Consider the following 288,358-nt stretch of genomic DNA (forward strand, 5'->3'; position numbering starts at 1 on the left):
ACCTATTTGAAGAAATAATGACAGGAAACTTCCCCTACCTGGTGAAAGAAATAGACTTACAAGTCCAGGAAGTGCAGAGAACCCCAAACAAGAGGAATCCAAAGAGGACCACACCAAGACACATCATAATTAAAATGCCAAGAGCAAAAGACAAAGAGAGAATCTTTAAAGCAGGAAGAGAAAAAAAGTCAGTTACCTACAAGGGAGTACCCATACGACTGTCAGCTGATTTCTCAACAGAAACCATGCAGGCCAGAAGAGAGTGGCAAGAAATATTCAAAGTGATGAATAGCAAGAACCTACAACCAAGATTACTTTATCCAGCAAAGCTATCAATCAGAATTGAAGGTCAGATAAAGAGCTTCACAGATAAGAAAAAGCTGAAGGAGTTCATCACCACCAAACCAGCATTATATGAAATGCTGAAAGGTATTCTTTAAGAAGAGGAAGAAGAAAAAGGAACTCTTACCATTTGCCACAGCATGGATGGAACTGGAGAGCATTATGCTAAGTGAAATAAGCCAGTCAGAGAAGGATAAATACCACATGATCTCACTCATTTGTGGAATATAATGAACAACATAAACTGATGAACAAGGACTGATCCAGAGATGGAGAGGCATTGATTGGACTGTCGGGCCTTGGAGGGAAGGTAGGGGAGGGTGGGGGTAAGGGGGAAAGATCAACCAAAGGACTTATATGCAAGCATATAGGCCTAACCAATGGACACGGACAACGGGGGGGGGGGGGGGGGGGCGGGGGGGGTGGTGAAGGCATGAGCAGGGGGGGGGTAAGGGGTAATGGGATAAGGACACATATGTAATATCTTAATCAATAAAAAATATATTAAAAAAAAGAAACAAACTAACAAAAGAACCACTACCTACTGTCATTATCTTTCCAAAAAAGAAGGGGAATTTCAATGTCAGAAAAAGTCAGAAGAGTCGACCAAGATGGCGGCGTAGGTAAACACCGGAGACCGCTGCCGCAAACAACCATTTCAAAAATACAACTAAAAGACTGAACGGACATCACCCAGAACCACAGGAAGGCTGGCTGAAGAGAGACTCTACAACTAGAAGGAAAGAGAACAGCAAATCGAGGCTCAGAGGCGGCGCAGTGTGGAAAATACAAAGGTACCGAGGTGCGCGCGAAAGCGGGCTGGTGGCTGAGGGCGCGGTTGTCGTTTTCTGTCGGGAGTGAGTCTCAGACTCTGGGCTCCAGATCCGGGCGAGTCTCTAGGGACCCAGACTCAAACGGGAGAAGCGGGATTATCCGGCATCAGTTGGAACCTGAGGGCAGCTTTCTCTCCGAGGTTTGCAGCGGCTGCCGGGGTTCTGAGAAGCAGAGCCTCTGGGAACGGGACTGAGCGTGGCCATAACTGCTCCCTCCGCCCGCCCTGTTGAGCCCGCCCCGCCCAAAGCCTGCGCACAGCCATTTGCCGATCGCCTCAGGCAAAGGCTGGATTAGCGCCTCCCCAGAAGACAGACGTTTTCCGCACAGCTGATTCCTATAGCCAGTCGGCCTGAGGGTCAAATCCCCCTAGTGTTAACTACAACAATTAAGGCTTGGCTAGAAGAAGACTGCGCACAGAGACCACAAGGGGGTGCACCAAGAAAGCATAAAAGATGCGGAGACAAAAAAACATGACAGAAATGGAGGATATGGAGCTAAGAATCGCAATTTTGAGGGCTTGCCATAAATTTGTGCAGAACCTCACGAAAACTAATGAGACCCTCGATGCTACGATAAAGAAATTAGAAAGTAAGCATACACGGACTGAAATAAAGAATATTATACCCAATAGCAGACCAGAGGAGTACAATAATCAAACCAAAGATTCGACAAAAAACACCCAATTGGAAAAGCAAAATGAAAAAAGAATCCGAAAGTGTGAAGATAGTGTAAGGAGCCTCTGGGACAGCTTTAAGCGGTCTAATATCAGAGTCATTGGAGTGCCAGAAGATGAGAGACAGCAAGATATTGAAAACCTATTTCAAGAAATAATGGCAGAAAACTTCCCCCACCTGGTGAAAGAAATGGACTTACAGGTCCAAGAAGCGCAGAGAACCCCAAACAAAAGGAATCCAAAGAGGACCACACCAAGACACATCATCATTAAAATGCCAAGAGCAAAAGACAAAGAGAAAATCTTAAAAGCAGCAAGAGAAAGAGGCTCAATTACCTACAAGGGAATACCCATACGACTGTCAGCTGATTTCTCAACAGAAACTTTGCAGGCCAGAAGGGAATGGCAAGAAATTTTCAAAGTGCTGAATACCAAGAACCTACAACCAAGATTACTTTATCCAGCAAAGCTATCATTCAGAATTGAAGGTCAGATAAAGAGCTTCACAGATAAGGAAAAGCTAAAGGAGTTCATCACCGCCAAACCAGTATTATATGAAATGCTGAAAGGTATCCTTTAAGAAGAGGAAGAAGAAGAAAAAGGTAAAGATACAAATTATGAACAACAAACATGCATCTATCAACAAATGAATCTAAGAATCAAGTGAATAAATAACCTGATGTACTGAATGAACTGGTGATTATAATAGAATCAGGGACATAGAAAGGGAATAGACTGACTATTCTTGGGGGAAAAAGGGGTGTGGGAGATGCGGGAAGTGACTGGACAAAAATCATGCACCTATGGATGAACACAGTGGGTGGGGAGTGAGGGTGGAGGGTGGGGTGGGAGCTGGAAGGAGGGGAGTTATGGGGGGAAAAAAGAGGAACAAATGTAATAATCTGAACAATAAAGATTTAATTTAAAAAAAAAAAAAAAAAAAAAAAAAAAAAAAGAAAAAGTCAGAAGGTCACAGTCTTGGCATAAAGGACAACCCTCAGAACTGAGCACATGAGGCACTGAGAAACACTGGGTGCGTTTCACAGCTTTCCTGACTGTGTTGTGACTTTGGGGAGTGCCAGAAGCCGGTCCATCCTTGCTGCTTGACACAGTCGCTGCAGGAAAGAAACATCTGCACAGCATATGTTTCAAGGGACCTGGCATATATAGCATATTGTTCTTAATATGTTTGCTCTCCTTAGTGCCATGTGTTTTAACCAAGGTCACCTCTCTGAGAAAGGTTGTTTCCCCAGGTGGGGATTTTCCCCTGAGGTTAGGGAGGGGATACAACCCCTTAATTAAGTGCCAGGCGGGTAGTTAAGCTACATAATCTTTACTCCCTGGAATGGAGATAAGAAACGCCCTAACCTTTGTAATAGAAATTGACAGGATTAAAATCGGCTGGTATAAATATGCATGTAACAAGACAATAAACATCAGATCCTCATCAGATCCTCATCAGTTCCTAACCAGAACTTTGGCTGGAGATCCTGGCTAGAGGTCCTGACTAGGCTGCTGGTCAACTGAAGGCTGTCTTCGTGTCATTCCTTCTTCGCCGACTCCGTCCACACCTTTGGGGACCCCTGGACCCGCTGGGATTGAACCCCAGCAGGGGAGCATGGTTGTGGACCAACCAAATGGGCCTGGAGTTCTGCACTCTAAAGCTGTGGTTCTCAAAGTGTGGGTGCCGGGCCAGCCCCAGCAGCAGCGCGAGAACTGGTTGGAGATGCAAACTCTCAGGCCCCACCCCCGCCCTCCAAGCAAGCATTCTGGATGTGATCCCAGCAACCTGTATTTTAACAAGTCCTCTCGTGATTCTGACACACCCAGGGCTGAGAGCCACTGCTGTAAATTGTCCCTTCTAGACAGATTGCACCCACCTTCTCTGGAAAACCTCCAGTGGCAGGATCCCGCCACCTTGCAAAGAAGGCTGTTCCCAGGTGAGTCACCACAGTGGTTGAGTTTGCAGGGTGTTAGAAACTCCTAGACTAGCCTCTTTGGTCCTGTTCTCTCCTTTTGAGAACATAGAATGAGTCCTCTCTGTCTAATCCCACATGACAACACTGTATGCTTCTGAAGGTGACTATTAAGTCCTGCCACTGCTCTGACTGGCTCTCTCATGGCTTGTTCTCTAGTCCTCTTGTCAGCCTGATCACCCTCATCTGGATGCCTATTATTATTATTATTATTATTGTTATTACTAGAGGTCCGGTGCATGAAATTTGTGCACTGGGGGGGTTGTCCCTCAGCCCAGCCTGCACCCTCTCCAATCTGGGACCTCTCAGGGGATGTCCAACTGCTGGTTTAAGGTCGATCCCACAGGGACAGCTGGTTCCCTGTCTGCCTGCCTGCCTGATTGCCCCTAACCGCTTCTGCCTGCCAGCTTGATCGCCCCCTAACCACTCCCCTGCCAGCCTGATTGATGCCTAACTGCTCCCCTGCTGGCCTAGTCGCTCCCAACTGCCCTCCCCTGCCAGCCTGGCTGCCCCCAACCGCCCTCCCCTCTGGCCATCTTGTGGCTGTGGGCACCGCCATCTCTGAGGGCATGGCAGTAATTAACATATTCCCTCCTTATTGGCTGTGGGTGCCACCATCTTTGCGACAGCATGAGGGTCAATTAGCATATTCCCTCTTTATTAGATAGGATTATTATTATTATTATTATTATTAATCAACTACCATTTATTGACTACTTGTGACTATCTGCTACACACTGCTTGGGATATTCCTTTTCCCCCACTTTTAATCTTCTCAACAACTCTGGGAAGTTGGTCTGCTACCTACATTTTACAGAAAGAAAATAAGTTCAGGGAGGTCAAGTAACATCCAATATCACTCAGTTTGTAAGTAGCTGAGCCAGGATTCCACACTCAGTTCTGTGTCACTCCAGGTCTCATGCTATTTCCACTATACCAGGCTGCCCTTAAATTTCCATCAAAGTCTTATTAAGTTAGGAGAGGCTGAGCCAGAAAGAGATGGTCATGAAGGGTGAGTATGCAACATGTGGGAAGAGCATGGAATCTAGAGTTAAGAAATCTGGGTTGAGTTCCATAGTCTGCAGTTACTAAGTATATGACCTTGGATGTGTTTCCTATTCTCTCTGAGCCTCAATTTCCTCATCTGTACAATGGGGATAATAACAGCCTCCACCTCATAGGGCTGTTAATGAACAGTAATGAATTAGTGCTGATAAAGCACTTAGCAAAGTGCCCGGTACATAGTGCTTGGTAAGTATCTCTGTTATTATTACCAAATAGTTGTACTTAGCAGTTATATAATTACTAGAGGCCCAGTGCACAAAAATTTGTGCACTGGGCGGGGGGGGGGGGGGGGTCCCTCAGCCTGGCCTGTGCCCTCTCGCAGTCTGGGACCCCTCAAGAGATAACGACCTGCTGGCTTAGGCCTGCTCCTGGGTGGCAGAGGGCAGGCCCAATCCCTAGGTGCAGCCCCTGGTTGGGCTCAGAGCAGGGCTGATTGGGGAGTTGGGGCACCGCCCCCTGTCATGCACAGAGCAGGGCGGATTGGGAGGTTGCGATGCCACCCTCAGTCACGCTCAGGATGGGGCCGATTGGGGAGTTGGGGCACCACCCTGTGTCACACTCACGGCAGGGTCGATGGGGAGGTTGCAGCGCCACCCCCTGTCACGCACAGAGCAGGGCCAATCAGGGGGTTGGGGCGCTGCCCCCTGTCACACACAAAGCAGGGACCACCAGGGGTGTTGGGGCTCCGTACTCTGTCACGCACAGAGCAGGGCCAATCAGGGGGTTGAGGAGCTCCCCCCTGTCACGCACAGAGGAGGGCCCATCAGGGGGTTGGGGAGCTCCGCCCTGTCACGCACAGAGTAGGGCCGATAGGGGAGTTAGGGCACCGCCCCCTGTCACACACAGAGCAGGGCAGATCAGGGGGTTGGGGCGCTGCCCTCTATCACCCACAGAGCAGGGCCGATAAGGGGGTTGGGGCGCCCGTGGGGGGGGGGGGGTTGGGGCACCGCACCCTGTCACACACAGAGCAGGGCCAATCAGGGAGTTGGGGCGCCACCACTGTCACACTCAGGGCAGGGCCGACGGGGAGGTTATGGCTCTACCCCATCACACACAGAGCAGGGCCCGTGGGGAGGGGGGTTGGGGCGCAGCCACTGTCACACTCAGGGCAAGGCCAATGGGGAGGTTATGGCTCTACCCTGTCACACACAGAGCAGGGCCTGGGGGGGGAGGGGTTGGGGCGCCTTCCCCTGTCACACACAGAGCCACAGGGCGATCAGACGATTGGGGAGCTCCCCCCTATCAGGCACAGAGCAGGGCTGATCAGGGGGTTGGGGCGCCTTCCCCTGTCACGAACAGAGCAGGGCGGATAGGGAGGTTGTGGCCCCGCCCCCTGTCACACACAGAGCCGCAGGGCGATCAGGGGGTTTGGGCGCTGCCCCCTGTCACGCTGATCCGGTGCCAGGAGGCCTCTCGGCTCCACTGATCCCGGTGCTGGGAGGCATATTACCCTTTTACTATATAGGATAGAGGCCTGGGGGCCGGCTGGTTTGCCCTGAAGGGTGTCCTGGATCAGGGTGGGGGTCCCCACTGGGGTGCCTGGCCAGTCTGGGTGAGGGGCTGAGGGCTGCTTTCAGGCTGGTGGTTGTTGACTAAAGCTCCCAACCACTCCTTTTTTTTCTTTTTTCTTTTATTTTATTCTGGGCCAGCTTTAGCTCTGGCTCTAGCTCTGAGATCAGGGGGTTGGGGCGCTGTCACACTCAGGGCAAGGCCAATGGGGAGGTTATGGCTCTACCCTGTCACACACAGAGCAGGGCCTGGGGGGGGAGGGGTTGGGGCGCCTTCCCCTGTCACACACAGAGCCATAGAACGCTGCTGAGAGTTCTATAATCGAAACAGTGTATAACTCCAGCTCTGAGATCCCGGCCTATATTTGTTAGAATGTTTCAAACTGTCAGCTCAGAGGCAGGCAAGTCAGGCGGAGCCTGCAGTCACTGGAGCAAGCAAGCCTCATGTTCGCTTCCAGCTGCCTGGCTGGCGGCCGCCATCTTGGCCGACAGTTAATTTGCATAAGGATATGCTGATTAGCCAATGGGAAGGGTAGCGGTCGTACGCCAATTACCATGTTTCTCTTTTATTAGTGTAGATAATATAGAGGAGCTATATACAGACACAGGTGCATTACAGCAACATAAATCAGTGTCTCCTTGCCAGCTCCACTCCGCCCTGAGCTATTTCTGAACCTGGACTATCTCAGGTACTTCTTAACCAATTCTCTGTCTCCAGCTTCTGACATATGCAAGCCAGCCTACACGTGCTAAAAAATTAATCCTGCTAAAGTTCAACTCTAATTATGGTGTCTTCTCCCTGCTAAAGCACCATCTTCAAATGAGGTTCAAGTTTCTCTTCCTTCATGGACTCTGGTTCCAGCTGAAGCCAGTTATGCCTTTCTTCACACATGGAGTTCCTCCTGCATTGTCTCTGTCCACAATGGCCACCGTCTCCACCTTATCCTCCATGGCTCTCTGTCAAGCTTTTTCAATGACCCAGTGCTATTTCTCTCATGAAACATTTCCTACAATTTCCAAGGAGACTGGGCAACTTCTGGCCTTTATTTCCTGAATAATTATTTTTGAAGTCAGTTGGCCTTTATTTAATTTAATTTATTTTATATATATATATATTATATATTTTATTGATTTTTTTTACAGAGAGGAAGGGAGAAGGGATAGAGAGTTAGAAACATCGATGAGAGAGAAACATCGATCAGCTGCCTCATGCACACTCCCTACTGGGGATGTGCCCACAACCAAGGTACATGCCCTTGACCAGACTCGAACCTGGGACCCTTGAGTCTGCAGGCTGACACTCTATCAACTGAGCCAAAGCGGTTAGGGCTATATATTTTTTATATATTGATTTTTATTTATTTTTTATATATTTTTATTGATTTCAGAGGGGAGGGGAGAGGGAGAAAGAGATAGAAACATCAATAATGAGAGAGAATCATGGATTTCTGCCTACTGCACATTTCCTATGGGGATCAAGCCCATAATCTGGGCATGTGCCCTGACCTGAGAATGGAACCGGCGACCTTTTTGTTCATAGGCTGATGCTCAACCACTGTACCACACCAGTCAGGCTGGCCTTTATTTTTTATTTTTTTCCTTAATATTACTTTGTGCAAGTGTTCTGCTCTACATGCATTCTTTTTTAAAAAAAATTAAATCTTTATTGTTCATATTATTACAGTTGCTCCTCTTCCCCCCCCCCCCGCATAGTTCCCCTCCACCCAGTTCCCACCCCACCCTCTGCCCTTACCCCCCCTCCCCCCACCACCACTGTCCTCATCCACAGGTGTACTATTTTTTTTTTTTAAATACATTCTATTGATCCTCCACAGAGAGGAAGGGAGAGAGACAGAGAGTCAGAAACATCGATGAGAGAGAAACATCGACCAGCTGCCCCCTGCACACTCCCCACTGGGAATGTGGCCGCAACTCAGGTACATGCCCTTGACCAGAATCGAACCCGGGACCCTTCAGTCCGCAGGCCGACGCTCCATCCACTGAGCCAAACCGGTTTCGGCACAGGTGTACTATTTTTGTCCAGTCTCTTCCCTCACCCCCCCACACCCCTTTCCCCCCTGAGAATAGTCAGTCCACTCCCTTTCTATGCCCCTGATTCTATTATATTCACCAGTTTATTCTGTTCATCAGATTATGTATTCACTTGATTTTTAGATTCACTTGTTGATAGATGTGTATTTGTTGTTCATATTTTGTATCTTTACCTTCTTCTTCTTCTTCTTTTTAAAGGATACCTTTCAGCATTTCATATAATACTGGTTTGGTGGTGATGAATTCCTTTAGCTTTTTCTTATCTGTGAAGCTCTTTATCTGACCTTCAATTCTGAATGATAGCTTTGCTGGGTAAAGTAATCTTGGTTGTAGGTTCTTGCTATTCATCACTTTGAATAGTTCTTGCCACTCTCTTCTGGCCTGCATAGTTTCTGTTGAGAAATCAGCTGACAATCGTATGGGTACGCCCTTGTAGGTAACTAACTGTTTTTCTCTTGCTGCTTTTAAGACTCTCTTTGTCTTTTGCTCTTGGCATTTTAATTATGATGTGTCTTGGTGTGGTCCTCTTTGGATTCCTCTTGTTTGGGGTTCTCTGCATTTCCTGAACTTGTAAGTCTATTTCTTTCACCAGGTAGGGGAAGTTTCCTGTCATTATTTCTTCAAATAGGTTTTCAATATCTTGCTCTCTCTCTTCTTCTGGCACCCCTATAATTCGGATGTTGGTACGCTTGAAGCTGTCCCAGAGGCTCCTTACACTATCTTTGTATTTTTGGATTCTTTTTTCTTTTTGTTTTTCCGGTTGGGTGTTTTTTGCGTCTTCGTATTTCAAATCTTTGACTTGATTCTTGCAATCCTCTAGTCTGCTGTTGGAACTCTGTATAATATTCTTTATTTCAGTCAGTGTATGCTTAATTTCTAGTTGGTCCTTTATCACAACATCGAGGGTCTCACTAGGTTTCTTGAAGGTCTCACTAAATTTATCGGCGGTTTCCAGAAAATTCTCGAAAAACCTTATAAGTGTGGTTTTGAACTCTATATCCAGTCATTTGCTTTCCTCCATTTCTGTCATTTCTGATCTGCTTCTTTGTCCCCCGCATTTTTTATGCTTCCCTGTGTTGGTAGAGTGGCTTTGTGTGCTAGGTGTCCTATAGGGCCCAGTGGCTCAGCCTCCCAGTTACCTGAGGAGGACACTCTTGGTGCACCCCCTTTGTGGGCTTTGTGCACAGTCTTGTTGTAGTTAAGCCTTGACTGTTGTACGTATCACTAGGAGAAATTGACCTCTAGGCCAATTGGCTGTGAGAATCAGCTGTGTCTGCAGTGGGAGAACTTCTGTGCTGAAGACACCCTTCTGGGGCAAGACTTGCTTCAGTGGGGCTTTGGTGCTCACTGAGTCTGCCCCCTGAGTGTGTCCCTTATGGATCTGAGGAGTTGTAATCTGGATAGTCCCACTCTGACCACTGGGTACACTGGCTCTTGGATCTCTAAGGAGGTGCTAATTTAGCCTCTGCCTGAGGCTACCCAGCAGGAGCTACGAAGAGATCTGCAGATTCCCCTTTCTTTTGGGGGGTTTGGAGGTGCCCAGATGAGGCCCAGCTGTGAAGCAATGCAAGCTGCTGTGGGGCCTTGGGGCTTCTTTTGGAAGTTCTGGGTCTGTCTGGCCCAGCTGCAGTTTGTTAGGTAATTTTCAGGTTGCAAAGGGCCAGGCCTTTCATATGCAAAAGCTTCTGCCGCAGCCTGGGTGGGGCAGGGCCTCGGAATCAACAGGGTGGAGCAAGCAGCTATGGCTGATTCTCAGCCCTGCCCTAAGCCCCCCCCCCTTCCCCCCCCCCCCCCCCCCCCCCCCCCCCCCCCCGTCTCAGTATCTCAGTAATTGCTGCAAGCACCTCTGAGGGAAAGCCGCCCTCAAGTTCCGAGTTCTGCCTGCTGCCAGACAGTCCAGTTTCTCCCCGTATGAGTCCTGGGTCCCCAGAGACCTCCGGGAACCAGAGTTCAGAGCAGTCGGGAGCTTGTGACTCCCTCCCAATTGAAAAAGACAACTGTATCCTCAGGTGCCAGCCCCTTTCCTGCGCGCGCTCGAGCCTCCGTACCTCTGCACTTTACTTCCGCAGCTCCTGAGTCTCAGTGTGCTTTTCTCTTTCCTTCTAGTTGTAGAATTTCCACTCAGCCAGCCTTCCTATAGTTCTGGATGATGTCCGTTTTGTCTTTTAGTTGTATTTTTGAAGTTGTTGTGGGAGGCAGCAATTTCCAGTGTTTACCTATGCCACCATCTTGGTTTTCTCTGGCCTTTAGTTTTTGAATTATAATAGTATTAGGAAAAGAACTTAGATTTTGCCACCAGATAGACCTGGGTTCAAATTCTGAGTCTTCCTCTTATTAGTGTATCATATCCCTGAGGTTCCCTTATATGGGAATTGGGGATAAAATCCCCCTCACGTGTGTCTATGAAGAACTGAAAGAGACTAGGAAACACAAGTCCCCCAATTCCAGCGTCTTTTCCCTTCTCCCCGGCATGGGTACCGTGATTTATATCCCCTATTTGTTAAGAGCGGGAACTTCATCTTCATCATGTTGGTACCACCGGCAGTGCTTAGGACAATTCTTTATATACAGATGCTCAATACATACATGTTGAAATGAACTTTCTGCCTCTTACTAGCTAAGTGGCCTCAGTTTGCTTAACTTCTCTAAGTCAGTTTTCTTGTCCTTAAAATTAGTGACATTAAAATTAATCTTAATGTTTGTTCCAGGTAAGTCATTCTTTCATTTATTCAACAAATATCAATTGAGCACCTATCATGTGTTAGCTGGTCTGCTAAGCGGTGCAGATGAAATGTAGATAGGTCAGATGTTCTGTAATTAGAACTTTGGTCCCAGAGCAGGAGTGTGGAATGGTACTGTTCCTTTTTTTAAAACAATTTTAACTTTTAATTGATTGATGAGAGAGAGAGAGAGAAATATTGATTTGTTGTTCCACTTATTTATGCATTCATTAGCTGATTCTTACATGTGCTCTGACTGGGAATGGAACCTGCAACTTTGGTGTGGGCAATGCTCTAACCAACCGAGTTGCCCGGCCAGGGCAGAATGGCACTGGTCTAATGTTGACATTGGAGAGGAATGCGTGTAGGCAGCCTGGGAGTGTTGGAGCTCCCAGGCATAGAGTACCCTGTCATCATCAATAGGAGCATTATTGTTTCCCTTGCTTGGTGCTTCATAGGAGGCTGCGTATTAGTTGGGTACCAGGTTTGGTTTTGTTTTTTAAATTGATTTCAGAGAGGAAGGAAGAGAGAGAGAGAGATAGAAACATCAATGATGAGAGAGAATCATTGGTTGGCTGCCTCCTGCATGCTCCCCACTGGGGATCAAGCCTGCAACCTGGGCATGTGCCAGGACTGGGAATTGAACTACAATTTCCTGGTTCATGGGTCGATCGATGTTCAACAGCTGGGCAGGTTTGTGTTTTTTTAAAAACAGCTTTATTGAGATAAAATTTACATATCATAAAATGTGCCTGTTTAACGTGTACAATTCAATGTTCTTCAGTCTATTTACAGAATTGTGCAACCATAACCCTATCCATTGTAGAACATTTTGATCCCCCAAAGAAACTGGCTTGTTTATCTTTCTGACACAGGCCTTTGCCCAAGTTAAGCCCTACCTTTCTTCACCAGCCCACTAATGTGCTCGGCTCACTGTGGAGATGGCAGGGTTGAGAAACTAGAGTGTGGAAATATAGCTTAATGAGATCATGGATAATCCCTTGATAAATCGGCTTAAAACACACCACCACCCCCCAGAGATCCCCAGCTCACCTGCGTGAGCGTGCTCAGCTGAAGGAACCTTCTGCACACACAGCTGTCCTATCAGCCCTGCTCAGCCAGCGCCAGCGCTCCCTGCTCTGTGTCAGCACATTCCTCAAAGCAGCAGTCACCTAAGAGGGAGCCATCCCACCCTTCCTGTTTATCTCCATCTCCTCCCCCTTTTCTCCTCCTTTGCCCCACCTCCCTCATTCAGACCATTGCCCTTCTCTGTCCTGTCTTCCAAAATGCCCCGGCAACAACAAAGCCTTCCCCTGACCCTGCCTCCCTCACCACCCCCTCTCGCTGCTCTGTTTAGACACACTCCTTGGGCAGGTTGCTCAGACGTCTGTCCCTTCCCTCCCTCCTGTTACCTTGGCAAGCTCACTGGCTCCTGTGCCCCTCTCCAGACCACCGATGTCTTTAGAAGGGCCAGACCCAGAGGCCCCTTTCAGTCTTCCTTCCTGCCCTCTGGGTCGCCTCCCTTCTCCAAGCCCTGTCCACTCGGGCCTGTGACCCAGAACCCTCCTCCCACCCACGGAAGGGCCTTATTATAAAATGTATGCTGCTTCCACTGAGAATCAGTTTTGGGCGTCCCAGAGGTAGTGCTGAATGAAAAGCAGTCCAGGTTGTGGAATCAGCAGTTCCCGGGTTTCTAATCCTAGTCCTTCCCCTTCCTAGGCAAATTGCTCCCACTTCCTCTCCAGCTCCTCCTCTGGAAGACAGAGGTAATGATCTCCACCTCTGGGCAGTTGTGAGACAGAGGAGTAATGATCAATGGATTGTAGACACCACTGCGCCCATGGAGCAGCCAAATGAGGAGTCATGTGGGTAAAGAGCGCACTTGGAGAGCCTCCAGGGCACTGTGTGTGCATGGGGATAAGTCGAGGGTCTAATCAGGTTCCAGGGGAGAAGAATGAGGAGCACCCGGTGAATGGGACGGTTCATTGTCCATGGAAATGAGATCAATGGGGGGCAATTTTCTGATGAAGCAAACATAGGGAGGGAGCCAGTCCCAAAGGCTTCTCGGAGGTTTGGAGTTTATGAGGAGCCTGGTGACTACAGAGGGGCCATTAGCTTACCAATGCCAGGACCCTCCACGTGCCAGGCCCAGGGCTGGGCACCGGGTGCAGACGAGTGGCACAGGCTTGTTGTTTGGAAGCGCACAGTACACAGAATCTATCCATTTAAACTCTGAGGGACTTCTGGGTGCTGGGCCTGGGCTGGTGCTGAGGTTACAAAGTGAATTCAAGTCAGCCCTGCCCTCAAGAAATCAGAATTTAATAAGGAGCAAGTGAGACCAAAAGAATAGCAGGCACGCAAAGCGTAGAGGACACCCTGCTATTTAAATGGCTTTGCTGCCCTGGCCAGTGTGGCTCATTGGTTGGAGTGTCATCCTGTGCACCAAACGGTGGTGGGTTCGATTTGGGGCCAGGGCACATGCCCTGGATTCAGGTCGGTGAGGAGCTAGGAGAATTCCTTGGCAAATAGAATGGGGAAACTGAGACAAGTAGCTGAACAAACTGGTGGAGCAATTTACAGCCAGATACAGAAGGTCACCATCCTAGAGATCACGTCTAGGTCTCAGTTGTATTTCAGCTCCAGGCCCAGAAAAGCAGCAAAACCAGGTGGGCAACATCAGGACCAGCTGCAACGACTAATGACCCTCTGCCCTGGTGCCGACCAGTCAGTAAAACGACGACCCAAAAGGCACACCTGGAAAATGGATGGATATTCTGCTGAAACTCTCCCCTGAGACCTTCTCTAAAATTCCCGCCTATGAGAGAGAGATCAAAGCCCTCAACACAAAGGACCCAGTGTGCCCTCCCTCTCTGGGGAGCATGCCCCTGCCTGTCCCTTTCTCCTCTTCTTCCCCCACAGGCATGCATCTCCTAAACTGTAAGGGACCCCACAAGATTTGCCACCAGGGGAGCAATGGGCAGCGGCAGCTCGTCCCAGGCTAACCCCCTGAACCTGTCTCCAAGTGACTGCCTGGTGAGCTAAAGCAGCCCCACCTCGGCCCCTTCTTTTCCTAGAACGTTTTTAGAGAACCAAAGCAGCCCAGCCCGGCTCTCCTGTGGCTTCTTCTATGCTAAGTCCTTTCTTGTCTCACTGTCCCCAGCGTTAATAAACGTACTCTCAATCACCTGGGCTTGTCTTGTGACATCTTTCCTGCACAAAGTCAGGAACCCACATACTACCACTGGCCCTAGGCAGACCTGCTCAGGGTCAGGTTCCCTGTCCATAACACATACAACTGACCCCTCTGAGCCTGGGGACATCACCAGGCAGGGTCTTTCCACATCTGAGGGTGATAGGGATCGCCCTAGTGGTGGCATTGTTGGGGCAGGCCCCTGCCACATGGCCAAGTGCTGGCAGTGAGGGAAACAGAAGTGATTAAGGCAGGGCATGCACCCACAGGGACCTCACCCTCTGCTGCAGGCATCTCAACCGTCCACCACAGGTGAAGCCTGAGGAGTGGGATATATGCAGATCTTGCCCTGGCCCGGTGGCTCAGTTGGTTGGAGCATCATCTCATGCACAGGAAGGTCACAGGTTTGATTCCTGGTCAGGGCACATGCCTAAGTTGTGGGTTCGATCCCAGTCCAGGCAAATGATTGATGTATCTCTAAAAATACATCCTATCTAATAAAATAGTAATATGCAAATTGACCATCACTCCAACACACAAGGTGGCCGCCCCCATGTAGTCGAAGATGGCCACCACCAGATGGCCGGCAGGGGAGGGCAGTTGGGAGGAACCAGGCCTGAAAGGGAGGGCAGTTGGAGGTGATCAGGCCTGCAGGGGAGGGCAGTTAGGTATCAATCAGGCTGGCAGGGGAGTGGTTAGGGCCAATCAGGCAGGAGAGTGGTTGGGAGCCAACAGTCCTGGATTGTGAGAGGCGTCCCAGATTGGCGAGGGTGCAGGCTGTGCTGAGGGACACCCCCCCCCCCCCGTGCACAAATTTTGTGCACCGGGCCTCTAGTTAAAAAATAAAATGAATAATGCAGATCCTGACTCAGGGGCCTGGGAGGGGCTGAAATTCTCATTTCTGACAAGCTCCCAGGGATATGATGCTGCTGGTCCTGGACATACTTTAAAGAGCAAAGCAAAGGGCGAGTGGATTTGTATTAAAGATCTTCGAGAGACCATGCACTGGGCACTTTAAGAAATAACTTCTTTACATATTACTTTTCACATCCCTTTATAAACCCATTTTGTACATTTTCCCTCTTTTGTCACCCCTCTTCCTTAGTCATTATAGAGCTGGGAATTGGCCCTGGAGGGTTTCTGCAGAGAAATGTCCATTGCTCAGATTTCCCTCTTAGGAGGCTGACTCCGTTCATAGTGCAGAGAACCAGTGCAGGGGCCAGGAGTAGGGGTGGGGGGCCAGTGAGTGGCCTTTGAAGTTGTCCAGGGCAGAGCTGGTGGTACGACTAGGGCAGAGACAGAAGGGAGAGAAGTTGAGGGGCGCCCACAATATTTTGTTGTGGTAATTAGGGGTAACACCGGGAAGGAGGGGAGACTCCAGGGGGATTCCCAGGATGGAAGTGGGTGCCATTGATGGGCATGTGAGACTGGGAGAGGGGGGGTGGGGCAGAGATGGGAGAAGTGGCTCTGTCAGGAGCACAGGACAGGGCACCCCCAGGGATTAGGCTTTAGGGTCCACCAGGCAGCCAGCGCCCACACAGAGCCTGCACGGCACCTCAATACGTGTGTGTGGAATGACTGAACACTGAACTGGGCCCCAAGAGGTGGTATAGCAGGAACCACCAGCTGGACAATTGACCCCATTGTGCCTGAGTGTGTCTGGACTGTGCCGGGGCCTCTGCCCTGGGTCAGTAAAGACCATTTGTGCCTGGCTGGTGTTGCTCAGTGGTTGAGCATAGACCCAGGAACCAAGAGGCCACCAGTTCAATTCCAGGTCGGGGCACATGCCGGGTTGCGGGCTCGATCCCCTGTAGGTGGTGTGCAGGAGGCAGTGGATCGATGCTGTTTCTAACTCTCTAAAAATCAATACAAACATATATTTTTAAAAACTATCATTTGTGGCCTGTCTATGCCTGGCTGACTGGGCTCCTGGCTCCAGGGAGCATCCATGTGTCCTGGGAACCACAGTGTGATGTGTCCTCAGTTGTCCAAGCCCCACAATTAGAGGTATGATGGCAGAGCTCACCACAAGGTGGCGCTCATAGGCTTTTTTTATTTTTCATTTTCATCCCCCATAACAGGATGCTTTTTGTGTTGCTCAACTTAGTCTTCACAAGTTAGGGGGCTGACTCCACGTGCTGTCACGCCTGGGAAATACAGGCTAGCACCCCCAAACCAAAATAAAGGTCCTGATTCAACAACTCAGTTTAAATGGCAGCCCTCAGAGGCTCAATAATGCAACTCGCACTGGCTGTGTGACTTCGGACAAGTCATCTACTTCTCGGAACCCCGGGTTTCCTAAAATAAAATAATGGGGATAACAATCATTCCTCTCTCATCCAGTTGTTGGGGAAAGTAAGAGAAATGGAAGCAGTGCTGTATTATGTTTTTCATCAGAGCCCCGGCAACCCAGCCCTGCACAGCCACTCCAGGTGATTCTTCCAACCACTGTTTAGGGTCCCCATTGGCACCTGGCCCTGTGCTGGTGGCGGCTGGCCAGGGAGGCAAAGATGAGTGTGGGGCAGGGGTGGCCTTGGGGGGATGGATGACTCATGAAGATTGTGAGTGATGCCCTTGAGGTCTCACAGCCAGTGTGTGGACCCTGAGTGTCTGACCACCAGCCTGAGGTGACAGGAATTCAGAACAGTGACTTCGGCTCTCCCAGGCAGAACGAGATTCCCTCTGATATCTGCCCAGTGCCTGTTAACACATTGGCCTTAGGCTGGATGATCCTGGTGAGTGAGGCTCCAGCTCAAACTCCAGCACAGGAATGTACAAGAAAGCAGCGTCAGATTGCTTCCAGACATGGTTTCCTGTAGGTCTGAGCCTTTGCAGAAACCATAATAGAAAAAAAAGAAAGACAAATAACCATAATAGGACCCATTGTCCACCGGTGACTCAAGGTCTCCCGGACGGCGGATCACGTGATGCACTTTTCCTTAAATAAAATGCCCAGGAAGCGTTCCCCTCTGTGTAGACAGTGGGGTCTGCTTTCCCTTATTGGGAAAGAGGCACCAAGTGAGCCTGGCTTTTCCTTGATGTCTGCTCCGTCAGGGAATGACAGGAAGTCAGATGTGGCTGTCACTACCAGCTCTTTGCAGGTACCTGATACCAGTGGCTCTTTCAGTCTCTTTTCAAGAAGGTCTACTCACCCAGAAGGATAGCGTTTTGGTGAGGAGCACAGACCCTGGAGTGAGACTGTGTGGGTTCAGGTGACTTACTAGTAACTTTACGGTAGCTCAGTTTGCCCATCTGTGAAGTGAGCTGCCATGAGAATTAAATGAGTTCATTGTGTAAAGTGCTCAGAACAGTGCCTGTCACATGATAAGTGCTATGTAAGTGTGAACTATTCTGTCACTTCTTTCCCTGCCTTGCCTTGCCTTGTGTTGATGGGATGCAATAGTGAGCAAGGGACATGAACATTTATATATATACTAGAGGCCTGGTGCACAAAATTCATGTGGTGGGGGGGGAGGTCCCTCAACCTGGCCTGCACCCTCTCCAATCTGGGACCCCTCGGGGGATGTCCGACTGCCTCTCGCAATCCGGGACCACTGGCTCCTAACCACTTGCTTGCCTGCCTGATTGCCCCTAACTGCTCCCCTACCAGCCTGATCACCCCTAACTGCTCTCCTGCTGGCCTGATCGCCTCTAACCACCTCTGCCTTGCCCCACACCTGGGACACAGGTTTCCCTCCCTCTGGCCGGCCACAGGCACCCAGGACCCAGGCAGGCTCTGCCCAGTCTGGCCACAGCCACAGGGGACAATGGGTGGGCAGCTTCACCCGGGCCACAGCCACAGGTGCCTGGGACCAAGGGGTGGGCGGCTTGTCCCGCACCACAGCCCCAGCTGCTGGTGCCCAGGACTACGGGCATGTGGCTTGTCCCTCTCCCAGGCCGCAGGTACAGGCACTGGCACCCAGGACCATGGGGTGGGCAGCTTTCCCAGGCTGCAGCCTGGCTGGTCCCCATTCCTCTCTCACGAGCTCATTTATGCCTGGCTGGTCCCTATTACTCTCTCCCTAGTGTTGAGTGTCAGAGCTGTTACACATGACGGCATGAGGGCATGATGACCATTTGCATCTTAGCTCTTTATTACATAGGACTAGAGGCCTGATGCATGAAATTCATGCAAGCGTAGGCCTTCCTTCTCCTGGCTGCTGGCACTGGCTTCCCTCTGGCACCCGGGACCCGGGCTTCTCTCACAGCCCCGGCTTCGTCCGGAAGGTTGTCTGGTCTAATTAGCATATTATGCTTTTATTATTATAGATATTTTAAATATATTTTTATTGATTTTAGAGAAAGGAGAGGGAGAAAGAGATAGAAACATCAGTGATAAGAGAATCATTGATCGGCTGCCTCCTACACACTCCCTACTGGAGATCAAGCCCACAACCTAGGCATGTGCCCTGACCAGGAATTGAACCCTGACCTCCTGGATCACAGGTCTATGCTCAACCTCTGAGCCACACTGGTCTGGCGGGACATGAACATTTATAAAGCAGCTTTATAGCTAAAGCTTGGTAAGTGTATAATCAGTGACACTCTTCATAGCCATATAAAGCAGTAACTCTCATTCTTATTTGACCCAAGAGGAAACAGAGGTTCATTGTGAGGAAGTGGCTAGTGCCCGGTCACCTCTGCTGCAGAGCAGCGACCACGTCCTCAGCCCCCAGGCTGGGCCCTCTCTGCTGTCCTCCCTAGCTTTTGCCCCAGTCTCCTAGGCCCTCAGCTGCCCCTCGGTGCCCCCTCACTCTAATCTGTGACTGGGAGTCAGGAACTGGGGGTGTTAGAGTAAATAACACTGGCTGCTCTAACCAATGACCCTCAAATCTCAACACTTACCACACTGGAGATTTCTCCCTCCCGCACAGGGGAATGCGGGTCAGATGTGGTGAGGCGTCTGCTCCACACAGTCACTCGAGGACCCAGAGTCCTTTCATCTCGTGACCTTGCCACCCTCAGGTGCTCATCTGTGAAGCAAGATCTCCTGCCTCCAGTGTCAGTGCTTTTCCCACGTCCAAAATTCTTCCAGTGCAACCATCTCAACTGGAGAAACTGAGGCCCCAGAGAGGAATGACATGGCCAGGGTTACTCTGCAGACTGAGGGCAATTTGGGAGTAAAATCAGAGCATTCGGGCCTGTCAGCAACTTTCGATATGGTCATGTGCCCTGTCCCCCCACATTAAATGTTGGGAAACCAGGCCCAGAAAGGGGAATGAGTGGCGACATTTCTTCCAGAGTCTGGCTGGTGTCCCCACCAGGGTGGGCGGAGTTGCCATTCACTGAGCAGTGACCACGGGAGTCAGGGCAGCTCGGGGAGGTGAGAGGGGGATGGGGAGTGGTGATTTGGTCTGAACAGGCTGAGTGTGAGGTTTTTATGGGTTATCAGCCACTGGGTGAGTGGGCTGGAGTTGGGAGTGGATTGGCACAGGAGGCAGGAGTCGAGGCAGGAAACGGAGCTCTCCCAAAATCCTGGCAGAGCAGTGGATGACTCCAGAAGAGCCTGCGACCTGTGAAGAAAGCACTGACTCTGAACAGAGTCCAGGATTCCTATTGGACTTGGATGGGAACTTGCCCATTAGCGAGTCCAATTCGGAAGAGGAGGAAGAAAGAGAACTACGCCCCAGAATAGCATCCCACAGCTTGAAAGGACCCCCACACTTTACCGATGGGGAAACTGAGGCTGAGAGACTTGGCCAAGGCCACGAGGCCCAGACCAGGCCTCCTGTGTGCCTGGCCAGCTTCTCCTACCACATTTCAGCATATTGAGAACAGCTCTGCACACGGACAGCCAGCTTGCAGTAGCTTTCCCAGGATCTCTGCAAACAGTTGGCTCTTGCCCAGAATCTGAGCCCTTTCATGTGTCTGCCTGAGCTCCCCGCGGTCACCCCTGGAGTCAAGGCTGTCGCCAGCCCTCCATCCACACACCCGCCCGGCTCTCAGCCCTTTGTCTCCGATGGCAGAGATTTCCTCCTCGCACTGGCCTACAGCTCCCCTGCTCCACGACTGCTGGCCCAGGCCCAGCCCTCCCAGAACAGAGGCCTCAGAATAACCTTGGACCATCTCCTCTGGGCAGAAATGGCCTCCCAAGAAAGTGGAGGCCTTGAGGTTCTAAAGACTTTCTTCCCCACAGAGGCAGTTCCCTTGTTTACACAGTGAATGCAGAGGGCACAGCAGCTCCTTGCCTCTCCATGAACAGACTGTCTCCCAGGCACCGAATTCCAGGAGCCTGCAGGCCACTGGAGAGGGGGGCACTGGAGAGGAGGGCCAAGGCCTTTCAAGGTTAGCTCAGGGGAACAGCAAGTCCCTGGCAGATGGTGGAGCCTGAAAGTTCATCCTGGCACCCGGGTTAGTGCAACTCTGGGCCAGTGGGAATCTCAGGGGATGCTCCATAACCTCACTCACCCACCTTCGAATCATGCTCACACATCTCTGTGAAGATACCAAAATCAAGTATTTATTGAGCACCTACTGTGTGTCAAGCCTCTTCTAGGCACTAGAATTTTTTTTGATAAAGCAGAGAAAACAAAGGTCTGTGCTCTGAAGAAATGAATACTTTAGGAGAGGAGTGGTTAAAAGAGATCTCTGTACTATTATGTTTACCCAGAGGCAGGAGGTATAGGTGTTGGGTAGACCTCAGTCTAAACCTGCTCTGTTCTCTGATCTTGGGTGGCCGTTTTAACTTCTCTGAGCCTCATGTGGAGATAAAAATGTCTACCTTATCCTCAGTTGGTTAAATATAGAGTTACTGTATCATCCAGCAAATCTGCTCTGAGGTTGTATTCCCAAGGGACATGAAAACATTATATCCATGCAAAAACCTGTACATGAATGTTCACAGCATCAGTATTCATAATGCCAAAAAGTAGAAACAACTCAGATGTCCATCACCTGATAAATGGATAAATAAAATGTGGTGTGTCCTACGCTGGTCGGATGGCTCAGTTGGTTGGAGCATCATCCCATACACCAAAAAGCTGTGGGACCAATTCCTGGTCAGTGCCCATATCTAGTTTGCAGATTCAATCCCCAGTTGGGATACATCCGGGAGGCAACTGATTGATGTTTCTTTCTCACATCGATGTTTGTTTTATTCTCTCTCTCTTGTTTCCTCTCTCTCTAAAAACCAATAAAAACATATCCTCGGGGTGCGGATTAAAAAATAATAATAAATACAAAATATGGTATGTCCATACAATGGAATATAATTCAGCAATAAAAAGTAATGAAGTACTACACATGCTACAACATGGATGAGCCTTGAAACAGTATGCTAAGTGAAAGAAGCCAGATACAAAAGATCACATGTTATATATTTCCATTTATATGAAATGTCCAGAATAGGCAAACCTATAGACACAGAAAGTAATCATTAGTAGTTGCCTAGGGCCAGGAGGAATGGAGGACCTAGATGGCTAAGGGGTGTGGGTTTCTTTTTGAGGGTAATGACAATGTTCTAAAATCTTTATGGTGATGCATACACATCTCTGTGAAGATACCACAAGTCATTAAAATGTACATATAAATGGGTGAGTTTTATGGAACATGAATTACATCTCAGTACAGCTGGAAAAAACCCTTCTACCATGTAGGGGTCTTTGAGAATTAAATGGCCTACCTAGCATAGTGTCTGACGTTCGGTAGATAGCCAATGGATGCTAACTGTTCTCCTGTTGATAATCCTTAATAGGCTGATTTATACAAAAGTTGTCAACATCAGAATGGCGCAGCCTTTGGCAATCTGTGCTGTGGCTCCAGCAGATGCTCCTTCCTCACCCCCAGCCCCAGTCTTTTCGTTCCTGTTGAAATCCTGTCTGTATCACAACCCAGCTCAGAGGCTGCCTTGGCGAAGCCTCCGTAGCAGTTTACCTCGAAGTCCCGGGGTATTCTCTGTAGTATCCCCAACAACAGGCTTTCAGAGGCCAGCTCTTGTAATGATCTGGCTTGTTCCAAATTCTTTGTGAGCATTCACCCCGTGTGTCCTGCCCTGTGGGTCCAGCACGTCCCCTGGCACAGAGGGCATGATCCTGTCACTAGTGTTTATACGCACATATTCTGTCTTCCCTGGCACAGCACCTGCGGAGGGTAGAATTCTCAGATGGCCCTCATGACCTTTGCCCTCTGGTTACATGGCAAGAGGAATTTTGTCCATGTAATTAAGATTACTAATCAGCTGACCTTAAGACAGAGAGATAGGTGGGCCTAACCTGATCACAGGAGCCCTTTAAAAGCAGAGTTTTCTTCTACTGGTAGCAGAAAAGGCCGTCAGAGAGATTCACCCCTCGAGACAGATTTGACTTGAGGGAGGTTCTTCTTTGCTGAGGTGGAGGGTCCATGGGGCAGCACCTGAGAGCAGCCCCTGGGAACTGGGAGCAGACCTTGGGGGACAACCAGAAAGGAAACTGCGCCTCAGTCCTGCAACCACGGGAATGGAATCCCGACAATAATCTGAATGAACTGGAAGCAGGATACTTCCCCAGAGCTTCTAGATCAGTGGTTCTCAACCTTGGCTGCACATTAGAATCACCTGGGAATCTTTCTAAAATCCTGATTTCTGGGTCTCATCCTCCGGAAATTCTGTTTCTTTGTGATGGGGTGAGGCCACAACATTAGTAACAAAGAAACAGAATTTCCGGAGGATGAGGCCCAGAAATCAGGATTTTAAAAAGATTCCCAGGTGATTCTAATGTGCAGCCAAGGTTGAGAACCACTGATCTAGATAAAAGCCGGCCCAGCCCACACCTTGACTTGATTTTGGTCTTGTGAAACCCTAAGCAGGGAACTCAGCTGACCCACCTGGATTTCTGACCTATGGAACTATGAGGTAATAAGCACAGCTGACCCTTGAACAGCACAATCTGAACTGCGTGGGTCCACTTACATGCAGGTTTTTTCTTTCTTTCTTTCTTTCTTTCTTTCTTTCTTTCTTTTTTTAAAAATTCTATACAAAAAAAAATCCTCTACAGGCTTGGACATTCTTTTTTTTTTTAATTAAATCTTTATTGTTCAGATTATTACAGTTGTTCCTCTTTTTTCCCCCCCATAGCTCCCCTCCAGCCGGTTCCCCTCCCACCCTCCGCCCTCACCCCCCTACCACTGTCCTCATTCATAGGTGTACAATTTTTATCCAGTCTCTTCCTGCATCCCCCACACCCCTTTTCCCCCCAAGAATAGTCAGTCCACTCCCTTTCTATGCCCCTGATTCTATTATAATCACCAGTTTATTCTGATCATCAGATTATTTATTCACTTGATTTTTAGATTCACTTGTTTTTTTTTTTTTTTTTTTTTTTTTATTTTTTATTTTTTTATTTTTTTTTGTTTTTTTTTAAATTAAATCTTTATTGTTCAGATTATTACATTTGTTCCTCTTTTTTCCCCCCATAACTCCCCTCCTTCCAGCTCCCACCCCACCCTCCACCCTCACTCCCCACCCACTGTGTTCATCCATAGGTGCATGATTTTTGTCCAGTCACTTCCCGCATCTCCCACACCCCTTTTTCCCCCAAGAATAGTCAGTCTATTCCCTTTCTATGTCCCTGATTCTATTATAATCACCAGTTCATTCTGTACATCAGGTTATTTATTCACTTGATTCTTAGATTCATTTGTTGATAGATGCATGTTTGTTGTTCATAATTTGTATCTTTACCTTTTTCTTCTTCTTCCTCTTCTTAAAGGATACCTTTCAGCATTTCATATAATACTGGTTTGGTGGTGATGAACTCCTTTAGCTTTTCCTTATCTGTGAAGCTCTTTATCTGACCTTCAATTCTGAATGATAGCTTTGCTGGATAAAGTAATCTTGGTTGTAGGTTCTTGGTATTCAGCACTTTGAAAATTTCTTGCCATTCCCTTCTGGCCTGCAAAGTTTCTGTTGAGAAATCAGCTGACAGTCGTATGGGTATTCCCTTGTAGGTAATTGAGCCTCTTTCTCTTGCTGCTTTTAAGATTTTCTCTTTGTCTTTTGCTCTTGGCATTTTAATGATGATGTGTCTTGGTGTGGTCCTCTTTGGATTCCTTTTGTTTGGGGTTCTCTGCGCTTCTTGGACCTGTAAGTCCATTTCTTTCACCAGGTGAGGGAAGTTTTCTGCCATTATTTCTTGAAATAGGTTTTCAATATCTTGCTGTCTCTCATCTTCTGGCACTCCAATGACTCTGATATTAGACCGCTTAAAGCTGTCCCAGAGGCTCCTTACACTATCTTCACACTTTCGGATTCTTTTTTCATTTTGCTTTTCCAATTGGGTGCTTTTTGTCGAATCTTTGGTTTGATTATTGTACTCCTCTGGTCTGCTATTGGGTATAATATTCTTTATTTCAGTCCGTGTATGCTTACTTTCTAATTTCTTTATCGTAGCATCGAGGGTCTCATTAGTTTTCGTGAGGTTCTGCACAAATTTATGGCAAGCCCTCAAAATTGCGATTCTTAGCTCCATATCCTCCATTTCTGTCATGTTTTTTTGTCTCCGCATCTTTTATGCTTTCTTGGTGCACCCCCTTGTGGTCTCTGTGCGCAGTCTTGTTCTAGCCAAGCCTTAATTGTTGTAGTTAACACTAGGGGGATTTGACCCTCAGGCCGACTGGCTATAGATTCACTTGTTGATGGATGTGTATTTGTTGTTCATAATTTGTATCTTTATCTTTTTCTTCTTCTTCCTCTTCTTAAAAGATACTTTTCAGCATTTCATATAATACTGGTTTAGTGGTGATGAACCCCTTTAGCTTTTCCTTATCTGTGAAGCTCTTTATCTGACCTTCAATTCTGATTGATAGCTTTGCTGGATAAAGTAATCTTGGTTGTAGGTTCTTGCTATTCATCACTTTGAATATTTCTTGCCACTCCCTTCTGGCCTGCAAAGTTTCTGTTGAGATATCAGCTGACAGTCGTATGGGTACTCCCTTGTAGGTAATTGACTGTCTTTCTCTCGCTGCTTTTAAGATTCTCTCTTTGTCTTTTGCTCTTGGCATTTTAATTATGATGTGTCTTGGTGTGGTCCTCTTTGGATTCCTTTTGTTTGGGGTTCTCTGAGCTTCCTGGACTTGTAAGTCTATTTCTTTCACCAGGTAGGGGAAGTTTTCTGTCATTATTTCTTCAAATAGGTTTTCAATATCTTGCCCTCTCTCTTCTTCTGGCACCCCTATAATTCGGATGTTGGTACGCTTGAAGCTGTCCCAGAGGCTCCTTACACTATCTTCATATTTTTGGATTCTTTTTTCATTTTGCTTTTCCGGTTGGGTGTTTTTTGCTTCTTCATATTTCAAATCTTTGATTTGATTCTTGTGCTCCTTTGGTCTGCTGTTGGGAGTCTGTATAACATTCTTTATTTCAGTCAGTGTATGCTTAATTTCTAGTTGGTCCTTTATCACAACATCGAGGGTCTCACTAGATTTCTTGAGGGTCTCATTAAGTTTATCGGCAGTTTTTAGAAAATTCTTGAAAAATCTTATAAGTGTGGTTTTGAACTCTATATCCAGTAGTTTGCTTTCCTCCATTTCTGTCATTTGTGTCCTGTTTCTTTGTCTCAGCATTTTTTATGCTTCGCTGTGTCAATAGAGTGGCTTTGTGTGCTAGGTGTCCTATAGGGCCCAGTGGCTCAGCCTCCCCAATTACCTGAGGTGGACACTCTTGGTGCACCCACTTGTGGGCTTTGTGCTCAGTCTTGTTGTAGTTAAGCCTTGATTGTTGTAGGTAACACTGGGAGGAATTGACCTCCAGGCCAATTGGCTGTGAGAATCAGCTGTGTTTACGGTGGGAGAACTTCTGTGCTGAAGACACCTTTCTGGGGCAAGACTTGCTTCAGTGGGGCTTTGGTGCTCACTGAGTCTGCCCCCTGAGTGTGTCCCTTGTGGATCTGCGAAGTTGTAATCTGGATGGTCCTACTCTGACCACTGGGTACACTGGCTCTTGGATCTAAGGAGGTGCTAATCTAGCCTCTGCCTGAGGCTACCCAGCAGAAGCCAGTTGTAAAGCAATGCAAGTTGCCCTGGGGCCTTGGGCCAGCTGCAGTTTGTTAAGTAATTTTCAGATTACAAAGGGCCGGGCCTTTCATATGCAAAAGCCTCCGTGCATGGCTTGGGAGGGGCGGGGTCCCAGGGGATCAACAGGGCGGGCGGAACAAGCAGTATGGCTGCTCTCAGTCCTGCCCTCAGAGGCGCCGGCAATTGCTGGGAGCGCCTCCGAGAGAAAGCTGCCCTCGAGTCCCGTTTCTCCCATATGAGTCTGGGTCCCCAGAGACTCGCCCAGAACTGGAGCTCAGAGCTTGAGACTCCCTCCCGATTGAAAAAGACAATCGTGTCCTCAGCTGCCAGCCCTCTCCACATGCACCTCCGCACCTTTGTATTTTACTTCCACACTGCACCTCCTCTGAGTCTCGGTATGCTTTTCTCTTTCCTTCTAGTTGTAGAATTTCCACTCAGCCAGCCTTCCTGTGGTTCTGGATGATGTCTGTTATGTCTTTTAGTTGTATTTTTGAAGTGGTTGTGCAAAGCAGCAATCTCCGGTATTTACCTATGCCGCCATCTTGGTTTCTCCTCCAGGTTTTTTCATCTTGTGAACAGACAACAAACGTATGGTGCCAATAAGTATAGTACACTACCCTAAATGTATTTTTTCTTCCTTATGATTTTCTAAATAACATTTTAGTTTCTCTAGCTTACTTTACTGTAAGATACAGTACATAATACATATAATACACAAAATATGTGTGAATCCTGTTTATGTTGTTGGTAAGTCTTCTGGTCAACAGTAGGCTAAGTTTTGGGGGGAGTTAAAAGTTATTCCTTTTTTTTCAGGTGTCAAAACTTTTTATTTGCATATTTAAAAACTGTGCATTCCAATAGTTAAAATCATTTTAACAACAAACAATAATGGCGCTCTGATTAAACTGCATTTTGCAGCCTGCAGGACACCTGGGCCAGCGTGGTTTTTACTCTGGATTTCACTGTCGTCCCACCCAGCTTGTTCCTTCACCAGCATGCACGGTTCCCTTCCCCGCCAGCCAGGCAGGCAGAGGGGAGAGGCAGGTGCGGCCTTCGTTGTCAGTAGTTCTGATGTGAGAAGGGGCAGCACAGTCACTTAAACTGGTCCAACCTCTTTGCAAAAGTTATTCCTGGATTTTCAACTATGCTGGGCGTAGGGTCAACAGCCTTCATCCTCGTGTTATTCAAATGTCAACGGTGGGTGTTATATTAAACTAATAAGTTTGTGATAATTTGTTGTGAAACAATAGAGAATTCATATGGCACCCGCCTGTAGAGAAAAGTTTTATCACCGTTTTACAAGTGATGATGCGGCCACTTGCCCAGGATTGCACAGCCTGTCAGTGGCAGAGCTGAGAGGCTAGGGTAGGGATCAGCAGACATGTTCTATAAAGGCACAGATAGCAAGGATTTTAGGCTTTATGGGCTATATGGTTTATGTCACAACTCCTTAATTCTTACATGGTAACACAAAAGTAGTATGTAAAAAAAAGCTGTGATCCAATAAGATGTTATTTGTGGACATTAAAATTTGAATTTTGTAAAATTGTCATGTATCATGAAGTATTCTTTGTGGCAGGCTGTCACGGCCATGGCATACTCAGCCCCACATTGGGTGCCTTATGTGCCACGTCTGCTCAGCCAGGTTCAGTGAACCTGAGTTGGGGCGCTGAATGATTGAGAAAAGGTAGACAAGAGAATGAAAGCTGGGTCTGGGTGGGACACTGCCCTCTCTGATGGAGACAGTGCCATGGACTGTAAGCTGTCTCTTTATTTTATAGCCAGATTTCACAAGGCAAAGTAAGGGCGTGGTCAAGATGTTTACAACATTCTCGTGGGTTTCCATCCTACTCAATTACATGCACCTGAACTCTATCAAGCCCACATCACTCAGGCACATGGGGCCATGTGTTCGGACCATAGGTTCAAGCTTACAACTATAGCTGTTGGCTATAATTGTGCTGGGAGGGCTCTGCCCTCCAAGCTGGGACTTGCAAGTGGCCATGAGAGGACTGTGCCCTCTCATTAGTCTGAGGCTTGAACCTGTCCAAACACTGTAGCCGCTCTCCACAATTCTTCTGATTTTCTTCAACCATTAAAAAAATGTAAAAAATCCTTCCTGGTGAGTAGTCCACATGAAAATAGGCAGTGAGCCAGATTTGATCTGTGGGACATAGTCTGCCAGCCTGTTATACTTCAGGCAATTCACTTTCCTTTCCTGGGCCTATAAAAACAGAAGTCAGCCCAGCCTGGCCCAGTGGTTGAATGTCAAACTATGAACCAGGAGGTTAAAGTTTGATTACCAGTCAGGGCACATACCTGGGTTGTGGCTCGATTCCCAGTGGGGGGTGTGCAGGAGGCAGCCAATCAATTATTCTCTCTCATCATTGATGTTTCTATCTCTTTCTCCCTCTCCCTTCCTCTCTGAAATCAATAAAAACATATTAAAAAACAAAACAAAACAGAAATCAAAGGACACCAATGGTTTCCAAACCTGTTCTCCCCCTAGTCTCCAGCCCCTGGATACCACCCCCCTAAAAAAACCTGACACAGAACTCTAGCACCAAAAATGGACCAAAGGGTACATGCTCTGACTGGCTGGGAGGGGGCCAGGATCTCTGCCTGCTCCTGCCCCTCCCACCCTCTGCTCCTCCTGTGTCAGAGACATGCTGGGAGGTCTGGTTTAGAAGTGACATGGTAGTTTCTGAGACTTTTCTATGGCATTCGGGAACACAGGGTTGACTTTCTAGAATCTCCGGGTTATTGTCTCTTATATTTCTTTATATCATATTACTGGCCCAGTGCACGGATTCATGTACATTGAAAGGAAATTAATTAGAAGAAATATTTTAATATCGCTATTTGCCCTTTCTTTATAATAGAAGTGTCAACCAAATTCACAATCGACAATGACAGATGGAAACATACATGTGCGATTGGCACCAGCAAGAGCTATATAGGTATCATGCATGTGTGAGTCAACTTAGCCTTTTATATATATATCAGAGGACTGATGCATGAAATTCATGTGCGGGTATGGTCCCTAGGCTTGGCCTGCAATCAGGGCCATCTTCCCCAGCTGCCCGCAGCTGGCCCCACCCCCCGCCACCACCACCCTCTACCCTCCGATTCCCCATTTGCCATCGGGTGATAGGTGCCTGATGGCCAGAGGAAGGGACCAAGAGGTGGTCAGTGAGCCTCATAGTGACTGGTCCAGCAGTCGTTCTGGTGATTCTGCCATTAGGGTCAATTTGCATATTACCCTTTTATTATATAGGCTAGAATAAACTTGCTTAATTAGACCTGCTTTCTGATGTAACTAAACTTTTTCCATCCCAGTGAAGCACCCCAACTTTTCTTTCAGGTAATTGTCAGTAACACAGCAGTACTAGTAAATATCAACACTAAGCAGATTACTATTGTAGATCACGCAGGGAGAACAAAGGGTAAAATATTTAACTGTTTGACTATATTCTGCGCAGTGAGAAAACCTGAAGTCATTTTCAAGGTCCACCATTTCTTACTTCTTTTCAGTCGGGTCAAGTTTCTAAGCTTTCTAAATCTCTGTTTTCCAGCTAATGAAAAGAAAATAGAATTTCACCAAGTCTCCTATCTACCTACTCTAGGACTTCTGTGAGGGTCAAATGTGATGAGGCACGGGAAAATGCTTCACAGACATTTGGTTAAAATGTGAAATGTTTGCACCTGGCTATAAAGCAAATTGTGTTCCTGGGCTGAAGAAACTGCAAGGAGGCTAGTTGTCACTAGAAAGAGGAAGCCAGACATTGCTACATGATGTCATTACCCAGTGCCCACGCCGTAGCTTGAGCTTGAGTGGGTTGCGTTGATCTTGATCGACGCTCCATTTGGTGACGAAGTCTTCCCGGATACCTAGGTCGCGACACCGTCTACCTTGAGAGCGGTGGGGGTCATCAGCACCACAGTGTAGAGACCCTTCCAACATGGCTCGAGGGTCTCCCAGCGGTGCCTCCTGACGTAGACCCAATCTCCTGGTCTGTGCTGATGAGGAGATGGGGTTGGGCCGGTCTCTTAGATGGCGGAGGCACGGCCAAATGTCCTCATGCGCCCTCTGGTGCCCTCTCAAGGAAAGAGTCAGCACAGGCAGGGGGGGCCCACAAAATCTCTGCCCTGAGGAACTGTGAGCCCCACCCCTAAATATCCCAATCAGACTAGAAAAGCCACAAATACCTTTTAGCAAATCAAAGTCCCTAGCAAACAAACAGCCTTAGATTAGCAATACATTCATATAACATTTCCCATTAAAAACTTTGAATCCCTGAACAGAGGCAGTCAAAAAATCACAAAGGTATTGACTACATTTCAAGGTTTGGAATGAGGAACCTAGTTTTCAAAAAAAGCAATTTACAGAAGCAGAGACAGCATGCAATCTAAATTACAGTTTTGGATAAACACATTATCTAGAGTCCTTGGGTAACCTAGGTTAAACTTAGGCATGTTATCTAAATTACAGTCCTGGGTCTCCAGAACACTGAGCTGACAAGTCAACTGGAGCCCTCCAACCCTGGGACAGCTGCGCTGTCCCTCCCAGGCAAAGGAAAAATGTGCCCTCTAAGATCAGTATGACTTTAGAAATTGGATTACTGCTATCAGTTCCTTTTAAAGACTTTGACATAACCTTTAATTGTCCTTAGTTTAAGGAAAGCAGGGTTTTCTAGATTTAAGAGATTGGCTTAAAAATAAATCCGCAGGCAAGCACACTTCCTGCCCCATCCACATTCCTGCAGCAAAACATCTCCTTAAAGAGGGAGGGGCCTTTGCTGTTTCAAGATGGCGGCCCCCAGGGGAGCGGCAAGCCATGTGGCTGACATGGCGGCTGCCAAGTCATGCAGCTGAAAATGGTGGCTGTATTGCAGACAAACAGAAATCTTATTAGCTGTTTATACCTGTTATAATCATTTTAAAGAATATTAATTAAATTTAAACTGGTCCTTGCATCAGAAATCTTCAGTTGAGGTCACAAAATCAATCCTCTCTTCTCAATCAGACCAATAAGCAAAAGCATTTAGTTATTACAATTACATATTTTTTCCCAATTCAATCCGAACCTTAAACTTTTAGCTGGCAAGTTAAATATTCAGCATTTCTCAATACTCAACCAACAGATTTAATTCTGTTCTCTAGATTTTTCATGAGGCAAATTAGAGTAAACTTTACTTTTTACTTTCAAGCGGCTCTGGAAAACCACATTTGAGCCTTGCAAAACAGGTTCTGGCCTACCTGATCTTTTCAGATGTAAATTGACCACATTCTTTCTTGGGAAGCCAACCTTAACACCCTTCGTTAACATTTAAAAACTGTTCTTTATTATGGACACACCAATCCTTCTGCTAGAATCCAGCTAGCATCTTTTTTCCTTTGGGTAAAATTTGCCATCTTTCCCAGGAAATAATCAGTCTTGGGGTTTTATTTTGTACATTTGTAAAGAGATTCCAGCTCAAAACTCTATCTAATCCAAAATCGGACAATGCGAGCATTAGTTTCAAGCCACTTTTCTCTTTACACGTGCACAGAAATCCCAGACGCATTTTTAAATTTTGTAAAACTTTTCAATTACAAGAAGGACTTTAAATTATTTTCTACTACCACCAAGATCTGCACTTGCAGCGGCTCCACCCAGGCCTGCATCCTAGGCTTCAAGGCTCACCGCAGCTGCCCTGGAAAACCACACCTAAGGCTGGCAAGCATGTTTGGCCCAGCCCTTGACTTTAAAATGACCATAATGCTTAAAGGAGTAGTTTGAGTCTGTCCCATAATGTCCGTCCAGTAAGTCCACAGAATAAAACAGAAAAAAACAACAACACAAACACAGACAACTAAAGGGCCCCAAAAAAGTACAGCCTTCCAACTCCATGGAAGCAAACTCGAAAGCTAGACGATGGCCTTGCACCAAACCAGCGGGAGCGACCTGCCTCGTCTCAAATCCGTGAGGGGAAACCACATCCCTCTTGAGGGGAATACGCATCCCTCCTGGGGAGTGGAACATCTTCCAACTCTCCCCTGCCCGTGGTCCTTCTGCAGTGCGTCCACCTAGACCGCTTCGGGCACTACAGAATTTCAGAAGTGAGCTCACACAGGACAGAACATATATCACACAGAACAGAATACACAACACACAGACACCTACCGCAGCCAGTCAGGCTCTCCGGATCGGGGGTCCCTCGAGGGTCTTGGGGATCCCGGATGAGCCCCCAAATGTTAAGCCCAGATTTCAGGATCCCCAAAAGACCACCAGGGAGCCACCGAGTCCGATGCAAAAGCAGAGAGTCTTTTGTTCAAACCTGGGTTTGAACCTACCCTCCTTACTGACGCAGCAGCAAGTGGCAGAGAGTCAGCCCTGTGGGGAGAGGGGTTTTATAGTAAGGGGAGGAGAGAGGACTGTGGGCCCTGCCAATTGGCCAGGCGCAAGTCGGTGTCTTATTACACAGGATGTGGTCATATCTATGGCACGCACTTCCCTTGATTATCATTGGTTAGTTTAAAGAAATCCTAGGTGTGGCTAGCAGAGGTTTGGGCTTCCGAGAAGAAGCTCCTTGCTGAGCACATGGCTGCTGCCCAAAATGGAGGATTCGGGGCAAGATGGAGGGCGTAGCCCTTGCCCCTTCATGCGCTGCGGGATGTTTAGATGCAGTGGCATTGCCCCACCAGTTATTACGGTTGTGACAATCAAAAATGTCTCTACACATTGTCAGATGTTCTCTGGGGGTTGGGGCAGGCAAAATTGCCTGGGGATGAGAACACTGGCCTAAACCCCCTCTTTCAGGAAGTCAAACCTCTGAACCCTGCTACTATTTGGCATTAATGAATGTGCTCAGAGACTTATCTTTAAAGATATTCCCACGCTAGATCTTGACCTGCCTTGGCTGCAGAGCTGGCAGACCTTGAGATGCCCCCACTCCCTGAGTCTTCTTCCCTCCCTATGGGAATGAGCTGTGCTCCTGGGCAGGGGACAGAACCACCCACCGCTATTGTATATCCCATGCTGTTCACCACTTATATTCATGGTGGTCCTACTACGTGCCAGCTTTGAGATGGCACGAGGGACGGGGAAGGACATGAGATGTCCATATGTGCCCTCAAGGTGCTGTCTACAGGGGAGCCAGACATGTAAGTGAATAACTAGAATGCAGTGAGATATGGAAAGATGTTCATGATGAATTCTGTGAAATGAAAATAAAAACTATTACAAAGGGCATGCCGTGTATGACTAGATTTTTGTAATATGTGTACCCTTAGAAAGAGTTATATCACCATGTTACAGTAGTTGGTTGTCTCAGGATGTGGTCCTGAAAAAGGATGCTGGACCCCTGTCCTGGAGGCAGGAGGGGGGAGGGAGGGAGGATGCTCTGCCAGGAAGATCATGGTTTCTCTCATTGCTTCTCTTCCACTTACAGATATAATAATAATAATAATAATAATAATAGCCAATATTACTAAGTACTTACTATAAGCCAATCACTGTTGCTAAGCACATCGTATAATAACTCAGTTAACCCTCATAACAGCCATAAGAGGCCTGACTCCAGTGCTTATCGCTTCTCCAAATGTGGCCGTGGGCCCGAGAGGGTAGGGAGGTGGGGCAGGAGGGTGGGCAGAGCTTGTGCAGATGAGGCTGCATTTAGGGAAATGTTTTTATCCCTTTACAGATTGTGAAGGGGGATATTCTGATAAGGGTCTGGAAGATTCAGAACGACATGGTTTTTGGCACCTCCTCTCCCCACCCGACTCCCTACTCCTCACGTATTGACTGTGCGACTGTGGGCAAGGCACTTGTCTCCCAGCCTCGATGATTTCACTGAGTGATAATTAACAAGAAAAACAAATACAATATTGTACATCAACTGTAATTGAAAAATAAAATTATTTTTTAAAAAATGAAAACCAGCTGGCTGGTGATGTTTGTAATACGTGGGTGCACCCCCTAGAAGCAAAAGCTGGTGACAATTTTCTCCTCTGAGTCTCCAACCTGGTGCCAGGGAATATCTGAGGGCGCTTGTTCAGAAAGGGTCTGCAAGTATATCCAAGCCCGTGGGGCTCCCCAGAGACCCCAAAAGGTGGGGAAGAGGAAGACAGAGCCAGGAGAATGGGCCAGATTCCTGGGTTCCAATCGGGACCTAGTCCCAGTGATCCTGGCCTTGCTGGGTCTTGAGCCAAGTCACACCTAGTCCTTGCTCTCAGAGAGGTCACCACAGACTAAGGAAACTCTCAAATAGAGCCATTGTAATTTGAGAGTGCACCCTGCCAGCTCTGTGGGGACTCCCTGGCATGGATGAGGGGACTCAGGCCCTGCCCTGTCCCTGCCTTATTAGAGCAGCAGGAAAAGACAAAACCAAAACCCAGACAGACCTAGGCTAGCCTGGGAATCAGCTCCCTCTGACCCACATGAACTTGTCAAGGTTTAAGCAGCCTGTGACTTTGTCCAGGCTTTGCACCCGCTACTCCTCCAGCCTGGATGCTCTACCCCATTCCCACCTTTCTAAGATAACTCCAGTGTCCTCCCATAGAAGAATGCACACACACACACACACACGCACACACACATGCACACACACGCGCGCGCACGCACACATGCACACACACGTACATGCACACACGCACGCACAGCTGGTCCTCCCTCCAGATACCCCAAAAACCAGCCCACAAAAACTGCTGTTACCCTGCACTTGCTAGATTCCCAGTGCTTAACCTCAAGTGCTTAACTCATTCAGTCCTCACAGTTTTTAAAATATGTATATTTTTATTCATTTCAGAGAGGAAGAGAGAGCTAGAAAGATCAACGATGAGAGAGAATCATTGATTGGCTGCCTCCTGAACACCCCACATTGGGGATCGAACCTGCAACGGGGCATGTGCCCTGGTGGAACGTAACCTCCTGGTTCATAGATCACCGCTCCACCGCAGAGCCCCGCCGGCGGGCCCACCCTCACAGACCTGAATCTCAGGCCTCCTTTACACGGAGGAAGGCTCAGAGGGGAGGTCTCCCATCAGGTGGGAGGCCTGCTCTCAAGCCCCATTCTCCTAGGAGCTTGGGCAGGAGCCAGGGAAGCACTTACTCGCGGGCCTTTATTCCTGAGACTGACTTCCTCCAGGTGAGGTCTTGCGGGTCTCCCTTAGCGCTGGCTCTCAGACTGACCTCAGGGAGAAGAAAAGCCAGTTCAGCCAGTTGCCTAAATGTAGTTTGCGGTAGAGCACTTAGGCCTGCGACTTTCCCTCGTTGGGTCTCGGTCTCCCTTGCTGTAAAGTGGGAGTGAGAAGAGGGGGAGGCGGGGAGCTCCGGAATCCTAGATCCCTCTCTGGCTGGGCATCGGTGGCTCTCAGAGCAGCCGTCTCCTTCCCAAGCCCCCTCCCCCCCCACCCCCGGGAGGGGGGTACGTAGTGGGGGCAGGACAGCCCCGAGGCCAGACGAGTCCCTGCTGTTCCAGGGTGGTTCCGGGCAACAGCGGCCTCGGCGCTCCCGGTGCTGGAAAACCGTGACCCTCGCCAGCCCCACTCGCGCTTTCGCTTTAAGGCCGGGCGGGGCGGCACCGGGAGCCGCCCCGGAGTCGCGGGAGCTGGTCCCGGAGTCTCCGCCAGCCCCGGCGGCCCGCAAGGACGCGGATCCCAGGAAAGGTGCGGCGGGTCCCTCTCAGAGCCCGAGCTCAGAGGGCAGGTCCGCAGTCGGCCGAGCCAGGGCCGGGGCCGGGCGGTCACCTCGCCGGTCCTGGGCGAGCCCCGCGGGGTAGCCGATGAGCTGCTGGTGCGCGCAGCCGGGAACCGCGCCTGCGGGTGAAGCCGGATCGGCACCTGCGCTCGGGTGCGGGGCGGCGGCGGCGGCGGCCCCGACGGACGCGGCTGCGGGTGGGAGACAGGCGAGATCCCGGGACGAGACCCGGACCCGACCTTAGCGCTTCTGCGCGGCGCCGAGAGGGGGCTCGGGACCGTCGCCAGGGCCACCCCCTCCCGGCCGGCGCCCCCTGCACACCCGAGGGACTGGTTTCCAGGTGCTCGCCGCTCTCCGTCCGACAGCCACCATGCCTCTGCCCCCTGGGTCCCCGTGCCTGGACCGCCCCTGACGCCCGCGCGCGATGGCTGCGCCCCAGGTGGGTACGAGCTTCCTGCTCTCGCTCCTTCGGGAGCATCCAGGCTCCGCTGACGCCCAACCCGTCGGGTCCCTTCCCCTCACCCTGACCGACCGCGGGGCCTTGCTGGGCAGTCTGCACCTCGGCTCTCCTCCGTGTGCTGCCTCGCTGAGCGGCCTGGGGCCCAGGCGCCCAGGGCCTCGGTTTAGGTGGAGATGGCTGGGCCACTTCTGGTTTAGACGACATGGTTCAGTTCTTTACAGCAAACTGGCACCTACAGTTCCCTTGTTGGTCGTAGGACAGCACGGTGTCATTGTGCCCATTTCACAGAGGAGAGAGGGGGGCATGGAGAAGCGAGGTAACCCGCCCAGGATCAGAGCAGGGCCATTCTCTGTCCAGCTCCCTTGGCCTCACCGTGCTTCACCTACAGCTTGCCATCTTGCCACCTCATCTTCACAACTTACTCCTCCTCCCCAGGAGGTAGGAATTTGAGCTCAGAGACGTTGAGCTGCCTGATCAAGGACACAGAGTGGACAGATAGAATGGCCACAGACAGCGGGGCCACCCATCAGATGCAAGGAAAGGCCCCCTCTGGCTGGTGGGAGGCGAGGGTGGCAGCAGCTGGGAGACTTCTGGGAAGATGAGGTGTTGGGCTGGGTCTTGAAGGGGAGGAGGGGCTGTGGAATGAGGGCCCTGGATGGGGACAGAGGGCTCCCCAGCCTGGGAGAGCAACAGGTGTAGAGGCCCCCAGGTGGCAAGAGTTGGGATGTGTTTGTGTGTGGGAGGGTGAGGGAGAGGGAGGTGAGGAGGGCGCCAGTCTGGCAGGCTGAGTGTGGGGATCAGGGCTTCTCTGGAGTTGGGGCTATTCCCTCCAGGGCAGGGAGTTCTTTCTTCCTCCCCCATCAGAGTACCGTGTACACACGTGTGAGAGGTTGTTACCGGGCCCTTAGCGGGTCTGCCTAGGGCTGGCCAGCGGTGTGTGTGTGTGTGTGTGTGTGTGTGTGTTTTAAAAATACATTTTTATTGATTTCAGTGAGGAAAGGAGAGGGAGAGAGAAAAAACCATTAATGATGAGAATCACTCATCATTGATCAGCTGCCTTCTGCATGCCCACTACTGGGGATAGAGCCTGCAACTTGGGTATGTGCCCTGACCCGGAATCAAACCATGACTCCCTGACTCATAGGTCGATACTCAACCACTGAGCTACACTAGCTGGGCAGTGTGTGGGTTCTTGACCTTGTGCAGGAAAGATTTCGCAACCGGAGTCCAGGTGATTGAGAGTCCTTTATTAGAGCTGGGTTCAGGGAAGGGCTTAGGATGGAAGAAGCCACAGGAGAGCCTGGGCGGGGTTGCTGTTGCTCACTGGAAAGTCCGAGAAATGGGGCCTGGAGACAGGTTGCAAATCTCATGGGGACCCTTAGAAGTTAGGAGATGCACTCCTACAGGGGAAGAAGAGGAAAGGGAAAGGCGAGAGCTTACTCCAGGGAGGGGAGCACCCGCTGGGTCCTTTGTTTTGAGGGTTTTTAAAGGCTGGGAATTTAGGGGCGGTCTTAGAGGAGATTTCAATAAGATATTCATCAGCTTTTCCACGACCTTTAGGGTTGTGGTCTCTACTGATTGGTCAGCACCAGGGCAGGGTCATTAGTCATTGCAGCTGGTCCGGGAGTTGCCCACCAAACATTGCTGCTTTTCTGGGCCTGGAGCTGAAATACTACTGATGCCTACACGCTATCTCTAGGGAGGTGACCTTTTGTATCTGGCTGTAAATTGCTCGGCCGGTTCATGCAGCTATCTGCATCAGTTTCCCTATTCTACTCCACAGCCTCTCCTTGCTGTCTGACTTTGTGGGGGAGGGTAGTCAGGTTCTTTTCTTCCCCCATGAAAATGTCTGAGCTGGAGGCAGGAGGCAGTTGCCCCAAAGACAGATCCACAGGCAGAGAACTGCAGGTAATTTGCAAATGGCCCAGGGGGATTGGGGTATATTATAGATTCTCTCTCCCACATGTGCATGCACACACATACACCCACACACTTTTAAAAAAATATTTTTTTATTGATTTCAGAGAGGAAGGGTCAGGGAGAGAGACATAGAAACATCAATGATGAGAAAGAATCATTGACCAGCTGTCTCCTGCACACCCACCTCCACTGGGGACTGAGCCCGAAACCCGGGCATGTGCCCTGACCAGGAATCAAACTGTGACCTCCTGGTTCATAGGTTGACACTCAGCCACTGGGCCACATCGGCTGGACCACACACATTTTCTTTTTGATAACATGGATGGATTTATTTCTTAACCCCACACATTTAATTTAATATCATTTATTAATTATTTTTTTAATTGATGAGAAAGAGAAAGAGAGGTATCAATGTGAGAGAGAAACATTGATTGGTTGCCTCCTGTATGTACCCTGACCAGGGAGTGAACCCTCAACCTAGGTATGTGCTCTGACTGGGAATCAAACCTGCAGCCTTGGGGTGTACGGGACGACACTCCAGCCAACTGAGCCACACGGCCAGGGCACCACACACACATTTTAAAACACATTTGGGAACATACTCTTTTTAAAAAAATTAATTTATTTTTGATTATAATTGACATATAGTATTACATTAGTTTCAGGTGTACAACATCGTTATTCAACATTTATCTACCTTACAGAGTGATCACCACAATAAAGCTAGTAACCATCTGCCACTGTACATAGTTTATTACGATGTTGGTGTTATTGACTCTGTTCCCTGTGCAGTAACAGGAAGTTTGCACTCCTCAAGCCCCTTCCCCTTCCCCCGCTCCCTCCACCCCCCTGGTGCAAACAGGCCCTTTTGAAAGCTGAAGCTTTATCCACTGTATCTTGAACATTGTGCACATCCCTCTGCTCCCCTAGGAGCATGCCTTGGGGTAGCTGCCCCCCAGGGCATCGTCTGATGTACCACTTTGGGCTGGGTAAACTCCCATTTGGAAGGCGTTTCTGGCCATTGAAGTCTCTCTGAGGTCTGTGAGTTCCCTGCTTCTCTGGCTCAGCTTTTGGGAGGGGAGATGGTACCACACTGAGCTCTCCTTGCAGCCTGCTGGAGCACCTGCTCCTTGTACAGATGAGGCAGCAGGCCCAGAGCAGTGGAAAGGCTCAGCCCAGGGCGCAGCCGGTGAGCGGCAGTGTGGGGACCAAGAGCCAGGCCTCTGCTTCATGGCTGGGTGCTGAAGCAGCTGGGATCCTCTGGGATCCTCCCTCACCCAGCCCTTCCAGCTGTGAGCAGGCTTTTCACACAACAAATATTTGGCCAGCAACACTTTCTCCCTCATTTAAGGGAATTTCTTCAACAAATCTTTATTTAGCAGCTATCATGTGCTAGGCATTGGGGGATGGAGCAGTGAACAGGGCCAATGTGGACGGCAAAGGAGAAGTTAATCACGGACAGGTAAGCACTGTGGTCCAATAAGGCCGAGGGGATTGGGTATTTAAAGTGTCACCGGCAAAGGTTTCTTGGGTGGGGCTGAGCTGAGCCTTGAGGGGAGATAATGGGCAGTTGCCAGGAAGAGAACAGCATGTACAATGCCTTTGGGGACCACACAGACACATGTTTTAGCCCCTTCCTGTCTGGGGCCAGGCTTCCTCCCAGTGTTTTTTGTTTTTTTCCCTGTGCATTTTTTCTTTACCTCGTTGAGATAACACTATTTGGGTAATTAGTTGAAAAAAGTAAGATATCAAAAACATTTGCCTCCTGTTGTTGAACATTTGTGCTGAGCTTGATTTTTTAAAATAAGTCATGGATGGTCCATCTAGAGGTTGTGTCATGGTTTACTCACCATTTCCCTAGAGTTGGACATTTTGGCTCTTTCCAAATTAGGATCATTATAAATAAGGCCACAGTGGGCATTTCTGTGCACAATTTTGCTTCAGATCATGAATTTTACCTCCAGACGTCTCAGCGCCCTCCTTCGCGCTCGCTCCTTTCCTGTCCTGTGTGTCTTCCTCTATCAGGAGGAGGCGACACTGTCGACCTCTGGGGATTGTGACTGGGTGAAGTGAGGCATGTGTAACCAGCCAGCCCGGTCCTGGCAGGCCTGATGGAGCCCAGGGGTGTTCCTCTTCTCTCTCCCAGCCTGTGGAGTCTTATACCCACTGGGCAGATAAGGCCTCTGAGGCCTGGAGGGGCCCGGAACAAACATTGCCACACTTACTGAACTCCTGCTCGATCCCAGGGGTGGTGCTAGCAACGTCAGACACATTAACTGTGACCTTCAGAACAGCCCCGCAAAATTAGGAGCATCATCTCCATTACACGGATGAGGACACTGAGGCACAGAGAACTCAAATGACCTCTCCAAGGCAGCCCAGTGACCTCAGGTGGAGGAGAACTAAAACCCAGGTTCCCAGCACTTGGCAGGCTGCTCTCATGCCCATGTCTTCTCCTCTTTCTTTCTGCATGTCCAGAACTGTGACAGGGGCCGAGTGGCCTCCACCCTCCGCTACTGCGTGTCGGTCAGCGGCACAGTGTTTCTGGTCGCCGGGACGCTCTGCTTCGCGTGGTGGAGTGAAGGGGATAAGGGTGTTCAACCCAGCCAGCCGGCCCCACCCACTGGGTACCCTGCGCCTGAGGCCCCCGGGTCCCTGCTCAGGCCCATCAGCTTCATCTGCTTTGGGGCAGGCGGCTTGCTGCTGCTCCTTGGCCTGCTGTGGTCCATCAAGGCCAGTGCCTGGGGGTCACCCAGAAGTGACCCATATCACCTCTCCAGAGACCTGTACTACCTCACTGTGGAGCCGTCGGAGAAGGAGAGCTGCAGGTTAGTGGGGAATGGTGGGGGTCAAAGGTTGGGGCCATAGGTGGGGCACCATTCCGTCACATGCACTTGCTCAGCAAACTCTCATGGGGTTCCTCCTCGGGACCAGGCTTTGTCTATGCCTTGGGGACTTGAAGGCTGATCAGCACAGTCGTGGAGGAGTTTAAAGCCCCATGACAGAGGTAGAGTGGCTCCCCACGGAGTAGTTAGAGCTGTGAGAGAGGCATAGATGCAGTCCTGTGGCGATATGGGGAAATCCAGGAAGGCTTCCTGGAAGAGTGGGAAGCTGAGCTCAGCATGGTATGGGGCAGAGTAGCACAGTGGTTAAGAGCCCAGGCGCAGGAGTCAGACTGACTGGGACCCTCTCCTGGTTCTACTAACTCAGTGGTTGGCAAACTGCGGCCCCTTGAGTGTGGCTCTTCCACAAAACACCACGTGCGGGCGCACACGTACAGTGCGACTGAAACTTCGTGGCCACACTCAAGGGGCCAAAGAGCCGCATGTGGCTCACGAGCCGCAGTTTGCCGACCACTATACTAACTAGCAGTAGACTTCAAGTAGATCATGCAACCCCACTGAGCCTCAGCCTCATCTGAAATAAAACAGGAATAATAACAGCAGCAATAATAGCCAACACCTGTATAGTATTGACATGGGCCAGACACTGTTCTATGTGCTTGTCATATATTTACTCTTTTAATCCTTATAGCAGTCCTCTGGAATAGGTACAGTTATTTACTCCCTTTATAGATGGGAAACGGAGGCACCACAATGTTACTAGTAAGTAACTTGCCCAAGGACACCCAGGTAGTGTCTGTCAGGGCCAGGACTTGGACCCAGAGTCTGTGCTGTCACCCATTCCCTAGCTCAGGGGACACAGGGAGAATTAAATGGGATGATGTATACGTAGAACTTAGCCCAGTGCCTGGCGTACAGTAGGTGCACAGTAAATGTCAACTTTTCCTCAAGAGGCTAAGGTGGCCAGAGGCAGGTTAGGCAGGCAGAAGAGCATGTACAAAGGCTCAGGGGAGCGTGGGGGGGGGGAGGGGGGGGACAGAGACAAAAATCTTGCAATAGACAACATTTCTCAAGCTTCATTTTCATTTTTACTCCCTCTTAGGAGGCTCTTGAGGCATTCTTTTCTCAGTCCTCCCCTATGAAGTTTAAATACCACAGTTACATTATATACTAGAGGCCCAGTGCACGAATTCGTGCATGGGTGGGGTCACTCAGCCTGGCTGGTGATTGAGGCCTATCAGGAGGGCCGTCTGGTAGCGGGGAGGGACCATGGGAGGTTGGCAGGCAGGGGAGGCGGGGAGAGAGAGAGGTTGGCTGTGGGAGCACACTGACCACCAGGGGGCAGCTCCTGCGTTGAGCGTCTGCTCCCTGGTGGTCAGTGCGTGTCATAGTGACTGGTCAACTGGTCATTCCAGTTGTTAAGTTGCTTAGGCTTTTATACATATAGATGTGTTTATGTTCTGTATGTATATCTGTGCTTTATATCACCAATACCAAGAGCCAATGTTTGCCTTGTTGAGTAAGTGAATTATGCCTGCACTTATTATGTATTTATTCATTCGACCAAGTATTGGGTGTACCTACATGTCAGGGGCCTGCATACATCTTCTCCAGCCCTCTTTCCCCTGCAAGGTAAGAACTGGTGCCCTGTCGGGCTGACATGGCTCAGTGGTTGAGCGTCGACCTATGAACCAGGAGGTCATGGTTTGATTCCCAGTCAGGGCATATCCCCGGGTTGTGGGCCCAATCCCCAGTGTGAGGCATGCAGGAAGCAGCCGGTCAATGATTCTCTCTCATCATTGATGTTTCCATCTCTCTCTCCCTCTCCCTTCCTCTCTGAAATCAATAAAAATATATTTAAAAGCGGGGGTGGAGAGGGGGGAATGCATGCGGAGTTAAGGAATGTAACAGATTATTCCCACTACTGGCTTGTGAATCCTTGAGGTCAGAGACAATGGAGTATTCAACAGAGGCCACTTAGTCCAACGGCTGGGCCTTGGTTTGACCCGACTGTTAGACGGGCAGGGCCTTGGGAGCTCTCCAGCCAAACTCTTCACTGTTTGGTTGGGAACCTGGTTGCAGAGAGACCAGTGACTGGTCACACCACAAGTTAGTGGTCAGCTGGAACCAGGCCAGGCCTCATGGCCCTCTGGCCCGGAGCCTGGCCCTCCCTACCCAGGGTGGCCTGAGTGTAGGGGTGGATGTTGTCTATACACACAGCCATGTTGGCCCAACAGGGCCCGGACCACAGCTGCAGGTGCGGCCACCCGGCCTTCACTCCCAGCCGGGCCAGGGAGGAGGCCCTCCCAGGAGGCCGCAGAGTGCTCCAGGTTGGAGACCCGTCTTAGATTCAGAACCGGGTGGCTGGAGGTCAGGGAGGCTGCTGTTGTTCATGCCCTGCCGTCTGGGAGACCAGCATCTGGCCCCCAGGGGGAGGTCACTCTACGGCTCCTGTCCCAGGCACCTCACTCTCTGAAGATAAACCCAGGTCAGAGAGGCCTTCTGGGCTGATGGCTTAGCCAGGTTTTTTCCTCTCTTGGACTTCATTCTCCATTTATTTTTCTACTTGTCATTTCACACATTTAACAATATTTACTGAGTACTGTGTGGTGGGTCCTATGTAGGGCACTGACAACGCCACACTGGACAAAACAGATAAAACCCCTGCCCTCTGGGGGCGCCCATCTTACGTGTTAGCCCCTAACTAGGGTGGCTAGACAGGATGCACCCCAGGGCCACCCCCCTCAGTGAGCACAGCAGAGAACCCTTGGTCCTATTCAGACAGGAGGGTTGCAGTCTCTGCCCTTTTCTTTGATAAGCTGTGTGTCCTTGGGCATGTTACTTAGACTCTCCGAGCTGTGTCTAATTCCTCATCTGTCAGCTGCGGGCAACAGACCTTTTCCCTAGGAGTGTTGTAGGTTCAGAGGAGATGACAAGTGGGGAAGTTTGTACACTTTCAAGTTCGTGCACACATTACCTTTTGCTGCCATTAGGATGCTTTATAGTTTGCAGTGGATGCTGTGCCCACTAACTGATTTGAGCCTTCACTGCTCATAAGTGGAGCAGCTTATGAGGTAAGTGTAAGGATTAGGCCCATTTTACAGATGAGAAAGCTGAGGTTTGGAGAGATTAGGCGCTGGGTGGGGAGAGGTGTGATAGATGGAGTTGGCTGAGTTTTTCAGCCAGACAGAGCTGGGGCTTTGCTGCCCAGTTGGTGTGTGATTTTCACTTATCTGTGCAATGGCTGAGAGCTGTTACCACCCAGGGTTGTCATGAATGTGAAACAGATTAGAGGGTGTAAGTGCCCGGCAGGTAGTATTTCATCCCTTTTCCTACCATGTTTGCCTGGCTCAGCTGAGGGCGGGGGACTGGCGCCAGGCCAGGTCTTTGGCTCCAACCAGGCTCCAGAGAGCGGTGAGCCCAGCCCCGTGGAGCTCCCTGTGCATGGGACCCTAGTGGCAGCCAGCCCCACGCCACTGCAGGGTGCCACATCCAGAGCACCATGGACAGAGCCTCCTCCGCAGTGTGCGCTATGGCCACCCCCCATGGACACTTGGCTCTGGGTGGGCCCAACTGGCCCAGTGGGTGGCACGAGGGCCACTCTAAGCAAACTTCCTGCTGCAGGTTCACCTCACCTATGCCCTGCCCTGCCCACGGTTAGCTGCTGGTGTGGCCCCACGCATACCCAATGCCTGTGTCATGTCTTCAGGCTTGGAGAAGAGGGGAGTGGCAGAGGTGTGGCTGAGAGGTGACCAAGGCAGGAGAGGTGGGGCGCTGGAAGCCTTCTTACCTCCATTTTTTTTCTGAGTGTTGTCAAAGCTTTTCCCATTTTTCTCTGCCTTGAATCTATTAAATGAAAACCATTCCCCCCATTTTACAGATAAGGAGAAAGAGGCTCAGAGAGGGTTGTGAACACAGCCTAGGTCACACAGCAATAGAACCTGACTTGCCTGCCTCCAGGAGCAATGATCTTCACCAGCCCTCACCTGCAAAGGATGCTGGGAGTGCAGAGAAGGATGAGGTCTCTTATTCGCTTCCTCTGCTGCGAGGCTCCTGGGCTGGCTCGGAGGAGGAGGGTCTGTGAGAAGTTTGGAAGAGCACTGGATGGGGAATCCCAGCTTTGGCTCCCGGCTGGGCCCTCCATCACACTGCCTGCTTCATGGCCTGCCTGTGGCTGGAGCAGCAAGCCTGCCTCCCCATGGACCGCTCTGAGGGCTGCGTTGGGCTTGGGCTGAGAAGACACGTTGCCCAGAGACACGCCATGTCCCCAGCGGGTGATGGGTGCTCACATGAGGCGCATCCGCAGGTCCCAGCTTGGCACCTCCTAACCCCTGGAGCGAAGTCCCCTCCACTTCCTCTTCTGTCCTCTGGGCCAGCCTCTGCCATCGACCGCTCCTTTGTCTAGATAGGCAGGTCCACTGTGTGGACTGAACGGCTCCCGCACCAGCTGCAAACTGGTGACCCTGGGCGAGTGACAGCCTTCCTGTGGGAGATCTGGGGTGAGCTTTGCTCCCCATACCCCTTCCTCAAGGAGACCTTTGAGACTTGGTGGCTGGCGGCCATTTACAGAGCACGTGCCAAGCAGTTCTGTGGGAGAGGGGCCATTATTGTCCCCATTTACGGAGGGGAAACTGAGGCCCAGATTAATGGAGTTGCTGACCCTGGTGGCCCACCAGGATGTGGCAGAACAGGAAGTTGAACCAGCCAGTGCCCAGACTCACAGCCAGGCCTCGAGTGACTGAGGTGGGAAGGGACGTTCAGGATCACCTAGTCAGCCCCTGTATCTGACAGTAGCGTCCCCAAAGCAGAAGCAGGCCTAGGATCAGTGACACTCCTCCTCCCCCTCCACTGTCCTCAGTGGGGAAGGGAAAGGGACTCCCCAGAGGTGACCCACTGGGGCCCTCTGACGGCTGGTTCATTCCCATCGGCACTTGTGTGGCTGGGGGTCTGTTCTTGGAATCCAGCTGCAGAGCCTGGTTGGAGGAGCCTCGGGACCTGGTCTCTGCCTCTCGTCCCTGCCCGGTGGGTCATTTCAGGGATTGGAGGCCGGTCTCAGGAAAGCCAGGCTGCTCGGACCGGCATGGCTGACTGTATCTCCGGGGTGGCCAAGCAGAGGTACTCCCTCGGCGCACGGACCACATCAGGGCCTCAGGCGTCCAGGCGGGCAGGAGAGCTGAGGTCTCCCATCCTGCTCTGAGCGTCCACAACTCTGGCTCTTGTGAGAGATATGATAGCCGATCGGGTGTGGCTCAGTGGTTGAACGGCGACCCAGAAACCAAGAGGTCACTGGTTTGATTCCCAGTCAGGACATATGCCCGGGTTATGGGCTTGATCCCCAGTAGGGGGCGTGCAGGAGGCAGCTGATCGATATTTCTCTCTCATCATTGATGTTTCTCTCTCTCTCTCCCTCTCCCTTCCTCTCTGAAATCAATAAAAGTATCTTTAAAAAAAGAGCTATGACAGTAAGCTGGGAGCCCTTCTGCCTGTGGACTATCACTCAGTCTTTCAACAAACACCCCCAGGCATCTGCCCTTAGCTCCATGACCCTCAAAGTCAGTCCCTGCCCTAGAGGACAACCAAGTGGGGTCTGTGTGGGGGCAGGAGAGCACTATGTGCACCCAGAGCACTATGGGAGCGTTGCTGGGGGAGCTAGCAGTCAGGAAAGCTTTCCAGAGGAGTCTCAGGGCCAGTGGGGACGAGCAGCAGGGAGGAGTGAGGCGGGTGAGGACTCTCCCTACTGAGAGCTGAGGAGGCCTGGTGAGCACGTGGGGGAGGCAGGGTGGGTGGGACGGACAGCTGGGGTTGGCAGAGCAGCTCATGCCAAGCTCCAAGTGTGTCCATGGGGTCCCGGGGGACCCGCAAGGAATTTGGCCCAAGGCAGGGCCCTCCGTCTCTCTCCCTGGCACACAGTGGCATTGCCCCTGCCCCCGCTAACAGCCTCTGTTCTCCTGTCCCTCCAGGACCCCAGAGCTGGTTGCCATCCCCACTTATGAGGAAGCCGTGCACTGCCCACTGGTTGAGGGCCCCCTGGCACCACCTGCGTACCCCACGGAGGAAGACCTGCCGTGCAGCGCCTCCGGGGCTGCCCTGCTTGGGGGCCAGCCCCCTTCGCCTCCGCCCAGCTACGAGAGCGTCATCCCTGCTGCTGCTGTCCTCCCTGGAGAGACAATACCAGCTGGATCAGACCACAGTGGGAGGAAGGGAAAGGCCCCTAGCAGGCCCTGAGTTCAGAGACAATGCATGAGCTGCTTCTAGTGTCTGGCACGGTGCCTGGCTCACAGCAGGCGCTCCACGGACACTTGCTTCTCAGTGCTGCTTTATTCATCTGTTGCTGTGTAACAAGAGGCTTAAAGTAAATCCATTTCATTATCTCTCCCGACTCTATGGGCTGCTTGGGCCCAGCTGGTGGTTCTTCTGCCCCATGTGATGTGTGTGGGGCTGCAGTCTCAGGGGCCTGGCTGGGCCAGAGCGCCCAGAGGGTGCACTCCTCCGGGCGGGCAGGTAGAGCTGGGAGAGTTTATTGTGCAGATGAGAAAAGTGGGGCCCTGAGGCAGAGCCAGGACTGGCCAAGGTCACACTGAGTTTATACCCAAAAGAACAGGGACTCTGCATTCAGACCACTGTGCTGGTTCCACCATGGACCAGCTGAGTGACCTTAGACAAGTGGCTTTTCCTCTTTCTGCCTCAGTGTGCTCATCCATAAAATGGGAATTGGGAAATATAGTGGCATCACCTTCTGCCTCAGAGAGCTCAGCTGAGAGGATTAAACCAGATGATAGCGGCTGACATGAAAGCTCACACTGACGCTGCAGCTCAGTGCTAATGCATCTAATAGATGCAGATGTCTCAGCCCAGTGGCAGGTGTCTATGGTGTATGTAGTGATTGTCAGAGTTGTTCACAGAGGTAAGCCCCACCCCCTCCATCAGAGGCAAATTCAGCTGCTGCTCCCATATCTCCTGTGACAGGGAGCCGGTTACCTCCCCTCTCTCTCTGTCCAGCTACAGCATTCAGCCCTACATCTCTGTACCACCCCATTCACAGACGAGAAGGCCAGCTTAGAGAGGTTAAGTAACCTTTCCAGAGTCACACAGCAAGCAGGGACTCTGAGTCCTGGGGCTCAGCTGCATATTCACTGAGGGCAGACTGTATGCTGGGCTGCCCTCTGCCCTGGTTTTACATCCTCAAGCCTGCTCTGCTGCAGGTGGTGTTCCCATTTAACAGGCCTAGAAACAGCCTCAGGGAGGTAAAATCACAGAGAATAAAGGCAGAGCCAGACCTTGAGCTGCTCTCTCTCTCTCTCTCTCTCTCTCTCTCTCTCTCTCTCTCTCCACACACACACCATATGCATCCCAAGGATATGGGTGGGGATTTATCTCTCTCTCTGAAATTCCTAAAGGGTTAATAGGATCCCAGCTGGGAAGCAGAGCCCAGCCTCCCTCCTACCCCAAAGTGAGGCCTCTCCTCCAGGCAGGTGAGTTAATGAGTTGCAGGTTGTCCAGGAGGCCCCTCCTTTGCCTGGTGGGAGCTGGAAGGCGTGGAGGGCAGGGTGGGCTGGAAGACTGGAAAGCCCTTTTCTGCTTTTCTCTCTGTACCAACTCCTCTGTGAGAGGCCCCAGCAGGGGCAATGACTTGCTCAAGGTCACCAGCACCTTGAAGGTTAAGTCAGAGCCATGGAGCCAGTCTCGTGTCAGGCAAGCCACCCAACCTTCTGAGCTGCAGCGGCCTCGCTGTGAACTGGGGACCCTTGTGCTCCCTGGCAGGGCGTGGGGGGAGAAGCCCTGTGAGGCCGCGTCTGCCATTCCACAGCCCCCAGTAGGCACCGGTTTGCTTCCTGGTTTCTCTCCTCCTGGGCCTGTCTTCACCACTCAGAGGTCACATCCGGTGCCTGCCACCAGGCCTGGGATGTCAGGGACCCTCAGAGCTTAGGTCTGTCCCCCCACCTTCCCTCAGCTTGCCCTTCCGGTTGGCGGGTGACCTTGATCCCTGCAGCTCTCCACCCCAAATCAGTCAGAAATTTCCCAGCTGTAAATTTCCACACCACCCCCTCCTCCCCAGCAACTAATTACTTGTAAAAATTGTTCTCTGTAGCCTTATCCCCGTAGGTTTCTGCCAGAGCCTGGCAGTTGCCCCTCACTGCCGCCATCTCTTCTTGCTTCTTCTGACCTGACCTCAAAACCAGAGGATCGTTGTAAAATCAAAGTCTGATCTGCCAGTCTGCTGCACACCCCATTTAGAGGCGCTCTGTTGACTCCTGAGAAAGACGTTGGAGACCTTAGCGTGACCCCAGGAGGTTCCAGCCTGTGCTTCCTCTCTAGCATCCTCTCCCCCGGAACTGACACCCATCCCTCCATTCCCAAATACGAATCCAGAGCCTACCCTGTCCCAGCCCCCGAGGATACTACAGTGAACAAAGTCCCCATCCGGGCACTCGAGTTCTAGGTGAGGGGAGACAGACAAGAGACAAATAAGTGATGTATATAGTATGAATGATGGCAGTGAGTTCTATAGAGAACAGGGCAGCTGGGAGGACAGGGAGCACCTGGGGAGCTGGTGCTATCACCCCAGGGAAGACCTCACTGGAAAGCTGGCATTTGGATAAAGACTTGAAGGAGGTGAGGGAGGGAGCCGTCACAGATCTGGAGGAAGAGCATTGCAGGCAGCAGGAACAGCAAGGCCGTTTACCTTCCTAGGGTGCCTGTGTGTTCCACGGAGAGCACGGAGCCAGAGTGGCTGGAGGGAGGGAGGGAGGGGAGGCGTGGCAGAAGATGGGCTGGGCGACATGGGTCAATTGTCTAAGTTCTTCCAGGCCGTTTGAGGTCTTTGGCTTTACTCTGGTAAGACAGAAAGTCATCCCAGGGTTCTGAGCAGGAGTGACAAGGTCTGACCTGGCATTCGGATAGGAACGAGACTTCAGGGGGCACGGGTAAGAGCAGAGAGCACCTAGGGGGACAGAGATGCGGGGCTCAGACCAGGCGATGAGCAGTAGTGGGGGGAGAGAAGTAATTGGATTCTTATAAGTTGGAGGTAGAGCCAACAGGATTGTAGGTGTGAGAGGGGAGGGGAGGCTGTAGCCAGGATATGTAGGCACTGGCCCGGAGAACAGGAGAAGGATGGAGTTGACCTGGGAGGAGTAGGTCTGGGGAGGGAGGAGAGGAGCCTGCAGTGTAGGGCAAGTGTGTGCATAGCATTTAGAGTTGTATCTCCAGCCCTGTCAGCGCTTCCTTGCCCTGGGCTTTTCCACATGCCGCTCTCTATCTGAACTGCTTTTATTGCTCTGACAGAACTGCAGCTGACTCCTCAAGGATCCCTTCTGTGACTCTCCCCCTTCATTCCTCACCCCAAACCCCAGTCCCTCTCTCTCTCTCTCTCTCTCCCTCCCTCTCTCTCTTTCCTTGGTGCACATGGTGGACCTCAAGCGTATCTCAGAGCCCTTACCATATTTTATCCCAGAAGGAAGGACGAGTGCCATCACTCGCGTGTGTCAGAGTGCCTCATACCTCTGAGTGTCCTGCACAGAGCAGGTGCTCAACAAGAGACTGAGGGGGCTGGTTTGAATCCTGGCTCTACTATTGACAGGTTCTGAGACCTTTACGCTCACCTTGCCTCCATGAACCTCAGTACCCGCATCTGTCAATGGGTGTGATCTTTCCCCTCCCTGCTTCTGAGGATATTGTGAGGATCTTAAATCCCGAGAGAAAGAAAACAGTGGTGAGCGCGCCCCCTGCTGGAAGAAGACAGACTCCTCATCCTCTCCTCCCCGACGTTGCAGGGGAGGGAGGTAAAGGTCAGAGGCCACAGGGAGGGGAATGGGAACCAGGGGTAGGTAACCCAGCGCTGTCACAGCACCATGCACACCTGTTTGTCCCCATGTACCTCTCACATCGGCTCTGTGGGAGAGGTTAGATTAGACCATTTAGCTGAGCGCCTACTTGGCCCAGAGCTTCTTACTCCTCACATTTAAATTTTTTTAAAAGAGGAGATCAGGAGAAAGGAGGCGGGGTCGTAGAGAGGAAAGGAAAGGTGGGGAGAGGAGGAGAGTGCTCTGAGGCCTCTCGGGAATGGCTAAGGACCAGATCCATCTATATTGGGGCTGGGGGTGAGGGTCCTAGTCTCTGCTCAGCCACAATCTCAGTTTGGGGAGATCTCGACCAGTCCCTTCTCCTCCCCGGCCTCAGTTTCCTAGCCTGTGAAACGGGCATAATAACTCCTCTCCTGCTTCCCTCTCCCGGGCGGGTGGAAGGACAGGGGCATGACCCAAAGGGTGTGAAAGCGCCTTGCCGAGCGCATGCTCCACCGCCACAAGGGGGCGCGAGAGGCTCCTGCTGGACTGGGACCACAGAGATCCGCTCCCATCGCCCCTGAAGCCAGGGCCAGAGAGCGCAGGCTGGGCCCCTCTGTACCTGGGGCGCTCGCTGCTCCCCTTCTCCGGTCCTCTCTGTGAGATCATGATAACAGTGTTTCCTAGGTGGGTCCTGCCCTACGGATAAGCACACATTTTCTCCTCCATTAGGTCCTGCACAATCAATACCACCCTCAGTCCTCACTCAGGTGACAAAACTAAAGCCAAGCCAGGCCAGTGTGGCTCAGTGGCTGAGCACTGGCCCATGAACCAGGAGGTCGCTGGTTCGATTCCGGTCAGGGCACATGCCTGGGTTGCAGACTCAATCCCCAGTATGGGGCATGCAGGAGACAGCCGATCAATGGTGTTTCTATCTCTCCATTCCTCTCCCTTCCTCTCTCTCTGAAAATCAATAAAAACAGGTATTTAAAAAACTAAAGCCAAGGGTGGAGCCACCATCTCGGGCAATCAGACCTGGACATGACCTGGTGGGTCTCAGCAACCTTTCCGGGGAGGCTCTCCTGAGCTCTGCGCCAGGGGCCTCCTCTGCGAACTGCAGGGCGCACACCCGCTGGGATCTCAGAGCGGCTGAAGGAGAAACCGCTGCTGGAAAAGGTGTGCGTGGGCAGAACAGCAGGCAGAGGGCCTGGTGTGAGTGTAGGTACGGCGTCTGGAAGCACAGCTCTTATTGGGGAGAAGGGGGACAGTGATGACAACAAGTAGAAAATCTCCAACCTACTAAGCCAGGGCGCCAAATAGAAGCAACGATCCCACATTAGCAATCACACTCTGTACAAACGACAAGGTAACGTTTCCTTTTAGAGACACTGACAGTCCTCATTTTCCTACAATCCTGTAAGGGAAGTTGGTTTTTCCCATCAGCCCCTCTCCAGAACTGGAATCCCACCATTACAATGTCCTTCTTAGAACTAAGGCATCTTCCTAGATTAGAAGGCAAGGGAATTGCTGTCAGTCATTCACACCCTACAAGGGCATCCAGGCACCTGAGCCTTTCTGGGAGCCGCTCACAGAGGAATCCAGGGAGGCCAGGCTAGCAGACAGCTCTGTCCTGGGAGATGCTGTAATTAGCCCCATTTTACAGAGGAGGAAAACTGAGGCACAGGGAAGTGACTTGATCAAAGTCACACTGCCCCAGGGTAGAGGACCCAGAACCCAAGCCCAGGCAATGTGCCTGCCCCCGGGGCCCGAACGTTTAACCCTCCTGCTACAGTTAGGGAGTATCCCAGGGTGGCTTGGGGCATGGCCTCTGGGTTCGAATCCTGGCTGCTGTGCCTTTTCTAGCCGTGTCACCCTGGCAAGTGACTAGTCTGTGCACCGGTGTCCTCATAAAGTCTGTGCCTCGCGGGGTTCCCCTTCAATGGTACTATATAACATGGTTAGGACCGTGCCACTCACGCAGCCACCATCTGTAAATATGGGCTTCTGTTCCTGACCTCAGAGGGGCACATGACCTTGAAGAGTCCAGAATGCCTCCGGATTCTAAAATGCCAGCTTGTGGGATCCTGGAACCTCCCAGCGGCATTCTGATGTGTTTGGGCTGCGCACTGGACCCGCCTTCCCAGGTCTGGACACCTGTCCACCCAGCTCAGTCCCAAGCAGGCAAATGAGGTGATGTCAAAGCCCTGGCCGGGGCCCAGCTCCTGGAACCACCCCTCTCCCTCCCAGCTTCTCCCTCACTTGGAGCCACACACACACTCCTGCTGGGCCCAGAGGGAAGGTGAAGGAGTGAAGGTGGTGGTGGTGCCGGGCCCATTGAAGCGTAGCTGTCGCCTGGAGAACTGTGACCCAGGAGCTGCGGCCGGACCTGAGGGACCTGCCCCCTCTGCAGCCCTAAGTCCGGGTTTGCAGTGATCCCGGAGCCTCATCCCTCCGGGTGTGAGGATCGTGGGTGTCCACGCAGGACCTCGGGCACCCCTCGGCGGGCAGTGAACAGACCGCAGCCTGGCAGGGCGGCCATGGCAGACGAGAAGACCTTCCGCATCGGCTTCATTGTGCTGGGCCTCTTCCTGCTGGCCCTGGGCACGTTCCTCATGAGCCACGACCGGCCCCAGGTCTACGGCACCTTCTACGCCATGGGCAGCGTCATGGTGATCGGGGGCGTCATCTGGAGCATGTGCCAGTGCTACCCCAAGGTAGGCAGTGGTGGGGGCAGGTCAGCTGGGGGCCAGGGGCCAGAGGGTGCAGCTGAGCCTCTATCCCAGGCATAATGCCCATCTTTCAATCTTCTTTTCATATGCCCGCTGTGCACTCCCTTTCTCTCCACTCAACCATCATCTGTGCATCCATCCATCCCTCTCTGATCATAAGGATTGATCAGAAGCCCCCCTGGATCTGGAGCCCTGACCTAGGCCTATGAGGATGCCCAGTGAAACCCAACGCACAGTCATCCATGTGCTTGGAACCAAAGTCAATGAGCGATTGCCTCCTGCCAGGCAGTCCTGCATTCACAGTGCAGCGCGGGCCTCCTGGGAGCCTTCTGTCCCTCTGTAGTTCCATTTTACCGCGCAGCCCAAGGCTCGGAAAGGCGAGGTCCCACCGCTCCTAAGTGTCACACTTTGGAGCTCAGATGTGTGTGACTTAAGGCTACTGCTGTGTCCCAGGGCTGCTGAGAGTGCTGGGGGTCCGCATAACCTGATGCCATGGGGAAGGTGAAGGAGTGAAGGTGGTGGTGGTGCTGGGCCCATTGAAGTATAGCTGTCGCCTGGAGAACTGTGACCCAGGAGCTGCGGCGGGACCTGAGGGACCTGCCCCCTCTGCAGCCCTAAGTCCAGGTTTGCAGTGATCCCGGAGCCTCATTCCTCCGGGTGTGAGGAGCGTGGGTGTCCACGCAGGATCACGGGCACCCCTCGGTGGGCAGTGAACAGACCGCGGCCTGGCAGGGTGGCCATGGCAGATGAGAAGACCTTTAGTCACAGTGCCCTCCCAGCCTTGTGAGTGACTTAGTGACAGGGAGGACATTGGTGTGGGAGTCCGGGTTCTAGTTCCAGCTCTCTCCGAAACTCTCTGTGTGACCTTTGTCATTTTCTTACATTTGCAGAATGGAGCCCCAAACTCCTATTCCTCCCAGTTCAGAGAGTTATTATGAACAGAGAAGATATGGGATGTAGGAATATTTTATAAACTGTAGGGCATTCTATTTAGGTGAATGGCTGCCACCCTTACTGTTATCGCTCCTCCCAACAACCCTGTAGGGTGAGCATGTCAGGAGTTGTAAGCCTTTAGTGCTCAGAGAGGTTGTGCGGCTTTTCCGAGGTCACACAGCTGGTCAGACAGACCCAAGGAGACAAGAAGAGGAGCATGGATTCTAACTTGCTCTGCCTCTAACTGCTCGGGAGACTTTGGTCAAGCCCCTTCCCTCTGTGAGCCTCAGCTTCCTCATTTGTACAATACATGAGTCAGGAATGGGGGTGGGGAAGGGGGTGCATCTAAGGGCTCCGCTGGTCCAGGCATCTAGGGCTCTAGGCCCCAGGCCGCCCCCACCACCTGCAGTCTCCTCCTCACCTTTCACTAGGGTGGCTGTGCTGGGGGGTGTCCAGGGGAGGCGGCAGGAGGGAGGAGGCTCCTGGGGGACTGGGCCTGGCTCTCCCCAGCCCTGCCCCCTCCATGGCCAGCCCCAGGCTGTCAGAATGTTTGGTGCTGGGGCGGTCCTGGCTGGTTTGCAGTCATTTTCTCAGCAGTTTACAGTCAACTCGCCTTTGTCTGTGCAATGCCCTGAGCACAGGTCACCGGGAGAAGAGGGACTTGGGGCCCGAGCCACCTTCATAACCAGCTCCATCCTCCTGCTCCCCCCATGATGAGCTGGACCCTGGGGACAGCTGGGGCGCAGAGGGTAGTGTCCTTGCTGCCCTCTCCCCCTTTACCAGAGGTGGCTCTGGGGTGGTGGGCAGTGACTGGTGGCAGCGGATGAGGGAGGGGGAGAGGGAATATTGCTGTGTATTAATGAGTAACTGTTGATAGGTCCACGTGTTCCTGTGCTGTGGAGGCAGCAGTGTAGGGTGGAAACACGGTTTAGTGTCCAACAGGCCCAGATTCAAATCCCTCCTCCCTCCCCCCCACTTCTGTGACCTTGTCAGAGGGAGTCTCCCTGCCTCCTGAGCCAAGTGGGAGGGACCAGTGGGTCCTGTATGTGGGGGACCCAGCATCACACCTGCCACAGAGCTGGTTCCATGCATTATTCTCAGGATTGGCGTGTGTGGCCTTGGGCGGTCTCTGTGTGTGTGCAGGCGTGGGTTTGTGTGGGTGTTGGATCCGGCACATGAAGGGAGGGAGGGAGGGAAGTGTGATGTAAACCAGGCAGGCACACTAGGGGGGAGGGGAGCTGTCTCCAACACTGGCTCCTAGGTGCCTGAGCTGTCAAAACCCTCAACCAATGCTGGTGCCCATCCTCCCCTCAGGATCCTCCCTTGCCTGATAAATGGGAATTTCTAGATTAAAAGAAATATAAATATAAGGGATTGTGCTACCCCAATTAAGATATGGGGGTTAGGGGTAGCCAATACCAGCACGAATTAAGCTGTCCCTCTCTGTGAGGGGCTGGGGGACTCACAGGGAAGACAGCTTTCTGCCTGATGGGGAGGGAGTGGGCTTCCCAGAGAAGATGAGCTGGGCTTTGTGGGCTGAGTAGAAGTTCACCAGGGCAAGGCGTGGGGGCGGGGGGGGGGGGGGCAGCATGGCTACAGGGGGTGGGGTGGGTGATGGAGGAAGGCAAGGAGAGAGAATGGGGCTCAGCTCTGCAGGGCCCGCGATGCCATGCTAAGGAATGTGGACCTTGCCCTTCAGTTGATGGGACAAAGGAGGGCCGGGATCAGCTTTGTAGTTGAGAAAGTTATCAGGCTGACATGGGGCAGAGGAAGGTCCGGGGCAGCCAGACCAATGGGGAGGCTTCTTCTCTGGTCCAGGTGAGAGATGATGATCTCCTGGACCCAGGCAGGGTTTGAACCCAAGACTAGGAACCAAGAAGACATTTCTACTTCACCAAATGCATATAGTACCTGCTGTGCTGGACGTGCGCTGGACTTCCATCGAGGTTGTCTCACTGAATTTCTCGGCCGGGCTTGAGAGAGGAGGAGAAATCAGGGAAAGTCTGGTAGTTGCGGCAGTGTTAGCTGAGATGGGGCAGGGAGCTGAGAAAAGGGGGGATTGGCAGGAAATGCAGTGCCTCTCCCTGTCCAGCTTCTGCCTGTGCCCATGGGTCCCCCCTCCCTACTCCTCCCTGTTCAGCTGGAGCCCAGGCCCAGGCCCCGATGGGTGGTTGATGGATCTGTCCTCTCCATGGGCCTCCCTCCTTCCCTCTGCTCCCTCCTTTCGGGGATGGCTCTGCCTAAACACAGATCTGTCTGCACCCTCCGGCTGAGAATGCCTCCAGGGCTCTCACTGGTTCTGGATAAAGACTGAACTCCTTCATCTACTGTTCTGGGCTTTTCATGGTCTGATCTCCCCTCCATACTCCCTAGCTTCAGCTCTTCGTGTCCCCCTCTCTTAAAAGGACTTGTGTTCTAAGATGCTCCAGTCTTTCCCTCTCCTTCAGGCTTTTCACAATGATGATGGTGATGATGATGGTGATGATGATGGTGATGGTGATTATGATGGTGATGGTGATAATGATGGTGATGGTGGTGATGATGATGGTAATGATGATGATGATGGTAATGATGATGGTGATGATATGATGATGATGATGATTATGATGATGGAAGTGATGATGGTAAGGGTGATGGAGATAATGATGGTGATGGTATGATGATGATGATATGATGATGATGATGTTGATGGAGGTGATGATGGTGGTAGTGGTGATGATGATGATGATGATGGTGATGGTGATGGTGATAATGATGGTGATGGTATGATGATGATGGTAATGATGATGATTATGATGATGATGTTAATGGAAGTCATGATGGTAATGGTGATGGTGATAATGATGATGGTGATGGTGATGATGGTGATGGTGATGATGGTGATGGTGATGATGGTGGTGATGATGATAAGGAGGAAGATGGTGACTGGGTCATGAGATATTGAGGCAGAGGAAGGGACAGCTTCTTCAGAGTACAGAGCCAGCTGCCAGATATGGACCAAGTGCCAGGCACATTCTGAGCACTGGATGAGGACCTGGTAAATGACAAGATGTGAGCAACTCTAGGGCAGGGACGTTTGTCCCATTCACTCCCTGCTGACCCCTCGGGCCTACAGGAGCGCTTGGCACACAGCAGGTGCTCAATACTTGTTTGTTGGGTGAATGTAGAGCCAGGTGGGAGCAGGAGCCCAGGGTTCCATCCGCCCACTTGTGCTGGCCCTGAGCAGACCCCTCTCCTGTGGAAAGGGGAAGCCCTCCCTGGTGAGTCTCCCTCCCCGGGCATGTGGGGAGGTTAGGCCGTGCTCTGGGGGGAGCAGCGGCCAAGGGCATGGGTGGGCAGCTGCAGAGAAGCCGTCTCCCCTTTGCCCTGCAGATCGCCTTTGTCCCTGCTGACTCTGAATTCCAAGGCGTCCTGTCCCCAAAGCCGCTGGGCTTGCTGGAGAACGGACTCGCTGCCGAGATGAAGAGGTAGGTGCTGGGCCCTCTGTGCTTGGGAGGGGGGAGGAGGGAGGAGCAGTGACGCCCTCAGTGAGGCAGTGAGCAAGTCTCCCCTTAGGGAGGAGAGTGAGGGAGTGGGGTGGAGGGTGGACAGTGTCTCCTCCCCTGGCTCCAGGCCTTCCCACTCTACCAAGAGCAGACTGTTAGAAATCACGGATTGTTCTGAACTCTCAATTCCGTGAGGCAAGCATTATCATTCCGATGAGGAAACGGAGGGTCAGGACTTTATCCTGTCTTTCAGTGAACTAGTGGCAGGCCAAAATCAAAGTCAGGTTTGATCCTAAGTCCCAAAGAGCTGTGACCACGACTACAGTAAACAAGGGGCATGAGGATGGCCGGCACAGCCCAGGGCTCTGCCACTGTCCGCCGTGTGACTTTGGGAAAGTGGCGTGCCTCTCTTTGCCCCTCTGTGAAATGGGGATATTAATGGTACCTTCTCCCTGGGGGTCCGTGAGATAATAATATAAGCAAAGTGCTAGGAACAGAACCTGGTGCATGGTAGGCCCTTGGTAAGTGTTTGTCACCATTAGTAAGAGCCTCCCTTGCATCACAGGTGAATCAGATACTTTGCCCCACTTCCTCCTTCAGTCCTCACAGGAACCCTGTGATGGGGAGCGGAGGGGCGTCCAGCCTTTCATACAGACGTGGAAACTGAGGCTCAAGAAGTGTAAGCACAAGCCTCAAACCCACAGGCAGTCGGTGACAGATCACACCAGCCCTGCTTTTGTCTCTGAAGGCGGCAAGCCGTGGCTCGCCAGGACCTGGCAGGGAGCACGTCAGCCTGGGAGAGACGGGGGACCGGCCGCCCCTTCCAGCCCCCGGAGGCTGTAACTCCGTGCTCAGGAGGCCTGGGGCAGGTCCAGGGTCCGGCTGGGCTCTTGAACGCTCCCTGCTTTGCTGGGGGAAGGAAATCCTGGTGGCATTTTATGTTCTGACACAGAGCGACCAAATGTTCTGGGGAAGGAGATGACAGACCCGGGGTGGGCCTGGGGCCAGCCTCAGGACCAGCCACGTCGGGAGAGCCGCTGTGAGAGAGCCCGGGCTCGTGCTGCCCTGAGTTCCGGGCTCCTTCCCGTCACTTCTCAGCCGTGGGACCCTGGCAAGGGACCTGGTCGCTGCACTTCACTTTCTGGAGGGACTGTAGGGAGCAGCAGGAAACGTGATGCCTGAGCCCCAGCACCAAGCCCGCTAGTCTCCGTGCCTCAGTTTCCCTCAGTACCTCCCAGAGTTAGGGAGAGGATCGGATGAGCTGCCTGACAGAGCCCGGCCGACAGAGAGCAGCTCAGTACTGCTGCTATGTCCTCATTGGAAAAACGGGAATGGTTATTCTGCTTAAAGGTGTTCAGGATAATCGTTCTCATTTTTCCAGCGAGGACACAGCATAGCCTGTGGAACCCAGTCACCTCAGTCCACGAGACTGGTCTTCCTTTTGCGGTTGCTCCTGGGGGTTAACTTTGGAGACTCGGAGTGAAAGGAACACCGGGCTGAGGGGCCGAGCTCTGCCACCTCCCTGCCGTGCTGGGCCTCGGACTCCCCATCCATGCATGAGGCACACGATGACCCCGAGGGCCTCTTGGAGATCAGGGAGGACCGGGTGGCCAGAGCAGGTGGGCCAGGGGACAGCTCTGATGTCTGCCGAATGAATCCTTGCCCACCTGCCTGTTCTCTCTCCTGCCGCCTGCCGTGCCCCCAACTAGCCCCCAGCCCCCCTACGTCAGGCTGTGGGACGAAGCCGCCTATGACCAGAGCCTGCCCGACTTCAGCCACATCCGGATGAAGGTCCTGGGCTACAGCGAGGATCCCCGCCCCCTGCTGGCCCCTGAGCTGGGGCGGCAGCAGCTGGAAGCTGGTGACAGAGGGGAAGGTGGCCCTCGCGATGCTCAGGCCTGGATGGAGGCTGCTGTGGTCGTCCACAGGGGCTCAGATGAGGACGAGGGAGAAAGAAACCCAGCTCAGAGCAGTCCCCGGTGAGTGTGCAGAGCGCAGGAGTGGGAATGCTGCCCACTTCTGGGGTGAGGAGGGGGATGTGGGCCATGAGGGGTGGTTGGGTACATATGGGAGTCGAGAGGGCAGTGGGGGTGGGGCACTCAGGGGGCGGCAGGTGTAGCAGATGCATGAACCTGGGCTTAGACCGGCCTGGGTTCAAATCCCAGCAGCACTGCTGTATAACCTTGGCAAGTTTCCCACCCTCCCGAGCCTCAGTTTCCCCACATGGGAATAATCCCTCCCACCTCTGAGGGGCGTTGTGGAGATGGAACAGTGCCCTTAAGGGTCAGCATACCATAAACCTCTGCACTGAATGCTTGTCCTGTGTGTGTGTGGGGGGGGGGGGGGCATGGAGCCGGAGGACCTGAGTTCAAATCCAGACCCTGCCCCTGATATACTCGTGACCTCAGGCAGGTCACTCCACACCCCACCCAGCCCCTGGGTGTTTATGAATTGGGTTCCTTATTCATCCATGTATTTACTCCTCCTACCACTGTTCCTGGGCACCTGCTCCCTGCCAGGCCTGATGGCCCCCACCCTGCAGGAGCTCTTGGTCCAATGGGGGAGGCAGGTGAGGGGGCAGTGACACCTAGTGAGCTGGGGCTGAGGGCCCAGAGGAGAACCCTCAGTGACTGGAGAAGTGGAGGAATGACCTGGTTTGGATAACATGATAATGGCTCATTTCTTGAGCACCTACTAGGTGCCAGGCATTGTGCAAAGTGCTTTGAACACACGATCTGCTGTAAACCTCAGAGACTCCAGAGGAGTGAATACCTTACAGGGGAGGAAACTGAGGCCCAACCAGGTGGGCTCACCTGCCCTGGCTTGCAGCCAGTGGCGGAGGTTTAGACCCAGGCAATCTGACTCAAGCTGCCCTTGCTCTCTCTGGCTTTGTCCCTGCAGCGCCCCAGTCTCTCCCCAGGGTCCTGCACCTTTGGCTTCCTTCCAAGATGAAATGGATGTGGGCTCCAGTGAGGGCGGCAGCCCCAACCCGTCTCCGCCTGACAGGGAGGAGCCTGGCCCCCCGCCAGGGGAGCCCTGGGCCTGCAGGTGCCAGCTGGACCGCTTCCATGACTTCGCTCTGATCGATGCCCCCACGTCGGAGGACACACCTCCAGCGGGACAGTGGCGGGACGCAGCCCTCCCCAGCTACTGGCAGCGGTCCCCGAGGACGAAGGAGGAGGACGAGGCTTCCGACTCAGGTGCAGAGGAGCCGGAGCAGGAGGAGGAGGACTTGTACTATGGGCTGCCGGACAGCCCTGGGGACCCCCTCCCGGACAAGGAACTGGGCTTTGAGCCCGATGCCCAGGGCTTAGATGGAACTGCCCCTGGGTGCTAGCCTGGCACAGCCACTAGCCCTGTGTGACTTCACACGGCCTCAATTTCCCTCTCTGCAAAAGGGGGTTGTCTGGAGGTTCAGATGAGACAGTGGGTCCTGCAGCACCTGGAGGACTGTAAAGGAACACGCAGGAAGGGGCGATGGTTTTCGATGGATCATGGCCACTCCGTTGTTATTTTGGCGGGTTAGAGCTTTGAGGGTGAATGTGATTCACTTAGAAGATCTGCAGCAGCTGGGGCCTCAGAGCCTTCTCTGCCTCCCCCCTCCCCCCACGAGCTGCCTCTGAACAGGCGCCCCCTTGGGGCTATGCTGGCTCTCCGATCCCCCGTGAAGGCCTCTCAGGGTGCCCGTTCCTGCTGAGTCTTTAGTCTGCCCGGTGTGCCGCGTGATCCGCCTTCACCCAGGGCTAACCGCGTGTCCCGCACGTCCCTCCTGTGGCTCCTGTTTTATGGGATCCAAAACCTTCCATGGCTGACCTTTGCTGACCTCCCAACTTACTCCCCCACCAGCCCATGCCACACCCTCTGCTCCTCAACCCCAACGCTGTGTCCTACCACACACACACACACGCACACACACATGCACACACATGTATACACATGTGTGCTGCTACCCATGCCCTTCTCTGCCACCTCTCTGCCAGGAAGCCCTTTGATCCCTCGTCTGCCTGGCAAACTTGTGCTCAGCCTTCAAACCCTCGCACAGATATCCCTCCTCTGAAAGCCTTTCCTGCTGTCACCGTCTCCAGGGACAACATAGTCCTGGCTCCTTCGCGCCGCCTTCGGGTCTTGTACGCTCATCACTGGACCATGGCTGCTTGAGGCCAGAGGGCACCCACGGTGCCCACCAGGCATGCTGCCTCATTTATCCTGGCCAGAGGTACCATGCTTGACTCACATGGTACCTCCTGTGCCGAGTCAGTGCTCACTGAGGGGTGGGAACTGACCAGAGCCCAGGAAGCTTTGCAGAGAACGTCCTCTCCCTGACTTCCCTAACTCTTAGACTCCCTGCCCCTTTACTCTCTGGCACTCAAATTTCCAATGGCCTGCACAGGAGTCACAGAGCCAGGCAAAAAGCCCCCTGAGTAACCCGCGCCCTGCAGAATACATATGTATCGGTTTAGGACTGTGGGTTGGAATGAAACTTTCTGGCTTAATTCAATTTGATTCAGGTGGCATTTACTGAGCATCTACTATGTGCCAGACACTAAGCCAGGATCTTTAGGGGGAAAGACACAAACTGTTAGCAGGACTCACAATCTAGTGAGCTTGGTTCTTATAAGTTAGGGACAGAGTACAGAGCAGGGGCCGAGGTGGGAGCAGAGAAATGAAAACATTGGCACAGCAGAGGCAGCAGAGTGACCTGTGGCCAGCGAGTGTGTGGCAAGTAGCTCAGCCTGCTTCAGCAGCCCCTGAAGATGCCACTGTTTTACAGCAGCAGCATGGCGGCAGGCAGAGCAATGCTATTAGCACGCGAGCTCGGCCACGCCCCCCAGTGTCCCCGCACAGAGACCCTGAGATGCTTCAGAGGAAGGGGCAGTGGCACTACCTCAAACCAGGCCCACGGACTTAGAGCTTGCACTCGGGCCTCCTGGGCCGGGGAGACCTCCTCCTGGGCTGGGCCTCTGCGTCAGGGCTGGGGGACCCACAGTGGGAAAGGGATGCCCTCTGTGCTGGGTCAGAAGGGCATAGCCCCTTCTACCCCCCCCCCCCCCTTCTTTCTGGATCATTCTACCTCCAGTATAAAAGCCTGGGCAGTGAAAGGCATATTGGGCACATCCCTGTGCCATAGCGGGTGCTCCCAGCCATGACCCGGGCCGACTGGGCGAGATGGAGTGTGTTTCTGTGCTCTGTTTACTACGGTGGGGAGGGTGACTGCACCAGCACGGATGGCTAAAATAAAACTGTTTGCAACATTTAAAAGGGTCACTTTCATTCGCCTGCACATTCTTTTATGTAAAACCACCCGTTCCCCTCTGGCCAGGATAAATGAGGCATCATGCCTGGCGGGCACCGTGGGCGCCCTCTGGAAAGTGCACACCAAACACAGCGGGGTGGCCATGTGGGACGCTGTGTGCTGTGGAACTCGCGTGGCCCGTGGCCCTGAGTCACCACGGGGGGGGGGGGGAGGGCATTTGCCAGGCCTTACCAGAGAGCCAAGAGCCCCTCCTGGGAGGCGACCAGCAGGCAGACGCCAACCCCATCCTGGGGAGTGGCGCCGAGGGCGTGTGGCAGCGGAGAGACATGGCAAGACTTGGGTGTGGGCTGCAGTCCCGGCTCCCCCACCACCTTGCTGTGCGATGGGGAGGTACCATGCCTGGTCTGCCCAGGACAGTCCTGTGATGCCCGCGTAGTTATTAGCGGGGCACCCTCACTCTTACCCCATCTGGACGATCCGCTCCATCTTTGCCCGACTCTGTGACCTCGGGCAAGTTGGCTGCCTTTGTGGGCCTCTGTTTCCCCGTGGGCACAGGGCGGGCGTGGGCCCTGTCTTTGACCTTGGCAGGGGTTCGGCGGTGGGGGTGTCTGAGGGAACCCATCTGCCAATGCCTGCAGGAGCCCACCACGAGCTCTCCTGTGGCTAATAGTTGGGTCGAGAGGCACTGCAGTGAGGACACCCCGTGCGCGGGGGCATCTCCGTGGGAGGGTGTGAGGAAGGACGTGTGGGATTTGGGCTGGTGCGAGGTGATCAGGGTGTGAGGAAGTGGGGCTTTGCCCGAGTCGAAGCTGTAAGTGACGTGGGAGCAGCGGCTCCTCCAGCCAGGACAGGGATGTGCGGTCACTGCTGTGGCTGTGACGACGCTCATGCTGCCTGTGCTGGGCCGCAGCTGCCGAGTGGCCTTGAGCATCACGGTCCCAGAGTGGCCTTGTCTGAAGCTGACGTTCTGTGAACTTGCTCACGGTCAGCAGAGCAGCAAGGCCTCTCCGAGGGCCGGCTCCTGGCAGCCAGGCTGCTCCTCCGGCTTCTCTGCTGGGCGTGTCCTCCTCAGGGCCTGCTGGTGACTGTGAGGAGGCAGGGAGTCAACTGTGCTGTGCATTTTAATTTGAAAAGAAGGGTCAGCAGCTTTTGAAAGTTTGAAGAGTAGGGGTGCAGGGGGCTCTGCTCCGCTCTCCTCTGACCATCTCAAGCTCTAGGCCCATGTATTCCGCCTGAGATCCCACCCCCGTGCCTTCTCCCTTGGCCTTGCTGCCTTCCAGTCCCTCTAGCTGGCAGATTAATAGGGGGTGAGGGAGGTGGGGGAAGGGGAGGTCTTCCTGCAGGTCCCCAGGTGGGCGGGGTGCAGCAGGGCTGGAGGGGCAGTCTCAGTGAACCCCGGATTCCAGCTTTCAGCCCCAGGCTCCAGGTTTGTGTACCATGGCAGGAATTCCTGCTCTTTTCACCCTCCTGTGAGGTGAGAGGGACTTTGGAAGTTTCCACTCTGGGAGGAAAAGGCCCTGGAGACATGGAGGGGTGGCTCCTGCCATTAACTGGGCAAGAGAGTGGTCCTGGGGCGGGAGCTTGGGTTCCTGTCGACTGCTTGCTGCGACCTTGGGCATGCCACAGCCCTTCTGGACCTGTCCCTGCCCCTGTCCCTGTCCCTGTCCCTGTCCCCTGCGATTGGGTGGAGGTGGACGAGATTCCACTTCTCCTGGCTGAAGCACGGTGCCAGGCAGCCCGAGCAACAGGTTTCTATAACACAGTTCTGAGGGAGGGAGGGAGGGAGGGAGGGAGGGAGGAGAGGGGGGGCGGGGCTCACACAGGAAAAGGATTGCAGCCACATAAAAGATCTGTGACTCCATAAAAGAAACAAAAGAGCCCTGGCCAGATGGCTTAGTTGGTTGGAGCCTTGTTCCAGACACCAAAAGGTTGCCGGTTTGATCCCCAGTCAGGGCATGCACAGGAGGCAACCGATGTTTCTCTCTCTCCTCTGATTTTTCTTTCTCTAAAATCAGTAAGAAAACATATCCTTGGGTAAGGATTAAAACAAACAAACAAACAATCAAACAAACAAACAAATGAAAACATGGTCAACCTCAGAAATAATCAAAGGAATGCAAATTAAAACCAGAAACCAGGTTTCACCCATGGCACTGTGGCCACACTTTATGAAGATGACAATAACAGGTGGCAGAATGGGGAGGAGCAGGGTTCTGTCTTACATTGCTTTTGGGAACAGAAATGATCCAAGTGTTGGGGGGTAATAGGGCAGCATTCGGTTAGTGCCCCCACATGTAGAAACTTCTCTAAGGAAACAATCAGCCAAGATGTACCTCCAGAAGGCGTTTACTGTGGCCTTGTTCACGATGGTTCAACCACAGGGATAATCCAAACAGCCGGCAACAGGAGATTGACTAACGAACACCCCTGCTGTGCCAGGGAACGGTGTACGGCCATTAAAACGATGACTCTCCTCATTTCTTGATGTGGGAAGATGTTGATGATATGTAATTAATGAAAAGAGAGATTATAAAGTAGGATGCAGCAAACACTATTAATTCCCTCATTCCTTGACGATGACGTGCCCACTCCCAGGTGGTAAATTAGGATTGGCCCGAAGCCAGTCACCCCAACCCTGCTCGCCGCGGCCAGTCTGGCCAGTGAGACCTGAAGAGAAATTTGTTGGGGTCACTTCTGAAGAAAAAAGCAGAAGTGATTAGTTTTGCTGACCTTGCATACAGACTCGGTGGCTGCAGCTGTCTTGGAACCTTGAGGGAAAGGCCAAGAGTTTCGCACAGATTTTGGGCCTGTGAACTCACGAACCAAAGTCAGCCAACACTGGTCTTCTAGCTCCGTGAGGAAGTTTAGACCCTGTTTGTTTAAGTGACTCCCAGCTGATAGAGAATATGATCCCATGCATAGATATAAATACAAAAACGTACAGAGATAGCTCTGGGTGATGGGATTCTTTATGAAATTCCTACATGTAAATAATAATCAGAAAATAACTTATTTACATTCAGAAAATAAAAATGATTCTGCTTCTATTTATTTATTTTTTTAATAAGCAAAATATTGGGTGCCAGGAAGTAGCTCCCTGAGTGCAAGCCCTTGGCCACCTGCGGGCAGGCGGGAGCACAGACTCAGACAGCGATGGAGACTGGGCTTGACCCACCAAGGTCCCCTCCAAACACTGTGTGATTCCAACTAAGGAAGGAGGCGGGCAGACGTCCTAGGGAAACTCGGAAACTCAAGGCTTTGCTAGAAGAGGTGGACCACGCGAAGTCCCAGGAGCCGCCGTGAGGGGCTGGGGCTCCCCCTCCACAGTCCTCTCCCTCCCATCCACTCCCACAGCCCGAAGGCTCTGCCTCTCCCTCTGGGCTTTGAGGCTGGACCCCTTGACCTTGGCATGCCCCTCAGCTCCCAGGACGCCCCCTGACCTTGGCATGCCCCTCTGCTCCCAGGATGTGTGGGGCCTCACACCCTGAGGCCAGACCTCCCGGCCTTTGCCTTCAGCCGCCCTGCCAAGCTGGTTCTCAGGGCGGATGACCAGATGACCAGAGGAAGGGCTGCGTGCGTGTGCCAGGATGATCTGGGGATGCGGGCCTGAGGCCCCAGGACAGCGGGCAGCTGCAGGGTCTGCAGGTGGCGTTGACGGTTGGGCAGCACCTGTATTGGCCGTAAACACAGGTTTATAACAAGCAGCTGCCATCTCTTCTCACAACAAACCCGGGCTTATCTCCGTGAAAGTGACCCTGGGGAAGCCGAGGAGAGGGAAGAAGGCGGCAGGGAACGGAGGAGCAATGACTCCAGGACGGTGCTGACTCTCACCAGGCAGCGGCCCCGCCCCCGCGCTGATGGGACACAGGCTGTCACAGCCAGAATCCTCCCGGGTGCCGGTGCCGTTCTTAGCCACTGGCACGTTAGCTAATCTGATGTTCGCCGGTGGCAGTGCCACCAGACAGGACCAGAGAAGCAAAGCCCCGGGAGGAGCGGGCAGAGGCGGCACCAGCGCTCACTCCGTGAGGAACCCGGGGATCAGCTATGTCACCCCTTCCTGTGCCTTCAGAGCAGGGAGACCCCTCTGGGCAGCTTGCTGTCCCCAGTGACTCCAGTTTCTTGTCTCTCTCCCTTTCCTGCCTCCTCCTCCCTTGGGCCTCCTTCCTCTCGAATGGTGATGCCCAAGCCATCTGCCTGAGCCTCGGTTTTCCCATCGAAATAACAGGGCGCCAGTCAATGCCGCCCACCCCCTCCCAGGGAGCACCTTTGCTCTTCCCTGCCTGGGGTAGGGGTCCAGATCCTGCCCTTATTTTTATTTTTATTTATTTATTTTTATTGATTTCAGAGAGGAAGGGAGAGAGAGAGAGAGATAGAAACATCAATGATGAGAGAATCATTGATCAGCTGCCTCCTGCACGCTCCCTACTAGGGATTGAGCCCGAAACCCAGGCATGTGCCCTTGACCAGAATCGAACCCAGGACCCTTCAGTCCGAAGGCCGACGCTCTATCCATTGAGCCAAACCACCTAGGGCAAGACCCTGCCCTTATTCTCTGTGGGCTCTACTCCCGCTTCAGTTTCCTTACCCTTACAACGGGACAGCAGCCCCGTCTGCCCACCTCACAGGGCTGGTGTGAGGCCTGGGAACGCGGTTAGGGAGGCTATGGCTGGGCTGGGTCCCAGGGCTTCTGGCCCTTCTCCCAAGCTCAGATGGCTGCCTTCCCTGCACCATTAACACCCTGACCAGGAAGTGGTGGAAATATTTCGGCCAGAGGTGAGGCCTAGCGACCCTGCAAGCTGCCAATGGCACATTCCTCCTGGTCGCCACCCACACCTGCCTGGGGCCCTGGGGCTGCTGCTGGATTCTTTCCTTGCACCCTAGACCTCGGGGCACTTTGTGCAAATTGGGTGCATGCCTTTGGGGTCTTTGGATCCAAGTTTCCAGTGTGGGGATACCGTTGGGGGGGTGTGTGGAGTGTGGCTGCCACCTGACCCCTTACGCTCCCGTCCTTCCTCTCCCTGCATTCGCGAGTCTCTGCTGTTGCTTGTGCTCTGAGAATGTAAAGCATTTTCAGAACTGTCCTCTCATTTGGTCCCACATCTCCTTGGAAAGGCCAGAATTACTGTCACCATTTTACTGATGAGTAAACTGAGGCGTAGAGAGGGGCAGGGACTTGCCCAGGGTCACATCATGGGTTCAGTGGCAGAGCTGGGATTAGAACTGTGTTCTGGATCCCAGCCCCAGGTCCTGTCTCATCTGCTGCCCAGGCCTGTCTGTCCTGGGAGTACTTCCTGGAGGAGGCGACTTGGTGGCGGGTTCCAAGGATGTGTAGGAGTTATCAGGTGAAGATGCTGGGAAGGGCACTCCAGAAGGGAATAGCATGTGAGGAGCTTGGGCCCGGTGGCCTGGTGGCTGCAGAGTGGAGCTGGGTGTTTGGACTGGTCCAAGCAGTGCCCCATTTGCAGGGGCTAAGTCTGTGGCTCCCCACTTTGGACTGCCCCAGCACCTCACGGAGCTTATGAGGTGCCGATGACTGGATTTCAGGCCAGTGGGAGGCCTCTGCGCTTCTCATAAGCCGGTTCCCCACCCCCACCCCACAGCTCTGCTGCAGGGGGTCCCCGGGCCACTCTGGGAGAAACACAGCAGGACTGAGGAGGTGGTCAGGGTGGTGGGGTTGGCGGAGGTGTGGCCTGAGCCCCAGCAGTAGACGTAGGAGCCGGACCTTCCCCCACACCCGATGCTTAGCACTCCACCCCCTTCCCTTCTCTTTTAAAATTTTTCTTTTTTAACCCTCACCTGAGGATATTTTTTCCATTGCTTTTCAGCGAGAGTGGAAGGAAGGGAGGGAGGGAGGGAGGGAGGGAGGGAGGGAGAGACACATCTACGGTTGCCTCTGGAAAGTGCCCTGACTGGGGGTGGGGAACGAACTGCAACCCAGGCACGTGCATGGGGAATCGAATCTGAGACCCTTCAGTGCCTGGGGCCGATGCCCTCACTACTGAACAACACTGGCCAGAGGGACCCCCCTTCCCTTTTCAGTTTTCTCCCCAACTGTTACCGGCTCACATGCTGCAAACCTGACTTGTTCATATGCTTTACTGTACAGTGTGAGGGCTGATGAAGGCCGGAGTTGGCTTATTTTGATGTTACCTAGTGTCTGGAAGTGGACCCAGCACATGGGAGACGGCAATGGGGACTTTTGTTCTGCTTTGTTTATCTTCATTTTTAGGGTGGAAGAGAGCAGAGTGTGCTCAGAGGCTGGCAGGAGAAGGGGGCAGTGGGCTTTGGTGGGTATAGACAGAATGTCTGCGAACAGTCCCTGGAGGAAGCTGGGGGAGAGGCCGGGCCCTCAGCCTGCTGGACGTCTCCTCCCTCTAAGCCGGCAGGGAGAGAGCAGGTGTCTGGTGGACAGGCAAAGCCTGAGATGGGTACCTTTGGCCTCCACTTTCTCCATGAAGTGGCAGGCAATGGGCCCTGGGAAGAGAGGCTGTGGGTGGGGCGGGTCTGGAGTAAGTCCTGAGTGGGGCCATGGGAGTGGGTCCTGAGGGGCCTGTGGGGCTGGTGAAAGCTGGCGCTCTGGTCATGACCCTCTCTTGTTCAGAACCTCCCAGGAGCCCTACCCATCAAGAGGGGGCTCAGGAGACCGAAACCAGCCTCCTGTCCTAACATCCCAGCTGCGCCATCACTACTTCCGGGACGTGTCACCCATTTCAGCTGTGCCATAAATCCGGAATTGCTTCCTGCCTGGATCCAGGGCCCATCAACTGGGCTCCCAACGCACGTTCCCTTCCTTCTTTCCTTGTATGATCACCTCTGCCCCCTTCACCATAAAGACTGGTGCCCTTACCTGCCTCCCTGTCTGCTCTCCAAGGACAGGGCAGGGTCTCATTTGTCCCAGGAGGAGAGCAGGCCACCAGTGACTGCTGGGCTCTGCCTGGTCTGGATGGTTAGATCCTGGGTTCTCAGGCCATGCACTGGGTGCCCTCTGCTGGCCCAGCTGGGCATGGCCCCGGCGCCCGAGCTGCTGGAAACTCCTGGGAGAGGCCTTGTTCCCTGGGCCCATCCCCTCCCTTCCTCCTTCCTTCCTTTCTTCCCGAAACCCTCACTGTGCCCTCAGAGTCCCAGTCTATCGTCGGAAATACCTTTGTCTTTAATCACCTCTCAGAATATTCCTTCCCCTTCTTGCTCTAAGTCTCCCGTCCCCCAAGCACACTTCTTCCTTACTGCCTGCCTCCCACAGCCCCGCACTGCGCCCGAGGTGTGGTGGGGCCTCCTCGCTCCTCACTGCCTCTTGCAGGTCCCTGTCCTTCTGTCTCCTATACGTTCTCGGCTCCTCACTGCCTCTTGTAAGTCCCTGTCCTTCTGTCTCCATACGTTCTCCCGCCCTCAGGTCACAGCCCCTGTGAACGGGAGGCCTAGCACTTCCTCCTGCTCCGCGCTCTGCACTCCCATTTCTTCCACCTCCAAAGACCTTGCCTCCACTTTTCTCAGCCCCCGCCCCCCGCCCCCCCACACATCATACTCTTGACCTGTTGCCACCTGTAGCTGTATCTCCTCCAGAACTGCTATTTCAACGCCCACTTCCCTTTTTCCAACCCATCCCTACACCCCAACTCCCACATTCCTCATCAGCACCTACCACACCTACACTGAGGGTGCTGCCTTCACTCCCCACACGTCTCACCTCTACCCGGCTGACTCCTGGGTGCAGCCTGATGCCCACCCCCCGCCCCTGCCCTCGAGGTCCCTGCCCACTGTTATCCTGCTCCACGGGGAGAAGCCCAGCTGCTCACACCCACCTGCCCGCCCGCTCTGCTCGGCACCAGGGAGTCACGCATGCTGTCCAGTCTCACTGAGGCTGTCCTACAAACCCACGCTTTCCCCGAGCCCCTCGCTCTTCTCGGCTTACTTCAGTCTTTATTATTTTACAGACGAGGAAATGGAAACACAGAGGAGACTGAGTGACCTGCCCCTGGAGCCCATGCCCCTGACCCCCAAAGATGACACTATAGTGTCTACTCCTTTGCCCTCAAACCTCTGAAACCTCCCCCAACCCTGCCTTCCAGCTGATGCCTTGCTTCATATTTCAATGTGAGTTAGAGAATTAAGAGCCTCCAGCCGCTCCCCCTCCACATCCACACGGGGAGATGATGAGACTTCGGTTCTTGAGGGAAAGATTTCAATCAAGAGACAAAGTGTAGGAAAGCAAGCAAGGACTTATTGGCCGCAGCAAAAACACACCTAGGACAGTGAAACCAGGGAGGGCTTCGGAGAAGCAACAGGAGAAGCAACTAGGCTGGGCGGCTCTGGCTCACTGGGAAGTCAGAGAAAAGGGGGCCTTGGAGACGGTTCAGGGGTGAGCCTGGGATGAGCTGCTGCGGCCCATTGCTCCCCTGGTTGCAAGTTTCGTGGGGTCCCTCTGAGGGAAGAAGGGGGATGGGAATGGCTCTGACATGCTCCCCTGGGGGAGAGCGTATGCTGGGTCCTTCATCCTGGGAGTATTTATCTTGCTCCGGCAGGAGGCAATCCGTAGGGGAGGGTCCAATAGAATATTCACCAGCTTTCCCAGCTGTGCTCCCTCAGGGTCCTGATCGCCACTGATTCGATTGGTGAGCACAGGGCAGCGGGTCATTAGTTATTGCAGCTGGTCCTGGCGTTGCTTCCTGCAGTTTTCCTCCCCGCACTGCGCCGTCCCGCCACCCCCAGGCTTGCTCTAGGTCCTATAGCAGTGATGGCGAACCTATGACACGTGTGTCAGAGGTGACACGCGAACTCATTTTTTGGTTGATTTTTCTTTGTTAAATGGCATTTAGATATATAAAGTAAATATCAAAAATATAAGTCTTTGTTTTACTATGGTTGCAAATATCAAAACATTTCTATATGTGACACGGCACCAGAGTTAAGTTAGGGTTTTTCAAAATGCTGACACGCCGAGCTCAAAAGGTTCGCCATCACTATTAGGGTCTAGGATCCCTCGTCTAGGATCCCTCATCTAGGGGACGCTCTCTTGGCCTCAGGCTCCCTCTGGACACAACCCATTATTTTTGCTCCCTTTATAGGAACATTTCTGTCTCCTTGCTGACCATCTTCAGTTCCTCTTCCTGCATTCTCTCTGGAACGCTCTCCAAACAGATCTTTCCGGTGATCTCTCCGTTGCTAAATCTGATCCCCGGGCCCTGTCCTTGGACCCGCTAGGTCAGTGTCCACACTCTCCTTACTTGGCCTGTGGCCACAGGTGGCCCAGTTGGTCACCTCCTCCTCCTGGTCACGCGCCCTTGGTGGTCTCCGGGTCATCAGCTTTGAATATCATCCATATGCTGACCATGCCCAGCCCAGCGTCCCCCTGAACTCGGGTCACCTGATGCGGCGTCAGTTCTGGTGAATGGCTCAAACAGGCGACCAGAGCCCCTCAGCTGCCCACTGAGCGTCTCCCAGCCGCACCTCCCCAGCCCAGTAAATGGCAACCCTGCCTTCCATCCACCTAGGACAAAACTTTGAACCTCCGCCCTCTCTTTCTCTCATGTCCCACATCAAAATTGTCAGGAAATGCAACAGGCTCTACTTTCAAAGTTCGTCCAAAATCCAACCCCTCTCACTGCCCGGACTCCTGGGCCATCCCTGACTCAGTTTCGGGCTGGTTTGTCTGCTCTGCCTTCTGTTTTCTAACTAGCAGGCAGAGCAGCGCTTTAAACATGTAAAACAGCATTTCACTCCTCTGAGCAAAAACCTGCCAAGAGAGAAGCCAGGGTCCCCAGCATGGTCTGCACGCTCCTATTGGATCTGAGTCCCAGCCCGCAGCCCAGGACGGCCCCCTGTCCCCTCCATGCCGCTCCCTCGTCTCTGGGCAGGTGCATCTGCTGTTCCCTGTCTGGGGTGCTCTGCCTCCCTCCTCCATGTCCACATTCCATCTCCTCCCCCTTTTGCTTTCTCCCCAGCGCCAGCCGCCATCTCAGGCACTGCATGTGAGAGTCATTGTGAGCTGGGGGCCTGCACGGGGCAGGGATTGTGTCTAATTCACCGCTGTCACCCAGCATCTAAAACAGTACTTGGCAATTAAGTAGATCAGCCATTAAGTACAGTGGGGCCTTGACTTTCGAGTGTCCGACTAACGAGTTTTTTGAGATACCAGCTGTCTCTCGCTGATTTTTTGCATTGAGTTGACAGAGTAATTTGAGTTAACGAGCTCCTTAACGAGCTCGGTCTTGGAATGAATTAAACTCTTAAGTCAAGGCCCCACTGTATACATGTCAGGCTCTGGCCTGGTGTTGGGCACCCCAGCAGGGTCCCTGACTGGGCCGAGTTCCCAGTCCAGGGGGGAGACAGACACATTGCCTGACAGTGAGATTTGCAGGTGGCCATTTATATGTGTCACCTCCGATGCAGTCCTTGCTGTATTTGGCAGGAAATGCACTCACTCAGAGAGCTGCAGCCCCGCTTCCCCCTTCTTTACCCCGGGACCCACTAGCTGGCCCAGGTCATGTGCATGGGAAGGGGTCAGGGCCCGATGCTGTGGGCCCAGGTCTTGGCTGAGCTTTGAAATGGTTCTCCCCCCCCCTCTCCCTCAGCCCTCCTCAGCCCGGGCCCAGGGGACAGAGGATACCTCTACTTCTCTGCAGCTGTGGCTCTGGCACTCGATGTGGGGCGTCCTGTGTGGAAGAACTAGATCTCAGCCTGGATCAACCTCTCCCCAAACCTGAGCTGAGTGGGAGGCTGAGCGCAGCAGGGCTGCAGAGGCTGGGCTCCCCTCCCCCATGGCCTCCCTGCGGGGATGCATCCCGCCATTAATTCGGAAGAGCTGGACAAGCTGTGCACAGCTCCCCGTCAGCTGCTCCCAAGATGCCATGCTTGTGGGCGGGGCTACCTTTTATTGAGCCCCAGGTTAGGCTTGCACAGAAGAGGGAGCGATGCTCCCGTGGGCAGGCAAGGAGGCACTTGAGGGCAGGAAGTATCTGTCAGTCAAGAGGAATGAACGTGAAAGGTGGAGACGGCCCCTCACCTCCTGCCCACTTTGGAGAAGCCCCTCTGCTCTCCCTGATTAACGAAGGATGTTTCCCACACCTCTGGGGGTGCAGGGAGGGTGGTAAGCACTGATGGGGTGATGCTTGCCCAGCATTTCAAAATGTCCAAAGTGTTTCTCTGCCCACGCTGTCACTGGTTTCAGGGCAGCCTTGACAAAGGCAGGGCTGATCTACCCATTGGATAGATGAGAATATTGAGGCCACAAAAACAAGCCCATGCCAGCTGCCAAGAGACCTCGGTTCAAGTCCTTCCTCTTTTTCTAGAGATCTACATCAGTGCGGTGTCTCCATGGGGCCCCGGTCCTGCCCTGAGGACTTGCCTCCTAGAAGACAGCTTTTGTTGATAACATTTCTAGCTCTCTGAACCACACCTTGTGCCCCCAGCAGAAGCATGTGAGATCCTCCAGGGGCTGGAGGTGTTTCCCAGGTGATCACAGGCCATATCTGTTTCTCCCAGCGGCCCTCACCTGCTCTGGTCCAGGCTTTGCTGTCCGCCAGCATCTGCCTCTAGGGAGACGTCACCCCAGGGCTGACTTTGTTTGAGTTTGCAGTGGAGGGTCATGTGGTCCCCACACCTTTTCACCCACTCCTCTCACCTACCCTGCACAGTATTTATTGCCACCCCCACTTTAGGTAGGAAGAAATTGGGAGGCACTCTCAATGGCCAGGACATGAAGTGGTGCCAGGATATAAACTCAGATTTGGCTGTACAGCCTGTTTACTGCACCAGGCTGGGCACCCAGCTTTATAGATGACACTGAGGCTCGGAACGGGGAACACAGACCTGAGGTAGCACTGAGCGAGGGCAGGGCACTGGGCGACCGGCACTGGCCAGATCCACGGGGACTCTGTGGAGAGCCCTCTGAGGCTGGACATGGGGGGCAGCTCTCCCTCCCTGAGCTCCCACACCCACCAAGCAACAAACCAGCGTGCATTTATTTTCTTGGTCTGTGTTGTAATCAGCTTTCTGTTGCCTTTTTACAGCAAGAAGCTTTTCTAGACCTCTGTTTGGCTTTGGTAGCTTGAAGATATTTATTCTGGGTTTTGTAGCATTTTTATTATATGGTGACTTTAAAAAATGAAAGCAACTTTGACATGATGCTTGCCTGAATTTGCCTGTTAAAGATGAGGCCTTGCTTGTGGAATGGTTGAGTGAATCAAGCATTTGATGAGTACTTGAGTTTTGAGTTTTATGCCTGTCCTACGGTAAAATCTGTGTCTTCCCACAACTTCCCCGAGTCCCCCAGCAGCTGCTCCCAAGATGTCAATGCTTGGTAACGTGGCCGACAGCGTTCTAGATGCCCTGTCGTCCGTATGCACCCCTGAGCCCTGGGTTCCCCGTGTCCTTCTCATTCTCTGCTCCCCAGCTCCTGGCAGTCAGTGTGCATGGGATGTTAGTTGTATGAGTGCCCAATGCTTGTGTAACGAGTTGTACTATGTCCATGATCACTTTTTATGATTAGAAATTAAGAACAGTCTCAGAACTTTCCAGTTGTCAAAGGAGAATCATCCCATTCAATGTGGAACCTTCCGTGCCTCCCCTCTCCACAGGTTGGTGAGTATAAGTGGACTTGAACAAGGCCTACCTCTAAAGAGCCCCTACCATCCTATATAATAAAGGTAATATGCAAATTAACCCTCACACCCTCACAAGATGGCTGCCTATGACCAGGCTGGCAGGGGGGTTAGTGAGGGACAACCAAACGATTGAACAGCAGGCTGCGTGGGGTGACCAGGCTGGTGGGGGGGCCGTGAAGGGTGACCAGGCCGGCGGGGGGGGGGGGGGGGCAGTTGGGGGCAACCAGGCCATCAGGGGGTGCAGTTGGGGTGACCAGGCTGGTTGGGGGGGGGCAATTAGGGATGACCAGGCTGGCAGGGGGGGCAGTAGGAGGTGACCAGGCAGGCAGGCAGGCAGGCGAGCGATTAGGAGTCAGCGGTCCAGGATTGTGAGAGGGATCCCGGATTGGAGAGGGTGCAGGCTGGGCTGAGGGGACCGTCGCCCCCCTCCCATGCACCGGGCCTCTTAGTAAATAAGGAAATCTGCCTGTAAAGGAAAAATCCTCCCAAACTAGTTTCTGACAATTCACATCATGGAAAATATTTGAGAGCTGTCAGATGCCAATGGCCTGGGTGCCAGGAAAGAACTTTATCTCCGGTGTTGGTAGCTCCTTCTGTTGTGTAGAGAGCCCCCAACCCCCTAGATGGCACAGAACCAAGTGCCAGTTGGCTGGGTAGTTACACCCTGACAGCCCGAGATCACAGAAGGAAACGGTTGGTTCTTGCAGATGTAGGCAGCGGGGAGCACTGGGCGTGGCCACAGAAGAAGAAGATCTGAAGCAGCCAACACCCAGGAGAGGGGAACATGTATGCAAACATGGGGCTTTAGGAGTGAGACAGACTGTGGGTCCAGGAGGAAACCCGCTTGACCAAGGACATTTCTGCTGGGACCACTTGAGACCTGAAAGCTATGGGGAGACGTGTCAGCCTCAGCCCAAGTTCAGCATGCTTCCCCAAGCTTTCAGAACCCTGAAGCGGCCAGAGAGGCCAAGGCTTAGAAAAGCTTGGGCTCCCTCATGATGCCAGAGTGGACCTACTCACACCGCTAGGAAGGACAGAAGGAATTGCGGCAGTTTACACCAGGCCCCTGCCCTCCCCGCGTTGTTCTCTGACATGCGCAGAAAGAGGCCAGTGAGACTCCAGCTCTCCATTTTTGAAAAATTTATTTTATACCCTTAGAAGCTAAGAACTCTGCCACTCATGAGCCACACTTAGAAGATTCTTCCCTGTTCATCTACTTCCTTTTGACATTTATAAACAAGATCCTGTACACGGGAGGTAGCAGAGGACAATTCCAGTCTGCTGGTTCCAGCTCAGAAGGTAACTGCACACACCTCAATGTTAGCAGGGGGTGAGGGGGGCAAGACAGGGCAATTGCCAGGACATGGCCTCCAGGTCCTACCACTCGTCCTTGCTGCCAGGGACCTTGAGGGAAGCCACGGGCATCCCCACTGAGATGCTCATCTGTTTCCTCCCAGAATGCCTCTGGTGCGATGCAGCATCGACAGTGGGCCTCGCCAGGGGAGCTTCTTGAGGACACACAGCATTGAGTCAGTTGTGCAATTCCTACTTTTTGAAAGATTTATAAAAACGTCTTCACCCAAAAAAGTTGGCAATAAAAACGACAACTCTTCCAAGGTAGCCTGTCACATTGTCGCTTTGTTGTATATTAAAAAAGTCATCAGCAGGTTTGCAGGCTGCAGCCGTTGGCAATCAAGTGGTTACTGGCTACGTGGAAGGGGCAGTCATTGCAGCAACAAGAGCAAAATTAACAGAGCGTGTGACATGATCTTGATGGGGTCCTGACGAAGCTTTACAGTGAGGACAGCAGGTGCTGGGGTGCGGAAGGCGTTGTTTCCATAGGAAATAAGGGACTAGAAGTGGCGATTTCACTCCTGAATTTGGGCTCCTGAGTGCAGCTGCCGGCGATGATGTCACCACACATCTCACCACCGGCATGTCAATGTCACGTCCCACAGTCTTTCTGTGAGGATGGCGGTGGAGAAGGGGGAGGACAGGGTAAGGAAGATAGTAGGGTATGGAATAGTCACATACTCAAAATCAGTTTTAAAACATCACATTCAAAATTGCAAGAACATCAGAAACATATAAAACTGCCTCTGACCATTTTTCTGAGGGCACAGTCCTTTTTTTTTTTTTAAAATATATTTCATTATTGATTTCAGAGAGGAAGGGAGGAGAGAGAGATAGAAACATCAATGATGAGAGAGAATCACCGATCAGCTGCCTCCTGCACGCCCCCTACTGGGGATTGAGCCCACAACCCAGGCATGTGCCCTTGGCTGGAATCGAACCTGGGACACTTCAGTCCGCAGGCTGACGCTCTATCCACTGAGCCAAGCCGGCCAGGGCGAGGGCACAGTTCTGCTCTTAAAAGCCGGCTCCTCCATCTACCGGCTGTCAGCAGCAGCTTTAGGCAGGCGCAGGGTCACACACTGGCCTGGCTGCACAGTACCTCCGTCGGCCACAGTGCCGTGACTGGGCTGACAGTGCAGAGTGAAGAGCTGACTGTCCGGCCACGTGTCACATGATGCAGAAGCCACCAAAGGCACTTGGGGCTGGACACACCTCTCTGACTTGGCAAATCTAACAGCGGCAACCTGGCGCTTCCTAAGGCTCCCCTAGTTCTGCGCATGGTGAGTTGAAAACAAGGTAGAACATGTAACTAAAGGCAAAACAGGGTTGGAAAATCTGTGTAGCAACTCAAAATACAAAATGTACAAAATACATAGAATGTTAAATATGCAACCCCACCCTGGGACAAAGGGGAGCTGGCACCCGAATGGTGTTACACTTGGGAATTCCAACTAAATGATGCCTGTTCAACTGCTTCCTAGTTATTTCTGGGAAAATAAAACCTGCTCCTATCTTTTCAGTGTTAATCACTCAAGTTGAAGAGAAACAAAGTCTCAAATTCCTTGTCTGCATTAAAATGATTAGAAACTCACAAAGATTCCTCAATTCAAATATTTAACTTCATATACAACCAGTACCCAGGGTTTCAGTAACTGTTTTAATCCAAAGCAAATAAATGATTGCAGATTACATGATTTAAGACTAGTTTATTCAATATGTCTCCAAGCATTAAAAAGATGATTTCATGAAGTTAAACTCAATAAAATTATACCTTAAAGTGCTTCTTATTTTGCTGTTTTTAAATTTTATTTTGGGAATAACTTACGATTTCTTTAGTGACTGATGTCAAGAATGCGCCCTGGGGAACAGCACTTCAATTATATCAGAAAAAAGACTTTGAATAGCTTAATAATCTCCCAATTTTCTATCCTGGTAATATTTCATCAAGATCCAAGTTTAAGCCCAGGGCTCTCATCCAAACCCATCTGCAATTCTGTACAAATAGGGAGACATATTAAATACAAAGGTCTGTGTAAACTGAATTCTTTACTATTTTACAATGAAAGGAATTTTATCACATATCTTTACATAACCTTAAATTGATATCCCTAATCAATGTTACTACAAGATTAAAAATTTGCCCCCACACAGCTAAAGGCAGATTTCTTTAAAAAAATAAAAATAAAAACCAAAAGAATTTCTTCTATAGCATCGTAGAGAAAGCCACAGCTTTACCCTCACTCACTGTTGTATGTTCATGTAACAAAAGTCTGTCACAGTTTATTTCGTAAAATCGCCACAGAAATGTTAACCCACTTGCGGATCTGCCTCGGGGCAGCTGATCCACAGGCCGGCGCTCTCCCCCTGCAAAAGAGCCCCACTCCTGGCCACAGCGCTTTCCTCACACACGCTCCTCAGGCCGTGGCAGGCTCTTCCCGCCCACTTCCAGGTTCTTCTAAAGGGTTCAAGGTGCGATTCTGGTTTCAAACAGGTGCTGAGCATCCAGTAACTGCGATGTGACTCCCCATCGTGTGCTGGACACGCTCCTCTAGGGATCCACGTCGTCAAGGTCACTTCTTAACTCGCCAATCATCATAGGCGATTCTGAACCCTTAGAGGAAGAAAAGGAAATTCACCCATTGAGAAGTTAGAGAAAAGGCTATTTTATGCTGACTGTGTTCTGTAGTTTAAACATGTCCTCATTTAACAACGTAATGTTTACCAAAGGGCAATGAAACCCGCAATGCTGCCACACAATAGTGCAGACAGCTCCTATTAGAACTCTGTGGAGCTGTGGGCTGAACCAGGGAGAGGCACTAGAGCCCTGACATCCAGGGCCAGAAACTGTGCCTAATGGTCAGGGATGGCTCTAGGTCACGTCTGGGCCTGAATTCTGCCCCTTACCAATCCTGTGGCCTTTGGTTTAAACAGGGCGGGGAAAAGTAGGTTTACAGTTGTGAATATGCAAAAGTTTACTCTTGTATTATTTATTATTATATTCCACAGGAACTGTAAACCTACTGTTGCCCACCCTGTACACTAAGGGTTTTGAATGGTAACCATGTATGCGTCTTGAGACCGATCTAGCTGGGGCTGGGGGTGGGAGAAGCAGGGAGTCTCCCTGCAAAGGGGCGTGTATGCTGAGGGGGAGTCAGACAGGGGTGAGTAGGGGTGGAAGGAAGAAGTACACTTGATGGACAGAAAGGCCACTGTATCTAGAACTCAGAAAATGAGAGGGCGAGGAAAGCAGGGGCCAAATCAAGGAGGACTGCTGAGGATCCGCCTCCACCCTAACAGCAGTGGAAGGCTGCTGAAAGGTTCAGTGAAGGCAGGAGAGATTCAAGAGTGGCCACAGGCAGATTTTTACAGAGACCCAGGAGTCTAAGGTGCTTACACGACAGAACAGATGGATGAGGTCTTTCAAAGGTCAATGACAGGGTGTGAAAAGCCTGCAGCATGAGGGCCCTGTACGCAGGGGCTGTGTGAGTAAGGAGGCTGAGCAGGACCAGCTGTGAGCGGGGCTGGATGTTTGTGTTTGGCACTCAGAAGAACCACGGCCAGGGCTGTGGGCAGGGGCAAGAGGACAGCACTGAGGGACATTTCCTGGTGGCCCGGAAGAGGCTGACATGGAGGAGGCTGAGAAAGAAACACCCGAAAAGCTGGCGGAGAACTCAGATCGCGGTGCCATGGAAGCCACAGGAGAGTGGTTTAGAAAGGAAGACCTGGTCAGTGGCATCAGATACTGCTCAGTGGTCAGCTCAGATGAGGACTGGAAATGGAGGCTGCTTGTCACCCCAGCTGCTGAGCAGGAAGAGGCTGAAGAATGAGTGAGAGATTAGAAATTAAAGGTAGTTAAGTTTTGACTATTTTTTTGAGAAGTGAGGCGACAGAGAAGAGGAAAAGGGCAGGGATAAAAGGGAAGAGGAGAGTTTTTTCAAAAGGATGGGAGACAAGTGTATCGGAACACCACTGGGAGGGATCTGTTGAGAGGAAGAGGTTTAAGATACCAAACACAGAGAAAAAAGACAGAATACAGGGTTTTTGGCAAAATGGCAGGGTGGGGAGCCCTCCCTGTGACAGAGGAGGACAGGGGCTCGCAGGGGCTGTGAGTCTAGGAGCGGCAGCTGCAGGAGCTCCTGTCTGACAGCTTTTCTTTTCTCTGCAATAAAGTAGGTGAGCCTCAGTTTCCCTTTTGTAAAATCAGGGTAACAGTGACCTCACAAGGTTGTCAATGAGGATCCAAGAGCTTAAAAAGAAAAAAGACTCTACAACATCCACAGGATTCATTTAATGAGGCCTCTGCCAAGCCCTGTTACGGAGCTACAAGGGGCCTGCCCTTCTGGAAGGTCAGAGTGGAGGGAAGACACAGACACGTCATCACATTCACACCTGCTCCATTATTCTGCACATAGATGTTTAATAAACATTTCATTCCTTTTTTACTATAGTAATTAGTATTAGAGATGTTGTTGGTTTTTAAAGTCAGCGTAAAATTGTTCTTTGACTCCTCAATAAGTAGGTAGATTTCAAGGGCATGAGGCCCCTCCTCTCAAGGGTCCATGCTTCCTGGAGCTGGTGAAAGCAAAAGCTGTTCTCAGCCGGCAGTGAGGTCGACAAGCTGGAAAGAATCCGCTGTGGCCTCCTTAGAACAGCCAGCCACACACTGAGGTCCAAGCCTGGCATGCCTCCCACATGGTAGCACTGTTCCTCCCTGTGGGCACTGGGAGTGGGTCCTGCGCAGAGAGCACTGAGGATGGAGCTGGGGCTCCTTTTCTCTTGTTTATGAAATTGGTTTTGGGAAACGCCAGAGCGGGTGCTGCCCTTCCACACGGGGACGCCATCATACCTGTTGTAGGTGCCTGTCTCCGTTCTCATTCGCGGGGCTGCTCTCCGACCCGTTGCTGCTCCCTGACTGTTCTTTCTCATTCAGCAAAGCGGTGGCATACGCTAGTGTGTCCTTCGGGGATTCAAACAGAAGGAAAAGTCAGGGAGTGGGTAGTGGCAGTGACATTGCCAAGGAAGACTACCCTTTCATTTGACCTTTAGAGGCACCAGGAGCCTTAAGGGTGGTGTCTTCATGGCAGCCCCTAGAGCACCCCTCAACTTCTGGGCCATGTGGGGGCTGGACCGACCCACCCATATGGCTTTTCTTCTATAATTTGTGAACTGCACACCAATGTGTTATCTTTTCATAGAAATTCAATCATTTCTTTTGCCCCTTCTCATTTTCAACCTTTACCTCCTCTCTTCTCTGAGGCTGTTGTTTCTGAGAAACATACTAAAAATCCTACCTAAGGGATTTCAAGCCACACAAAATCAGAAGACAACCCTCACCTGAGCTGAAATCGTCCGCTGAAAAGTCTTTCCAGTTGATGTTTCATTAGAGACATTGCTTTGTGGTGTCCAATAATGTTCTGACATCTGAGACAGGAGGTCAGAAATGCATCAGAGGTGACAGACAAGCCCACATGAACCCACGATTTCTACCATTAGATGGCAGATATAAAGCACCTACAGTAGTATATACGTCTACCCAGCCCTTCTATCACATCAGGAGAGTCTTTCCTGGAAAATTTCACTTCCACTCTCAAGAGCTCGTAAAATTCTACTTCTTACACAATCTTCCCCACTTTCTCACCTATAAAGCTAAGACGCATGTATTAAGATGCAAATTTAAAGCATAAAAACAGGTATCAACGGTACTAAAAAAGGTTTGAAGACTGAAAATACTTTGAGACCTGTTTCAAATTAAGTTTGAGAGTCTTCCCTGACAAGATGTGCTCCTACTATTCCTACATCAGAACCAGAAGGCTCACAATGCATTACCTTCTTCTGCAGCCACTGCACAGCCCAGCTCCAGTGGTGGGAGTTCTCCTTGAAGTACTCTTTAGCAGCGGGACACCTGGCCATCGGAGATTTCTATTAGCCAAATGCTTTCTTTGCAGAGGTACTTATTTAATCTGCAGCACCCTTTTTATTTTTGAAACACAAATGCTACTTTCACTAAAGTTCAGTTGTCTTTATACAAAAGGCAATGAAAGGTAAATATGTAGTGAAAAGTCTCATCTATCTCTAACTCATCTATTCAGTTCTATTAAAATTCACAATTGAAGAACAAAAAATAAAACCCCCACAGCAAATAGTGCATTTAATAAATGACCTCTTGCTAGAATCAAATTAATCTTAAATATTTGTGATCTGAATAAGGAAGAATATTATATTTAAACATGATCTTATAGCCACCCTCTCTTTTTCTATTTTTATCTGACTTTCTGGGAAGCTGTCCTTCGTATTTGAAGATAGTGCTGATGGTGATGTTGCCACTAGTGAGTGTATATAAAACAGATGTGTGAAGGATATGAAAGTATACACAGACACTGGAATCTGGACTAAGTGTCTGCTGGCAGCAGATATACTATGTGGCCCCAGCACTACAGTGGGGCCTTGACTTACGAGTGTCCTGACAAACGAGTTTTTCCGAGATACGAGCAGTCTCTCCGCCGATTTTTTGCTTTGAGTTGACAGAGTGAGTTAACAAGCTCCTTAACGAGCTCCGTCACGGAACGAATTTAACTCGTAAGCCAAGGCCCCACTGTACTTGGAAATGCCATTCCTAGGCAAGTACTTAACGATAACATGCTGCCAATATCAAGCCTAATTAATGAACGCACAATTGTGGCTGGATGATCGCCATCTCTGTCCACAATGCTATGTCATATGGAAACGTATGTTCATGCATTATTTCAGTGAGGTTCTCATTAATATCTGTTTAGGATGCTCAAACACAGCAGATTAAGCCAAACAGATTTCTCATTCTTATTTTGGTACAAGTTCAGGGATAGCAATACCCATGCCTAAGAATCAGCAAAAATCTGGAGCAAAATAAAGTAAGCTATGAAGAAGGCTCTATCAGGTGAGACTCAGAGATGGCAGTGGAGTCTGCTCAATACCCCTGGTCATCTTGCAGTTACTCTGATCTTTTGTTTGCTCTTGTACTGAGTAGGGAACTAACGTAGCAAACCACTAAGGTCGCTTGTAACATCGAGAACCTTTGCATTTCGAGTCTACTGACAGATGAATGGATAAGCACAATGTGGTCTATCCACACAATGAAATATTTAGCCTTAAGAAGGGGGAAAATTCTGACATGCTACAACACGGATAAATCCTGAGGACATCATACTAAGTGACAAAAGGACAAATACTGGATGATTCCACTTATATGAGGTACCCAGAGTAGTCAAATTCAGAGAGAGAGAAAGTAGAATGATGTTTTCCAGGCGCTAGAGGGTGGAAGAATGGGGAGTTACTGTTTAATGTTTAATGGATATCGAGTTTCAGTTTGGGAAGGAAGATTCAAAAGTTCTGAAGATGGGATAGTGTTGTTTGTTGCACAACAATGTGAATGTACTTAGTGCCACTGAACTTACACCTAAAAATGGTTAAAATGGTAACTTTTATGTTATGTACATTTCACCACAACTAAAGCAAAAAGAAAAGAGAACCTTTGCTTGAAGCAGACAGCCTAGCTCTGACAGCACCTGTGACGTGGGACATATAACAGTCCGTAACCTCACAGCTATTGCAAAGCCTAATGAGAATACAGGCAAAGTATTTAGCACTGTATCTGAATTAAGTGTAAGCAACTCTAATAGGATTCTGTCTCGAGAGACTGTTATGAAAGTGGGGACCTAGAGCCGAAAGAGCTGTAGCTACACTATGAAAGCCTCTCGAGTGGAGGCTCACCCACCTTGATTCCCACCCTTCCTGCACAAAGCCTCTGGGTTAGCTTTTTCTCTCGGGTTCTGTAAGGTCTGTTCCTCTTTTAACACTTCCCTTCACATCTCCCTGAGATCACCTGCATAGGTTTCTGTGCCATCCAAGCAATCACGCCCTGACTGAGGCACACTCTCCAGGTACTAACACAAGGCAGGTTTTTTCTGGTCATATTTGACTTGTAACCATTTCCTCTCTTCATCTTTGAATCAATACTTACTTTTGAGCAAGAGTTACCAGAAATTTGACACATTGGTAGCAGCGACTGCTGTCCACATGATTACTGTGGTGCATCAGAGCTGAAGGGAGAGAAGAGAATATTTGAACAATGAACCATTAAAATGAAAATGGGTTTCCTGTTCTAAAAACTTACAACAATCTACTCTGACAAACAGATAAAGACCTAAATTAAAAGCATGGTGCTGACTCAAGAGGATCCCCTAAATTCTAAAGGGTAGAAATACTAAGTAGTATTCAAGAAACATACGTGGTGGCGCGAGTTTGACTTTTAGGAGAAACAGATGGAGCTAAGATTTATATTGGCTGATTATTCACCTAGAGACCTCCAAGCTTTTCCGCCCACCACACTGCTCACAGAGAGTAGTTAGAACACTGTTAGTGTGATAAATGGAAACTTACGGTCTTAGTTCAGTTCACCAAAGAGTCCCTGCTCTGGGCTTTGGGGATTGAAAGATGAATAATACGTGGCCCCGCTCCTGGGGAGCGTACCCCTGGTCTGGGAGTTCAGAGCCTGGGTGGAAGCTCTGAGTAGAGCCCACCATCCAAGGGGTGGTCTAGAGCGTTGCAGCTATAGAACTTTTTAAACTTACGTTTCTTTTCTAAAATGCAGGAGGTCCTAAATCTTTTCTTAATATATAACCAGAATGTGAAATGACTCCGATTAACTGGAAATACAGGTGGATGGTGGGAGTTGGAGAAGACTATTTTTAACCAAACCTTTTCTAAGAAATTGCTCACTAAAGCCACTTCAGCCTTCTCAAAAGAACTCTGCCCAAAACCTTTTGTGAACAGACAATAGAAATTTGGGTGCATTTATACCACAGGCGAAAAACAATCACATTTCCTGAGTTTGACAACATCCTGAGCCTGAGGTTTTAGTTTTCCACACCAATGGTTATAGAGTGGAATGAAAGTTTCTTGCCTTGGAAAGTACCTTTAACTTGTTGAAAAGTCACAGCACCCTTGACTCTCTCCTAACCCAGTAAGGACCCCAAGTTGCACTTTACTGACTAAAGGTAGGAGAGTGTCCAGGACGATCAGGTCGCTGGTTTTAATTCTCACGACCAAAATGAGGGAACCCAATGCCTTAATCAGACTTCTGTTGGATTCCTCACTGATGTATGCCAGGGACGTGGGGTTGGTGTGGGAGATGGACTGGGGAGGCGGGAGGCAGACCCATTAGGGAGGAGACTGGCTACCTGCACATTCACTGCTGACACTTCCCGTTAAGGCCGGGCATACTTGCCTAGTAGTCCATTTTCTGTCTCAAACACAAATTTGACTCGCTCTACTTGTATGGGATCTTCAATGACCTGTGAGAGGAAGGAAACAAGTTGGTAAATGAAAGAAGAACTTAGGTTATAGCCACTGGTGCCTCTTTAAAAAAAAAAAAAATAATTCAATAGGTTCTAACTTAACAAAACCCAATACAAATATCATGTCACTGCCATATATCTCAACATCTTACATTTTAAACTACAGATGAAAAACTACTGAGTAATATCTGAAGATCCATTTATTTCTTATCAATGTGCTCTTACCAATACCTACCCGTTCTCTGTGGGTTACAAGGACGTATATTTCATGATCCTGAGGGTGAGAGGTTTACAGATTAACCTGTTTACCAAACTGTTTTGCTACAACACAGGCTCTGCAAGTCCACAGGCGGGAACTGTCTTACTGTCACTGTGTGTCTGGTGCAGTGGTTCTCAACCTTCTGGCCCTTTAAATACAGTTCCTCATGCTGTGAGCCAACCATAAAATTATTTTCGTTACTACTTCAGAACTGTAATGTTGCTACTGTTATGAATAGTAATGTAAATATCTGATATGCAGGATGGTCTTAGGCGACCCCTGTGAAAGGGTCGTTCAACTGCCAAAGGGGTCGCGACCCACAGGTTGAGAACCGCTGGTCTAGTGCCTCACACCTGATTGTGCACAGTGCAGCCAACTTGACAGGTTTGTTGCTGAGCAGATGAATAATATGCAGCCCTGCTTCTGAGGAGCAAACCTTCCAAAGTTTGTAAAAGCACCAGGAGAAAGGACCAGGCTTTCTATAAATGGCATTCATGGTGTAATTCCTTATTTGGAAGCACTGATTAAATGCCTACCCTGTGCCAAGGCCCATAGGTCTACACCAAGTCTTAGGGATCTAAAGGGAACCCTGTCTCTCCTCCCTCTCTTTAAGGAGCTTCTGGGCTAGTCTTTCTCACTAGCTCACAACCAGTCCCCAAATTCTATTGATTTTCTTTCCAAAGCATCTCTTGACATGTCCTTTGTCCCCTTCGACATTGGTCTTGCCTCAGCACAGGCCTTGTTATTTTACACTAAGATTACTGTCATACGCTTCTGTGTAAGTCTTCCAACACTGACCCTGCTTCCTCCTTCAGTCCATCCTTCAAAGCAACTGCCAAGGGCATCTTTCTAAAACATAAATAAGGCCATAGAACTTTCCTACTTAAAACCTGTCCATGGCACCCGTCACTGACAGCAGAGGTTGCAAACTTAAATGTCTAGAGGCTAGGATGACAAGAAATGAGCAAAATGGGCAAAGTAAGAGACAATAAGGAGCAACGAGGGCAGCAGGGAACTGGAGGTCCTGTGCCCCAGCAAAGAGGGCAGGCTGCTGCTGCTCTAGGTGATGGTGGCCTGCAGGACATGGGACCAATGAGGCCAGGTTAGCGGCTTTCTCAAGATAGGCTGTATCTAGAAATCAGAAAACAAAACCACATGGGCCATATAAAACAGGCAAATGGACAGGACGTGCTCCCAGGCTGCAGTGTGCAGCCACTGCCTATAGCAAGAGGTCCCCTCACTGGTCCCTGAGCCTTACATGCTCTGGTTTGGGCTTCTTTCCCACGCCCCACTCAGCTCCACTCCTAGTCATACACCTCCTCCCAGCTCACTGAGCAATCAATCCAGGGGTCTGGTGGGGGGAAGGGGCTAACTGCATGGCTCAGATCCTGGCTTTGTGATTTATTAGAACTTGGTCTTAGGCAAATCACTCCACTTCTCCAAGCTCTAATTTCTAATGTGATACGGTACTTTGTTGATTGTAACTGAATTTCCCCCATTTTTTGTATTTCCAAAATTGAGATGCATCCTACAGTCAATTACATTTCAGTTTCATGGCTTGTAAAAATATTTCTAGTAGTATAAAGACAATCAAGGGTACCTCAGATAGGAGTGAAATATAGAGCCAGCAATTTCCCTGAGGTTACTGTGAGGTTAAACAAGATAATACTTGTGCTTAGCACAGCCCCCTGGCCACAGCAGAGCCATCCACTGCTCCTCTGCTCTCTGTACGACAACTGCTTGTGTACTTGTCTAGCTCCCTCACGAAACCACGAGCCCCTATAAGGTAAGGTTTTATTATTGCTCACCTGTGAATCAGTATTGCACAAAAAAAGACTGATATGAGGAGGACTTAGTAAGTGCAGGATAAGAATGGAAAAACAATACAAGGACAGGCAACTTTTAATTTATAAACAATGCTGGCTAACACATGCCTAAATACAAGTGAATCAGAACATGTATGACTTACCAGTATCTCATGCAGTAGTTGGAAGGTATTCTTTAACTCGTGGGGTGGAGCTGTTTCTAGTTGGTTCTGAAATGTTTTTAAAAAGAAAATTCCAGTAAGCCTTCAGCAGAAAGCACACTGGTGTGTCAGTCAACAATGTCAGACTCAAGCCCTAGTTCCACCACTATCTGGCTAACCTTGGCCAAGTCAATTCTTCTCTTTGGGGGCCTCAGTTTCCCCAAATGCTAAATCTGGGGACTGAAACAAACCATCTCCTCTGTGGTCCTCCCAGCTGCAACGCTCCGTGGTTAGGAAGGAGAGAGGAGGAAGGGCAGAAAGAAGAGAATGTGAAGTCACTAAAGAGGTCCCCATTTTAATTTCATTGATACATATCCTATTTTGTTTTCCAGAATATGCTGCTGTTGCTATGAGAATGCAAATGAGTATGCTCTGAGATAAGTATGCTGAGTGGAGTATGGAAGAACATCTGGTTTACGAAACAGAAAAACCTGCCAAGACGCACCTGTGAAGAAAGCAAGATTGAGAGACTCATTCCTGTGTGCATTTTAACAGCCTCACACAGATACATGGATGGGGCCTAGGACCCTGCATCACCACACCACACTTCCCGGGTCAGGGCTGGCACTAAGCAAGCATCTCTCTCCACGCCTCACGGACTCCCACCACCTGTGAGGTCAAGTCACACTCCCTCCCACTGAGAGAGGAGGAAAACTGCCTGAAGTCACAATCAGTGAACATTAAAGGGAGGAACGCAGTCACCTCTGACATAGGTCTGCACAGAACAGGTTCAGGGCAGAACATTTTAATAAAAGTCTGAAGACATAACCCACTAACCACCTGCTACTTGTCAGCACTACCCGTATCACTATTATAAATCCTGGTGCAGGTAACAGGGTGTTGCAGAAATTTTGTGGGCAAAAACAAATACACATGGTATGAATTTACAGAAAGAAGCCTGGAAGGACCCATGCCAATGTGGCATATTGGTCCCTGGGGTGGGGAGGAGAGGGGCAAGATTGGTTGGTGTTGTCAGAGAATGCAGCCATGTATTATCCATGTTATTAAAGATTAGTAACTAATAAAAATGATCTGTTTAGGCTTACAGGTTTTTCTAGTAATCCCTAGAAAGGCAGTAAACAATATGGTTAAGAGCACAACCCTGGAGCCAGACTGCCCACGTTCAAATTCCCACTCTGCCACTTACTAGCTGAAACCCTGGGCAAGTTATTTACCCTGTGCCTCAGTTTCTCGAGCTATAAAATGCTGACAATAGTATCTGCCTGATAGGACTACTTGAGAATTAAGTGAGCTAAATATGTACTCTGCTTGGAACAGTGCTTTGGCATCCAGTAAGTGCCACAGCGGTAGCAGTAATTAGCATACTGACCAGAGCTTCATAAGGAACTGTATCACCTTTTTAGGTGAGAAAACCCTACTTCTGATTTTTAAAATGGGGAGGGCATTTAATATGAAATTGGAAAACATTTTACATAGTAATGGTCACACAGCATTATTAACTATAAAGTATTATTCTTAACAGTTAAAAACTGAACTGAACGCAAATGTGTTGCTGGTAAGAGAATGGTCAGGTCAATCATGGCAATGAGAGGATGAAAGATTATACCCACAGATACATTTTAGTAATATGGAAAATATTTATAATGTTAAGCAAAAAACCCCCACAAAATCATAAAGACAAAATAAAATCCCAGTTATGTTAAAATACATGTGTAGAAAATAAAAGGGAAATATAAGGGAATGTTCATGGTGACTGTCAGTGAATGGTGGGCTATTGAGTTCTTTTCCTTTTTTTAAGTCCTCACTGGAGGTTTTTTCCCCACTGATTTTTAGAAAGCGTAGAAGGGAGGAGAGACAGAGAGAAACATCGATGTGAGAGACAGATTGATTGGCTGCCTCCTGCACTCACCCTGACTGGGGCCGGGGATTGAGCCTGCAACCGAGATACAAACCTATGACCCTGAAGGTCTTTGGGCCGATGCTCTAATCACTGAACAAACTGGCCAGGGCTGAGCTGTTTCCTTAAATGAGCCTACATTATTTTTATGATTAGGAAAACCAATTAGAAGCAGCATGCTAACTGGGAGTGAAGGCCACCAGCTGTCACCAGGCCAGCGGAGCCCTACCTTAATGAAGTGCAGCATAGTGAAGGAGAAGTGCTCGTTGCAGAAGCAGCAGTATACCACCATCTCCATGAGTGCCAGGAGCGAACCCGTCAGCTCACGCAGAGCAAACATCACCTGGTGTGAGGGACAAAAGGAGAAGCGCTCCTGTCAGCTAACTGTCAATAGGTTGTTTCTGGCTTTGACTGAAACAGACTCAGATTTAATATCATCAGCACTGCCTCAAAATAGGGCTGCTTTCACTGCTAGAGCTCCATGGATAGATTTCAGGGTGTTTAGGTCTGCCTGACATTTAACACAATTTTGTGCAAATGTGTACCTTTTTCCTGAGTCACTTTCATCAGATTTTCAAAGGTAAATGCCCTCTTCAAATTAAAGTAATTACTGATAGATCCCCAAAATACACAATGTTCAATTTAAAAAAGGTATGTAGCATAGCACTGTTAATGTAGTTACAAAACCAGTATGACACATGGATTCATATCTATGTAAATCAAGTTATGGAAGGACTGGAAGATTACATTCTCAAGAAGGGGCAGCTCTGAGTGGAAGGGGAGGTGATGGGTCTGCAGGCAGGCCACACAGAGTGCTGTGAGCACCCCACTTCCATACTCCTGAGGTTTAAAAAACGTATGTGCCTCAGAGTTGTAGTATTTCAGGATCGGGGACACATATGAGACTAGGAACAAAACCTCTGATATTAAACTGAGTAATTGTGATTGGTGAGGTGCCATTTACCTACTGGGACCTAGAGGGGTAGTTAGTTGGGCCGAACCTGGGGGTCCAAGTCCATTTGAGAGATTGAAGAAAGGACTAATAACATTCTCTTCAACCGATTATTTCCTTCTGACATATACATAGGAAGAAAAATTAATGTGAAAGAATAATTTCTTCTCCTAACAATACCCTTTTTTTATCAAAATATAACTAATAACAAATAACAAAAGGTGTTTTTCCTCAATGGGAGAAATAAAGAGAAAAATAGCTTTAGGAGAACAAGGACATACCTCTAACAGGTAAGGTTTTCCTTCAGACAAGAACAACAAGGCTTCTACTTCCTCGTGGAGGGGCAGCAGAGGGCTTGAAGGAGCAATGCTGATAGGTGGCCGTTGTTTAAATACCCCAGGAGCTTCAGGAGACCAGAGAAACAAAGCCTGTCTCACTTGACGCAATTTCATGAAACAGACATCTCTAACGCAAAGCCATTCATTCCCGCAAGCTTCACACACACAGCTGCTGGGTACTCACAACATGCTCTCTCACAGTCCGGGGAGGAAGCCAGACTTGGAGACAGGAGAAATGTTTACCTACTTATTTCAATGTCTAAGTTGTAGGTGTGACTAGTAAGCTCTCTAGACAATCTTTCAAAGAAGTAAAAATATAAATCGTATGTGGAAAAAATGCCCAATGTGACTCTGAATAGACACTGGACAAGACCCTTGTGTTCCTCAAACACCACCTATGCTAAGCAGAATTAACCCACATGGAAGGAGTTATTCCTTTTGCTAGAAAAACAAGAACTCACACTATTTTCTTCTACAAACCTATCTCAACTCAAGTTTAAGCAGCTTTGTCTTTTTAGATGAATGAGTCAGATTTAGGAAGCAAACTCTACCTCAAACCATCCAAGTGCTCCCCAAGTCCCTTTAGAACAGTGGTTCTTAACCTTCCTAATGCCGCGACCCTTTAATACAGTTCCTCATGTTGTGGTGACCCCCAATTTCATTGTTACAAATGGAACATAATTAAAGCATAGTGATTAATCACAAAAACAATATATAATTATATATGTGTTTTCCAATGGTCTTAGGCAACCCCTGTGAAAGGGTCGTTCGATCCCCAAAGGGGTCGCGACCCACAGGTTGAGAACCGCTGCATTAGAGGGTCAATAAGCATTGCTGGATCAGAGTGATGCGCTGTGATTTTTATCTCATTTCTGGTGTTCAGATCTTACTGGTCATACAACACTGAAACCCAACCACAGCCTCTGGGTCAGAGGCTTGCATTCACACACTGGCTGCTATGCAACTTACTAGCTGTGGACTTGTGCAGTTACTACACCCTCTGTATCTTAGTTCCTCATTTACAGAAGGGGTAATATCCCTCTCACAGGTTTGCTGAGGGGATTATGAACACAACTGATGAACTAAAAGGACTATGGACAGGCACAGCACACAGAAAACACTGAATATTTTTCAGTGGCTTTGGATAACTATATAGGACAATTTGCGTCTCTTCTCTATTAAATGAGGACTGAACTACTGGGTATAGGTGACCAAGTGGTAAATGTTACCAGCTACATCATATATTCAAATGCATTTCAATGACTTAATGTACAGCTGAAATAAATCCCTTTGTTTTTACAAAGTACTTTAATACTTTATCTCATTAATCCTCAATATACTTGTGGGGTTATGTTTTTAGTATTTCCATTTCGTACTGAGAATCAGAGGGCCAGATGGCCTGGGCAAGTTCACACAGCTAGGAAACTAACCCACACAAAGGCAATTTTACCACTACATCAGTTGTGCCAATTATGGTAATGAATGAACTCTGGATTGGTCTTTGATTCTAAAGGCTTTTTAAAACTTACATATCCCTGTCCCCAAATAAATGATTTACTTTCCCTTGTGACAAACTAGTAAAATAAAGTGAAGTTTAACAGGAATTAAAACAATATCAAATAGCCAAATGAGGAACAAGTAATATCCATTTAATTGCTAACATTACCCTCCATACACTACTGACAAATTCAGTATCATTTCATTTTTCCGACGTACTAAAGATATGTTAAGCTCACCAACATTCCTCTGGGAAGAGACATCTGAATACAAAACAAGTAATGCCACTGTGTTGTGAAGATTCCCAAATTCTCGTGCTTGTGCAGAACTCCATCGCCGTATCTGTGGTCAGAGAACATGAAGTGGACGTTTGTGTTTTGATTAGAAATAACATGGCGAGGGAGGGAAAGGACCTGCTGGTTCATGATAATTTGGGCCACAATTATTTCTCAATATTTGATAGCAAAAGAGGTCAAAGTACAAAAAGCCATAGGTTTTGAGCTAGCTTAACAGTGTTTTCCCCTCAGACAATTAACTCACATTCTGAAATGAACCCATTCGTGTATTCTAAGTTAGGTATTGAGTGCTCACTATGTGCCAGGCAATTTCCCTGTACCTCAGTGTAATGGGGAAAACCCATGAGGCGGTGACCTGGGGGCTCAGCCCTCTGACCCCCCCACCCCCATTTACTATGCTGTGTGAGTGTGGGCACGTTGTGGTAACACGGCCCAACCTCTTGGTGTAATGGTGGAGATAACCTACCTGCTCTGGCCACTCATGGCTGTGAAAACCAAATGAAACCTTAAAAGTGAAAATGTTTTCAATGCTATGGGCTCCATAAATGCAAAACAACAGGAGTCCTTGAAGCAGAAGAGCTTGAGTGAAAAATGGAGATTGTAAAGTTCAACATGATATCCTTACACTGAGCAGGCTATGGGGCCAGACCTTGCTTGCTAATACTGACGAGTGAGAGAAGCACGGTGCAGACGGGAACCTGAGGAGGCCGGAGCAGCATGTCTGTCCCCCCTTATAAAGGAATGAAAACTCCTATGCGATGCGTTCCATTCAGGGGACACCGGAACTGGGTCTGAATCCCACTCCACAACACTTTAGCTCGGTGACCTTGAACAAGTCACTGAACTTGTCTGTGCTGTAATTCTCGCCTGAGAATGAGGATGAAACTGCCTAGTTTATTGAACTGTATCAGTGATATGGCATATCAAAGGACCAGTTGTGTCTAGAATATAACAGGAGCTCTATAAATAGCATTCATCATTACTGCACCTTCATTTTAAATCTATCAAACAAAATCTATCATCAATATAGAAACTTCAACAGGAGAGCCAATTTTCACATATACCTAACTCAATTATTACAAAACAAGCTCCCTCCATTTTCTGAATATGAGCAGTAGTAAACCTGCAGCAGGATATAACAGTGTATAACAGTACAATTTCACATTGGAACTCTGGCCTTGTTATCAGCATTCCGGAAGTGACTGCCACCTGAACAGCCTTGCTGGCAGCACTAGACTCGCAGGGTTTTGATCCCCCCATCAGGACCCATCTTTGCTGCTATAATACTTCACATTTTAATTGATACTCTAGTTAGTCATTTCCATGGGTTGTTATTATTAGGGAATTCTGAGAAAAGCTGCAAAAATAATTGAACTATAAAGAATTTTAAAGTCGATATAGTATTAGTACCTGGACTCTTATGAGATTAAAAATATTTATCACCTACACAGAGAAGTAAAGTGACTACAAAACCATGGCTACCGAGGGGGCTGGCAAGCAGCATTACCTGATTGTTCTGGCGACTGGCCCCCAGGAGAAAGCTGATCATGTGTCGCAGAGCTGAATGCCGCAGGAGGAGGTCTCCAGCCCTAATACCTTGCTGTCACAAGATATTGAGAACGACAAATTATATTCCTATCCAGACAAAAATCAGTTTTAAAAACAGTTAAATGAGAAGTTTTAAGGAGTAAGTTTTAAAATGCTATAATCTATAATTATCTATAATAATAAAAGCATAATATGCTAATTAGACCAGACGTCCTTCTGGACGAAGCTGGGGCTGTGAGGGAAGCCCGGGTCCTAGGTGTCAGAGGGAAGCCGGTGCTGGCAGCGGGGGGAAGGAAGGCCTACTCTTGCACCAATTTCGTGCATCAGGCCTCTAGTTTACATATAAAAATATTTGTTAAAAACCTAATTAAAAAAACTCTTTTAAAAAAAATATATATTTTATTGATTTTTTTACAGAGAGGGAGAGAGATAGAGAGTTAGAAACATCGACCAGCTGCCTCCTGCACATCTCCCACTGGGGATGCCCTTGACCGGAATCGAACCTGGGACCCTCCAGTCCGCAGGCCGACGCTCTATCCACTGAGCCAAACCGGTTTTGGCCTAATTAAAAAAACTCTTTTGAGTTCCAATAGCTTCACATTGCTTCACAAAGGCTAAGAACACATAATTAGATACTAGTTTTAATGCAGACGTTTGCTGTCAATGAGTGTACACTCACCTGTATCCAACTTCCTGCAAGTAATATAATCCCTGAATTAAGATTTTAAAGAATAAACAGCCATAAGACCGTATCATATAAATTCAATATTGACCAGTCTATATTTTTCCATGTATAAAATTCCTTTAGACTATACATTTTCTGTGTTATGAAAATATATTAGAAAAAAAATCATTTACCTTTTGTACAAAAGTGTTGAACAGGAAAAAGTACTGAGCACAGTTTTTACAATTTTCTGGGACATCTTTATCCAACAGAGCAAGTAGTACCTCCAGTAACTGGTGAAGGCTTTTTAACTGGTCAGAGGAAAGATGAGATTACATAAAGAAAAACCATGTAAGACAGACATTTGCAACAGGATTAATTTGAAGTAAGTCACAAAGGAAAATCTGGTTGATACAATCCAGTCTCAGATTCAGATGGATTTATGCTTTGGAGAGCAAAAACAGAATGATTCAATTTTACCTGCTAGGGGAAGATTGGTACTACAGAAATACTTCAAAGGAACGCCTAGTTTTGTCTCCTAGATTTCAGAGTCAAGGGCATGATTCTACTGCCTAATGGGCACATTTTCTGTAGATCCAATTTCTCTGTCTCTTAGAAAAAGGGTGAGGGTGCTTAGAGGAAACCTATTTCTGAGTCCCTCCCTCCACTATGCTACTTCTTTACATAATCACAGATGCAAAGAATAAAAACACAGACACAGGCATAGGGGCTAGAAACCAAGCCGATGGAGCAGATGGAGAGCACAGCCTGACAGAATGACAACGGCAATATCCACTCAACTGGGAACTTACTTGAAAGCCCGCTGACGCCTCATGGAAAGCTTTGAAAAACATTTTATTTATTTAGAAACCATTTTGGTTATCACATTGCTTCTTCTTTCCCTCCCACCCAATTGCTTTTGGACAAGTTCCTAGAAATTCATCTGTGATCTGAGAATGAAGACCAAGCTTACTCTTACTATTTCTGTTGATTTATTTCCTCTGAAGATGGTGTCCAGAGACTTTTAAAATACTCCCAACCATCCTGTCACATCAGTGTAAGTACAATAAAATCTAGCATTTACATAGCACTTAACTTTCAAAGTACTTTCCAATACAGAGTGGATGGCAAGAGGCAGCATTTCCATTATGAGGGAAAAACTGACATAAAATGCATCAGCTGGATCTGGATATTCAATAGAAATTACTGAGGCAAACGCTTCCATGTTTACGCCCTGCACCACCACTCCTTCCCTTCCTACCACCTGCAGTCCTGCCTTCAGAGGTCACTGGGGTGATGGTGTGGCCTGATCCCATCTGTAGGGAGACTGCACTAACTCTATCGTTATCTTTTGTCTAGGTTGGTGCACGGGAGGAAGGAGAATGAGAAGGTCCTCATGCTAAATGTCTTACACAACTTCCACAGAGTATTTCAGAGCAATGGTCTCCAAATTGTCCTAAGCAACTCCCAATGACCTAGTTTATATGTTCTGCACTCAGGTAAGGTTTTGTTTGGAAAATGGTTCTGCTGTTTAAGCTGATTGAAAACCAATGCCTTAGAGTAAACCTCAACTTCCTTATAAATCCTGAATTGAGAGACAGTCTTCTGGGCCCTTCCTAAGGGGCATATTCGACTTCTTTGTTCATTCTGGACTGAGCAGAGCTCCCTGGGTCAGGCAATGTTGAAGGAACCAAGTACTTGGGTGTCAGGCACTGTATCTGGATTAAACATCTCCCTTACAGAACATGCTCAAGGTTGCATCACAAAGTTAACAACTGTACTTGAAGCAGCAATTTTTAGAATCTGCATTTAGTTCATTGAGACACACTGCCTCCAGCCAATGTTTAAGGAGCCAATTAGTTTTGAAAATAACATTTTTCAAAGTTTTCCATGTAGTGTCAGCTGTTTGAAACAGCAAACTTGGGAAGTAACTGCTGTATTTGCTAGCACTTAACAGACTGAATAATCAGACTTACAACATATGTCATTTATTTCCCTAGGTCTTAAAATCTTTGGGGATTGAGGATGGTAATGAATACCCTGGCTTGTTTTGGCATGTGTAGAATTTTGAACCAGAAAATATGTTACAGAAAATCGGGTTAGAAAAAGAAGAAATTCAGAGGAACAAAACAGATTAGAGAATAATGAAAACCAATGAAGGAACTATTTTGGCCAATGACCCTGAACGAATGGCAGTATTTGGTTTGGTTGCCAATTGCAGGTTTAGGTCATAAAAATAGCTCATGAGGAAAGAGACAAAGCCAGGGGTGGCTCAAAATGTCTAAGGATCTAGACTAGAGCCTCTAGACTCAGGTTAGCCTCAGTGCAGAGATCAAATACAAACTATTGAGAGAAGACTTTGAAAAGAGAGCGTTCTAGAGAGAAAATTCTGAAGCAGACCAACGCAGACCTCAGTTCTTGGCCTACCTTGGTTTTTGGGGTAAGAGGAGGAAAAGTCAGAATGCCTTCTACTTGGCATTCATCACAAAGTCAGTTCACAGAGGGTACATTTTATGTGGAGAAATTACCAGCTTGCAATCCTAGGTTCTCTTTCTTATTATGGCCATTTTATACTTTTGGTAAAAAAAGAATGTATAAATAGAAATTTAAACATGAGGCTGACCTTGTCCTGATAAAACAAGGCACTGTCCAGGGTTTTCTCCAGAATGGTGGCCACAGCGACTCGCACTTCTCTCACATTGCACTCCAGCAAGAATATCCTAAAATATAGAAGTGTGGTGTAAAAAAGCAAAACAGAACTCTGTAAGTCAACCTTCCCAACATGAGTCCCACTTGCAATCCAAGAAACAAAATTACTCCAAGATGTTAGTTCAGGTCTTCTGAGAGCTTTGGTACAGCCCGTGGGCCACTGTGGAGGAGGAAGGCCAAACAGGAAAGCAAGACCCCTGAACACGGAAAAGTGAAGCCCTTCTTTCCTCTTCCTCTCTTCCCCCAAAATGAGTATCTGTATAAATATAAATTGAACATTGAGCAAATAATCTAAAATTTTATGAATTCTGTTCATTCAGGAGCAGCTCTCCTGGAACCCCTTCAATTTCTCAGAATGAGATACTAGTTAAAGCTTGGAGCCAAGATAGCACTCCTGGAACCCCCTGTGCACCAGACTGTGGGCCCCTGAAGAAAGGGCCTTGTATTTTGGGTTTTAGGATGTGGCTACCTGTGAGCACTTGGCCATCTGCACACATGCTCTCCTTGCATTCTCCTTGAATACCCTGAGTCTAGTCTAATAGGGATGGTTTGGAAAGAATGATTTTTTCCTCACTGCTTCATTGGTAAAGAAAGTTTAAAATTGATTCCAATCAGAAATATAATTTCAAGTTGAAATAAAAAGAGTTACAAGAAATGTCAGCTCCCAATCACTGGAAGAAACACAAATTTCTTTTAATTAAAAATCTTGACACTTACTTTATCAATTCTCGTCCTTCAGAACCAATAAAATATTCAACTAGCCACTGACAAGCATCAAAACTTTTTGAAAGTAATGCTTCAATAGTGGCAATCCATTCTTCAGTGTCAACCCTTTAAAAAAAACAAAGAATATTAGGAGTACAGTCCCTGCAAATAACCCCATGGAGTATCACTCCATTGTAACATCTTTTAAAACTTTTTTGGAAAGTGAGTAGGAGTTAAATACTCAGTGACTGTAACTAACATGGCTCCATCACCCGAGAAGCCGGTGCTTTGCAGTCTTTGGTATTTGTGTGACTCATCCTGCCCCCACCCCCCAACCCCATAAAAGAAAAAAGTGTAAAGAAGCTATCTGCATCTTCTTCAAAAAACTTGAATTGCCAAAAAAAAAAAAAAAAAGAGCCTGAACATTTTGTGTTGCTTAATTGACATTCACAAAATGCCTACATCCTATACTTTTATATGTTAAGTAACCAAACAATTTCCTTAGTCAATCCTATGCCAGACACGACAAGAAACATTTCTTCTTTTTCAATCAAATAATAAAGCCTGGTATTTAATATATTCTTTATTATTACACATAAAAATGAAATGTCATTATATCTGTTATCATCTCAAGCGTTTCTTGATTGCAAAATCTTTCTAAAAACCTCTCCATACTTGTGCTAGAGAGAGGAGCTTGAGAATGTCCATGGTCTTCTGTTAACTGGCCTCCCCACCCTGAGCCTCCCCTTCTTGCTCCAGGTATATCCTACAAACTAACCCAACTACTCTCCATCCTTCAGTTTCTCAACCACATTTACCCAGAGCCTGTAAGGTGTCAGGCACCTTACCAGGTGCTAAAGATAAAAACCAACGAGACTAACATGCAATCAGAGCCGAGTTTCTATGGCATGCCTCTGAACACACTGACCCGGTTTAGGAACCCTCCCCGATCGCCCACTGAACAAAGGCCACTCCCTTCTCTGGCACTCAGTGAGCTCATCCAAACCCAACATTCGTCTCACCTCAATAAGTTCCTTAAATGTACGAGTAAAACACTGGTCATTCATAGTTCTTTAAGCAAGTCTTACCCATTATTCAGGTTTTTCCCTTCCACCAAGAATAATAACTGTCTCCATACTTTTGCCTTTCAAAATCATCTGAGAACACAAGTGTCTTCAATACCAACCCCATCCCACATCTGGGTATGATTCTGCCCAGTTTCCAAAGTTGTACAGCATTTATGCCTTGTATCACAGTTACTGCTCTGTTGAATCTATTTTTTTTTCCTACTAGATTAGAAATTCCTTATAGATAGAAGCCATTAATCATCTGAGTACAGTTGGTAGTTTCCAACTATCTAAAACAATGTTTTAAAAAGCTGAATTCAGAAATTCAGCTTTAATTGATTTAATTAGTGCTTTTTGCCATGACAATCAAAACATTTCACTTCTTACCTGAGTTTTTTCTTTGTCCGTAGATAAGTTTGAAAAAGGAATTGAATGGCAAGCTGTAGGCTTACCTTTGCCATGCAAGGATAGTATGGATGCTTTAATTTAGTCTGATGGGGGGGAGAAAAACAGAGAGGATACTTTTTCTTAGAAGTTTTATAGATTATTACACATTGTATGAACTAAATGACACATGATAAAATTCAGTACTAATAAGAAAAATCTAGCCAGCCATTATAGAAAATGTTTCAGTTAAACTTTAAGAAAGACACCTTCATTTTTTTAAGTCTTCTCAAAACAGTCTTTATTTATATTAAAATTTTTTTTGTTGTTGATTTCAAGAGGAAGAGAGTGGGAGATAGAAAAATCAAGGATGAGAGAGAATCATGGATCAGGTGCCCCCCCACATACCCCTTACTGGGGATCGCGCCTGCAAATAAGGCATGTGCCTTGACCAGGAATCAAACCATGACCTCCTAGTTCATAGGTTGACACTCAACCACTGAGCCATACCAGTCGGGCAAAAAGAGTCTTTGGACCACAAGATGTTAAGTAATCTATCAAAAGACTGATAAAGTTTTCCTCTTATTAGCAAATTATAATCATGGTACTCAAGAAACAGAAGTACTTCGAAGTGCTAGTAATGTCTAATTACAAATTAGGAATAATTAATCTCCACAAAGCCCAATATCTAATGATATTACCTAATAGCTACTCTTAGAGTCATCATAAAATTTAAATAGCACTTTAAAAGCCAGTATGTGGAAACCCACACCCATCTACAACTTGCATGACATATTACAAATACTGCCTATATTTTAATATAACTCAATAAGTTATACATTTTTTGTGAGAATATTTTGCATTTCATCTAAAGGTTAACAACTGAGAGTGAACATGAGAGTCATTGAACATTTTAGCTGAAAGTTGTTTAATTATAATTCTTTCTTACTTTAGTAACAATCCAGCTAGTACTTACAGCATTCAATGATGCTAAAGACAACACAAAACTGAAATAATCACTACTGTACACATCTCTATTCTTCATAAACTTGAGGTTTTCATCTCTCACCATCTACAAAAGAAAATTAGCAATTGTTTTAAAGAAACGGTAAAATATTCAACATGTAAAAGACATTTTTAGTGATATGTTAGGTAAGAAGGATTTGTAACATCTCAAGCTCTGAATTTTTTTAAAGAGAGGAAAATCTTCATATAAGAAGTTGTAAAAAGATTAATTACTATTCATTAAACGAAATCCTTTTGGAAAATTTAGGAAAACCACCATGTGAAGGACAAATGAAGTCTAACCTATTATTCTGGGTAGGAAGGAACAAACAGAGCTTTCCCAAGTAGACTCCATATTCTTCTTAAATTCTCTGCTATGGCTACTCAGCTCCTGTTTACTTAGTTTAGAAAGTCTGAACTGGTAGTTAGACAGTTCTGAATTTTAATCCTATCTCTGAGACACTAGCAGGTCATTTTGCCTTTTCTGAGCCTAATTTTTTCCATCTGAGAAATGGGAAGAAAACCTTCCATCCCACAAGAGTGTCTTAAGAATTATGGATTTGTTTTAAAGTGTGTAGCATAGAGTAGGTACTCAACAATTAATGGTCATCACTGACATATTAGTGTTACCCCCCAAAAGTTATAAACTTTAACTTATTTTTCTCTCCAGCTACAATAAGTTAATTTTAGCTATGTGGTGTTTTTTTGTTGTTGTTGTTATTTTTTTTTACTGCCCATGCCTTCTATTTATTTATCTTTGGCATCCTATAGCCACATGGAAAGTGGTGATGGTGGGGTCAATCTTGAGTTTGTAGCCACCTTTATGACCTGATATGAAAGATTTGTGACACACGAGGGTAAGAAGATGTTGCACTAGAGATACAGCTAAGTCCACAAGATAACCAGCTGGAGTTCTTCTGGACCTACGAGACGGATTTTAACACTATCTGAATTTTCTCTCTAAGAATTATACAGTTCTTACCTGATATATTCGAACAGGCATTTTCTCCACAAACAGTCCTTTCTTCTCTCCTTTTTTAACCAGTTTGGTTAGAATAGAGAGCCGGTCATTGTTAGGCCTATGGGGCCTAGGGGATGACTGAGGTGAAATTTCTGGTGAAGAAGGTGCTGATCTAAGAGACAGAATCAGAAAACTGACTAAAGTGGCTATTGTTTTAGTAGCTCCTAAAACCTAACAAACCTACAAAATCTGGGTACTGGATTTAAAAATAAATTAATTGTATACTCCCCTGATTCAATAATTTAAACTCAAATTCACAGAGAATACAATAAAAAAACTTTCTGACTGAAGTGCTTACTATGCTTTGAACATAAAGTTTATTCAATAACATGCTGGGATGAAAAAAATCTCACTTCTAATAAAATAATTTAGACACATTTTTCTAAATACAAAATAACTTTTTGCCAAGGGAACAATGACCAAGTAGCAATAAGAAGAAAGAAAAGGGATAGAGCAGTTTAGTTATTTTTTTAGAATTTCTCTCTAGCTTAGCAAATTACACTTAAATACCAAACAGTATAAAGATCACAATATTCCCTACTGAATTCACACAATTACACAGAAAATAAACTCACAGAGAGAGATCCTCAGCTTCCTGCCGCACAACACTGACTCGACTTTTCTTTGGTAAGACTGGCGAGTTCTGATCAGATACCCGTTGGTAGAAGAGCATATAGGCATTCCAGTATCTTCGGCGAACATCAGTATATGGATTTGCTTTATAACAAGACATTAAGAAAGAAGCAAGTAAACAAAAGTTTTCTTGTCTTAATCTAAAACAAAGGACCCATAAATCCATCAAGTAACTACTTACTAAATTTGTTAAATGCAAAGTGTAGGTAAAACGTGTGTCTTTTTAGAGTACTGCTTAGAATTACTTGGAGGGTGACATAGAGGGGCAGGGAGTAAAAGAGTTGTATGGTAACACAGTAAGGGAAAGAAGGTAAATATTCCAGGCAAGTCTCAATTCAATAAAAAAGTAACATCCTATATAATAGAGATAATATGCAAATTAACCCTCACACATCACAAGATGGCTGTGCCCACAGCAGGGGTGGGGTTCCTGTAATGAGCGATCAGCAGGGACCTGAGGCTGCGTGGTGCTGGACCGGGGCGGGGGACCTCAAGCTGCACCTCCTGCCCGGCAGGGCTTGACGGGGGATCTCAGGCTGCACCTCTGGGCTGGCGCCAGGCCAGGGGACCTGAGGCTGTGCCCCCTGCCTGGCGGGGCTTGATGGGGGTGGGGCTGGCCAGGTCTGGATCTCGCCCAATGGGGGTGGGGCCAGCCGGGTCTGGGTCTTGCATGATTTCGAGGTGTGCACGGGTAGGCGGGGACTTGACTCTGGGTCCTGCGGCGCGCCCCAGACTCTGACAGGAGGAAGATTTTCATATACATTTTACTAATTTTCTTTCATCTCTGACATTTCTATTATAGAGAAAGGGCAAATAGCAATATTAAAATATTTCCTCTAATTAATTCCCTTTCAATGTGCACGAATTTTGTGTACCGGGCCATTAGTCTATACTAATAAAAGGGTAATATGCTAATTAGACCAGGTCAACTGGACATCTTCCGGACGTCCGACTTCCTTCTGGACAGTTAGGGGGCGATCAGGCCAGCAAGCAGAGGTTGTTAGAGGTGATCAGGCAGGCAGGCGAGTGGTTAGAAGCCAGTGGTCCCGGATTGCAAGAGGCAGTCGGACATCCCCCAAAGGGTGCAGGCCGGGCTGAGGGACCCCTCCACCTTGTGCATGAATTTCATGCACCAGGCCCTCTAGTTTAAAAAATAAATTCTGTGGCATAGGATGGAATTATAATTGGCCTCGCTTAATCATTTATGTATAGAACAGTCAAATCTATGTAAATTTTGGTAAGATAGTACCAAAGGCTACCTAATTAAAGGCTACCAACATTAGATGCACAACCACCATGGTATGTTATCCAAATCTAATACAGTGAATCTAATAAAAGTAGAAATTTTAAAATGCTTCCAGAATATTTCAAAATCAGATTTCAGAAATGCTAAGGTCTCCGCAAAATGTTTTTTCTTTAAATAGCAAATTCTGACTGAATTTTGTGATATATTTTGGCTCATACATTAAAAAAAAATATATATATATTTAATTGATTTTTCACAGAGAGGAAGGGAGAGGAACAGAGAGTTAGAAACATCGTTGAGAAACATCGATCAGCTGCCTCCTGCACACCTCCCACTGCGGATGTGCCCGCAACCAATGCACATGCCCTTTGACCGGAATCGAACCTGGAACCCTTCAGTCCATAGGCCAACGCGCTATCCACTGAGCCAAACCGGCCAGGGCTGGCTCATACATTTTCTAAGGGTGGGGTTGTGGAAAGACTCCTTTGCATATTAAGTGTGGCTTTAAAAGCACACTTAGAAATGTCATCTTTAATTAATTAATTAATCACACCTCTATAGAAGTGAAAAGGAAACCTGAAAATTATTTATTTATTTGTTTTAAAATATATTTTTATTGATTTCAGAGGAAGGAGAGGGAGAGACAGAAACATCAGTGATGAGAACCATTGATTGGCTGCCTCTTACACGTCTCCTACTGGGGATTGAGCCCACAACCTGGGCATGTGCCTTTGACCAGAATCAAATCCAGGACCCTTCAGTTTGCTGGCCGATCCTCTATCCCCTGAGCCAAACTGGCTAGGGCAGAAACATGAAAATTTTAGTTGATAACTACTTCTTTTGAAACTATTTTTAAGGTTGGAATTCTCTTTGATATTCATTTTACTTACACCTCCCCCCCATATTTCTCCAAGGCTGTTTTAAGAAATTATTAAAAAAAAATTTTTTGTAAGCAGCTTGAACATTTTTCCTCTGGCTATCAAAGAGCTCATGAACCTATATAGAGTAGTTGTGTGTAAAAAGAGTGAAATCTCTTCTATTTTTATGTAAATAAAACTGCTTCCAACTTGATAGAAAATCCTAACTCAAAAAAAAAAAAAAAAAAAGAAAAGAAAGAAAGAAAGAAATGTATGGAAAATATCCATTTGTAAATACTTACTTTGATCATAAACTTTTGGTCTATATTCTCCTCCAAAGCATTCATATTCCAGGGTCTCATCATTTAGGTCAAATTCTTCTATAACGGTGTCATTAAATTTATACCACTTTCCTTTTCCACATCCCCTAGAGCCCACAGAAAAAACAAACATTATAATAAAAAACAAATATCCCATCTCCAGTATTTATTTCTTTGTATTGTCTATAAATATAGCAGGTGATTACCATTTGAAAATACCTAAGAAAAATACAGCAACAGTTATTCTAATTTCTAAAACAACTTTGCAAATTGAAGCATAAAGACGGTTACAATTTTAAAAATGCAGTATTAAATAAGACCAAAGAACAATGCAAAGCTTCTTTGTATAATAATGGTAAGTGTGGGTGATAAAGTAGGGCAGGGGGAGCAGAGGACAGATATACAGGAGGGCAGGGGAGTGGAGGACAGATATACAGGAGGGCAGGGGAGTGGAGGAGAGATATATAGGAGGGCAGGGGAGTGGAGGACAGATATACAGGAGGGCAGGGGGGTGGAGGACAGATATACAGGAGGGCAGGGGGGTGGAGGACAGATATACTAGGAGGGCAGGGGGGTGGAGGACAGATATATAGGAGGGCAGGGGGGTGGAGGACAGATATATAGGAGGGCAGGGGGGTGGAGGACAGATATATAGGAGGGCAGGGGGGTGGAGGACAGATATATAGGAGGGCAGGGGAGTGGAGGACAGATATACCGGAGGGCAGGGGAGTGGAGGACAGATATACCGGAGGCAGGGGAGTGGAGGAGAGATGTACAGGAGGGTAGGGGAGTGGAGGAGAGATACTGGAAGAACAGAGAGGGACTCTTGGGAGAACCCCTTACCGCCTATCCTTAATGAAGGAATAGTAGTGGCCCGCATGTGCCTGCCCACTGTGTACGATGACACCGACAAGTTCATAGTTTTCTGTGAGGGCAACTTTCTTTCGTGGAGACCCTCCACCTCCCTGATCCATACTTCGTCCATTTTCACCAACTTCAGAAGATGAATCTTGGCGAGCCATTCCTGAAACCGTGTATGGCTCCATGTTTAACATCCAGGGAAACTATTAAAAGCAAAGGAGCACATTCATGTTGATCAGTAACGTAAACTGCCATATCCAATTAAGTCAGACACAAATAGGGGATGAGTGTTTCCTACTGTAAGCTAGGACTACCTCTCCAATTTAAGTTTAAAACCCCCAAATGCCTCACAATCTGGGAGCGTACAAGTGACCTCTCCTTGAGCGTTAAGGAAAGCATCCGACGTCACAGCTGACACCAGGTGCCTCTGCACATGAGGGTCACTGTTCACGGTCACACACAGTTCCACTGGCAGCAGCTGCTCGGACAAGGGCTACGTACTCCTCAGAATGCTGAGGCTACAGCCTTTCACACTTTACATGAAATTTGAAAATACTAACAGAAAATGATAAAAAGTGAGCGAGGCAGTAACGGTTATAAAAACTTTCAGGGGGGAAAAAGTTACCTTTATCTGTTCATCATATTTAATGGAGCGTCCACTTTCCCAGTCAAATCCGAATCTCATTAGGTGAATGACCAAGACACTAGGTAAAGACTTAATACAGGTCCTTTTGACTGTTATTCTCTAAAGAAAAGCAAAACCCAATTAGCTCCTTGGAGAAAATAAAACAGCCAAGTAAAGAATACAAAGGTCATAGGTTTCTCTAGGCCTTACCACCGGTGTAAACACAAGGGATGACACAATCTAACGGCAGTAACAACAGAGCTTAAAAGTGATCTTACATAAAGTACATGGAATAAAAGATTAAGCGAGTTTTATAAAAAGGGCACGTGAAATACCTTTTCTTTACACTTTTCACAGTAATAGGCATTACTTCCCTCTAGAACTTCTCCTCTAACAAACTGGTCCAAAGAAATTTCCAAACTCTGACAGGAAGTAACTCCTAGATTGAGAGCCATGAAAGCTTCCTCTCGCTCATATCTGATTAGGAAATAACAGAAAAACCATGATCAACAACGAAATTTGAAAAGCTTTAAAGTATCATAATACCTGAGATTAAACACAAAACTATTCACAATCAGTGAAATTAACCATAACTTTCCTCATCCTTTAAAAAGTACACTACCAAATTAAAATAACCAATTTGACAATTCAGAATTGCTTAAAATTATGAATTTCAACAAAGAAATTTTAGAAATTGAAAGCAAAGAAATCTAATTCAATAAACACTTATAGATCCACTGAGAGAGATATGCAAGTCTCTCAACAAATGCAAAGTTCATAACCTACTAGAAGAATCACTTAGTTATAATAATCATTTTTTAAAATATATTTTTTATTGATTTTTTACAGAGAGGAAGGGAGAGGGATAGAGAGTTAGAAACATCGATGAGAGAGAAACATCGATCAGCTGCCTCCTGCATACCTGAAGCATAAAGACAGTTACAATCCTTGGGGATGTGCCCGCAACCAAGGAACATGCCCTTGACCAGAATCGAACCTGGGACCCTTCAGTCCGAAGACCAATGCTCTACCCACTGAGCCAAACGGTTAGAGCTATAATAATAATTTTTTAATGTTAATGATATCTTCACTAACCTGTGAGGACAGTCTTTACAGATTTTCTGATCAGAATAGATGCCTTGAAAAGTATTCTTAAAAATTTGGTCTCTTCCCATTTTCTGTTGGAATAAAAAGTTCATAAATTTTCAGTTGATACACCTAGAATTTATAGGTTGTTTACACAGAATTTTATTTAGGACAAACTAAGCTAAAGCACAGATGTCAATGCAACCACCAAAATAAAAGAAGTCATCTTGGCAGTTTAATCTGGGAACTAATTGAAAGGATTATAACCCATTAGACCCACTGTTACAAGTGATCAGAAAAGGCGGAGGAGAGAGGTCAGTCAGAGTTGCTGACAGGACAGCACTCTCCAAGACCAATTCCTTCTTCCCACACCTCACTCACAAGGCAGTACCGACTCTCCACAATCTTTTCTTTTCCCTTGCAGACAATGCTATAAATTTAGAAAACGTGCCTACCGCTGAGAAGAGAAGCACATGTAAGCAGTAATGGGAGGCTGTCTGTAACTTAGAAGGCAGTACCACTTAGGAAGTCTGTCACATGTTTAAAGCTTTGGGTTTAAACATCACCACAAACAACTTTTAATCTAGTCCTTTTGTTCCCTTTGCCAAAGCAAGACAGCTCTGCATGGGGCCATCAGTGCTTACAGCACTTCTCTGAGGCCAGGTTACTTTAATGCATGCAGGTAAGAATAGGCAGATACAAATGATTATTATTATGGAGTGTAGACTGAGAATCACATACTTTATCAAGTGTTAAATGAAATAAGAAGAAATGTATAATTTTAGTGATCTGTATATGTTTTGATGTTCAAACCCAGAAGAAATGATATATAGTTGTTGTATGCAAGATGATCAATTTCTGACTTGTCAGTTTCACAGCAGTCCCAAATCCTAAACCACTGCTCTTATACTAGTTTGAGGGATTAGAGGGAAAATAAAACTTTGTCTACCTTGAGATATTCATCCATCTGATCAATGAGGCTAGTGAAGAACTCATATGCATCCTGTTGTTCTCTCACATAAAGTTCTTTGTTCCACATTTTGAAAATCTACGTAACAAGAATTAAATGTCATTAAAGGAAAAGTAGCAATTTCTGAATATGATAGAAAAAGGATGTAAAAGAGCACTTAATGCTTCTAAAAACTAAGTTCACTATTAAGATGCAAACATTTTTACTGAAGTGAGATGAGCTTGTGTTCAGCCACTCATGCTTTTCTCTGGTCCCTTTGCCATCCTAACAAGTCTATGAAACCACAGGATGAGAGCCAAGGCCATGAACAGAGAGCTTCTCTCTTATAAACTAACCCACCTATGGGGGAAAGTACAAGCTACTCCTCCCGTGAAACACAGAAAAGGAATGTTAAAAAAGAATGTTCTTTAATTAGAGGTATTAGTGAAATTGGCACAGGTTCTGAGGAATGATTTGAACAAATACTTGAAACAGCTAAAATAAGAATCATGAGAAATATCCAAAGTAATTAAGATGAGCAAATCCATAGAAATTACAAATGACTATTCTAATAACTTGAAATCAAGGACCAATTTCAAGAATGGTATAGACAACTCTTCTGTAGGTTCTGGCAATGGGATTAATCTAGAATTAATAAAGACAAGAGACAACTATCACTAGAGAAAGAATGTAGCCAAACTCCAAATATTCAACATCTTTAAATCTAGAGTTACTGGTGAAATACCTTCCAAAAATTCTCAGGTACATAATACTGCAGCTTGCTTTCCATCAAATGCCCAAACAGAGACTGCACTTGGTAGAATACACTATCTTCTGGATTGTCAGTGTCGTCATCCACTGAAAGTAACGCCTGAAAAGACACGAAGTATAAAGTTAGAAATATTTAACTGTTTTACAGATAACCCTGACTTATGTATGTGGGAGTCCATACATTATCCTTTTAGAAAGCTACGTGTTTGAATGTGACTGTAAAAATATTTCTAAAATACTAAAAATGTTAGCAACTTAAATAACTTAGTTCAAATATCACATGTGAATTAGGTCAAACCCATCTGTCAAACAGGCAACATATTACTGCAGCAGATGTATAATAATGTGCGACTACTCTAGCATTATTGCAGGAGCCACTGAAGAATACTTAAGTATTCTAATTTTAGTAACCCCCAAATCGCACTATATGAATGTGGAGCAATTTTCAGGCAATGTACACATTACTTATCACACCCAACAGGCAAGAGGAAGGAAATCACCTCAGGGAGACCAGGCTGCATGTACAGCTGCTGGAAGACGGCGTTCATGTAACATGTGGCGCCACCATTCCTCAGACCCACAAACCCTGCACTGGACCTGCTGTCCACGGGGGGGAGGTACTAGGAAGGAGAGGAGGAGAAATAGGAGAGAATTAGTGTCTGCCATCAGCACACGTCCTCATAGCTCTAATATAAGGGGGAAAGAGATAAACTCAGATTTATCCATCCAGCGTACTGTGAGTCAAGCTAGCAAAACCTGTGTTCATGAAGTAGCTCTGCAAATGCTGACACAATTATAAATATACTATCATCTCAATGTTTCTTTTTAGTTCATAAAGTACACAGCATATAAGCCAGAAACTATGCCAGGATATGAGAGAAAGCTCAAATGTACCCTGATCTCAAAGGAGCTCACAATCTAGTAGGGTAGATAGGCACTGATCAAGTAAATATACTAATACATATTTACAAACTGAGGCGATACTCGGAAAAAAAGGAAAAAAAGGATTAGGGTTCTATGAAGTGCTTACTCTGAAGAAACCTGATCAGGCCAGTCTAGATGGTCAAGGAAAGCACATATTCCTTCTCTTCCTTTCTGAGAAGGGAACACTCTTCTACTCAACTTCCTCTAATAAGCATACATTTAAATAAACAGGTAAATGCCTTAGCATTTCATGTAAAGATGTTTGTAATAATGTAGATCCCAGTGCAGCACTTTTCTATGCACAAATAATCAAGAAAGGGCATCTTGGATGAAGTTCAACATGGCACTTCTCCAAGTGGAAAGGTATTGTAATGACATTCTCTTAAATTCTGTTACAGCTGAGTCTCTCGATTCTAATGCCATGACCAGACCCACGTTATCTGCAAATATCAAGTATCTGTATCCATGTAATACCTAACCAACTGACAAGACCCTACTGATGTTCTGAATGGAAAGGAACATATTACATACATTTTATTAACATTCAACATACACTTAGAGCAGGGTGATTTCTAAGATCTAATTACCACTGTAATTTACTTGTAGTCCAAAGCATAGATTAAAAAAAAAAAAGTTAAAAAATAAGAAAAACTGGTTTATAACAGTGCTAAAAATATATTTATATAAGACATTTTTCATTATGCTGCTATAATTCCTGATTTATGAAAATAGAATTTCCATTTTAATCTGATTACATACATGTAAAACTATGCATCACATTTTACTCTGCAAGTGCCATTTTCTCTATTTAGAACGCCTGTTCCCACTTCCTTTCCTGCCTACACTGTATGTTTCACAACACTCAGCTCAAGTGACTGTGATGTTAGTGGAGAATGTACAAGCAACTGTACAGGTGCCCTCCCACTCCTGGTCTGATACTCCAGGGCACCCCAACTTGCTTCCCTCTTGCAATCCCAACATATAATGTGCTGCTCCAGGGCTCCACAGGTTTGCCCACAGCTGGACTGACCTTGCCACCTTGCTTCAATGGGCTCACAGTCTTTAAGGCTCTATTTTAAATTTCACGTTTTCTAAGAAGCCTTCCAAAACACCACCACCTGGTGGTAAAGTGTCTCTCTGTTAGTAGAGTGTTCCACACATACCTCTATCTTAAATTTGATCCCATTATATTGAAGTTACCTGAATGGATCTGTCTCTTCCATTATACACTGACCTTGAGGGCTGGGATCAATCTTTCATTTTGAGCTCCAAAAGCCCAACACATCGCTTAGCAAATAGTAAACTCAATCAATCTTAGTTGAATTTAACTGAACAAAGACTGCAGTGTGACAGAGCCAATGCTTATTTGTCTCTAGTGTCATGCCAAGCATAAACGCACTCAAGAAATAGGTTGAAATGCTGCTTTTTACTGAGAGTAATTATTAACCGACTTGAAAATGTATCCTCTTTAATTAATTAAAAGGGTACCATTAAGTAATACTTCCTACATTATAGTTGACTTGAGTATATAAACATGATAAGTAAAAGAGTAATCCTGACTTTCTTTGTGATTAGAAAAATGATAACATAGTTTTAAAAATTCTATGTTTAGGAGACCACTCTAAAAAAATTAAGTGCACCAAAGTCTAGAAAACGTACATCAAACTCCTTGGTAAGAGCAGGGTCCGGTTGATGATGCATGGAAAGTAGTTCTTTTGTAATAATTTGAAGATTTGAAGGTGAGCTATCAGCCAACATTACAAGGACTTCATAGGCTGCCAATCGGCTATTCACTGTACTACACCTAAAAACAAAAGACACAAGTCAATTAGTCCAAGTCAATTTTTGCAATGAAAGTACAAGAGCTGCAATTCCCCAAAGAGTTAGGTTAAGTCAGGTCTGCTGGCAGAACTCTAGAAATCTAGTGGGAGTGCTGACTTAACAAAGGCGGAGGCCATGAATACTGGAGGGATGAATATGGTTTAGAGCTAAGTATCTTTGTGGCCTGATGATGAAGTAGTAAAACCTGTCATGTATGATTCCAGAGTATTCTTATCTATGGGATATATCAGTAAAAACAGAGGATAGTCTGAAAATTTTACCAAAATCACAACATGGAAATAACTATTTTTCAATTAAAGTAGATAGCAAGAAAGGTTTCTGTAGATATCATCCTGAAATTCAAATATCTAAAGGGCAGAAAAAGAAAGCTATGGAAATCAGAATAGATGCCCATAAACATTTTATATGTGCCTTTTGCTAAAATATTTTTCAAGGACACTAATCAATTTTCCATTTTGCAGAAAAAAATGGAGACAAAAATACATAATTTTCTCAATCAATATGTTTAGACTGCTCACCTTTAATGATTATAATTTTGGGGATCAATAGTAATTTCTCACTATCACCTATGCCAGCCTTGCAATACTATGATCACAGGTTAGGAAGGATACACAGAAAAGAGGACATCCAACCTCTGAAAGAAACACTTAGGAAGTGGAGTGTAGAAGATGTGCTCACGAGGGGGCGGTGAGGCTTTCAGATCAGCACTGAGCCAGCCACTGAGGCATGGACTTCTGGGTTGCAAAGGACAAGAATGAATAGGAGGTACCACATACACAGGCTAAATATTAAGAAGTTCTTTTGCTGTTAGTGTGATATGAAAATGGCATTACTGTGAAAGAGTTTCTGTGTATTTTAATCTCTTTCTGGCTTTATGATTCAGGAAAATGCTGGGAGTAATTGGGATAAATGAACACCATTCGGTGCACTGAGGAGAGATGAAACAAAATGTTTCCTTTTCTATTCAAGGCACTATATATGATTTAAAAAATAACTCCTGTGGATGAAGGTTTTACTTTTAATAAAGATAAAGTGAAGAATTCACGAATAAAAATTTCTGTAAAATTGAAAATTTATTTTCTCTGTTCACTAAAAATTAATGTACTCATATATTTCTACTGCTTTAATAAAAGACTCCCATGGAGTTAGTACCAATCTTCTAGAACAGGTTGGGACAGGACTAAGGATTGGAGTCACTCCATCCTGAGGGACATTCCAAGAGTCCTAATGAAGGCTTCTTACCTAAAACAGATTATGCTAATAAGGGATCTCTAAGTGGAGAAATATTCCCACATAAGATGCCTTTAGGGTTCCATAAAATATTGCTTATTATGCCTTGCCCATTTCATTAACCACTGAATTATGTAGGAATTTTTTCCACTGGATAAATGCCAAATCTTCAGTTTCCTCAGGATTACTCAATTAACTCTGGTTTTCATGAGAATAGAACAAAGTTAGATTCAGAGCAAATAACCTTCTATCTTTAAGAGCATAAACACCACCCATGTAGGGTTAGTATTACAAAAGGATCTTCCACATTTCTACCCACAGAAATTAATATGGAAGTTGATTCTAAAATTACCACTGTAATCTATCACAGTTTTAATGATCAGGAGCAGTCAATACTCAGCAAACCTCGAGGTTCATGCACTAAAGCACCTATACTTTTCTTCTAGAAGAAACCCTCAACACTCAGAACCTGAACCTACTGACTTTCACTTTGGACTAAATTCTGACAAATTCAGTTTCTCTTGGAATTTGTTACTGACCAAATTAACCACATTATTACTTATTCTCTTTCGATGGAAACAATGGTACCAGCATACTTGCTCAGCACGTACTGTGTGCCAGGCAGGCTTTATCCTAAGTCTCTTTACATGCATTTCTTTGTATAGTGGATAAGATCTTATAAGCTATGCACACTCACAAGATAGAAGACAAACTCCAAGTTAAGAAAATCATTTTGGACTAATGTTTTGAATTAGAATTTTTACCAAAACTGAACACAACGTGCATTTTCCATACTTTGGATGAAAGTCCTGTTGACTGATGGCGGCACTGCCAGCTGGAGAATGACTATTTAAAATAATTCTAGAAGCTCGGAAAAGGAAGTCATCTAACAATGGTTTAATGAGTGATGAACCTGGAATAGAGCATAATATTCATGTTGAGGATGAACACATATTTTAATTCAAAGATCCTGTCTTGCACTTCATATCAAAGGCAAAGGCACCTAAACCACCCAATAGCAGGGCATTCAATTTAGTTTAATGCTTAATTTTTGGCTAAGCTCTTGGTGTAGAGGGGTGGGGATGGCTGGTAGGGTCAGGGTACAGGATATAAAGATAGACAAACGAGGGTACCTTCCTTTATGAACTTACAACAGAGTGAAAGGAGTCGAACTTTCATTTTAGAAACACAAATGCCAAGAACACCACAAGGTAGATGGTTTGAGTAAATAATTCTAACTTTGGGCATAGGGAATCCACTTAAAGGGTTTTGAAACTTTTAAAATCTTGCCTTTATTAGGTAAAAATAATCTGCCCTTCTCACCCTGGTTTAGAATCACTCTTTTCTATGTATCCCCAGTTGCTAAAAATATTTTTTTATAGAGCTTAGTTTGTGTGATAAATGTGGTAATTAATGTTTTGATTTGTTTCCTGAATATAATTATAATACTTAATATATTTGTACAAGTTACATATGTAACTCAGGAGACTCATCCATCTTCTAGGGGTAGTGGTTGGGGGCTGCCCCCCAGAAGAAAATTACTCTTAAAAGAAGTAAGGTATACAACAGATTATATTTTATAAAGTACCCAACAGCAAAGAGAGAAAAACCTACTTTGAATTATAATTTTTACTTGGTATTAAGTTATGTGATCCATCTCTTTTGAACACTATAAAATTCCCTATATAGTTTAGTGACACAGGTAAAATATACCTTACATTTGTTAGGCATTAAGCCAGACAATCTCCTATTGCCTGAAAGGCCAATTTTCTATGCAACACTTAGCACCTATCTTATTTTCCCAATTACACACAATACTATGGCAGGAACTGAAAATGAGCTATTCTGTCACATGACAAGATGAAGCAATAATTACCAAGCATTTCTTTTTCTGCCCCACAGAGTGAAAGAAGGGTCTTAATGAGCCTTAAGTGTCCTGCCAATAAGATGTTGTCTGCTTCACTGGTCTCACATTCTGCTGTGCGATTAGGTTCAAAGTTATCCAGCCAAGTAATCTCATCTTCAAGCATGGTAGCTGGGCTGATTCTTAACTGCTCCATTTCTGAAGCTAAGAAAAAAAAAAAAATCAGTTTCTTAAAGAGAAGTATTTACCTTTATGGAGTCAAAATCCTGAATTAAAGTAGGCAGAGAGATGTCCCAATCTTTCACTTCGTCAAACTCAAAAAACAAACAAGCCCTGTCATTAATAAATCTCAGGCTATAGCTGCTACCCCTAGGACTATGATAGCTCATGCATATTCCTTCCTTCCTTCACTCAATCTCAGTCATAAACCAAACATATGCTGAGTGCTTCTTCTGTGCAGGTCACTGTGCTACAAGCTGGGGATATAAGATGAAGGACACAATCCTTGTTTAAAATAAGCTCCTTTGGTGGGAAGGAAAGACGGAAGGGTATGAGGAGAGCCAATGCTCCCACAGTGTTACCTACGCCTATACGGGGCAGAGTTCTGCAAAAGGAGAGAGGTCAACAGCACAGTAGCAGAGTTCAGGATTCCAAACAATGCGCCAAACTCCAGAGAACTGCTCATGTGAAGCATATTTCACTTCCCCTCCAAACAAGGATTTAAAACAAGATTCCATATTGGAAATTGGGATTGGGTAGGAGAGGAGTCTTTATGCTCTACTTTCCCTGCACTATAAGCCACAGCAAGCAGGGTCCCGGATGAGGAGGTAAAACGGGATACGTCAGGGTCAGCCAAAGCTGGACCGGCACCAGATACGAATCCTGTCTACTTCTGTCACTCACTTCTATTACTACCAACACATCTCAATAGACATTCCCTCTATCTTTCAATAATCAACTTTTGAAAAATGATCAGAATGGACTATACTAGATAGACTTCTTAATAGCTCTGTATCAGTGTAATTAAAGTATAAGCACCTTTGACAATTTTTAAAATCAACAGATTTTCTCAGCATATAATAGTTGGATACATAATAGAAAACTGGCATATGGGGTTTACATGCTATTTTCAGAAAAATAAAATTCAACCTCAAATGATAGTTATAATCTCACTTATATCTCGATACATTAAGTCAGAATTAGAAATGTCCATTTGGCTTTCTTTTCTCCTTCCCACCCCCTCGAATTTACTCCCCCCATAAAAATCAAAGTTAGACATTTACTCACTTGTCAGATCATCTAATAATTGGCACCTCAGGTCAAAATATTCCATACACTGAGACAACAGTCTAAAAAACAGATTTCAATTATTAAAAAGAGGCTGATTTCAAAATAAAAATAATTTTCTTTATTATAAGAAGTTCATAAAAACAATTGAATGAGACTTTTCCTAGCACAAAATAACTACTTTTACATTAATTCAACTTCATTATTTTAGCAAGAGGCACATTAATGATTTTACCATTACAGACACACATAGGAGTTGTGAAGCATGCTGAGCTGAGACTGTGACACTAAGAAGACATGAGCAGTGTGACCTTTACACAGTAATCTGGCTTGAATTGTTTCAGGCTCTTACCAACCAGGTAAGGGGGAGGTGGGAGATGGAGGAGGGAACTGGGGGTGACAGAGAAGAAAGCCTGGTATTATTCTAATTCTCCAGTCCTGAATGGGGAAAAACACTGAAATGCCCTCTTTCAGACACAAATGCTAGAAGAGGAGAGGAGAGATTCTTCTGTCATCTCAATAATGCACAGTGGACTTTATGGGAGCAGTACCCAACTCATTATTCTTTCTGTATAATGTGAGCTTTCTCATCTTTATCACGTACCTCTGATTGACTCCTCTCATAATACTAGTTGGAGACCAGAGAGGCAGCTGAGCTGTGAGAATCACGCCTAGAAGAAACTGATTTGGCTTCTGTACATCTGGATGAGTTGAAGTATCTGTCTGACTAAGAGTATACAGTTGATCACAGGCAACACGACGAATCTGGAATTAATTAGTGGCAAAGAACATGCATCATCCACTTAAAAGATTGCTTCAAAAATGGTTCTCCTTCAAAGTCTACACTTCAAAAATGGTTCTCCTTCAAAGTCCGAGTATTTCAATATTAATAGTAAAGTTTACATTGAATAAACTAGGATTAAAAACAAGTGTGTTCTGGGAACTGATTTCCAAAACCATTCTATTATTCTATTCTAATCAATAGATTTATAACTTAATATAAATGAAAATAAGTAAAGTTAATTTTCAAGGTCATGTCAGACAATCAGAATTATAAAATCTAGTGAAAGTTCATGGCTTGAAGTTGGTCTTGATTTTGACCAACATGTTGATGCTTAATGCCAGCTGTCCTTGCCAGCTATGGGTGTTGAACACTGGCTGTAATATTTTGTTTGTAATAAACAAAAATTAATTTTAGAACTAGTCTCTTAACTTTTTGAGGGATATGGAATAGAAAGGAGGGCAGGCAGTCCCAACGGTCACTTTGTATGATTCCCTGAGAGGACAAGATGTCATTCCTTCTGTATTCTCTACAATGTTACAGGTATCCAGAGAGCCAAAGACAGAAGAGGACCAAAGGGGTTTTTTTATGAAGTAATGTAAACAATCCTTACCTCAGCACTTGGCGATCCAAGCAGAATATTGATGATAAAATCAGCAACACAGGGCAAGTTATAGAAAGATGCTAATGATAAGAATAAGGAAAATTGGGAGCAGGGGGGGGAAATTAAGTTAGGAAATACATTTTCAAAATTTCAAAAATTCTGAATAATTTCTTAAGCTTAACTATAACAGAAATTCATCTCTTCTACATGGAATCAAATTCAAAGCCTTTGACAACTGCCTCCATGACTGTGAGCAGGACCATCTTGGTCATCTTTGTACCTTCACATTTTAGTACAATGCCTTGCACATACCAGTCACAGAATAAATATGTCTTGTGTTGATAAACTACCAATACTTGTGAACTATAAAATATACCCTACCACAAACTTAAATAATGATAAAGAAGCTTGAAGAAAAGTTATAATTTTTTTCATTTTTATTTGAAAATACCTCTAAAATTAAACAATTGTAGGAAAATTTAACTAAGTACTATGGCCTGTGTTCAAAAGTATGTCATGACTCACACTTCTCATATATAAACCTTCAAAAGCATTCTTGTCAAAGTAAATACTTTTGAATACTATTGCAATGTGACAAATCTCTAACCTTTTCTATATGTCTATATTATAAAATGAACTTAGGTGTTACAGTAAATACATAATGATTACATCTATATCACAGGCAGCCTGAATCAGTAATAACAGTGAAGAATAGAGCCCATATGTATTGGCACAATTTTTAAAAGTGAAACTTTAAGACTTTATTCCTGAATAAATAAATATTTATTGAGGGCCTACTACGCACTGGGCAGTGTTTGGGTGCTGGAGACTGAGTAGGGAACAAAATGGACAAGAATCTGTCCTGATGGAGCTTACAGCCTAGTTGCGGAGGGGGTGATGACAACATGACAAGTAAATCAATTGTATTATTTGTTATAAAATGATAACTGACACAGCAAAAAATAAGGTGCGGGTTTTAGGTAGTGCTGGAGCTTGAGGGGATTGTTGTGATTTCTCTTAAAGGTGGTCAGAGAATGTCTCACTGAAAAAGTAACATTAAGCAAGGACTTGTAGGAAATGAGGAAGAGAGAGTGATGTAGATAGATGGCCGAAGAAGATACCAGGAAGAGGGAGCAGCCAGTGCAAGGGCCCTGAGGCAGGAACGTGCGAGGGTGGTTGAAGCAGTCACAGTCAGTGAGGAGAGCTGGAGAAGGTGAAGGCACACAGGTATCAGATTGTGTCTGGCCTCGAAGGCCTTAGTGAAGATTTGGCTTTTACTCAGTGTGAACTGAGAAGCCACTGTAAGGTTTTAAACAGAAGAGTGATAGGATCTAACTTACATTTAAGAAGGTCCACTCTGCTTACTGTGTGGAGAATAAACTGCAAGGGTAGAAGCAGGGAGATTAGTTAGGGTACAATGGCTGTGATCCAAGTAAGAGATGATGGCAGATCAGAGGGTAATAATAGTGAAGAGGTAGAATCTAGATATAGTTTAAAGGAGGATGTGCCAACAGCTTAGAAGTGGGGTGTGAAAAAAAAATTGAGGACTACTCCAAGGTTTTGGCCAGAGCAAAACTGCTAAATAATTAAGTTGGGAAAACTCTCGGCTGATATGGGCCAGATCAATAGTTCAGTTGTGTATATGCTAAGTCTAGAAAGCCTATTTGAGATCCAAGTGGAAATGTCAGGGGTGTAGTCCAGGCTGGAGACCCAAATTTAGGTATTAGCATATAGTAGAAATTGAAAGCTGTGAAAATGGATGAGACCACAGTGATATAGGACCGAGCCTTGGAATGTTTTAACACAAAAAGTTTGATTCATAACAGCCCCACTTTGCTAAAGCCAACAATAAAGTTAAAAGGGCAAATCTTAAATTTCATAATTTTTAAGTGAAGTCATTACTGATACATAATTCTAATTCTGTAGTTTGTGAACTATAATTTGGGTTGTTTTAATTCCTCAACTAGACAGTAAGCTCCTGGAGGGCAAACATACTGCTTTTTATAGCACTCACTACGGAACCTTATATATAGAAGGTGCTCAGTAAATGCTTGCTCAAAATCTCACTACTCTAGCACTCTACTTACCTGTTCCATATGCCAGCGTGCCCCTCCTCATTTCTATAACATGACTTTGTATCTATAAAGGCACATAGATAATTCCCAACAGAAACCCTTTCCCCTAAAGGAGAGGAATCCCAAGCAAGCCTCCTGCATACCCAGCTGTTGGCTCCGAAGCTGTAGGCAGGTAACCAGGAGAGACAGAGCCTCGCCAGCAATCAGGGAGTCTTTAGTGGACACGGACTGCTGGCGCACACAGATGCCTGCGTGCAGGGCGACTGGCTCTCCTTCACTTCCAGAGCTGCAATTGCTTCCTGGAGAGGGGCAAGCAGAAGGTTACTATGGTCCTATAAGACTAGTGGATCTTCTAATAGCCTTTTAATGTGTGCCCCAGAATCCTCAAGTGAAATTAAATAGTTCAAGAAGACACTTTGGTCTAAGAAATAAGAGAGACTTAATCACTTTATATGACCCTGACTGCTTTATACATAGTTTATGGGGCAAAACTAATTTCAGGTGACAGAACAGTGCAATTTTGGAGCCATTAGGAATCCTACCTTGGATGTTAAAAATGCTCCTTATCGTGATGCAGATGGGTTACAATATGTAAAAATCCTGTTAATATTTCTGCACTTTATTATATATCTGTCACACATTAAAAATTTTTTTCAATACTGAAGTATATACAAACTCATAGATTGAACAGGGAAACCAAATGAAGCTGAAAAGTAAAGCTACTTATAAAGGTCTAATAGAAATAAGTGGCTGAACCAAGAAAATGACTTTTCCATGTAGGAATCCTAGATGAATTTTTATTACAGCCACAGTTACTGGCCCCATGACATTTTACACTGAGCAAGATAAAAACTGTGTGATTTGGTGTCCCCACTGTTTATTTTTTTTCTTAAATGAAGTATGACATACATATAGGAATGTGCAACCTATACAGAGATGATTCTTACAGCTATTTCTTGCCCAATGCTCTAATTACTTTATCCTTTTTAATCAGTACCTGAACTGCTGAGCCTGTTTCGAATTCCAGCAGGAAACAGAGAATTACTTTCTTTTATTGGTTGGCTACTCCCAACAAGGTCAAGTCGTCCTGCAGCAGCAGCCCACGACAGTCTCATGAAACAAGCCACAGTGGAAGTGAAATCATTTACTTCCATTGTCTACAGAAGGATGGAAAGAGTGTTTGTTACGAGAAAAGACAGTACTGGAACACAATCCATTGGCTTCTATGACCTACTAGTATCAGTTTGTGAGATTCTTTCCCCGCAAGATCACCTAGAGCAGTGGTCGGCAAACTCATTAGTCAACAGAGCCAAATATCAACAGTACAAGGATTGAAATTTCTTTTGAGAGCCAAATTTTTTGAACTTAAACTATATAGATAGGTACATTGCTATTAACTTAATTAGGGTACTCCTAAGGCTTAGGAAGAGCCACACTCAAGGGGCCAAAGAGCCACATGTGGCTCTCGAGCCACAGTTTGCTGACCACGGACCTAGAGGACCACCTTTTTAATGCTTCCATGCTGTTCAAAGACTTTTAATATCTCTCTGCTACCTGTAAACAAGGACTATGATCTCCATGCTCTGGCTTTAAATTACCTGGCAAGTTTTGTTTTCACCATTTCCCCCCTGCCCCACAATGCATTTTGGCCTGTGTGAACTGCCGTGTGACAACCCCCCCCCCCCCCCCCAACCGCCCCCAATAAGGCTCTGGTTTTCTCTAACTTTGCTCACGCCCTTTTTTTTTGAACGCCTCTCCTCTCTCCAATTCTCCATACTTAGCTCTACATATCTAATCCTAATCTATTCTTCAACCTTAAATGCCACTTCCCACATAAAATCATCCATGATGGCCACAGGTGAAGATAATTATTCCACTTCCTCTGAAGGTCTATAGAATGTTTTGTCTTTGTAGGTTTCTTAAAAAACTTGACATTTTCCACCTTGAATTATAGTATTTCCACATAAGTGGTCTCTTTCTTACCATAAATTCCTTTAAGCTAATATTCATGTCAATATTCAATACTAGAGGCCTGGTGCACAACATTTGTGCACTGGGGGTGGGGGTGGGGGTGGGGATGGGGTGGGGGGCGCCGGGGGTGGGGGGATCCCTCAGCCCAGCCTGTGCCCTTTAGCAGTCTGGGAGCTCTCGGCACAGATGGATGTCCGACTGATAGCTTAGGCCCGCTCCCCGCGGTCAGTGCACGTCATAGCGACCTGTCGTTCTGCCATTCGGTCAATTTGCATATTACTCTTTTATTATATAGGATATCCAAATGGTCCCGCCCCTCAACCAGTCGTTTCTAAACAGGAGGTACTTAATAATTCTTGAATACACAAATCACTTACTTGTATTGCAACTCGTGCAGCAGGAATGATTTCCTCCACCCTAATAGAAGACCTATCAGACACTGACAACTGTCGGTAGGACGACTTTTCTGGGGTACCACATAGGGACATCTGCCTGCTGGTCTGCCGGCTAACGTTTCGGAATGGGCGAGAAGAAAGTGCCTCTATACCATCTTTGGCAATGTCTTCATCTAATAACGTGGGCATTGTTTGTCCAACAAGTAAAAATCTTAAAAGGAAATAAAAAGGTAGACTTATTAAAACTCATTTCATACTACTTAAAATGATTGAACTGGTGAGAAAAGTAGAGTCGAGTCTTGCCTTGTGAGACTAACACAACATATTGACATACCTTGCAAGTTGTAGACAGATAGAATAAACTCCCTGCCTTGTTTCATAATCGACTTCTGATGGGATGGAGTCCCTCTGCATGACATTTACAACCAAACTTCAAAAAACAGAAAGAAGACAGGATATTAAAGACTTCTATTTCTTTCATAAGAAAATTTCTGTAATTTAATTGCTAATAAATATTATCCATCACTCAAAATTCCTACAAGATCCTTACATATAAAATGAACCATACATATTTCTATCCCAATGACTTCTTATGATACCTATAACCCTTCTCATCCATTTAGAATTAGACTCCTTGTTAAGTCAAAGAAGGATCTCCAACACGGAATGTTTGTATAGTTACCTTCTTGCTAACTGGCCTGAGTTTACTAATGTGAACTAACAATTCAAAAATATATCCAGAATTGGTGTATTCAATAAGCTTGTTTTTTCATGGCCACTCCAATCTATATTACTTACTGCAGAAGCTTCCCAACTGTTCTTCCTGCTGCCATTCTTTTTTTAAAAAATATGTTTTTATTGATTTTTTTACAGAGAGGAAGGGAGAGGGATAGAGAGTTAGGAACATCGATGAGAGAGAAACATCTATCAGCTGCTTCCTGCACACCCCCTACTGGGGATGTGCCTGCAATGAAGGTACATGCCCTTGACCGGAATCGAACCTGGGACCCTTCAGTCCACAGGCCGATGCTCTATCCACTGAGCAAAAACAGTTAGGGCTTCCTGCTTCCATTCTTAATGCTCCACCTCTAAAATCTAGTCTCAAGAGATCAACCAGAGAGATCCTTTCAAGATTAAGTCAGATCATGACACTCCTCCTCTGTACAAATCCTCCAATGGTTTCCTATTTCCTACAGAAAAAAGGCAATTTTCACAGTAGCCTATAAAATCCTACATAACCTGACCTATGTCTATAATCTCATGTCCCCTCTGCTGCCTGCCTCACTCTGCCCCAAACAGAATGGCCTCCTGCTGGTCTCTGCAGCCATCAGGTGGGTTCCACAAAGGTGGCTGCTCCTGTAGACAGCTTTCCCCAGGAGATCACGGTCTCACTCTATACCTCCATCATGTCTGTAAAACGTCACCCCATTAAGTAAAGCTTTCCCTGACCATTCCCTCCATCCCCTCTTGTCTTATTTTTGTCTGCAGCTCTTATAACCACCTGACATACACTGTTACTTTTACTTCTGCCTTTATTGTCTCTTTCCCCCCTCTAGACAGTAAGCTTCATGAGGATATGGGTTTTGGTCTAATCTATTTGCCACTCTGTTCATTGCTTAGAAAACTGCCTGGCATATAAGTTAACTGACATACAAGAATAAACCAGAAGTAAAATGCCTTTATTACCATAGCTCTGTAATTGGCCGAATAAACTGAATTAAATTGTTGCAAGAACATCTCTACAATATTGAACAAAGAATAAAACTATATGTGCACTAGGCCTTCCACATGCTTGGGAATTCCTTCAGTTCTCTTTAGTTCTCCTCCCCTTTATCTCTCCATGGTCTCACCCAACTTCTCTTCCCCTCAGGGACTCCGAACAGAACTTCAACTATCTTCAAGTTGGTTTTCACTCCTGGAAGAAATTGCATGCCTACTTCTTCCTAATGCAAATCTTTCAACTGCAGAACACAGTCCCTCAATTGATCATCCCCTTTTCATCTTTATTTGTCTTTTTCATCAGCCCCTTCTGGTCTGCCTACAAAGAGAATCAAGTCTTCTACAAGTTAAAACCAAAACAAAAAAGGGCAACTTTTCTCTTATCCTTCCCATCAAAGTACTGTCACCCCCTTTAGGTCACTCACTGTAAAGCAGAGACATCCGCATGCAGTTTCTACTTCCTAGACTTATCCCTGCCACTCAGCTCTACCAACTGCTTATGCCCCAATGGCTGCAATTACACTGATGGCTCTCCCAAATCTCTAGTGCCATTCTCCACATCTCTCAAGAGCATCCTATCCAAACCATCCACTTCACATGACTGACTCACAGGGACCTCATATGCAATCAAATTAATTTCTCTTGACTTCCTCTGTTTCTTCCATCTCCTTCCATGTTTACTTCCCATAAGGACTAGAGATTCACCATTTATCCTCTTTCTCAAGCAGCAATCATAGGGTCAATCTATAAATGTTCCTACCGTAGTCATATATCTAGTCATAAAGACTTGCCTATTTTACCACATAAATGTCATTCTACCACCGCCCTAAATTTAGAACCTGTTGTCTCTTCTCTCGAGCACTGTCACAGCTCTTAACAGTTCTCCCTGAACTTAGGTCTTTTCTACTTCCATTCTTCTCCAATGCAGCCAGAGTAATTGTTCTAGGTAATTCCTGGTTTATAAACTTCCTGTTTTTCCATGGTCTACAATACAATGTTGGGATTCCTCAATGTGACTCTTTACATATTTCTCTCCCTTACCCTTGGCATTAGCCTCACCTGGTAACTATATTCCCAAGAGGGGCCATGTACTTCAGTGCTTCATTCATTCCCTGCCCCCCACCTCTGGCTCAGAGTGCCCCTGCCCTCCTTGTTTACCTAGGGAATGACCACACTGACTACTGGTTTCACAACTCCCAACTCAAATGTCACTTTCAGTGAAGCATTTCCTAATCTTATGACCCCAACCAAATTTAGTCAATTTAACCACTAGTTTCTTTCATAACCTCCACTCCACTAAAGTGATTTTTATAAGTTTTTGTATTAATAGTTATAACTGTTAAACCATGAGCCTCTTAAGGGCAGGGATAATACCTAATTTATCTTTGCAGCCTCAGAACTAATGCCTTCCACAACGTGGACTACTGGGAATCAAATTCCCCTTAGCATAAATGGATGTGGGAATTAACAGAAACAGATTTAGCCTCTTCACCTTTCCTCTTCCTGAGAATCCCCCACTACCAGAGCGGAAAGAGACATGCTTCTCTAAGTTTTTTAAATAATCAAAAATCATAAAATAAATTAAAATATTCCAAAGGCTGAGACATCATTCCTTCTTATCAAAACTCTCATAATGCTTCACATAATACCTTGTAGGAATAAGCAAGGCTTGGCAAGAGAAGTTAATAAAAAGAATAGAATAATTTTCTGCAATTCATGTAACATTATACTGGGACACTAACCTCAAACCTCCTGCTTTGAGGAAGTTCTCACAGAAGGATTTTGCACAGTTTCTTGCCATGTCATCATCAGCTGTTGGCATGAGTTTGGAGCTTAGAACCTTGGAAATAGATAAGCAAAATTAATCATCCCAACATTTCCAGCAGAAATTATTCCTTTACTAAATAATCACACAACTCAAGTCACAATCTCTTTAAATGCTGCATGCCATTTTCCCAACCAGAAGTATAAGGAGGCTGATGTTTCACAAATAAATAATCACATTTTCCAAGTTCTATTTACTTAGCAAGAAAAACCTGTTTTGAAGAAAGCTGATGTGCTCTCTTTTCATAAAACCAGCAAATGTGAATGTCTCTGTCTCTCAGGCTTAGATAAGAACAGATGACACGCTAGATATGTTATTTAAAAAGTATGTAAGTTAAGCCTGGCTGGTGTAGTTCAGTGGTTGAGCATCGACCTATGAACCGGGAGGTCATGGGTTCAATTCCTGGTCAGGGCACATGCCTGGATAGTGGGTTCGATCCCCAGTGTGGCAACCGATCAATGATTCTCTCTCATCATTGATGTTTCTATCTCTCTCTTCCTCTCCCTCTCCCTTTGTCTCTGAAATAAATAACAAAAAATTTATATTTTTTAAAAAAGTATATGTTTTATAAAACAGCCCATTTACTAAAAGGGCTAGATGAGTCCCCACTAATGATTCTAACTTGTTCCTACTTATTGAGCATCTAGGTATAAGATGAGGTACTTAACATGCATTATCTCATCTCACTATGCATGGCATATATACAGTATTTAATTTTACAGGTAAAGACTGTGACCTGAAAGGTTTAGTGACCTCGCATCCAAGGTCACATGGTTAGAATTTAAATCCAGATGTATCTCACTTTAATATCTATGCCCCTTTTATAACACTCTTATACCTACCTAAAGAAAAGCTTAACTGAATATTTTGGTATGACAAGAGAATTATTTCACAGAAATAATCTCAGGCATGTAAGTTTTCCTTTTGCCTCAGTTTTCTCATCAGCTAAATTGGGATAATAATTACCTTTACCAGAGGATTGTTTGGATTAAATAAGATAATGCAAGCTTAGGGTGCTTAGCATAAGCACAAGGCACAAAGCATAAAGAGCTGACTTATATAGTTATTATAATTTAAAATTTTAAATAAAGACTCATTATCTCAATTTCTTCAAGGTTTTAAACTAGATGTAATTCAAGATCCTTTCCTATTCTAAAAAAAAATAATCTGCTCCTATGAACCTATGGGGTTCTATGAGCTTAGATTTTTAGTGTGAGATTTTTTATTTTTAAAATGCTTTCCTCCTGATTTGCTCTTTGGGAAACAGTTTCATCAACCCTGATTCATGAGCCTTACACAGGAAAATGGAAACCCTCTGTGACTCTAATTCTTCTATGAGAGAGTGCTGATAGCCACATGCACACACTCCCCATGTTTAATGGACAATAATTCAGTGAAAATAAAATGTTTTTCCAAATCAATGGGTATTTGGAAGATCCACTAAGAAGTTTCTTAGTAGGCAAACATAAGTTAAAGGTCAAAATGGGAGGAACTGAATCTTTCTAATAGTAAAAATAAGTGCTTTTGGGAGTGTTATGTTTTTCAAATGTTTTGTGTTGTCTAAAGCAAAAGAAAACCTACCAAAGGAATCCCAGTTAACAGAAGTCCTAAAATTGTACCGGAGGTATTTTGCTACTGAGTCCTTTGGCTCTAAGATACTGCCATGTAGGTAGCTGAAAGACAAGCTAGACCCACTGTTGGGCCATTTTGCTTTTCTAGGTGCTCTCAAATGTGGGTGTTAAGATTTATACCTTAACTTTTGAGACAATCATTTGAAAGCAAAAGACAAATCTGGCAGCAGTGGAAAGTTCAAAATTTCTAAGCTTAAATTGGCCAAGAATTTCTAAGCAATTTTTTGTTTTGGGATAGTCTACCTATTTTAAATGCCCACATCAAATAAAGGTATGCTTTATTTTTTAAATATTCACTAAGTATTTTCTACTTTTGAATCCAACACATCTTTTGACAAGAGTAATTATTTTAAGGCAAATGTGAAATGTTACCACAGTTTGAACATATAAGCAACAAGTAGACCATAAAATGAATGAATCTAATTATATATTCCAAATTAGATTGTCAGATGAAATAAAACTTGGAAAAAATGTCCAACCAGGTACCCATTAGTAATTATGGCCTTTATCATCACTCAAAATCTACCTAACATTAATTTGATAATTAAGGCTGCTTAGGTAGTGCTATGGATTCTTTAATAATGAACTGCCTGGATATAATTTCCTAGGTCAAAGCAAGATCATCTAGGGGTTTATTTTCTCCAGACCTAACATGCACCAGGGTCCAATCGCTGACCCTCCAGGAGCAAGACTGTTTCCACCTGGTCCCCTGGTCACTCTCCCACATTGCTTTGTTAATGCTTGGCTTTCAAGACTCAGCATATCCAGCCTCTTCCTATGTCTTACTCATAAGACCTGGGAGCAAATATCTTGTCTTTCCAACTCTGACCCCCTAACTATCACAATAACTTGTAGATGGTAAGTAATTAGTAAATGTTTACTGAACTAAATCTACTTGTTTAAAGCCACTTTGGAGGAAGAGGGTAATAAAAATATTCTTTTGCTCAAATTCTTCTAACGGTTTTTTTCAGTCTGCAGGTCGACGCTCTATCCACTGAGCCAAACCGGTTAGGGCTACGGTTTTTTTATAACCTTGAAATAATCATGTTAACATGTCTTCTGACAAATTCCTCATAAAGCTGCATTAATGTAAACAATTACAACAGTTTTTTAAAAAGAAAATGCATTTAGTAGCAAGAAGGCTCAGGATTATACATTATTACAGAACTTCTAGAGGAAGGTAAAGATACATTTTAATAGATAAAGCTTCCTAATTATATATTTAGATGCTATTTTGCAAGTATAACAATGCAAATAGGCATAAACTGAAAAAAGTCGAGCATTTACAAAGGCAAAAACCAAAATATTTCAATTTATATTCTATTTTGTACTTTTTAAAAACTAAGTTTTAACAGAGTAAACCTGTTAACGTGTTTCTGTCATCAGAAAGCATGATTCTACAAACCAAAACGAAGTGCAAAGAAATAGGTTTCTTACTTCTAAGTTGTAAAGCACTCGAAAGGTGGACATTCCTGGAGCAAAAGATCGAAAGAGACTCTCTAGAATTGAGCTGGCGCTTGGCTGGTGCTGCTGCTTTGAAGAGAGGGATGGAGATTTTGAAGACTGAGAGCTTGTTTCAGACAGCAATGTTTTCTAAGTTAAGAGAATGAAAAAGAGAATGTATGTCTTAAAAGCACAAATTAAAAAGAAACATATCTGTATACATTCTGATAGTCTTTTCCTTTTAAATATAATCCACACCAATGATGTTTTCTAAAACTTAATCTCATAAAACCACATGAGCTCTACAGTTATTAATAAGACACCAAATTCTATCTCACAAACTATACATGCTCAACAGCATGACAATCCTATTTTAAACAACATCAACAAGGTCATCTTAATTTGTTTTGTGTTTTTAAAACTTGTACCTCTAAATACTGATAATGAAGTTATAAGATTGCAAAAGTGGTAGTTTTGAGAATTTTTTGAACTAGTACTAGTGATGTTTTATTACATTAGTTCTCTTCTCCCTCAAGCTAGTATATAAGCCAAATATGACAAGATTAAGTTGTCTAAATGTCAACCCCTTCAATATAAAATTCATAACTTAATTCTAACAATTTTGTTATAAATTAATTAATTCTGAGAACATAAACAATGTTAGGGATTAAACACAATTTCAATATATACATAATGGAACGATATCCTAAAAACTAAATAAAATGAATTTTATGTATCAACAGTGAGAAACTGAAAAGATAACCAAATCACAATCAGAGAAGCATCATGAGAGAAGAATCGGAGCCAGAGTCTAAGCCTGGTACTCCATTCTCTCTGGGCTTTGGTTTCCTAACATATATCATGAAGGTAGAAGTAGATGATATTAAAGACTCTTCTGGTTTTAAAATCTGACATAATTTTTCACTCCATCTTGATACTTTAAAAGCCAACACGAAGTTCTGATTTCCATTTACAGAGAAAGTATTTTTCAAAAGAAGTAAAATCATTAAGAAAAAGGTATCAAATGATTGTAGTGTGATTTGGTGTTGTATTTTCACTGAATCATGATATAAAATTCCATGACAGTTAATTAACCCCCCTAGATACCCATACCTTTCTTCCTAAAGAATCCAGTTGATCAAGGGCTTCCTGAATGGCTGGATCAGTGGGTATTAAGAGGAGAAGCTTCCGTACTCGTAGAGTTATCCTGAAATTTGTCAAAATTTGAAATTTTTTCAGATAAATCACAGTTTCAATAACAGAGTCATTTAGAATTAGATGTAAATCCATTTCAAGGGAAAAGTTTCTTGGTTCCCTATATTTATATTTACCTTGGCTCCTCTAGATTGGCAAGCTGGTAAAGCATGTCAAATACATTACACACAAGTGCCATCACAACACCAGGAAGGGATTTCTCCTGAGGGAAAAAAGGCAAATATAAATACAAATTTACAAAAGAATTATCTTTTTTTAATCAAACGTACAATACAAATATTAGTTCTGAAACCTGGTCACTGCAAAACTGGAGGGGAGCACAGTGATCATCTGCATGAAGCGCACATGGGAACAGTCGGAGATCTCCCACCTTCTGGTGTGCTTACTACCTGGGCTCTCCTCTCATACCCACCTGCTGGTAGGGGCTCAGGTGCCCAATGGTAGGCAGAAGGAGAGAGATAAAACAAAGGTAGGTGTAATTACTAGAATGGAGAGTGGGCACCACTGAAAGCTGACCAAGAGCTCATCAGGAGGAAACAAGCCAATGAGTGACTTAAAAGCAAAATGAAAGTCATATTAGAGGACCAGTGCACGAAATTGGCACACGGAGGGTGGTGTCCCTCAGCCCGGCCTGCACCCTCTCAATCTGGGACCCCTCAGGGGATGTCCAACTGCTGGTTTAGGCCCAATCCCTAAACTGGCAGTCTGACAACTCTCTCACAATCCAGGACTGCTAGCTCCTAACTGCTCCCCTGCTGGCCTGATGGCCCCCAACTGCCCTCCCCTGTCGGCCTGATGGCTCCCAACTGCCCTGCCTTGCCGGCCTGATCGCCCCTAACCGCCTCTGCCTTGGCCCCTACCACCGTGGCTTTGTCCGGAAGGAAGTCTGACATCTGGAAGATGGCTGGTCACCCGGTCTAATTAGCATATTACCCTTTGATTAGTATAGATATATACACAAACACATATGCTCACACACAATACATAGATATATGTGTAATCTAAGTGATTTTTCTAAAGGTAGGAAAAGAATATACATGCATAGAAGAGACTCACTCAGATGTGACTAAAGGAATAAGAAACTAGACATCCCCAAAATGTATTTATATAGGTGAAGATTTTTAATAATTCAGGATAAATATGAAATAATATATTAAACTTGAAGATGCTACATACACTGTTTCTGTTGCTAATTAACTGTCATAATACCATTTCTGAATGAAATTTCTTTCTTAAATTCTTGCTATATATAAGTACTGTCTAGTTATTTTTAAAAAAATCCACAGTACTAATACTAACCCTGAAGGATTCTTTGACATCTATAGCAAGATTATGCTAAGTTAAAAACATACAGTCACACAAAGACCTGAAAGCCAACTGAAGAAAATATTTCAAGGGGAAGTGATTACATGTACCAACTCCGCTGAAAGGTCAAGAAGATGAGGATTGAGAGGCCGAAGTAAGAGATAACCTTGAAAAGAGCATAAAAAGAGGATGGCAAAAGAGTTCAAAGAACTCTTTCATCAAGAAGCTTTGCTGATCTGGGAAGGAGAGAATAGGGCAGGAACTGAAGGTGAAACTGGGGGAAGAGAGAGCTTTTTTTTTTTAAGGTGATAGAAATAACACAGCATGTTTGACTGCTAATGGGAAAATCAACGACTCAATGCAGAGAGGTAGATGAGAGGAGCAGCAGAACTGGCCAGACAGAATGCTTCAGGACTCAGAAGAGTCTGTGGTTCAGAGGATTGATAAATTATGTATCTCCTCCCAATGATGCCCAGTGCTTCCCAGGGATACATTCCTGAAGAGTCAGGATTTGTCTGAGAGGAAAGGACACAATCATCCAAATCTATATGGGCTGAAGACAAAGATATTAAAATCCTGTTTTAAAAAAGAAATGATTTATCACTCAATACCTGCTCCATGGCATATGATGAACTAAAAACTCCACTGCTGCTGCTGCTGGAGCTGGTGGAGGAATCTGCGGAGCTCCCGGATGGGGTCCCGCTGCCTGAAGTCTTCACCGTAAGCATCTGTTCATCAGAAAAGCCCAGCTGGTGGAGTAACTTTTGATCTTTATTTACTGTCAGCTGCAAAAAGAGGTTTCTTAATTACTAAGAGGAAAAGGAAGAGGATAGTAGTAGTATCAGGCTAAAGTGCCACAGTTTATTTAAACCTACCAGACTATCATTTGTAAATATCTGTATATTATCCACAGGACAGCACAACTGCTTGGCTATCTTCCACCGGACACTCCCTATGGTTTCATTACTGTGAGCCTGTAAAATAAAATTAAACTGTTGTAATGCATTTATTCGTTCATTTAAACAACTGTTAGTTAGCATCTACCATGTACTGGGCACTGTTCTAAAAGTCAAGAATAGCAAAAACCCAAAGACAAGAATCCCTGCCCTTGAGAGGCTTCCCTTGTGCTGTAAAAGTTCTATTCCCTCCTCCAACCCCCTCATCACACATGGAATAAAATCTCAAGTCCTTCTTCCACAGCAGGTCTTCCATTCTTTTTTTTTTTTTTAAATATTTTATTGATTTTTTACAGAGAGGAAGGGAGAGGGATAGAGAAGTTAGAAACATTGATGAGAGAGAAACATCGATCAGCTGCCTCCTGCACACCCCAAACTGGGGATGTGCCCGCAACCAAGGTACATGCCCTTGACCGGAATCGAACCTGGGAACTTTCAGTCCGCAGGCCGATGCTCTATCCACTGAGCCAAACCGGTTATGGCAGGTCTTCCATTCTTTCTTTCCCTTTCTCACTGTCATTCCAGCCACCTTGCTTGTCATGAACAAGCCAAGCAAACCCCCACCTTAGGGCCCGTGCACTTGCTGCCCTTTGTTTGGAATGTCCTTCTCCAGAAAAGGCTTTCTCTGTTACCTCATCCAGTTCTGTGTTCAGATGCCACCACCTCAGACCTTCCATGCCCACCTCTATATAAAGTGTGATTACCTCTATAGTGATCACATAGTGTTCTGCCATAACCATCACCTCTACCAGCTTATTCTCCTTTATTCTTAACTAGAGGCCCAGTGCACAAAATTCGTGCACAGGGGGAGGGTGTGTGTGTGTATGTGTGTGTGTCACTCAAGTTGGCCTGCACCCTCTCCAACCTGGAGCCCCTTGGGGGATGTCCGGGACTGCTCACTTGCCTGCCTGCCTGATAACCCTAATCACTCGGCCTGCTTGCCTAATGCCCCTAAATGCTCCCTTGCCTGCCTGATTGCCCCTAATCTCCTCTGCCTACCTGCCTGATCACCTCTAACCACTTCTGCCTGACAGCCTAATTGCCCCTAACTGCTCCCCTGCTGGCCTGATCACCTCTAACTGCTCCCCTGCCTGCCTGATCACCCCTAACCACCTCTACCTGCCGACCTGGTCACCCCTAACTGCCCTCCCCTGCCAGCCTGGTCACCCCTAACTGCCCTCCCCTGCCGGCATGGTCACCCCTAACCACCTCTGCCTCAGCCCCCGCCACTGTGGCTTTGTCCAAAAGGACGTCTGGAAGATGTCTGGTCTAATTAGCATATTACCCTTTTATTAGTATAGATGATACTCACCACCACCTGATATTGTATTATGTATTTGCCTATATGTCTGTTTACACCCCATCAGTTCCCTTTCATTTCAGGTCTTTATTCTAAATTTGTTTACCAGCTTTTAGAATAGTCACTCATACATCTTTATCAATAGTGTTGTGAAAGTAAGACAATACGAAAATGGCCACAAAGCTTAATGTAAACCCACCTCTACAGTAAAGGTATCTTTGGTAGACTCATAAGTAACATTAAGCGTTAGAAGATGTCCATGAAATGAGGCACCATGAGGTAGAATAGTTCGTAGAACAGAGTAAAAATCCTTGAAAAAGATAATAAATCAAACAAGTTAGATTCACAGTGCCACTGTTAAACATCTCAAAAATACATACCTAACACATTGAGTCTAATAATGGGATGATTCAGTTGCTTTAGAAAAAAAGAGAGGCTTACCTCTATAGTGATCACATAGCGTTCTGCCAGAAGCAGCAATCTCTCAATGATTACAAGTTTAGTGGATCTATAGATTAGAAAAAATTTTAAACATATTTTAAATGAATTGCTGATTTGAGCTCAATTCCAGTCTGTTTCACCAAAACCCCAATCAATAGGTAGCAGTCACTGGTCAAAGCCTGAAATTTGCAAAGACTAAACTTCCCTTTCACCCAAGGAGGAGGTAACGCAAGCAGTCCACAGCTGCAGCGCACAGATGGCATAAGGGAGGAGAAGACTGACCCTCCCACATTTCCTTTCCTGTTCTTTTCTTTCTTCTTTTTTAAACAGTTGTTCCATAAATAGAGGACCTGGGTCTCTTCTGGGTATCCAGGCCCATTTGCCCATCAATCCACCAAGAATAAAAAATCAGTGAGCTTGACTCTCATTATTTTACAACTAAAATATGCTACATAATTCTGTAAACACATGGAATCAAAGTTCTAAACTGCCTGAAAATTAGGAGACAAATGCAAAACAGGAAGTATTCTACAAATAAGAGTTGCTATTCGGTTTTTTAAAATAATGTTTATTTTCAATTATAATTGATGTACTATATTGTATTAGTTTCAAAGGTACAACCCAGTGATTAGACATTTATATCACAAAGTGATCCTGATAAATCTAGTATCCATCCAACACTACATATTTATTATTATACCAGAGGCCCGATGCACGAAAATTCATGCAAGAGTAGGCCTTCCTTCCCCTGGCTGCCGGCACCGGCTTCCCTCCGGCACCCAGGACCAGGGCTGCTTCTCTCTTCCGGCTACCTGCAGGCACCCGGGACCTGCGCTGGCTTCCCTCCGGCCTGGCTTCTTCAAGAAGGATGCCTGAATGACGTCCGGTCTAATTAGCATATTACCCTTTTATTATTATAGATTATTAACTATATTTCCTATGCTTTACTTTATAGTCCATGAATATTCTATAAGTATCAAATTGCACTTTTTGATCCCTTCACCCTTTTCACTCATTTCCCTAACCCCCTTCCCATCTAGCAACCATCAAAATGTTCTCTGTATCTATGAGTTTGTTTCTATTCTGCTTGTTTATTGTTCTTTAGATTTCATATATAGGTGAAATGTTATGGTATTGTCTTTCTCTGTCTGACTTATTTCACTCAACACAATGCCCTCTAGGTTCATCCATGTTGTTGCAGATGGCAAGATTTCATTCTTTCTTTTTTTTTTTTTTTTTTATATAGCCGAGGAGTATTCCATGATGTATACACACCACCTTTTCTTTATCCACTCATCTACTGATAGACACTTAGGTTGCTATTTGTTTGAATTAGGCTAAGAATGAGGAGAAAAGGAAGAATAAACAATTATTCATCTGTGAACATTCTGTATAATTCAAACTTAAAATATAAGAATTTGTAATCTAAGGGTTTTCAAAGTACTTAAGAAATCAACACATAGGAGACATAACCATCTCTGGGACAGAAAACACACAGCAAGGGAGCATGGAGTTCTAACAGACTCTGAAAATGAGACCTGAGGTCTCTTTTAGTCAGACTTATGAACTCCTTATCATGTGAAATATAGTTGCCCCTCCATATCTGTGGGTTTGGTATTGTGGATTCAACCAACTGTGGATCAAAACACCTTGAAAAAACAAAATCCCAGACAGTTCCAAAATGCAAAATTTGAATTTGCCATGAACTGAACACTACACTGAATCCACACAAATGAAGTGATGTGTAGGTATACCCTGCTGTAGCCTACATGCAAACACAAATTAATGCAAATACTACATCATCTATCTATATAAAAGTGTAAGTGACCGTCGCAACCGAATGGCTGACCGAACAGGCGGCGTGGAGCGACCAGGCCAGCAGGGGGGGCAGTGAGGGACGATCAGGCAGGCAGGCAAGTGGTTAGGAGCCAGCAGTCCAGGATTGTGAGAGGGATGTCAGACTGCCAGTTTAGGCCTGATCCTGGCAGTCAGACATCCCCCGAGGGGTCCCGGATTGGAGAGGGTGCAGTCTGGGCTGAGGGGATCCCCCCTCACCGCCCCCCCCCCCCCCGCACGAATTTCGTGCACCAGGCCTCTAGTTTTATATAAAGGACTTGAGCATCCTTGGATTTTGGTGTGTGTGCACGCATGCGTGCACCATGGAAGCAACCCCCGTTGAATACCAAGGGATGACTCTAATAGGACTGACTCCAATATCTAGCACTTACATAGTCACAGCTTCATAACTTTACTGAAGAGAATGCTACATGTGTTCACACTGAGAGATGAAAAATCCAAATGCCTTTAAGTATTTGCTATTCTAGAAAGTCTACTTCAAATAGGTATATTTCTAAAACTGAAAAGAGGTACCACTGTTTTCTAATACTTGATTAGCAGTATTGGAAATTTTACTTGAAAAGAGTTGGTTAAATACATATTAACAGTTCTGTTAAATACATTTAACAGAGTTCTGAATTCTTTCAGTCTATAAGCAGGAACCAGATTTGATATTCAGATGGAAAATCTTTAGGAAATACCTAAGTGCTGTAAGTGCATTGTTGAGTACACTGTTTTAATTATGCTCAATAATGAATTAACCGCAGACATCACCATAGCACACTGAACAGTTGAGAGAACAGCTCCTCCCCGGTGAGTTGGAACAATTATGGTCACTAAAAAGTTCTTTCAAAACTGGTAAAATAATATAAAAACAATGTCCTGGTTCAAATGCAACGCTGATATTATACATTCTTATTAACTCTGTTTTTAAAGTTTATAATAAAAATATTTAAAAATTATGTGGTTTTGCTCTGTAGTCAAATATGAAATGATTTACAGTAAAAATCATTTGGTAAAAAGGAAAAAAAACCACACTTATGAACCCCAGTATTTCATAAATGCATTTCTATTCTGGTTTGTCAGACAAATGAATCATTGAGAATCTAGGTCATAGAGATGGACTACAATTTATAAACATATAATTAGGAATTCTCAATGCACATTCTTAGTGAAAGTCTATTTGAGAGATACTTCTAAACATGTGGGAATGCAAAAGCCATGTTATGTGTTCTTATCATGAGTTCAATATATAATCACTTTCTGCCACTTAAAAAAGAGGTTCTAGAGCAGGGGTGGGCAAACTTTTTGACTCAAGGGCCACAATGGGTTCTTAAACTGGACTGGAGGGCCGGAACAAAAGCATGGATGGAGTGCTTGTGTGAACTAATATAAATTCAAAGTAAACATCATTACATAAAAGGGTACGGTCTTTTTTTTATTTCAATATAGAAGCCGAACAGGCTGGATCCGGCCCGCGGGCCGTAGTTTGCCCACGGCTGTTCTAGAGGGTTGAGTATTATTGGCTGCCTTCACATTAATAAAGCATCACTATACAATACTCATTTTAAAAAAGATAAAGAGTGTGAGCAAGGATATTGTTTTTATTCCATTTCTAAATAAAATGAAAAGGAATATACCCAACTGTAAATAAAAATACATACACACATACATAAAGTCATTCCAGGAGTTGAGAGAGACTGTATGAGTACCCATCACTAGTGGGCAGCAGAGTGAGGTGCAGAGACCTTCTATGAGCACCTGCCAAGGTTTCCTGGGAATCACTGATTTGGTGCTGCTTACCAGTAATGGAAAACTCATAAAGCCTCACAAAAATGTTCTAGTTGCTTCAATCTCATGTTTCTAAATATTTATCTATTCTACTTACTGTATCAAAAAACTGGAACAAATACTGAATTCAGATTTCACTGATTGAAATCTCTAAACACAGCAATGTGATTAAGAGACAATGTCGATTGTCAAGGGCGGGGGAAAAAAGGAGACATATATAATACTCTTTGTAATACTTTAAGCAATAAAACAATAAAAAAAAAAAGAGACAATGTCAGTTCCGTTTTAACACAAATATTTGGTGATGAAGTTCCCATAAAACATTATTTTAAAAAATTATTTTAAGTAAATAGTATTTTAACTATGAATATATTATAATGTACACTTTTAATTAATCATTATCTTCCACTTCATTTTGCTTATGCTATTAATTATTCAAGGAGAAAATTTGTAAGATGTCTAAGTAAGTAAATATTTAAAACGTTAAAAAATTACTCTTCTGCCGAAACCGGTTTGGCTCAGTGGACTGAAAGGTCCCAGGTTCGATTCCGGTCAAGGGCATGTACCTGGGTTGCGGGCACATCCCCAGTAGGAGATGCGCAGGAGGCAGCTGATCGATGTTTCTCTCTCATCGATGTCTCTGACTATCTCTCTCCCTTCCTCTCTGTAAAAAATCAATAAAATATATTTTAAAAAAAATTACTCTTCTTGTAATTAATGGATCTTTATTCCATCATAATAGAGAAATTACTCACTACACAGTTTTAAAAAGTTAAATGAATAAAAAACACACAAAAAACGCACAAAGAAACCTTGTCTACTAGGTAGAGGAGTAGGAGCAGAGTAATATTTGGGTGGTTATGATAATGACCTACAAATCTTCAAGAGATACAAATTTGGGGATATATAATGGAAAACATAATCTCCCAGGACATGACTGTTTGCAAAGTTTTGAAATAAAATGAAGTAATCAACAACTGAGAGCTCTCCATAGGAGGGGAAAAAAATGTATCAATTATTTTTTAAACTGATTATATATATATATATATATATATATATATATATATATACACACACACTAGTAGCCCTGTGCATGAATCCGTGTGCAGTAGCTTGCTGTTGCTTGCCTCAGCTGGCCACCCCACCCACCGCCACTGGTAGCTCTCTACCACTCTTAGCTCGCTGCCCCGCCCTTCTGTCGCTCCCCCCGCCCCCCCTTGTAGATGGGTTGTGATGTTATGGCGTCCTGGCTAATTTGCATATTCCTCTAATTACATATATATATAGTGTATTTGTTGTAACTTCTGCAATCACTTACCTATATGGAGACTGAACTGATGTTGCTACAGTTGGCATGGCAGTTGCTGTAAGCATTTTTGTTGCTCTGGTCACCGCATGTGTTAGAGTGGGGCCGCCAAGTGCTGAACTGGCTGCCTGTGAAATAAGAAATAATCATTCTAGATCAGGATTTCTCAGCCTCAGATCAACTGGCATTTTGGCTGGAAACTTCTCTGTTGTGGAAGACTGTCTCAGGCATTGTAGGATATTTAGCAGGATATATATCCCTGACCTCTACCAGCAGGTGCCAGTAGGATTCTTCAAACTGTGACAACTAAAAAGGTCTCCTGACACTGCCACATGAACTGTGGGAGGCAAAATAACTCCCAGTTGAGAACTACTACTACTATTCTACGCATGTTAATACATGGTACCTCATTTAGAGGTACCTGAATATTAAAAAAAAATTTTTTAAATATATTTTTGATTTCAGAGAGGAATGGAGGAGAGATATAAACATCAATGATGAGAATCATTGATCGGCTGCCTCCTGCTCACCCCCCATAGGGAATGAGCCCCCAACCTGGGCATGTGCCCTGACCAGGAATTGAACCATGGCCTCTGGTTCACAGGTTGACACTCAACCACTGACTCACACTGGGCAGGCTAAATGTTTTTTATGATCACCTATCTGGATGGAAGTCATGACTTGGGAAATCCTACACATATTCTAGCACATACTCATCACCAAAATGTTTAACTTATTAACATTTGAGGGCAGTAGCACTTTATATTTTTGGAATACTCTTTATTGGATATAAAAAACAAGCACAAATTAAGAATGAAGATGAATGTTCAATATTTTAACTTATCATGCTGGAAATAAGGCATTACATGTGAAATGTATTACACAGCAGGCTTCTAAGGGGCAAAGACAACCAACAACACCTATTAATGAGTGTCCTGGTATAGCCTTTAATAGCATTTATAATATAAACTAGGTGAAACATGGGAAGCATGGAAAAAGAAGCAAGTGCTTGTATAAAAGTCCTGAACCAAAAAGTAAAAAGGAGGAAAAGAATCCATTGGAAATGTTGAGTGGAGCAGACCTGAAGACAGAAAACAGGTTCCTATACCCTCAAAGGGAGGTGGGTAAAGCAGGGAAGAGGGTGGTGGAGGAAGAAGAAAAAATGTCCTAGATACACTTGTATGTGGGGGCATCAAGGCAAGCATCTGCTCCCTGCATTACAATATGGTCGGTTCACAGATTCTTCAACAGGATCCAGCCACAAATAGCAAATACATATATGATCTCAAAATATAAAGTTATAAAAGGAAAGAAAAAGAAAGCATTTATTTAAAAAACAGGTTAAATAAAATTTGCTACTCACTTCTAATCTTGTATAGCAATCAGCAATGAATTTCTTATGCAATGATACAGAATCCTAAAAGTAAGAGGTATATGGAAATTAAACTTAGTCTGGCATTTAGCTGTAATCATTAAGGACAAATGTCAACATAAAGAAGTCAATTTTTAGGCATGCTAACTTATAAATAAAAATAAATACAATCTTCTGCCCTTTTGTGTTTGACTACCTTCTTCCTGTAGATACCCACCTTCTTTAACCTAGGATTTAGATTAATGTAACTATAGTTTATGATTAATTGAATAGCTTCATTTGCAATTTCTTCATCAGGTGATTCCATGGCTATTTTCCAAATGAAATCCATTCCTATCAATTCCAGCTTTTCTACATACTGTTCAAAAGAAAAAAAAAAATAGTACACCAAGGTCACAAAATTACAATTTTTTTCTGTTACACTGTAAGTTCACACCTCTTTAGTTCAATATGAATTAAGGCTGTAAAAAACTAACTATATGAGAACACTACTGTACCAATATGGAACTTGAAACAAAAGACAACCAACCACAGAAACACTGGGCCATGCCCAAGGGAACCAGAGTAGATGTGAAGAAGATTTTTCCACATACACCTACACCCATACTAGACATCTACCCAACTGAACTACTGATGCAGAACTAGCAAAGCGTGAGATGGGTGCCATCCTCAGGAGCTTTTTTTCAGAAGAAAATGAAGTCAAGCTAGAAGTAGTTAATACTCCTTGGAGCTCAATTCAGTCTTCCCAAGGGCATAAAAGGTCTTGTAAAAATTCTTACCATCCAGGAAACCAGGTCAAGAAACATTCTTAGAAAAGAGAGTTATTTTTTGCCTTTCTTTTTAAAGGGGCACACATATATAAACAATTGTACACATTCTATAGATCATTTTCCTGCTTCATTGTCTGCTCCTAAATTTTTCTCCCCAAATCCTTGCCACTGCAATCTCAGAACTGAAGACTTTGTTACTTTGTTAGGAATATGCGGGTTGATGGGTCTGAGGAGTTGGAAGTGTAGATGGAACTAACCTACTCTACACTGACCTAGCCTCAGGAAGCCACTGGCAGCCCCGGGTCAGTAAGAAGCAGAGGGATCTAAGAGGTCAGTTGTCATCAATGCAGAAAACAGCAGACAAAGGTTACCCAGTCTTTTAAAAAACTTCATGTTTCACTATGTTTATAACATGTTTTTGCTGAATATCAAATTTTACCAGATTATCTAAATTATTCAGATTCGAGAATAATGTACTTACCAACTGAGCTCCTTGTCTTTTCAATCGATGATCACAGAGATTCACATTTTCAAAAAAAGTCTTAAATAAGTTAAAACCTAGAATTAGAGAACGTCAAATAAATTCCTGTACTGTAAGCAAAGACTCAAAAGCATATCAAGGACTGAAACTAAAATACTCAGGACAAAAACATAGGCACAAATTTTTAAGACCTTGGATTAGGAAATGGTTTCTTAGATATAGTGCCCAAAGTACAAGTAAAAGAAAAAACAGATACACTGGACTAAATCAAAATTAAAAACTTTTGTACTTCAAAGGACTGTCAAGAAAGTGAAAAGACAACCCATAGAATGGGACAAAATATTTGGAAATCATATTTCTGACAAGGAGCTAGTATGCAGAATATATAAGGAATTCTTACAACCCAACAACAAAAAAAAGACAAATAACCTAATTAAAAAATGGGCAAAAGATTTGAATAGGTATTTCTCCAAATATATACAAATGGCTGGTATACACATGAAGAGTCAATATCATTAGTCTTCAGGGAAATGCAAATCAATACCATGTGATACCACTTCACACCCACTAGGATGACTAAAATAAAAAATATAGACATTAACAAGTACTGGTGAGGAAGCAGAGAAATTGAAATTCTCACACATTGCTGGTGGGATTATAAAATAGTGCAGCCACACTGCAAAAGTTTGGTAGTTCCTCAAATATTAATTTTCTGATATAGCAATTCCATTCTGGGTATATACGCTCAAGAGAAATAAAAACCTCTGTCCACACAAAACTTGTACATGAATGTTTGTAGCAGCATGATTAATAGCCAGAGAGTGTTAACAACCCAAATGTCCATCAACTGATGAATGGATAAACAAAATGTGGCATAGCCTCACAATGGAGCATTATTAGGCCTAACTGGAATGAAGTACATGCAACAAGTAACCTGGGGTGAACCTTGAAATTATCATGCCTCAGCATAATAAAAAATGCCAGACCCATATTGTACAATTCCATTTATATGAAATGTTTAGATTAGGAGAGTCCATAAAGACAGAAACTGGATTAGAAACTGGGGGTAGGGGTGATGGGGAGTGACTGCTAAAAGGTACAGAATTTCCTTTGGTGATGAAAATGTTCTGGGATTAAAAAGTGGCGAAGGTTGCACAACTTTGTGAATATACTAAAAGCCACTGATTTTACACTTTTAAAAAGTGAACTTTACGGTATATAAATTATATATCAATAAAAAATTTCAGTTAAAATAAACACCCAAAAGGAAGATGTCTATACTTTGAGAAATTTTGACTTTAAATGAATCCTTTTTGTTTTAAAGTAACTTCATAAAAAGACATTTTGGCAATTTTAGTTATCAGGCCATATGATTTAAAAAACTAATTATAAGATAACATTTATATAGAAAAGAATTTATCATGTGACAGGAACAAAACTGTATACAAACAGAATAATTATAAAGGCAGTGCTTATTAAAAATACATTTCATTTTCAAAATGTGTATAAATATTTAAGTATGTATACATTTTTGTGGGGCACCCTGTATAAACATCACAAACATATTCCATACTGCTTGGTTGCTTCTGAAAAGTTGGCTTAGAAGGGAAGAATACAATTTTTTAAAGAACTGAAAAAATGATTCTGTGTTTTTTCCTACCATTCATAGTGATTTCATATGATTCCAATTTAAGAATCTTCTCCTTGAAGAGCTGCTGCTGAACATCACTCTCAAGGTCATGTTGCCCTTTTGTAAACCATTCAAAACACATCTGTGGATCAAGACAAATATTACCCTACAACTAAAATCCACTCCAGGAAAATACATATTCCAAATTGGGACAGTAAAGATAAATTAGTTGTAATTCTTCAAAAACTTATATTGCCCAAATACCACTCAAAATAGAAATGCTTAGAACTCTGGACTAAATAAAGCATTAACTTACTAGCAATCTTTCCCACAGATAATGTATATATTCCCACTTTTCTTAGAATTTTATACTTGAGTTTTTCCACAAACATTTATTAAGAAGCCAGGCATTGTGCTAGGCACTATCACATACTTAGTCCTTTCAACAATCCTATCAAGTAGTTAATATTGCCCTGGTGTGTATTGTTGTTTTCAAGCTGCTCCGGCTACTGCGACTAAGGGAACAGTCGTGGAAGGATGGTGTGCGAAAAATGTGAAAAGAAACTTGGTACTGTTATCACTCCAGATACATGGAAAGATGGTGCAAGGAATACCACAGAAAGTGGTGGAAGAAAACTGAATGAAAATAAAGCTTTGACCTCAAAAAAAGCAAGACTCGATCCATATGGGAAGAATAAGTTCTCCACTTGCAGAATTTGCAAAAGTTCTGTGCACCAACCGGGTTCCAATTACTGCCAGGGCTGTGCGTACAAAAAGGGCATCTGTGCAATGTGTGGGAAAAAGGTGTTGGATACCAAAAACTACAAGCAAACGTCTATCTAGATGTATTGATGAAGAGTCTGTCTTTCTGTATGATTTTGCTTTCTGCTTTAAATTTTCAAGGCATATCATAAATGCTCAAGTTATAAAATAACATCTTTTAAGACTATTAAGTTTAAACCAGGGAAGTTGATTCATTCTTTTGCTCTCTAGAAGTTCTGAATAGCAACAATGGAACTAATCTGCCTTATAAGCATCTTATTGAACTAGAATAAGAGGCAAATTTAACAACAACAAAATATTGTCCCAGTTCTGTAGCACTTTTTATTTAACAATATTCATATAATTCTTATTATCCTCTTCCTCTACCTTATACTTACATATATTGTGAAAATGAAAAGGGGATTATTGATATTTTCTCAGAACTTGGCATTCAGATTTGTAATTTCCCCCTCATTCCCTTGTTGGTTGCCTAGTTCTTAGAATCAGCAGTCCCTTAATTAATTGCAGCTTCATAGGGTATTTAATTATCTGAAACCACAATTGCTGAGTGGTTCCTTGGAAATTAGCCAAGACCCAAATCAAACACAAGTTCTCTTTATGATTTTAAAAAGTTTGTTCTTGAAGTCATAGTGCTAGTACCTTTCATATGAGAATAAGAACATAAGGGGTACTCCATATATATCCAAATGAATACACTGGATTTCAGAAAATACATGTTACACACATAACCTGGAATTTACACTATTATGAAAGCCAGAAGAACAGTGTTCATTATGATGATATATAATAGAAATGAATCACTACTCTTTGGGGAAGTTTTTGAAGCAAAAATGAAACTTCTTTAACCTCCTTCCCCCCTCCCCCCAAAAAATAAATAAAACAAAGCAAACATTTTGATTCCCAATATATATATCTTCAAAGAAAGATTTTTTTAATGCTACTTTCAGAGGTTTAGGACTTCTGCTTTGGAAATCTGCAGCCTGCTAGGGGAGACCAAAAAAGTATCCCTATTGCAAAGTATAGTATGTGTAAATACTTATCACTATAAAATGTGTAGAATAGATAACATGATATACATAGTATAGATAATTGCATTTTTATTTTTAAATTATTATGCAAAATAAAGTTTTAACTGTTTAAGTTTAAGAAAAAAAAAAAAAAAGTAGTTAATATTATTCCATAAAATGAGAAGAAGAAACAGCGATTCACTGCTAGTAAATGTCAAAACAGGTGTTGAGCTCCTGGTTTAATCTATTTTCTGCTGTTTAATTATAGTTCTAAAATCTGTCTAGGCCTTCATTCTTCTTTGATGTTTCTGGGGTAAAATGTCATTAAACGAACTCAGTTTTCTATTTGTAACTTAAAATTAGTTTCATGTGACAGGAACAAAAACACACTAAAAGATATAACTTTGTCCACAATACCATCTTCTTACCTCTCTATCTAATTCACAAACATCCTGGCCAGTCACAAGACACTCCCAGATTTCCTTGGCACGATTCCAACCCAAATACAGAGTAGCTTCTTGCAAGAAAAATGCCAGAAATTTTAGATGGGCTTCTAAATACTGCAAAAAGAAATGATACTTATTCAACTCCTGGCATTCATAACTAAAAGCAAAATTTAAAAAACAAAATAAAACTTTAAAAAACAGTTCTATCTAATGCTTTTCCATATAATTTATGGTAAATGTGAGAAATCAGTTTACAAGCTGACAGTACAATGTAGTAGAAGCTACTTCAAGTCTATTAAAAATTCAGTTGACTTTAGATAATAAAATATGATTTCAGCAATCTCAAAAAGTAAAACACCATAAACTCACAACCAGTCAGTTAAGTTTTCCCTAACTTAAAAAAATACTACTAATCAATTGATTTGAAAACAAAAACAACTATCTATAGAATTGACAATTAGTATTTCATGTCAAAGTCAAAGAAAAGATGTCTATTTTTATTACTTTATCATAATGCAGTTCTTAGCGCAAAAAGTCCAAATGAACGTTGTAAATCTTGAAATAAAAGCACAGTGCCAATACCCACCTCCCGGTAAGTGTACCGGCCATCCACTAGTGTTGAACCAGTCAAGCCTCCAGGTCCAGCCATGGCTGCTGCAAGCCGATGACAGGCTATCAAACTTCCCGTTACCAATTTCACTATTTCAAAATTTTTCTTCAAGTCTTGAATAATGCTCTTGGCAAAAACAACCAAAAACAAAAATGGTATGAAAATTTAATTATTTTGTCATTTCAATAAAAACTTCTGTTAGCAAGTAATCCTAGGTGAGTGATAGCAAACATGATTTCTTCACTTACATTTCTTACATGAAAGTAAATAAAATCAATCTGGTATGTACACTTACTAGGGAATTAATAAACTCCTCTGCTAAATTTTGCTTCTAAAAAATATTATTTTTCTTTTTCTTCTCAAGTCTATTACATTGAGGAAGTTCTAACTCCATAGTCACACTAATTTTTTTGTAATATAAAATAAACTTTTGAGTCTTGTCAAGCAAATTTCTAAAATACCATTCTAACTTTTAAAAACTGGCCTAATGATGTTAATATATAGGTAATAAAAGGAAATAAAAATGAGTGAAGGATACATAAAAAAAAAAGCTCCATAGAAATGAAAGCAGAATGATGTTTAAACTAAAAATTATTAATACAAATGAATTACATTAATAACCATAAAATGTAAAATAGTGACAAGACTCAGAGATCTTACTCATGTTTTGTTATTACAAAAGGTTACGAAACAAATGTATGATAATCAGATTTGGCTATACTATACTCTTACCTTGTCTTGCTTTTGATAGGTTTGTTTTATGAATGAACGGGTGATTTCATGGAGCTGACGCAAAGCTGGTACCACCCATACAAACTGGGGATTGTTAAGTTGAGATGACTAGAGTTAAAAAGAAGTTACATAAATTAAATTTAAAAACAAACGGCAGACAAAACTTATTAGCTATAAAAAATGTCCAAGTCAATTAGGCTTCACTATTGCACATTCTATTATTTTTCTCCTCACATTGCTCATTTATAGCTTATCTCATGCATTCATAATTCAGTCTTCAGCTTCTTATTCTGCATGCAATTTCCTCAGGCCAAGAACTGCAAACAGGAGTGGATGTGAAGTGACAGCAAATGTACAGGGGTACGTCAGCAAAAAACAGACAACAAGGAATTAGCAACTTCAAAGGAGAGATTAAGTAGCATAGGCTGCTAGGACATGTTGAGATAATAAAATAAATTGATGGCAAAAGCTTATCTTGGATAAGACAGAACTGGCTGATAAGTAAAATGGTATAAAAACATAGTTTTCTATAATTATATGATTAAGATACCAATGATATGATCAAGTTACTGATAGTGGTCTAAATATTAAAGGAAATATTCACAATCTGCTTGTATTTCCTAGTTTAAACAATTTTAGAAGAGATAGTTCTATTTATATTAATTACTATAGCCACTTTATATTTATACTTTATATTTTTCAAAACACTTTTAAAGGTATTATTTCTGAAACGGGTACAGACAATCCAGATTTTCATAGTACACATCTGAAAAGTCTGATGTTCTATCTTTAAAAAGAGAATTGCTTTTTAATAAATAGTATCTTCAAACTATGAGATTTCATTATAAAATTTATAAGAATATTAGGTTAAACACTAAAATCAACTGATCAATTAAATCCAAGAAACTAAGTAAAAGTTTAAGTCCTGAATATTTACTTTACAGGCTAATTTTTTTTTAAGCTTTGCTTCTTCAAGTCTTTCTGTAATACAAAGAGCCTTATGGGGGGGAAAAAACTTTTGATGTCCTTTGTAGAAAAACATCCTACTACTGAATATGTAAATGAGAGAGCTCTATTGCCAGAACAATTGGTTTTCCTAGAAATTAGCCAATCAATCAGCCAATACCATATTTCCTGGATTCTAAGATACAAGTTTTATAAATTTCAACAAGTTCTGAAATTGATGCTTCTTACAACTATGTCAAAAGAAACTTAGCCTCTAAACATAGGAGTAAGTTTTGATACAGTTGTCCTTACTTGAGTATATGCAAATTTAGCTGTATAGAAAGGTTATCTGTTCATCTACCTCTCCATTTATCACTTGGTATAGGAAACACCAACCAAGGAAGGTTTCTTAACTTTAAATGTTATAAAAAAGATTATGCTATAATGTAAAACTGACTAGTGTGTCATGTCCACAATTCAATTAAAAGCAAAGAAAACTGCTAGTGGTCTCAGAATAAAGCATTTTCCAAAGTCAGGAGAATTTTGTGTGACAGACTCATACCCTGTGAAGGGCTGTACCACTCAGCACTAAAGGCCTCTCTGTCCAAAGGTGTACCTTAATTTAAGAGAAGTTGTTTAGCGTGTAGTATACACAATTTAATGAAGTAAAAAAGCAGCTTGAATTTTATGAGAAAGGACAAGGACACAAAACTGCATACTCTTCAACATGCCTCAAAATTATACAGTCAATCTTAAAGATTTCAAAGAGGTCAAAACCACGATTATAGCTAATGAAAAGTAGTGTGCCACAGTGAAGCTGTACATACTGGTCAAAAGGAAGCTGAGGCAAACTCTGAATCTAAACAAATGTATGATAAAAATGAAATGTAGTTTCTCTTTTACTTCTTTATAAAGTTATTAAATCTTGCATCTTAGAATCAGAGAAATAAAGTATATACAGGGTGGGGCAAAAGTAGGTCTATAGTTGTAATAAAAATAACACAATAATTAACATAAGAATATGTTTTGTGTACTCATAAGTGTAAGCCTACTTTTGCCATACTCTGTATTAAAGGCCAAATTTGCAAGACTAGCTAGAATATTTCTAAAATATAGAAGTTGAAAAATGGCAGTTTAGGCTAATTCTTAGGCCTAAAATAAACTGAGACCTTCTAAGAAAATTACAAACATAAGGACATAAAATTAACCCTTTAGCAAATAATTGATATGTTAAAAAGTATTATGACCAATTAAGTCAATTAGGATTGGAATACTTTTGACATTAAAAATTATTCTTTGAAGGTAGCTCATTATCAAATAAATTTAAAAAAATACAAAAAGATAAAACTAGAATTTAGAAAGTATTTCTGATATGGCCTTTCTAAAGTTCAGCAAACAGGACAGATATTATTTATTCTATCATATCTATGACGTTATGTTGCTAAGTTACAAGAAAAATTTAAGCTATTCTTCTTCACTTACAAAAGAGGCAAAGATTATGGTGAACATTAAAATAAACATACCTGATAATATCTACTGAGGGAGCTGAGCTTCATAAGTGGGAGTTAACTGGTTTGGCCTGCAAATCTATGCCTAGATCCCTCTTTTCACTGCTGTGAAGTGACCAGTTAGTCTCCCAGTGTTTCTAGTGATGAGGAACTCAGGAGGCAGTGTCTACTTCAGGCTATTCTCCCTAAAGTTTATTGATCTATCATACTGAAACATGCCTTCCCATAACTTCTTAGAAGCCATAAGAGTGAAGTTGAATAAAACTTCTCTATAACAATCCTCCCAGTATCTACAGAAAGCTTTCATATTCTTTCTAGAGTTCTCTCTTCTCAAAGCTGAAGATCCCCATTTGCTCATCTGTCTTATTTATCCAGACCTAGCAATTTATCTAGAATTAAAAAGTAAAAGTTTTTACATGAGAGAATGTTTTTTAAAAAGTATTTCCCCCTGTCCTAACCACATCACTGTGAGACTGTACTGAGGATATCTTGCTACATTTACTTTCAGTTACATGTTTTGGCAAATAGAGGCCACTCAACTATGGGTAAGTAATGCTTTTAGTGTATTTGAAGGGTGAAGGGGAGGAAGTAAGAGGAAGGGGAGCAACATTTACTGAAAGGCTGCCAGGCATTGAACTAGGAGGCCTTGAGATAATGACTTAAGGAATATGCAAATATCACTAATTAAGTAAAAATGGGTTTTTTTGGTTTAGTAATTTTTTTGGATGAGTACATTTAAACTTTTTAATTGAAGGAAAAAAGAAGTGAAATAAGATGGAGAGGGTTGGGGTAGACAGTGGAAGGTATAAAGGAAGCAAAAGAAAGAGGACCAAGGAAGCCAAGGGTATCCTGGCAGAATCTACAGAAAAATAAAGTTAAGAAATAAAGGTCAGAATTTCTGAACACAACAGTGGAACTTGGGAATTTTAAGAGTGTCAAAAGCAGGGGCAAAGGGAACCAGTTGGGGAAATAGGTAGCTGAGGGGAGGGGGAGGAAGAGGTGGGTGGTCTTGTCTTACCCTTTGCTTAGTTTCTGTGGAGCCTGGCAGGGAGACATAATCCCCAGTCAGCCCACCTTGCTGCCTGGCAGGAAAGGGCATAGCACAGAAAACACCTTTAGTGGCAGGATATACATTGCCCCGCCTGGGTCATGTCCAGGGGCTTAGATCTTCCCACTGCCCCCCTTCAGCCACGTGCACTTTAAGAGAACATCTGTAAAAGCACTTAGTCAACTGAAAAGTGCCATATAAATGCAAGATATTATTATTTGGAATAAAATAATGATACATCAGGATTTCTTTACTGGGAGCAGTGGGAAATAAAAGGAAGAATATTCTTTTCAAGACTCACAAAATAACTCCAAAATTCTCCCTATTACTTTTTGAGTTTTGTCATGAAACAACAGACATGAATGAAGTGACTGCAAAGAGAAGCAATAAAGATGTAGTGAAGCTACTGGCTAGAAGAGCTAAGTAGTGCTTAGCTGTAATGAGGAAGGAACAGAGATCAGGAAGGTATTTTCTGGGTTTAAAAGTCATTTTCCTGGAGGGGGAAGAAGTCCCTTCAGCTTTAACCTTCATTTTCTATAAAGAAATGTATATGTTACTAAGAAGAAAAGACCATTTTTTTATGGATATCCTTTTCCTCTTACTATTATTAGTGAAGGACCTAAAACTTCTTACGTAACTCTGGATTAGTTTCAATCATAAAGACAGAGGCTGCTAAATTATCTGAAAGGCTGAGCTGAGAAAACTGGAAAAATTCCAATTGTATCTGAGTAGGAGGAGAGCAATGCTGTTGAATTAAAGAAGTAATTCCTCATAACCAGAGCACCACCAGCCCGTTTGTGAACAACTTTTAAACAATCTCTAAAGCTAGACAATATGCAAAAAATTCACTTGATCAAATTCCAACGTCAGAAATATAAAACACCAAGTTCTTAAATGCCCCCAACTAAACTTTAGGACCAAATATAAATAAGACAATAAAAGCCCATTGAATCACCAAAACCTCTTAATAAGAACTAAGAACCTCTGAGTATACCAATGACAATCAACAGTAGTCAAGATCTTTAAAGAAATACTTCTTAGTGAAAGCTAAGAAAAATGATTTACCAACGAAATTACTAAGCCATTAACTATTTACCAAAACCTTTCATGTTAACAGTGAAATGAAATCCCTCTGGCTGCTAGGCTTACGTTTGGTCTGGGCAACCTCAGGGCCTCTGTGGGAGGAGGACATGGCTCCTGTGACCAGGGCCGTTGCAACACTGGGTGTGTGTCCAGTGAGCGGCCACTGTGATCAGCCCTCTCAGAGGAGAGACTTGACATCCGAGGACAGGAGCAACAGGAGAGCAGCAATGACCACTGCTTCCTCTGCTAACTACCCTTTTAAAGGACAGTCCAGAGTCCACTGGAACCTGAGGCCAGAGCACTGCAGGGTAGGGCTTGTACAGAGCCAGTCCCTCTTGTAGTCACTGCCCAAACCTACCTTCTAAAAAGGAGTCCCAGCAGCAGACACTCACCCATTCACTGTTTGTCTAAGGAGGTACTTTAGGAACACATCTGAATCAAGCACCTAAAAAAATGACCATGTGCCAGCACTGAAGGAAATTTCTTACTTTCTCTCTCTCCTTCTTACTCTATAAATGTTCCTCCATGGGAGAAAAATGGTCATATTTACTTAGAATCCACTGTACTTATTTAAGCTGTCCACACTTTGGAATTAATTTTTAAAAGGTTAAGTTGAAGTTCTTATAATTTTATGAAAATAACATAATAAAACTACTCTGAATCTGATTCTGGATATTCCCCCCTCCCCCCGAGAATCAATTAACTCAAGCTGTAAATAATAAAGCACAGGTCATAAATATTTAAATAGCGATCTGTATTGCACATTAGTCTAAGAAATACTAAAACACATTATTTTTAAATTATGATACAATTTATTTTTTAAAATTATTAAATTAGTATACCTTTTAGTTGGTTCCATCTGCAAATTCTTACCTTGAATCCATCCTTCTTTTTTTCCAAACCTGACCATTCTCCAGGCTGAAAAATTGTTTTAAGAAAAATATAAGTGACTTGGTAAAGTAGTTATAATGTCCCAATCTTGGATTCTAAAGGTAAAAGCTTCCAAAAGACATTCAGTTTAAATTACATAATAGTGGAGGGAAATTATCTGACTCTAATTCTCAGACAGAACTATTGTTCTGACAAAACCAGATCAAACATAAAACCAACCCTTTTAATATCTTCTATGCACTTGATGATGTAGCTCCTCTTGATCGCTTCTTTCACTGCATATGCGTCACTAAGGATCGTTAGGTGTTCATCCAAAGCTTGCTGAATGAGGCTGCTGGGCAGTGTTGGAAGATGAGCCAGTTCCCAGAGTACATCTAACACCTACAATAATACTCATATGATAAGCCAGCCAATACACAAGGAAACTGCTTTAAGTATTTGTAGATAGAAAAATCCACTGGATTTCCCTGCCTTTCCAGAAGTGGTCTCAAAGCGAGCTTCCCGGCCTATCCGTCCAATCAGGCTCAATAGCTTCTGTCTTACTCGATCGCTCTCAATCTCCCAGCTCTGTAAAACAGAAAGACAAGAATTAGTACACTACACAGTGTCATCAAACTGGCAAAATATGTAAAACTTTAAACTTGAACTAAAAATGTTTAATAAAGTAAAAAGAGTACATTTAAACACTACTAATGTGGGGGAGGGGCAAACCTCAAAAGCAGCTTATTTTAGAAAAATGTGAAAGGATATTTGATTGGCACATACCTTCTGAATGAGAACAAACAAATGATTGAGCTGATCTGAATTAAACTTGACAGCTGCTGCAGCAATAATAGTATGAATATTCTCGATCACAGTAGATGATTGTCCTGACTAGAAAGGAGACATTGGGAGAAAGTTAAATCTTGGAACTTGGAAAAACCCAAGTCTTCTCCCTGGTAATTTATAGAAGCAAAAGAGTCTTATCAGCATTCACTTCCATGATAATACTGGCAAGACTATGAAGCAAACATTATTAATGGTTACCAGTTGGCCTTGTTTAAATTTCTAGCAGCATTAAATCTTTAATTACTTTACAAGACAATCATACTCACTTTTCTTAAATGAGCTTGATTGCCTCAGTTGAAGAGTTTTATCTGCCTAATTTTTAATTTTGCTCATAGATATTTTATGACCTCAATGAATATGTATTTATTTATTCCATGAGCAGTCAGTCTCTGCTTCAGAGATGTAGACCCCATGGTTGACCTTATGTTGAAATTCACTTTATAGCCTCAATCACAACTCTGTCATGCCTCACTGTTCACTATGTGAGAGCTTTGAAAGATAGGAGGACTTCTAAATATTCAATTATACAACAACTAGAGGCCCGATGCACAAAATTCGTGCAAGAGTAGGCCTTCCTTCCCCCCCTGCTGCCGGCACTGGCTTCCCTCTGGCACCCAGGACCCGGGCTTCCCTCCGGCTGCAGGCAGGCACCCGGGACCCGGACTTCCCTCAGTCCCGGCTTCATCCAGAAGGTCATCCAGAAGGATGTCAGATCTAATTAGCTATTACACTTTTATTATTATAGAAGATTTGCTCAATATCTACTAAACACACACACTTCCTGAATGTAGCAGGGATAAATAAAATATATATCATGGTTTCTAATCCTCAATCTGTGTGAATTCAAAACTTACAAAACAAAATTATGACCGTATTCAAGTAAGGTCAAGACATGGAAATAAAATTCAGGGTTTTTTTTTCAGTCTTACACCTAAACTTTCTATAGTCTGTTATGTAATGCCAGGCTGGGAGCCTGAAAATTACATTTCCCCTGCCAGCTGTGCTCCCATTATGTTCTAGCAATGTGAGGTACTCCTGGGAGATGAGCAGGCAGGAGGAAGAAAGAAGTGTATCTGGTTTGTGCTTGGGGACTGGATGCAGGTGCTGACATTTGTGGCAGCAGGGATTCCGGAGCCCAGGTGGCGGTATCGCCTCTTTGACAGTTTAGCACGTGCACTGAAATAACCTCCCAAAACAGCTTCCCTTCCTTGGACTTAATATCCCTTTTCATGTTTTGTTGTTCCAACATTTATACTTCCCCTTTTTGTTCTTCTGTCCTAGCAACATCTTTGCAAACAATGCCCTATATTCAATTCCCTCTGAGATACCCAGCACGGTTTCTGTTTCCTGACTGGATTCTGACTGATACAGTAGAGATAGCCAAGGTGAGCTCCAGGTTTCATTCTGGCTTAGCAACTAGATGAAGAATACTATCATTACTGAAGTAGACTGGAAAATTACTAGGCTTGGCCATGTTGAATTTGAGATGCCTATGAGATAACACAGGTAAAGGTGTAACAGTTAGGTATTTAGGTATACTGCCCAGGAGCTCTAAGAAGAGGTGTGAATTAGAGATATATTAGTAATTCTGAGAGTCAGCAGCATCCAAATGTAGTGGAAGTCATGGGGGGTGCGGGGGGGGGGGGGGGGGGGGGTAGATGAAATTGACCAGTGCAGGATTATATAATGAAAAAGGGCTAAAGACTAAGACTTGAAAAAAACTCATATTCACAAGGTAGAAGACACAAGTTAGTAAATGAGACTTAAGAAGGAATGCCAGAAAAGTAGGGGAATGGACTATTAACAAAGTGAAGGAAAAAGGAATGAAGGGTATAACTGATTCTGTCACAGATGCTGAGAGTTTTGGTAAGATGAGATCTATAAACTCAATATGACTACTATCCTCATTTAATAGAATTAAATGGGAAAACTGTATTAATGAAAACTGAAAAGAAATATAGTAAAAAGAACACTGGAATGATAAACAAGACATACCTATTCCTAGCTCTGCCACTAACTGCTACACAGCCTGCAGTAAGGCTTTTCATTTTTCAATCTGAGAAATGAGAAGACTAAACTAGATCAGTAAGTAGCTTTATACCTTTTGAGTAGAAGAATCCTTTTTACATATACAATCTTAATAGCAACTCTATTTTTTAAAAAAATATAGTTTTATTGACTTCAGAGAGGAAGGGAGAAGGAGTGAGGGCTAGAAACATCAATGATGAGAGAGAATTATTGATCAGCTGCCTCCTGCACACCCCTATGGGGGATTGAGCCCATAACCCCAGGCATGTACTCTACAGGGTTCAATTCTGGAACTGAACTGTGACCTCTTGGTTCATAGGTCGATGCTCAACCACTGAGCACACTGGCCGGCCTTAATAGCAACTCTAAACTGTACAGATTTCAGTAGAGCTGCTCTGGTTAAAGCAAGATTGAAGTTCCATTTTCCTGCTTACTCTCCATTCTCTTCCTTTTCGTTATTATAAAAATGTCAGATGAAAGCAAAATTAACTCTAATGAACTTACCTGTATCTTCCAAATTTTAGTGAGTTCATCTAAAGATAATTTACTGCCCAAGAGTTCAATAATTCCCTTTATACGATCACAGTACTGCGCTTGGTCTATGTTGCCTAAGAGAAGAAACAGCAGAGGGGCAGGCAGGTACAGTGAACACTGACTTTGTAAATATGATTCTAGTAATTCAAAGCAATATTAACTTTCTATAAGATTATTCAAAGGCTAATCAAAGCAACAATTTCATAGCTTTTTTTATACAAAAATGTTATTTATAATTATGTATGAGGTAATATTATTTTAAAAGCAACTTACCTTCCAGTGCAATTGACAGAACTGAGTTTTCAACTAGCCAATCTAACAATCTGTCTGTATCTATAGCATTCTTCACAGATTTGGATAAAGTGCTATCTTCTATTAGTTTGGTTACCTAAAAACAAATAAACAAAACATACCAGGATTATTGTGACGGAAAGTAACGCAAATATGTATAATCAAAATCTTCACATATATACATATCCTGTGACTTTTATAGTGTTACAATATGGTCTGACAAGTAGCTAAAATATATCAAAGGCCAGTTATTAGACATTAACAGATTACTTGTGCTATCTTTTTTTAAAAGTATGGAACCATTCTTATGGCTCAGACTTCCTGGGCCACTGCTGACTGGCTCCGGGATAAGCATCTGACCCAAATTTTAATCAAGGCATGTCCTCCAAATTCTATACTTGGGACCGAAGAGCAAGTACTAGTCCCTCCAGGGTGATGGGAGCAATGTGGGGCCATGACGTCTACCATATGAAGGATGTTACTCTGCCGGTAGAGGAACAACAAAGCCAACAAGCTCAGAAAAGCAGAGTTAAGACTTCGAAAGAGTCTTGGATGCGGTCAGGTCTTGAATTCTAATTGTTCTTGTTGCCCACATGTCTTCCTGCCCCTTAGATGGTTTGGCTAGTCAATTCTTCATTCATATGAAACAGCCCAGCCTTCTTCCACTAAATTTCTCTATGGCCTAGGACAGCGGTCGCCAACCTTTCAGACCTCACGGACCACCAGCAGTCTGCAGACGACCGGTTGGTGACCGCTGGCCTAGGATGATTTAAGATGAGCTTATTTCACTTGCAGCTAAGAATCTTAGTTAATACAAAACTGAAGGAAAAAGATTGGAATTATAACTCAACTCTATTGGTTCCATCTGTCACTCACCAAAATCAACTACGTAAACACATATTTGAAATATAATAAAAGGAATTGTACCCTTAGGCTAAAAAATAAATCTCAAACTGTGTATGTCAAGAAATTATGTTCTAGGAAATATCACGAAAGCATCAAATATTTCAAACATTTCAGAGGACAAATTTTTAATATAATCTAAAAAAGTCACGTTATTAACATAATTAGAGGCCTGTGCCCTCTCGCAATCTGGGACCCCTCGGGGGATGTCAGACTGTTGGTTTCAGCCCGATCCCTGCAGGCCAGGCCGAGGGACCCCACCAGTGCATGACTCTGTGCACTAGGCCAGTTTCAACCTGATCCCCGCAGGCCACACCAAGGGACCCTACCAGTGCATAGATGCACCGGGCCTCTAGTATGCATGTAAGATCTTTGGTTAATCTCTTCTCACCCTCCCCCTTCCCTCTGAGATTCATCAGTTTGTTCCATGTTTCCATGCCTGTGCATTAAGCGTCTGCCCCCTGGTGGTCAGTGCACCTCATAGCTACTGGTCAGTCCGCTGGTCGCTTAGGCTTTTATATACATAGATTATAAACATACACACCATTTCACATAGAATCACATCCCTTTTTTGTATGATTACAAGAAATTGTTCATTTCCCAACATTTTTATATAATAACTCTAAGTTTTGGCAGAACTTAAAGTGTCTGTGCTTTAAGTCTTCTAGAAACAAATGAAAAACTTACTTCTTTGAGGGAATTCATTTTAGCGCTAAAATGGGGTGATTTCAGCATGCGCAGTAGGATGTCTAATCGAAGGTCGTCCACTACAGTCACCAGTTCTGGTTGGAAGCGCATGCAAAGTAACTTGATGGCAGATAAGAGCTCAGGGATACTAACCAATCTCTTTTATGAAAAACACATACACACACACAAAAACAAAAAAGAAAACATAAAAACATTTTTATCCCAATTCTTACACGCACAGGAAATACAGGACATTTTCAATAACAATAGTCTGTGCTATCTGATACTCCACATGGTCAATCAGCTGCATTTTGCTTCTCAACATGGGTGAGCAATGGAAAGGAAAGGATCCTGTGAGAAATTCAAGGCACAAATAAATCATGTTGTTGCATGTTTAACTGCTTTAAACAAATTTGGATAAACTTTTAGTACTAAATTATTTTAAAGCTTCTTCATTGCTATACAAATTATATTAAAATCAACATGTTAGTAAAATTCTGAATGATGTCACTGAGAACCCTGTATTTATTCTATTGACTGAGATAGCACCAACCATTTATGCTTCAGAAGCAGCATTTTTCAATTAGAAAATGTATAATTAATTTGATATGAGTTGTACAGGATCAGAATCCAAAAAACAATGGAGTGTGAACTGAGCCCCAAGTCCTGGCTCTGCTTCCATGGACCAATAGGCACTGGGGCCTGTCTGCTGGAGACAGCACTTACCTTGTCTTTGAGGTCCTTTTCCTCCACACTCCGCACATCCTGGATTGTAGTAAGGATGACCGGGTCTAGCATAGGCTACAGAAAAAAAGCACTACCTTAATAAAAAGTCCTGAATCTGTCCTAAAATTAGAGAGGAGATACTTCTTCATTCACCTTCCACAAAGGAGACAGTGCAATTCTAGTAGCAGAGCTAACACTACCTTGCTAATACCATTCCAAGAAAACCTTTAACTGCGTTTATGCCTCAGCTTCTTTAATATCTGAGGGGGGAATCCCTGTAATTACGATCTTATAACAGTAACTTTAAAGAGCAACCAAAGACATATGGACTTTTAAAAATTAAGCACAAATATGTATTAATTTTGTAATAAAGTAAATATTTTGCATTTGATTTTAAAAAATGAATATAAGCACAGACCACAAAAAATATGCTATTATATGCACTACTTTTGCTTGCTGATATAAATGAGGCCCATAGATGAGACTCACACAACACATTACTCCAGGATGGTAGCATAATCAGACAACTAACTGTAAACAGTATGTGAGAAGTAGTCAAATACTAGCTAAATCTAAATGATCACTTCCATCTAAGTAAAATAATTTTTAAAACTTATCTGGTGACGAAAGAAGATGAATAATATTTGGCTGTGAAAGCTAAGAAGACATTAGCAATGAGTTAAAATGACATCAGGCAATTAACCAAATAGAATTTCTTAATGCTGATTGTACAGTGAGGACTGAGGGCTGTTAGGGTAAAGGCAAGGCACACTGTTCTTGTCAGCATGTGCCAGCCCTGCTTCTCACTGCAACTCTGTGAGATAAGCATGATTATCATTACCATTTTACAGATAAGGAAGTCAAGGCACAGAAGTTACATCAAAATCGCACAAGTAACAAATGGTAGAAACAACTATTAATTTATGGCAAGTAACATGGTATGACTATGGCATGAATTTAAGGTTGGGTAGTTTAATATAATAAAATAAAGATGAAATTAAATATGCTTTGGTTGGAAAGTCATCTACCTTTTTACTCTTTTTCAAGTAATCCTATACTTGTATATAAAACCTGAAATTTCTAAAGAACTTAGTATTAACTAGCAGCTGGAATATTTATGCTGAATCTCTTTCCACAGAGCATTGCATACATTTAAAAATCCAATCCTGGCCTTGTTACTAAAAGAATTAAATTATTAATTCTTGTTAAATTATTAAATATTCAAATCACTTTGCCTCTTTGTGTCTTAGTGTTTCAGTTACAAAACTAATGGTTACAGTTACATGCTTAATAAGTTGAAAGAATACTAGATGTTTATCAAGAGCTTAATATCCAGAATGAAAAAATCCTATTACTCTATTTCATTTGAAAATCTTGCAGTATTACTTTGACATCTAAAGAAGGCATTAATATTGGAAATAGCAGAAATTTCCAGAACCTACTAAAAAAATTGTATCTCCCTTGTTAAAATGGCCCTAGGTAAATCATGTTTTAGAAAGAAGGAATTGTGGATAGAAAACATTGCCCCCAAAGGACACCGCGCTTTTAAATTTACAGTGATTTAAAAAAAATCTCTAACAGTTACCAGTTTCACACACTGATTTATAAATAAAATAATAAATGGAGGTATTTCAGTGTGATATTTTAATCAGTAAAGCTTGCTAACTGAAATGGAAAGGAAATGAGAGTATAATAGGCCTTAAGCACTACAAAACTGAACACTCGCAGCTTTGAGTATTCTATGATCTGTTGACTTACAACATGCAAAGACAGGAAATCAGACAAGATGTGCTATCAAGCTGTTATTCGGTAGTGAGAGATTCAGCTAGTAAGTTAGTCTAGTGGGTTGTTCAACATTGATCTAATTTAATACATAATGGTACTGAACCTTAAAAATCCTGTGAAGGGAGTGGGATTTATGCAGCCTTTTTACAGACAAGAAAATGAAAAAAAAATATATGCTATTATATATAAACTAGAGGCCTGGTGCACAAAATTTGTGCACATGGAGGGGCGGGTCCCTCAGCCCGAACTGCTCCTTCTCGCACCTCCATGGAGCAGGCCTAAGGCATCAGTCGGACATCCTTAGTGCTGCCGTGGAGGTGGGAGAGGCTCCCATCACTGCTGCTGCGCTAGCCAGCCACGAGCCCAGCTTCTGGCTGAGCGGCGCTCCCCCTGCGGGAGCATACTGACCACCAGGGGACAGCTCCTGCATTGAGCATCTGCCCCATGGTGGTCAGTGCATGTCGTAGCAACCGGTCGTTCTGCTGTTCTGTCGATTTGCATATTAGCCTTTTGTTATATAGAAATAATGTCTTATTATGGGCAAGGCCTCTAATTCAATTTTTTTTAGGTAGTTAAAGGGAGGGGAAGAATTTTCACTTGAGCCTGAAGGTAAAATTGCCCTTAGCTCAAAAATCTGCATACCACTGAGACACACTTGGTGAGGCTCATTCTGAACCCATATGTGTATAAGTATTGGGAGCCATCTTATCTCTTTAGTGAAAGAAACCTTTTGTTATGTTACAGTGACTAACTTTATCTCATGAGTTGTGTTTTGGCTTCAAGCCTGCAAGTATTCATGCAGCAACTTCAGCGCTTCTGTTCAATATTTACCTGGCATATCTTTTATTTTATTTTCTCTAAATATTTCTAGATTTTTATGTATTAGATAGGAATAGCCCATGGACACAGACAGTAGTCTGGCTAAGGCCTGGAAGGGGTGGGTGCAGGGCAGAGGAGATCAATGGGGAAAAAAAAAAAAAACTAAAACAAAGGGACATCTGTAATACTTTCAACAATAAAGATACATTTTAAATAAAGAAAAATATCTTAGTTGAAAAGTTTTTATGTGAAATAATATAAGTAATTGCTCTACACTGTACTTTATATTCCCAACTCCTCTCAAAGAGATATTAATTGACCCTATGTCACTTAATATTAATTGACCCCATGTTCAATGACTGCAGGACTGACTTCCACCACACCGACCCAGCACTGACTGCCATGGGGCTGCGATCAGACCCTGTTTTTTTCTCCCGGTCTGTTCCAGACCGAGGGTTCCATCTCCGTGAAACCCTGGTCAGTCTTTGCATCGGCAAGTGGAATCGCTGAGGCCTATTTCAGAGTCGCCAAGGCTGGGAGCGTGATCTCAGAACAGTTAAAAACATGTTCCTGAAGGGATGCTACGGGTTCTCATCAAAAAGCCCACACGTGTCTGTGCTCCACCAACACGGTTGCTTTAACACAGAAGCCTCCATCCGCAAGCCCACCGGCTCCAAGAGCAGGCGGGAGGTTGAAAGTGGCCTTGGGTAGATGAGGCTGGTGCCAGGAGACCTGGCAGGTGTCAGCAGCTTGGCTGTCTGAGCCCCAAGCGTGGGGAGACAGGCTCTGACATCACCACCGCGCGGAGGATTTGACAGCAGCAGCTTCAGAGCTTGTTGCTATTTTGTTTTATTTATATCTCCTTTTCCCTTTAAATCTCTACGTTGCCTTTGTTGGAGAGAGGAGCAGCCTCTGCAGCCTCCTCGTGGAGAGCAGGCCTTCGATCTGGGTTCACATGCAGCCAGACAGAGTCCTGTTTAGAAACACGTGTGGGACTTGCATTATTTGCTCTGTTACCGATAAAGAGGGTTTTAGATTCTGGCACGTAAACGTGTTTCCTGCTTATCCACGACGGCAGGCCGAGCGCAGCCACAGGCACAGCCACAGTTCTTCACTCCTTCGCAGGCCTCTGTCCAAGGGCGGCGGTGCAGGCGCTTCACACAGGGATGGGGACGGAGAGCAGGTGGGGCAGCCCTGCTTTTCCCAGACCTTCTGTCTCAGTCCCCATCTTCCTGCTCCGGGTCTGTAGGGTCTTCCTTTTGAGGCAGATTCAGGCGTCTGGGGGACATGTTTATCACACGCTGTTTTCCGTGTGGGTGGTCAACAGGGGGGGTGTTCCTGAATCAGGCCTCCTTCGGCATTGCAGTAGTGGGGTGGGGAGGGGAGACAGCATGAAGGCGCAAACACAACCCGTGGGGACTTCTCGCTGAGCGCCTTCTGTATACCTTCTTTATACCTGGTGAGCGTCTCCCCTCAGAAAGGGTGCTCCCTATATCTGCGACCAGTAGGTGTGTGTGTGTGTGTGTGTGTTGGAGGGTGGGGGACGCGCTCGGATGAGGCTGGTTGGCTGCTGCAGTGCCCTCATAGCCAGTGTCAGCGGGTGGGGCAGAGTACTTGGGACCCTGGATTCCCTCTGGGGTTTGCAGAATCGCCCCCTCTCTTTGTTCTCCCATTCTCCGCGGAGGAGGCAGCTGTTGGCAGACAGCAGGGCGGATGGATCCACCATCAGACCTACCGCCCGACCTCCAGGGAGGTTTCCTGACCCCTCTGTGTTCCCCTACTCACCTGAAGCCCCTAAAATAGTCGGGGTGCCCACTGCTCAGAGGCTCCCCTGAGCTCATGGAAGTGGGCCCTTGGTCATCGGTTTTTATTTTTTTACTACATTTCTTCCATGTGCAGTGATCACACATCATCTGGAGCAGGGTAGGCTCAAGTGACCTTGTGGAGCGTCTAGGGAGGGAAAGCAACCCCAGTGCCATGGTTGTCAGTGCCTACAGCTCCGGACCACCCCACTTGGTTTTAAACCCAAACCGCCTTGGACAGGCCTTCAAGGTCTTTTTTCCTTCTGTCTGCTCACATTCAAGTGCTGGCAGTGCTGGTCCCTTGGTGCCTGGCCTGTCCTCTTCAGATTCAACCTGCAAGACTACTAAGGAAGCCAGTCCAAGGGATGGGAAGCAGCCTCAGTGCTGATCGAGATCACGGGCTGCAGGCAAGGCGGCACCTCCAATCGCAATCACCAGCTGGGGGGTGGGCAAAGGCGCCGGTTCTCTGATCCAGGGCTGGGGGGGGCAGGGCAAAGGCGGCCCCCTCCCACCCCCACCTTTGCCCTGCCACCCGGCTCTTGCCTGCTGCCTGGGTTTCTGATCACCTTTCTTCCGTCCTTCCCCTTTCGCCTCCCGTTATTGTGCTTATGTATGCAAATTAACCGCCATCTTTGTTGGTGGTTAATAGCCATCTTTCTTGGCAGTTAATTTGCATATCGCCCTGATTAGCCAATGGGAAGCATAGTGAAGGTACAGTCAATTACCCTTTTTGTCTTTTATTAGATTAGATTACATTTATAAAATGATAAATTAAAAAGGAAAGTAATCTCAAATGTTAGAGGTCTCCTAGACCTTAAATTATTAATCATTTAAAATTTTTCTCCTGCTGGTATTTCCACTAGAAGTTACTCTGGATTAGGTACAATTCTGGACAAACCTGATAAAAAGATAATTACTGTTTGTATGTCTTAGATCACCTTCTGAAGTAAATGTAAATGGCCCAATCTTACCTGAACCACTGAGGAATTGAGGTACTCTGCACACACTCCTAAGGGCTGCACCAATGCTGAGACTGCCTGAAAAAAGACAGTGAAGGTTAGAAATAAATCTAAGTGGGAGCTTTTCCTTCAACGTTAAATAAATTCCTTTCGCTATGTCAGAGAAAATTTTAAATAGAAGTTTTATCAAGTCACAAATGAATAACTAGGCCAACTAAACTCTTGGGTAGAAAGAATTGATATAAAGATGTCAATCCATTTAAATTATCATAAAAAGTTAATGTAATTTAAATAACAGCATGCCAATAAAACTTTTTTGGAGGACTAGCTGAAATGATTCTGAAGTTCATGTTATACAATACTGAAAATTTTTATTTGAAAAAGGAGAAAAGGGGAGAACGGTTGGGGAAGGAGTGAAATGTGCCATTAACAAAAAAATATTTAAGACTTCCATGAAGAACACTATAAAGTATACTGCAATATATACAAGAAGGCTCAAATAAATGAGGAGATACCACGTTCTTACATGAAAAGGACTAGTACAGTAGAAATATAAATTCTCCACACACTATCTATAAATTTAACACAATCTCAATGGGATTTTCTGCAGGAGAACCTAACATGTTGATTATATTCAGAAGAATAAAAATATGAGAATGATAAATAAAACTGTAAAGTATAAAATGAAATGAGTGTTTTTATAACCCTGAGATGGGAAGAACATTCCCCAAGCAAGTTATGAATCTTTTAAGCCATTAAGAAAAATAATGACTACATAAAATTTTGAAGCGTCTGTGTAGCCAGCAATAAAAATGAAAAGAGAAGCAAAAGACCGGAAGAAAAAATCTACAAACACACAAAATAAACATGGCTTGGATAAGCTTACTATAAAAAGAATTCCTGAAATTTATCAAAACCAAAAACCAAAAGAGACCTACATAACTGGGTCAAGTTAAAGAAGAAATAGAAATAGCCAATAATTGTATGATGAAATGCTCAAATTCACAGAAAATTGGAATATTACAAATTAATAAAATATCATTTCCTATCCATCATATTGAAAAATTAAAGATTGAAAATAATCAGCACTAATAAAAGGATAAGGAAATGACTTTGTGAGGAAGAGATTTAGCACTAGCAATTATAATTTTAAGATGTATGTAAGTCTCTAACCCAGAAATCCCGTTTTCCAGCAACCTATCCTTCAAAAATGTTTGCATATACAAATAAAGACAAATTTACATGAACACTCTCCGCAACAGCAAAAACTTAGAAATAATCCAATGCTCATTCATAGATGACTGCATCATGGTACAACTTCTGTAGGAATACACTGGAGCCATTAAAAACACTGACAGTACTAACCTGGAAAGACGTCCATGATATCATGCTAAATGAAAAAATGCTACTAGGCATAGCTTGATTATAATTTAGTCTTAAAGAGAGAAAGAACATGTACAGATGTATTTTATGTAAATTTAGAAAAAACTCAGAAAGGCTAAGCCTAAAATGGTAACCATTTTCTAGGAGGTAGGTATATTCGTGTGGTGGGGACAGAGTGCAAGAAAGGCAAATTTCACTTCTTATTCTGAACAGATATTAATTTTAACTGATGGACTGTGAATGGTCTCCCTCCCCCAGTATTTTTCAAATTCAAAATATTTAATGTGAGTGTAAATGTTAATGTAAAATGAAACATTAAATTGTATTCCATTTATCATATGGCCTAAATTTATTCTGGGACATAGTCACCTTCTTAACTGGTCAGAAATCAGGCATTTATTGTGAAATTTTCATCATACTTTTTAAGAGTCTCAATTTTGGAATCTCTTTCTCTTAGGCCTGAATTTTACCATCCCTCAATACAACCTAAATAATATAATTCTACATCAACTGCAATACACACAACAGTTGTAAAAAATGGTCTGAACTGAGGAAAAAATCTTGGAAAAATCTTTAACCTCAAGACATTTGAAAATAATGACAATAAGCTCAGATCCCTATATATCTATTTTTAACCAATTTTCATCCAAATAGTGTAGAAATTTTGGCTGCTCTGTATTTTTTTTTTTTTAATCCTCACCCAAGACCATGCTTTTATTGATTTTAGGGAAAGAGAAAGGGGAAGGGAAGAAGAGAAACATTGGCTGCCTCCTGCACATGCCCCAATTGGGGATGGAACACACAACCTGTATATGTGTCCTGACCGGGAATCAAACCTGAGACCTTTCAGTGTACAGGACAAAGCTCCAACCAATTGAGCCATGCCAGCCAGGGCTGTGTTAACCTTTTTAAAAAAATGAAGTTAAATTTCTGATATCAGCTGAATAAAACCCTCTATCTCAATAGGTTTCTGTTTTATTTTTGCTTTTAAAAATCACTACCTATTATCTTCCTGGTCAACAGTCATTTCTAACATACTTTATTCAATGGGGATAAAACAACAGCCCAACAAACTAGCTAATGTTCAGGGAAGGTGGAAGAGGCTTCCTGATCAGGGTCAGTGGAAGTACTTACGATCTGGCAGACATCTGATTTTTAAGGACAAACAGTGGGTGGCAAGAAAGGGTCAGTCTATTACCAACCATAACTTCAGTCTTTTTCCTTGACTGTTATGTCCCTCATGCAAAGATTAGTCATGATCCCACAGAAATAACTGTTACTCTAACCACAATTTGCATCACTTAGGCATATAATTTTACATACAATTTTCTGCTCTGATCTATTTACAGTAGCTAGCACAGTGTCTTATACATGGAAAGTACATAAGTGTTGTTGTTTTTTTAATCCTCATCTGAGGATATTTTTTCCATTGATTTCCAGAGAGAGTGGCAGGGGAGAGGAGGAGAGAGAGAAAGGAAAACATCGATGTGAGAGAGAGAGACATCAATTAGATGCCTCCCGCACAAACCCCTACAGGGGCTAGGGGACCCATAACCAAGGTACGTGCCCTGGACTAGGAATCGAATCTGTGACCCTCTAACCACTGAGCAAAACTGGCCAGGGCTACAACATAAGTTGTTTTTAATTGAATGACTAATTACCTAGAGAACAGAATAAAGTGCTCTCAGCTATGAACAGGTCAGCAGTCTGTGCAAAATTAAAGATTAAATTATTTCCCTAACCACAAGGTTAAATTTTTTTGAGAAAATGAAGTTGACATGAAAAGATAATGGTGCTGCACCTGAGGGATGATTCTCAGCTCCTTTTACAGCCCTCTGTTATCTATGCATCGCTGTAACACCAAAAAGCTTACTATACAACCTTAAAGTATTTTGTTTGTGCCTGATTCTATGAAATAAATTGATTTAACTGAGGCATAAAATTGTTATGTACACAAATACTTGCCACATATACCAATTGTCCTTAAATAAGAAGAAAATTGCATGTAGCCATCACAAATTAAGAGAAGAATACCATATGCAAAGAGAAATTAATGAAATAACACCCTATATTGAAATTTGGTTGTTATGAATAAGAGTAAGCATTTCTACGGTTATCAAAACCATGGAAGCTAGCTCTGTAAAGACTATATTATACTGTAACATTTAATTTAATGTGTCCAGGTCATGTCCCTTGGTTACATACCAACACAAATATAAAGTGAACTTCCGCATCAGGCACATGTAGGGGCTAACTTACCCCAAGTTCTATATCTTCTGAACGGAGCTTAGCTTGAATTGCTGCAAATCCACCCAATTCTCCAAACTGGAAAGAAGGTACAAGTTCATTTTAAAATGCCACACATGAATATTTTAAGCAAGGAATTAAGGCTAACGCTCTACTCTATCAATGTACTCGATGCTCTTGTGACACACTCACTGCAGGAGATGTGCTGAGTTCTAAGGCTGGTGTCCATCTGGATAAACATCATGCATAAAAAAGAGGAAGGGACTATAAAACCTGTCTCCCTAGGAAAAAATTCTGATTATTCTCTCTAGTTGTCATCTACTTAATATACTAAATTCTAGGAAATTTTATTAGAACATGAAAAATAAGTCATTAATAAAAGTTGTATACCTTGTTTACCAAATCCACAACCCATCCATGAGGTTCCTATGAGGAAAGAAAATAGAAATTGAGATGGCAATATAAAAAGTTCCCATGAACTCTTATATTTCTTTTATTCTAAAAAATACTGGATAAACATGTATTAAAATCTGAAAAATATTTAGAAAGGTTTTCCCAAATGCTTCGTAATGCAAATCTCTGACATAACTATATATAACTTTAGGAGTCTCTAAGTCTGTATTATAACTGTACCTATTGTTTGTTATATAGTAATTTTTTGTTTTCGTATTTCTTCCACTATGCTTTAAGTTATGAATCATGTCTTATTACTCCTTATATTAAGAAAAGTGGCCTTTTAATTTATATCTCCGAAACATAGAATAATGTCAGACACAGTATATGGTCAATAAATGACTGAACATTTACTTCCGAACCTCTACTTCTGATAAAGAACCTCTATTCTGCTAAAGCAATGGACAAGTTTTTTATCTACTAATTTGACTTCTTTCAACTGTTTCTTAACAACCAGTTGTTTGATCAAGGGATTGTTTAAATTATGTCCTCCTTGTGGATATAACGCTATTCACATATTGTAGGACTTGAAAGATATAAAGATACTGGTTCTGTACTTGAAAACAAAACTGTTAATGCTTATGGAGTTTAAAAGAAAATTATATATGAAACTACTAAATTATTTTTTCTAGGTATAATTAGTCAATTCAAATGATTTCAAATAAGGAACTGGGACAGCTATTAAACTGGGGTTCTGATAATTCAGTAAACAGGGCACTGATGTTATGTAGTCATTTCTCATTTCACTCAACATCACTTCAAGTCCATAAAATTCTTCATGATGTTAGTTAACATTTATGGAAAAATATAGAATATCTAAAAAAAAAAGAAAGGTCAGCAATTTTGTGAGTCATACGGAATATTTGTCACTTTTCATAGACTGTTTTAACTCTTCTGTGTAAACTGTTATTTTTACAGTACAGAAACCTTTTTCAATACATTTCTCAATAAAAGATGAAACAAAATTATGTTTACCTTTTGGAAAGTAGATACAGGTGAGATAGCAAACATATTTCCCTCTCCGAACACTTCTGCCCAATTCCTTTGAGACACTTTCATTCTGTTTTTAAAATGGTATTCATTATCAGGATTGAAAGCCTAGATTCAAAGAGAACATAGAAACATTATTATTATTTATTTCTATAGCAACACATATTAGCATTAGAAAAGATAAAAATACAGCCTTGGGCTCCTTTATTAATGGAATCTTACAAGTATCCTCACAAAGCATACTCTTTAGCTGATGCAGAGGAACAAATGACTAAAGTGGTGTTCTCCTGTCCTGTTCAACATTTGCTGTGAGGGAAGAGAAGGAGGGAACAGGCTGATTCAAGCAAGGGGATACCAATTTTCAAGATATCTTAGGGCTGCCACAGGCAGAGCTGGGCAGAAAGGCAGTGAAGACAGAAGTTAGGAGGGAAAACAAGAGCATTCCTTCTTCATGCACTACTATTGCTAGTCAGGGAAAAAGGCCAGAAAGCAAACTACACGAACACCCCATGTGAAAGTATTTATGCCGTAAATAACCAGGGAGACATAAGGAAAGATATTTAATCATTCTAAGAACTGAAAAAAACTACTAAAATTAGAAAGGAATTTCTTTAAAAGTGAAAACAGAATGGTTGCCCTGCTTTCAAAATAAAAAGCAAGGATCCTAACAGCTAAGTTAATATCTTTAATGATAATATTGTCACTCATTAAGTACAAGTCAGAGGATAGTAGGTATGTTAAACAAAATATAAAACAAAGCACTTCATATTTTGGAGATACTATACCATTGTAAGCACACCCAGGAGACCAATGGGAATTGGATCTTGTTTTATTCTCTCTGCAACCAGTTCTATTAAGAGCATCAACATGTTGTAGATCCCTTCATGAATTTCAGTACCCCACTTGTGAACAGCACTTGATGTTAGGAGCTACAAAAACATGAAGGACACTTTAGAGTCTAATTTGAAAAGGAAAAAAGTCAACAGTTTATTAGTTCAGTCTCAAATAATCAAGAGATTATTAGCATAATACTTTTTATGCAGATGATTTGTTTTAAAAGACCCATAGCTGGACCACAGTTTTTTTTAATATATATTTTATTGATTTTTTTACAGAGAGGAAGGGAGAGTTAGAAACATCGATAAGAGAGAAACATCGATCAGCTGCCTCCTGCACACCCCCTACTGGGGACGTGCCCGCAACGAAGGTACATGCCCTTGACCGGAATCGAACCTGGGACCCTTCAGTCTGCAGGCCGACACTCTATCCACTGAGCCAAACCAGTCAGGGCTGTACCACAGTTTTTTAATCCACTCATCTGCTGGGAAGGTAGGAGAGGTTGGGGGAAGAGGGAGAGATCAACCAAAGGACTTGTACACATGCATATAAGCATAACCAATGAATACAGACGTCAGAGGGGTGAGGGGATGGCTGGGGAGGGGATAGGGACACATATGTAATACCTTAATCAATAAAGAAAATTTAAAAATAATAATAAAATAAACATTTTTAAAAAGACCCATAGCTGCAGTCCATCTACTCATTCATGTATTTCAGTCAACACTGAGTTTTGTTTTTGAACTTTAATTCCCTTACATCAGTGGTTCTCAACCTGTGGGTCGCGACCCCTTTGGTGGTCGAACGACCCTTTCACAGGGATCGCCTAAGACCATCCTGCGTATCAGATATTTACATTACGATTCATAACAGTAGCAATATTACACTTATGAAGTAGCAACGAAAATAATTTTATGGTTGGGTCACAACATGAGGAACTGTATTTAAAGGGCCAGAAGGTTGAGAACCACTGCCTTACATTAAAGAAGTTAGTTTAAAAAAGTTTAATTTGCTCCTGTACTTTTCAATATTACTAGAAAAGGTTAAGTGGTTTAGAGCAAATAGATCAACTCCTGATACTGTGTTTTCTAGCTGTGTGGCCTTGGACAAATGTACCAAAATTTTCAAAGGCTCAGTTAGTTCTCTCATCTCTAAAGAGGAAAGTTCCTACCAACTTTACACAGATGTTATAATTATCAAAGGATGTGACTAATGTGAAAGTATTTTACAAATAGTGAGGTATTATTATTAATTTAGCTTGGAGATAACCATTAACCAATATTCCTGGAGTCTAAGAAATGAATTTCATATTTCATGGATTCTAACGTACACATTTTTTATGATTGTTTATATCTCAGAAACAGGACTGCATCTTCCCACCTGCTGACCAGATTACAACAGGATTCTGAATGTGAAAAAATATTTAGAAATACCTTACCAGTTTATTTTGCTTGCATTTCTCTTTTTGGTTTGTATAAAAGTAATATTCAACTTTAAAAAATGTTTAAGTAAATCAAAATAGTTCTAAGTGATAAGGCACTGCAATATTGTTTATTTTGTAGCTCTTTTTCTTAAATATAAGCACAAAATATAAAACAATGGTGCATCTTATACTCAGCATCTTACATTTGTTAAAAAGAGGGAACAGGCACATAGATGAATCTAAAATCATCATTAATGAATTTCCCCAATCCTCAGTATTCTATTCCTTGAGGGAGTCTAATTCAGAAACAATGGCTAGAAGAGGGAATGAGAACTCAAAGGATTTAGCTTATTAAAATAATGGTAAATTTATACAGTGATTTCATGTTTGCATAAGATTTCCCTTCAGAGAGAAAATACAGTGCAATAAAAATTTAATCGTGGGCACATTAAGAAGCTCTTAACAAGAGCAGCCTAAGAGAGCTCAAACTTCTTCAGCTGCAGAGGAAAACCTCAGTTCCAGATTTTTGACATTCCAATTAGTTGCACTATTTGCTCAAATGAGCAATAATCATAAGACCCATTTTTATATAAATCAAGGAGTGTTTTTTTTTTTTGCTTGCCTATATAGTCTTCTTATATTTAAAAGTTAAAGCAGCAAAGATTAACATTTGAGAAGCTTCATGGTGACAATAACAAAAAAAAGTAGGTGGATTAAGCACTATTCCCTCTGTTGCCATCTCATGTATTCAGTTTTTAATTGGAAAATGAAGTTCTGTCTTCCAGAAGAGATGGGGAGGGACAGGCAGCACCTGGTGGGGAAGATGCATACCTGTGCACTATGGCTACACCTACATTTTTCCCCATGCCTCAATATACTAGTAAAGAATCCAGGCTGGCCTGAAGGAGTAAGGTGAAGAAAGCAGAAATGACAACCAAGCTCCTTTTGTGCATCTTATTCATACAAGTGCTTATTAATTACTTATACCCTTCTAAAAATTTTGAGGCAGCTTATAAGAAAACCCTAGAGAAGCGGTTAGAAGGAGAGTCATCATACCAGAAAACACAGCTAAGGAAACCAAGACTAATTATATAAAACACTCCCAGTTTTCTGGCAGCCAAGTCTAAAGAATTCTGTAGCTCTTCCGATTTAATAAAGGAAAGCATGCCTTAGTGATGGGAGGAGAATCTTTTTTAAAGTTCTAAACACTAAAGAAATTTAACAGGCATTTTTACATAAACAACCATGAACAATACAACGCAGGGTGCCCTTGTACTCACAGTTTTACAGAGAAACCCCCAAACAACCTCCTGATCATTTGTTATACTAGTACCAACAGCTGAGGGCATAATATAAAACAGTCCTCTGAAGCATCTCTGTATAGAATTAGAGTATTATATTCCAAAAATGCAACTTGCTAGGAATTGACAGGGCTCTCTGGATCTGGAGATCATCAACCTAAAGGTCCTTTCCTTATGCTAATAAATCCTTTCCATGACTGAAGAAACTTGCATTTTTCTCTCTCTGTAAATGTAGGCATGTATTATACTAGAGGCCCGATGCACAAAGTTCGTGCAAGGGGCTCGGCCCTCGCAGCTGAGGCAGCTTGCCTCTGTGGCTTGCCTCGGCCCTCACAGCCCTGGCTTCATCCAGGACATTGGGAGGGTCTTTTGGCTGTCTGGCTTAATTAGCGTATTACACTTTTATTATTATAGATGTCTCACAGTTTGTTACATTACTACTCTGATTCTTACCAGAATTTTAAAAACTTAAAATAATTTTAAACTATAAATTGGTCGATGAATTCATCCAAAATGAAGATAAATTCTCATTCCAAATAATCCCTAACCAAATGACAATTTCATTTATTTTTTAAATATATTTTTATTGATTTCAGAGAGGAAGGGGGAGGTAGAGAGATAGAAACATCAATGATGAGAGAGAATCAATTGGCTGCCTCTTGCACACCCCCTACTGGGGATCAAGTTCACAACCCAGGCATGTGCCCTTGACCAGAATCAAACCTGGGACCCTTCAGTCCACAGGCTGATGCTCTATCCACTGAGCAAAACCAGCTAGGGCTGAATGACAATTTTAAAGATTTCTTCCTTTTTTCAAAGATGAAGCTATTTTTTGTTCCTATAATTAATTTTGTTATTTTTTTAAGTCGTGAATCAAAGGAGATTCAGATGAGAATAATAGTTTGCAAATGAACAGTTTATTTCACTGGGTTTAAACTTTACCCATCTGTAGTTGTAGTGATTTACTTGCATGAAACAAAAATGGTTGTCAAAACCCAGAAGTACAAGACAGCAGGAGACTCGTTTATTCTTTTTTAAAAAAATATATTTTTATTGATTTCAGAGAGGAAGGGAGAGGGAGATATAAAACATGAATGATGAGAATCATCGATCGGCTGCCTCTTGCTCTTCCCCCCACTGGGGATCGAGCTCACAACCCAGGCATGTGCCCTTGAACAGAATCAAATCCAGGACCTTCAGTCCACAGGCCAACGCTCTATCCACTGAGCCAAACAGCTAGGGCTCATTTATTCTTTCAACAAAGATTTACTAAATCTTTTCTTTGAGCGCAGCACTGGCTACATGCTGGGGAAAACTACAGTGTCTATGACATTGCCCCAGTTCTTGTGGGAATTCAGGACTCATCCTGAAAAGGGAATCTTCCTTCCTTGAGTTAGAAAAACAAGTCCTACATCATAATTACCATGGCAAGTGTTCAGGACAAAGAGAGAATCTTAAAGGCTGCAAGAGAGAGACGGAAAGTTACATACAAGGGATCTCCCATTAGACTATCAAATGATTTCTCAACAGAAACACATCAGGCCAGAAAAGAATGGACGGAAATTTACAAAGTGATGCAAAGCAAAGGACTCAATCCAAGAATACTCTATCCAGCAAGGCTATCATTCAAATTTGAAGGGGAAATAAGAAGCTTCACAGACAAAAAAAGTCTAAGGGAGTTTATCACCACCAAGCCAGCAATGCAAGAAATGCTAAAGGGACTGGTGTAAAAAGAAGAAATAAAAAGCTCAGAAAGAAAACAGCCACACACAAAAAAAGAAATGGCTACAAACAAGTACCTTTCAATAATAACTTTAAATGTAAACGGACTAAATGCTCCAACCAAAAGACATCGAGTGGCTGAATGGATAAAAAACCATGACCCATACATTTGCTGTCTACAAGAGACCCACCTCATTAGAAGGGACTCACACAGACTGAAAGTGAAGGGATGGAAAAATATCTTCCAGGCAAATGGAAATGAAAAGAAAGCTGGGGTAGCAATACTTACATCGGACAAAATAGACCTCAAAGTGAAGGCCATAACCAGAGATAAGGAAGGCCACTTCATAATACTAAAGGGATCAATACAACAAGATATAACCCTGGTAAACATTTATGCACCCAATTCAGGACCATCCAAATACATAAAAAAACCCCTGGAAGATATCAAAGGAGAGATCGACAACAATACAATCATAGTAGGAGACTTTAATACACCACTGACATCACTGGATAAATCCTCTAGACAAACAATCAGCAAAGAAACAGCAACCCTAAATGACTCACTTGATCAGATGGACTTAATTGACATCTTCAGAACACTTCACCCCAAAGCCACGGAATATACATTCTACTCAAGGGCTCATAAGACACATTCAAAAATAGACCACATATTGGGTCACAAACAAAGTCTCCCCAAATTCAACAAGATTGAAATCATACCAAGCATCTTCTCAGATCGCGATGGCATAATATTAGAAATGAACTACAAAAAAAACAACCCAAAATACTCAAACACTTGGAAGCTGAATAGCATGTTATTAAATATTGACTGGGTTACCAATGAGATCAAAGAAGAAATTAAAAACATCCTGGAAACTAATGACAATGAAAACACAACAATCCAAAACCTATGGGACGCAATGAAAGCAGTTCTGAGAGGAAAGTTTATAGCTCTACAGGCCTATCTCAAAAAGCAAGAAAAAATGGTAGTAAATCATCTAACTCTACAACTCAAAGAATTAGAAAGAGAGCAACAAGAAAACCCCAGAGTGAGCAGAAGGAAGGAGATAATAAAGATTAGAGCAGAAATAAATGACATAGAGACCAAAAAGATAATACAGAAAATCAATGAAACTAAGAGCTGGTTCTTTGAAAGGATAAACAAGATTGACAAACCTCTAGCCAGGCTCACCAAGAAGCAAAGAGAGAGGACCCAAATAAACAAAATCAGAAACAATAGAGGCGAAATAACAACAGACCCCACAGAAATACAAATGATTGTTAAAAAATACTATGGACAGCTCTACTCCAACAAACTAGACAACCTGGAGGAAATGGACAAATTCCTAGAAAAATACAACATTCCAAAAATCAATCAGGAAGAATCTAAAAGGCTCAATAGGCCAATAACTATGGAAGAAATTGAAGCAGTCATCAAAAAGCTTCCAGCAAACAAAAGCCCAGGGCCAGACGGCTTCACAGGGGAGTTTTACCAAACATTCAAGAAAGAACTAAAACCTACCCTCCTCAGACTACTACAAAAAATTCAAGAGGAAGGAACACTTCCAAGCTCATTCTATGAAGCCAGCATCACCCTAATACCAAAACCAGGTAAAGACAACACAATGAAAGAGAACTACAGGCCAATATCCCTCATGAACATAGATGCCAAAATCCTCAACAAAATCTTAGCAAATCAGATCCAGCAGTACATCAGAAAGATCATACACCATGACCAAGTAGGATTTATCCCAGGGATGCAAGGATGGTACAATATACACAAATCAATAAACGTGATACATCACATAAACAAATTGAAAGGAAAAAACCACATGGTCATATCAATTGATGCAGAAAAAGCATTCGACAAAATCCAACACCCATTTTTGATAAAAACTCTCAGCATGGTGGGAGTAGAAGGATCATACCTCAACATAATAAAAGCCATATATGACAGGCCCACAGCCAACATCATACTCAATGGACAAAAACTAACACCATTTCCCCTAAGAACAGGAACAAGACAAGGATGCCCACTCTCACCACTCCTGTTCAACATAGTCCTGGAAGTATTAGCCATTGCAATTAGACAAGAAGAAGAAATAAAAGGCATCCAAATTGGAAAAGAGGAAGTAAAACTGTCCTTATTTGCAGACGACATGATATTATACATACAAAACCCTAGAGACTCCGTCAAAAAACTACTAAACTTAATACATGAACTTGGCAAAGTAGCAGGATACAAAATTAATACCAAGAAATCTGAGGCATTTCTATACACCAATAGTGAACTTTCAGAAAGAGAGATTATAAAAACAATCCCATTTACCATCGCACCAAAAAAATTAAGCTACCTAGGAATAAACTTAACTAAAGAGGTAAAAGACCTCTACTCAGAAAACTACAGGACATTGAAAAAAGAGATAGAGGAAGACATAAACAGATGGAAGAACATACCGTGTTCATGGATTGGTAGAATCAACATCATTAAAATGTCCATACTACCCAAAGCAATCTATAAATTCAACGCACTTCCCATTAAAATACCAACGGCATACTTCACAGATCTAGAACGAACTCTCCAAAAATTCATCTGGAATAAAAAAAGACCCCGAATAGCTGCAGCAATGCTGAGAAAGAACAAAGTAGGTGGGATCTCAATACCAGATATCAAGCTGTATTACAAAGCCACTGTTCTCAAAACTGCCTGGTACTGGCACAAGAACAGACATATAGATCAATGGAATAGAATAGAGAGCCCAGAAATCGGCCCAAACCAATATGCTCAATTAATATTTGACAAAGGAGGCAAGAACATACAATGGAGCCAAGATAGTCTCTTCAATAAATGGTGTTGGGAAAATTGGACAGATATATGCAAGAAAATGAAACTAGACCACCAACTTACACCATACACAAAAATAAACTCAAAATGGATAAAGGACTTAAATGTACGACAGGAAACCATAAAAATTCTAGAAGAATCCAAGGGCAACAAAATCTCAGACATATGCCAAAGCAATTTCTTCACTAATACAGCTCCTAGGGCACTTGAAACTAAAGAGAAAATGAACAAATGGGACTACATCAAAATAAAAAGCTTCTGCACAGCAAAAGAAACCATCAACAAAACAACAAGAAAACTCACTGCGTGGGAAAACATATTTGCCAATGTCATATCTAATAAGGGCCTAATCTCCAAAATTTATAGGGAACTCATACAACTTAACAAAAAGAAGATAAACAATCCAATCAAAAAATGGGCAAAGGATCTAAATAGACACTTTTCAAAAGAGGACATTCAGAAAGCCAAGAGACATATGAAAACATGCTCAAAGTCACTAATCATCGGAGAAATGCAAATCAAAACAACAATGAGGTACCATCTCACACCTGTCAGACTGGCTATCATCAACAAATCAACAAACAACAAGTGCTGGAGAGGATGTGGAGAAAAAGGAACACTCGTGCACTGCTGGTGGGAATGCAGACTGGTGCAGCCACTATGGAAGACAGTATGGAGTTTCCTCAAAAAACTGGAAATGGAACTCCCATTTGACCCTGTGATCCCACTTCTAGGAATATATCCCAAGAAACCAGAAACACCAATCAGAAAGGATATATGCACCCATATGTTCATAGCAGCACAATTCACCATAGCTAAGATCTGGAAACAGCCTAAATGCCCATCAGTAGATGAATGGATTAGAAAACTGTGGTACATCTACACGATGGAATACTATGCTGCTGTAAGAAAGAAGGAACTCTTACAATTTGCAACTGCATGGATGGAGCTGGAGAGCATTATGCTAAGTGAAACAAGCCAGTCAATGAAGGAAAAATACCACATGATCTCACTCATTCATGGATAATAGAGACCATTATAAACTTTTGAACAATAATAGATACAGAGGCAGAGCTGCCTCACACAGATTGTCAAACTGCAGTGGGAAGGCCGAGGAGGGTTGGGGGGCAGGAGGGAGGGGGGTAAGAGATCAACTGAAGGACTTGTATGCATGCATATGAGCATAACCAATGGACATAAGACACTGGGGGGTAGGGGAAGCCGGGGTATTGTCAAGGGCGGGGAAAAAAAAAGGACACATATGTAATACCCTTTGTAATGTTTTAAGCAATAAAAAAAAAATTAAAAAAAAAAAAAAAGAAAAACAAGTCCTGTGGTCTCCTATTATCACTCTATCCCACACAGATGCTGTCATCCGCATGTCATTCTGGCAGCAAGAATACTCAATTCAGTCAAACTTTCTGTAGTTTAAAACATCTGCTTCTACCTCAATAAAATAGGTATAAAATGGCTTGTACTCTGATAAATATTATCTTCCTAAGTGCCACAATCCTTAGTTTAGTAAGATGTCTAATTTCCTAGTACAGTGGGGCCTTGACTTAGGAGTGTCCCGACTAACGAGTTTTTTGAGATACCAGCTGTCTCTCGGCCGATTTTTTGCATTGAGTTGATAGAGTAATTTGAGTTAACGAGCTCCTTAATGAGCTCAGTCTCGGAACGAATTAAACTCGTAAGTCAAGGCCCCACTGTATAAAATTTTAACCTTAACAATTAAATAGCAGAAGTGATAGTCAACCAAAGACATGTGCAAGCAATTAAATACAAAAGAAGCAAATCATTTATAAGCCCCAAATTTACAGCTACTTTTTTCATATTAGAGGATTCCTCAGTTGAACAAGATTCATAAACTGGTCTCACACATAAAAAACTAAAACAAAAAGCCTGTTCACCTTCAACCCCAGCACAAAATAAATCAGCCGAGCACATATTTCTTACCTTTTTAAATGCTTCAGGCATACACCTATCCATAAATCTTTTACAATTCTCATCAGACTCGGAAAGACCTTAGTAAAATAAATGAAAAAATATGCCTTAGATTTTTAAGTAGTTTGTAGAGACCATATGTACCATTTCAAATTCATACATCTGGAACTATTTATGATAGAAACCTTGATTCTTAAGGGATTATTAAAAGCAGAATGTATACATTCTGATGAAGGAACAGGCTGAGAAACAATCACAGTATTAATGTATTTATTAGTACCACAATATATTTATTTTTACTTATTATTAATATACACTTGTTAAATAGTATAATAAATAAATATTAATTAGAACCGAAATGGTTGAACTTACGTTTCTATGTCAGAGTAACTTCAAATGACCTGATTAAATCGTAATATGTAAAAACCCAGGGTCCGTAAGCCCTACTGAAGACTCAAGTGAACACTGGAAGTCAGTCCTACAGTTAGTGCGGGGTTGCTGAGGTGACCCAGCACTGACTGCTGTGGGTGAGGGGGCTGTGGATCAGGCCCAGAGAGAGAGGCAGGGTCTGATCCGCAGCCTCCGTGGCAGCTGTTGATCAGCCCTTGCCTCTCTTTCTCTCCGGGCTTCGCCAGTAGCCATGTCTCTTTCTTTTTCTCCGGGTCTCCGCAGGGGCTACTGATCAGCCCCACCTTTCTGATCAGGCCCAGAAATAGGCCAGAGACGCTGACTGGCATAGAAACCGACCAATCAGAACCAAGTTGGCTGGCAGGGGAGGGCCATTGGGGGTGAGATCAGGCTGGCAGGGGAGGGTAGTTGGGGACAACCAGGCCGGCACGGGAGGGCAGTTGGGGGCAATATCAGGCTGGCAAAGGAGGGCAGTTGGGGGTGAGATCAGGCTGGCAGGGGAGGGCAGTTACGGGTGATCAGGCAGTCAGAGGCAGTTGGGGGCGAGATCAGGCAGGCAGGCAGAGGCAGTTAGGGACGTGCACTGGGCCACTTGTAACTAATAAAACCAAACACTAACTCCTTACCATTACTTTCCTAAACAGCTCTATAAAATATAAATACTCTCAATAAATGCCAAAAATCACTCTTCTTCCTTAACACAAACTGATGAACTCTGTGTAACAAAATGCACAGAATGGTGCTGGCACACAGTAAGTGATAACTTGCTAAGTGAATGCATGCTGAACACATTTTCTTTTTTCAGAACCACTGCCTAGCACAGTATCTACATCCTAATAGGCACTTAATAAATGTTGCTGCTGAAAAGCCAGTAATAAACGTACCAGAAAATTGCCCATTAGGATTAAATCTAATCCTGTGAAAACATTTCCTACCTACTAATGTGCCTCATATTTAATCATGGTGGTAAACTATGCACACTTTTAATAAGGAGGAAAAAAACCACATAACAGTGGCCCAATTCTTACTTTACAATTGAATTCAATATGAAAAAGAAATTATTTTCTCTTTAAAACATACTATAGAAGCTTCCTTATATTGACACCCATTCTTCCAACTTAGTGTTATTTTATTACTCTAGTAGTTTAATATTTGTAAAGCACTTAAGACAGTGCCAAACACGTAAGTACAAAATGTCTGTTAAATAAATATTACCTTCTCTTAAAAAAATAAAAAGCCAATGAATTGGGACTTTTAAAGTGCTCCAAGCTTCTGTGGAAAAGTTAATTTCAATTTATAAGTTTTTTCAATTATATTTTAAAGAATCTTACACTCTATTGGAGCTGGATGAAAACAGTTGATTTAGTTCAAAGCTTTAAATATTCCACAGGGGATAAGCAAAGAATAGAGTAAATGTTCTAAGATTATAAAGTCAGGTCTCTTATTAAAAAACAAAAAAATCTGCTCATGAGTTCTGAAGTCTGAAAACTTACCAAGTCTTGCAAGGTAGGTAGACGCCAACAAGCATTTGCCTAGTGATTCTTCTCTCTTGTAAGGGATGGACCAATGATCAGTCAAAACACGGCTTTCCAGTTCATATAAGTTTGTTGTAGGGAATTCAATTCCTTCCCCTGAGCAGTTTCCATTTTCATCATTCTTCTGACAAATAGGGATTATGGTAAAAAACAAACAACAGTGACTACTTTAAATTTTTTTAACACTGAGCAGATGCTTAATCAATAGAAGTTAATAAATAATACCAATAGTGTAGATTCCAAATTTCTTTCTCATAATTTGAATTTAATGATAGAGTTCAGTGGTGACAGTAACAGCTATCGTGGGAGAGTATGGAAACCCTACTGGTGTAGTGTCAGGAGTGAGTCAGTAGTGAGGAATGGAGGCAGCAGGTATCTCTTTGGAGAAATTTATCAAAAGTAAAGTAGTCTCAAACTTTATTAGAGTGGCCTTCCTACTCCCTCAGAAGGCAAGCTCATCTCATTCTTCAAAGATGAACCTTCTCATAAAATAGCAAACCTACCTTCACCTGCAGCCATCCTATTCTCCCCATTTTTGTTTTGTTTTTCTTCACTGAAAGGATAAATTTCTTCTGCCTGCTCCCTCTTCTTGATATGCTAGATCCGTTCCCCTCACCTCCCAGGACAGCACACTCCCCTGTTCTCCTTTGGTGGATCTGGCTGGTTCCATTCTATCTCCCCTTCTGGTACAACTTCCCCTTCCTGGCCATCAAGTATTGGAGTTTCTCAAACCTCAACGCTATTTCTCAAACCTCTGGCTCTTCTCATTATACTCCAGAGAAGGCACATCTGTTTAGCAGCACAGCCAGAAATCAAGACTCATCCTCTTTTTTTGTTGATAATTTCAAGATTTTTTAAATTGAATTTATTGGGGTGCCATTGGTTAATAAGACTATGTTTCAGGTGTACAATTCTATAATACATCATCTGTATATTATATTGTGTGTTCACCACCCCAAGTCAAGTCTCCTATCACTATTTATCCCCCCTTTTCTTTCTTCTACCTCCCCTCAATTCCCCTTTCCCTCTGATGATCATCATAGTAGGTCTGTGCCTATAAGTTGTCTTTTTCTTTGCCTAATCCCTTCATCTTTTCCACCAAGTACTCCAATCCCACTCCCATCTGACAGCTGTCAGTCTGTTCTCTGTATTTATGAGTCTGTTTCTATTTTGTTTGTTAAGTTTATTTTGTTCATTAGATTCCACATACAAGTAGAATCATATGGTATTTGTCTTTCTCTGACTGGCTTATTTCAATTAGCATAATACTCCCCAGGTCCATCCACGTTGTCGCAATAGGTAAGATTTCCTCTTTCATAGCTGAGAACCAGGACTCATTCTTAAAACCCGTGCTCCCATCTTCACCCCCAAAGACCAGGATTAGACCTGAACTTCTCTCAAATCTATCTACTTCTGTACAGCTCTGCAGAGATGCCACCATTCCTCCAATACTCTTTCAGAGAAGCCTTTCCAGAATTTCCAAACGATGTCAAACTCCTTTAATTCCTTTAAACCAGTGAGTTTCAACCTTTTTCTTCTCATGGCACACACAAACTAATTACTAAAATTCTGCAGCACACCAAAAAATACATTATATATTTTGCCAATCTGACTTAAAAAAACCAAAGGTGTAATTTTCATTCATTCACACAGGCGGCTATTGTTGTGTTGGTTATTATTTTTAAATTTGACCGTCTACAGGAAAAGAGGTCAGTGCCTCTGACTACATACTCAAGGTATCGCACGCTTTAAAATTCTGGCGGCATATGCTGTGGCACACCGGTTGAAATTGCTGCTTTCAACTCTTTTTTTAAAGAAATATATTTTATTGATTTTTTACAGAGAGGAAGGGAGAGAGATAGAGAGTTAGAAACATCGATCATCTGCCTCCTGCACATCTCCTACTGGGGATGTGCCCGCAACCAAGGTACATGCCCTTGACTGGAATCGAACCTGGGACCTTTCAGTCTGCAGGCCGACGCTCTATCCACTGAGCCAAACCGGTTTTGGCTCAACTCTTATTAGAGAGTTAGGGACTCACCTACAGTGGTGTAGACCTGAAAGGGGTTCTAAGGGAAGTAATCTCACAGGGTGATCTATATACAGTAGGTCCTCGGGTTACATCGGAGATCTGCTCCTACGATGCGACATAATGCGATTTTTGCCATAAGTTGGAACCCACCTACATAAGCACCTATGTCACTCACATGGAGCACGTAAACAGCAGTGATGAAGTGAAACAGTAAAAAAATTTAAAAGATAACAAATCCTGACCTTTACTTGTGGTAAATAAAACATAAAGGACATATCTACATACGTCGAAATGACGAAGCTTTTTTTTTTTTTTACAAATACTGTAAATGGGAGATGGCAATGTAACTCAACGTACGTCGAGTCCGACGTAACTCAAGGACTGCCTGTATATAAAACCCTAATATGCAAATAGACTGAACAGCGGAACAACCGAACCAGTTACTATGTGCACTGACCACCAGGAGGCACATGCGGAACATGGAGGCATTGTCAGCCTTGGCGGAATGGTGGAGCAGGTGAGCAGGGGCACGGGTTGCTGTCATCAGGGCGAGCCTCTGGTGGTTACTGAAAATTCTTTACTCCCACACGCCACGGTCCCTCCCAGCACTCACACCTGATGCTGGTGCTGGCCCCACTCACACCCACTGCTGGTGCTGAAGCTGCCACTTGCACCCGCTGCTGGCCCCGATTGCCCCTCAGGGCTTCTCTACCTCACCCTGCTCCTGAGGGGCAATTTGGGCCAGCAGCCGCCTCTTGCACCCACTGCCAGTGCCAGCCCGCTCACACCCACTGACGGCGCTGGCTCCGCTCGCACCCGTTGCTGGCACTGGCCCCAATCGTTCTGCGCCATCAGCGGGTACGAGCGGGGCCGACGCTGTCAGTGTGTGGGAGTGGTGGTGGCAGGAGCAGGGCAGCTGGCAGACATGGGAACGGGGGCTGCTGCAGGAAGGGTCAGGTGGGGGCACAGAGGATAGGACAAGACCTGCCTCTGTGCCCACCACAGCTTTGTGGCCCACAGTTCCTTTCAAGGTGCACGAATTCGTGCACTGAGCCCCTAGTCCAGTGATGGCGAACCTTTTGAGCTTGGCATGTCAGCATTTTGAAAAACCCTAACTTAACTCTGGTGCCGTGTCACATATAGAAATTTTTTGATATTTACAACCATAGTAAAACAAAGACTTCTATTTTTGATATTTTATATATTTAAATGCCATTTAACAAAGAAAAATCAACCAAAAAAATGAGTTCATAGGTTCGACATTACTGCCCTAGTCTGACCATAAATTCCTAACCAGATAATTCACGGTGGGTGGTCAAATAACTTTTTTTCCCTTTATTGATTAAGGTATTACATATGTGTCCTTATCCTCCCATTGCCCTCCCCCCATTCCCCATTCATGCCCTCACCTCCCTGGTGTCTGTGTCCATTGGTTAGGCTTACATGCATGCATACAAGTCCTTTGGTTGATCTCTTCCCCTTACCCCCACCTTCCCCACCTTCCCTCTGAGGTTTGATGGTCTGACTGATGCTTCTCTGTCTCTGGATCTGTTTTGTTCATCAGTTTATGTTGTTCATTATTTTCCACAAATAAGTGACATCATGTGATATTTATCTTTCTCTGACTGGCTTATTTCACTTAGCATAATGCTCTCCAGTTCCATCCATGCTGTTACAAATAGTAAGAAGTCCTTTTTTACCACAGTGTAGTATTCCATTGTGTATATATACCAGTTTTTCAATCCATTCATCTGCTGATGGGCACTTTGGCTGTTTCCAAATCTTAGCTATGGTAAATTGTGCTGCTATGAACATAGGGGTGCAAATATCCTTTCTGATTGGTGTTTCTAATTTCTTGGGATATATTCCTAGAAGTGGGATCACTGAGTGGCATATACTAGGTGTACCGGTTAATAATGCAGATTTTTTTCAATAGATGGAGTTACACATATTTGATATATATGCGATTTGATATGTATGCTATTTTGTTGTATTGACAGCAAGCTTCAAAACTTCATATGTTAAATTTGCTGAAGGTGTTAACATCATAGATATTTTTACGCTTAAAAATGTCGAATTTCATGCCAAAAAAAGAGCATTTACGGTAAGTTTTAATTCATTAATTTATTTTGAAGAAAAAGTTATTGTATACTTCGGGAAGTATATGGTGAACATGCTCCATCTCAAGATACTTGTGAACGCTGGTTTAAACACTTTAAAAGTGATGATTTCCATGTGAAAGACAAAGAACATCCCGGTCAACTGAAAAAGTTGAAGACCAACAATTACAAGCATTATTGGATGAATATGCATGTCAAACTCAAAAACAACTTGCAGAAAGACTAAACGTTGCTCCGCAAACAATTTCCGATCATTTACAAGCAATGGGAAAGATTTTAAAGGAAGGAAAATGGGTGCCACATCAACTGAATGAAAGACAAATGGAAAACCGAAAAGTCATCAGTAAAATGTTGCTTCAACGGCACGAAAATCTTTTTGGCATCGAATTGTGACTGGCGATGAAAAGTGGATTTATTCTGAGAATCCCAAATGCACAAAATCATGGGTTGATCCAGGTCAACCATCAACATTGACTGCAAGGCCAAATCGCTTCAGAAAGTAGACAATGCTCTGCATTTGGTGGGATCAGGAAGGTATGGTGTATTATGAGCTTCTAAAACCAGGTGAAACCATTAATACTGATCACTACCGACAACAAATAATCAATTTGAACCACACTTTGATTGTGAAACGACCAGAATGTTCCAGAAGACACAGCAAAGTAATTTTGCTTCATGATGCACCATCACACACTTCAAAACCAGTTAAAGACACATTAAAAGATCTTGCCTGGGAAGTATTAACCCACCCAGACCTTGCTCCTTCAGATTACCACTTGTTCCGATCGATGGCACGTGTACTTTATGAGCAGCACTTCAAACGTACGAAGAAGTGGAAAATGGGGGTCTCTGAATGGTTTGCCTCAAAACAAGAAAAGTTCTATTGGGACAATATCCACAAATTACTTGAAAGATGGGGAAATGTGTAGCTAGCGATGGACATTACTTTGAATAAAGCACTTCTGATGTTTCTCTTGAAATTATCGTGTTTTCTTTGATTTCAAAATCCGCCATTATTAACCGGTACACCTAATATATCCACTGATACAGGAAGTAGACTAGTGGTTGCCAGAGGATGGGAAAAGGGAGAAAAGGAGAGTGACTGTTAATAAACATAAGGTTTCTTTTTGTGGTGACGAGATATTCTAAAATTAAAGAGTGGTGAGGCTGCACAACTCTGCGAATGTACACTTTGATTAAAGGGTGAACTCTGGTATGTGACTGATAGCTCAATAAAGCAATTATTTTAAAAAGTGGATTAAAATAAGTTTGATGATTATAGTAACTAAACATAGATTAATATATAAACATATCTAAGAATTTTAGACAAGAGCAGGCACATCCAAGTGGTATGGCCATCATATATATATATCTAAGCATCTCAAAACAGAGAGTTGTACCTAATGATTTATAGTAAAAATGATACATATGTCCATAAGACAGTTTTAAAGAATCAATTTAAAAAGCAATATATTTAAGACCTAAAAGGTGCAAAATCTCATGCTGTTAACATTCTTGGTCTTGAAAAAGGAGGGAACAGACATGATGTATATACCAAGGTTAACGAATGTTACAGAGCAGCATTACACTTGAGGAAGGTGCTGGCAATACAGAGACAGGGATCACCCAAGAGGAGGAAACAGTGACATGAACCCATATTTAGGGTGGCTTAGTATTTTGAGTCATCACCGTGAGTAGAGCCTGTCCTTGGCAAAAATTACATATTGAGCAAGAGAAAACATGCAAAGCAGCTCAGAATCGTTCTATTACAAAATAGCTCCCAAGAGATATAAGCTTTCGTCGGGTTTTTAATATGAACTCTGGAATGTAATATACTATTTTCTCATTAGACACCAAATTCAAATGGATACCCAAGTAACCATTAATGATTTCTGATTCAAAATTTATTAGAAAAACATTTATCAAAAGCTTGCTATGTTCCAGACAAGGTGCCTTAACATTGGGAACAAAGATAAGGACCCAGACCCAATTCTTGTCTTTAAAGAGGACAATGTGAACATAGAGAAGGGGGGAATCCAAGCCAGACTACAGTGGCTGTGCACACAATTACAGAAGTGTAAGGAAAACAATATTTAAGGCAGAAGGTTTCAGAGCATATTATTTCAAAACCAGTACACTTTATTTTTCAAGTATGTGAAGTAATAAACCTCAATGTTTTTAGCCTTTTTGACTACTTGAGGCAATATCTTTACTTTTCATTATGATATTCCATCAATGTCATTTAAAAATTTTAAATACTTAATTTCTAAAAAATGTTTTATAATATTAATGTAAATTCAGCAATTGTTAAGAGACCATAATGCAATCACTAAGGCAGAAGAGAAGTTCATGAACAACTCTTGAATATCACTTTTAACCTGAAATATTTCTATTAACACTGAATCTCCTGCATTTGATCATCCAAAAAAAATAAGAGATGAGCGTATGCAGGGATTTTTAACTCTTTTCATCTCATGGCACACACAATTCTGCAGCACATCAGAAAATATTTTTTTTGCTGATCTGACACAAAAAAAATTGGTTTTATTTTTTACTCATTCATACTGGACGGCTACTGTTGTGTTGGCTATTGTATTTTTTTTTTTTTTTTTACTTGACAATCTAAGAGAAAAGAGATCAGTACCCCTGACTAAATAGTCAGGTACTTGCATGTTTTAAATTTTTTTGTGGCACACTGTTTGAAAATTGCTGAGCTAATGCATTAATTTATGATTTCTGAATTAACCAGTTTAGGATTCAAATCCAAACAGTTAACATTGTTAGATACATAATTTAGGCTATTTCTTAAATATGTAATCATTTGCCCATAGATACAAATGAAAACATAAACAAGGCCTCTGTAGCTCCCATGACACTTAATAGCGTCAGAAACATGCTAGGAATTCAAATAGCTGTGATTGTCATCCCTTCATCTACTTGGCAAACTATTCAGAATAAGGCTTACTATTTACTTACTTGAAAGGACAAGTTAGGACTTTTAATAGTTGGAAATGAAGTTTTTCATGGAATTAATAAATGCTGTAATTGTAAAGTCTGAATTTACCGCCCCCCCCACCCCCCCCCCGCCAAGTTTAGCACAAATCTTTAGATTTAACATGCAGATTATTTGGGCAAAAATATCTTTCTGCATGATACCTTTTATTTTTATAATTAGGCACGCTCACATATGTCACTACTCATATCTAAAACTTGCCTGATTGAAAAATGCAGATGAACCAATGTAAATACAGGCAATATTTTAACTGCAGGTTGAATATACAAAACAATGTAATATTCTTAACCCTTACAAATGAGCTTTAAAATATCATCACATGGGCTTTTTAGTAATAAATTTAATATTTATTAGAAAACTACCTTCATTGAGTTTCAAAAAAGAAAACAAACCCTTTGCTCTTGAACTCAACAAGGATATATTATTAAAATATAAGTCTTTACTCAGTGGAGAGAGAGTTAGCCCATGGAACTGAAGGGTCACAGGCTTGATTCCAGTCAAGGTACCTTGGTTGCAGGCTAAGAATCAATGGAAAAATATCCTCAGGTGAGAATTAACAACAAAAATAGAAGTCTTCTTTGTTTAAAGAAGCAAAACCTACTGGAGTGGATACTGCCTGTTAGTTTCGAGATAAGTTCCTGTCTGCCCATTTACTCAACAAATACAGATAAAGAAAATTATCCAGCTTAACGGGTAAGAGACTGCCAATGCTACTTAAAGATTATTTTAATACTAAATTCAATTGTTGAACTATTTTATTAGCCAGCAATGTACTCAAGAGCTTCTAAATGTCTGATTAATGTACAGAAAAATGGAAATGCCAAATTGATTTCTCCATGATGATTTTAAGTGGGTTTGTCTATTATCTAAAATAAACAATTGGTACCATATATATCAAGTGCATAAGAGAAAATATGAAAACATGAACATTTAATTCCAAGTCATTAATTTATAATAATTTTCATTAATTCTTAAAATTGTCAGTCTTATTAAATATTTTTCAAAGCATTCAGAGATAGTTATATGTATATCTGCTACTCCTTTTGATATTTCAGATTAGATAAAATGATTCCTAAAATACTCTTCCTGGAAAAAGGAGACAGGGACAAGTGTGGGCAGGCAGTCCTCAAGTTACTAATACACAGTGTCTCAAGTCTACAAATTGTTTTCTTGGAATACATATTCATTCCATGTTATACATAGTAGAAGAATTCTTACCTTTTCTACGAAGGCTGATATTTCTTGTAGTCCCTTTCATAATCCTTGGTGGCTATTCATTTATTATGGAAACAATGTTTTCATGAGAAGTTGTCTTATAATTCAAAGGTGATTATCTTACATATAGAATTTAACCTTTCATTTAGATGGAAGGTTTGGCACGTACAGATCATTAATGCCAGGAACAAAACATAGCTGAATTGGACCTTCAGTTTCAACAACAGGAAGGAAAGCGATGGTAAAGAGGATTTGAAATATTCAGGTGAGAGAAAAAGGAGTGAGTGGCAATAGGAGAATTAATGTATCTACTGAGTACTTAGCTACTATGTATCAGGAGTTGTGCCAAACCCCATGAGGCAAGTATTATCATCTTCATTTTTTAAATGGGCAAACCATGCGCAAGTAAGACAAGTCACTCAGAATAAGGTGTATATCTTATGATCTCCTGCCTAAAACCAACAGTCATTCATGTGTTCAGAATGGGATGAGAATTCAAGACAAGGTTTCTTTAAATCTCAGGTTCTAGAATAAGCACACTTATTCCAATTTCTTCTAAAATTAGTAGAATGTCACAGCCCCAAAAAGCACCACTCCAGAATGGAGGTAAAACGTTTTCATAAAAACAAACAAATAAAAAACTTATATAATGTACCTTAAACCAAGATTTGGGAAGAGAGGACTGATTACCAATTAAAACTTCTTTTTTGTCCAAAGCACTAGTATTTCTTAATCCATTGATATGCCTAAAATTCTAAATAAGTGGTTATGTAGCATGAACAATTATCTTTTATTCTTAATTTTGTTGAAATTTCTTTGACTATATATTCCTATATGACAGACCTAAATGTTGATTCTGTCACCATCGGTTGCTAGCTGTGACCCTGAATAAGCTTCTTAAACTCTCCATGTACCTTGGTTTTCTCAACAACAAAAAATACAAATAGTGTTTATTTGCAGGATTACGATGCAGATGAGAGCTAATCCATGTAGGGGGCCAACTACAACAAACAGGCACCATCATAAACAGCAGCCCAGACTTCTCTTCAAGCTTCAGATAAGTGTTTCTGTCTCCCCGTCGGACTCTTCAACGTTGGCATTTATCATATCTACAAAGAACTCAGTGTTCAGCTTCAAATTTGTTTCTTCTCTAATATTCCTAATCTCAGAAACTGTGTTTCATCTTCCCAACCCGTTGGTCACCATACCAAATGATTCTACCTCAAAAAACTGCCCCCAAGTCTCTCCTAGGCAACCACTGCCTTAGTTGAGGTCCTAGCTGTATGTTGCTTAGATTTCTCGCTGCTATACTCTTGTAACTGTCATCCCTGCCCCACATTCCCATTCCATCCCACTTGTGTGCCTCTTCCAAAATGCCAGAGTAATCTTCCTTTAAAACACAAAAACTAAATAAACCAAACCAAAAAAAGAAATCTGATCCCATTTCTTACTTGTTCAGAAATCTCCATTAGCACCCAGCTGCCCACAGGTGCCTAGAAAATAAAAGCAAGTTTCCTGCACTGGCATGCAAGGCTCCTCACCACCTGTGATGGTATTTGGAGATGGCACTTTGGGGAGGTGATTAAATCAGGGGAGCTCTGCTCTTATAAAAGAGATCACAGAGAGCTTTCTTGTTCCTACCAGCAAGTGAGGTAATAGTGAGAAGACAGCCATCTATGAACTAGAAGTGAGTCCTCACTAGATGCTGAATCTTGACCTTGGATTTCTTAGCCTGCAGAACTATGAGAAATAATTTTGTGTTCTTTATAAGCCTTCCATCTACGGTACTTTTTTATAGCACTCCAAACAAACTGAGACTTTCTTCAAACCCAGATTAAATATCACCTCTTCAACAAAATTTTCAAGATTCCTCCTTGGAAAATAAGGTATTCTGTCCTCTATTTTTATAAAGAATTCTTATTTAGTATTTTCCTTTGACTGAGAATCTGTATATATATATAAAAGCCTAAGTGACTGGATGACTGAATGATTGGTCAACCAGTCACTATGACACACACTGATCAGCAGGTGGCAGACGCTCAATGCAGGAGTTGCCCCCTGGTGGTCAGTGCACTCCCGAGAGCCAAGCCCGGAGACCGCAGTAGAGCGGCAGCAAGACTACCGAGCGGTGGTGGTGGTGGTGGTGGCAGGCGCAGCGGGGCCGGGATGAGCAGGAGTGGCAGGTGGCTTTGGACTGCCGGTTTTGGCCTGATCCCCGCAGGCCACGCTGAGGGACCCCACCAGTGCACAAATCCGGGCCTCTAGTATATTAATGAAGAAACACATTCTGCTACTGATGCTTGAACACTTCCTATCACAAATGATAAGTAAGAGCTTACAATTTCTTGTAATGAGCACGTTATAACAGAGTTCTGTGAAAGTATATAAGAAGTGGAACCCATGGAATATTATCCAACCTTAAAAAGAAAGGAAATCTTACCCTGGCCAGGTGGCTCAGTTGGTTGGAGCGATGTCCTGTGCACCAAAAGGTTGCAGTTTCGATTCCGGGTCAGGGCACATACCCAGGTTGGGGCCCATCTGGGAGGCAACAATCAATGTTTATCTCTCTCTCCCTCCCCCTCCCTCTTCTCTCTCTAAAAATCAACAAGCATATCCTTGGACGAGGATTAAAAAATAAGGAAGGAAGGAAGGAAGGAAATCTTGTCACATGCTACAACATGGATGAACCTTGAGGATATTATGCTAAGTGAAATAAGTCAGTCACAAAATGACAATACTGTTATATTCCACTTACATGAGGTATCTAAAGTAGTCGAATTCACAGAAACAAAGTAGAATGGTGGTTAGCAGGTAAAAAAGGGCAGTTGTTTAATATGAGTTTCAGTGTTACAGGATAAAAAAGTCCTAGGATCTGTTTTGCAATTACGTAAATACTAGAAGCCCAGTGGACAAAATTCCTGCACGGGTAGGGTCCCTAGGCCTGGCCAGCGATCAGGGCCCATCAGGTTCCCCGCCTCCCCGCCTCCTCCTTCCTTCGCTCCCTCAGCACCCCACTGCCACTGGTCATCCGTCATGTTCTGCGCCACCCCCTGGTGGTCAGCACACATCACAGCAAGTGATCGGACTCCCAGTCTCCTGGTTGAACTCCTGAGGGGACAATTTGCATATTAGTCTTTTATTATATAGGCTGCCTTACACTACTAAACTGTATACTCAAAAATGGTTATTGCCAAAACCGGTCTGGCTCAGTGGATAGAGCGTCGGCCTGCGGACTGAAAGGTCCCAGGTTTGATTCCGGTCAAGGGCATGTACCTGGGTTGCGGGCACATCCCCAGCAGGGGGTGTGCAGGAGGCAGCTGATTGATGTTTCTCTCCCATCGATGTTTCTAACTATCTATCTCTCCCCCTTCCTCTCTGTAAAAAAATCAATAAAATATATTTTTAAAAAAATGGTTATGACGGTAAATTTTATGTTATGTTTTTAAAAATAATTTTAAAAAAGAATAAGAAGGTGACTCAGCATAATCATGGTGAAAGATTGCCTATAAATGAAATGACACTAAATTAAGGGATAAGTAAGCATCTACCTTCTTTACCATAACTTTAAATCCATGGTTAATCCTTAGTCTACATCTTACCTACTCCATCAGCAACATCTAAAACAGCTGCCCACTCCCTTCTGCGGGAAACATGTCCTTCACTTGGCTTCCAGGACAGAACCTGGTTCCTCTCACCTTCACTAACCACTGCTCAATCTCCTTTGCTGGTTCCTCACCATCACCTCAGTCTCTAAACACTGGAGAACCTTGGGGCCCAGTCCTCAGACCTCTTCTTTACACATATGCACTCCCTTGTGGTCTCACTGAGTAGAATTTAATGCAGTGTTTCTCAACTTTGTTTTCATTATGGCTCCTTCAAGGAGCCTTTTAAATATTTTTATTTTCTCAATCATCCCATATCTATTAATTAAATACTAAATAAGATTGTACTGGGTAGGACTGACTTTTGGAGCAAACCATTGTAATGTCTAAGATTTTTTCCACCCTCTCCCCCCAAGAACCAATGCCCCCTTTGGAGTGCTATTGTCCCTGTTGACAATGCATAGTCTAATGGTTTAAATACCATCTCTAAGCTGAAGGCCCTCACATTTATCTCTTCTCTTTTCCCTAGGCTTCACACATTTATCCAATTCCTTCTTTAAATATCTTCAGTGGGATATTTAATAGTCTTCTTAAATGAACATGTCCAAAAACAAACTCCAGACTTTCCAACCAGACTGTGTCACCTCCCTGTTCAGAATCCTCATTACAGTTGCCTAGAAGGCCTTAGAGAGGAGCTGCCTCTCCTTCATCTTTGACCTCATCTCCCACTCTTCCATTTATTCACTAAGTTCCGCAATATTGGCCTCCCTGCTGCTCCTCAACATGCCAGCCATGCTCCTACCCATGGCGTTTGCACTACGTGTGTTCCTTCCAGTTAGCACCAGAGTCAGCAAAGTGCATACAGCCCATGGCTTCTTTTACTGGAAAGCAGATGCGCTTACTGGGTTAAGTAGTCTATTGCTGCTTTTGCACTACAATAGCAGAGTCAAAGAGCTGCAACAGAGACTGTATGGCCTGCAAAGTCTGAAATATTTACTATCTGGCCTTTCTGCTTTGTATTTTTCTATAGCACTTATCACCTGACATTCTATGTTTTACTTATTTATCTTGGTTGTTGTCTGTTTCCCCTGACCTAAAATATAAGCTCCCCAGGGCAGAATTTTTGTTTGTTTGTTGCATTAGCACCAAGGGATCCCAGATTGGAGAAGGTGCAAGCTGGGCAGGCGTCTAGTGTGTCTCTCAAATCGATGTTTCTCTCTCTCTGTCTCCCCTCTCACTCCTACTCTCTCTAAAAAAATCAATGGGAAACAATATCCTTGGGTGAGGATTAACAACAACAAAAAAGGTTATTCTGCACCAATTTTTACTTATAGGAATAATACTCCACTGAAAGCACTTTTGTGATTCTCTTTTAAAAGATACTCCATGTTCTTTCTAGCAATATTTTCTAATTCAGCTTAATCCTTATAGCCCTAAAATAATTCATTAGGCTTAACAAAAAGGTTCAAAGTGAAGAAATAGATTATGAAGGTGATGAGAATGAAAGGGAAAGAAAGCAAGGCACTGTGTGTGCGTGCGTGCGTGTGTGTAAAGAACAAAGAATTGAGTGAGGAAAGATAGCTTTAAGTCCCACCATTAGCCGTGTGATTTTAGACCAAGGTTTCTTAACCTTGGCACTACTGACATGTTAGGCTGCACGATTCTCTGCTGAGGGGGCCGTTCGAGCACTGCAAGATGTTTAGCAGCATCCCTGTCCTCTACACACTAGTGCCAGTAGGACCCTCCAATTGTGACAACTGGAAAGTTCTCCAGACATTGCCAAATGTCTCCTGGGAGCAAAATCACCCCTGCTTGAGAGCCACTGTCTTACATAAGACTTAAATATCCTCATACTTCAGTTTCACCTATAAGTGAAAACGTCAACCTTTAGATCCAAGATCCCTTTTGGCTCTAAAAATGATAAATTTCTATAAAAGATCTGAATAAAGATGATCGAAAGTAGTGTTATTAATGAGGAAGGGACAAGGTATGTCATGAAAGAAGTTAATATTTTTGTTTAGTTTTCCTTATTACCTGGATAATATAACTTCCTAGTATAGATTAAATGATTCAGTTATATAATCTTTTAAAAATAAGAAAATTGGGTTGTTTTAAAAAATGTATCAAAAGACTAAAAAAGTAAAGACTCTTCTAGCACTACGGTGTCGGGTGAATTTCCCGCCAAAATATAAGATGGCGCGGGCAATTATTTAGGTTTCCCGCGCAAAATCAGAGTTAGTTTAAAATGCCTATATCTTTTGAAGTATGGGTTCGATTGAAATGAAATTTTCGGTTTCTTGTGTAAAAAATGAAAATTTATTCAATCACAGACATTTTTTTATCTATTCAGTACATAAATAATTCGATATATATAAACTAAATACGAAAAACCCAAAAAATACTTATTACCTAAAAATATACACATATTTTTAAAGTTTAAAATAAAATTTTCATAATAAATCAAAACAAATAGAAATTAATAGTTTTTTAGCGTATTTTTCAAAACACGCCCCTTTATGTAGAGGTATATTGCAAAATTTGCACATGTAGCGTGTCTCACTGCGCAATTTATGAACGGAACATACGCGACACCTTCTCAAAATGTTTTTCTTTTTTCCACTTCCGACAATTGCCTGTAACGTATGCTTTCTCATGTCCATCGATAGCCTGCATGGTGGATCAGATGTAGGTGGTTTAGCCCGCATTCCAGAAGTAGACGGTACTGGTTGAAGGTCTGGAACAATGTCCATGTCCTCTGGAATATCATCCGTCAACCAGTGGATAGCTGTTTGTTTCAAAAACATTTTAAAACCCATTTTTCTTTGCCTCACTGATTTGTAAACTGCATAAGAATTAAATAATGCGCAATTTATCATATACATTGCCAACCTTTTTGTCCATTTGACCGTCCTCCGCAATATCGAATAATATGAAAGGTATTGGTCGGCCCGGTCAACACCTTTCATATGTTTATTGTAGTCAATGAGTGCATTCGGTTTTACAATTTTCTTTTTTGATGTTCTGTCAATATTCTGACTTTCTTCCATCTCCGCAGAATGAATCGAAGAAATCAGGTATACAGGCTTTTTTGATTGCCACACTTGTAACAATATATCATTTTTCCTTATAAATTTTGTTTCACCCTTTTTCAAAGAAATTGTTTGAAAATCTTTAGGTATACCTCGATTTTTCCGGATTGTTCCACATATTCTGAATTTGTTTTTCATAAGTGCTTCACAATTTGCGACGCTATTATAATAATTGTCCATATATATATGGTACCATGAATCAGTGTATGGAGACACTACTGTTTGTATCGTTTCCAATAATCGCTTTCCTTCGCCGCAATAAATTTCCATGTTACAGATATATCCTGTATCACTTTCGCACAACAAACGAACCAATATTCCATATTTAACGATCTTGCCAGCATTATATACCCTAAAGAATAATCTTCCCCTCCAAGGTACGATCCCTTCATCTAGTGATAATTGCTGATGAGGTTTGTAAATATTTATAAATTTAGGCACAAAATAATCTAGTACTGGTCTCACTTTGCAAAGTCTATCTGATTCATTTACGATATCCGCATTATTATTGAAGTGCCAAGCTTTCCATATCTGTCGGAACCTGTCTCTCGTCATCGTTTTACCAAAATATGGCGTCTCCGTCCATGGCTCCGTGGTCCAATAGTCATCTCTTCTATCTTTGCGCACCTGTCCCACGAGAACAATTAACCCTAAAAACTTCTTCATCTCTTGAGGGGTTATATCTTTCCACTTTAGGCTTTTTTTTGAAAGTTTGAAATTATTCCTATTTTGATTATAATACCTGTTTGACTCCTCTACAAGAAATTCAAAAAAATCATCTCCGATAAATAATTTCACGGCATCTTCTATATTATTTATAACAGCATCTGTGTTTAATCCTTGATGCCCTAAAAAATCTTCTAAGACCGGTGGATTATCAACATGCGACCATTCTTCTCTCCCGCCTTCTATATCTGACTCTGAGTCAGAGCTGGAGCTCGAAATTCTTCGTCGCCTCAATGTCCTGGGACGCACCATTACTTCATCATCACTAGAATCTTCATCACTTGTACTCGAATTTTCAAGATCGCTATCACAAGAATAATTGGACAACTTGTCTGCACAAAACTCATCATCACTATAGTCTGAATGCTGCGACATTCTAGGTTAAAGCAAATAAAAATAATACTAACTGAAAATAGCGGTACTCCGATAGATATCTGATATAAAAAAATAATTATTATGCGAACACTTTGCGGAACGATTTTATTTTATTTGGTTAAAAAATTCTATATGAATGTCTTTATCACAATATATTTAAATATTTAAACACGTAATAACATTCACAAAACTCAAAACTAAAGACGTCCGGACACAAGAAGTATTTCTCAATAACTATTCTCTTTGCATGGTGAGATATCCAGGGATATCGGTTATAAAATGAGAAAACAATACATTGGTACCCTAACGGTATTGTACTCAACCAGCGCCATAAAGTGTTCTCTACTTACAAGGGATTTTTATGATACCTATTACCCCAATGGGTATGAAACGGTTCGCATACGCAGGTAGGTATCTTTGTGAACGGCAAACAAACAAATATTTGGTAATACGCAGTTACAATCGGCCCGAGTTTACACGTTTCCCGCACTCCACCGCAAATCTATATGAACCGAGTTAAGACGGCTCCCGCGGAGTACGCGCAATTCACGCGAGCCGACTTAACTCGTTTCCCGCAATCCAAGTGCTAGAATCTACATGAAAGGGGCATGATAATCACTTTCAGTGCATAATCTTGACTCAATTTTAGATTAATTTTTAAAATGTCTATAAAGGATATTTTTGGTAAAGGTGGGAAACTCTGAATATGGACAAAATAATAGGGAATGTTAAATGCATCACTGTTAAATTCTTCTGGCAAGATAACAGTATTGTAGGTCTACAGGAGAATATCTTTGTCCTTAGGAGATTCATACTGAAGTGTTAGGAGTCAAATGCCATGATGTTTGCAACTTATTTTCAAAGGGTTAAAAAAAAGTGTGTGTGTGTGTAGTTATACATCTTAGAGACAGAGGAGAGATAAAGCAAATGTGACAAGATGCTTGCAAATGTTGAATTAAGGTGAAGAGCATGCAAGTATTCTTTGTACTATTCTTTCAACTTTTCCATTAGTTGGTAATTGTTCAAGATAAAAACAATAAAAACACATCTAGTGTACATATCAAATTATGTCCATATTGGCTTTTCAGTTGACCATAGCACACACACCTTTTCCAGCACTTTAGTAAGTACTTTATCCAAAACTCCCCACTCTGTCAGAATCTCCTGGAATGGTCAGAGGCCCTGTTGGGGACAAGCTATTCTGAACAAACAATCCAAGTGATTCTGATCTAGTGCTGGCCATCCCTTCCCAACCTTCAGTACCACTGCAATAGGGTATGAACTTCTAAAACCAAGGCTGTGTCTTAGCAATCAGAAGCCAGACCACAGCTGAAGGCATTCAATAAATATTTGTTCAGTGTTAAACAAATGGTTCCCACACTACTGTTTCTTTCCTCCTCCTACTTCCCCTCTGCACTTTTTCTTCTTTTTTCTTTTTAAACACTGGGGTAAGAAAGGGTAAAAAAATGAACAGTGCCTCAGTAGCTTTAAGTCAAAATAAATTCGGATTAATGATAACATCATTAATCATTATTAGAGTAATAAATAGGACAACCCAAAACAAAAAACAACTCTAAAAATCAGTTTACTGTTTTAATTGTACTGTAGCATCATGCGTTCTCTTTCTTCCCCAGAAATGACAATCTCTACAAATAATCTTCTTACTAAGATATAGCTCAACTATGCCATGTAATAAAGCTGTATTAAAAACAGAATGGCAAACAGTCTTACCAAAGGCTAAAAAAAAATTGTTAGTTTTAGCATCTATTGTTCCTTCCTGTGAGTAATAGTTTTTTATGTGAGCTACGGAAACAAACTTATCAAGCAAAGGGAGTGCTACCAAATACCAAAGCTCAGATTTAAAGTGTTATGTCCAAAATTGTGCCCATTATAAAGACACTAGAGGCCTGGTGCACAAAATCCATGCACAGGTAGGGTCCCTGGTCAGCGATCAGAGCCGATCGGAGCCTTCCTTCCCCCAGCTGTGTGCTGCCGGCCAGGGCCTTCCTTCATTCCGTGCCGCCTCCTGGTGGTCAGCGCACATCATTGCGAGTGGTCGAACTCCTGGTCAGTTAAACTCCCGAGGGGACAATTTGCATATTAGCCTTTTATTATATGGAACTGGCAACAATTTTTTAAAAAGTTCCTTCCCACAAACTGTAAAACAGGTAAAAACCATGGCAGAAATCTGTTATAAGACTTAACCAAAATATATGTTACCTACAAGCTATGGTATAGATTATTTTAGGCAAAATTGGCTTTACAAGACTATCTGTAATCCTTGAATGGAGGAAAATGTATTCCAAATGGTAATGCAAATAAAGATTTTCCAAATCAGGAACCAAGATGGCGGCGTAGGGAGCGGACCTGTGTGTGCTGCTCTCTCACAGCATCATTGAAACTATCAACTATGAAGTAAACAACCGCCACTCAGAACCATGGGGAAGTTGGCCCAGTGGGAGATCTACAACTGGAGGAAAAGAAAGAAGCGCAGTGAGACTGAGTGGGAGCTACGGAGGCACCAAAACCAGAGGTACGCAGTCACACGCCACGCGGGCTGCAAATGGATTCTCGGTTTTTTACGAACCCTCGAATCCTCTGGGCTTGCTCGGGGCGGGTCTCTGAGGCCCCAGATCCCACAGGGAGAGGTGGCCACGGCCTTGCAGTGGTCGGAGAGCGAGGGAAGCTCTGATACGCGGCTGCTCGCCGGCACCGAGGGACAAGAAGTCCTGGTGTCCCGGGGAGGCGAGGGGCGCGGAGACGCCGCCATCGCTATTTCATCCACGCTGGTGACTCCCTGTGACCCCGCCCTACCCTCAGGGCTGTGCCAGAGGCACAAGAGGGAATGACTGTGCTTTTACAAACTCTCAAATCCACTGAGCTGGTTCGGGCGGGTCTCTGAGGCCCCAGGCCCCAAGGCGAGAGACGGCACGGCCTTCCAGCGGTCAGGAAGCGAGGGAGGCTCTGGCGCTCGGCTGCTCGCCGGCACTGGGGGACGCAAAGTCCTGGTGTCCTGGATAGGCAAGGGGCCGCTGAGTCTCCGCCCCGGCGACTCCCTGTGATCCCGCCCTAAGCAATTTACATTCCCATCTGGGCTGTGCCAGACCCACAAGTAGAAGCGCCTTTTCTTCTGCAAACTTTCAAATCCACTGAGCTGGTTCAGGCGGGATCATGAAGCACCAGACCCTACAGGGAGAGGCAGCACGGCCTTGCAGCCATCAGAAAGCGAGGGAGACTCTGTTGCACAGCTGTTCGCCGGCACTGGGGGACACAAAGCCCTGGCAGAGAGTCAAGGGGCCGCGGAGACTCAGCAGTGCTATTTGCTCCGCCATGGCGACTCCCTGAGTCTCAGCCTTAATCAATTTACATCCCCATCCAAGCTGTGCCAGGTGCACAAAAAGACCCACCTGCGCTTTTGCAGCCTATCCCAACAAATTGCAGACTTCAACTGCTCGCAGCCATGAGGGACACACTCAAGAAGCAGACCCAGGAGAACCAGGATGGCGGCATAAGGAAGAGACCTGTGCGTGCTACCTCGCACAACAACATCGAAACTACCAAATATCAGACAAACACCTATCATACAGAACCATGGGAAAGTTGGCCCAGTGGAAGCTCTACAACTGGAAGGAGAGAAAGAACATTGAGACTGAGTAGGATGTGACACCAAGTACAGAGCCCAACCCAACAAACTGCAGATTTCAACTCCTCGAATAGAAAGAAGCGCATTGAGACTGAGTAGGATGTGCAGAGGCACCAAGTACAGAGCCCATCCCAGCAGGCTGCAGATTTCAGCTCCTTGCATCTGGGAGGGACGCAATCGGGGGGCAGAGTCGGGTCCGGGGCCGGCCAGGGCTGGGCCTGACTGGGCCGGCACTGTGGAACTGCTGTACCAGCAAGCGCACAAACATGCCCACTGGTCCCAGTCTCTGGTGGGGCGCTGGGGGACAGCAGACAGGCAGTCTGTGCACTTGGTGGAGGGCAGGAGCGCTGGATGTTCAACCACCAGGAACGCCTGGAGATTTTGTCTAGTGGGGAGCCGCCGGCAGGGGACAGAGGGCCAAACTTCCTGTTTCCCCGGTAAGGCTGGGATGGCCCCGGTGAGGTTGAAACGGTCCAGGTGTGGTAGGGACGACCCCGGTCAGGTCGAAACGGCCCCGGTGTGGTAGGGACAACCCCGGTCAGGTTGAAACAGCCCCGGTGTGGTAGGGACAACCCCGGTGAGGTTGAAACGGCCCCTGTGAGGTAGGGACGACCCCAGTCAGGTCGAAACGGCCCCGGTGTGGTAGGGACGACCCCGGTGAGGTTGAAACAGCCCCCGTGAGGTAGGGACGACCCCAGTCAGGTCGAAACGGCCCCGGTGTGGTAGGGACGACCCCGGTGAGGTTGAAACAGCCCCCGTGAGGTAGGGACGACCCCAGTCAGGTCGAAACGGCCCCCGTGAGGTAGGGACGACCCCGGTGAGGTTGAAACGGCCCCCGTGAGGTAGGGACGACCCCAGTCAGGTCGCAACGGCCCCGGCGTGGTAGGGACAACCCCGGTCAGGTTGAAACGGCCCCCGTGAGGTAGGGACGACCCCAGTCAGGTCGAAACGACCCCGGTGTGGTAGGGACGACCCCGGTGAGGTTGAAACAGCCCCCGTGAGGTAGGGACGACCCCAGTCAGGTCGAAACGGCCCCGGTGTGGTAGGGACGACCCCGGTGAGGTTGAAACAGCCCCCGTGAGGTAGGGACGACCCCAGTCAGGTCGAAACGGCCCCGGCGTGGTAGGGACAACCCCGGTCAGGTTGAAACGGCCCCCGTGAGGTAGGGACGACCCCGGTGAGGTTGAAACAGCCCCCGTGAGGTAGGGACGACCCCAGTCAGGTCGAAACGGCCCCGGTGTGGTAGGGACAACTCCGGTCAGGTCGAAACGGCCCCGGCGTGGTAGGGACAACCCCGGTCAGGTTGAAACGGCCCCCGTGAGGTAGGGACGACCCCGGTGAGGTTGAAACAGCCCCCGTGAGGTAGGGACGACCCCAGTCAGGTCGAAACGGCCCCGGCGTGGTAGGGACAACCCCGGTCAGGTTGAAACGGCCCCCGTGAGGTAGGGACGACCCCAGTCAGGTCGCAACGGCCCCGGTGTGGTAGGGACAACCCCGGTCAGGTTGAAACGGCCCCCGTGAGGTAGGGACGACCCCAGTCAGGTCGAAACGGCCCTGGTGTGGTAGGGACAACCCCGGTCAGGTTGAAACAGCCCCGGCGTGGTAGGGACAACCCCGGTCAGGTTGAAACGGCCCCCGTGAGGTAGGGACGACCCCAGTCAGGTCGAAACGGCCCCGGTGTGGTTGGGACAACCCCGGTGAGGTTGAAACGGCCCCCGTGAGGTAGGGACAACCTTGGTCAGGTCGCAACGGCCCCGGTGTGGTAGGGACAGCCCCAGTCAGGTTGAAACGGCCCTGGTGTGGTAGGGACGACCCCGGTGAGGTTGAAACGGCCCCTGTGAGGTAGGGACGACCCAGGTGAGGTTGAAACGGCCCTGGTGAGGCTCAGACGGCCCTGGTGAGGTTGAGACTACTCCAGTGAGGTTGGGACAAATAAAGGGGACCAGTATGGACTGATGAACAGGGGTAGATACAGAAACAGAGCAACATTGAACAGAATGTTAAACTACAATGGGGAGCCTGGGGAGGGTTGGGGGGGGATTAAGAGACCAACTGAAGGACTTATATGCATGCATATAAGATTAACCAATGGACACAAGACACGGGGGGGGGGGGGTAGGGGCCGGGGGAATGTCATGGGGGGGAAAAAGGAGACATATGTAATACTCTTTGTAATACTTTAAGAAATAAAAATTATTATTGAAAAAAAAAAAAAAAAAAAAAAAGATTTTCCAAATCAGACTGTTTCGTTTAATTTAGCACCTGCTATGTCAAGGGTTACCCTGGACTTTATGGGAAATACAGAAGAGCAGACTCTGTCCTCAAAAACCTGAAATTCAGTCTGTGTGACAAATAAATGAATAATCCCAATACAATAATTCTAAGACAGAGATATATAGGGTTTCTATTCCAACTTAAGAAAGGACTTTTAAGTAAGAGGGAACAATGAATGGGAAGAAGTGTAATGCAAGGTACCAAGCTCTAACAGAAAGCCATTAGCAAACCTGATTAACATACTTGTGGTATGTTAGCATCTGGAGTCTCATGGGACTTGCTAGACTGAAATAAAGGGGCTGCTATTCAAGACCTCTCTCTGCCAACAGGAAGCCTGTGTTCAATCTACTCTGTGAAGAAAGGATCAAGTTGATGTCACATAGACAGTGCTATGGACCAACTCATACTCTAACGTGGCAAGAAAAGGGGAAAGGAGGATAAGGAGGATGTGCCAGGTAGGAGAAAAAGCATACACACAGGCAAGGAGTCATAAAAGGACTTGACATATTTTAAGCCTAATTTTTCTTAAGGGATCCTCTAAGAGCTAATCATATACCCTATATAAATCCTGTTTTCATTAAAATATATAATCTAAGGCAAGTGTTATGTTATGTTTTTAGCATCTTAACACCATTCCAAGGTATCAATGCAAATGTTTAATTTCAAAGCTACAAGTGTATAATACATCCCAGTTGATAACTTATGATAAACGCTATATGTGACAGAAAAGGCAATTTTAAGGAAGTAAAAGATACACACCTGAAACAGACAAATTAGGTCACATACTATTTCAAAAGATTTATACACTGACTATTAAGCTTATTTTTAAGTACCCAATACCCATGTGCAACTAGGGATAGACTTAGGCAGGAGCTCGCTAATCCTTGTCAGGTTTACTAGGATACTAAGTAGACAGACACAACCTTCCCTTCCTCAACCAGAACCAACTTTTATAAACTTACTAGAGGCCCAGTGCAAAAAAATTTGTGCACTCGGGGGTAGGGGGTCCCTCAGCCCGGCCTGTGCCCTCTCGCAGTCTGGGACCACTCGGGGGTGACCACCTGCTGGCTTAGGCCTGCTCCCCGAGGGATTGGGCCTAAGATGGCAATCAGACATCCCTCTGGCATCCCGGCAGCCCTCGGGGGATGTCTATTTGCCAGTGGGGAGCAGACCTAAGCTGCAGACAGACATCCTTAGCGCTGCTGAGGAGGCAGGAGAGGCTCCCACCACCACTGCTGTACTGGCAGCCATCAGCCTGGCCTGTGGCTGAGCAGAGATCCCCCCTGTGAGAGCACACTGACCACCAGAGGGCAGCTCCTGCATTGAGCGTCTGCCCCCTGGTGGTCAGTGTGTGTCATAGTGACCAGTCATTCCCAGTCCTTCTGCTGTTAGGGTCAGTTTGCATATTACCCTTTTACTATATAGGATAGAGGCCTGGTGCACAGGTGGGGGCCGGCTGGTTTGCCCTGAAGGGTGTCCCAGATCAGGGTGGGGGTCCTGCTTGGGTACCTGGCCAGCCTGGGTGAGGGGCTGATGGCTGTTTGCAGCTGGTCGCACCCCCTTCAGGGTGGGGGTCCCCACTGGGGTGCCTGGCCAGCCTGGATGACGGGCTGATGGCTGTTTGCAGCTGGTCACACCCCCTTCAGGTGGGGGTCCCCACTGGGGTGCCTGGCCAGTCTGGGTGAGGGGCTGAGGGCCATTTTCAGGCTGGCGGGTGACTGAAGCTCCCAGCCTCTTTTTTTTTTTCTTTCTTTTTTTATTCTGGGATTTATTTACCTTCTATAGCTGTCACTGGAGCTGAGAGCTGGCTCCAGCTCTGAGGCCTTGGATGGCTGAAAGCAGGTATCTGGGTTTGTTTAGCTTCTATAAATTGAAACTCTGTTACCATCACTGGCACTCTAAGCTCTGAGCCCACTGCCGGCTGAAAGCAGGTACCTGGGGTTTGTTTAGCTTCTATAATTGCAACATTGTTGCATGTGGAGCTCAGAGCTGGGCCGCGCAGGCAGGGAACCTTGGCTTCCTCCATCGCCGGGGCAACCAAGCCTCATGTTCGCTTCAGCTGCGTGGCTGCCGGCCGCCATCTTTGTTGGCAGTTAATTTGCATATCTCGCTGATTAGCCAATGGGAAGGGTAGCGAAGTTACGGTTAATTACCACGTTTCTCTATTATTAGATAGGATTAGTAAATGTTGACTTTAAAAAATGCTGAATGGGAAATCAAAATAAACATCTTTTGGGGGGGTGTCGGGGAGAGATAAATCAAATGTCAATTTTGTCGTGCCAACCCAAACTAATATCTAACAAAGGAAATGGTGACAATTAAAATACAGCAAATTTGTGAGGAAGGATGATATATGGTATTAAAGATGACCTACAGAAAAAGACTTCCTCATGTCGGAAAGACAGCGTGGTAAAGTATACAAAATACATCTTGTGAGGCAGAAGTCTGGTTCCCTCCCTGATTTTGCTAATGATCCAAGAGGTCGTCTCCCTAAATTGACAAGATTTAATACCATTAAGATCTCCAAGGTCCCTTTCAGCTCTTCAATTTTAATCCTTAAATTCAGAACTTTTAATTTTGTTTATTGGAATAGGAAGAGTGGAAGGTAGGAAATATTCTCTGTTCTACAGAGTATTTTTGTTTTATGGAGTGGATCTTGTTAAGTATTATTGATTTTTTCCTCCCATAGTATAATCACTATGAACTGGGTGAATCCAAAGTAACTCTATACTGATTTTGATCTTTGAGTCTCATAAAAATGCTTGGAATTCCTTTACCACAGATAAGTTTTATTCTCCAACCATAAAACCCTCAAAGTAGTGAAAAACAAACAGGACTTTCTTGTTATTCTCTACAGATATCAGTATATCACAAACAAACTGCCAATTGTTATGGTTCAATTTTTTTTATTTTAATATATGTATGTATGTATAGATATCTTTGCCTGGCATACTTTCAACACTGATTGTACAGATCACTCAAGAGATACTTCGACATTTTCTCAAAAGTAAATATGATATACAGGATGACCTGTTGCTACTGCAATTTACCAAAACATTTCAAGTGAAGTGTACATCATGAGAAATAAATCTAACAAAATGAAAATTACTAACATTTCCAAAGTATTATTTTACCAAAGACAGTCTACTCCAACATGAAACTGACCACAAAAAAACCCCCCAAAATACTACTAATAAGCTAATATAACCTAAGAATTTCTAATGTTACTAATCCCAGGCAGGTTTTCATTTATAGTCACTACTATTTCCACCATCATTTTATTTCTAAAATTGACATTCCTCTAGCTTTAAAACAGCTTTTTGTATTATCAACAACCACGAGAGATTTTTTAGCCTAAAATAAGACTAGTTCTTAGAGCAATTTCTCTTTTCTGGAAAAAATGTAAACATTAATGATTTTAAAACAAAAAACAATGACATTTAACTGAAATAATTAGCACCATTCTTAAAGGAGATACTAGTTGAAAGAATCATCAACCTATTAATATTAAACATCCAACAAGTAAATAAATACAAATTCTGTACATTTCATAGCACTAAGGAAATATCTTGGAAAAAAAACAAAACCCTTGGTTTATGGCAATGGATACCACTACAGATCAAATTCTATCACAAAAAATTCTTAAGGCACTAATCAAATGATTTTCATAGATAGATTTAAGCTTTCATATTTAACCCTGAACTCTTCAAGGCCTCTAGTTTCTGAATTACAATTTATTAGACTCACAGCATAAGAAATCCACCAGCCTTTAAAAATAAAAACCTATTAAACGAATGGTTGTTTTGTTAAATGGCCTACGAACTGTTTTTGTTGCTGTGACATTTTTAGTTTAATGTCTGTTTTTTATCATCAGAATTTGATTTTTATTACTATTTAATATAAATCTAGAGTTTTTAAAATTTATATTCCATTTAATAAAAAACCCAGAAATAGTATCCCGCCCTCTTAAAAATAGACACGAGACATTATATAAAAGACATAGTCAAGTGAGTAGAAAGCTTCTTGAAAACAACAGATAAAATTGGGTCTAGAGCAGGGGTGGGCAACCCCTGGCACACGTGCCAAACATGGCACGCCAGTAACATTTGCTGGCACACAAAACCCTCTCTTATAATCTTCCATTTACAATTTTTTTCTTAATGTCGACTTTTTTATTTTTCAGATAAATTTAGTGTAGGTGCATCTTAGATAAATAAATAATTTTACATAACAAGTTATCTTAAAGACCATAGACATGGATTGACGAGAGAGGGGAAGAGCAATTTCTATGCCTCTGCCTTAACTCTTCCTGCCTTCCTAGATCCGACCAGTGTTTTGGTTTCACCCACATACGCTTGTGAATCTTTGTTCTCAGTGATGTATTTTGTTAAGTCTCATAATAGGAGTAGCCTGATGGATGAAAGTAGTAGCTCGTGCATATCTCTGAAGGTCACGAAATATAAACCTGATGCAAAATCTCTGTCATCAGTGATGCATCAGCAAAAGTCCCACTGATAATATCAAACGAAGTCATAAAGTTTTCTGTCCGACTATCAGTGTACATGTATACATTAAAAAATAAATGTATTTTTCATCATCGTCTACTGTGTTTTTGTCGCTCGAATGAATTTTATTATTTCTTCAAGGTTCTTCACATACGTACACCTTAAGAGATATCAAGTAGGCGTAACATGGTCTCAAAAAATTAGGGTTGGCACGCAGAAGAATTTTGAGTCAGAGATTTTGCTGGTTTTGGCACGCACTCACAAAAAGGTTGCCCACCCCTGGTCTAGAGCCTACCAACAACCCAACCATCATGACACTGCCACAAGCCATAGGCTACAGAGGTGACAAGGGAAAGCTGTGTGGGCCAGGTGTGCACTTCTCTTCCACCCCTCTGGCAAATCAACACTATGCTCAAAGGCAGCTGTCTTTAAAATACAGTCACAGACCTTTGAGAGTACTGAAAAGCTGTCAGGTAATCTAAACGCGAATGCATCTGAGTCATAAGTGACACTATTCTAAAAATGATTAAGACAAAATGCTATGAGATACTACGTGAGAACTGGGGGGAACATGCAGAAAAGGAGGGCAGGAAAAACAACTAAATAGAAATCCCATTAAAGCTTAAACTGTGACTCAAATTTGAAAAGTCCTGCTGAGTCGCATCTTCCCAGCCAATTTTCTTACAAGGGGAACTAATTAGAAACTAATATTCTAAATAAAATATTTCTAACACAAACACCTTAAACTTAAGTGAAAGCATATCAAATAATGTCAATCGAATTTCACAACACAAATAACTGGCTAAGTTACCACAGAAAAGCAACTTGTGTGCTGGAACAATGAAACTTATCTTTGGAAATGAGAAGACTTTGGTGGGCACCTAAGATGTTATTTCTCTTTAAGAAAAAAAAAATCTTCAAGTCATCCCTAGAAAAAGATTACACGATCTTTCCATTTCAATTTCTGGAAAGATTATCAGAACAAAATTTTGACTCAATTGTGTTAGTTCTTTTCTTCAGAACACTTAAAAAATAAACCAAACCTACAGTTATGTGCTCCATTAACTAACTTAAGGGTAATTTCTAAAACAAGTAGATTCCACTTCCCTCTCCCTCCCACCCATACAGAAATAAAAAAAATGTAAGCCACAAGTGGTGGAAACCAGACTTCTCAGTGTTGGATAGAGAAGTGGACTGATAAACATATAATAAAAAACAAAACGGTTATAAAATACCATCCCAAAACTCATCACAGATTATCAACAATAAACAATAATGTTATCTACTAATAAAAGCTTAAGAAAAAAAATTATAAATCAATTGTGATTAATAAATGTTTCCATACTGAATAAAAAATCCTATAATAATGAGAAATACAAATGTAAAAAAAACCCCAAAAACTCCCTTCAAGGAGGTGAGATAAAACATTTACTCATTTAAAAATGAAGCCCAATTTTCTTAATAGTACCTCTGCCTTCTACTATCCTCAGAATTTTCCAAACCTGAAGCTACTTCTTTATGTGCCCAACTTCCTTCTCTTTCATTTTTTTAAAAAACTAAAATCTTGGTAAAATGTGTTACACATTTCTAACCTTTCTTAAACAGAGCATATTGGAACCATTTTTTGAATGTGGCACCATTAAAAATAGCCTCTCAGGGTCATGAAGCACAGAAAGCTGTTTCATATTGCTCTATACAAACTGGCTGGCCTGTTTTGTTTGAGTCTGCTTTTAAGGTTTTCCTATCCCCACTTCTACCATCAAATGTGCATGCCTCTAACAGCTCATCACCTCATGTTTGGACTACTACAAAACTCTTCTAATTTGCTACTTTTAATATGATAGGAAATCTAGTATCAAAACTTATTTGAACTATTGTTTTTTTAAGTTACAATACAAATGAGTGAAAAGTATGACCTTGGTGCATTAAATGTATGGAGGTATTTTGAAATTGTTTAATCTTATATTTAAGTCGCATTAAAGTTGAAACTGTTTCCTCAATTTGTTAAAACATTACAACATTTACTTTTCTAATATTGTAATTGGTTTCAAATTCTAAGTTAATAGCATTATTATGTTGTATACAGCTGTACTACCTCCAATGATTTCACTAGAACTACACACTCAATGACACATAAAATGTTCTTCCTTCATGCCTAATTACATTCATTCTAATAACATATGGTGAGGTAATAACAAGGTAAGAATCTATTAGATGAACTCACAAACCTAATTCCCAAAGGAGATACATGTATACTATAAAAAACTTTTATTTCAAAAATTGGGCTTTTAGACTCCTTATTTTTATTTCATCTACTTTCGAATGATGATGGGTTATATATTCAAATCACTAATAATGAACTAAAACTTAGTTGATATTTACTCCACACTTAAATGTACTAGGGTTGTATATTTTAGGGGAAAGAAACATAAATTTTAATATAAACCTTAATATGAATATTGATGGTATTATAGTTTTAATTCATTTACAACTACCACTTACTAAGGAGTAGGGGGAGAGGCAGAAATGAGGTAAGTTAAGGAACTACAAATGAGTATGATTTTTATTTTTGTGATTATAGCACAACCAGCTTTGGGGCTCTTAAAAAACAAAGAAGCAATGAAATCTTGCAAACACTTTTGACAAAATAACTCCAGAAGGAATGTACACATTAAAACAAGAACAAAACAAAGAGTTCACAATATTGCTAGACAACAGTATTAAATGTCACTTCTAATAATATTATCACAGAAAGGTATTTCTAGCTGTTAAGAGAAATCTCCTTGAAAAAGCATTTCAGTATTTTCTAAAGACAAATAAGGAGACTTAATAATAAATAAGATACATTTCGCAGTTGTTAAATTTTATAAGATGCCCACAACAGTATTTGGTTCTGATTTTTACTGATCCCTTTAACAGGATCACAAGTCTTAAAGGACCAACTCTCCCAGCTCTGTGAAGAGCAGAACCATGGGCATGCCTTTAGCAGTGGCCAGAGGGGTTTATATTACCCACATAAGAAACAGTAAAGAACTCTGACAGTGGGAGTGTTAAATATCTGAATAAATTATTTAGAGCAGTTGTGAGATCTCACTCTCTTTAATATTAGAACAGGCTCTCACCAGCCTTGGAAAGGTTCTGAAGAAATGCTATTCAAAATCAAAACTGGATAGCTTCTTGAAGTTCCTTCCACACTCAGAGACTAAGAGTTATACATACATCTACGTCCAACACCACTAGTAACACCAAACAGAACTTTTCTGCAAAGCAATATCTTTACTTAATTAGAGGAAATTAAAAAGGTGGCTTCCTGTGAAGTTTTGTGTTCTGCTAGATAGCTGGGTCTTCTTTATCTGCATTCTCCTGGCTTCCATGGAACCAGAAGTTAACTGCATTTACTTTCCAAAATTTAATTTTTAAACCAAATCCTAATTATAGCATGGACCCAAATTACTAAACTCATTTCCCTAATGAGCTACATGACCTTAGGAAGTTACTTCTTGTAAAATGAGAGGCCTTGCCCTAAGATCAACTAGAATGCAACCTTCATGTTCTGTTCTGCACCGTACTCCCAGCCCCAGTATAGGGAAGGCATTAATGAGAAGATCATTACCAAACTACAAATATAAAATAAATGTAATCATTTTTCTTTTAAAAACAATTAGATTTTAATCTGTATATTAGGTTTTAACTTATATATTCCCAAACATTTTTAAGAGGACAATGAAACTAAAATTTCCTATTGAATAAATAAAGTTTTATATAATTTAAAATAAGGTATTCATAAAACAGGTAAATCATACAAGAACTGACAAACTTCACACAGTTTGTTACACTTCCCTTTTCTTCATCCCCTTTAACCCGTTACTAGATCTTGTCTCTTTCTTTGAAACAAAAATAGCTGGTAGAGAGAACATGCACTGGATTTGCAGTGAGAAGGCCCGAGTTCCAGTCTTATTAACTGGCTCTGTAGGGCCAAGCCACTTCCCCTTTGGGGACTGCAAGACTGCATTTGTAAAACAAGATAGCTAAACTAATTATTAACTTCTAAAGTCTTCTGCTTTAAAAATCTGTAATTCTCCTTTTATTCTAATTACTATTCTATTCCTAATGCCTTGATTCAGTGCTTGCCATCTCATTCCCAGACTTGTACAGTAGCCCCCTATGTATTTCCTTATTTTTCCTTCTTATCCTAAAACTAGAGGCCCGGTGCACGAATTCATGCACTAGTGGGGTCCCTCGGCCTGGCCTGCGGGATCAGGTCCAAACAGGTTCTCCGACATCCCCTGAGGGGTCCTGGATTGTGAGAGGGCGCAGGCCAGGCTGAGGGACCCCACTGGTGCAAGATCGGGGCCCGGGGAGGGATGCAGGAGGGCTCCAGGGAGTGTCTAGCCCAGGGGTGAGCAAACTTTTTGACTCGAGGGCCACAATGGGTTCTTAAACTGGACCGGAGGGCCGGAACAAAAGCATGGATGGAGTGTGTGTGAACTAATATAAATTCAAAGTAAACATCATTACATAAAAGGGTACAGTCTTTTTTTTTTTTTTTTTTTTAGTTTTATTCATTTCAAACGGGCTGGATCCGGCCCGCGGGCCGTAATTTGCCCACAGCTGGTCTAGCCCATCTCACTCAGTCCGGATGGGCCAGACCCTAGCAGCAAGATAACCTACCAGTCAGAGCATCTGCCCCCTGGTGGTCAGCGCATGTCATAGCAAGCGGTTGAGTGGCCTTAGCATATCATTAGCATATTACACTTTGATTGGTTGAATGACTGACTGGACGACCAGACATTTAGCATATTAGGCTTTTATTATATAGGATGAATTCAATCCTAAAACCATGAGTTAAGCAGAGCGAAAAACACAGTCTTTAAAGTCAGAGAGACCCAGGTTTAAATTAAGGCTCTGCCACTAACTAACCATATCTCTAAGATGGTGATATTATTAACTATCTCACTAAGGATTAAATAAACTGTATACAAAGTACCTAACACAATGCCTGACATGTTGAAATACTCAACAACAATTAGCAACTTTCACTATTCCCCAAGATCAAAAGTGTGTTTCCCACTATAGCAAGGGTGACCAATAAGCTGCACAGGTGGCATGCAAGAAGACTTATAAGAGGCAAAAATTGGGTTAAACATTCTCACCAGGCTCCTGTGTCTGCCTGTATTCTGCCAATATGCTTCTGGGTAAAGCAGCCTCAGTCACCAGCTCCTTGTGAATTCTCAAAATTAAATGGTGCAGCCTCCCCAGGCCAAATCGACAGTTCAAGAGGAAATGAAAACTGGACACAACTCCTCAAAAAGACATAGATCCTCTTGGTTTTACCTGAAAGCAAACTCCTGCCTATCATCCTGTGAAAAGCCAGTTAATGTTAAAATTCCATCAAGCATTGTAATTTACCTTGGTTTTTCAATCACAGGAAATTAAAATGTGACAAAAGAAAAAAAGAATAAAATTTCTCACAAAATGAGCATTTTCTCAGAGCTTTGTAGAGTTACACAAATGCCTCAGCAAAAGCAATGGCTTTCTTTTTTATTTCAAAAGTGGGTCAAAAGTGGAAGGAACAAGAAGAGGAGTAATGGGGGTTTGCTTGCAAAGAGAAGCTCATTTCTTATAAAGTGACTTAAGTAGAATTAATTAATGATAGGGAATTTTTTTAAAATTTCCAAACTTGGAATAACAATCTTACTGCCATACATTAGTCGATGATACAGCTGAGTTACTGGGTAACACAGGGCACTCAATCAAGTGTATAGAAGTCTGGAAACGAAAGAAATCTTGAAAGAAATTTGGTTTTTTGAAGTGCCTTCTCTCCCAAGCTACTTCAGTCCAAGCAATTGCTGCCAAAGTATGTAATTAAAAGAATATAACACTATTTAGGGAAAAATCCTGCAGAAAGCTTAGCTTCATTAAGAATTATCCAAAAAAAAAAAAAAATTATCCAAATTCCTGTATCTACTTAAGAACACAAACCACCAATTGAAAATGTGTTCTTCTGTGATCAAGCCCACCAGCTCTACTGGACCCTTTGAATTACACCACCCAATGAACTGACCGAAATTCCTGCCCCCAGCTGCCATGCTGCTTCTGGTTCATCATTTTTTTAAACAGCAGTTAAAGTTCATCCACACCCGCCCCCCCCGCCCCCCATGTTCTTTGCTCACATCCCAAATTCAGCAGTCCTAATTTTCTCTACCCAGACTTGAGATTTATCATCAAAGCCATTCGCCTCCATGACTTTCCTCCTCCACTGGCATTTATCTCCTCTGCACACAGTCCCTTTCCCAGGCCAGTTTCCCCTCATTTACGACCTTATCTATGACCAGGACTCTCCTCACCCAGACTTGGTTCCAGCTTCACCCTCCAGTTCCAGTTCCCACCGCTGCCAGCCCCGGCCCCGGCCCCCTCACCTCTCAGGCCCATCAATCCCCACCGTGGTTAATACCTGACCGTATCGACGCCTGTCCCCCCTGCCCCAGACCTACTGCAGCTGTGCCCCCCGGGCCCCCGGCCCCCCGCCGTATACCAAGTCCTGCCACCCGGCCCTGCCCAGCCCCTCTTCGCGTGCGATCCTGCCCCATCTTCCTCTTTTGGGTCCTCCACTAAATAAACCCCAAAGCCCACTCCTCCCCGCAGCGATCCGCCCTGCGCCCAGCACAGGCCACTCGGGCTGGCCCGTCACACCTCCTGTCCCATCTGAGCCGGGTGCGCCTCCCATTCATTCACGGGAACCGGGTCCCGGAACCTCAGACCCGAGCCTGGCCTCCGAGCACCCACTTCTGGCGCCCGAGACGCCGTCCTCACCGGCCAGGCTGCCGGGTCCGCTGCCCATCTCCGAGGCCCACCCGCCAGCGGGCCGGCTCCGTGGGCGCGCTCAGCCCAGCCGCCTGGAGACCCCTCCTCGCCCTCCCGCGTCACCCGGCCCCGCACCCCGAGCCCCATCCGGCCCGTCCTCTCGGGGTCCCTCTCCCCGCGGGACCCCAGCGCGGGGACCTCCGCCCCCGACGCTCCCCTCTCTCCGGGTCTGCGTCCCACCCCGACTCCCTCCGCCCGCCGCCCCGTGGGGTGTGTCCCCTCCGCCCCCCGGCCGCACCGCGGGGTCACGGCTCCCCGGCTCACCTCGGCGTCCACCACCTCGTGGTAGGCGGGCGGGGGGTCGAAGCCGCCGCCGCCTCCGGTGCTGCCGCCGCGGGAGGGACCGCCATCCCCGCCGCCGTCGCCGCGCGGGCCCCCGCCGGTCCCGGGCCCGGGGCCGCCGCCGCTGTCCATGGGCTCGTAGCCGCCGTAGTCCAGGCCCGGCCGCTCGTTGGTGAGCAGCGCCACGGCCTCGTTGATGTCGTTCTTGGCCAGGCGCAGGGCCTTGCGGATGGCGGCGGGGTCCGAGAAGCCCATGCACAGCAGCGTGGTCATGTGCTGCTCCTCCTCCGACTCCATGGCGCGGGCCTCCGGGCGGCGCCGGCCGGCGGGCGGCGGAGCTGCCTCGGCGCCGTCCCCGCGCCCCGGGGGGCCTCTGCGCTCCCGGCCTGCGCCCTCCGCGGCCGCCGGGCCGGGCTGGGTGCGGGCGTGCGCGCCGCGAGCCGAGCGAGGGCGGTGGGGCGCTCAGGCGCGGCGGCCGGGCCCAGCCCTGCGCGCCGCCATGTTGGCCTCCGCCTCCCCTCCCCTCCCCGCCCCTCCCTTCCCTTCCCCCGCCGCCGCCCGCGCCTCCGCCTCCGCCTCCGCCCCCGCCCGCGGGGCAGCGCCTCCGCTCCCGGAAGTGGCCCCAGGCGGGGTTCACGGGAAAGGTTGGAGGTGATTTTTTTTTTTTTTTTTCTTAAAGGAGCGAAGGGAGGGGCCGCGCCGAAAAGCGTCTCTACGGGGAAAGGGCCGCCGCGAGGCCCGGGCGGAGGCGAGCGAGGGTCCTCCGTCGTCGCCGCGCCGCGCGCCCATGTCTCCAGCCACGGGCTCCCCGGCAGCCGGAGGGGCGGGAGCGCCCGCCGAGCCGCGAGCCGAGGACCCGGGGGCCGCGGCTGCCCCCGCCTCGCACCCGCACCGCCGGAGCCCCCGCGTCCTGAACGCCATTCACCCGCCGCGACCTCCAGCCCCGCCTGACACGCCTGGTGCGGAGGAATCCACCTGCCCCGCTGCTGACACACACCCCACGGCGACATGCCCGAACCCGGCGCGTCCACCCGCCCGAGCCGGAATGTACCCCCGTACACTGACCCAAGCCCCTCCATCTCTCCGAAATCACCCTAAGCCGCTTGAAATGAAATCCCACCCTTCACTGAGTTTCCCATCCCACACTGAGTGGCCACCAAGCCGGAATGAACCCCCCCGAGAGCCTGAAGTGCCTGCTACAACCTTAACTCTCGCCCTCGGTGCTGTCTAGGAGCCCGCATCCCCCTCCCCAGCCACAGCCTGCCCCTCCGATGCTGCCCACCCTCCAGGCGCAGCAGCCGTGGGCTCAGGAGTCCCTCCACTGCTGCCCTTTGAGTCCTTGAGCAATCCTCTCCCCATCGCGCTATTTGCTTGCTCTCGCCACCGTTAGCATTAGAGCTCAAGGGCCCTGTCTCCAGTCCAGCCCCTTGACTCCACCATCTTCTAAGCTCTGGCCCTTGCTATACCTGACCCCCCCCCCCCCCCCCCTCCGCCCCATTTCCTTTAATTCATGCTAATCCTAGGTTCCTTTCTTATCCTCTCCCAAAGTCATGATGCCTTTTCCTTATCTCACTGAGTACTTGCTAACTTAGTTCATCTCACCAGCTAACCTTTTTTTTAAAAAATCCCACCAAACCCCTCCTATTGCCAACCCAGCAGTCACTAAAATCTCCACTATCCCAAATCTTAAATGAGTAGCAGTACTGAGAAATGTTCTCTGTTAGCAGCTTTTCCCCTGGACCATGAGCCCTTCTTGCTTGGTACTTGCTACCCATGTTTATAAACACCAGCGATTTGACTTACAGGGTGAACTTCTCCCTGTTGTTTACATTTAGATGAAGTAACTGTATTCATTGTACTGATTAAAGGCTGGGTTATAGACCAAAGACTAGGCTTAATATTCAAAGGGAGTATAAAGTCTCTTAGTTCCTACATGAAAATAAATTATTCTTTTTACATTTCTGGACAACAACAAAAAACCTACGAAGGAAGAATGCCTATCATTGGATCAGGTCACAGCATTTATACTGGAGTGAAATTTTATTGTGTCATCAAGTTTTAGGTACTCAATGATGTTTTAAATATTTATCTGTGGCGCATGGAGAGCAAAGGTAATCTAAATCAACCCAAGTAGCCTGTCATAGAGTACATGCCAAGGCATTTAAAGTACTCAACAAATAGGTACTGAGTCTGGAGCAGGTGCCAGATACTGTTCTTGGCAGTGGTAACGCAAACAGAAAACAAAGCAGACAAAATTTGATGATGGCAAAGTGGTGGCATTCAATTTTGTCAAATGAAAAGTTAATTAAGTGACCACATTAAGAAATGAGCTGCAAGGGGAGAGAAAGGAACAAGTAAAGAAAAAATTGTTTGCCACTAAGATTCAAAATAGAACCCAAGGGATAATGAGACAGAGCCGACCAATTCAGATGGCACATGAAAAGACTCATCAACAGTGGCAGGTTTATAGAACATGACAGAGGAATTTGTGCTGAGCTGAGAAGAGGAAGCAGAGAAGGAAGCAGAGAAAAACAAACTCCGTGATAGAAATTGGAAAGGAGCCACCAAGGCTACAAAAAACAAGGAAGGCCATTTGTGAACTGGATGCTGGAGTGACTAAAAAGCCAGAGTGTCATTTGAGGATACAAGTAGAATAATCACACTTTTTTGCATGTAAGAAAGCAAGTATAAACACTCTGGGATTGGGATAGCAGGGGAGGGGAATATGGTATGACTATTTATAATTTCACTTACATATTCTAATTTATTTTTTGCTTTGTATTTATCTTCATTGCAGCAAAATCTTGAAAATGTTAGGAGAACAAAAAAAAGTAAAGCATAGTCAATTCACATGTACCCTTCCCTAGAAGCTTCTAGAAGAGAAAAAAAATAACTAGGTCTACAAGAGAGGTGTGATGGACTGTCTTGAAGATAAGATATGAGGGTTTTCTAATATTAATTAAATAATTTTAAAAATATTTATTGAGGTTTTTTTTTGTTTGTTTTTTGAGCCAGGCTGAAGACTAGGGAGACAACTGTGAGCAAGACATAGATGATTTCTGCCCTTTTAGAACTGACAGTCTTTACAGGGAGATACACAAATAAGCAGTAATCATAAAGTGTGATAGGTACTTTGATAGGGATATTTCGGGATATAAGGAGAAAATGTCTTGCCCTCTGTGGTATAAATTACCCTGTCTAGGAATTCTGGAAAGTTTCTAAGAGGAAATGATATTTAAACTATAACCTGACAGAAAGTAGGAAACTCAGGAAAAGGAATATGAGATTAGGGGAGTGAGTACCAAAGAATAGGAACAGCATACACAAGGACCCTGAGGTGGGGGAGAGGAAAGCAGTTTAGAGGAATGAATAGCCAGTGAAGTATGGCTTGAGTGTAGAGTACTAGAGAAGTCGTGAGAAAGGAATCTAGAAAGGTAGAGATCAGATCTGAGGTGGGCACTTAAACTGTGATAAGAAGTTTGAACTTTATTCTGAGGGAATGGGAAGCCACTGAAACATTTCTATAGAGGAGAGAGGTGATCGTATTTAAATTTTAGTTCGACCTACTGCAGTGTAGAGAATGGTCTAGAGGGAGGAAGAATAAAGGTGGAGAATCCAGTTTTGAGATAAGACCAATCAGCCTTCCTAGGTAATCACTTTGAAATGGAGAATTGAGTATTTTCTAAGTAAAAATAAATCAGACAGAGAAAGGCATAACATATGAGTTCACTTACATGTGGAATCTATAAAACAAAACAAATGAACAAACAAAGAAAAACAGACCCATAGATATAGAGACTAATCTTATAGTTGCCAAAGAGGCTGGGTAGGGGATAGCGGAAAAAATAAATAACCTTCTTTGTTTAAAGCATTTTATTTTGAAGTGATTCAGACAAGTAGAAAAACATTGTTAATAATATCCTCCTCCCGCCCCCCCCCCCCCCAAAAAAGAATTGAGTTTTGTTTTCTTATCCAATCTACAATATTTTGTCTTTTTTTTTTTCTTGGTTTCTGGCCATTTTACTGTAATGTGTCTAGGGGTGGTTTTCTTTTTATTTATCTTTAATGGAGTTTGTAAAGTTTCTTGAATATGTGACTTGAAATCTTCATTAGCTTGGAAAATCCTTGGCCATTATGTCTTTATATATTAACCCTTTGAGTGCCGACCAATGTCCTAGGAACTATGCTAGAATTGCCAAGGCATTTTTGCTGATTTTACAGCAGTTTAGTAAAAAAACTATGAATCACAAGTAAATGAAGTTACATATTCAATATCTTCCACAAAATCGTCATCTTCACAGCAAGAATTGACATATTTAGCAATATCATCACTAAAAAAAGCAGACTTAGAACTGGACACTTTTGGTGAAAGACAGGAGGAGCGCAATTGCGCTCCCTGGCACTCTAGGGGTTCACTAGAGGCCCAGTGCATGACATTTGTGCACTGGGGGGAGTCCCTCAACCTGGGCAGCGCCTTCTTGCAGTCTGGGACCCCTTGGGGGAATGTCCGCCTGCAGCGGAGGCAGGAGAGGCTCCTGCGTCTGCCGCTGCACTTGCCAGCCGTAAGTCTGGCTTTTGGCTGAGCAGTGCTCCCCCTATGGGAGCGCACTGACCGCCAGGGGGCAGCTCCTGCATTGAGCATCTGCCCTCTGGTGGTCAGTGCGTGTCATAGTGACCGGTCGTTCCATCATTTGGTCGATTTGCATATTAGGCTTTTATTATATAGGATTCTATTTTATTCTCTCTCTCCTCTCCATTTGGGACTTCTATGTGAATGTGAGGCTCTTCTCACTGAGTCATATCTGACTCTTATGCTTGTTTATTTTTTTAGTCTTTTGACTGTGCTGAAGTTTGGATTTTTTCTGTTCTGCATTACAGTTCACAAATTCTCTTTTTGGCTACATCTTATCTGCTGTTAAGTCTGTCTGTTGACTTCTTAGTTTCAGCTATTTCATATTTAAGCTCCATAATTTCACTCTAATTCTAAAACTTCCACATGTATGCTGAAACTCTTTATCTTGTCATTTAATTTATTTAGCATATTAATCAGTTATTTTATAATCTGTGTCTGATAACTTCCGTATCTGGATCTCTTGTGGTTGTGTTTCTATTGTCTGATTTTTCTCTTGACTCCCAGTCAAACCTTATATTTTTGTAAGCATAATTTAAAAAAAAATTCTGGGCATTGTATATTGTTTAAAAACTATATAGATGACCTGAGGTTCTAGATGATATTGTCTTCCTTACAAGATGATTTATTTTAGCTTCTGGTGGAAAATTGGGAGTAGGGATGATGAGCAAATTAATCCAATAAAGGATTAAGTTTCTTTTGAAACCAGACCTCAGTTTTTGTAAGGCTTGGTCTATGTTTGGTGTACCCTTACTCTTAGCATTCTTTAGGGTTCCAACATTTACTTATTTATTTATGTATGTATGTATGAATTTGCTATATCTCAAACCATCCCAATACATGTGGCTTAAAACAACAATGATATATTATTTTTCATAATTCTCTAGGTTGACTGGACAGTTCTGCTCCATTTGGTGTTGAGATGCATTCATCTAACAGCTTGGCTGGGGGTATTTTGGTGCTCTTCCACATGGCCTCTCTCTCCACATAATAGCCCATCTTCCAGCACTTCTTCATGTGACCTATCTCTACATTTGGATAATCTGAATTTTCTTAAGGATGGAGGTTGGGTTCCAAGAAGAATTCCAAAAGTACAAAACCTCATGGATGAGTGCTTATCAAATCTCCCTTTGTGTACTTTTATTGTGGTACTATTGATAAAAACAAATCACATGGCCAAGCCAAAAGCCAATGTAAAGAGTGACCACTGAGAGGCATAAATACTGGGAGGTATGGTTCATTGGGGGGGTCACCAATGTAACAGATTACCATACCAAATGAAAGCTTGGGGTGTTTACCATGGTACCTCCTCTTTAGTGGCCTTTGATCTCCAATTTTTGTCATCTCAGTTCCCTAAGGCTACCCAAAGCTCTCCTTAGCCTCTTGCCCTCTTGGTTGCTAAGAATCAGCGAATGCAGCAAAGGGAAAGGCAGTGCTAAACGATGGGCTAGCCTCTTTGTACTTTCTTGTTCTCCTTGGAATTTGGCCCTTCAAGTTCTTGCTTGAAGAGAACTTGAAACGTTCAAATTTGTTTAAAAACTTTCCAGTGCCTTCAAACAGATATTTCTTCTGTTCTGCCCAGCTTGTCTAGCTGTTCTCAGTAAGAGGGATGGTCTTAAACAAGCAGAGCTGTCCTTGCTGGAATCAGAAATCCCATAGAAGGGAAGAAGATGGAGAGCATTCCGAGATAGGGGTAAAAGGAGTAGACCTTGACAGAGAAGGAGATTTTGCAAAACTAGGAAGAGGTTAGTATTTTGCAGATTCCAGGAATGCCCTGCTGCCTCACAGTGCCTCAGGAAATAGAAAGAGGTTAAAGAGAAATGACTGCCTGGGCCCCCAGGATTTCCAGCTTTCACAAAATCCCCCAATCTCTAGCAGGTAAGAGAAGTAGCAAACAACCTTCACTCAGAGGACCTTAGCCTGTGCAGGCTCAGACTGTGATCTTTTCAGTGTTAACTAGTACAGACCAAGGCAGAGAGCCCTTCCTGGTGTTCTAGACTGCAGAAGACCATGCAACTTGTATAAATCTCTCCTGTTGCAGGGGAGGGAACCCTAATTATAATGAAAATGTTCTCACATTGACTGTGGTGATAGTTGCACACATGAACATTATAAATTTAACATCTCAATACTTTCACAAATGAGGGTTGAGGTGAGATTTAATTTGTTTCAAAAATAAAGTAAAATGATATTTAATGTACCAGATTTTTATGGATGCGAAGCCATATCCATCATACATGTTAAAAAATAATAAAAATAACCACCAGAAAATTGGCATCAACAGCTATACTGATTTGTGTGTGTGTATGTGTGTGTGTGTGTGTGTGTGTGTGTGTGTGTGTGTTTGGGGGGAGTTAAATAGCTTTATTGAGATGTAATTCATATACCATACAGTTCACCCATTTAAAGTGTACAGTGGTTTTTAGTATATTCATAGATATGTGTGACTATCACCACAGTCATTTTTAGAACATCTTTATCATTAAGAAAGAATGCCCATACATTTTAACTATCCCTCTTCTTTCTCCTCATTCCCCCCCAGTGCTGAGCAAACTACCACTAATTGACTTTCTGTCTCTGTAGCTTTTCCTATTCTAGAAACTTCATGTAAGTGGAATCTTATCATATGTGGTCTTTTTTTTGTCTGGCTTCTTTTACTTAGTATACAATTTTCAAGCTTTACCATGTTGTGTAGAATGTATCAGTCCTTTATTCCATTTTATGGCTGAATAATATTTTATTATATGGACATACCACATTTTGCTTACCCATTAATAATGGACATTTGAGTTGTTACTACCATTTGAGTATTGTGAATAATGCTACTATAACCATTTATGTGAATTTTTTGGTGTGGATATCTATTCTAATCTCTTGGATATACTAGTATACCTAAGAGTGGAACTGTTGGGTGTAATGTCAACTCTATGTTTAACTTTTTGAGGAACTGCCAAATTGTTTTCAAAGTAGCCTAACCATTTTACATTCCCACCAGCAGTGTATGAGTGCTCTGATTTCTCCACATCTTCTCTAATACTTATTATAAGCTGATGTTTTGATTATAGCCATCCTAGTGGGTATGAAGTGGTATCTTCTGGTTTTGATTTCCCTGCTAATGATGTTAAGCATCTGTTTATGTGCTTATTGGTCAATTGTATACCTTCTTTGGAGAAATGTCTATTCAAGTCCTTTGGTCCTTTTTGAATTGAGTTATGCTTTTATTAAGTTGTAAGAGTTCTTTTATATTCTAGGTCCAAGTTCTTTACTAGGTGTATAATTTGCGAATATTTTCTCCTGTTCTGTGTGTTATATTTTCACATTTTGGTAGTGTTCTTTGAAGCATAAAAGTTTTACATTTTGATGAAGTCCAGTTAATCTTTTTTTCCTTTTGTTGCTAGTGCTTTTGGTGTTATATCAAAGACATTATTGCCAAATCCAAGGTCATGAGGTTTTTCACCTGTTTTCTTCAAAGAATTTTATTGTTCTCGTTCTTACATTTAGGTTTTTGATCCATTTTGAGTTAATTTTTGTGCATGGTGTGAGGTAATTTTATTCTTTTGCATTTGGCTATCCAGTCATTCCAATACTATTTTTGAAAAGACTATTCTTTCCCCCATTGAATGGTCTTGCACCCAATGTCAAAAATCAAGTAAACATAGGTTTACTTCTGAAATTTCAATTCTATTCCAATGACCTATTTGTCTACCTTTATGCATATACCACACTGTTTTGATTACTGTTCCTTTGTAGTAAGTTTTAAAATAAAGTATGAGTCCTCCAACTTTGTTCTTTTCAAGATTGCTTTGACCATTGTGTGTCTCTTGCAATCATATATATATATATATATATATATCAGCTTGTCAGTTTCTACAAGAAAATCATCTGAGATTCTGATAGGGATTGCATTGAATCTGTAGACAAATTTGTGGAGCATAGCCATTTTAAAAATATTAAATCTTTCGATCCATGAACATGGAATGCTTTTCCATTTATTTAGAGCTTTAACTTCTTTCAGCTGTGTTTTGTAATTTTCAAAGTACAAGTCTTATACTTATTTTGCTAAATTTATTCCTAAATATTTTACTCTTTTGATGCTACTAAAAATGGAGTTTTCTTTTTAAAAAAATAATTTCCTTTTTATTTTATTTATTATTTATTTACTTATTTTAGAGAGAGGGGGGAAGGAGAGGGAGAGAGAAACATGGATGTGAGAGTGAGATATTGATTAGCTGCCTCTTGCATGCGCCCTACTGGGGATTGAGGCCACAAACTTTTGTTGCATGGGATGTTGCCCAACCAACTGAGCCATACTGGCCAGGGCTGGGGTTGAATTGTTTGCTTGAAAACGAATTTTATTTCCATACAATTGAATGCTATACATTGATCTTGTAACCTATAACCTCCTTAAACTTGCTTATTAAATCTAATGTTCTTTCAGTGTATTTCTTAGGACTTTCTATATATAAGATCACATTACTTGTGAATAGAGGTTGTTTTACTTTTTTCTTTCCAATCTGGATGTCTTCTGTTTATTTTTCTTGCCTAATTGCCCTTGTTAGAAACTCTAATACTGTGTTGAATAGAGGTAACAATGGTAGCCATCTTTGTCTTATTCCCAATCTTTGGAAGAAAGCATCTAATATTTCACCATTAAGTATGATGTTTCTGTGGGTTTTTCATGTATGGGTTTTATTATGTTGAGATAGTTCCCTTTTATTTATAGTTTGTTGAGTGTTTTATCATGAAAGGGTGTTGGATTTTTGTCAAATGATTTTTCTTCATCTATTTTGATCATGTAGTTTTGTTTTTTATTCTACTGACATGGTGTATTGCTTCAATTGCTTTTCAGCTGTTAAACCAACTTGCATTCTGGGATAAACTGCACTTGGTCATGGTACCTAATACTTTATATGTGTTACTTGCTTCAGTTTGCTAATATTTTGTTTAAAATACAGTAGTAATATTGGAGAAAGAGAGCAATTATTTTTAGAAGAATCCAGTTTCTAATTATTTACTGCAAAAAAATATCAGTATAAAAATAGAGAAAAGGCTAGAAAAAAGAAGAAATGTAATTTTTAAATCCAAGTTTCCTCCCACCCCTTAGTAAAGAGAATATATTGCCAAATGGGGAGTCATTTAAAAGTTAATTGGGTCCTAGCTGATCTGGCTCAGTGGATACATATCCAACATGGAGGAAGGGGAATCACATTGGCCTAAAGACTGAAGGGTCCCAGGTTCAATTCTGGTCAAGGGCACATGCCCAGGTTGCAGGCTCTATCCCCAGTAGGGGGTGTGCAGGAGGCAGCCAATCAATGATTCTCTCTCATCATTGATGTTTCTATCTATATTTCCCTCTCCCTTCCTCTCTGAAATCTATAAAAATATATTTTAAAAAAAGTTAATTGGACTTGATGATCAAGGAAGAGGAAAGACTCCTATTTTTTAAGGTTGGATGATCTGAAGTCAGGGTATGACTAGAAAAGAAGATGATGACTTTGGCCTTAGATGAGTTGACATTTAACTAGAAAATTTGTAGACTTTCCTAATCATATCACATGCATGCAATTGGAAATAAAACAGTTAAAGCTGATAAGCATTTACAAGAAAAGGACACTGGGACTATTTAATTTGGGAAATGAAAATATTTTACAAAAAGAACTAGATGAAAGGACTCATTTACTTCTCTGATGACCGGATCTTTAACTCACCACACTCACCTATACATGACACCACATGCAAGCTGGAGAAAGCAAAATTCACTCTGGAAGAAGCGCCCCCCAAGCACATACTCCCATTTTTACCCCACTGCTCCTCATTTTCATTCCCTGCTCCTGGGTAGTTAGCTAGTTCCATATTCAAGCTTTCCATATTGCTTTTACTCTGCTTGTGGCTTCTTGACTATAGTAACATGTGATTCCCCTTCCTGCATGTGGATATGTTTATCCCTGGTGTTTCAGATTTTAGCAATCTCACCATCCTATATAATAAAAGGGTAATATGCAAATTGACCGAACAGCAGAACGACTGGTAGCTATGAGGTGCACTGACCACTAGGGGCAGACGCTCAACACAGTGCTAAGGATGTCCAACTGTGAGGAGTGGGCCTAAACTGTCAGTCATATATCCCCATGAGGGCTCCTGGACTGTGAAAGGGTGCAGGCCAGGCTGAGGGACCGGGGGACCCTCCCCCTGCCCCCAGTGTATGAATGTCGTGCACCGGGCCTCTAGTTTCTAATAAAAGGCTTCCTCTGCCAGCCCACTCACCCAGAACCCTCCTGCTCAGTCTGACTCCAGAGGCTCTCCCTGGAGATAGAGATTTGGGCCATTTATTTTAATTATATTAGCAGGCTTAGTTTCTCCAAAGCCACATTTTATAAGGAATATATAGTTATAATGTAACAGCTTATAATTCTCTGATTAATTGAAAATTCTAATAATAAGGAATATGTTTATCTTGATAGCAATGTTGAAAGTCAGTTGTTGAGAATAGAAAGGTGGACTCCCCTGTCTTTAGCTGACAAATCAGGATTTGAGGCTTTTCATTCCCTCGCTTCAGTTTTATCCCAACATTGTTTAGAAGTCTGTTTCATTCCCCTGATGTTGACTCACCAGGCGGGATTAATTTTCCAGGGTGTTGTGCTAATTATAGGGTAGTGGAGCTAATGGACTCAATCAAAATGGCAACAAATGAAAAAGGAGCAGAACACTCGGGTTCTGCTGGGTGCAGAGCTATTTATAACTTCACAATTGTATGATGACTATTAATCAGTAAGTATTGCAGTGACCCTCATTTTTTTTCAAGGGCATCCCCCATCATTTTCTAGTTAATCTTTCCCATCCTCTCCTCGTTTTATATGAAGGGAGGAGCTGATGAATTACCTGCCTGAAGTCATGTCTGTGGTAAAGCCAATAAATACTACACTTTAAACGTTGTGAATAATAATAAAAAATAACGCATTTGTGGAGTGCTTTGCAGTTTTCAAAAGATCTTCTCCTTTGTCATTTTATTTACTGGTATACTTAAAGTTCCCCTGTTGCTTAGTTGAGAATAACAGAAGAGAAGAGGGCTTGGTCCCCAGCTGTCTTGCTTAAATTTGAACTGAATAAAGAAGTAAAGAACCCGGAGTTGCTCAGGAGTCAGAGTCTGAATTGTTTGATCTTCACTCTCTACCTCTTTCTGTTAGGTTTTCTTTGCTTTTGAGGGTTCCATGGGGCAGGTGTTCAGTCAGTTTTGTTTTATGAGGATTTCATTTTGATCCATCTAAACCTAAAATGTATGAACTCAAAGTTGAGATCACCCAGAGATTGCTTATGCTAGACTATTGGAATAAAACCTTAAAAAAATGGAGCTAGTTCTAGTGACTGATGTTCCTTGCATGTCCCCCATGTCCCCTCTCTTTCCCCCACTCAACAGCCTGGATCTTTCCTGGCCTTCATAGGCTCAGAGTATCTGCACACTCTACATGCAATCTTCCCAGAGCCTTTCATAACCCCATAAGCACAGACTTGTACAGCTGGGTGACTTTTTGAAGGTCATGGAATCTAACATCATCCACTTACAGATGAAGAAGCTGAGTGATTTTCCAAGTTCCACAGCTAGTAATAGTCAGAAATGGGCTGAAAACCACTGGAATATGGTAGAAAAGCAACTGAATGGTGACAGATGAGCTCTCCCTGAAGCAATGTTTGCCACAGTAATACTTGCTGAATTAGCCACATAGGGAGCAGTCCCCAAAATGTGTCCAGAGATGTTCCTTGGTCAAGGGGTCTGTGGTCATATTACTTGGTCCAGTTGGGAATTCATGAGGCAAATTAGATGGTTGGAGACTGCAAAGTCCCTTGGGAAAGAATTTTGTTTAACCAAGTACTTCTCAAATTATTTCATCTCTTTTTCAACTCAGAAAAAAACTCAGTCACAGCCTGTATAATTAGTGTTCCTTGGAACATATTGAAGAACAAAAGTACCTGTTGAAATGGGGCAGTCACAAGCAGGGTGAGAGCTTACCACTAGGTTCTTTGATACATGTTATTTTATCTTCACAAAACTTCCAGAGTATTCCTATCCTTACTTACAGATGAGCTCAAGGCTCTGTTTCATGTGACAGATTGAATATTCAAACTTGCTTAGGTGTAAAGGTGTGCTTATCAGTTCACATAACATTGAAACCAGGAAGGTTCTCTTTTTCCTACCTCTGCTTCCCTCTGTTTGCCAAGTCTAGTCATTCCGTCCACAGACGGAGGTCCTCACAAGAATGAAGTCATGGCTGTACACAGCTTAGGTGCATGCCCTGACCACGCTGCAGCCAGAGAGGAAAGGATGTTTGCCCTCTGAGAGCACAACATGGCAAGTTGCTGGAGAGGGAGTCTGTTGGTCAGCAGGGGTCCTGGGCTCTTCTGCTGCCTATCTCTTTGGCTAAGAAAATGGTCACTGAATTCGTTTAGACTGAGTCTCATGTCCTTTGCTATGGACAAGGAAGATATGTTTTCAAAAAAGAAGATCAGAAAGAGACTCAGATGAAACAAATCAGTCGGAAATTAACCTATCTCAGCTCACATAGCCAGTAAATGGCAGAACTGAGATTTCAACCCATGTCTGTCTGACCCCAAAGCATATATATATAAATCTTCTTCTATATCATATTGCTTCAATAAGATACAATCTCCACTCTTAAGGAAGAAATAGTCTGGTTGGAAAGATGCATATCCCTGTAGTAAGAGTGGTGAAAGATATGTGTGCAGTGGACATTCAGAGAATGGAGAGATCATACCATGATCGTATCATAATCTTCAGAGACAGGCTCCTAATTCTTTTGGATCATGGGCACCTTTAAAGATCTAGGAACCCTGTGAACTCCTTACCCCCCCCCCCCCCCCCCGCCCCTCACACACACACATTTTTGCATGCATTTCTAAGCATACATTTTAAAGGTGTTCATAGTTCTCCAAGGTACTAAAGAAATTGAGTTAAGAATTACTGCTTTGAAAATGTACTTTTCTAGAAGAAGCAGTTCAAAAGATCTGGCTTTGCTGTAAAATATTGGTATTGCCAGCAGCAAACTTATCAACCTCAGATTTGGGTCTTTCAGTATTAGCTAGGAGGGCTCAGGAAGCCCAAGTCAGAGCCATGTAGACAGAGAAAAGGCTCTGAAAATAGTGTGCTCCGTGGAATAAACTTTGGGACACATTAATAAACAAATGTACTCATTAAAAGGGGGCAATTGCAAGGAGGGGTGGGAGCTGTTCTTTGAAGATAACTACTATTTTTAGCAAAAAGAATAGAATTATAACCATCTAGTTTGACAATGAAGAAACATGGAAAGAGCAAAGAGATTTACCCAAGGACATACCACTAACTGCAGACTATCTTAACTGAACTAACCAGGATTCACCTGGTGCTTTTGTCTAGTGCTCTTTCTTCATTCCATGTCACCACATAGTAACACCATAAATAGGGAAGAGGATGCATATAAATAGTGGCATTCATGTATTGTAAGACTCATCTCACTTTGTTATAACTTGTTTTAACTGTTTTCTTTTCTCCACCACACTGTAATCTCCATGAGAGCAGGATCTGTGTCTGCTTAATAATTCACTGGTACATCCCCAGCACCTAGATCATAGTAGACACTCAATAACACCTCCCTCCTCTGAATGACTGAGGAATGACTGAACAGCAGGAATTCCACTGTTCAAGACAGAATACACCCTCTGCCAGCACCCTGCCCTTGCTTTTCTCTCTCGGCACTGTCTGCAGCTTAGCAGTCATTCTGACTCATACCAGGGAGACCACCACCTTCCATACATAACGAAGGCCCAGGAACTTATAACTCCTGGTTGACTGGTTGATTGGGCCCTGGAAGAGGAGTTCTTTTCTTCATTTCCATCTGGACTCTCATTGGGAAACAGAGGCTTCTGACCTGCCCACAAGAGGTTCAGCACACACACAGAAGGCACTACTTCCTCCTCCTCCAGAGTGCATGCCACCACCCAGCCCCAAGGGACATAAACCTTCTCTTAATCTCTTCGAAACCTAGGCCAACTTTGATAAAAGGGCGTATTCCTGGTGTTTGTTATTCAGACCAAGTGTCCTTATGCCCTTGCCAGGAGGTAGGTATGGATGCAATGCTATGACTGGCAGTATAGTTAGTAGACTGTGTCTAATTTACCCAAAAGGAATGTCTATGTGATGTACTTTTAATTAACTAAAGAAGGACAAGTGTTCAAACCTTTGCATGTTTACACTGAAATTAAATTTTCAAGGTCCACATAGCTGCAGCTATGAAATCTTCCCTTAAAACATGAAGTATGACTAGCTGTGATAAATTATACATTTTTACAAACGCCATCTCTCGTAGTGTTGTTATGAAACTTAAAGATAAGGAAGTGTGGAAACCACCCAGCACCATGCTTGGTATCTCAGTTGCCTTTCCCCTTATTCCCTTTCCAACTGTTAGGGTAATGGAAGCCAGAACAGTGTATGCGCTAGGGCTGGTTTTGGCTGTAAATAACAGAGAATTAAACATAAGAGCTTAAGGAAATAGCCCTTTCCTGCACACAACATTAAGTCTAACAGAATCTGCTGGGTTATTTAAATCTGGGGGCCTGTTAACCCACAGTCAAGAGATCTTCAGTTCTCTTGGCCTTTTCCTCATGCATATTGCCCTCAAAATGGGTGCTGTAGCTCCGACATCATATTCATATCTGAGACAGTAAGGAAGGGTAAGAGGCCCATCTAGTCCTTTTATCAGGAAAGCAAAAAGCTTTTCCAGACCACTATCTATCTCCTCATGTCTCACTGGGCACTCACCCTCGAGGGAAGCTGAGAAAAATGAGTGCTTAGCTTCTCCAGCCTTTACAGCAGAAGCAGACACCCTGTGGAGTGACTTGGTCATGCATGAGTCTTTGGTCGGCTAACTTAAAGTAGTGCCACACTGAAGCTTTCACTACGACCCTCAGCCCTTGACTGTTCTGCAGAGCTGGGGAAGGGAGTTAGGTGTCAGTTAGCAAGATTCAACTTTGCTTTCTCCTCTCTGTCTAACTAAACACCCAATTTAACATAGTTGAATCTCATATGAAACATATATGGGTCTATTTAGCTGCATAGGCAGTGGGGTGATGGAGCTGGTGTCTACCATCTCCCGAGAGCCAATTGTTAAATTTTTAGGAATATTGTGAGCCAGCTAGCTGATAGATATAGTCATATTAAAAGTGAATTATATGAATTTATATTTAAATAAGTTACATTGAAAAAGTTAAATACTTAAAGCTCATTACTTCCTCACATTTCACAGCATTTTATTACTAACAATTCTCTTGGGTTTATTTATTTCTACTGTATCTGTCCATGGTATTTAAAAAATGTGTTACTGTGCATTTCTTCCCATCTCTGTGTTTAGTAACAGCATGTTGATAGTTTAAATTGGCTCTGGTAGGAGTATTGGCAAATGCCACAATTTTTTTTTGAGAGCGAGGCAGTTGTTAAATATTTACCAGCACACCACTATACGGAGAGGATGGAGAGAGGATGGAAATGTATGTACATTTGAGTTAAGTAGGTAGGCATTTCAAAACAATTTTCAGAGCCCTTTGAGAGATAAAACACACAAAGAGATGGTTTCTTGTGTTTTAAACCAATATAATAAAAATGCATTCAATAGGTTGCTTTCTTTTTGCAGGGATGTAAAGAAAGTGTAATTTCCTCAGCTTTTGATACTTGAGTCATCCCCAGACAATACTGTTCTCTTTCATAGCCACTATAATCAGTAATAAGCACTCACTACCATTGGTTAGATTCTGAGTTTAATCAGGCAACATCAAAGATGGTCTCTATTTTCAAGGGGCTTGTGATTAAACTGGGAAAACAAAAAAGGAGAGAGCAGTCTATTCTGGAAGTTTTATACATTCTCTTCATAGTACTTATCTTGGTTTATATATTTATACTAGAGGCCCGGTGCACGGGATTTGTGCACTGGTGGGGGGAGAGGGGCATGACCTGTGGGAATCGGCCCGCTGTAGGAGTGCAGCTCATCCCAGTCTGCTGAGCGGCTGTGGACCCTCCCTCTGAGCCACTGCTCCCTGGTTTGGCATCTTTTGTGGAACCGGAGCACTCGCCTCTCCAGGGGACCCAATCGGGGCCGGGCCCAGGGGCAATAGCACTGAGAGGCAGCGGAGTAGGCCTTAGTCCTGCAGCAGCCATGAGCCCACCTCCCATGCTCCAAGGTCAGCTCTGGGAGCCCAGTGGCAGCGCTGCGTGGCCTGTGGGTGTCCGGAGGAGGCAGCAGGAAGCAAGGAGGAGGAGCCTGGTGCAAGGAGGCAACGATTGCAGCCCAGGTTCCTGCCGGTTGGCCTGGAGTTCGCAGCGGGAGCAGCCACTCATCCTGGTCAGCTGAGCGGCACTGACGACCAGGGGGCAGCTCCTGTGTTGAGTGTCTGCCCCTAGTGGTCAGTGTGCACCATGGCAACTGGTCGACTGGTCGTTCTGGCCATTCTGCCATATAGTCGCTGGGCTTTTATTATATAGGATACCTATAACTAGATACTAGTATATATGTATATACTAGAGGCCCGGTTCATGAATCCGTGCACGGGTGGGGTCCCTCAGCCTGGCTGGCAATTGGGGCCATTGGGGCCATCTCGCCCAGTCCCGATCAGGGCTGATCCTGGGGGAGGGAATGTGGGAGGTTGGCTGGCCCAGGCCGCAGGAGATCGGCTGTGGAAGTGCATTGACCACCAGGGGGCAGCTCCTGCATTGAGTGTCTGCTCCCGGGTGGTCAGTGTGCATCATAGTGATTGGCCAATCATTCACTTAGGCTTTTATATATGTAGATAATGTACATATGCAATATGTAAATGTCTTATGTGTATATACACAAATACATATACCACACACACACACACACACACACACACACATTCTTGTGTGAACCTTTGTTTAATTATGTGTCCTTCACTAGGCTGTAAGTTTCGTTAGGGAAGGCAACTGCATTTCTTTTGCTCGCAGCTGCATTCCTCTATCTACATAGTGCCTGGAAGATAGTAGGCACTCAGTTAATGCTTGTTGAGTGCATAGATGAATGAATGAAATGAAAGGAGTAGAATGGACAATAAGAGCTGTGAGGTGAGATGAAAAAACAGTTACCAATGACTAGAGGTTGGAAAAGCTTTAAGGAGGTGCTAGGACTTGAGTAGAATCTTGAAGAAAGGGTAGGACATAAATGAGGTATGGCTTGCTAATAATAACTGCCCATGTGATTGTACAATAGCCACTCTAGAAAATAGCAGTTTCTTTTAAAAACTAGAAAAGCACTTACCATACAATGCAGCAATTGCACTTATGGGCATTTATTCCAGAGAAATGAACACTCATAATACTTCCCCAAACTGGAAACAACCCAGATGTTCTTCAATGAGTGATAGCTGGTACATCCATACTACAGAATACTACTCCACAATCAAAAGGAAAAAATAATCGACACAAGCAACCATTGGATGGATCTGAAAGTAATTACACGTAGTGGGGAAAAAAAACAATTTCAAATGATTACATGCGATATGATTCTATTTACACAATATTCTTGAAATGTTGTAATTGTAGAAATGGAAAACAGATTAGTAGTTACCAGGGGTTCAGGCTTGTGGGGAGGGAGGAGGATTGGCTACATTACACAGTGGTGGTGGTTATGCAAAGCCACACATATTATAAAATTGCCATGAACTATAGACCCATACATGCACACACAAGTGAGTACATATGTAACTGGTGAACCCTGGATGAGCTCTGGGGATCGTATCAATCAATGTCAGTGGTATGGTGTTGATATGGTACTATAGTAATGTAAGATGCTAACATTGAGTGAGTGCAGGTAAAAGGTTTGTGAGACCTGTCTGTACATTTTTGTGCAACTTCCTGTGAATGTATAATTATTTCAAAACGAAAAAAAATTTTAATGCATAAATCAGATCTTTTACTTAAAATCATTAGATTTCTCATCACAGTTAGAAGAAAATCCAAGTATCTTACTTTATGTCATTTGCTCCTTGCCTATCTCTCTGACCTCACTTCTCTCTCTATTTTATTAATTAAGCGGAAGCCACACAAATCTCCCCTTGTACACATTATGCTCTTTCTCACCTCTGAGATGTGTCACTTGCTGTTTCCTTCCTGAAAAGCTGCTCACATATCTCATCTGCATGTCTTATCATCATTCAGCCTCGCCTCAAAGACCCTTCCTCAGAGAAGCTTCCCTTTCCGCCTTGCCTAAAGCATCCCCCTCTACTCGGTTACCCTCCATGTCGTCACACAGTTCACCTTCTTCCTAGCACCAGCCAACATTTGAATTTACCTTTCATCCTTGTTCATCAGCTATCTCCCTCATCAGTGGTTCTCAACCTTGGCTGCACATTAGAATCACCTGGGAATCTTTTAAAAATCCTGATTTCTGGGCCCCATCCTCCGGAAATTCTGTTTCTTTGTTATGGGGCGGGGCCACAACATTAGTAACAAAGAAACATAATTTCCGGAGGATGAGGCCCAGAAATCAGGATTTTAAAAAGATTCCCAGGTGATTCTAATGTGCAGCCAAGGTTGAGAACCACGGCTCTAGAAGAATGTAAACTCTACTCGCACTGGGACTGCACTGTCTTATTCATAACATTATCTCTAGTGGCTTAGACAGTGTCTGGTGCTTGACTCCAAGGGAAACCCCACCCCTCCATACACTCACAATAAGTAGCATCTCTCTCCCCCCTTAAGGTTCTGAACAATTTCAAGAAATATAGTAAAAGGGTAAAGACAGAGTGAAGCTCTCACCTTTATTACTGACAGGGGCTATTTGGAAGTGCAGTCAGGCAATGGAATCCTAACTGGTTATGGACTTAGGCGGCCTTACCCATTGGGTCCCAGTCAGCTCCGCACTGGGTTGGCCCCTCCTTCTCCAACACCTGGAACACAGGTGCAGGCCAAATATCTTGTGAATTAAAGAGGGAAGAAATAAAGGCTGTGGTGAATTCCTGAGTCCTCTTTCCTATTAGGTTTGGGAAGGAGGCACAGAGATAGGCCTGCTGATCCAAGGGTCCAGGGCTCAGCTGGGAAACATAGTGCAGAAGGTTAGAGACGCAGGGAGGAGCCAGCCTGCAGAGACTCTCCAATGCCAGGCCAAGGTGAAGCTGGGGGTGGTCACACACCTTTTTACACACCTCCACCTGCTCACTCACCTCGGTGCTGTTTTCATCGTTTGGGAGAGGAGTGAGTGATTATTTTTTCTATGACTAAGCTCACTTTGGTATTCAACATAGGCACACTATTAAGCAATCTATCAGCCTAATAGAGTTTTTGTCTTTACCACAACTCTCTTGTTTTGAAAATAATAACAGCAACATCTAACATGCCTACTTGTCAGCCATGTTCATCAGAAGGGGAGTTGTAAAATAGAAGAAAATCTGTGAGTTACAAATCACCACCACAGCATTTCCTTAAATGGAAAAATGGAAGTTTTTGGGAGACAAATAGATATGATGTCTGGAGCAGTCTGGCTATAGCCATGAATAAAAGACAAAGAAAGGTAATTGTCAGCAGAATCAGAGGAAAGGAATATGGGTTAGGTGGAATAGGTGATAAACAAAAGTATGAGGGATAAACAGCACCCCTAACTCTAGCAATCTTAAAAAAGAAAACCTTTTGGCTCAGTGGATAGAGCGTCGGCTTGCGGACTGAAAGGTCCCAGGTTCGATTCCGGTCAAGGGCATGTACCTGGGTTGCGGGCACATCCCCAGTAGGAGATGTGCAGGAGGCAGCTGATCGATGTTTCTCTCTCATCGATGTTTCTAACTCTCTATCTCTCTCCCTTCCTCTCTGTAAAAAATCAATAAAATATATATATATATAAAAAAAAGAAAACCTTTAAGCTGAAATGCTGTCTCTCTTCCGAACCACCTCCACAACCAAATGATCATACTGACCCATTGTTCCTGAACACATACATCGAGCTTTCTCTTCGCTGTTTCCCTAATCTATATATATATCAGGTTAAGCCCACCTGCATGTCCTGCTTTGTCAACTGCTTCAGTGTGTGTGTGTGTGTGTGTGTGTGTGTGTGTGTGTGTGAGAGAGAGAGAGAGAGAGAGAGAGAGAGAGAGGAGGCTGGGAGAATAGAAGACAGAGAGGTTGCTATATGGAAACCAGATACACTATCTTGGCATCATTGTGGGCTTCTGAAGAGCCGTCACAGCCACTCACTGCTTGGTGCACTCGTTTTTCTCCTTGCTCTCCTGTGGAAGAAGAGCCCCAGAGCCCCAGAGTAGCACAAAGGGAGGGAAAGAAAAGCCAACCCCAGATTTTCACTTACTTCAGAATTTTACTTAATGCCTATTTATAGAAACCAATTCACTGAAAATTCACAGACTGCTCCGTGATAGTCAATGCTGCTTAGTGTTGCATAAAAAAAAGCCCCCAAACTAAATCAACTAACATTTGAAAGGTCTTTTAGTCTGAAATTTATTCACACTGGTGAAAAACACAAGGGACAGCCTATAACCCACAAGAAAATATTTTGAGACAGATTTTGAGAATCCATCTCGGTCAGGTAGGAAGATGGATCACTGGTTGGCAGGTATTTAATCTCTTCTCATGTATTTTTATTGTTGGACTCTTATTGCCATAGACTTACCCTGTTGCCCCTTTCATTAGGGAACAACGTCTGCCAGGGTTGTGGCAGGAAGCACACTCAGTCACACAGAAATGGGAAGAGAATTGGAAGAAGGGAGATTTACAGAGGTGAGGGCAGGGTAACGAAAACACGGGGCAGTTGAGGCCTCCCAGGACTAGCCACAGGGGGAAGTTTCTGCCACCCCTCAGGCCCTGTGGGAGCTGGATTTGCGAAGGAGGGCTCCTGGCTGGGTCTGAGGTCGTAGAGTGACACAACCATTAGCAGAACCATGTGCAGAGCGCAGAGTGGTGGGGGGAAACATGTTGACCTCATACTCCTCTAGCCTTTGATCTCCCTCCAGTGCCTCCCATTAGCCAAATCCAAGACACCCAGGACAAGGCAGCCCAAGGGATATGGCCCACAGCAGCTAGCTCTTTGGGATACAGCATTCAGGAGGACCACAGGCATACCTGGGGGCAGCAAAATGAGTAAGCTTGCCAATTAATATCAGTGCCCCTGCTGTTCCAGGTGAAAGAAAAATTTGACTCAGCAGATTCCCTCTGGATAGCACCATTCAGGAGAGTAATTTTTTTTTAAATTAAGATTTTGGAATTTATTAAAGGACATTTTTTTTTGGTTCAAATACACTTTAGATTAAGATTTAAACATGTAAAAATATTGTTAGAGAATAAAACATTTTCTGCATTGTGTAAAAATATTTTTAAAATTGAAAATCATGTGATATTTCACAAGAAGTTCTGTAACAATTATGTTTCTGGTTGAAAGTAAACATTCCAGGAGTTTAGTTTAGAAAATGTAATCTTTTAAATTTCAGACTGACATTCCCAGTATTTTCATAACCTCACACACATTTTGATAAAATACTGATCACCACTTTATATCCACAAAGGCAAATAATATATGAGGATAGAATAATTTTCAGTAATTGTTTTAAATACTTGTATGCCTTAAAAAGTGGGAGAGAAATTTGGTGAGTTTTTTTTCTTCTCATAAAGAGTAATGAAATTATCCGGTCCTGGGCTGCACCAGGAATGAAAGAGGAAGAGGAGATGACATACTGTAGGCTGACCTCCAAGGGCAGCAGGAGGTCCAGAGTGCAAGCAACTGGATCAGGCCTGTTCCTGCCAAAACATTGCTCCATTTTGCAAGGAATTCAGGCAAAGTTTGATTTAAGAGGCCTGGGTTCTCTGAGAAATGGTCTTGGCCACAAAAGAGCTGACTTAGTTCATCAGGTTGCCCATCCTTGAGGACAAGCTTTGTGGCATCTTTTTCCCAGGTTGCCCCAGGCAGAGCCTGACAGACACATATTATTGTCACTGTGCTGATCAGAAGTCATAATGCTTAGCGTGAAGACAGGAATCACCTTGCCATTAGGTCTAGCTGTGTGGATGAAGGTAGAGTTGATCTGGGTGGGTAAGATTGCATGGGAGGTGAAAAGTACCTTCTGAACTCCACTGTTCTCATTTGGAGGCCTTATGTCTATCTTGTTTTTGTTGTTATCATTCATTCATTCATTCATTCAATAAATATTTATTGAATGTGGTGGGTCAGGCAGGGCCACCACATTGCTCAACCCTAGCAACATCATATTCTTGGCCTAGGGTATAAATGTGAATAAAATGCAGAATGTACAATGTATAATGTACAAAATTAGGAATATATAATGAGTGGGAAAGACAACGGTAAGTCACATTGCCACATTGGGAGGATTGCAACAGACACAAATCAAGTGCTGGTGACTGAAGATAGAGCAGTTAGCTTTGCCTGGGATGGTGTAATGACACTAGGAAGTCCCACAGTATCTATTACTTGGATTAAGTCATCAAACACTCATATAAAAGTATTAATATTTCCTGGGAGGTGTGTGATGTTAAGTTTACCCATTCAAATTTTCAGATCAATTTTATAGAAAATAGCTACCACCCTCTTTCTTCCAATGCATGCTTCCCTTCAGCATATAATTCAGCTCAAGCCCATGCATCCTATGGACTTCCCTCTGGAGCCCACTTCCCTCGCCATTTCATGTCTCCCCTTCCCCTGCATAGTAAAACTTCCCTAAAGAATCGTCTTTTTCCTTTCTCGTGGTTTCCTCATCTCTCAGCTCACTTCATCCTGGCTCCCACTCCCATTATGCAGTCAAAATGATTCCCACTGAAATTAATGATGGCCTCCAAGTTGCTTGAGCCACTTGGCAATGTCTCAATCCTCCTTTTACTCTACCTCTCAGCAACGTTTGAGCCTATGGACTCCAGCTTCCTTCCTAACTTGGCATTGGTGAAACATTCTCCTGGTTTTCCTCCTCCTTCTACCGTTACTCCTTCTGAGTAATGCTGCTGGATTACCCTCCTCTATCTGATCTTTAAATATTATAATTCCTAAAGGCTTTGTCCTAAGCCTCTTTTTCTTTTTCCTCTGTACGCTCTCCCCAAGTGAGCTCATCTGTGCTCATGGCTTCAATGATTTTCTACATATATCTTTAGCCCAATGTTCTCTCTTGAGAGTCATATCCATATATCTTGACATTTTCTATTGCAATGTCTAAAAGGCACCTAAAACGCTATTTAAAACCAAATGCAGGGTGTCCCATCTCAAATCTGGCCTTTCTGCGTGTCTACTCTGGAGGATAATTCCACTATCTATTCAGAAATGTAGCATCATTCTTAACATTCAATCTTCCAAACACCAATCCCTGTTGATTTTACTGGATCTTTCCAGTCTGATCATAGCTCTTCTTTCCAGTGTAATATCCTAACTCTAAGCTGCCATCACTTCTCCCTTGAATTATGGCAATGGCCTGCTACTTTGTTTGCATATATTCACTCTTCCCTCTTCTTCAATTCATTCTCCATAGGACAGCCACAGCCATCTTTTCAAAATCCAGCTGACCATGTCACTCCTCTGCTTAAAATCATTCAGTGGCTGCCTGCTGCCCTGAGCAAAATCCTTAACAAGGCAGATGGACGCTCAATGACCCGGCTCTGCCCTCCCACATTTTAGCCCAGCTCTTTTCCTTCTTCCCCTTGCTGGACACATGGGCTTTCCTTCAGTTGTTCCTACTTTTGTGCTTCTGCTTTAGGACCTAGAATTCTCCTTTCCCTCTTTTCATCAAATCAGCTTAATCGACTTCAGTCCAAATGTTACTTCCTCAGAGGGTTGTTCTTGAATTCTAGAGAAGGCCCTCAGTTACGTGCTGTCATAACAGCCTATACTTTTCTTTTTTTAGCTATTGCCATAGTTTATGATTGTATGCTTATTTGATTGTAATTATATGGTTATTTGATTCATATCTGTCTTTCCCTCAATGCTGTAATATTCATGATATACAAATCCATTTCTGTTTTCCTCACTCAATGCCTAGTGCTGTGTAGTGTCAGGCACACAGTAGGTATGGGAGGGGGTGAGAGGATGGATGAAAAAGGTGGGGGAATTAAGAAGCTACAAAAGAGTCGTGGGGATGTAAAGCACGGCATAGGGAATGAAGTCAATAATACTGTAATAACTCTGTTTGGTGCCAGGTGGGGATCACTTTGTAAATTATATAATTGTCTAACCCAGCTGTGGGCAAACTACAGCCCGCGGGCTGGATCCGGCCCATTTGAAATGAATAAAACTAAAAAAAAAAACCATACCCTTTTATGTAATGATGTTTACTTTGAATTTATATTAGTTCACATAAACACTCCATCCATGCTTTTGTTCCGGCCCTCCGGTCCAGTTTAAGAACCCATTGTGGCCCTCGAGTCAAAAAGTTTGCCCACCCCTGGTCTAACCACTATGCTGTACATCTGAAACAGATACAAAATAATATGAATATCAGCTGTAATTGTAAAATAATTTTTAAAAATTTCATCTAAAAATATTTTTTTGGAAGAAGGAAGCCTAAAGAGACTTTGGCCCAGGGGAACGTGACTGAAGGTAGTAGGCTATGACATTGGGAAGGACTTGGGAAAGATTGGGAAAATCTGTGGGTGGGCCATGACAGTGTTGGCTCCTGGGCAGGAGAGAACGGCAAGGCCGTGTCAGGACAGAGGTCACAGACACCCTCTCTGTGCTGCTGCAGGTGGTGCCATGTCGGGGAAAGTGCACTACACTGTGTCAGGGCACCTGCTTTCGAGGCCTAGGCTTGCTGTGAATGAGCTGTGTGTTTTCCCCTCTCATTCATAATTTCATCTGTCAGATAACAGGGTTGGATTATTATAGCAGTCAGGGTTCTTAGTTGCAAAAAAACAAATATTGCCTCTGGGCAATTTAAACAAAAAATGAACTGATTGAAAGTGTTTTGGCTGGCTCACAGGATTACCAGGAAGCCGGAAGAACCAAACTTAGAGAACTGGCAAGAACAAGTAAGATGGCACAAAGACCCAGGCCTGAACCTCAGCAGGCCCACATTCCCTCGAGGCCACCGCAGCCACTGTGCCATTGAATGCTGAGTGCCACAGCTCCCACCCCTGCTAGGAGTGGGCACTGGACACCCCTGTTGGCACCACTGGCCCTGCTGCCCTTAAAAACTGGATGTTGCTGCCTTTGCTGCGACCCTTGGAAAGAATTCTTCACTCTGCCTGCTTCTCTGCATCATCAACTTCTGACTCAAAAACCTGAGCGGATGCATCTGACACCCCCAGCTGAGTCCTCTGTTAGAGCCCTAGCTGCCAGGGGAAACTGGAAGAGCAGAGGGAGGGAGGCTCTGTTGACCAACAACACTCTTAAAATGGAGTTTCCCCATTGGAGGAATCAGAGGGTTCAGATACTGGGCAGCCAATCAACCTCAGATGTCAATAGTAAGCAATCTCCAAGGGCCCTTTAGTGCTGGCAATCCATGTATCCACCAACAAAATGGGAACTGGTACAGTTACCACCTCAGCCCCCTTTCCATGAATGCCGCACCTTACAAAAGCCACAACATCATCGCTTTGCCACAGACACTCTGCATGTATTACAAGTCCTTCTTTCCAGGTACTCTGGAGACAAACGCGGCATGTCCTTGCATTACATGTTAATTTGAGCCACTGAAGCCAGCCTGCTTTTCCTGGCTCCACAGCCCTAAAAATAGGGCATTATTGAATGGCCTAATAACCTGTTCGGAGCCCTCAGAGTGCAGCAGGCCCCTAGGTTGATTCATATTTTTAGCGGGTAGATGCTCTTTCTATCGGAATATCTATTTTTAAACTTGCCAAATGTCAATTCTCTCTCAACTGCCGATTCTCATTCTCAAAGACATGCTGGTGTGTTTATTTTGTTTGTTTTTTCCTGGCAGACCTCACGCTGCAATGTAAAAGGCATGCTTCAGTCATTAATGGGTCTTTTTGGACAGAAGTAATACTGATTTTCTTGTCCATACTTTCTTATTTTTATTTGACTGAGAGCTAAGAATATCGGTGAGAAAAGAATTCTTGAAGTAAGGGGCCCAGGATCTTGGAGTGATTTGTGTCCCTTCTTTTGGTGCAGTTTCCACCATTATCTGCTTCCGTAGGCAAGTAGCTTGCATTTAAAGTAACCAAGCTGTAGGGGCGAAGCAAGCGTTATAACATCATTCAGTGTGAACAGCCGATTCCGGCTTACTTTGCTACTACTCCAAGGTCACAGGGAGGTGTGAACATAAAGTAATGTGACTGATGCTTTAAAAACCACCGAGATCTTACACATCTGAGTGAATGCGAAACTTCTCAAAGAGCCCCCTTTGGAAGGCACTGTATTTTATCTGACAATATCTTTTTGCTCAAAGCACTTTTTGGAATACGTTTTTCAGAACTCCCTTCCCAGGTGTGGATCGGGCCCTGGAATGTCCTCCGTGCTGGCAGCCCTCTGTCCTTGGGGCGCGTGGGGTGTAGCTCAGGAAAAGATGCTGGCCCCCTCTCAGCCGACCTGAGTTTTGAAGTAAGACATTTGAGTTCAGATCCCTTCTCTCCACTTACAAGCTCGGTCAAGCTGCTCAATGCCTCAGAACATCACACTCTTTGTGTATAAAATGCAGGAAACCCCACCTTCCCCTTGTGGGATTGTTGTGAAGATTAAATGTATTTCATGTGTACAGAGTTCTGGCACTTGGTAAAAATTCAGTAAGTGCGACTACCCTCCTCTGCTCCACAATTCTTCTAACACACTCTGTCCTGGCCACAGGAAGCTGCTTTGCTCTGTTGTTTTTAAGCCCTCTACATTTTTACTGATGTTCTTGATCGTGTTGCCCCGCCCATCTTTACTCGCCCTTTCCCTATCTCTGTATGTCCAAATCCTATTTCTCCTTTAAGGTCTGGCTCAAATAAAAATAATACTAGTGAGCAGAGAGTTTAAGCAAATTGCTCAAGGTTTCATAACTTTCATGTAAGTGGGCGAGCCAGACCCTGGACCAGGCCATCAGAGGCTAGCGTCTACACTCTACAGCAGCGGTTCTCAACCTGTGGGTCGCGACCCCTTTGGGGGTCGAACGACCCTTTCACAGGGGTCGCCTAAGACCATCGGAAAACACATATATAATTACATATTGTTTTTGTGATTAATCACTATGCTTTAATTATGTTCAATTTGTAACAATGAAAATATATCCTGCATATCAGATATTTACATTACGATTCATAACAGTAGCAAAATTACAGTTATGAAGTAGCAACGAAAATAATTTTATGGTTGGGGGTCACCACAACATAAAGAACTGTATTGAAGGAAAGTAGTGGAGGGCGGGGGTAAGGGGAAGAGATCAACCGAAGGACTTGTATACATGTATATAAGCCAAACCAATGGACATGAACAACAGGGGGATGGGAGCATGAGTGTGCGGGGCGTGGGGGAGGAGGTTGGGGGTTAAGGGGGGTGGGATGAGGACACATTTGTAATACCTTAACTAATAAAAAAAATATTTAAAAGAAAAAAAAAGAACTGTATAAAAGGGTCGCGGCATTAGGAAGGTTGAGAACCACTGCTCTACAGCAAGCATGTCAAACTCATAGCCCACGGGCTGCATGTGGCCCACAACGAATATTTTTGCAGCCCAACCAATATAACAGTATGTAAGAAAAGATTTATTTTTATTATTATTTAAAGTATTACATATGTCTCCTTTTCCCCCAATTGACCCCCCGCCACTCCCGCCCCTCAAGATGAGCCCCCACCGCCCCAGTGTCCATGTCCATTGGTTATGCTAATATGCATGCATACAAGTCCTTTGGTTGATCTCTTACCCCCTACTCCCCTGCCTTCTCTCTGAGGTTCAGTGTGTAAGAAACATTTTAATAAAATTTTTGTAACTTAATGTTTACAATATCCTGTTATACATAATTATTAAAAATGAACTACAACGTTTGCTAATGACTGATTACTAAGTTGAAGCTTTTGTGTTTTTTTTTTGTGGCCCACATAAACTTAAACCTTGTTTATTTGGCCCGTGTTAGCCTTTGAGTTTGATATGCTTGCTCTACGGTGTCTCAACTATAGCATTAGGCTACATTATACCTACATGTATACAAGCTTCTTCCACCTCTTCTTCTTCTTTTTGTTAATCCTCACCTGAGGACATTTTCCCATTGATCTTTTAGACAGAGTGAAAGAGAAGAGGGAAAGACAGAGAGAAACATTGATATGAGAGAAAAACATCGATTGGTTGCCTCCCACATGCGCCCGGACCAGGATCAGGGCCTGGGCCAGGGAGGAGCCTGCAACCAAGACACGTGCCATTGACTGGAATTGAACCCAGGACCGTTTGATCTGCAGGCTGACACTCTATCTGCTGAACCAAACCAGCTCGGGCGCTTCTTGACCTTCTTCATGAAGCTTTCCAGATCCTTCACGTGTAAATACCCTCTTCTGCCTTTGAATTCTATATACTCCATTTACAAAACTTTTCTAATGACACATGATCTTTCCACATGATATTATGATCATTTGGTTAGTAGTCTTATTGCCTTGCTAAACTGAACACTGAATACATGTCATTTACCCCATATTGGTTTTCTTAGTCTCTTGCCTAATTTTTGTAGGTGCTTAAGAAGGGAAGCCAGTGCCAGCAGCCAGGGGAAGGAAGGCCTGCTTTGCTCCAGCCGCCTTCAGGCATCTGGAAGTGAATTGTTTAAAATTGAAATTTTAAAATTATTTAAAAATGAAAATCAGATTATGACTCTCCTCTGCATAAAATGTTCTATTTACTTTCAGATAAAAACTAAAATCTTCAGCATAGCCGGAAGGTCCTACGTGACGAATCCCTCGCCACACTACGCTCACCGCGCACCACTCTCCTCTGAGCTCTCTGCTGTTGAGCTAGTAGGGATTTCTGTCCACTCTTCTATCCACCTCACACTCTCAGAACCTTTTCACTAGCTTTTACTCTACCCGAAAGGCTGGGCTCTAGTTCCCCCCCTGGACCTCGGCTCTGTCATGACCATTCTGATCTGTCTTATTACGTTGCCTCATTGTGGGCGTGTGGGGGAAGCACCCCTTTGCCCTGCTTGGGAATGGATGTGTTACATGCTGGCCAGGCCTGCCTGGCTCTGTGAGAGGGAACCCACCTGGTGGCCCTGGCTCTGCCCCCAATCTCCCTGCAGGAAAGCCAGCTTTATTGACACTTGGGGATTTAGGCCTGGCCTCTGCAGGGGTTTCTGGGGCAACAAAAGCTGCTTGTCCAACCCAGCTCGTCCAGTCACGGAGAAGGTGAGCTCTGACTTCATGCCAGAGATTGATCCTGGCAGTGGCATTTCCTGAAGGGAATTGTACCCTTCATCTCCCCTTGGTTCCCGACTGCCAGCAGGCCTGGCTCCAAGCCATCTTGGCAAAGAGGAGTTTTTGTAGCCTGATTGGTTTAATTATGTTTTCTTCCCAAATTCCTATCCTGGGGCAGAAATAGTCTCCAAACAGCTTTTGTTTCATGGGAGGTAGGATGGGGAAACCATGCAGGGGAGGAAAAAGATTAGTACAAGGACACCTCCACTGGAATAGGTTCGCTCCTCATTTTATAATCGTGTTATTTTTATAACCAGAGGCCTGATGCACGAAGATTCGTGTAAGAATAGGCCTTCCTTCCCCTGGCTGCTGGCACTGGCTTCCCTCCGGCACCCAGGACCTGGGCTGCTTTGCTCCAGCCACCTTCAGGCATCTGGGACCAGGGCTGCTTTGCTCCGGCCGCTGCTGCCACCCACGGGGGGCGTGCTCTGAGGCTGAGCCACGCCGCGGCCACTTGGAGCACAGCCCCACCCCTGGTGTGTGTCCACTGGGCTGGGGCTGCATGCAGTCCCCTCCCGCCCATCTGTGCACACAGCTTCTCCTGAGCAGTCGTGATGCCCGGCTAATTTGCATATTACCACTATATATATAAAATAGGTCACATATATTAAACATTTACTAGGTCCCAGATTCTATACTAGAAAATTGTACATAAATTAGCTCATTTAATTTTCTTAATTATAGCACTTTGAGTAAGATTCGTGTATTCTTCCCACTTTATAGATTACAAAGTTGAGGCTTGAGGGGGTTAAGAAACTTGCCCAATGTCAATAAGTAGCAGAGACGGGCTTATAGCTGAAGATAGGGGAGCCCTTGCTGAAATGTTTGCCTTGGGAATGAGAACATCAAACCACACTCCGGTTTCCCCTGCAGGGATCCAGTGAAGAGTAATTATCAAAGCAGCAGCTTCTACACGGATCCAAGCAGGACCCAGGCTATTCCCCAAGCGCCCACGTGTCAATGATGACTTTGTAGATGCTTATTCCAGTTCACTCGGATGCAACCTGCTGTAAAGGAGAGAACATGGGCTTTGGCGTTGTGAACTCAGCCTCTTCTTTCTGTGCAGGCAATACGGCTTACATAGCCTCACTGTGACTCATTCTTCTAACCCTTGAAGTGGTGGTTGTGACTCATAACTCATAGGGCTGTGAATATTGGGTCAGAAACATAATCTGCTTGTACCTGGCAGGTAGATAGTGATAAACAAATGGCAGCTATTTATATGGCACTGCTATAAAGGGAAGCCCCAAATATTATTGCTAGTCTCCCTCCCATATTTTATTATTAGCTGTTAAATTCTACTGTTAACATTTGCGCGAAGGTGTGTTATCTCTGGGAGGCCCAATTAAAAAAAAAGTTTCCTGAAAGGGAAACACAGTAAACTAGCATCAATCTAAACGATTGTCCTAATTCATGATTAAGCTATTTATTGTGCAAGCTGGAAAGTAAAATGATAACTTGTAAAAAAAAACTCAACCCAGTAACATTAACAACAGCTGTCTCCATTTAATTAGGATCTATTATGGGTTGGATGTCTTTTATTTTATTGTTATGCCTGGTGACTATGCTGTGGGATGGTATTATTATCACTTGATTTATGAGGCTTAGGAAGAGATTAAGCACCATGTCGGAGGCCACCTGAGAGTAAGTGGTTGGAGAAAGACTTCAAGTATAGCTTAGCGTCAATCACCAGACTTTCACCATTAGGCCTCTCTATACTTTGGGTCTGGCCATCCCACTTTTGGGAAAAAATCCTAAGTAAATAAAGCAAAGAAGGTCAGTCATTGAAACAAAAACCAAAAAATATTTATAGCTTATATTCATCACATAGCCACATGCCCCCAAGTTGGAAGGGAGAGAGGTACCGCCCCTGAGCAATGTACCAGGCTCCAAAAGATGAATACGAGAATTGTGTCAAGAGAGAACATCTGAAACCATATTTAGCAAAAAGGATGGAATGCAAAATAGTCCTCGAAGAGTATATATATATATATTTCTCAAAGTTAGAATAAACGGATTCATGTCTACCAATAAGCATCAGAAGTGTCTACAGTTATGCAAGTGATAGTATATGATGCTTCTTTATATTTTTGGGCAGAGCAGTTTAAATATTGTACTTATTTTAAAAGAAAGAAAGAATATTGAACCAAGTTTTTAACAAAAGGAGATAGATTTTTTAAAAAAACAAAACAAAACATCCACAAAAAAACGAGATTTAAATGGTAAAATCCTCACGGGACCTTTGGTCCACACCCAAATGTTCTGCCCACGGTGTTTGTGCAGGACCCAGTGTCTGCTAATCGGTAAAACCAGCTTCTGGAAAACACTAACACGAAGAATCATTACTATCTTGAGAGAGATTTACTGACTACAGTGTTTCCTCACCTGGAATTTGAGGACTCATAGCAATAAAGGGGCTCCAAATCTCCGCTACAATTCACAAAACATGATGGAAACTGTGTATTTTACCTGCGTGTTAATTGACTTGGCAATGGTTAAAGATATAAGAGCTTGGGCTCCGTTATCAGATCACCCGAGCCTGGATCCCGGCTTCGTGACCTACTTGCTAAGTGCTACTGGGCAAGCTAATTTCTTCTGCTTTCTTGTCTGGAAGGTGTGGTTACAATAACGCCTGCCTCAGTGGGTCACTGCCCGGCACATGGTGAGATCTCTGTACACATTAGCTATTCTTAAACTAGAAAGCTTCTTTGCTTTGACCGGAAGTTGTATCCGTTCAGCAGTAATTCTGGTATCTCAAGCAAATCTGCAGTCTTGGTTGACAATTGTACAAGTTTCTGGTTGCCAAAATAAGGGAAAATTGATGAGCTGTGAGTAATTGTAGTTCGGTCAATCATATCTTTTCAAAATATGGGTGCGAGGAGGAAGAGAGGAGAGAAGTGACAGGGATACTTGGTGATGAAATCTCAGGATGGCACACAAGATAGATACATGTTGACAAGGACAAGGAGGGGGGAGGCCCAGCAGAGTGCAGAGGTGGAAGCGGCAGCCACCACAGGCTTCCGCTAGAATCAGTTAGAGAGGGCCACGTTTTGTTGAGGCCTGGCCCTTCCTGAAGACAGATTGTTGTCCTCTGGTCTCTAGGCTGTAGTTGGATTGTGGATTGTGACACCTGAATCCAAACCAGGACCTGTAGAGGTGAAAATGTGTTTCAGAAGGGGATTGTGCAACTTAGATACCAGCTGCGGCTCTCCAGCCCTGGAAAGTGTGGGTAACCCTGACCTAAGCTTGAATTCCATGATCGATGACATTACAAGACCTCCATATGCTTTCTCTCTGGTTCTGACCTCTTCCTCTACTTACTGCTTTGTACTAGCCCAAGTCAATGCAGAGGCAAAGCCCAGCCCTTCCATCAAAGTTCAGAAACAATCCACAAACACTGATCTTTTCATAAACTCAGCAATGTGTACTGAAAATGGCCAGGGGCAGATGCTACAGCTTAGAGTGACATCCTAGACACAGCGCCTTCTGCCTCCACCCAGTTTCATTTTCTCAATTTTTCTGGTTTCTTTCTGGCCCACATATACATTCTCTTCCATCTCACATGAGGCAGACAAACCAACCCCAACCCTAGCACTTAGCATTGTATTTTGCCAACAGAGATTAGGTTTACTCATCTTAAGAGAAATTTCAATCACAATGTTTTCTCCTTCACATTACAGTTGTGAGTACTAGGCCAATACAGCACTGTGACTATCATGTTATGCAAAAGGAGTGCTTATAAAAATAGGTAATTATAAAAAAATGTAAAAATGCTTATAAACAGGAGTCTATCAGTAGAGTTTTGCCAAATTAGAATCCTACTGTTGGCAAAGAGCTGGGACTAATGGTAAGACGGTGGGGAGCCATTGAAGAATCTTAGTAGGAGATGTATGCCATTAGACTTAAGAAGATCACTCTCGTAGCCCTAGGAGACGTGACAGGAGGGAGGCAAAAGTGGAAGCAAGGAAACCACAGGCAGGAGACAGGGAGTACCATGATAAGGCATTATCGTTGGCAGTGGAATGAATGGGGAAATGGATTCAGGAGGTTGAGTTCTCAGAAGTTAGTGGCCAATAAATGTGGGAAGTCAGGGAGAAGGTCAAGAATGAGGTGACTCACTTGGCCTGGTCCACCTGGAACGTTACCAGTTCTAAAACACAGCCCTATGCCCTGGGAACCTCCTTAGCCCAAGGAACTTGGGATGGTTGGCATCTCCTGGGCTTTACTTGGGAGAGGGGGAGTTTGGCACTGGCAGTTATTGAGAGAAAGACACAGCAGGAGGCTAGTGGATGATACAACGGAAGGGGAGGTAGTGTTTGGTGATAATGGAATCTTGAATATCATGTATTTGAGATGCTTGTGGGATATTCAAGTCAAAATAACAGCCTGGTGGTCAGATAAAATGTCAAAGCAGTGAGAGAAGCTTGATAATAATAAACCAGCAATCAAAACCACCACCTAACAAAACACCATTCTAAACACATTGCATTTTTGGTCTCATTTAATCCTCACAGAAACCTTATGAGGTGGGAATTTTTAAAAAAATATATTTTTATTTATTTCAGAGAGGAAGGGAGAGGGAGGGAGAGAGAGAAACCTCAATGATGAGAGAGAATCATTGATTGGCTGTCCCCTACACACTCTATACTGGGGATCGAACCCGCAACCCGGGCATGTGCCCTGACTGGGAATCGAACCATGACCTACTGGTTCATAGGTCAACGATCAACAACTGAGCCACACTGGCAGGCTGAGGTGGGAATTATTAATCCCCATTTAACCATTGAGGAAAATAAGGCACAGAGAAGATAAAAAAAAAACCTGTTCAAGGTCAAAAGTAAAAAAGCTAGTTAGTAGGGGTGCTGGGGCAAACATCTCTAGCTAACGATGTTATTTAAAATATCCTATATAATAAAGGGGCAATATGCAAATAGACCAAATGACAGAACAATCAAACAACCAATCAAAGCATAATATGCTAATGATATGCTAAGGCTGCTCAACCGCTCCCTATGAAGTGCCCTGACCACCAGGGGGCAGATGCTCCGACTGGTAGGTTAGCTTGCTGCTGTGGTCTGGCCTATTGGGACTGAGCAAGATGGGTCGGACACGCCCTGGAGCCCTCCCGAGGTCTCTCCCCAGCCTGATCATGCACTGGTGGTGTCCCTCAGCCTGGCCTGCACCCTCTCGCAATCCGGAATGCCTCAGGGGATGTTGGAGAGCCAGTTTCAGCCAGATCCCACAGGCCACTCCCCTTGGGAGGGAGCCAGATGCAGGGCTCATGGCTGGTAAGTGCTGCTGTGGCAGTGCAAGCCTCTCCCAATTGATCGCGGCAGGCACAGTGGGGCTGGGATGAGCAGGAGCCGCAGGTAGGAGCTGCAGGCAGCATTGGACTGTGGGTTTCAGCCGGATCCCTGCAGGCCACCCAGAGGGACCCATTCGTGCATGAATTTGTGCACCGGGCCTCTAGTATTTTATAATAGAAAAACATCGGAAACACTCGAAGTAGGAGGCAAATAGGTAGGTGAGTTAAGGTACACTTATACAACTGAATGAATGATCAAGTGGCAAATCACAGCTGTGGCCTGTCTGGAGCTTCTCGCTTAGCGGAAGAGACAGGCAGGGATGAAGTTTTGCTGAAATGCACTAAGTGGATTGGTGGTGGTCCATACAGCAGGATGCTCAGCCAGAGAGGAGCTCCACTTAGCATGGCAGTCGAGGGACGTAGGCTGTCACACAGGCTTCCCAAAGGAAAAGGCAGCTGAACCAAGAGAGAAGGCAGGAGAGGAAGGCTGTAGCAGAGAAAGCCATCTGCATTGGCAATGACAGTCAGGCAAGAAATAGCCTAGTGTGCACAGGAAACTCCAAGCAAGTGAATGATCAGAAGAGCAAGTCTGAGGAGGGGAGCGGGGGCTAAGGAGGCTGGGGAGGAGACAGGGACTAGGCAAGGACCACTCTGACCTGCTCAGGCCTCTGGATCACTGACGCTTGAATGAAGGGTTTTTAAGCAAGCGTGCATTTTGTTGGTTGGCTTGTTTTTAGGATAGGAGGAACTTGAGCAAGTGTATAGGCGTGTTGAAAATAGAGGTGAGAGCAAGATTGAATGCTGGAGAGAATACGGTATATATCTCAAGGGCTTGGGCCTCGAGGGAGCAGGAGCTGATGGGATAACAAGGAAAAGAGCCCAGGAAAGAAGAAGCATCTAGGTGCAGATGTAAATTCTCTTGTAATAGGAGAGAAAGCTCAGGGGTGCACACATTGTTGCCTCTGTTTTCTCAAAAAAGTTGTTTAAAGAATGTGTGTTAGAGGCTAGGCAATGATGGGAATAAGAGGGAGAGCCAACTACAAATTAGCAAAAGGCTATCAAACTCCAGGTCAGCTGATGGGGTGCCCACAAACCAGTCTGCCTGTGCCATTTCTCCAGCAGAGCTAGGCAGTGGGTGCAGGACCCAGGAAGGCCCATTGAGGCAGGTGAGGGAGGAGCGCGAGGTGGTGAGGGGGTGGAAAAGAGCCTCTTTCAGGCCAACCAGCCCTGGGCTGAGCTTGGGGAGCAAGGAAGGAAGAGAAAGGGGGCTGCTGGATTAGGAGATCATGGGGGAATCAATGGCAAAGGACTTATGGTTAGGCCCATATCTCCCCCGTACCAGAATGTCCTGCAATGGCATTACTACCATAAGCAATTTTCCTTTTCTGGGCCTGTTTTCCTGTCTGAACAGTTACATAATCACGAGGCGATTCTCCAGTTCTAACTGTGTATGACTGTGCAAGTGCGTCCCAGCCTCTTGGGCCTCTGGGTGAGACGTTCTCAGTACCTTCTGTATTGGAGCTGCTGAGCTGGAATGAATAATTTTCTGCTCAGAAGGAGCTAACCGTAGGGTTGGCAATGAGATGTGAGATTTCAGTGCACCAGGACCATGGGCCAAGCAATGGTTCCAGTTGCCATTGGCCAAAAGTTCACATTCAGGTTACTTTGCCTCCGGGGTCTCAGTAAATATTAACCAACATACTGGATGACCTTGGACAAGCTTCTGAAACCACTCACCACTTGCTTTACTCAACCATCCAGGAAAAGTGAGTAGTTACATACTCAGAGTGACCACACACACACAAAAACAACAACCATGACTCAGAATGGTTGGGGGAACAGAGGTACAAACAGAAATGTTTATTCCTGAAAAAGCCGATGCCTGAGGCTGGGCTCCCTGGAAGCAGAGCCTGAGATGAGAAGTGGAGAGAGGGAAGTGGCCCAGGGCAGGGGAGAGAGACTGAGCAGGAGCGTGGGCCCCAGACGACTCCAGGGGGTGGGGGTGGAAGAGAGGAAAGGGAGGAGGGGGAGGGAAGCTCTGTAGCACAGATTGTGCCACAGGGTTAGTCTCATAGAAGAGGAAGGGAGTGGGTCTTTTGTGCCCAAGTGCCGGTAGTTATTGGCTGAGGTTTGTGAACAGGTGGAGTGGAGGAGGGAATGATGCTGTCTCTCTGGTGAGTGTGTTCTTGTTTGGTCCAGGGCAATTCTGTCTAGAAGAGGGAGGCAGAAGTTAGTCAGCGATACCCACGTTCACTGGGTAGGAAAAGAGGCACCAGCAGAAGCCCTTATATCCACCCTAGAAATAATGAACAGAAGTTGTATCTTCAGGTCTAGGGAGGATGGAAATAATATATAGGTAGTTAAAAAAAAAAGAAAAAGAAAGAAAGAAATGGTAGCCCTGCCACCCATAAAGAATTAAAAGACTTGAAGGTCACTGACATCAATGCATGAACATTACTCACCATCCTGGTGACAAAGCATTAGAGCTGCTCTCACCCCTCCCAATCATATTTATTAAATTTCACACTGCCAACAAAGAATTTATATCCTTAATATATAAAGAACTCGTACAAATCAATAAAAATTAAGACCCTGATTGTTACATAGGTAAAGGATATTAACCAACAATCCACTGAGAGGGAAATATAAACAGCTAACAGACATTTAAAAAATCATTCAGCCTTACTGATCATCAAAGAAACACAAAGGAAAGTAATATGTACATTTTTATGTATCAAATTACAAAGACTTTAAAATTAGAGCGCATAAAGCCAGCAAGAATAGATATTCTCTACACAGCTGGTGGGCATGTAGATTAGCCCAGCTATTCTTAGAAAATAATTTTATAGTATGTTTCAAGATTTAGAAATGTTTGCACTCTTTGATTTGTGCTTCTGAGAATTAGCTGGGCTAATTTAAATGATCATATAAAGAATAGAGAAATTGCTATGCACTTTGTGCTGAGTACATTGATATGATTTATTTCATTTAATCTATACAATTTCCTTATGAGGTGAGTACTTTCATAAAGTCTCTTTGTAAAGGAGAGGAAACTGAGGCTTACGGAAGTGAAGTAAAGCTTACTTACTGTGAAGAAGTGGGGAAACTGAAATTATCTGACTGGTGTGTGGACCCTTAATAACTTATTCTATGGACTCACTAAAACAAGGTCCAAAAAGAAGGTGAAAAGTTAGCCTTTTTGCAAAAATAATTAAATTGGGCAAACTGTTTCTTGCTCCACTGATCAGAGAACCTCAGCAGCATTCGGATTTCTAATTAAGTCAGACGGATTTAATTAGGGTTCCTGGGGCTACCACCTCATCCTTTGGAAAATTTTGTGATGAGTTTTACATAAAAAACATAAAACAATCTTAGGCTCCTCTGTGCAAAATGGTGAAGCCAGCAACTGAGTTTAGCATCTTTTTTGGGTTGGGGTAGCAGTTATAAATAGGGGTTTATAACAACAACCCGTTACTAGAGTAGGCAATTGCATATATTTGTTTACTTGTCTCTCTCCCAAAACTGTGATTCCATAATGGCAAGGGTCATGTCTGTCTCATTCATTGAAATAACCTTAGAAGGTGAGATGGACTACGGGTAGGCATCCAGCAGTGCCTGCCAAGCTCTCGGGTGCGGACAGGAAGACGTGGCACACGGAAGGTCATTACTGTGGCGTTGTTGGCATCTGGAGAACATTTGGAATGACATCTGGGTTGTTTCTGATTTTTGACTATTACAAGTAAATCTGCTAAAAAACATGTGTAAATAGGTTTTTACATGAGCACAAATTTTCACTTTTCTAGAATAACTGCCCAGGCATGCTACTCCTGGTTCATATGATAGTTTCATGTTTAATTTTAAACAAGCAACAGCTAACTTGTTTTCCAGAGTGGATGTACTATTTTACATTCTGACTTGTGTGAAGTGAGCCAGTTTCCCCAAGTCCTTACCAGCATTTGGTGTTATCACTATTTTTTTATTTTAGCCATTCAAATAGATTTGAAGAAATAGCTCACTGTGCTTTTAATTTGCATCTCATGGCTAATGATGTTCAGTGTCTTTTCATATGCTTATTTATATTTTCACATGCTTATTATGTCCTCTTCTATGAAATATTCAGTGAACTATTTCTAGATATCTTTTTGCCACTTTCTAATTGAATGGTTTATTTTTTATTTTAACTTGGATTTTTGAGCATTGTTTGTATATTCTAGCCCTTTGTGAGATATGTGGTTCAAACATTTTCTCTCTGTCGTACTGTACTTTGTCCTTTCATCTTCTTCACAGGGTCTTTCACAAAGCAGAAGTTTTTAAAATTGATAAGGTACATTTATCCATTTTTTTCTTTTATGAATCTTGAAGATTTTCTCCTATATTCCCCCACCCCAAGTTTTATAGCTTAACGTTTTACATTAAAATCTGCAATCTACTTATGAGTTAATTTTTGTATACAATTTTTGAGACTTGGTTCGGGGTTCATCCTCCCCGCCCCCACCTTTGGATGTTTAATTACTCCAGCACCATGTGTTGAAAAGACTATTTTGTCTCCGTGGATGACTTTGGCATTTGGGTGTATTTATATGCGTCTATTTTTGGGTTCTCTATTTTGTTCCATTGATCTATGTGTCTATCCCTCTGCCAATACCACACAGTCTTGATTATTGTAGCTATAAAATAAGTCTCAAAGCAGGTAGTCTGATTCCTCCCATATTATTCTAGTTTTAAAAATTTTAGTTTTTCTAGTTCCTTTGCTTTTCCATACAAATTTTAGAATTAAGCTTCTTAAAATTTACAAAAAGTCTTAAATAATCATCATATTAAATCTATAGATCAATTTGTGAAGAACTGACATCTTTATTTATGTCTTTCAATCCATGAACACTGTGTCTTTCATTAGTTTTATTTGATTTCTTTCATCATCACTTTTTAATGATCAGAATACAAGTCTTAGGCATGTTTTGTTAGATTTAAACCTAAATGTTTCCTTTTTTGAGTGATTATAAATAGAATTATATTTTAAACTTGCTAGTTTATACAAATATATATGATTTTTGTATATTTTCTTATGTTTTATTACCTTCCTAAACTCACATTTTAGTTCTAGTTTTAAAATTCTTTTGGGGATTCCTTGAGATTTTCTACATAGACAATTATGTCATCTGTGAATGGCAATAGTTTTGCTTCTTGCTTTTCTAGCTATAAGCCTTTTATTTCCTCCCCCCCCCCCCCCCCCTTATTGCACTGGCTAAAACTTTCAACATGATCCTATATAATAAAAGCCTAATATGCTAAGTGTATGGTCGTCCGTTCAATCAATCAAAGCGTAATATGCTAATGATATGCTAAGGCCGCTCAACTACTCGCTACGACGTGCACTGACCACCAAGGGGCAGATGCTTTGACCAATGGGTTAGTTTGGTGCTAGGGTCTGGCCAATCAGGACTGAGAAAGAAGGACCAGACATGCCCTGGAGCCCTTCCGCAGTCCCTCCGTGGTTGGCCAACCTCTCGTGTCCCTCCCCAGTCCCTCCCCACCGTGCAGCAGTGGGGTCCTTTGGCCTGGCCTGCACTCTCTCGCAATCTGGTACCCTTCAGGGGATGTCGGAAAGCCAGTTTTGGCTTGATCCCACAGGCCAGGCCAAGTGACCCCACTGGTGCAAGAAATCATGCACTAGGCCTCTAGTGTTGAATAAGAGTGGTAAGAGTGTGTATCCTTTCACCATTAAGTATAATGTTAGCTGCAGGTTTTTTAAGTTGCTCTTATTACGAAATTTTCTTCTATTCCTAGTTTTCTGAGAGGGTATTTTTTGTTTTGTTTTTTATCATGACGGGATGTTGAATTTTATCGAAATTTTTTTTTCTTGATTGATACGAACATGTGATTTTTCTTCTTTAGCCTAACAAAGTAGATTTTTTGAGTATTGAACCAATCTTACATGTCTAGAATAAATTTTACTTGGTCATGGTATATAATTCTTTTTTATATGTTACTAAATTATATTTACTAATAATTTGTTAAGGATTTTTACATCTGTATTCATGACGAATATTGGTGTGTAGTTTTCTTTCTTTTTTTGGTATTGTCTTTGTCAGGTTTTGGTATCTGGGTAATATTTGCTTCATAAAATGAGTAGAAAGGTGTTCCATATTCTTCCATTTTCCAGAAGAGATTGTGTAGAACTACTGTTAGTTCTTCTTTATACATTTGTTAGAATTGTCCAGTGAAAACATCTGGGTTTGGATATTTGCTTTTGGAGAGTTTAAAATATATACAATTTCATTAGTGGATAAAATTTTGGAGACTAAAAATATTGATGGTTGTTAAAGATTCAGGGGCAGGAAGGGAAGGACAAATAGGTAGAGCACAGAGAGATTTTAGGGCAGTGAAACTATTCTGATACTACTAGTATAGTGGTGAATACATATCACTATATATTTGTCAAAACCCACTGAATGTATATCATTAAAATGAACCTTCATATAAACTATAGACTTTAGGTGATAATGATGGGTCAATGTAAGTTCATCAATTGCAACATATGTACTACTATGATGGGGAATATTGATGAGGGGGGTGGGGTAAGTCGTGGGGGTTGGGGGTGAGCAGGGGTATATGTGAACTCGGTACTTTCTGTTAAATTTTGCTGTAAACCTATACATGCTCTAAAAAATAGTCTATTAAAAACAACAGCAAACGAATCCTGAGTCTGTGTGGTTGAAAAATGAGTGCCCTAACACCATTGTTACCATCACTAGTGTTCAGTTCACAAGCTCACATTGTGCCTATATTCAACTGTTCACACATAGACTCCCCGGGGTCTTCATTCTGTGGGCGGTTGGCTGGCCATTGTGCCTAAGCCTGAGGCATCCCTGGACTCACTCAAGTTTGATCTGCTATTCCTAGTACCTCCCTCTTCCTCATGGCTTAGTAGGTTTTGAACTTAGAAACCAGATAACCTCTCTAAGCCTCATTTTCCTCATCCATAGACAAAGGGGAATATCATAAGGTTATGATGTAAGGTATTCAGAGTGCTGCCTGGCACAGGTAGGATTTTCTCCTTGTCCTTCCTCCTCTCCCGATCCTGTTGTTCAGGGTGGCCAACTGGAAAGGCAGCCCTTTCAGAATAAGAAGTAAGGAGATGGGGTGAGGGAGAGTGGAGAGTGATGACCTCTAGTGACCTTCACATAATGGCCAAGCTAGCCAGCGCCCTTTCCCATGATTGATGTACATCACAAGATACTAGTATGTTTCTGGGTCCCCTTGAGGGTGAGGATGGGAACAGGGAGCACATAGGGTTATGGGGGGGGGGGGGGGGGGGGGCGGGGAGGGATGTTGTTTTTCAGCTGATACTTGTGATTTCATTTCCGATTCTCACAGGGGACCTGAATGCCCATTGCACCAGGCAGGGAGAGCTGCCCAGATCTGACACTAACCCCTTGTAGAAGTGGCTGGCAGGCCCACAGGCGGAGAGGGGATGCCTGCAGGCCAGAGGAGGCTAGATGAATTTATCGCCTGTGAATGAGGTGCGATTGGCAGCCTTTGAGACAAACTCCCTCTTTGTCCCTGAGCTGTACCTCCCAGACAAGGGCAGTGCCAGCTTTCTTCATTCCATTCCGTCCACAGTCTCGGGCCCAACTCAGCTGTGAGAAGAGGTACAGAGGCTCCATGTTTTTTTTTTTTTTTTAATCTTTAAATATATTTATTTTTTATTTTATTTTTTTTTAATATTTTAATAATTTTTATTTCTTAAAGTATTACAAAGAGTATTACATATGTCTCCTTTTTTCCCTCCCTTGACATTCCCCTGGCCCCTACCCCCCGCCCCCCCCCCCCCCGCCCCGTGTCTTGTGTCCATTGGTTAATCTTATATGCATGCATATAAGTCCTTCAGTTGGTCTCTTAATCCCCCCCCCCCAACCCTCCCCAGGCTTCCCACTGTAGTTTAACATTCTGTTCAATGTTGCTCTACTTCTGTATCTACCCCTGTTCATCAGTCCATACTGGTCCCCTTTATTTGTCCCAACCTCACTGGAGTAATCTCGAGGCTCCATGTTTTAAGCCCTAAAAGGGATCAGTTAATGTGTGTGGCTAAGACCTATAAGCAAGCAGCCTGCACTGCTGGAGTCCTGGAGCTGAGTAGCCAAGACAGCAGTTTTCAAACACTTTTGACTACAGCCTACAGTGAGAAATCAATTTTGCATCATGATCCAGTGACACACACAGGCACATTCATGTATGCTCTTTAAAAAAAAGAAATATATATATAAGTTCAGAGAGAAAGGGAGAGAGAGAGAGAGAGAGAGAGAGAGATCAATGATGAGAGAGAATCATTGATCGGATGCCTCCTGCACACCCCACATTGGGGATCAAGTTGCTGCAACCCGGCATGTGCCCTGACAGGAAATCGAACCGTGACTTCCCGATTCATAGGTCAATGCTCAACCACTGAGCTACGCTGGCCGGGCTCATGTAGGCTCGTGTATGCTCATAAACATAATTTGCACATTTGAAAAAAGGAAATAAAACAGACTAGACACTATCCGAGTGCGGTAAAGATAAACATTGCTTTGTGAAATGTTTGTTTCTGTGTATGTGTGCATGCACATGTGTGTGTGTGTTGGGTCATAAATTGTATTTCTGACTGTGGATTGAGTAACACATTGAGAAACACTTGTCTAGATGACCACTACCCCAACTATATATTACATCTCCAGCTTGGAATGTGACAAAATGTTAGCGCATTAAAGATTGCTGCAGTAAAGGAATCTGTTGAGCTTTGCTGGTCAAGTGTGTTGGATTTGGGGGGAAGGGGTTCCCCTGAATGCCCATGTCATGGACTAATATTTCATAGAACACAGACCTGGATGGACTTTGAAAAGTTCTCCAGAATTTCCTGAGGGGTTTCAGTGACAGGGTGGTGGGGAGGCTGCTTTAAATGAACGGAGCCGATCGAAGATGGCGGCATAGGTAAAACACCGGAGACTGCCGCCGTGGACAACCACTTCAAAAATACAACTAAAAGTCGGAGCGGACATCAACCAGAACCACGGGAAGGCTGGCTGAGGAGAGTCTCTTCAACTAGAAGCAAAAACAACAGCATTCCGACGCTCAGCGGAGGCGCAGTGTGGAAAATTTAAAGGTACGGCGCAAAGCGGGCTGGCGGCTGAGGGCGCGATTGTCGTTTTCAATCAGGAGCGAATCTCAGACTCTGGGCTACAGATCCGGGCGAGTCTCTAGGGACCCAGACTCAAACGGGAGAAGCGGGACTGTCTGGCTACGGCCCCTCCGAGGTTTGCAGCGATTGCTGGGACAGAGAGGCAGAGCCCCAGGGGACGGACTGAGAGCGGCCATAGCTGCTCCCTCCCCCCCGCCCTGTTGAGCCCGCCCCGCCCAAACCCTGCGCACAACCATTTGCCGACCGCCTCAGGCAAGGGCTGGACTAGCACCTCCCCTGAGGACTGAAGTTTTCCCACAGCTGATTTCCACAGCCAGTCGGCCTGATGGTCAAATCCCTCTAGTGTTAACTACAACAATTAAGGCTTGGCTAGAACAAGACTGCGCACAGAGACCACAAGGGGGTGCACCAAGAAAGCATAAAAGATGCGGAGACAAAAAAACATGACAGAAATGGAGGATATGGAGCTAAGAATCGCAATTTTGAGGGCTTGCCATAAATTTGTGCAGAGCCTCACGAAAACTAATGAGACCCTCGATGCTACGATAAAGAAATTAGAAAGTAAGCATACACGGACTGAAATAAAGAATATTATACCCAATAGCAGACCAGAGGAGTGCAAGAATCAAACCAAAGATTCGACAAAAAACACCCAATTGGAAAAGCATAATGAAAAAAGAATCCGAAAGTGTGAAGATAGTGTAAGGAGCCTCTGGGACAGCTTTAAGCGGACTAATATCAGAGTCATTGGAGTCCCAGAAGATGAGAGACAGCAAGATATTGAAAACCTATTTCAAGAAATAATGGCAGAAAACTTCCCCCACCTAGTGAAAGAAATGGACTTACAGGTCCAAGAAGCGAAGAGAACCCCAAACAAAAGGAATCCAAAGAGGACCACACCAAGACACATCATCATTAAAATGCCAAGAGCAAAAGACAAAGAGAAAATCTTAAAAGCAGCAAGAGAAAGAGGCTCAATTACCTACAAGGGAATACCCATACGACTGTCAGCTGATTCCTCAACAGAAACTTTGCAGGCCAGAAGGGAATGGCAAGAAATATTCAAAGTGCTGAATACCAAGAACCTACAACCAAGATTACTTTATCCAGCAAAGCTATCATTCAGAATTGAAGGTCAGATAAAGAGCTTCACAGATAAGGGAAAACTAAAGGAGTTCATCACCGCCAAACCAGTATTAGATGAAATGCTGAAAGGTATCCTTTAAGAAGAGGAAGAAGAAAAAGGTAAAGATACAAATTATGAACAACAAATATGCATCTATCAACAAATGAATCTAAGAATCAAGTGAATAAATAACCTGATGTACAGAATGAACTGGTGACTATAATGAATCAGGGACATAGAAAGGGAATGGACTGACTATTCTTGGGGGGGAAAGGGGAATGGGAGATTCGGGAAGAGACTGGACAAAAATCATGCACCTATGGATGAACTCAGTGGGTGGGGAGTGAGGGTGGAGGGTGGGGTGGGAGCTGGAAGGAGGGGAGTTATGGGGGGAAAAAAGAGGAACAAATGTAATAATCTGAACAATAAAGATTTAAAAATAAATAAATAAAAAAATAAAAAAAAAAATGAACGGAGCCACTAGATCTATTATACTAGTATTGCTGGTTGCCATGTAAGATTTATTTGGGAAAAGATTTCCTGCTAAAAATGTTTTGAAAACTATAATTTTAACCCAACTCTCTCATTTATGATCTGGGAAACTGAAGCCGAAAGAAGGAAGTGACTGACCCAAGGTCACCCAGTGAGGTCATGTTAGAGCATGAACTCAGTTCTTAACTGTGAACCCTTGACCCCCCCTCCAGGGTCAGTAAACACTCTAGTGCAGGGGGCATAGGAGGTCAGAGGCATGGCATCAAAGGGCCTGGCCTTGTCCCTTGTCCCCTGCTCTGTTGCCGACCTCCTGAGAATGGTCTAACTTCTCTGTATTTGTGCTTTCTCATCTGTAAGATGCTAAATAAAATTGACATAATTTATGATGCTTCTCTGAAAAGGCAGATATTGTATAATAAATATAAGAAACTGATTTCTTTTTTTCTAAGCCTCAGAAAGGAGATCCTATAGTTCCAGCTAGGAAGTTCGCTACCCTATTGTATTGCAATTTAATGAAAACTTTTTCCTGTTGTTCAATTCTAAGAAAAGTTGCTGATTTCTATATTAGAGAGAGAGAGAGAGAGGAGAGGGAGAGAGAGAGAGAGAGAGAGAGAGAGAGAGAGAGAGAGAAGCAAGACTGTTTAGAAATCCCTCTTTTTTTCCCAGCTAAAACCCTATTCTTGTTTTCCTAGAAGTGACACTGCCTAGACTGCATTTAAACCAGCAAAGAATATCTGTTCCTCATCCACAGAGATTTGAAGTCAAGATGTGTTACACCGACAGTGTCTGTCTGTAGGAGAACTGCTCCTTCGGCTTCAGGTGAACAGTCACATGCCTGAATGGTGTGGGATTGCTGGGCCTCCAGATCTGCTCTCCATCCCAGAAGCTGACTTCTGGGACTCTCCCCTTGCCTTTTGGTTTCAATTGAGTTGGGCTCAGCGAGAACCACTGGCAGGAGCTGAGGGCGAGGGGAGTGGGTCTGGAGAGTGTACTCCCTCGGCTCCCCAGTCTGAGAGCCACAGCCCAGTCAGGAGGCCGGTCCGTGTGGCCTGCTTTGTCTCTAGGTTCTGATAACCACTCTCTCTGCCTTTGGCCCGGGTGCAAATGTCCCCATAGGTACTGACCCACTGTTCTTTGTGGTTTCTCCACTCCCTGGTGATACTTTTGTAATTCCTTTATTAACACTCCCCAGGTCACCCAGTTTGAGTGAGACATCTGCTTTCTGCTGGGACATTGAATTATATCAGGGGTCCTCAAACTACGGCCTGTGGGCCACATGCAAATACAAATATTGTATTTGTTCCCGTTTTGTTTTTTCACTTCAAAATAAGATATGTGCAGTGTGCATAGGAATTTGTTCATAGTTTTTTTTTTTAAAACTATAGTCCGGCCCTCCAACGGTCTGAGGGACAGTAAACTGGCCCCCTGTTTAAAAAGTTTGAGGACCCCTGAATTATATGCTGTTTCATATACATTTGCTCAATATAGTGCCTATTTCTTTGCCTTTTTTCCATTTAGTGTCAAGACTTACATTTTCTTTCTTTTGCATCCATTGTGTCAAGAGGCAGCAATGAGCAGGGCTTCTTCACCCTAGGGTGCTTCAAACACTGCTGATGTCTGAGCCCCACCTGGAGAGTCTGACCACTGGGTCTCGGTGGGACCCGGTGCTGCATTACCAGAAACTTCACACAGAACCACCGATGCAGGGAAGCAGGCCTGGCTCTGCAATGTGTTTCTGTGAGAGCATAGGCGAGTCCTCTCTGGGCTCAGTGCCCCATCTGTAACCTGAGTGTGTGTGTTCATACATGTATGAGTATGTATGTGTACGTGTGTGTGCATGTGTGTGTGTGTGCGTGTGTGTGTATGTGTAAGTGTGTTGACCCCTAGCTCCCTGACTCTGGATCTTATCATTGCTGTCCCTAATGCTGGTAGGAGGATTTTGGTTCTGGCCATATGCACCACTGCCCTCTTGTGGACATGAACACAGCTGTGACTGTAGCTAAAGTGTTACTTCCTGGCCCCTGTAGCATGTTCTTTGTCATCTACTGTCAGTACTGAATGGGGCTTCAATAGGTGGTTTAATCAAATGTACCAGTAGACAGGCTGCTCTAACCATCAGAAGATGGCCATCTCCCTTTCCCTGACATCCTTCAGGCGAGACCTGCTCTTAGTTCCTGTGTATTCTTGAGGTCATTGATTTGTTTACATAATGAGGGAAAGGGGTAGATTAATTGTCTTGCAGAATAACCATAATTAAAAATAAGTCAGAGCATATAGGAAAAAAATTAAAAGACCACAGATTAGCCCATAGGAGGCAGAGCCGGCAGAGCAGAGTGGCTGGGTCTTAGGGACAAGGGAGTACAGTGTCTGTGTCCAGCTGAACTAACGGGAATGCTCCACCTGCCCTCCCCCCAGACACCCCCATCCCCACCCCGACCCTGAAATCTTTTCTACACTGTCACCTGCTGGGAATTCCCTTCTCTGCCTGTAGCCTAGTTTTGCCCCATCTCTGCGCCACTCTCAGTTCCTTCTTCTGAGCACCCTCCTGGCCTCTTTGCTACCACACACCTGCTCCTCTGTTCCCTTTCACTGAAAATCTGGCCCTTTCACAAAAAAGATGGTAGCAACCTGTTAGCTGTTTTTCATCAATTGATGTGATATATTGTGCATCAATTATGTGTATGTTTTATATCATATTATTGTTATTGTTAGGGATGATGTGAGAGAATATTGTGCAAAATTGTTTATTCTGAACAATTTTTATTATTTTGATAGGGAAGATATAAAAGGATAAAGTTGTTCCTAAAACGTAGATGTATTTTGACCTTTAAATTTATATTAAACAATTTTTTTTGCCATATTCAGACAAATTTAATGGTGATTGTGGGTCACCCATGATCTCTACGACCATTCCTGTGCAGCCATGAGCTGGGTGAGTCCATTCACTCATTTAGTGGTGGTTTACTTGAGCACCTACTCCATGTCAGGAACTTTTCCAGGTTGTGGAGAGACAGCAAGGAACAAAACCGTCTTGTTTCTCATCAAGCCCAGATTCTAATGGGAGGTGAATGCATAGGTAGGGTCTGATGGGCTGGCTCTTACTTTATTTGCTTTAACAGCTCCTTCTCGAGTTTTTGAACTGAGAACAAGCCCCCAAACTCCTTGTCTTTCACTGTCTTCAACATATGATCTCTTTCAGGCCAATTTTTTGGAATACTTTGTTATTCACCAACAACTTCTGATGACTGAGTTCCATTAACCATTCACAACCTGGTAACTTTCCAGGCTTGCATTAGTTCTGGGGTTAGGGGTTGGGGATGGGGGCGCTGGCTCTTGAACAAGGCTGTGAGGGTAATTTGAGCTACTCCAGGCTGTATAGCTGAGGGTCCACAGACTCCAGAACTGGTCCAGATTCTGGTTTTGCCACATATATATCTGCACGGCTTTGAGCAGGTCACTTAACTTTTCTGACCTCATTCTCTGCTGGCTCCCACCCCTATCTCCCATAGAATGAGGTAATAATAATCACTCAAGAGGCTTGGAGTAATCATTAAATGAGATTATATATACTGTATGTGTGTCTACATATATAGTGGTTAGTATACTGAGTGCCTGGCACAAAGCTCAATAAATGGCAGCGGTTATTACTAGGAAAAATTTAGTGTTTCTTTCCTGCCTCCCAGCTTTATTGAGGAATCATTGAAAAAATAAAAATTGTACTTTAGGTGTACAACATGATGTTTTGATATATGCATGCATTGTGAAATGATTACTAAATTAAGCTAGTTAGCATATCTGTCACCTCACATAGCTACTATTTTTATTTATTTTTAAAAAAGATTGATACCATTCTATCTATGAATTCTGTATACTAAGGATTTTTTTAAAAAAATATTTTTATTAATTTCAGAGAGGACGGGAGAGGAAGTTAGAAACATCAATGATGAGAAAGAATCATTGATTGGCTGTCTCCTGCATACCCCCACTGGGGATGGAGCCCACAACCCGGGCATGTGCCCTTGATTGGAATCGAACCTGGGACCCTTCATTCCAAAGGCCAATGCTCTATCCACTGAGCCAAACCAGCTAAGCTCATAGCTACTATTTTTATGTGTGTGTGTAGTGAGAACACTTTAGAGTTACCTTCTTGGCAAATTTCAAGTATTTAATACATTGTTATTAACTATAGTCACCATGCTGTACAAGAGGTCTCCAGAATGTATTCATCTTTTAACTGGAAGTTTGTGCCCTTTGACCGACATCTCCCCATTTGCCCTTCAGCCAGCCCCTGGTAACCACCACCTTACTCTCTGTTACTATGAATTTGACTATTTTAGATTCCACATATAAATGAGATTCTGCAGTATTTGTCAGTTTCTTAATTTTCACATATTATGAGGACGTACAATAACTAGATGAATTGCACTGTAATCAGAGGACATATTCCATATATTTTGACAATTGTTAAGACAAGGGAAATACAGGTTGATTCTGGCGCATATAGCAGAGACACCTGACAGTCTAGTCAGGCTTCCTGGAGGAGGAGTACTTAAAAGCATAAAAATGAAAGATGAGTAGGATACAGGTAGAGAGGGTGTGTATGCCATGCGTGTGTGCGTGCCAGGGGGTAGTTGCTGAAGGATCTTATGGTAGTCTTATGGGAGAGACCCTTAAGGGGGCAGGACAGATTCAATGTAACGTAGTAAATGTTATAATGCAGGGGGAAGCACTGGGACTTTAGGAGCATACAAAGTTAATGAATCTGCTTCATGAAGTTATGGATATGTAAAGCTAAAAGGTATGCTGCAATGGTTAAGCTCTTTGGAATCAGCCCTGGGTTTCAATCCTCTTTTGCTTCTTAGTAATTTCAGCTTGGGCTAGACTTCTTGAAGCCTCAGTTTTTTAAATCTATACCATGGGGCTAAAAACACCTTGCCTGGCAGGATCAACATGAAGTTATCCGAGACACATCAGATACAATCAAACAATTAGCAAAAGGCAGGTGTCAGGGCTCTGTTAGTGGGAGTGGTTTTAATCCCTGGGTGTGATTGGGTGTCTGGCTCACAAAGGGACTCTGAGGTCACAACACCCAGGAAGCAGCAGGGGGAGAGGACAAGAATAGCCAGGAGCCCTGAGCAGAAGGAGCCTGTGAGCATGGCATGCTGTAACGGAGGCAGAGAGAGCCCAGCAAGCTGATGACTGCTTAAAAGCCACATGCACAGAGCACCTGGCCCGGAAAATTTAGACCCTCCTCCCAGTTCTGCATTGGCTCTTCCAATGAACCTGGCCTCCCTGAGTCTCAGTTTCCTTAAATGAAAATGTAGAGGGAGTTTGCATGGCGCATTGGATCTCCAACCCCCTGCCTAGTGGAGGAGTAGATTGAGAAGAATTCAGAATCTCTGTCCACATGCAGTAGGAAAGGGCATTCAGATCAGCTATTTCTGCCCTGAGGAACGGGGGTGGCAGCAGGTGGGTCATGCATTTTCTGTCCCTGGCACTTGCTAGGAACTCCTAATACTTGTGTGCCAGACACCCTACTAAGTGCTTTATGTACATTATATCATTTAACTCTCTTAACAACTCTGTAAGGTAGGAACTCTTATTACCTTCATTTTACAGATGAGGAATCAGGCACAGAGAGGTTAAGTAATTTGCTTTACATCACACAGTTAGTTGTGACCAACATCTCTTCCAGCTCTCACAGTCTATCTAGACTGGAAGCTATTTGAGAGGAGGAGCTCTGTCATATTTATTTTCAAAAACCCAGGGCCTAGTAGCCTTTCAGACCATATTTATTGCTATGCTGAACTCAGACAATCATTTGGGAGGTTAAGCTGCTTGTGTCTGTGTCCAGCCTTAGATCATCTGCATCTGAATCTCTGAGGTTAGGGCCTGGCCACCCGTGCCTCCTGATTCTGAGGCACAGCAAAGCTGAACCCATTGGGCAAAATATTCTGCTTCTTTGGCCAACTGCTAGCACCTTCTTTCCTCTTTCTGTTTCTGGGCACTGGGGGGTGCTGTTGGATAGGCTAAAAAGTAGTATTTCCCTCACCCCAGGAATAACATTTCTTCCCCACCCCCTGCAATTTTTTGTGTGTATCTCCCCTCAAGAACTGGGCGGAGAACTTTCCGAGGTGGACAATGGCCTGAGCTAACCTTTCGAATGTTAACCACCGATGTTTAAGTAGGCAGATGCATAAAGTGTCTGGTGAGTCTGCAGTTTCATTTTGTTTCCAGCCTTCCTCCAGGAGCTGTTAGTCTGTGTTCAGGAAGAAGAGGTTTGCAAGGACCCATGTGGGGTGTGGTAGGAATAATGGGTCCCCACAGGTGTCCACATCCTGATCCCCAGGCCTGTGACTATGTTACCTTACACGGAAAGGGGGCTTTGCAGATGTGATTAAATAGGGAGACTGTACTGGATTATCCTGGTGGACTCACGGTAATCAGAAGGGTCGTTAAAAACTGGAAGAAGGAGCAGAAGGTTAGACCAGAAATGAAGATGTGAGGATGGAAGTGGGAGCCAGAGTCAGATGCATTGGAAGGGGCCTCAAGTCATGGAGGAAGGCAGCTTGCAGAAGCTGGAAGTGGGTTTTCCCCCAGAGCTTCCCAAAGGAACACAGCCACTCTGACACCTTGATTCTACCTATTTTGGACATCTGACCTCCAGATCTTAAGATAATAGTGCGTGTTGTTTTAACCTCTAGTCTGTGGTAATTTGTTACAGCAGCAACATGAAACTAACACATGAAGAATACCCGAGGCACTCCCTATGGCAAACATTACTGCTTGGCTACCTAATGACTATTCCTAACACCCTCCTCTCTTGCCCTTTCCCCAAGTGCTCATACTCCCAGCCTCCTCTGTACTCAGGGATGACCATGCAACCTAGTGAGTCCTAAGGAAAAGTCAGGGGGGGACATTCTCTCTCCCTGAAAGAGGGAGATGAGTACTCACAGAGAGCTCTCTTTCACTGTCTCAGCCACCTCTGGGATTTCTCACTTTGGAAACACACTGTGAGGGTGTGGTGTTTGGAGCTGCAGCAGCCATCTTGGGATCATGAGGTGAAAGTATGTATCACCCCATCAACCGCCCTGAGGATTTGAAACCACTCTAAGGTCAGCCCAATGCATGCTAACAGTCATGCTTCACCTTCCAAGATATGTCCGCAATCACTTTTTCAGGAGTCACACAGTTTCCTCAAGAGAAACATATACATCAATAAACAGTTATTGAATTCTCCAGGCTGAGCACTGGGACAAAGATGTGACTGAGGCAGTCATGCTCTAGAGGAGTTCACAGTGTATTAATAAGATCTTCTTTGGTTGTAAGTGCCAGAAACCCAACTTTACAGTGGTGCTGTGAGCATTAAATGAGGCAAGAAATAAATCCAAGATACCTAGCATGGTGCTTATTATAAACAATTACCAGTGGACTTTCAATTTAGAAAGCTCTTTCATATGTTTTTGACTTTAATCTTTACATTCATAAAGATCCTGAGAATAATCCTATATAATAAAAGGGTATTATGCAAATCAATCAATTGGCAGAATGACAGGTTGCTATGACATGCACTGAGCAGGCAGGCAGGTGAGTGGTTAGGGGCGATTAGGCAGGCAGGCAGGTGAGTGGTTAGGGGTGATCAGGCAGGCAGGCAGGCGAGCGGTTAGGGGTGATCAGGCAGGCAGGCAGAGCGGTTAGGGGTGATCAGGCAAGCAGGTAGGCAGGCAGGCAAGTGGTTAGGAGCCAGCGGTCCCAGATTGCGAGAGGGATGTCCAACTGCCAGTTTAGGATTGGGTCTAAACTGGCAGTCGGACATCCCCCAAGGATCCCGGATTGCAAGTGCCAGGCTGAGGGACCCCTCCCCCATGCATGAATTTTGTGCACTGGACTTTTAGTCCTGTATAATAAAAAGGTTAATATGCAAATCGACCGAATGACAGAATGACCAGTTGTTATGATGCACACTGACCACCAGTGGGCAGACACTCAATGCAGGAGCTGCCCCCTGGTTGTCAGTACGCTCCTACAGGGGGAGCGCCGCTCCGCCAGAAGCCGGACTCATGGCTGGCGAGCACAGTGGCGGTGGCAGGAGCCTCTCCGGCCTCCATGGCAGCGTTAAGTATGTCTAGAACCATAGGGTCTAATCCCAGCTATGATACTGTGTAGCATTAAACAAATTGGCCAATCTTTTTGTGTTTATGGATTCATCTGCTTCCCCTAAATATCTCCCCCCTTTCTCAAAGAAAAGGTACAGGTCAAACAAGAAATGTCAGCCAAGAAGGTTAAAATGAAAGAAATGCTGTGGTCTAGAACATGTAGAGAACATTTACCAACAGGCAGCTTGAGTTGGTAAATTGGCCTCTTAGTGTGTTTTAAGGCTGTACACTGGAGAGGAAAGAAGAATGGCTAGATTTGCACTTTGGAAGAAATAAAACAGAAGAAGCAATGCTTTGACCTGTCGGGTCACAGAACTCTGGCTTCTTCTTTATACATGTAACCGGGCATTTGAAAGAATCCCATTTCTCATGGGCATTTGGCCCTTTGCACTGAGTGGGTTGCTCTCAGGTTTTGAAGTAACCATAAGTTCTTTTTGGAGGGAGAGCTGTGACTCAGGCAGATGTGGGAAGTCTGCCTGGCTCTGTAGGCCAACAGTCATGTCCTTAGGCCCTGGGATATGTAAGCAGTTTGTAAACTAAATCACCTTGCAGATGAGTAGTAGAACTCCCATTGTCTGAACTACAACAAAAATGATTTCTGTACTTTTCAGAGAGGGCCTGGGGTAAGAGTAGGAGACCATGGGAATTCTGCTTCTCAGGACAGTGAGCTGGAGTGGCCTGGATAATTGAATCAGTACACTGGGTTTTCTAACGGAAACATAATAGACCATAAATGCAGAACCAGATCATAAAAAAGTACGCTTTTATGGTTTAGTATTACTTTTGCCCTTCAGGTTAATAGTTTTGTTTTGTTTTTTTAACACTCCACGGTGTTTCAGAGTTTACAAAGTCCTTTTATATATATCACCGTGATGACTTTCCACAGCAAGTGGACAGGGCTGTTTTCCCTAATTTAGGGAAGAAGAAACAGAAGCCCAGAGAGGCAAGCGACTGGTGGAAGGTCAGGCGGTGAATCACTGGAGAGTCTGGGATTTGAGCTGGGGTCTTTGGGTGCCGCCCCCAGCAGTGTTTCTGTCTCACCGTGGCGGCCGTTGCAGGATGACTGTGGTTTCTTGGGGCCCTGAGGGAGAGGTGGAGGTCAGTGCCAGGGGAGAGATGTGTGGTTGGACCAGCTGGAGATGTTGAACTTGGGGTGGGTTTGTGTTGGTGGAGGGCTGTGAAGGCAGGATTTTGGAGACCAAGAACATAGCACAGTCAGGAGATTGGTCTGGTGTCGGTGGCTAATTTTTGCGTTTTTACTCTGGGTCAGGCAATGTGTTAAGGGCTTTATGTGCATCACCTCCTTTGATTTGTGACCAACACTATTATTTTTAAAATATGGAACCCAAGTCCGGGCGGCTGGACCCCTTGCCCAGAGTCATATAGCTTAGAAAGGGATGAAGCCCAGTTAAAAAAATCTGATGTGTCAGCACTGAGGCCCGTGCGTCTGACCAGCATGTGACGCCAGAGCTGTGAGCCCAGGAGGTGTAGTATTGGGAAATAAACTTGTAAAAGTGGTCTGGGCCCAGTTGGGGAGGCTCTGAGGCGCCAGTTTAAGGAGCTCTGGGCATTGTCTTGTGGGCAGCGGGGAGCCACTCGGTGGGAAAGGAGAGCAGAAGTCTGCCTTCCTTCCTGAGTAAAATGGAAATTTACTCATAAGTTAAGTGGGCACAGGCATGGCGATTGCTTTGGTGCCATTTTCAAGGCTCTCATGCTGTTTCATCCCCTCTGAGAAGGGTACACCGTTCCCACTACACCCTTCCAGTTTATTTTAAAAATAAAATAAAAATCATTTAAGAGCCTCTTTTGGCTTTATAAATTCTGGAGCCTTTCTTGCCGAGCACTTGGCGAGGGTCCTGTGAGGATGTGTATGGACAGCCTTGGGCCCGGCCAACTTTTGCATCTCCCTCTGGCCAGCGTCCTCTGTAAAGCTGTTCCCTGGGGAATGCACTCTGTGGCACTCTCATTCTACTTCATATGCCCCTAAATAAATCTTGTGGGTTTAAAGGCTCCACAGGACCTCTCTGGAGAGAAGAGTGTTGTGAAACAAAAACTCAAATGACGTTCATGCATTTCTAGCTCGTCAGTCATGCTGACTTCCCCACTGCCTGTCTACGCGGTCGTCACTGATGCTGCAGGGGCCTGGCTGACTCCTCACTGGCTTCATACATCAGCTTCATACATCAGCAACCCTAACAGGCTGCTTCTATGGGTTCCATTGCCCTCTGGCTTCTGGTTGGGTTCAACCAATGGTTGGTACTGGTAGGAGATTGGGGTGGGAGGAAGGTGACATCGCAGGGTGTTCTCCCAGCCAAGAGACCATGAGTTGCCGAAGTTCGAGGCAGCTGAGTTGCTGTAACCCCAGGGCACTGCATTACTCCTGTTGGTGTCCTTCAACTCTGGGAGGTAGCCTGGGCCCTTCATGCAGGAGTAGCGTGGTATGACATGTGTGATGGAACGGGAGTGACCTGGTTGAGATATGCCTGGATGTATCCTCCATGGTATAGATGTGGCTTCGTATCTGTGGTTCTCCTGCCCCCATAAGATATAGGAGATCATATCTGTATATTACTTTATACTTTATAAGAAGTGTATATGTGCATGAGCTTATTGAAGTCTCACCCAGCAACCCTGGGAAATAAAAGATACTATCTGAAACTTAAAGGGCAGAGCCCTGAGCCTTAGAGACTGTGTTGTGGGCAAATCTCAGTGTACTATCCTCCTTCTTCCCCCTACAAGTGTGTAATTGTGTGAAACTGGATTTTAAAGACTAGCAAGTCAGGAGTGAGGGAGAGCACTCTTTAGGACTCCCCAGGCTATGCTGCTTAGCAGAGGGGCTGTATGCTGGTTATCTGTCTTTTGTCCTTCCAGCTCCAATCTCTTCTCTACCTTGCTCTGTGCCCTGGGAAGTTGACCCTAACAGGCTGCTTCTATGGGTTCCATTGCCCTCTGGCTTCTGGTTGGGTTCAACCAATGGTTGCTACTGGTAGGAGATTGGGGTGGGAGGAAGGTGACATCGCAGGGTGTTCTCCCAGCCAAGAGACCATGAGTTGCCGAAGTTCGAGGCAGCTGAGTTGCTGTAACCCCAGGGCCCTGCATTACTCCTGTTGGTGTCCTTCAACTCTGCTCCCATCTTTAAGAAGAGTCCCTTTATTCACTCCGTACTCCAGTACAGATTTAGTGCTCTATCCATGTCTGCTGGGAACTCACACAGTTCACCACACAGGTAGTGAGCTGCCTTGAAAAGGTTGTCTGTCACATGCATTAAAGAGGGTATTGAGTGTAAATGCCTGCTATTGGGATGGGCTGTGTCTCTCTGGGCACTCACTGGTGGATTTGAATCATCTCCCATTAGCCTCTTTCTCCTCCAGTCCCTGCCCAGTTGGGAATTTTCCATATAGTAAAATTTCCAGATAACGAGATATCCACTTTAAGTGCTCTGAATCTGGAGAGAGTGACTCAGGGGCAAGTTCGTGTTTAATCTGGTGCCAGCGGTGCCTGCTTTGTGCCTCATGTCCAGTGGGGGCCATGGTGGTGCCAGTGACGGTATCCAGGGTCCAGAATTGGTGGCAGCGGTGCCCTCTTCAGATCATTCCTGCCACAACAAAGGCCCTGGTTGGCAAGAGGGGTTAATTTAGAGCCCGTTCCATTCTGTACAAGTGCTAATGTTTGTGGATGTCTTTGGAAAGTGGGTGTGATGACTATCATAGCAAACCCTGGCCAAAGCAGAGAAATGAGAAAACTCTTGGAAAGTCCTGGGTCTGCTGCAGCACTGCTCTAATTTCCAGATCAGAACTGGTGTTATCTTCATTTCTTTAAGGGAGCCGGCAGTTAATCCTGCAGCTCTATGCTCTGATCAGAATCTGTCATTTGCTACCTGGCAGATTGCTAAAAAATAAGGCCCCTGGTGGATTATTTTCCCTAAGCCCACATTGCTTGCAATGGGACCTCACACGCGCTTCCCAAGGGGTGGGGTCCATTTCCCCACTCTCTGGAATCTAGGTTGCATGTGTGGCTTGCTTTGATCTATAGAATGCAGCCGAATTGACATCCTGAGGTTTAAAAAGCATTTTAAAAAGGCTTTTGCTTTCATTCAGAAGGAAACATTTTCATACAAGAAGTCCAGAGTATCCAGAGAGAGAGAGAGAGGCGATGAGGGGGAAACAGAGTCCACGTGGAGTAGAGAGGAGTGGTCCCCCTGAGTCCTGCCTAAATTCCCCATCCTCAGAATTAGGAGCTAAAAAAATGGTTGTCGTTTCATGCCACTAAGATTTGGGGTGGTTTATTGTGCAGGAATAGATATGATGTACTATCGTGTTCAGATTTAGTTGACATGCAGGTGATAGGGTTGAAAACCACAAATTAACAAATATTGAACAAATACTTTTCCAGTAAATACCTTGTGCATTGTCAGATATTGGAAAGAGTCTGGTCTTGGATCTGGGTTTGGACACTGACCCTGTGCGTGATCTTCCTGACATGAGTTTCCAGGCTGGTGAGACAAATGCAGTGTCATGTGCCTTATAGGAGGCTAGAGGCCCAGCGCACAAAATCATGCGCAGGTAGATTTCTGCCGCTCGCCACCCCGCCCCGCCACCTCAAGCCACCACCGTGAGCTGAGCTTCGAGCCATGAGCTAACCCCCTCCCCCACCCGCTGCTGTGAGCCAACGCTCGTGGGCCTGGGGGGGAGGGACCGAGAGGTAGTCAATCCACCTCCTGATGATGGTGACTGGTCGAGCGGTCATTCTGGTCGTTATGCTTATGGTCCCTGGCGTTTTATTATATAGGATAGTGATTGTAGAGCATATGGGTTGCAGTGAGCACCCAATAAATCATGGCCACTAGTTAATTTTAATTACTGAAAAGAAGGCAGGATCACTGCTTTCAATATGAACACAATACAGTGAAGAAGTAGAATTAATTTTGGGAAGAAATATGATAATTCTAAACTAACAGTGCAACAGAGTGCAGGTGTGGGAGAGAGGGATTCCTGCCGGGAAGGGGCTTTCTGAAGGAGGTGGCATTTGAAACAGCAAAAGATTTTAACAAGACAGCATCCTCTATGACAGGCAATCGTCTTAATGACAGCAATTCTTGTCACTCGGGGCTTTTTGTATTGTTGAGTTCTATTCCTTGTTTACCTTTGCAGATTTTTCCTCTCAAAGTACAACATACCTGTGGGTTGGCTCTGGGGCAGTACAAGTGCTTCTAGTGCAAGAGGCTGGGCCTGGGATGCGGAGAAGGGCCAGGATCTGTCCTACCTTTCCCCCAAAGCTCTCAGCCCCCAGGACTGTTGCTCTGAGTGTTAACTGGGACACACCCTCTTTGAGTCCAGAGCTGCTGAGGAGGGCTGGGCTCTAGCCAAACACTGACTTTTTGGCTTTATAGATCCTTTTGGGTTAGCAGTCAGCATCATGGATTTAAAAAAATATATATTTTTGATTCAGAGAGGAAGGGAAAGGGAGAGATAGACACATCAATGATGAGAGAGAATCATTGATTGGCTGCCTCCTGCACATCCCACACTGGGGATCGAACCTACAACCTGGACATATGACCTGACCAAGAATCGAACTCCGATCTCCTGGTTCATAGGTCGATATTCATCACTGAGCCATGCTTGTTGGATTTTACACAATGAGGCTGAGAGGGGCAGTGGACGTGGCCCTGGGCATGGAGTCTTCAGCGTGTCTTGTGTTAGGCAGATAGCGTCTCAATCTCAACCCCATTATAGTCTGCAACTTCGGCTAAGTTGCTTCACTGCTCTATGCCCAGTGTTCTCCTCTGTAAAATGGAGATAATTGTCCCTCTTTTAGTGGCCATTGTGAGGATTAGATGAGATAATACACGGAAGAGTGGTAAGCCCGTGCCTAGCACACTGCTGGCCCTCAACAAAGGCGCTTTCCTTTTTGCCTTCTCCTGCCGTTCTCACAGATTGGTTTTCCTTAAGCAGCACTTCACCCTCTTGCTTTCCCAGTCATGCTGACCCCTCAGCTGGGGTTCATGCTTAGCTGCTTTTGTTAGTGGGAGGGAGCAAGCATCACGGTGTGTGTGAAGATGGCAGGTTTGAAGAAGGACTGGAGTTCAAATCTTGATCCAACCATTCTCTGGCTGGGAGACCTCGGGAAGGCTACTTATGCTTGCTGAGCCTCTGTTTTTTTTACTTGCAAAGTGGGCACCCAAGTATCTACTTAATATAGTAGTTACGAGATTAAATGACCTAATGAATGCACCATACCCAATCTAGGGCTTACTAAATATCTCTCTCTTTTATCCAGAAATATCTAATCTTGATCATGCTGCAACTTGTATTTTGGCCAATAAGTCTGGTTTCTATTTGCCCTTAGCAGGCAATAATCAAAGGGACTGAGTTTAGTGACACCTCTAGAGTTGTACCTCTGGTGACTCCACTGGGAAATGGAGCCAGGTAGCGAGTGAGTGCCCTATTGCCCTGTCCTTACGGCCTTGTTGTCTTAGCTTAGTGGAGCCAGTTTTCCCAGAGCAGATTCTGGGTGGTGTGGGCCAGGGAGGAGCTGGATTGGTGACCATTCCATGCCAGATTCTGCCCTAGGACCTAGGGCTACAGGATAAATAAAACAGAGATTATGCCTCTGAGTAGGTCAAAGTTTAGCTGAAAAGATCAACTAATATAACTAAAGGGATTGATTTCACAGTTTGAGCTGCAGATATGCACCACTCAGTGGTGTCTGGAGTGCAAGCTTCTCTGTAACTCCCTCCTGCTTTTATTAATAGAAGTACATTCCTTCTCTTCTAGTAACCCTGTTAGATTCCCTGGATACTCATTACTGTGTGTATGGGGAGGTCTGGTCCTGCTGTCTCCTAGGTCAGAACAAGAGACCAGGCTCCAAACCCTGCTCTCTAAGGCAAGAGGTGCCTACCTCCGTAGGAAATGGCTTGCTTGGAGAAGCTCTGGTGGCTGCCAGGTGCTTAGAGAGGAGATCTGGTTAGCAGCTGCAGTGAAGAGAGTTTTCTTGCTGCTACTGACCAGGCTTCTTTAAGGGTGGATAATTCTATTTCCCAAGGTTAATCTTGGTTACTGATCAAATGGACAAAATCTTGTTTGCTAAACATTGCCAGGCATGGCAGAAAATGCTAGTGTTCACCAAAGTTTATGTTTTTGTCTTCAACTCTATTTCTAGACTCCCTTGAAGCTAGGTGTGGTTCTATGACTGGGAATGACTCTGGCCAGGGGAACGTGAGTGGAAGTGATTGCAGGGCTTCTGGAACTGGCCCACATGCAATCCTTGCTTTCTCTTTCTTCACCCACTGGTTGTATGGAAAGGACTCCAAGGGCCTACATGGAAGGAGTCTAGGTTCCTGAATAATGCACAGAGCACCCTGAGCCCTGACCAACCTGTACTGGGCTATAGCATTAAGGAAGAATAAACTTTTAATGTGTTAAACCATTGATTTGGGCACGCAAGTGATTTTCTCTAAAGTGACTTGATGCTTCCATTCTAGATATGATAGAAATTAACATCATTTTAAGTGGCCCTTTCTAAAGAGCCAATTATACAAGTGACCAGGAAATTTAATACAGTGAGATGAATGTGGTGATAGGGACATGCTGAAGGCTACAAGGACATAGAGAAGGCTCCTAACCTAGGCTTGGAGCTCACTGAGCAGAGGTTTTGCAGAGCAGCTCAGAGTGAGCTGGGGGAGGGTGAGGAAGAGGAGGAAGAGGCAAATAGGTGCCTGAGGAATCTGGGGCAGAGTAAGTGGGAGGTGTTGGGATTCCAGGTCAAGAACGATTCAGGAGTCCCAGCTGGGAGGAACAAGGGCAAAGAGTTAATATCTCGAGCCCTGTCAGAGCTGGCGTGGTTGGCTGGTTTTAGGATTCAAGCCTGAGGAAGGACATTTGTAGTTCAACGAGAGGTGAAGCAGACAGAACCATCCATGGTCTCTGAGTTGCTGTTGTTGGCAGGACCTACCCCAGGATGTGCAGGGAAACACCTTCATGCTTCTCAGGCAGTCTAGGTAGGAGGTGGTGAGGGGTTTGAGACTCATTTAAGAGACAGAACTAGATTTGGTGAGTAATGGGTAGAGGCCAATATCCAGCTTTTTTGCTCAGATGTCTGAGTAGATGGTGTTGCTATTCATTCACAGAGGGGACTCTGGGATGAACAGTGTATGGGATACGTGGGAAAATGAATCTGGTTTGGAGATTCATTGAAGGGCCTCTGAGGCACCCAGGAAGGGAAGTCCAGCAGGCAGGTTGTAGTATGAGTCTGGGTCCCATGAATGAGGTTGGAGCTGGAGAGGAGTAACTGTGAGGAGAAGTGGGCCAAGACCAGATGCTTGGAGAGCTGACATTTATGGCATGGACAGACAAAGGAGGGCCTACAAAAGTCCTTCAGGTGCCCCCCTGGCTCCCAATAACAAGCTTTCTTCCTGCTTAGGATACAACCATGCAACTCATGGATGTTTTTCTTTATTCCCCTTAGGCTAGATGTTGGGTGAGGCCCAGACATGCCTGCATTCTGAGCCCACCCATGCTAGGATGACCCACTAAGGCAAGTCCTGCTCTGCACTAGCATTCTGCTGTCCTAAGGCTCCGTATGCAAGCTTTGGTTTCCTGCCTTCTCTGCCTCAACTTCAGTCTTGGAACTAGAATCTGTGGTGAGGCATGTAGCTGTAGAATTTATTATGGGCCCCACTCTCCTCCCCAGGCATCCCACTGACAGTCTGACTTAGGCGTGAGTTCACACGTTGGGAATTTTAATAAATGCTGAACATCCCAGCCAGCCCAATTTCTCTGTTTCTGGTCCAAGGGCTTCTCTAAGGTGATCCCTTCCCATTTGTCATTCTCTGTGCCAGACCTCCTCTGGCCTTTTAATTAAAGTCCTCCCACCCCAAAAGGAGACAGCATTTGGGAGGTGTAGTAAATGCTCCTTTAAGCTAATTGACCAACATGACTAAACATTCATGGGGTTTTATTTGCAGAATTGACCTGGGTCAGGAACCTTCGCTTCAATGGAGCTCATTTTTCTTTTTTCTTCTTGAAACTTTTATGGAACTTTTCCCCCAGCTTGACCTGAGCCCAAATATTCTCCTAACTTGCCTAAGTTGTCACAGATGATTTTCTGGCAACAAAATATGGCAGGCCTGTCTGATTCAGTGGTATAGGCTGTGGAGTGATCAGATCCAGCCCCTACAAAAGCATTACTTGGGCACTGATCTTCATGTCATGAGTTTGGAGAAACCACAGTGATGCCTGACTGGGTCCTCTAACCACTGCTCTTCCTATCCTATCTCCAGGGCCGCTGTCCCTGAGGTGACCAGGGGGCAGTGGCACCACTCACTAGAAGAGGGATCCTCCTTCTTTCTCACGCTCCATATTCAACCAGCTGTGGGCCTGGCTGATTTGCTCAACACATCTATATATATAAAAGCCTAATATGCAAAGTGTCCCCTTGGGAGTTCGATCGCTGCTATGATGTGTGCTGTCCACCAGGGGGCGGCACAGAATGAAGGGAGGCCCTGGCTGGCGGCCGACAGTCGCTAGGGACCCTACCTGTGCACGAATTTCGTGCACTGGGTCTCTAGTATTTATTAACACATTGCGGATGCATCACAAGACTTCTCACTTCATATTACACAGTGTTTTACAAAGTATCATACTTTAAAAAGATATTAGCTTGTAAGAACATGTAATAAATAACTTCAAAATGCAATGGGTATTTAATTTTAAAGCGTGCCTTTAACATTGATGTAAAACGTTTTTTGTACTCATTCACTAGAAACTTATCTGGCCCCTGGTAAAGCTAGCAATAAAACTACTGGTCCACAATGTGGTAAGAGTCTACCATACAACAGCATGGTGCTTTAGCATTGGGGCACAGAGGTGATCAAGGTAGAAGCAACTCCCACAGTCCTAAAGATTTTCCTTCACAAGGAAGACAAGGAAATAAGCAATTGCAATAGAGAGAGGGGTAAGTCATGTTAGGATGACATGACTATTGGCTTCTGTTAATCTCAGGATAAACAAAGAATGTGAAGTTAGCTTTAAATTGCAAAGGGATAATACAAAGGTTGGCCATTTATTAATATTATTAACGAGTAGGTTCTAAGAAAGGGCACAGCTGTGGATTAATGACAGATTCATGAAGAGGGGAAAGCAAATGGTGAGAAAGCACAGGGCAGGATACACCAGTGCCAGGATGTAAGGAAGTTCATTTTCTCAGATTGCAAAGCTACTAGTCTCTGTGGTGAAAAGGAATGGGAAGGAGGACACCAAGACTGCTGAACCCAATGGCCTTTCCTCTCCCCTCCAGCTGCTTCCCACTCAGGAGTCTACAGTCAAGGGCACTGGAGTCCAGAGAGAAGAAGGGACCAGCCAAGATTCTACAGTGAGTCAGTGACAGACCTGGACCGGAGCCTGGGCCTCCTGACTTCTGCTCCAGGAATTTTTTTCACTATACATTTTTTCTTCCTTCTTGGTCAGGGGTACTTTTAATTCAATAAAAACAAAATCCACAATTTCCTTTTTTTCTTTTTTTATCTTCTTCAAAATTTCCTTGTAAACAACCAAAGACATCCCATTCTACCTCTGGGCATAGCACCACAAATACAAACTGATTGGCAGCCTGGCCATGGCTCTCCCAGGCAGGGACAGGGGCTGGGTCCTGGCCTTGAGCCTGCCTTTCTGGGGCTGCAAGTGGTTATGGAAGGATCATCCCAACAATGGGGTGGTGGTCATAGTGGGGGAGGGGAAGGGCTCCCAGCAGGCTCTACAGTGGCAGCCAGATCTGAGGTTTGCATTGGACAGTTCAGGAATGCCCTGAGTTTGCCCACTGGGGCCCCCAGTCCCATGGGTCAGTGCTGAGGCTTCTAACCAGGTGCCAGTCCAGTTTCCCAGCCTCAGCTGTCTCACCTCTGTGGGTGGGGACAGCCTGGAACAAGCCTGGGGTTGCCCGTGTGCCTTAAGATGATGGCAACACCTAACGCTTATGTCATTGTTGTAAGGGCTTCACATGTGCTAGTCCAGTGGCCAGCAAACTGCGGCTCGCAAGACACATGCAGCTCTTTGGCCCCTTGAGTGTGGCTCTTCCACAAAATACCGACTTCTGCGCATGGGCCACGAAGTTTCAATCACACTGTACATGTGTGCCCACACGTGGTATTTTGTGGAAGAGCCACACTCAAGGGGCCAAAGAGCCGCATGTGGCTCGCGAGCCACAGTTTGCTGACCACAGTGCTAGTCCATTTAATCCTTCCAACAACCCTAGTAGGAAGATACTCTTTTGAATGTATGTCATACAGATGAGGAAACTGAGGCAGAGACAGTGCCTCCCACAGCCAAGAAATAGCCTAGCCAGGGTTCAGACCCAGTCACATGATTTCAGAGGCCATGCACTTAACTATTAGGTATGCTGGGAATTGCAGCTCTCTTTCTGTTTCCCACACACCTGGATTTTTGCCTCAGTTTCCCGATCTGTACCTCAAATCTTTGATGGAGTTTAAGACTTTCTACATTCATCAGGACTCTTAGTTGCATGCGTCAGAAACTCACATTGGACTAAGCACAAAAGGAACTGGGTTGGCCTCTTTCACTCAAAAGTCCAGGGGTTGTGCTGAATTAATATCGAAATGACAGAATTTTTCTTCTTTCCACTCTGGGCTCCTTTGCATTTGCTGCGTTCCAGGCAGGAGCTTCCCAAGAGAGGGAAATGTGGTGCCAGCAGCTCCTGGCTCCTGTTCTGCCAGCTGGGGCTTCCCGCCCTGGCTTTAGGAGAAGCCCTCATGCTGAGTCTCAGTTCTACTAACTCGTCATGTGCCCACCCTGAACCAATCACAGGAAAGGCCATTCCCCCCTCAGGATCTCATTGGCAGAGACCCCTGAGTCAGGGTGAAGCCCTATTTGAACCAGTTGGATTGGGAACAGTTAGAGGTCAAAGGGAAATAAGGGTGCTATAAAGACGAGGAGGAGAAATGGATGTCAGGCAGGTGAAAATGCCAGGTGTTTCCCATACCTGCTCTGGATCATCCCATACCTGACCTGAAACCTTATATAACCCCTGTCAGCCCCTTCTGCCTAAGAGCTGTATGCCATATTGCCCCAAACTGCCTCATTTGCAAAATGCTCCATTCAAGCTGGTCTCTACTTTGCGTCTTGCCACTTTCCAGATCACCCTGCTGCGGCCCAGCCATGCAGCGCAGGTGTAGAGGGGAGCGGGTTGGAGGGAAAGAGCCTCACAAACCAGAGTTCTGATCTCCGCTCTTTGGTCTGTAAAATGTGAGTGAGACTAGAGACCTTTCAGGATGGCTGCTGGGGCTAGAGAACGTGTGGGCACCCAGTTTTGGTGCCCGAGAAGTCACTCTGGCCATAGTGTGGGAACTGTCAGTGACCCAGGCTAACGGCCTGGAGACTGAGCTGTAAACTTAGAATCATCCCTAAAGCTAATCCCAAAGTTAGGGATTCAATCCTCAAGTTAGCTGGGATCCTGAAGTTAGCTGCTTAGCTTGGTGGTCCTGGTTAGCTTTTAGAAGGGTCTCCATCAGTGTCTGTCCCAGCTCACCTGGGTTACAGCAGAGTGTGCAATTCAGAAGTTCAAGGACTAGCCTGTGCACCCATCAGGAAACAGACAGCATTCTCAAATTAGGGCACATCAAGACGTTAATAAAGGAACCATGCGTGGCGCTCTGGCAGGGTGGAGGGGAATCACAGGGATGCTGTGGAACCCTGGAGCAAATCACCCAGAGGCTTCCTTACCAGCCCTAGCCACTAGAACATCTTGAAAATCTGCCCTTGACCTTCTGAACTGGCTGTTGCCTCTCCCTCCCTTCCTCTTTTCCTCATGCTACTGGCCATGCTGGGTTGGACTTGCTTGTTTACTTGTCTGTATTCCTGTGAGAAGGGCCTTAAGGGATCATGCCTTTTGTTTCAGAATCCCTGGTACCCTGTGAATATTGTCTTACACATAGTAGGTACTCAGCAAAGGTTTACTGAATAATGAGTTTTGTTAATGATCTAGGTCAGTGGTCGGCAAACTGCAGCTCGTGAGCCACCTGCGGCTCTTTGGCCCTTTGAGTGTGGCTCTTCCACAAAATACCACGTGCGGGCGTGCATGTACAGTGTAATTGAAACTTCGTGGCCCATGCGCAGAAATCGGTATTTTGTGGAAGAGCCACACTCAAGAGGCCAAAGAGCCGCATGTGGCTTTCAAGCCGCAGTTTGCCGACCACTGATCTAGGTTAACCAGATCATGTCCAACTTTGTGTTGAGATGCCAACATTTACTGCCTGGACGGACACTGTTAGGTGCCTGCATAATAGTTATTCCTTACTCCACCCTTGCTAATGTCTCTCCAATTTGGGGGTCTCAGGTGCTCAGGGGAGATGGCTCTATTCTCATACCTCGGAGGGATAAGTCATGATTGGCTTAAGGCCTTAAGCCATCCATGGCAGTCTCGAACTCTTTGTCAGTAACTGGTTTGGGTGTGGACATATGAGCTAATCATATAGTCAATCGGACCTGAGAGGAAACTGAGGTGGGGCTTCTGGGAAAGGATCTCATTGCCATAGGAGAGATTCACAGGAATAAACGTCCTCTCTTTTGGATAATGTGTCCTTAAGCAACCCTTGCTGCAGCCGTCTGTGACCAGGAGGAGAGACATCGGCAATGTGCCGAGAAAGCAAAACACAGGGACGCGAGGCACCTGAGCTCTGACGAGGTCTTCCTGCCTGAGTCTCCAAAACTTTTTTCCCTTACTTCCTGACTTCCGCTATGTGGATTAAAAAACCCTTTACTGCTTAAGATACTGTATTTTAAATCAAATATCTTACTTTTACCTGGAATCACGTACTGCCTATGTGTTCTTGGGCAAGTCACTTATTCTTGCTAAGCTTTCATTTCTTACCTGAAAAGAGATGCCATCCTTTCTGTACGTCTATGCATCGGTGATCCTGTAAGAGGAGTGAGTTTACTTGGAATGAGGCCAGTGCTGGACAAACGGGAGAAGGAGTTGACATTAGTCCTGTTAGGGGCCTGAATGGGATTAAAGACATCGGAGAGAGCTTGCTCTTTCTCTACTCTTCCTCCTTTATTTTTTTTGACCAGGGAATAGGTTTAAACATCAAGTACAGAATGAGGTTCCCTGAAGTAGGAGGCTGGGGCTCGCTCACTCAGGGAGAAGCTTCTCACCAAGCTGCAGACTCCAGAAGCAAACAGGAAAGTTAAGCTCTGCCCTGCGGCCTAATGTCCTTACTAGACTGATCTGGTCGCATAAATTACCATTTTTTATTCACCAGAAACAAACATTTAATGGGATGAAAAAAAGTATAGAATGACATCAGGTGAAAATTTCCCATCTACCTTTTTCTCCCATCTGCTAATTCATGCTGCTCACCAGCAACCAGCATTGCTCGTTTTTTGTTTTTCTGCCCAGAGATGTTTTATGTACATACAAGCATGAAGTACACTAACATAGAGTACTAGTCCCTCACTTTTTTATTTTTTACTTAGCACAGTTCACTATTGTTCTGCACTTATTTTTTTTCAGTAGGCAGTATATCTTGAGATTTTTTTTTATAACAGCACATACTAAATTATTCTTTTTCATTTACAGTATCAAAATATTTCATTGTAGAGATGTATCTTTTTTTTTCTCTCTAAGTTTCTCATTGATTATCCTTTGGGTTGTTCCTAATCTTTTGTTATCACAAATACTGTGATAATGAATAACCTCATAATAAGTCTGCTTTAACTGCAGGAGAAACTTCCAGGAGTGCAAGTGCTTCGACAAAGTCCTGCATTTGCAGCCTTCTAAAAGGCAGCCTGTGCAAATATTAATTACTGAACCAGGCCCCAAATCTGTGGTGTTAATTACATAGTTAAAGGAAAAGGACTTCAGATTCCTTCTTTTCTCACCTCTGTGCCATACCTATTTCAAATAGTCTGGGCCAATCTGACTGCCTTTCTTTGCTCCACAAACATTTATTGAGGCACAGAGTGGACATTCTTTTGGAGGCGCTCTTTCCTGAGCGAATGAGCTCGATGGGGGCACAGAAGCCCTCCTAGGCAGGCGCTGCTCTCACCCCCCCTGGCTAAGTTGCTCAGGAAGCTGAGTCTGAGAGGAGGTGGGCGTGCAGGCTGTTTATGAGGGAGTGCTCTTAGGACCAGCACCTGCGGAAGAAGGCAGGAGGGAGATGCTAAGCTGTGACATGGCCTCAACCAGGATCTCAGCTGCCCCCACGGGGTGCTCTGGAGTGTGGATGGTTCTTCAGTTGGTCCTAGTTGGGGTGAGGGGACTGGGCTTTGTACCCCTGTATTGATTGGACCTTGATTGCGAGCGTGAACTTAGGTGAGACTGTTTTCTTTAGCTAAGGCCATCCCCAAAGAGGGCTGACAGCTGTGGGCTGTCTTGAGGGGCACTCAGTGCTTCATTCCTTGAAGGGCACCTGGGAGCACGCACAGCATCAGGATCCCAGGCAAAGAGAGGTCAAATGATTGCCCCAAAGTCACACAGCTTTTGAGGGCACTGGAACTCATGCTATATACTGCCTCCCAGGGAATCCTTGTGTTCAGAATAGTGCCTGACATTAAATAATCAGTGCCTAATAATTGTTAGCTGCTCTTATTATTATTTTATAGGTGAGAAAGCTAGATACTAGTAAAGTTGAATTGTGTTACCAAAATCACACAGCTTTTAGGGAGTAGAGGTGGGGTTTCAATCCCATTTCATTAGTTAATATAAAGTTTACTAGAACAAGGACTTGTTTATTATTGGTATCAACAGGGCCTAGAGTACCTGACACATAGTAGGTGCTCAGTACAAATCGGTGGTGTTAATTGGTTAAAATATTCATGGAGCTTGAGTGTGACTTCCCAGGCCTCTGTTCCCTCCAATGGCTGATGTCCCCTCAGAGGGTATCTGGTCTAAGTACTTACATTTTACGGATGAGGAAACTGAGGCTCAGCGAGAAGAAACTTGCCCAAGGTCACAGCGCCTCTCAGTGGCTGGTCAGGACTCTTACCTCGGTGTCTGGACTTGTGGGCCTGTGCTCTTTCTCCTGTGTCTCCTGTGCACCAAACACCTGTAGATCTTGATGTCAATGCAGATTCTGTTTCAGAAAGTCCAGTGGGGCCTGAGGTTGTGTATTTGTAATGAGCTCCCAGGTGGTGTTGAGGCTCCTGGTCTACGGACCACCATTGTGGAGCAAGGCTGTTGGGGACCACAAACTTTTGAGAGCCGGAGGAGATCCCTGAGAGCCGAAGCAGGCTGGTGCTGCAATTTCACATCGAAAGTCCCAGGCCTGTTCCTCTTCCTGCCACACGTAATCCAGGTGCTGTCAGCAGGCAGCAGAAACACCTGGTTGTGGGGTCACAAATTCACTCAGGCGCCCGGCTGTTTCTACTGAGCCTCCCCACTAAATCAGTCATCTGCCAACCGGCCAGACCGCCCAGTGGAGGGTGTGGAGCAGCAGAGCCTGGCGCTCCCAGCAAAGGTGTCTGCAACCTCAGCTGCTCAGGTGGGCCAGTGTCAGGTTCGGATTTGAGACTTGGATCTGCTACTTTTTTCGCCAGGGGGGCTGAGGTGAGTTGCTTTTCCTCCCAAGCCTCAGTTTTCTCACTTAAAAAATGGGATACTACTACTTGCTTCCTCACAGGTGGTTGTGAGCTTTAAACGACCTTAATACATGTAAAGTCCTCAGCTGCCATGTAGCAAATGCTTGATGAATGTTGTTTTTCTCATTTTCCTTTTTATGGGAGCCCAGTCTTCTGGGGAATTTCTGGTGATGAGGGAAGGAGGAGTGGAGTATTGCTCAGTTTCCTGCACATGGGGCCCAGAGGCTGGGGTTCCTGTGGGAGGGATCCCGCATCCTAAATCTGAGCACCATCCGGGCCTCTGCCCGTTCTTTTACACCCCCACCCCCATCTGATCAATCACCAATTCCTGTTCTTCCTAACTTCTGAGTATCTTCCAGGTCTGTCCACATCTCCCATTTCCAAGGTCTGAGTAAGTAAACGGATTGCGTTTTGTGATTTACCAGTTATTTACTTAAGTCCCCTGCAAAACTCCTGTCAGAGAAGTCTTATTATACCCACTTTACCAACGGGGAAATGGAGGCTCACAGAGGTCACGTGACTTCTCCAGCGAGTCATTGGCAAAGTCAGGGTGAAGCCCAGGTCTGTTGGCTATTGGAGACTGTGCTTCAGCCACTACACACTAGTCCTAGTATCCTCAGCCGTAAAATGAGGGATTTGGCTAAGCAATCTTTGCCTTTTTACACATCAGTCACTGGATGGTGCCTTTGCCAGATACCACCCTTTGTCCAGTCATTGGGCTACTTCCCTTCCCTCCCAGCTCCATGTTCCAAAGCTTCCAACATCACTGGTCAGGGGCAAGGCCATACTGCCAGCCCAGGGTCCCCTTAGTCAAGCACACCTTTGGATCAAGTGTGACACATCCTGATGTCTTGGATTTCCTCTGGCTAAATTATAGGTGATGACCCTTTCACCACAGATGATTGCTGAGCTCCTTGAAATCCTTTCACACCTTCCTGTCCTATCTCCATTGTCCCTAGTCCAAGTCACCGTCATTGCTTGGCTTTCTTCGTAAGCTTCTAGAGTTAGCATCTTCATTTCTCCAATCTCTACTCCATACCACAAGACTAGACTATGTTGTACAAGTCAAATCAGATTGTTATTATTCTGTATAAAACCCAACAGAGGTTTTCTGTTGTCCTTGGAGTAAAGTCCAGACTCCTCACCTTGACCGATGAGGACCTTTATGATCTGGTGCCTTCCCACTTCTCCAGCCTGTCACACCCACTTCTCTTGTCACTGCAGCCATAGTGAATGTCTCTCTGTCCCCAACGGTTCATCCTGTGAGTCTCTTCAGCGAGCTCTCTGACCCCAGGTGGCTGGGCTTTGAGTCTCTGCTCCATCCCTCTCTAGAACCCCATGCCTCTCCTGCCATAATGGGCCCCATGCTTTTATAATTAGTACACCGAAGAGTAGGTCTTAGAGAGATACTAGCATGGGACACATTTATTTTCCCTCTAATCATTGCCTTCAGAATGTCCCTTTATGATAGCCCTGAGTGTCTCTGGCCAGTTAGTCTTTTCAAGCTTCAATCTCCTTTCCAGTTTGGAACTCATTTTTTCCCTGGTTCAGGCCAGGCTTTGGGCTGAAGGACCTGGAGTCGGGAGGGGATGTGTCTGCCCTTTTACCCCTCCTTCACTCCTCACTGTTCTGCTTCTGGACTTTCAGGGTTAGGACTGCCATGGGGTGGGAAGGGGCAGCAGCACCTATGATGTTCCAGACACCGTGCTTTAAATGGACAGATGAAAGGCATGGGCCTTGGAATTAATGCCAGCTTTGGAATTATGTAGGATTAGTTATTACCCAGAAGTATGGGCAAGTCATTTTTTTTCTTTAAGTCTCAGTTAAAGAAGAAATATAAAATGAGGATAACTGTAAATGACTTAGAGCACCAACTACATAATTGCT

General features: G+C 44.2%; 3 protein-coding genes and 1 pseudogene across 4 annotated transcripts; 3 read left to right on the forward strand and 1 right to left on the reverse strand.

The window, feature by feature from the left end:
- Positions 1 to 35,904: 35,904 nt before the first annotated feature.
- On the forward strand, positions 35,905 to 47,618 carry TMEM61 (transmembrane protein 61). The gene is made up of 3 exons (XM_070403347.1): positions 35,905 to 36,463; positions 40,883 to 41,232; positions 47,208 to 47,618. The coding sequence occupies exons 1-3, from the start codon at positions 36,449 to 36,451 to the stop codon at positions 47,470 to 47,472; spliced, it is 630 nt and encodes a 209-aa protein (XP_070259448.1). The 5' UTR covers positions 35,905 to 36,448; the 3' UTR covers positions 47,473 to 47,618.
- Positions 47,619 to 53,324: 5,706 nt separating this feature from the next.
- Positions 53,325 to 63,416, forward strand: BSND (barttin CLCNK type accessory subunit beta). Its single transcript, XM_070405209.1, has 4 exons — positions 53,325 to 53,740; positions 58,061 to 58,155; positions 59,883 to 60,152; positions 61,075 to 63,416. The coding sequence occupies exons 1-4, from the start codon at positions 53,564 to 53,566 to the stop codon at positions 61,508 to 61,510; spliced, it is 978 nt and encodes a 325-aa protein (XP_070261310.1). The 5' UTR covers positions 53,325 to 53,563; the 3' UTR covers positions 61,511 to 63,416.
- A 13,735-nt stretch (positions 63,417 to 77,151) lies between these two features.
- USP24 (ubiquitin specific peptidase 24) lies at positions 77,152 to 216,031 on the reverse strand. 2 transcript variants are annotated; one of them, XM_070405211.1, is made up of 68 exons: positions 215,614 to 216,031; positions 181,850 to 182,012; positions 179,961 to 180,028; positions 170,659 to 170,802; positions 169,859 to 169,981; positions 168,821 to 168,856; positions 168,443 to 168,508; positions 164,813 to 164,878; positions 159,436 to 159,510; positions 158,710 to 158,868; positions 157,102 to 157,216; positions 156,799 to 156,902; positions 154,204 to 154,311; positions 153,910 to 154,005; positions 153,658 to 153,819; positions 153,421 to 153,465; positions 147,964 to 148,071; positions 147,208 to 147,357; positions 146,604 to 146,735; positions 144,416 to 144,527; positions 142,756 to 142,832; positions 141,722 to 141,862; positions 141,496 to 141,549; positions 140,145 to 140,260; positions 135,200 to 135,266; positions 134,958 to 135,068; positions 133,378 to 133,476; positions 133,114 to 133,287; positions 131,314 to 131,399; positions 131,096 to 131,189; positions 129,977 to 130,132; positions 126,826 to 126,923; positions 123,699 to 123,794; positions 123,347 to 123,575; positions 121,996 to 122,155; positions 121,142 to 121,297; positions 118,933 to 119,003; positions 118,143 to 118,303; positions 117,539 to 117,600; positions 116,264 to 116,455; positions 115,183 to 115,300; positions 112,975 to 113,119; positions 110,892 to 111,011; positions 110,366 to 110,491; positions 109,621 to 109,719; positions 108,681 to 108,763; positions 107,921 to 108,062; positions 107,586 to 107,705; positions 106,943 to 107,163; positions 106,082 to 106,206; positions 103,619 to 103,760; positions 103,005 to 103,155; positions 101,994 to 102,089; positions 101,021 to 101,124; positions 99,579 to 99,692; positions 98,776 to 98,872; positions 96,347 to 96,463; positions 95,448 to 95,540; positions 93,884 to 93,986; positions 92,091 to 92,212; positions 91,087 to 91,200; positions 88,943 to 89,008; positions 86,645 to 86,711; positions 85,379 to 85,457; positions 83,209 to 83,284; positions 82,717 to 82,803; positions 82,229 to 82,339; positions 77,152 to 79,993 (listed from the first exon to the last, which is right to left on the reverse strand). In XM_070405211.1, the coding sequence occupies exons 1-68, from the start codon at positions 215,926 to 215,928 to the stop codon at positions 79,931 to 79,933; spliced, it is 7,848 nt and encodes a 2,615-aa protein (XP_070261312.1). In that variant the 5' UTR covers positions 215,929 to 216,031; the 3' UTR covers positions 77,152 to 79,930. The 2 variants fall into 2 exon arrangements, with proteins under 2 accessions (XP_070261312.1, XP_070261311.1); XM_070405210.1 differs by having other exon boundaries at positions 181,850 to 182,015.
- LOC139001816 (cysteine-rich PDZ-binding protein pseudogene) lies at positions 144,863 to 146,308 on the forward strand (annotated as a pseudogene).
- Positions 216,032 to 288,358: the final 72,327 nt, after the last annotated feature.

The sequence above is a fragment of the Myotis yumanensis genome, unplaced genomic scaffold, assembly GCF_028538775.1.
Source record: "Myotis yumanensis isolate MYYU_CA2020_CCGP unplaced genomic scaffold, mMyoYum1.0.hap1 SCAF_2, whole genome shotgun sequence".
NCBI lineage: Eukaryota > Metazoa > Chordata > Mammalia > Chiroptera > Vespertilionidae > Myotis > Myotis yumanensis.

Coding starts and splice junctions, on each gene's coding strand:
- TMEM61 (XM_070403347.1), top strand. Junction 41,233..47,207: donor TCGGAGAAGGAGAGCTGCAG/GTTAGTGGGGAA, acceptor CTGTCCCTCCAG/GACCCCAGAGCTGGTTGCCA.
- BSND (XM_070405209.1), top strand. CDS start 53,564: ATGGCAGACGAGAAGACCTTCCGCATCGGCTTCATTGTGCTGGGCCTC. Junction 58,156..59,882: donor CTCGCTGCCGAGATGAAGAG/GTAGGTGCTGGG, acceptor GCCCCCAACTAG/CCCCCAGCCCCCCTACGTCA. Junction 60,153..61,074: donor CCAGCTCAGAGCAGTCCCCG/GTGAGTGTGCAG, acceptor TTGTCCCTGCAG/CGCCCCAGTCTCTCCCCAGG.
- USP24 (XM_070405210.1), bottom strand. CDS start 215,928: ATGGAGTCGGAGGAGGAGCAGCACATGACCACGCTGCTGTGCATGGGC. Junction 144,528..146,603: donor TTTGTGAATTAGATAGAGAG/GTAAGAAGATGG, acceptor CTTGATCCACAG/ATGTGTTTTGAATGGTTTAC. Junction 131,400..133,113: donor CATCATATGCCATGGAGCAG/GTATTGAGTGAT, acceptor TTTTTCCCTCAG/GAGAAATCCCTTCCTGGTGT.